The sequence below is a fragment of the Mixophyes fleayi genome, chromosome 1 (assembly GCF_038048845.1).
Source record: "Mixophyes fleayi isolate aMixFle1 chromosome 1, aMixFle1.hap1, whole genome shotgun sequence".
Lineage (NCBI taxonomy): Eukaryota > Metazoa > Chordata > Amphibia > Anura > Limnodynastidae > Mixophyes > Mixophyes fleayi.
Window position 1 is genome coordinate 186,943,985 of NC_134402.1, and position 288,358 is coordinate 187,232,342.

The 288,358-nt window shown below is 42.0% G+C and overlaps 3 protein-coding genes and 1 long non-coding RNA gene across 8 annotated transcripts; 2 read left to right on the forward strand and 2 right to left on the reverse strand.

Moving 5' to 3' along the window:
* The first annotated feature begins 81,556 nt into the window (after positions 1-81,556).
* On the forward strand, positions 81,557-184,654 carry CERS4 (ceramide synthase 4). Of its 5 annotated transcripts, none has more exons than XM_075204636.1 (11): positions 81,557-81,693; positions 106,789-106,962; positions 117,838-117,955; positions 119,897-120,015; positions 121,515-121,572; positions 136,331-136,381; positions 138,112-138,204; positions 152,750-152,878; positions 175,070-175,176; positions 180,000-180,156; positions 183,834-184,654. In XM_075204636.1, exons 2-11 carry the CDS (start codon positions 106,790-106,792, stop codon positions 184,011-184,013), a joined length of 1,185 nt encoding a protein of 394 aa, XP_075060737.1. In that variant the 5' UTR covers positions 81,557-81,693; position 106,789; the 3' UTR covers positions 184,014-184,654. The 5 variants fall into 5 exon arrangements, with proteins under 5 accessions (XP_075060737.1, XP_075060736.1, XP_075060734.1 ...); XM_075204635.1 differs by lacking the exon at positions 81,557-81,693 and adding an exon at positions 81,700-81,783; XM_075204633.1 differs by lacking the exon at positions 81,557-81,693 and adding an exon at positions 81,790-81,878.
* Positions 184,655-185,487: 833 nt separating this feature from the next.
* LOC142146213 (kelch-like protein 23) lies at positions 185,488-202,251 on the reverse strand. Its single transcript, XM_075204631.1, has 3 exons — positions 199,870-202,251; positions 194,985-195,396; positions 185,488-186,045 (listed from the first exon to the last, which is right to left on the reverse strand). The coding sequence occupies exons 1-3, from the start codon at positions 200,744-200,746 to the stop codon at positions 185,727-185,729; spliced, it is 1,608 nt and encodes a 535-aa protein (XP_075060732.1). The 5' UTR covers positions 200,747-202,251; the 3' UTR covers positions 185,488-185,726.
* An 83-nt stretch (positions 202,252-202,334) lies between these two features.
* LSM7 (LSM7 homolog, U6 small nuclear RNA and mRNA degradation associated) lies at positions 202,335-209,119 on the reverse strand. Its single transcript, XM_075204638.1, has 4 exons — positions 209,020-209,119; positions 207,627-207,717; positions 207,035-207,106; positions 202,335-202,649 (listed from the first exon to the last, which is right to left on the reverse strand). Exons 1-4 carry the CDS (start codon positions 209,023-209,025, stop codon positions 202,507-202,509), a joined length of 312 nt encoding a protein of 103 aa, XP_075060739.1. The 5' UTR covers positions 209,026-209,119; the 3' UTR covers positions 202,335-202,506.
* Positions 209,089-216,733, forward strand: LOC142146301 (uncharacterized). Its single transcript, XR_012689953.1, has 2 exons — positions 209,089-209,183; positions 216,146-216,733. It is a non-coding gene; the product is annotated as an uncharacterized LOC142146301 (long non-coding RNA).
* The last annotated feature ends 71,625 nt before the right edge of the window (positions 216,734-288,358 follow it).

A 288,358-nucleotide genomic window follows, 5' to 3' on the forward strand; every position in this document is an offset into this window, starting at 1 on the left:
CACAATACAATATATGTTACCCCAGAAGGCTACAGATCAAGCCTTTGGGCTGCCTTACAAACTCTGTCTGGGTAACGATATTTAAATCCCAGAGCAACAAGCTGCTCAACCGAAATCACACTAGGAGTTTTAGGAGGTTCAGGATCAGATGTTGCCACTAAGGGAACCTCAGGCTCCTTAGCAGACTCAGGAACAGTTTCTGTAGCAAACACAGATGGGTATACAGTCTTCATAATGTCCTAAAGAGGCTGTTCAGAAACCCCCATATTAGTTGTTTGGCTATGTCCAGCTGTTCAATTACACTCCGTTTGGGCCCTGGCCTCTATTATTTGGTCAATGTTTTCCTCCCACTTTAATCATGTACATCAGAGGACCAGTTTTGGAAGAGATTATTCGCTTTTGCCATTTGTAAGTATGCTCGAGCTATGTCAATTTTGAAGAAAAGGTTTTCCCCTGAAAGAGCAGCAAAAATGTCCTCTATTTTAGGCAAAGCATACTGTACAGTGTGTAGCACTGGATTTATTGTCATTTTGAAATCTCATTAAATGCAGATACTTCCAATTTCTCCTTCTGTATCATGGGAACTGTAGACGTAGCCTATTGTTCTCCATTCTACAGGGGAGATTATACCAGAGTCTTCCAGTTTCTGTAATTCCTCCTCCACCTTTGGTCGAATAGCATGTGGTACCGTAAAGGCTTTATGAAATTTTGGAACTGCATTTGAATCCAAGACTATACTAGGGATGAGCGCGCTCGGATTTCTGAAATCCGAGCCCACCCGAACGTTGCGGATCCGAGTCGGATCCGAGACAGATCCGGGTATTGGCGCCAAATTCAAAAGTGAAACTGAGGCTCTGACTCATAATCCCGTTGTCGGATCTCGCGATACTCGGATCCTATAAATTCCCCGCTAGTCGCCGCCATCTTCACTCGGGCATTGATCAGGGTAGAGGGAGGGTGTGTTAGGTGGTCCTCTGTGCTGTTTAGTTCTGTGCTGTTTAGTTCTGTGCTGTTTAGTGCTGTGCTGTGCTGTGCTGTGCTGTGCTGTGCTGTGCTGTGCTGTGCTGTGCTGTGCTGTGTTCTGCAGTATCAGTCCAGTGGTGCTGTGTGCTGTGCTCTGTCCTTCTGAGGTCAGTGGTGCTGCTGGGTCCTGTGCTGTGTCCTGTTCAGTCCAGTGGTGCTGTGTCCTGTGCTCTGTGCTTCTAAGGGCATAGTTATTTCCCCAATATTCCCCTGTGTTTAAAAAAATAAAAAAAAGTTTTTTTAAAAAATACCAAAAACTACTTTAATATTTTTTAATTACCACAAAATTTTCACAACCAATCCTGCAGTATAAGCCCATTGGTACTGCAATGTTACCAAGTTCACACATTCAGCAGTAAAAGTCCAGTGGTACTGCAATATTACAAAGTTTACACATTCTGCAGTATCAGTCCAGTGGTGCTGTGTCCTGTGCTCTGTCCTGCTGAGTTCCGTAGTGCTGCTGGGTCCTGTGCCGTGTCCTGTTCAGTCCAGTGGTGCTGTGTCCTGTGCTCTGTGCTTCTAAGGGCATAGTTATTTCCCCATTATTCCCAAGTTTTTAAAAAATAAAAAAAAAGTAAAAAATAATAAAAAATTTTAAAAAAAAAAATATATAATAATTATAACCAAATTTGCAAAACCAATCCAGCATTATAAGTCCATTGGTACTGCAATATTACCAAGTTCACACATTCTGCAGTATCAGTCCAGTGGTGCTGTGTCCTGTGCTCTGTCCTGCTGAGTTCCGTAGTGCTGCTGGGTCCTGTGCCGTGTCCTGTTCAGTCCAGTGGTGCTGTGTCCTGTGCTCTGTGCTTCTAAGGGCATAGTTATTTCCCCACTATTCCCAAGTTTTTTAAAAATAAAAAAAAAGTAAAAAAAAATAAAAAATAAAAAAAAATAAAAATATATAATAATTATAACCAAATTTGCAAAACCAATCCAGCAGTATAAGTCCATTGGTACTGCAATATTACCAAGTTCACACATTCTGCAGTATCTTGTGCTACATATAATGGAGACCAAAAATTTGGAGGATAAAGTAGGGAAAGATCAAGACCCACTTCCTCCTAATGCTGAAGCTGCTGCCACTAGTCATGACATAGACGATGAAATGCCATCAACGTCGTCTTCCAAGCCCGATGCCCAATCTCGTAGTACCGGGCATGTAAAATCCAAAAAGCCCAAGTTAAGAAAAAGTAGCAAAAAGAGAAACTTAAAATCATCTGAGGAGAAACGTAAAGTTGCCAATATGCCATTTACGACACGGAGTGGCAAGGAACGGCTTAGGCCCTGGCCCGTGTTCATGACTAGTGGTTCAGCTTCACCCACGGATCTTAGCCCTCCTCCTCCTCCCCCCCCCTACAAAAAATTGAAGAGAGTTATGCTGTCAGCAACAAAACAGCAAACAACTCTGCCTTCTAAAGAGAAATTATCACAAATCCCCAAGGCGAGTCCAAGGGTGTTGGTGGTTGTCAAGCCTGACCTTCCCATCACTGTACGGGAAGAGGTGGCTCGGGAGGAGGCTATTGATGATGTAGCTGGCGCTGTGGAGGAACTTGATGATGAGGATGGTGATGTGGTTATTGTAAATGAGGCACCAGGGGGGGAAACAGCTGATGTCCATGGGATGAAAAAGCCCATCGTCATGCCTGGTCAGAAGACCAAAAAATGCACCTCTTCGGTCTGGAGTTATTTTTATCCAAATCCAGACAACCAATGTATGGCAATATGTAGCTTATGTAAAGCTCAAATAAGCAGGGGTAAGGATCTTGCCCACCTAGGAACATCCTCCCTTATACGTCACCTGAATAACCTTCATAGTTCAGTGGTTAGTTCAGGAACTGGGGCTAGGACCCTCATCGGTACAGGGACACCTAAATCCCGTGGTCCAGTTGGATACACACCAGCAACACCCTCCTCGTCAACTTCCTCCACAATCTCCATCAGATTCAGTCCTGCAGCCCAAGTCACCAGCCAGACTGAGTCCTCCTCAATACGGGATTCATCCGAGGAATCCTGCAGCGGTACGCCTACTACTGCCACTGCTGCTGTTGCTGCTGTTAGTCGGTCATCTTCCCAGAGGGGAAGTCGTAAGACCGCTAAGTCTTTCACCAAACAATTGACCGTCCAACAGTCGTTTGCCATGACCACCAAATACGATAGTAGTCACCCTATTGCAAAGCGTATAACTGCGGCTGTAACTGCAATGTTGGTGTTAGACGTGCGCCCGGTGTCCGCCATCAGTGGAGTGGGATTTAGAGGGTTGATGGAGGTATTGTGTCCCCGGTACCAAATCCCCTCGAGATTCCACTTCACTAGGCAGGCGATACCAAAAATGTACAGAGAAGTACGATCAAGTGTCCTCAGTGCTCTTAAAAATGCGGTTGTACCCACTGTCCACTTAACCACGGACATGTGGACAAGTGGTTCTGGGCAAACGAAGGACTATATGACTGTGACAGCCCACTGGGTAGATGCATCCCCTTCCGCAGCAACAGCAACAGCTGCATCAGTAGCAGCATCTACAAAATGGCTGCTCATGCAAAGGCAGGCAACATTGTGCATTACAGGCTTTAATAAGAGGCACAACGCTGACAACATATTAGAGAAAATGAGGGAAATTATCTCCCAGTGGCTTACCCCACTTAGACTCTCATGGGGATTTGTGGTGTCAGACAATGCCAGTAACATTGTGCGGGCATTAAATATGGGCAATTTCCAGCACGTCCCATGTTTTGCCCACACCATTAATTTGGTGGTGCAGCATTACCTCAAGAGTGACAGGGGTGTGCAGGAGATGCTTGCGGTGGCCCGCAAAATTGCTGGACACTTTCGGCATTCAGCCAGTGCCTACCGCAGACTAGAGGCACATCAAAAAAGCTTGAACCTGCCCTGCCATCACCTCAAACAAGAGGTTGTGACGCGCTGGAACTCCACCCTCTATATGCTGCAGAGGATGGAGGAGCAGCAAAAGGCCATTCAGGCCTACACAGCCACCTACGACATAGGCAAAGGAGTGGGGATGCGCCTGAGTCAAGCGCAGTGGAGACTGATTTCCGTGTTGTGCAAGGTTCTGCAGCCATTTGAACTTGCCACACGAGAAGTCAGTTCCGACACTGCCAGCTTGAGTCAGGTCATTCCCCTGATCAGGCTGTTGCAGAAGCAGCTGGAGAAAGTGAGGGAGGAGCTGGTAAGCCATTGCGATTACAGCAAGCATGTAGCTCTTGTGGATGTAGCCCTTCGTACGCTTTGCCAGGATCCGAGGGTGGTCACTCTTTTAAAGTCAGAGGAATACATTCTGGCCACCGTGCTCGATCCTCGGTTTAAAGCGTATGTTGTGTCTCTGTTTCCGGCGGACACAAATCTACAGCGGTGCAAAGACCTGCTGGTCAGGAGATTGTCCTCTGAAGAGGACCGTGACATGCCAACAGCTCCACCCTCATTTTCTTCCACATCTATGGCTGCGAGAAAAAAGCTCAGTTTTCCCAAAAGAGGCACTGGCGGGGATGCTGATAACATCTGGTCCGGACTGAAGGACCTGCCAACCATTGCAGACATGTCTACTCTCGCTGCTTTGGATGCTGTGACAATAGAAAAAATTGTGGATGATTACTTTGCTGACACCATCCAAGTACACATGTCAGACAGTCCATATTGTTACTGGCAGGAAAAAAAGGCAGTTTGGAAGCCCCTGTACAAACTGGCTCTATTTTACCTGAGTTGTCCCCCCTCCAGTGTGTACTCGGAAAGAGTTTTTAGTGCAGCGGGGAACCTGGTCAGTGAGCGGCGAAGGAGGTTGCTTCCTCACAACGTTGAAAAAATGATGTTTATAAAAATGAATAATCAATTCCTCAATGAAGTACAGCACTGCCCTCCAGATACTACAGAGGGACCTGTGGTTGTGGAGTCCAGCGGGGACGAATTGATAATGTGTGATGAGGAGGAAGTACACACTGTAGGGGGAGAGGAATCAGAGGTTGAGGATGAGGACGACATCTTGCCTCAGTAGAGCCTGTTTAGTCTGTACAGGGAGAGATGAATAGCTTTTTTGGTGTGGGGGCCCAAACAAACCAATCATTTCAGTCAAAGTTGTTTGGTAGGCCCTGTCGCTGAAATGATTGGTTTGTTAAAGTGTGCATGTCCTATTTCAACAACAGACCTCTCAACTGCAGCTCATCCCTCCTCTGCGGGGATAATGTCTCTTGTGCTCTGACACGTCACTCTGTGTACTCTCAGCCTCAGGATCTGACACTACAGCTACCATGCCTCTTGTAGCAGCCCTCACTCCAGGGCCTCTTCCATGTGCAGTGTCCCCCTCTCTCTTGGGTTCACTATAGTGGCATGGAGTTCTCCCCCTCATCCAGGGCACACATTCCTTGCCCTGGCTCAGTCACCACGCTCAGACTTCCAGGCAATGCTGGGGGAGCCTGGGAGCTTCCACCCCAGGTCCCCAGCTACAACTCTCCTCTCCTGTGTCTTCTCTCTCTTTCTGACACTTTAAAGATCGTGCCTTTAAATGAAAAAGTCAGTCTTCATTGCACGACTATGTGCAAGTGCAACAGGGACATTTTTTTGGGTTTACAAAGTCAAACAATAACACTACGACCCTGTCTGTCTGGGGTCTGTCAATGACGAATTGTCTGGAGCATGTTTTGAGGAGGTATTGTGGCCCCGGTATCAAATTGGGTACCGGGGCCACCCCACTATGCAGTCCAGATACTTGTTTGGTGGAATTCCGACACGTGGAGGGTTTTTTAATTATATTGTGGCCTCGGTACCAAATTGTGTACCGGGGCCACCACACTACGCAGTCAAGATACTTGTTTGGTGGAATTCAGACCAGTTGAGGGTTTTATTATTATATTGTGTGGACCACTCTATCTATACCACACTACAACTCTATACCACTCTATTTCCTACTTTAATTCTATTTAATTCTATTTCCTACTTTAATTCTATTACTAATTAATTACCATAAAGAGGAACAAAAAAAACCAATTTTACCAAAAGTATAATATGACTTAGACTTACAAACACTACACTTGAAAGATTGTGCCTTTAAATGAAAAAGTAAGTCTTCATTGCACGACTATGTGCAACAGGGACAGTTTTTTTCTTTACAAAGTCAACTAATAACACTTGGACCCTGTCTGTCTTTAACATACTTGATGGGATCTCAATGACGAATTGTCTGTAGCATGTTTGGAGGAGGTATTGTGGCCCCGGTATCAAGTTGGGTACCGGGGCCACCCCACTACGCAGTCCAGATACTTGTTTGGTGGAATTCTGACACGTGGAGGGTGTATTTATTTTATTATGGCCCCGGTATCAAATTGGGTACCGGGGCCACCCCACTACGCAGTCCAGATACTTGTTTGGTGGAATTCTGACACGTGGAGGGTGTATTTATTTTATTGTGGCCCCGGTATCAAATTGGGTACCGGGGCCACCCCACTACGCAGTCCAGATACTTGTTTGGTGGAATTCTGACACGTGGAGGGTGTATTTATTTTATTGTGGCCCCGGTATCAAATTGGGTACCGGGGCCACCCCACTACGCAGTCCAGATACTTGTTTGGTGGAATTCTGACACGTGGAGGGTTTTTTAATTATATTGTGGCCTCGGTACCAAATTGTGTACCGGGGCCACCACACTACGCAGTCAAGATAGATAGATGCGTATCATAGATAAAGTACATTCAGTGGTGTGGGGCAAATTGAAAAATATTCAAAATGCACTGACATTATCAAAAACAAGAGGTTGTCACACGCTAAAACTCCAACATGTATATGATGGAGAGGATGGAGGAGCAGCCGTATGTGTAGTGTAATGCAGACCTGTTGAAGGTTTTTTATATATTTTATTGTGGTGCCCAGTGCCCACTCCTCTAGGCAGTCCAGGTACATTTATTGGTGCGATTCATAAAAGTTCAGGGTTTTTAATATATTGTGGTGACCCACTCCTCTACGCAGTCCAGGTACATTTATTGGTGCGAATCATAAAAGTTCAGGGTTTTTAATATATCTTGTGGTGACCCACTCCTCTACGCAGTCCAGGTACATTTATTGGTGCGAATCAAACAAGTTGATGGTTTTCTTATTATATATATTGTGGTGACCCACTCCTCTACGCAGTCCAGGTACATTTCTTGGTGCGAATCAAACAAGTTGATGGTTTTCTTATTATATATATTGTGGTGACCCACTCCTCTACGCAGTCCAGGTACATTTATTGGTGCGATTCATAAAAGTTCAGGGTTTTTAATATATTGTGGTGACCCACTCCTCTACGCAGTCCAGGTACATTTATTGGTGCGAATCAAACAAGTTGATGGTTTTCTTATTATATATATTGTGGTGACCCACTCCTCTACGCAGTCCAGGTACATTTATTGGTGCGAATCAAACAAGTTGATGGTTTTCTTATTATATATATTGTGGTGACCCACTCCTCTACGCAGTCCAGGTACATTTATTGGTGCGATTCATAAAAGTTCAGGGTTTTTAATATATTGTGGTGACCCACTCCTCTACGCAGTCCAGGTACAATTATTGGTGCGAATCATAAAAGTTCAGGGTTTTTAAGATATTGTGGTGACCCACTCCTCTACGCAGTCCAGGTACAATTATTGGTGCGAATCATAAAAGTTCAGGGTTTTTAAGATATTGTGGTGACCCACTCCTCTACGCAGTCCAGGTACAATTTTTGGTGCGAATCATAAAAGTTCAGGGTTTTTAAGATATTGTGGTGACCCACTCCTCTACGCAGTCCAGGTACAATTATTGGTGCGAATCATAAAAGTTCAGGGTTTTTAAGATATATTGTGGTGACCCACTCCTCTACGCAGTCCAGAAAGATACCTTTTTGCAACGTTTTGGACTAATAACTATATTGTGAGGTGTTCAGAATACACTGTAAATTAGTGGAAATGCTTGTTATTGAATGTTATTGAGGTTAATAATAGCCTAGGAGTGAAAATAAGCCCAAAAACTTGATTTTTAAACTTTTTATGTTTTTTTCAAAAAAAATCCGAATCCAATACCTTAAATCCGAACCGAGACCTTTCGTCAAGTGTTTTGCGAGACAAATCCGAACCTCAAAAATAACGAAAATCCGGATCCAAAACACAAAACACGAGACCTCAAAAGTCGCCGGTGCACATCCCTAGACTATACTAGCCTTAATGCTATTTAAAGTGCCTATCCCTTTTAAAAAAAAATGGTTGATTTGGCAGCTAACAATTTTGAAAGTCCTTTAGTAGCTGTGTCATTTTTGGACACATTAGATGTGGTAGGCTTAAACTTATGAATAGACTGTCAATGAAGTTGAATTTTCCTTATCCATTCGCGGCTCAATAGTGCCGGTCCACCCTGTGGAATTACATATAAATACAGTTTATGGGGCGTATTCAATTGTCAGCGTTAACGCTGAAAAACGAGCGCTCAAAAAATATTACAGTTTATACGGTAATATTGCACACGAAAGCCGTTAATACGGTAGTTTACTCGTGGAATTTCAGCTCGCCGCTCAGGGAGCGAGTAATTACCGTATTAACGGTAAGATTTATTGAGCGCTCGTTTGTTAGCGTTAATGCTAACAATTGAATACCCGCCTATGTGTATTGACTTTGTATTTCACAAGCACTTTTATATTTCCCAGCGGGGACACCAGTTCACCAGCATATGTGCGGTGCATTACTGATGTTTTCTTTAATGGAATCTTTGCAAACAGGCGTTTGTAATTACTTGCATTTATCTCTGACAGAGCAGAGCGTGTATCTAACTCCATTTGCAATTTCATTTCCGCCACTTCCATTCTGACCCAGATCACTTGGTACTCTTTTGTCGTTATGGTGTACATCTCTAGTTAACTTAGACCATTTTCTTTCCCATTACAATCAGTAGAGTCTGACTCATTGTCGGCTACCTGATGCACCTGGGGTGTTGTGTATTCTCCCAGGGTCTTTTGAAACTTGTGGACAGTCAGGTGTTGTCCCCGACCGGCACACCATTTCAATATGGTCTCTTTTGCAACATTTTCTACACACTTGGTTTTTAAACCAGCACTGTGGCATCAATGTCTTTCCATAGCAGAAACAGGGCTGTCTCTGATTAAAATGCATAGTGTTGATTCCTCCTTTCATGTACCCAAACCACTTCACCTTAATCTCTACATAATTTAACACTTTAAACCAATAAATAATGACATGGACACCAACTTAAGTTTGGAAGAAGGTCACGGTTTATTTTTTATTATCAGCGAACTAAGTTAGGTGGCGGTGAGAGCAGAGCAAAACATTTTATATCCTCCTAACATGATGCATAATTGCCAGGTGGGGGGGTAACCGGATCCAGGAAAAGAGGAAGTGACACCCTGTTGAAGCTACTAATATAGAAAGTGCCAGATACTCCCACTGGATCCCATTGGCGTTTCCTTCTGGAGACTTAACCCCAAAGTGGTAAGTACATGTCAGACACAAACACATGATTTTAAATGCGTTTGGCTTGATGGCTTCTCATCACATTAGGTGGATTGGACACGTAGTACATTCTAGCCACTTTGTTTGCATTTGTGATGCATCCCTGGTTGCATTAGCCATTAAAATAGCCATAGACAATGCCTGCTCGAAGGTCAGTGTGGGCTCTGCCAGCAATTTATTTTCTGTATTTTCATTTGCCATACCACATACTAAACAGTCTCTAAGGGCATCTGCAAATCCTGCTCCAAATTGTCAGTGTACAGATAACTTTCCCATCCCAAACTGTAGCTACAATGCCAGGAGGGCGGGAGGTAACTTGATGCTGGAACCAACGGGGACAGCTTCTCATGTCGGGAGTTATAAAGGTTCTACAAGGACACTCCCCTGACTTCTAATTGATAGGTTGATATAATCCTATAGCACCAAAAGAATGCCCAACCTCTGTTGTCCACTTGCATGCTTTTATCATCGCTCTGGCTAAATGCCTCACTTACAATAAAATGCATAGCAATATGCTTCCCTTCGGTTAAGACCATTCTAACTTACATGAGCCTTATATAAACCAATAAAGACACAACACCAGATTAACATTTTGGAGTAAGTGAAACATTTATTAAATTATGAAGGAAATAAGTGGCGGACAAGAGCAGGGCAGACAGCTAGAAAAGCACTACCAATACATGTGGAAAGGTCAGACCATAATACCACCAACCCAGGATAAACCTTATCTATTGGCTGGTGCTACAATCTGTCCAAGCCGATTGACTACACCCCGTCAGAACAAGCTATTGGCCTAACCATAACATCCGGCCCAAGGTGTCCTCCTCACAGGTGGACCAACAATCTGATGACATCGAGGGGTGGGTAGTGATCTGTGAATAGATAAAACCTGCACCATATGCTAACCACTGACTACCCAAACGCCGCTAATTGCTAAGGAATGAGTGGCCAGCCACTGACGGACCTAACAACTGCTCTCAGTTTCCAATAAATCTGATCAACTAAAACCCAGTTCCCTCTTCTGATAAAGGTATGCCATCCGTTCTAACAAATGAGGGGACTGCATCCTTAACAGAGGGTGGGCTATCACTGTACCTCCTCTTACAACTTTCCCAAATGTCTGATTGATCTTCTTAACTAATGACTCTAAAGTGGTAATAGGGATCTGCAACCTCCATGACAAACAAGGAATTATGCAGGACCAGAACCAACACAACTTAATAGATGGCCAAACACGCCAAACTTAGACAAGTCCGTACAAATTTGAATAATGAGGTCCAGAGACTTGCCAATTCCAACATCGTTGCTTCCTAAATGAATTACCAGTATATCCAGGGGACCGTGTAATTTAAGAAAGGAGGGAAAAGAAAGCAGGCCACTTTAAACCTCTCTTCCCTATCCATCTAACATGTACAGGGGATGGGAAACCAGACCAGTCATGCGCTAACTCGTGCTGCTGCGCCCAAAAAACGTAGGAGTGGCCCAATACTCAAACCTGGGTACTCTTGCTGTGGAAACCTAGGACAGAAAGTATAAACGTAGAAAATTGAACCGAGGTAATCAAAATACGTGCACCAACTGTTACCTAAAAAACCCAACAACAACCCTATAAAGTAAATGGGACCCAGTAAACGAAAGTGTTATACAATATAAGAAAAACACCCCAAAATACTGCCTAGGAGGGAGGAGCAAGGCAGCATTGACCCCACCTGAAAATTAGAAAACAATAACTTCTATGGGGCAATAATACCATATATGCAGGACAAAACAAAACATATAGAAACAAAAGAGTGAAAGCACAGCAACCCAAGTGAAGGTAAAAAACCCATCAAACCCCGGAGGTACACCACTAATCAGGCCTTGATCCGTGGGAGAAACAGGAATAAATCCCTTCACGCCCCCTGCTAAAAGCGGCAAGCAACAAAGCCATGGGTCCACCGACGAGAAGAAGGAAGGATAAGAGACAAAGCAGAGAAGAAGAAATAAACTTTTACATATTAGGCCGTACATATCTCTTATAGTTGCCTGACTTCCATCTGCCTGACGATTGAATTTCCACCACCGAAGCGTCCCCGGCTGCTGCAGCCTGGCCGCTTCAATGCGGAATGAATGTGTACCAAACCTAGAAGGGTCTAAACCCAAAACAACTAGCGACCTTTTAAGATTAGCATAAAACTGGAATCTCATTAACGGTGAACCGTCCACATGTACAAGCCAAAGATCAGCATGAACGGGCCGTAACCCCACCAAATCATTGCAAATTTTTGCCGGACATATGACACTTTCGACTTGCAGGGACATGGAAAACCAATGACCCCTGCCTGACTGATCCGTTTTTGAATGAACTATTTTACGCTGGATGAGGCAGGGGGTAGCTAATATATTTTTGGCCAACAGTGCTGAACCTGAATCCTCTCTGGATCTTGCGACCAATTCCCCTACCCTTAAAGCTTCATGGTAAGCCATAGAAAAAGCGAGATCTATAGGCCTCCTGCTATCCAGGACAGAGTGTGTAACCTAGCCCACCCTCTAAGAGCTTTAGAGATTTAGTGGTGTCTGAAAGGCCTTGTAGTTTGGACATGAAAGCTATCACTACCAACATAGACCCCATGGCTGCTTTACTAACCCCTTCCTGGAAACATTCCCACATAAATTCCATCATCAGAAAGATCTGCAACACTTTATTCTCAAGATGACTGAAAGATTACCCAACACTACCACGCCAGCTGATAAGACTTCTTAGCGGAAGGGGCCAGGGAAGCAACTGCCAGAGCTACTATACCATTTCTACCATCTGCCAAAACATAAGATGGACATTCAATGCCTTGAATCTCAGATTGTTGAGCTAAAGCTCTAAGACGTTTCCATTCGGAGCGAGAAAGTGCATCAGCTATGCCATTGTCTACTCCGGGGACGTGTCTGTCTTGAAAATTTATGTTGTGCTCCAGTCAACGAAGCACCAGTACCCGAAGCAAATTAATTGCCGGACGAGATGAAGAACTCTGGTGGTTATTAGCTTGGACCACGCCCAAATTGTCACACCAAAAAGAAAAGTGTCCACAAAGACGGAGGGCCCATAATTCTAGTGACACTATAATGGGAAAAAGTTCTAAAACTAGTACGTTTCGCACAAGCCCATTATCCCTCCACGCTTCGGGCCAAGCAGAGGTGTAGCATACACCTTGGAAAAATGAACCGGAACCATTTGCTCCAGAGGCATCAGTGTGGAATTCAAGATCCCTAGTTGAAATCCGGGGGTAAGGCCTGATTCGAACGCTGTTAAAGTTACGTAGGATTCCCAACCAGACTTTTAAATCTTTCAGAATTTCCTGTGATAACTGAATTAAAGCATTTAGTCTATTCCTACCCACTGTGGCCAATTGCAGCTTCCTACAAAAAATCTTTCCCATGGGTATTACCCTGCAAGCGAAATTAAAGCAACCCAGTAGTAATTGAATCTGACGCAACGTGTTTTTCCTTGGCAGCCGACAACATCCTTCAACCATATTAATTTCTATTCCCAGGAAAGAAAGACAAGGGACAGGTCCCTCAGTCTTGTCATGAGCAACAGGCACACCCATCAAGGCTAAGAGGGCTCGGGCCGACAGCAATGTGTCTGTGCATACGTCGGAATCGGCGGGACCCATAAATAAAAAATCATCTAGATAATGCGCTATCCCATGGTGACCTGTCCTTGCTTAGATAGCCCAATGCATGAAGTAGCTGAAGGATTTGAAGAATGCGCAAGAAAGTGAGCACCCAATGAGTAGACAGCAATCTATGTAATACTCGTCCCCAATCTTAAATCCCATGTGTTTGAAGGAATCTGGGTGAAGGGGGAGCAAGCGGTTGGCCGATTCTACATCTAATTTTGCCATGAGGGCACCTTTACCAAAACTGCTGACTAGGGATAAGGCCTCCTTGACTGACTGGTAAACTACTGTACTAATATCTTGATCTATAGCATCATTGACAGATTTGCCTAGAGTGTGTGACAAATGCTGTATCAAATGAAATTTGCCTGGCATTTTCTTGGGTACTATGCCTACTGGGGAAATGACCATATCAGGAATGGGAGGGGGCATAAAAGGCTTGATCATGCCACCCAAGCTAATCTCTCCGCAATTTTTCTCTGCCAGAATATCCAGAAACGAATATGCTGACTGTAGATTTTTGGTGGCCTTGGCAGACACCATCGAATCAATGGGGAGCCGAAAACCTAATCAAAAACCTTTGCGGAGAAATGATGCCTGAGACGCATGAGGATAAAGACTGATGCGCCTCGTTCACCACCATGGCCCCTGCTGAGGCCAGGGACACACATCGGACACTCTTTGTCTGGGTGTGGACCGCAGCAATTGGCGTATGTATGCCTATATCTACAGGATTCCCCCCTCCTGCAGGACGAGTTATTAAATGCAAAGCATCTATTCTTGAGGAACTGGGGAGCACTACACCTCTCCGATTGCAGAAACCTATAAGTGTTACCTCTTTGACCTAATATGAGATTAGCCCGGTTAAGCATCATCCAAATCTCCAAATCCCTGAAACCTAGGGGCATGTCTAATTATTCGTTTACCTTTTCCCTAAACTCTTCAATGAAGGCTTGTAAGTTCTCTGGCCTCTCGTAGATGTAAATTTTGTTTTTATAAGGTGAAGATACTTCCATAACGCAATACTCGCATCCGGTCTGGTTTAGAAATAGCAGACAGAAAAAACACAGTAACCAGCGAGCCAGTTGGGGAAGTTCTTATAAGCTTCTTCTCCTATGCCCCATTTAGCGCAGGCCGCATCTAATTCCTTCTTAGAAGCTACCGTGAGTTCAAACATGTTGACAAAGAAACCATTATTGATCCTATGTCTAATGCTAGTGCTAATCCTGGATAAGAGGGCTGTGCTTTCACAGCGAACCATGGAGCCCCCCATTGCTGGCACTTTAGGTAATGATGCATGCTGCACTATGTGAGATTTATTTTTACTAAAATGTGTATTCAAAATCTTGATAAGCTTACGCGAACCCTGACCCAGAGATGAGGAAGAATCGTCACTGGTGGATATGTGAGGTGGACTATGTGTACTAGTACATGGGGCAACAACAGACTCACCAGCAACTTCTGACATCTGCATTAGTCACAGACGAAGCTGCTGCCGGTCCGACAGCTGCCTGAGCATCCACGGTCTGCTGGAGGGTTCAGTGCGACTGAAGTGGTTAGAGGAACCTGCAGTGCTGAAGACAGGAAGACGTTATTATCAGTACCAGGGGGATGAAACCCCAGCGGCAAAGAGGAAGCCTGGGACACTGCCGAGGAAACTACTGTGATAAACTGCAGTGGATTTATGAATCCTGGAGGGGGAGGTCTGCCACCGTCTAAGCTGCTGCTAGTATTCACCAGCACAGTACCCTGAGTCCTCGTTATCTCTGACCACTGGAAGGGCAGAGTGGGTATCGGGTAAGAATGAGCATATCAGGCATGAAGAAATGGGTAGGGGCAAGAAGCAGTGTTTTGAGGACTGAGACTAGGCCCTGAGGGTGGAAAGGGGAGGTTCCAGGGTAAAATGGGAGTTGGGACACCCTCCCGTGAAGCACCATCTGAGGGGACTTGACGCTCCAATAGACCGGACACACCGGAAAAGGAGGGATCAACCTGGCCAGCGAACATCGCAGTTGGGCATTACAGTGCCGGCCAAGATGGGTTAAGACCTGGCATGCCTGGGAAAGGTCTAACATTGCTGGGCGGGTCATAAGCGGGGACCTGAACTTGACTCGAAGTAACCTGAGAGAAAAGTAGAGAAGACCTGTCCACCGAAGGGGGGAGATCTGAACAGGAGCTGACTGGGAAGGAACAAAGCCACTGGGCCCAGCTGCATTAACATTGGGAGGACCAAAACTGTTTTCCCCCCATATATCCTAGGGTGACAATAGTGGGGGTAGGGACCTGAGGCGGGGGGGGGAGGGGGAGGTCAAGGAACGACGAGCGAGAGGGATATGCCCTCTAGGTGAAAGCTGGGAGAGGGGCAGAGGGACTTCCCAAATAATAGGGCCTAAGCCCCTGTACGGGGAGGCAGTGCCACCGCTGGTGGAAGCTCTAGAGTCCAGGGCCCCTGTTGCAGCTGAGGGAGGAATTTCCCAACCCCTAAATAATGAAGTGCTGCTTGCAGCCAAATGTACCTGTATCAGCGGAGGAATGAGTTTGGGAGGGGTGGCCGGAAGACACTGCCGAAGAAACTGAGCCGTTACCATGGGAGACGTCACGTGACCTGCGTCCCGCTGACCCCGGAAGCTGCGACCACCGCTTGATGATTGCGTATGAGGTGTCCCTCTGCTGGCGTCTCTTCTGGGGGACCTGCCAGGCGGGACAGGCCGAGAACCCGAGGAAGGTAAGAGGGGGAGGATAGTGGAAGAAGGGGGATCTGAAAAGCGGTACAGGACGCTGCGGGACCTGACAGGGCAGGACATGGCAGGCGGGCACAGGGGAGCTGAAGGAGGAAAGAAGGGAAAGAGTCGGGAAGAATACAAAGGAGAGGAAAAAAATCTAACGGAAAACCAGGGGTTGGGGGTTTGAAACAGGAGAAAGGGAAACGGGAAATCTGTGGAGAGAGAGGAGAAAAGAGGGAGACAAAAGATACGAAGAAATGAAAGGAAAGGAAACAGAGGAATGATGTCTGAGATAAAGACATGGAGGAGGGAGGGGGGAGAAGAGAAGGGGAACAGACACAAAAAGAAGGCCAAAAAGGAACACAATAGTTAGAAAGGTTCTACAAGGACACTCCCCTGTCTTCTAATTGGTTGATATAATCCTATAGCACCAAACGAATGTCCAACCTCTGTGGCTCACTAGAATGCTATTATCATCCCTCTGGCTAAATGCCGCACTTACAAATGTTTTATTCTGTATGTATTATATACTGCAGGATCTGTTTTATGTACTGAGTTCACATATTGCTTGGTTTTTAATATTTCATGTACCTATACATTTACCAATCAGGTCCCGACATTCCAAAATCCATACAAGAATCAAGTACCAGGTTGTGAAAGCTGCAATAACAGGTAGGTGAGAGCAGCACCGGGTTTAATGCATAATATATCATGTTTAAATCAACACAGCCATGCCCCGTGTTGACCACGCCCCCAAACTGTGGCCACGCCACTGCGCAGTGGCATGGACCCCTTTACCTTCTCCTCTATAGAGGGGGGCCCAAGAAGTTGCTGTACGGGCCTCAAAGTCCTCCTGGCAGCCCTGCTGCTGACACAGACCTGCACATTGTGTGCGACCACAGGCAGTCCACTACCACTATTGGCAGAAGTGGAAAAGGGGGCAGGGACTAAATGCCCCCCCTCTAAAAAAAATCTAGATCTGCCCCTGGGTGTTCTGCTGATCATCGGAGCGATGCTGATGAAGAGTTTAATCCTCATCGCCAATGTATGAAAGTTTTCTTAGTGGCAAAGACACAGTGGTTATTGCACGCTTCTTTACTACAGAACTGCAGGAAATTATTACACAGAAGATAGATTCATACACCAACTATATAAAGCACAAATAAAGATCCGGTGTAACCTGCTACCGAATACACACACAGTAACAGGAACTACATGCACCACAATTATCAGTCCCACTTATCCAACATCCTTTGATAGACCTTTCCGATACTTATGCTTTTATTAATAAAGATAAATAAATAAATTCAATGGTCCGGTCATACAAGCGGTGGGCATAATGGCCAATGAAAGCCTTCCAGTGAATTTTTTGTTGTATGCTTCCCATTGGTTGACCAATACAATCATGCACGGTCCCCTCTTTATTCAAAAAGTTAACTTCATTTATTAGCTAAAACTGATGTTATGAATGAATTCAGGAGCAAAAAAAGCTGCAATTTCTCTTTTTTTGTACTGTTGTATTGAACCTTGGAACTTCTATGACTGTTGCAGTCCCATGATCCTGTGATCTTAAGGATTCAGTCTCACATATGTGCTGAGAGAATGGGTAAAAATGCATGATTATGTGTGCCTTAATAACTATTTTTTAACACATTTTCCATGCACTTTTCATTGTGTTGCACTTTTACTCATAGTTGTCTACTCTTCAGGAATGTCCAGGAGACCCCCGAATTTTTGGGAGCTCTCCCGAACTCCCAGGAGAACAGGATAACCTCCTGAATCCTGCCAACTTTGCTGGTGAAGTGGGTGGGGTGGGGTTGGGCGGGGCGAATCGCATTATCCTGGCTCCACCCCTGCTATAATTGGCCGAAATTAGTATTGTATAGCAGGGGATGGGGCCTAATGACACAATTCGCCTGCCCACACTCCCAAGACTTCAGCATTAAGATTTTAAAGAGTAAAGGTGGAAATGACACTTTTCACTCTTATTTGTCTTATTTTCATGGATTTATTAAAGTGTGAAAAAATAAAAAAAAACGGATAGATGTGAACAAGTTGACATTTTTGATGCAGCTTATCAAATCATCTGTGTCAAAAGCCTTCATCTAGGACAGTTTGTCCTGAACTATGTGGCTCATGTTTAAGGGGATCTCAGGGTTCAACTGAAAAGAGTAGGGGAGGTAAATACTAAAAAAACAATGTACTAAAAATTGTTCATGGAGTTCTGTTAAGAAATGTATAGTAAATGATCTGCTTAATACACTGAACTATCTTAATCCTAGATTACTTAAAATTTTCTGAGGATGGCGACCCAATAGTTTTTAATGCAATGTCACCAGACTGTGAGTCCTGTTCTGAATTCCAACACACCCACTAATGAGGGCCATTCCACAGATTTAGTACCTATCTATTGGTTGCACAAAGCCTGAAAAATAGCAATCACATGTAGGGTCATGCTTCCATCTGCTGGACAAAAGTGGCATGAAAGCAATTATGCTCTTTTCATTAATTCACTATCACATACTGTCGGGGTCCAGTGAAAACAAGCCACAGCTAACAATAATAACAATAATAAGAATTATTATTTTTTTACAGAGGGAAAACTGTGTGCTCCTGTTGACACATGAAAAAAGTAATTCCCGGACACAGAGACAAACACCATGATACCTAAATAAACAAGAAATAATACAATGTAATGACAGGTATTTTGTGCTAGAAGAACACACTCAAAAACATACACATAGGGGTATATTTACTAAACTGTGAGTTTGAAAAAGTGGATATGTTGCCTATAACAACCAATCAGACTTTAGTTATCATTTGTTTAGTACGTTCTACAAAATGACAGCTAGAATCTGATTGGTTGCTATAGGCAACATCTCCACTTTCTTAAACCCGCAGTTTAGTAAATATATCCTATAGTCTTATACTTAAGTTACCTTAAGTAATCTGTGCAGCCTTATGGCACAGATGTACCTCAATCCAAAGACAATGACATCTTGACTTGCATCATTTAACGTTGTGCCCTCCCATCATCTTTTCATCGTCTACCAATGCCGCTGTCCGTATTTGTCCTCTGTTGTCTTAATGAAGGATTTTGTAAATCTGCCATCGGTGCATTTACTTTCTCCAATTCAATTAAAAAAAATAATTAACCATACTTTACAGTTCTCTCTTTACAGAACTCCATCACATAGCATAAATCATCATCCATCATATTTCCATTTACCCATGTATTAATTGTCCGGTCCAAAATATGTCAGGTTAATTTCTCAGAATGTGGACTTTCAGTTGAATTTTCAAGACAATACTTTAATTTGAGCAGCCAAATCTGCATCAATGTAAGTATTAAACATACTTACATGTGTGAGAATGGCAACTATTGGCCTATCTGAACTATCTTTTACTAATTTCTTACACGTCACTAATAGAACATATAAAAATCATTTAACATACATTCTCTATTTATACACATGGGTCTTGGGGACCACCTCCGCTGTTAGTCTCTGGCAGTGATCTTTACCTTGGGGCTGGATGAATTTTCCACCAGGGGGAATGATTTTTCAGCCCTCCCTCCCCATAAATATATACGAGCCCCTGGTTTGAATTAGAAGGGCACCATTATGGCACAGTGCATTTAAGTAAAACAAGGTAATGAAAGCCATGCTCTTGGCAACCGATCAAGATTCTGGCAATGCAGGGCTGGACTGGCCATCTGGCAATTCTGGCGTTTGCCAGAAGGGCCAAATGCCAGATGGGCACTAATGGGACTAATTCTGAAGCGCCGGCAATTATTTTTTTTTCATTCATCGCGCAGCCACGCGCTGACGTCATGACTTCGCGGCCGCGTGATGACGTCACTCGCGGCCGCATAGGACTAGGAGGAGCGGTTCCAGCGTGGGTGCATTTACATGGTGGTGCATCGTCAATAGCCAGCCCAGTCAAGCCCAGTCAAGCCCAGCCAAGCCCAGCCAGCAGGTAATTAACACAAAAAGTCAATAAAAAAAAAAAAAAAACACAATAATAAAAGTTAATATTTTTTTATTCACAAATGTGAAAAATGAAAAATAAGAATCAACAAATCATTCCAGAAAAAAATCTATATGTAAATGGATGCATATACCATTTAGCTTTCTCAAAAAAAAGCAACCATTGAATAAATATTCCTGTATGGTTGCTTTTTTTTTGAGAATGCTTAATGCTATATGCATCCATTTACATATAGATTTTTTTCTGGAATGATTTGTTAATTCTTATTTTTTATTTTTCACTTTTGTGAATAAAAAAATATTAACTTTTATTATTGTGGTTTTTTTTTTTTACATTTTGTGTTAATTTTTTAACACACAAATTTACAATATATATATATATGTATATGTGTGTATATATATATATATATATATATATATATATATATATATATGTATATGTGTATATATGTGTTTTTATATATATATATATATATATAGTAGGGTATAGATAGTAAAGGGCGGCGCCTTCAGGTGTATACAATGTATATAAACATATAAGCACAAATGTACACAGAAATAGTCCAGAGTAGTTAGAACAGGACGGTGTCTGTATCAGTACCGCAGGTAACTCAAAATCACTGTAGTATAGGATAAATATAATCAGAAGTTGATCGTGCAGAATATATAGAAGTGGTGTGCGTACCAGATATATAAAATCAAACCGCTTATCTGTATAGTAGCTCCTTAGAAATCCCGGAGTATGATCTGCAACCAATTCTCCTTAACGATGGATAAAATGTATGTTCTAAAACAACCGCGACACCAGACTTATCCGCTCATCCTCAGTCTTATTCTCTCCTTAAGCACTGCACACTTAGTTTAAAAAACGATCCAGAGTTACAGGGGTACTAAACTGTGACAAGCCGACAGACATATATAAATAGTATAATTAGGAGGCACTCACAGGACTTTTCCAGATTATTAAAATATTTATTCCATCTTAGTGGAATAAATATTTTAATAGTCTGGAAGAGTCCTGTGAGTGCCTCCTAATTATACTATTTTTTACATTCATGGTATTGGAGTTCCTGCACCCAGGCTGGAGAAATATCTACAAACGTGAGTGCCTTTCCTGTTATGTGTTTTCTATATATATATATATATATATATATATATATATATATATATATATATATATAATTATTTTGCTTGTTTGTTTAAGTTTTCTGTCCTTTCCTTTCTTATTCACTTGCAAAATGAGAAACTTCATAAAATGCTGTTTTAAGTAATTACAAAGGGTGTTTTTATCTTTGATACCCTATGTAGAGGGATTAATCAATATTATTATAATTTGTCCCAGCGCTTGTTGTTTCGCTTTTATTTTTATCTTTGATGTCATTCCTTTAGGAAATATAGGTACAGGAGTTAAAAGTCCGGATTTGACTTTGCTCTTGTGGCAGCATTGAATGAATAGTTTGTCAGATGGCTGCTCAGCCACAAAGTGCTTAGCGTGGCAAAACTCACAAATACTTTTCATGTGACCACAGTTATAATCATTATTATTTGTTTCATTAAAGTTACTGACATAAAATTTATGTTTTTTTACCTATTCCAGAGTAGGAAATCTGCTATCTGTTTATATATTTTTTTTATTTTAGTATATATTTTTGACTATGTAGATTTTTTTATTAGATATTTTTTGGGGATGTTTATTATCTTGAGCGCTGCTTGCTTCAGCTTTTTTGTTCTGCGTATTTAATTTAGGGAGTGGGAAATATCCTTAGAAATTCAGTTGCTGGGTCATTATTTGGATACATATTTATATATTATATAACTTATATAACTTAAAGTCTTCAGTTATCAGTCAATTTGATTGGCTAAAGTTGATGTCAAAATATTTTTTAAATAAGTTGAACCGCTATGAAAAGATGAGAAATCTCTATTATTTGCAGGTAGTCAGGGGCAGGTGTAAATTCTTGATGATTATTGTCCCCAGAATTATGTGATTGGCTGTTTGCAAATACACTTATGACAGTGAATTGAGATTCATTTGTTGCTTAACCATATAGCATGCTTTTATTGTTTGGGACATAAGATAGGGAGTTGTGAGGGCTTTTAATAATAAAAAAAAATGTAAGCATTTTATATGCAATGCATTATATTAATATAAGTGAATTAAAATATGGTTGCAAGTGGCCTGTAAAGGTCTGTGTCCTGTTCATGGCGTAAACCAGATGCATATGTTGCTGTTCAGGCTGACACACATAATAAGATAGTTGCCCCTTGTATATGGTTGTGAATTATGTCTTTTTACTTTGTATTTTGCACTTGTGATTTGGGGAGCACATACAGGCAGCTCTGCATCATGCTCATTATGGCAAGTTTTGTGTACTTTCTTGTCTGATAAATAAATAAAACTGATAAATGTTGGTACACAGAGATAGAAATGTTTATTCTTAAATTTACGCTTCTGTCTGATTTATGGTCCTCTGTTTACAACAGACCTATTTTCTATGATGTGGTCAAAAATTCCATAAATGAGCTCTCATGTATTTACAATGTCTTGACCAGAATGAAGAGCATTCTAAGTTTATAGTTAATTGCATACTCTATATTTTTCATTTTGGCCCTTGTCAAAGACATTCATATATGCTTGCCCATTTTTTCTCCTTACTGCTTTATTTACCGTAGCTAGGGGACATCTTTATTACACGTGTCACGTTTGTGTCTTTTTAAGCTTTGAGTACATTTCACATAGAAATGCACTGTGTGGCAAATTGTGTGGCTAATAGTGTGGCTGTGTGGCTAATAGTGTGTCTGTTTGGCAAATAATGTGTGTGGCTAATAGTGTGTCTGTGTGGCAAATTGTGTGGCTAATAGTGTTGCTGTGTGGAAAATAGCGTGTCTGTGTGGCAAATAGCGTGTCTGTGTGGCTAATAGTGTGTGTGGCTAATAGTGTGTCTGTGTGGCAAATTGTGTGGCTAATAGTGTGTCTGTGTGGCAAATTGTGTGGCTAATAGCGTGGCTGTGTGGGTAATAGCGTGTCTGTGCGGGTAATAGTGTGGCTGTGTGGCAAATAGTGTGTGTGGATAATAGTGTTTCTGTGTGGCCTCATGTTGCTATAGTGTGTGTTTGGCCATGTTCACATAGTGTGCGTGTGTGTACGCGCGTGCAGTATTTTAATATAATATGTGAGGGAAGGGAGGATCTTAATATAGTGTGGGAGGTATGCTATTTAATGGTGGAGTGTAGGTGGGGGCTAATTATTTAAGGTGAGGTGAAGGAACCTTTAATTTAATGCTGGGGTGGTTTAGGGCTATCAGTTGAATATGGGGCTGATTTTGGGGAGGAGGGCTATTTATTAAATGTGAATATGAATTATTTATTGTCGGGGATGGTTGTGAAAAATGGCTATATTTATTAAACTTTAATGCTATTTAATTTATTGCTGTTTGGAGGGAGGGAAATATGTTTTGAATAAATGGATATACTGTTAATTTAATGTTGGGGCTGGTTGGAGGGAAATAGGTCTACTTATTAAATGTGAATATTATTATTGTGGGGACTGGAGGGAGGCCTAATTATAAAACGTGAGTGCTATTGTTTTAACACCGGGGAGTTTTCTAAATCTCATGTATTCATTTTTTTTTTCAAAATAGGGCATCCAATATTCCAGGATCAAGACAAGAATGAACTGAGCTAAAGAAACCAGGTGCTACAAGTGGTGAAAGTGACCAAAACAGGTAGGAGAGAGCAGGACAGTCTGGCAACTGTCCTGAATCTGGTGGGGCAGTCCTGAATTTGGATGAATGTCTCCCTTAGTTAGGATTTGGTCCGACTGCAAGGACAGTTGGGGAGATATGTCCTGCTTCACAACGTACTGCTTGTGAAGGCAAAGTTGTGTGCTTCTAACAGTAGTGTCTGTGTATTTGTCTAAAATGATAAATGTAATGTATTATTATATTGTATGTATCCATGCACCATGTTGGCCACACCCACAACACAATGAGGTCATGCCCAGTTCGGCCCCGCCGCTGTGCGTCGGCACATGTTTTCTTTCCTGCTGGGGCTAAGGTGGGCCTGTGTACCTTAAATGCCAGGGCTGATTTTTAGTCCCAGTCCGGCCCTGTGGCAATGTATTGTGTGCCTAATCTTTGCATTTATGTAGTATGGGTGCAGGCCACCTTCATCTCTCAGCATCCTCATTTATTTATTGTCACAGACTTACCTGTTTGCGTTCCAGCACTGTCCTGCTCTCGTGCTGCTCTCGGCGCTTCCGGGTAGTGGGTCACATGACTTACCTGTGGGGATGAGTTTTTCAAACTTCTCTCTGTACTTAAACCCCACTCTGACAATTGTCCTGTGTCAGAGCAACTTAGTTCCTGAGCTTCTGACTCCATACTCTTCCCTGCGTTGGTGCCTCAGCCCTGCTCTCTGTGACAGTATATCTGCTTGATCTCCTGTGTACCAAACACTGCCTATCTGACTACTCGCTGCTGGATCTCCTGTGTACCAAACTTTACCTGTCTGACTACTTGTTCCCGGATCTCCTGTGTACGTAACTCTGCCTGTCTGACTACTCGCTGACGGATTACCCATGTACCAGATCCCAGTCTGTCTGGCTATTCTCTGCCAGCTCACCCATGTACCAGATCCCAGTCTGTCTGGCTATTCTCTGCCAGCTCACCCATGTACCAGATCCCAGCCAGTCTGACCATTCTCTACTTTATCTCCCGTGTACGAGATCTCAGCCCGTTTCACCATTCCACTGGGTTCCTGATTCCAGCCCATCTGTTGTCTGCTATTGTTCCTGTACACTCAACAACTCCTCATCGTATCCTAGTGCTACATTCTGAGACAGTCCAGGGGACCGCGGCATGTGAGTTCTCAGCAGCAAAATCCATCCTGCCTTGTGGAGGTTCTTGGTGAATACTGGGGAACTCTGCATCCTTGGTCTGTCAGCACCAATCAGAATTAGCACGGGTACTTTTCTACCTGAGTTGTAACAGTTTTCTCTGACCTAACGTATGGATCCTGCGGAGAATCCCTCTCCTAAAGATTTGCTTCATCATCTACTTGGGAGAGTAGAGAAGCAAAAGAATCAGGATGGTCCCATGAAGTTTCTCCAGGGAGTATCTGTCCTTCTGGACACTCTGCAAAATACCCTAGCATCTTCAGTTTCTTCTGTTGATCATATTAGTTCCAGGTTCTACCTCCAGTTCTCAATTGTGGATTCCTAATCCTCCAAAGTTTGATTGGGACCCCAAGTTATGTAGAGGATTTTTAACCAGCGCACAATTCAGTTCAAGTTGCTGCCTTTGAAATTCCCTGACGAAAAGGCCAAGGTCGCCTACATTATATTTTTTCTTTCGGGTCAGGCTCTCGCTTGGGCTTTTCCTTTATGGGAAGGGAATAATCCACTTCTGCAGAATTGTGCCGAGTTTTTAAAAAACTTTTAAAAGAATCTTCAAAGAGCCAGGCGGAGTCTCTAGTGCTGCTACTCTTTACACTTTGTCTATGACAAGGCTTTCAGTCTGTAGTCCAATACACCAGTTTAGGACCATGGAACAACGAGACACTGGTGGCTAGCTTCTGGCAGGGCTTGTCCGATAAGATTAAAGATGAATTGGCTGCCTGTGATCTGAATACTCTGGCAATGTATTATGTGCCTAGTCTTTGAATTTTTGTAGTATGGGTGCAGGCCACATTCATCTCTCAGCATCCTCATTTATTTATATAGTGACAAGGTAATGAATGCCATGCTCTTGGCAACCGATGAATAATCAGGCAATGTATGCTTGCCTAATCTTTGAATTTTTGTAGTATTTGTACAAGCCACCTTCATCTCTCAGCATCCTCATTTATTTATATAGCGACAGCAAATTAGATAGAATTGAAAAGATTATAATATATAGCCTTTTTTTTAGGTATGCAGCTGCATGCTGACCCTCACAAACAGCCTTTTTTAAATATAGATTTCACTGAATAACCTTTTCAAAATAGACAAGTATTGAAAAATAGAAAAGATTAGAATATATATCATTTTCTGGGGTGGTGCTGCTGCCTGCTAACCCTCACAAACAGCTTTTTTTAAAAATAGATTTCACTGAATGACCCTTCCAAAATAGACAAGTATTGAAAAAGAAAAGATTAGAATATATAACAATTTTTGAGGGGTCCACCTGCATGCTGACCCTCACAAACAGCCTATAGATATCACTTAATGACTCTTCCAAAATAGACAAATATTGAAAGATAGAAAAGATTAGAATTTAATAATATATATTTTTTGGGGGGTGTGCAACTGCTGCTGAAGCTCACACACAAACACTTATTTTTTTTTCAAAATAATTGCAGATGTCACTGCCCCACACAAAATTACTTTCACTAGAATTTTTTTAAAAAATAAATCTGTTTGATTTTTATATTCTGCTGCTAATAGTCTGACAGCAAAAGCACTGTTTTTCTCAAAGAACATATTATTAGCTCAGAATGATATCTATGTCTGTATATACTGTTTAGTACCATTTTATATATATATATAAATATATATATATATATATATAGGCATATATATATATATATATATATATATATATATATATATATATATATGCCCTGCAATAACAAAAGGGGCTGGCTGGGCCATGGGGCAGGGGGGCACATGCCCCCCGGACCGGACAAGAAAAAAAGATTATTTTGGGCTGGTCCCTATAGTCTGTACTTGGTGGCTGGCCCCTCCCCCAGGACCAGCCACCTTCTCCCATTGGCTGTGAATTTTTACAATCTGTCCCCACTCCCTCCCTTCCACTATGTGTGCGCCTCTGTTAGTGTCACATGGGACGCTTCACGTGACAGGTGCCGTTCCATGAGCAAAGAGGTGAAGAAACTGCACAGCTCGCTTGGATGGAATCAGGTAAGTGCTGTGGGGTGGGGTAGTAGTATATTAATATAGTGTGTGTGTTTGTGTCAGCATACTAAATTATTGTTTGTATGTGAAGGGGCCAGTATATGAAGGCAGTGTGTGTCAAGGGGCCAGTATATGAATGTATTGGGTGTGTGTGTGTGTGTGTGTGTGTGTGTGTGTGTGTGTGTGAGGGAGGGTGTCTTAATATAATGTGGAAAGTAGGCTATTAATTTAATCGAGAAGTGCAGGTGGGGGCTAATTATTGGGTGCTATTTTATTTGTGGGGTGATGGTGGAGCAAGTGGGGCCTATGAATTTAAGATGGAGTAATTGGACCTTTAATTTAATGCTGTGGTGGTTTGGGAGCTATTAATTGATTGTGGGAATGTTTGGGGAAAATAAGGTCTATTTATTTTATTTTATTTTTAAAGTTTTATTTTGCAAGGTCAGTCGAAAACAATAAGAGACGATTGACAAAAAGAATAGAATTGAATGAAATAGACAAAAAGTAATCAAATCAATGCTCAGCAAAAATGAGGTCTATTTATTAAATGTTATTATGATTTATTTAATGCCTGGGATTGTTGTGGGAAATGGTTATATTTGTTAAACGTAAATGCTATTTAAATTATTGCTGGGGCTGTTTGTAAGGAGGGAAGTAGATCTATTTATTAAATGTGTATGCTATTAATTTAATGTTGGGGCTAGTTGGAGGAAAATAGATCTATTTATCAAATGTGAATACTATTATTTTAATATTGGGGCTGAAGGGATAAAAAATGTGGATGCTATTTTGATTTAACATCGGGGCAGGTTGGAGTTTTCTAAATTTCATATACCCATTTTTTTTTCCAAATAGGGCCTCCAACATTCCAGATCCAGACAGGCAGCAACTGATCTAAAGACAGAAGCAGCCACAGGTTGTGAAAGTGACAAGAACAGGTAGGAGAGAGCAAGACAGTCTGCCAACTGTCCTGAATCTGGTGGGGCAATCCCGAATTTGGGTGACTGTCTCACTTAGTTTGGAGGTTTGTCTTACTTCACACTTACCGTTGAAGGCAGAGCTGCGTGCACCTTACAGTATTGCACACAGTATTGCCTGTGTATTTGTCATAGGGTTCCGGTCTAAAGTACTCCAGGCCTCCCAGAGTCTTAATCCAGCTCTGTGCCAGGGTGTCAGATTGACACCTAGTGCTCTGCTCCTCCCCCTAGTAGCACCCCTCATATTATTTGTTTTAGGTTAACCCTAAAACATATAATAACCCTGGGCCTGATTCATTAGTGATCTTATCTGCGCATGCCCAGAAAACGGAGATAAGAAGGAAAATCCGGAGCGTAAGTTAAGAATTTCTTAATCCTTCTTAACTGCACTTAAGAAGTTCTCCGACCACTTAAGAAAAAAGGTTTGGGAAAGGTAAGGGAATGGGCGGAGATTGGGCGGAGATCATACTGACTTAAGAAGAGTAGGTATTTACCTTGCTTAACACGTAAGGCAGCTCGGGGTCATGATTAAGTCCAAAAAAGCTATAGCGGCAGTGCTGAATAACAACACTAAAGAGTAAAGAAAACATTATTCGTTTAAAAGACTCACAACAAAGTACATCTAAACATCTTCACTGTCAATTTTTTTTTCTTAAATTAATATTAATGTCAAACATTAAACAATGTACTATTTTTTAAAAACAACCATGGTGGTTGCACAGTTATAATAAATTGCAGTGTGAAGTAGTTGATGTGTAATATCTAATTGACCTATAACTTATTTGATATTTTTAAAAAACGGCTAATAATACGCAAGTATAAATGAAAGGCATAACAGCTTAATTTGGTAAAACTATATAGATAAAAACTGTACACATAAACCATGCGTACTCTTCCATAAGGGACACATAGGAGGAAACCAACCCACACAAACATGCAGAGGATATTTAAACTCCACAGAGATAAGGCTATGACTGAGGATTCGAACGCATGACCCCACTGTTGGAAAGTGGATTGTCTAACCACTAAGCCAAAGTGCAGATGGAAACAATACATGCATGATAGAGAATAGAATGAAAAGCTCAACAATACACCATTACATGCAAGTCAAGTGTTACTGGCAAGCTAAAGTGTTTCTGTGAAAATGTAACAATTGCATACACCAGCAGTGCCGAATAAGCCACAACACTAAACTGTTGTAAAAACTATGCTTGCTTTAAAAACCCATAGTCACAAATAACTATGCAGAGCATACACCTGCATACACTTCTGTCATAACAAACTTTTTTCTTTTTAAATTTTTATTGTCAATAATTATACAATGAAATATTTTAGCCCTAAATCCATGGTAGATGCACAGTTTTAATAATTTGCAATCTAAATTCATTGATGTATAATATTATAATAGTAATAATAATAATAGTTGGACTTTAAATTGTTTGTCATTTATTGCCTTCTGCCTTTTATTTGGGACTTAGGTGTTATTTGTTTTACCTGTGGATATTTTCTATTTGTTTGGATTCACTTTATTTTGAACAGCTGCTTTTCTCTGTTGTAGCTCCACACAAATTTCAACATGCAATATAGACATATTCCACAAAATGGGTCAGGAATCAAACTCATGACCTCACTGATGAAAAGTGGATTGTCTGACCACTAAGAAAATGTGCAGATTGAGCATTACATACATTATATAGACTTGAATGACAAGCACCATGTTTGAAACTCCTATTAGGTAAAATAAAATGTGAGTATATAAACCATAAACCAAGCTAATAGTGCTCCTAAAAAACATACAACACAACACAACACAGGCACTACTGCCAACATGAAAGTTTAAGGATAAACAATAAAGATTTACAAACACCCTCTTTTGTTCTCCGACATGAACAATGTGTTATCTGTAACTTTGAATTGTAAATAAATGTGGTTGCAAATTCAACTGTTAAGAATTCGCAATCATAAATATACATACACGATCCAATACATTGTAAACAGAGCCAACACCAAAACATATACTAGCGTACTATTCTATAAGTGACACATTGGAGTAAACACACAGAAACATGGGGATATACAAAGTTCACACATATACGAGCATAACTCTGGAATTGAACTCATGACCCTACTATTGGGAGCTGTTTTGTCTAACCACTTAGGCAACATGTAGATGGATAATTGCATACATTATATAGACTAGAGCCACAAGCACAAACATACAGCATGTCTTCAAGTGAAAGAAGTGATACATATCACATAAGGAACACCTAAATATAGACAAATGTAAAAACTTAAATGAACACAGACACATGTTACAATCTCATTCATAGTTATCGGTATCCAAATTATACCTTGTGTACACTTCACACATATAAGGAAATAGCGCTGTCTTAACGCACCTGCATCTGTCATCATCTGATCCACGGCAGTGTGTACACCTGCATACACTTCTTTAATTAAGATTCAGTTTAAAACACTGTTTGCTGCACTAGTTTATTGTTGGGACTCTAGGTGTTTCAGTGTGGAGAGGCTGAATCTGATTGTGCTGTGTAGAGGTTTTTTAAATCTAACTTTAACAAACTGCCACCAGTTGATTTAGAAAGCATTTTTACCCGACAATATAACAATACGCATCTCTAGTTTTAAATGTAATGTGTTTATAATGTTTTATTTTTTTGGTTGTTGTTTTTGGTGGTGTGAGTAAAGTGTAGTAAATTTTTGGGGATTGACAAGCTTCTTGGAGTATGTCTTGCCACTTTGCACAGGCTGTGATTTGTATATATGTAATATTTTTTTATTTCATCTTTCTCCATTTTCTTATCTCTATTTCTTACATGGCCCCCAACCAGTTAGCCAGGATTTGCGATTATTTGTGTGCCCACAGTGGAAATTTTACCCAAAAGTTGAAAGATTTGTTTTGCCTGTGAGGTAAGTATCCAGTCCTACCCACTCTTCTGTCTGTTGTGTCTTTCTTTCTGTATCTATATAGTGATGATGTTTCTGCTGTTGTGTCTTGTCACTTTGACTAGGGTCTAAGTATTTTCTAAAGCTTTGTTTTTTTTTCTCTTTTCCTAACTGTACTTTAAAAAATGAAGGATCAATATGATTCAGGTTTCTGTTGTATGTATAATTTGCATGTTTCAAGTCTACATAGCAAATACAAAGTTGTAAACGCCTAAGCTAATTTGTATGTTTGGTTTAAAATTCATCCTTTAGTCACACATACAGGGTATTCTGGTGTTGGATGAGGATCTGTTTCTCAAGGAGGTTGATCCTCCACAAGGTCCACACCAGCAACTGGTACAACATCGCCACCCTAGGAAGCGTGTCTTCAGGCCACGTGTCAGCCTTTTTGGGATGTCAGATGGTGAGGTTGTCCGTCGCTATCAGCTTACTCCTTATGTCATCTTTAACACCCTGCGCATTGTGCAGAGTGACCTTGAGCCAATGCGCCACATCCCGACAACAGTACCACCTTTGACCAAACTGTTGTTAGGACTGCACTTCTGCGCCACTGGGTCGTTGCTGACCACAGTGGGAGTTGCGGCAGGTATGTCCCATGCCACCTTCACTCGTATTCTGAAGGATGTGCTAAGGACATTCCTGTCGCGGCTTGCGCAGTTTATACATCTGCCACTTGATGAGGGGTCCCTTGTGCGTATTAAGTGGCAGTTTACCATCATAGCCTGCTTTTCGCACATCATAGCGGCAGTAGATGGGACACATGTGGCCTTGGTCCCGTTGAGTGGGGATGCTTCTCTGTATTTCAACAGGAAGCATTTCCACTCGATAAATGTCCAGGCTTTATGTGACCCGTCTATCCAGATTCGAGACCTGGTTGCCAGATGGGGTGGGAGTACCCATGACTGCTTTGCGTTTAGGCAATCAGGGACGTGGCACAGATTGCAAGAGAGGCAAGGGGGTGCATGACCACATGGAGACGCGTAGTTTCTTGGTAATAACATTTATGTATTAACTCTATTTATTGTTAACCTTTTTTGGACAATCATTCATTTCCAAGAGACTGTACTCTGAATGTGATATTTGTCTTCAGATGTTATGTTTAAACATTGGGTGATATAGTGTATGTTTGAAATTTTTTGTTATTTTAACCCAAAAATGTTGTTTGTTTTACCACATTTAGAAATACTCCTGTTAATGTTCCATGATTTTCAAGACAGAAAAATCACATATAATGTTACATGATGTCAAGGAAATAGCTAATTGTATATACACTTTAAAGTTGGTAAACTCTCCAAGGTCATATGTGTAAGTCAAGGTGCTTTGAAATGTGTGTATTATCCCAATTTAATCTAATATTTAGCTTGGTTACATTTTTATAGAGGTTAGTTTTAAACTAATGTATACATGTAAGTTATATATTGCCCATTACATCCATCAAATATCATGTCTAAAACACATTGTAACAAGCAGTCACCTATGGAATTTGTGTTTGAAAATGTGTATTGTTTACAGTAATGTATTGTTTATTTTAGCAAATAATCAAGACTTACCACGCAATTTGCCTTTAGTATAATGTACTAGTTCCATATTACAATGTGACCATTTGGAGGGGAGTCATTTGTCCCAGAGTGTATTAACGTGTGGTTATTTTGTCTTTCTTCTCACCCTACATAGAAGATAATACTTATCCTTTACGCCCTTGGCTCCACACTCCGATGTTGAGGCTACATACAGAGCGTGATGTTGCATAAAACTCGGCCCATACTAGGGGCGGATCTAGATTTTTTTTTTTACCCGGGAGGATTTAGGAAGGGAGGAGGGGGGGCAATTTAGTCCCGCCCCCTTTTTGAAAACTCTTGCTGCTGACGGCTACCCGGCTGCTCCAATTGTGTCTAAAACAAAATCAGAGCATCCGGGCAGCACACTGTTCCTGCCTGTCTCTGCCGAACGGACCTACACTTAGTGTGCAGCCGTCGGCAGCAAGCCTCTGCTAGGGGGGTGATTGGGGCGATCGCCCCCCCTGGATCCGCCACTGGCCCATATAGCCATCAGATCGGTCATTGAAGGGGCCTTTGGCCTTTTAAAGGCACGTTTTAGATGCTTGGACCGGTCTGGTGGTGCACTTAGGAATGGGCCTAGTAAAATATGTGACATAATAGCTCTGTGTGTGGTGTTTCACAATATTGCTATCCGGAGTGGGGCTCCAGGGGTGGAGGACGAGGTTGCTGGGATAGACGAGGTGGGGGAGCCTGAACACAGACCTCAGGACACAGATGAGGGTTCCAACTTCAGGCAGTATGTGCTTGACACATATTTTTAAGGTAACTCCAATTTATCATACGTATGCTCTTTCAAATGTCAAATGTATAATACACAAATGTTATACGATTTTTAAATGACAAAAGCAAAATGAAAAACAAACTGAATTTGGTCACAAACATATAGCAAATCATACATGTGTTATTGTCCGAATGAAAGGGAATCCATAATAAATGTAAGAAAAATAGAGTCTAAGGTGTAAGCATAGACAAGTTTTTCTACCCAACTCAAACATGTTTTTGGATTTCTCCTTAGTTTTGGTTCGTTCTTTATTACCAGCACCTTGACCCAAAAAAACAAAACAAATAACTTAATGTATTTTTTCCAGCTATGATCTCACTAATGCTTAATGTGGAAAAATCAAGCTAAGCCTGATGTTTCAAAACTCAGGCTTAGCTTGCAAATCTTCTTACATGACCCATATGCTGTGCTAATAATATCATTGATTAAATCTCTGAATGTTGTTTGCAGGCAATGGCAATGACATGTTGCAAGTATTAATTGCTAACACTTTTAACCAAAATCAATGATCACAGTGTTACAAATGCCCAAAAAATTACATATTGACACTGTGTGGATGTAAATGAAAACCATGCAACATTAGTCAAGGAACTAATGTGTCACCTTTATATCAACAGCCTTTATGACTCACATTCAGCACCATGAAGGTGCTGTCAGCGAGAAGGGCCAGGAGCACGGACAGTGGGAGTCTGAGGAGGTTCCCAGGGAGTAGAAGCCAGTTGAGAAATGTAAGTATCTATTGTTTGAAATAATTTTAAATGTATTCAAATTTTAAAGTGTGGAATCAGCATTCAAGTGGCATTTTCCAAATCTGTCAAATTAAGACGTTGATTTGTCTCTCCACCAAGCCAGCATTCAGCAATCCACAGGTTTAATACATGATGGGACTATTAAAATTTTTCAGAAAAACCACCACGTCTAACACTTCAAAACCAATATATACATGAAACCCACAAGCCAGTATTCTGGATACTATGTATTCTGGATACTATGTATATATATGTTGAGCATAACATGAGCCTTTGCATGTTATGTTACACTGGCCACCTTCATCTGCACAAATGGGTAGCCAAAGCACATGCATTAAAGTAATCTATGAGTTTACATTGTGGTTTTTATTTTGTATTTTGTTCTTTTGTTGTCCAACAGGCAAAGATGTAAGGCAGTTTGGAATCCTGCATTTCCTGCATTATCACACCTTGAACCATCTTGAAAATCCAACAACCCTGATTATGTTTTTCTTCGATTTGCCCTTAGGGGTTAAATACTAAAAATACTAAAATCCCAAAAAAACCTATTACAAGCGAATTCTCCTCAGGCTGCAGCTATTTCTTAAAAACTTTAGAAAGCTCAGCCAATTGCGCTCTGACCGGCTTATCTTTACCATAGTAGCATTGGTGATAGCGCTGGGCTTGGCCTGGCCCGGAAACCTCAATGTGAGCCAATATCTCAGACTTTAGACGCAAATAATCAGAGGCCCAGTCCTCATCTAGCTCCATATAAGCTCGCTGAGCTTCACCAGTCAGATATGGCGACAGCCTTTCAGCCCAATCTTTAGGAGGCCATTTTGCCCTTTTTGCAAGTCTCTCAAAGGACACCAGATGTGCTTCTACATCATCAGCTGGCGACATTTTCTGCAGAGCCGGACCAGATGGTTCATTTTCGTCATGCCTCACCTGGCTTAACTCTTCCCTTAAGAACCTGGTTGTCACTCACCGTACCGTGAGTGCCTCTTCCCGGACATTTAGGAACCGTGGCCGTCCTCCATCCTGAGGGTCTGCGCATGCGCAGCCCTTTCCTATACTTCAGTGTATGTCCCTTTAACTCAATTGGCAGATCAGGCAACACTCCCTATATTAAGCACCTGTGGTCAACACCACGTGGCCTGATCTTGGAGTCTCATTTCCTATGAGTCTCTGAAGGTGTTCATGTATTCCTCGTGTTTTCAGCGCTGCTGATTCCTGTGGTTTCCAAACCACTTCTACCTCTGTGGTTTCCAAACCACTTCTACTACTGTGGTTCCCATACCACTTCTACCATCAACTGTATCATCGTGACTGTTAGCTGATTCCTATCCGCTGCCTCCGTGCACTACAGTCTTCCAAACCACTTCAACGTTATTACTTATCATTGTGACTGTTTGCTGATTCCTATCCGCTGCCTCCGTGCACTACAGTCCTCTAATCCACATCACGCTATTATATTTCACTGTGACTGTTTGCTGGTTTCTACCCGCTGCCTCTGTGCACTCCAACCGTTACTTTGCATCCACTCACCTGTTCCTCATTAAGTCCGTGAGCTGATTCCTATCCGCTGCCTCCGTGCACTACAAGCCTCCAGCCTGCAACTCGCCTGTGTTCATTACCGTGACTGTTAGCTGTTGTCTATCCGCTGCTTCCGTGCACTACAGCCTCCAGCCTACAACTCGCCTGTGTTCATCATCGGGATTGTTAGCTGATGTCTATCCGCTGCTTCCGTGCACTACAGCCTCCAGCCTACAACTCGCCTGTGTTCATCATCGTGACAAGTTAGCTGATTTCTATCCGCTGCTCCTGTGCACTGCAGTCTCTTCTCAGCTCTCCTGTGTTTCCTCGAGACTGCTGCTCTCATTGCCATTTGCTACTCTCCGTGATCAACAGCTCCTGGTCTACTCTGCTCTCCCGTGTTCCATCGCTACTTACAACTATTGGTTGCTACTGGTTACCTCCGTGTACCGCAGAGTCCTGCTGCTGCTGACCGCGCTATCACCCATCTACTGCTGATCCGCTCTCCACGCCTTCACGTGTCCCGCAGGTCTACCCTCCTGTCAGCATTGGATTTATATCTCATCAACTACTCCTCTGCTGGATCATCTCCACTCTCCTGGGTCCTGCTTGAGTCCAGTTCCACGTGTTACTGATTCCTGTGGATTCGTGTCCCTGTTGGTCTACTTATCTGTGCACTGCACCTACTGACCGCTGCCTCAGCTATCCTGGGACTTCTCATCCAGCCGGCCTCCTGTCGCTCAGGTATCCCTGCACTCCTCTCTGACTGCCTGCTTCTGAACCACGGTATGCATACTTCTCATTGACTGTGCTGGTGTATTGCATATCTTGCTGGACTGTGTTGGTTCTCCTCTGGAGTCTGCTATCCGCTGAGTCTATTGCCATCATTGACTGTGTTAACTTGTGCTGGACTACTTCAAGAGACTTTCTATATTTGCAGACCTGTTCAGTCATTTATATATATATTGTGCATGTTACTGTGGATCGTATATAAGGTGCCTGTGTATATCCTGTGTTGCAGTCTCTCCCCGTGCACCTCCTCACATATATATTCAGTGGTACAACTTGCTGGTAGCAGACCACTGATCCCTGTTTCCAGTATCACCTGTTCCAGTATCCTTTCACATAGCAGTGGTACAACTTGCTATCGCAGACCACTGACTCCCTGGATACCTCCACTTGGATTCCACTCCTTCACTCAGACAGCGGTACCACTTGCTATCCGCAGACCGCTGACTCTCATCACCTCCTCGTTTCTGTTGGACATTCCTCCTCACTATAGCAGTGGTACAACTTGCTACCGCAGACCACTGACTACCTTCACGTGTCCTTGTCCTACAGTTCCTCGTGTACTATTACCTCCATATTACCAGTGCTGCTAGTCATAGACTTTCCTGAGCATCTCATCATCTGCTGCTTCCTGGTCCGTGATCACCCAGCTACCAGAGTACCCTATTACCATCTACATTGCTCTGGTAAGCCTACCACCTGGTGATCCCTGGGTAAAGACTCCTAGTGCCCGTGACAGTAAGATCAGGCCATGACAGACCCAGATACGGAACCTACAGCCAAAGAGATGCTGCGGCATCTGGTTACCCGTATTGAGCAACAGGAAGTTCGCCAACGGCATTTACTGCGGTGTTACCAGGCGTTAGCCTCCCAAAGACCGTCGGTGCAAGATGCCACAACTACTGTTGATGCTCCTGTGCCTTCCTCCGTTTCCCCAGTGCCATCCCAGGTGTTTACAGCTTCCACGCTTCACCTGCCTACTCCGTCAAAATACGATGGAGACCCCAAAACTTGTAGGGGTTTTCTTACTCAATGCTCAGTTCATTTTGAGCTCCAACCTCAAAATTTTTCTACCCATCGTTCCAGAGTGGCCTATCTTATTTCATTGTTTTCTGGACAAGCTCTCGCATGGGCTTCCCCTCTGTGGGAGAGAAACGATCCATTGTTACAGGATAGTGCCGAGTTTATTTCCACGTTCCGAAGTGTATTCGATGAACCAGGTCGTGTTATTTCCGCTGCTTCTAGCATTCTCCGTCTTCGCCAAGGATCTCGCACTGTGGCTCAGTACGTCATTCGATTTAGGATCTTAGCCTCTGAACTTCAGTGGAACACTGAAGCACTAGTTGCCGCCTTCTGGCAGGGGCTTTCCGATAAAATTAAAAACGCACTGACTTCACAAGAACTACCCTCCTCTTTAGAAGATTTGATCTCTCTTTGCCATCGGGTAGACCTGAGGTTTCGTGAAAGAGAACCTGAGAAAACAACTTCGGTTAAAACACCTCTTCTCTCAAATCCTCAATTTCACCCAGCTTCATCTCCGGTGATACCCATGGAGATAGGTCGCTCCAAATTAACTTTAGAGGAGAGGGACCGAAGAATAAAGAATAGACTTTGTATCTATTGTGCCGATTCTACGCATATGCTCAATTCTTGTCCCAGGAAATGCCGGGCTCTAACCAATACTGGGGAGATAAGGTTAGGGTTCCTGGAGTCCTCTCCATCTTCTACGAAATTAAAAGCCTGCACTTTTGATGTTACGATTTCCTTTGCTACCAAAGCCTTTGAGTCACAGGCATTGATCGATTCCGGAGCAGCAGGAAATTTCATTTCCAAATCATTAGTGAATCAATGGTCCCTACCAGTGATTACTTTGAAAACACCGATTACTGTGACTGCTATGGATGGATCACGTCTCATCAATGGTCTCATCACCCAGAGTACGTCTCCAGTAACGCTTCAGATTGGTGGGCTTCACCAGGAAGAGATTTCGTTTTTAATTCTTCCTGTTACTACAAGTCCGATTGTCTTAGGCCTTCCATGGCTTCAGTGTCACTCTCCCCAGATTGACTGGCGCACTTCTCAAGTTACATCTTGGGGAGCTGAATGTCATCATCGTTGCCTCTCTGAAGTGGTTTCATTCAAAAGACAGCATTCGTCTATTCCACCAGGCCCTCCTCCACAGGATCCTTCATCTACGGATCTGTGTGATAAGGTTCAGTCTGAACGCCTTCCTCCTCATCGGGCGTTCGTGACGTCATCGGACGTTGAAGATGGATCTCAGGAGTCATCTTCAAAAAGTCAAGTGCTGGTAGTTCACGGTCACCATCCGTCTTTTCCGGAATTTCCTGCCCTCCCTCCCACCCAAGTTCCTGCTGTGGAGACTGCTTGTCAGACCTTCAAAAATATCTGGTCTCAGGTCAAAACCCGTTTAAAGAAGACATCTAACAAATATAAGTCTTTTGCAGATAAGAAGAGGCGGGCTATTCCACCACTAAAAATTGGAGATCGTGTCTGGTTATCCACCAAAAATATTCGTTTGAAGGTCCCATCTATGAAATTCGCCCCTCGTTTTATTGGTCCATATAGGATCATTCAAGTAATCAATCCAGTATGTGTGAAACTTCTTCTTCCTAAGAATCTTCGGATTTCTAATGCCTTTCATGTATCCTTGCTCAAACCTCTTATTATCAACCGTTTCTCAAATCCTCCCTCAGCTCCGCAGCCAGTTCAAGTTCATCAGGAGGAGGATTTCGAGATTACTGAGGTACTAGACGCAAAAATTTCGCGAGGAGTCCTCTGTTTCCTCGTTCATTGGAAGGGCTTTGGTCCTGAGGAGCGCTCTTGGATCAAAGCTGAAGATCTTAATGCTCCTGCCCTTTTGAAGAAGTTCTACTCCAAAAATCCGGACAAGCCCGGTTCCAGGCGTTCTGTGCCCACCTTTAAAAGGGGGGGTACTGTCACTCACCGTACCGTGAGTGCCTCTTCCCGGACATTTAGGAACCGTGGCCGTCCTCCATCCTGAGGGTCTGCGCATGCGCAGCCCTTTCCTATACTTCAGTGTATGTCCCTTTAACTCAATTGGCAGATCAGGCAACACTCCCTATATTAAGCACCTGTGGTCAACACCACGTGGCCTGATCTTGGAGTCTCATTTCCTATGAGTCTCTGAAGGTGTTCCTGTATTCCTCGTGTTTTCAGCGCTGCTGATTCCTGTGGTTTCCAAACCACTTCTACTACTGTGGTTCCCATACCACTTCTACCATCAACTGTATCATCGTGACTGTTAGCTGATTCCTATCCGCTGCCTCCGTGCACTACAGTCTTCCAAACCACTTCAACGTTATTACTTATCATTGTGACTGTTTGCTGATTCCTATCCGCTGCCTCCGTGCACTACAGTCCTCTAATCCACATCACGCTATTATATTTCACTGTGACTGTTTGCTGGTTTCTACCCGCTGCCTCTGTGCACTCCAACCGTTACTTTGCATCCACTCACCTGTTCCTCATTAAGTCCGTGAGCTGATTCCTATCCGCTGCCTCCGTGCACTACAAGCCTCCAGCCTGCAACTCGCCTGTGTTCATTACCGTGACTGTTAGCTGTTGTCTATCCGCTGCTTCCGTGCACTACAGCCTCCAGCCTACAACTCGCCTGTGTTCATCATCGGGATTGTTAGCTGATGTCTATCCGCTGCTTCCGTGCACTACAGCCTCCAGCCTACAACTCGCCTGTGTTCATCATCGTGACAAGTTAGCTGATTTCTATCCGCTGCTCCTGTGCACTGCAGTCTCTTCTCAGCTCTCCTGTGTTTCCTCGAGACTGCTGCTCTCATTGCCATTTGCTACTCTCCGTGATCAACAGCTCCTGGTCTACTCTGCTCTCCCGTGTTCCATCGCTACTTACAACTATTGGTTGCTACTGGTTACCTCCGTGTACCGCAGAGTCCTGCTGCTGCTGACCGCGCTATCACCCATCTACTGCTGATCCGCTCTCCACGCCTTCACGTGTCCCGCAGGTCTACCCTCCTGTCAGCATTGGATTTATATCTCATCAACTACTCCTCTGCTGGATCATCTCCACTCTCCTGGGTCCTGCTTGAGTCCAGTTCCACGTGTTACTGATTCCTGTGGATTCGTGTCCCTGTTGGTCTACTTATCTGTGCGCTGCACCTACTGACCGCTGCCTCAGCTATCCTGGGACTTCTCATCCAGCCGGCCTCCTGCCGCTCAGGTATCCCTGCACTCCTCTCTGACTGCCTGCTTCTGAACCACGGTATGCATACTTCTCATTGACTGTGCTGGTGTATTGCATATCTTGCTGGACTGTGTTGGTTCTCCTCTGGAGTCTGCTATCCGCTGAGTCTATTGCCATCATTGACTGTGTTAACTTGTGCTGGACTACTTCAAGAGACTTTCTATATTTGCAGACCTGTTCAGTCATTTATATATATATTGTGCATGTTACTGTGGATCGTATATAAGGTGCCTGTGTATATCCTGTGTTGCAGTCTCTCCCCGTGCACCTCCTCACATATATATTCAGTGGTACAACTTGCTGGTAGCAGACCACTGATCCCTGTTTCCAGTATCACCTGTTCCAGTATCCTTTCACATAGCAGTGGTACAACTTGCTATCGCAGACCACTGACTCCCTGGATACCTCCACTTGGATTCCACTCCTTCACTCAGACAGCGGTACCACTTGCTATCCGCAGACCGCTGACTCTCATCACCTCCTCGTTTCTGTTGGACATTCCTCCTCACTATAGCAGTGGTACAACTTGCTACCGCAGACCACTGACTACCTTCACGTGTCCTTGTCCTACAGTTCCTCGTGTACTATTACCTCCATATTACCAGTGCTGCTAGTCATAGACTTTCCTGAGCATCTCATCATCTCCAGCTACCAGAGTACCCTATTACCATCTACATTGCTCTGGTAAGCCTACCACCTGGTGATCCCTGGGTAAAGACTCCTAGTGCCCGTGACACTGGTGTTTTCCACCTGTGCCTCAGTGACTCGTAGCATCTGAGCTTGCTGCTCTTGCTGCACAGCTGCCACATTCACGAGGGTTCTCAGTACTTCCTTCATGTTAACGTCTGCGCGGGTTGGGTAGCGGAAACTTGCTTCCCTGAGTATCCCACTCCTGACACTACTTGTGGCAAGGGCCCGCTACTGCTGAAGCACACGCGAACAACTTCTTCCTTTTTATGTAGTTTTATTGTCAGGATGGTAAATGTTTTTGACACCGTACAGATTTCACAGCAATTCTGGAGACCCTACATGCTAGCTAAACAAAGATGAGCTCTCTAAAGACCAGCCAGCTTCCCCAGCATTGGTCTCACTGAACAAATGATACAAGCAAGCTTTTATACATGATACTCCTCCCCCAGCCCTAGCTTGATGGGCAGGTGACACACCCACCTTCCCTTTAAGAGGAAACTCCCATCAATGGTTCTGTTTGCACCGACACAGACACACCCTGTTTGTTTGCTGTGAGGCAGGAGCTTTCAAACCATGTGAGCTAACCAAACTTTAAACTATTGTTCGTCACACATAAGTCTTTACCTGGTTTATCATCAATCTAGGTGCATAACTGCACCAATGTTTTACTCTGCTTGCATGCTTTCTCTGCATCTTGTCAGATAAATGCCTCCCTTTGTTACAATATATATATATATATATATATATATATATATATATACTTCAACTTTTCCTATTCTAATACTACGTAATCAGTTTGAATAGTAATAATATGCTTGTCATGGTTTGTTTTATTGTCCATAATATATGATTTGTATATTAATGTTATTAACAATTACAGTTGACAAGGTCATGTGCCTAACACATGTCTAAGGTAATTGTTTTTAATGATATATGTGATTTGAATAAGTTAAATTAACTGTGCATATATATTTAGCGATAATTGGTAGTAACTATTTTACTATTTACTGGTTTCATCTAGAGATGATCATCTCTATTCACACTCCTTCCCACCCACTGCAATCGGCCAACGATCGTCGCTTCTCTTCCCCTCTGATTACCTCTGCTCACGCACGCATTCAAGACTTTACCCGCGCTGCCCACCTCCATTGGAATGCTCTCCCTTGCTCCATCAGAACATACATTCCCCTAATCTGTGCAGATTCAAACGGGCATTAAAAACCCACCTTTTCTTAAAGGCCATTCAGTCATCCGCTTATCTACCCACCTTGTCGGCTACCTCTCCCTCTCATCCCTTCTTCCCTCTTCTTTTCTTGTTCCGTGTGACCCTATCTCTGTATCACCCTCGTGTCTTCAGTTTGTTGCCCTTCCCTTTAGATTGTAAGCTCCTTTGAGTAGGGCCCTCTCTCCTCTTGTTTCCACCACTTTTTAGCTTTGCTCTCCAGCTACTCAGCCTACCTCCTTCTTGGATCTTCTGCCCTCTGTCTCTTCTTGCTTTTCCCTGCACCTATCAGTGGCTCTTACCTGTCAGCCGCACCCACCCTTTTAGGCACAGATTTCCAGCTTGTGCTATATATCCCTCACCCATACCCTTCAGCCTGACTCTTTAGCTGTGCTTTGAGCTTCCTAGTTATAGTGCTTATTGTTAACTGTACCATGCTGTTTTACCTTTTATTGTCCTTTTGTTTGTCTCGGTATGGCGCTGCGGACACTTTGTGGCGCCCTATAAATAAGAATTAATAATAATAATTAATTAGTTTTCCAAAAACCAAGCACACCTGCACATTGCAAATCTGAGTACTGAGCCGAGCCGGCTCATTACTTTTGCACCCTTTGGAACTGAAAACGAGGCAAAACGTCATTGTTGCATTGTCGGATCTCTTGAGTTTTGGATTCTATAAGTACTGCCATCCAGGGAGATCCGGCACCATTTCACAGAGAGACACAGAAGCGGTAACAGGGTTCTTGGCAGTCTCCAGTGCAGTTGGGCAGCTTGATTAATGAAAAGAGAAAGAGGAGGCCTGGCAGTGTTCTTAAAAGTCTCCAGTGACATTCTACTGTGCCATAGCTCACACAGAAACAGGAGAGGTTGCAGTGTTCAGTGCTGAAACAGAAATAATAGTGGTGGCAGTGTTCTTAAAAGTCTCCAGTGACATTTTACTTCTGTGCCATAGCTTACACAGAAACAGTAGAGGTGGCAGTGTTCTTGCCAGTCTACAGTGTACGTGTCATTGTTCATTGTCAATGCTGAAACAGAAATAATAGGGCTGGTAGTTCCTTAAAAGTCTCCAGTTACATTGCTCTGTGCCATCGATATGGATCCACATCAGTCAACAGAAGACCAGGAGCACCAAGCAGCTGCTGGCACCAGTCATGATTATAGTAATCCCCGTCATCTGCTAAAGCCTATGTTAAAGTGCATAGTGGTTTTAAGTCAGGGAAACAAAAATGTAAAAAAACAGCTTTTACCTTGGTAAAGAATAAAACACCTATAATCAAGGCAAAGTTAACTGCAGAAAAAATAAAATTGCCAATATACCATTCTACACACGCAGTGGCAAGGAAAGAATCAGGTCTTCGCCTTTCTGCATGAGTGCTAGTTCTGCAACTGTTGTTGAGGCATCTTCTTGTAAGGTCAGTCATGACAATACAAGACCTTGTCATTCTGACTCAAAAAGTGGTGCCCAAATATTTTAATTGTAAAAGCCGAGCTGGAAGAAAACAGTAAGGCTTTAGAAGAAAGTGTATGTTCAGATTCAGAAATGACACAAATCCCTAATGAGAGTCTATCCATGAGTGCTATGTGTAAGCCTGACCTTTCTGATACTGTACTCGTAAAGAAGCCCCCTTTCAGCATTTCTGCAAATGTGTGAATGAGCAGCCCAAGTGTAGCAGGTGATACACAAATTGAGGAGGCCACTTTGGAATTGCAACAGGATGAAGAGGATTTTTGGGTAGCTGACGAGGGTGCTAATGAGGATGTTGATGATGATGATGTTGTTTGTGTAAGTCCTTCACCAGTGGAAGCATTTCCTGCCAGTGATAAGAAGAAGACCATTGTCATGCCTGGGCATAAGACAAAAAAATCCACCTCTTATTTTCTTTGTAGCATTTGTAAAAGCCACAGTCAGTAGATGTAGGGACCTTAACCATCTAGAAACCTCATCCATGTTACACCATTTAAAGAAAGTTCATGGGAAGCTTTTGGAAAAATTTGAAACTTATGAAAACAAAACAAAATAACAACAAGCAGTCCAGCATCAGATAGCTCCCTTCTCTCAACTAGCATTACAGTTGGGTGAATTCCATCACATTCCTTGTTTTGCTTGAGCAATCAACTTGGTGGTGCAGAACTTTTTGAAAAATGACAGGGATGTGCAAGAGATGATGTCTGTGGACCATAAAATTTCGGGACATTTCTAGCATTCTGCAACAGCATGTAGGAGATTGCAGCAGCTACAAGAACAATTTAATTTTCCCTGCCACCAACTGAAATAAGTGGTGGTAAAAAGGTGGATTCCACCCTTTATATGCTACTGAGGATGGAGGAACAGCGAAAAGCCATCCATGCTTACTCCACAAGCCATGACATTGGGAAAGAACGGGGAATGTATTTTAGTCCAGTGTATTGGAGTATACTTTCCACGTTGTGCAAGGTGCGAAACCATTCAAAGTAGTCACCTGTGAAGTGAGTTCAGGCACTGCTAGCTTGAGCTAAATGATTCCCTTTCTTAGACTTTTGGAAAAGCAGCTTGAGAAACTGAAGGAGGAGATGAAACAAAGCAATTACGCTAGGTATGTCGGACTTGTAGATCAAGTACTTTATTCGCTTCGCCAGAGTCCAAGAGCTATCAAAATCTTGAAATTTGATCACTACATTTTGGCAACTGTGCGCGATCCTAGGTTTAAGAGCTATATCTTCTCTTTGCTTCCAACTGACCTAGATCTCAACAGATGCAAGGAGCTCCTGGTGAGCAAGTTGACAGCTCAAGTGGTAGGTGGCATCTCCTCCTTCAGTTTCTCAGACAACTGCTGCTAGAAAAAAAATTAGTTTTCCCAAGAGACCCAGGGATGATGCAGATGACTCAGCACAACATTTTGACATCTGGGGGTAAATGTATTATACTCTGATTTTTTCAAGTCGCCGGAAATCGGCAAGTTTACAGCTAAAGTTTAAAGCGGCGCTGGCTTGTAAAGGCAAGTTTGTTTGATTTCCGGCGACTTGAAAAAATCGCAGTATAATACATTTACCCCCTGGTCCGGTCTAAAAGAATTGACCTAAAAAGGATAGTGGAGGATTGTTTTAACAACAGCATTGAAATAGACATGTCAGACTGTCCCTTTACATACTGGGAGGAAAAAAAGACAATTTGGAGACCCATGTACAAACTGGCTTTAGAATACCTAAGCTGTCCACCCTCCAGTGTGTACTCAGAAACAGTTTTCAGCACAGCCGGGAACCTTGTCAGTGATCGTTGTAGGAGGCTACTTCCTAAAAAATGTGGAAAAGATGATGTAGATCAAAATGAACTACAAATTCCACGAGGAAGGCCTTTACCTTTACACTGATGTGGATGAGGCTGAGGATGATGGCAACAATATCTTGCCACTGTAGAGTTCATTCACAGCACTGTTAGCTTAGCTGCCTTAAGCCCATTGTTACCTTGTTTTGTGGGGCCCAACAAACCAAGTACTTCAGCCACAAAACTGGCACTCCTCGTGGCTGAAGTGCTTGGTTTGTTAAAGTGTGCATGTCCTTTTTAAGATCCAAAATAAGAGTGGGTGGAAGGGCCCAAGGACAAATCCATCTTGTACCACTTTTATTTTGTGCCACTGCTGTGTGGCATTGTTTCCTACATGTGTTATGAACTGCAGTGTGTTTTTGCCATAGCTCTGTCAATTATATTGCAACTGATGCAAGAGGAGATACAAGGTGGAATTGTACCCTTTATAGTCTTCAGAGGATGGAGGAACAGCGAAAGGCCATCAGCCTTAGAGTTCATTGGTTTGTTAAACTGTACCTGCTACCCCTCCTGTTTCTATGTGAGTCCCAATGACAATTCCATCTTGCACTGTTTGACATTTTGGCCTTTATGTATCACCTTTTGTGTTAGTCAACAATTCAGGTTTTAACAGTATTATTAGGTCGCCAATTCACATGGTGGACAGTATGATTAAGTAGACTATTCAAATGTGGACAGTATTATTATAGAACTAGGGATATGGTGAAGGTCAGGTCTAGGGACAGGGATAGGGACAGGTCTAGGGATAGGGACAGGTGTATGGATAGGTATAGGGACAGGTCTAGGGATAGGGACAGATCTATGCATAGGGGCAGTATTAGAGTTAGGGACAATACTGTCTACATTTGAATTGTTAACCTAATAAATACTGTCTACATTGCAATCGATGTCCTAATAATACTGTCGATATCATTATATTTTCGACCTTATAACCTCGTCTACTCTGTTGCTCATCAATCATATTATGTCAATCCAACATAAGGTTGGGTGGGAGTTCCGAAGGACAATTCCATCTTGCACCACTTTTCTTTTCTGCCACTGCTGTGTGGCAATATTTCCTAAATGTGCTATGAACTGCCTTGTGTTTGTGTCGTTACTAATCGACAGAGCAACCAGGCAGCTCACTGCAGTCTTAGAGTTCATTGGCAGCACTGTTACGTTACCTGCTTTAAGCCCATTGTTACCTTATTTTGTGGGGTCTCAAACAAATCAAGCACTTCAGCCACAAAAGTGTGTGTCGCTGAAGTGCTTGGTTTGTTAAAGTGTGCATGTCCTTTTTAAGATCCATTATAAGGATGGGTGGGAGGGCCCAAGGACAATTCCATCTTGCACCTATTTTCCTTTCAGCTACCCTTGTCTGCCAATGTTACCTAGATGTGCTATAAACTGTTGTGTGCTTTGCAAAACTTAGCTTTCCAAAGACACTCATTGATGATGCAGATGACTCAGCACAACACCTGGTCTGATCTACTCTAAAGGAATTGAACAAAATTTGTGACATCGCTGCCGTAACTTCACCTGATCCTACTATTAACATCCAAAGACTGGTGGAAGATGATATTAATGACAGCATACAAATAGACTTGTCAGATAGTCCCTTTGCATACTTGGAGTGAAAAAGGACCCATACACAAACTCGCTTTGCAATACCTAAGCTGCGCAGCCTCCAGTATGTACTCAGAGCGTTTTCAGCACAGCAGGGAACCTTGTCAGTGATCAGCGTAGGAGGCTACTTCCTAAAAATGTGTAAAAGATGATGTTCATCAAACTGAACTACAAATTCCACGAGGAAGGCCTTTACCGGTAATTACATCAAAGTACAGAGACTTCTGTAATGGTACACTCCACTAGGGATAATTTAATATTGTGTGACAATGGTGTGCACACTGATGAGGATGCCTACTCTTCTGAAATTCGAGAGCCTCCCGGAAATTCCAGGAGAGTAGGTAAGTATGCATTCAGTTTGTGCCCCATTTTACTGTTTATACTCTGCTTTCTAGTTTCAAATATTCTACAGGTGTTGTTCAGGTTTTCAATGTTTTTTTTCTTTTTCCATGCGTCTGTCACTACCCCCCTCCTTTCCTCCCTTCCCTTCCCTCCCACCCTGTTCATTCCCTGTCCCTTCCCTCCTTCTCTCTACCTTCCCCTCCCATTATTAGTTCTCTGCTCTCCTTCCTTACACCCTCCCCACCTGTCCGCCACTCTTTCCCACTTTTCCCTTCCCCTTCCCCTCCCTCTCAACTTTTACTTTTTCTTCCTTAATCTCCTTCCTCCCCTTTTCCATAAAGGTCTTCTTTATTGTTATCTTGTAAGCTTATATTTCACGACTCCTCTTACTTTTATCACTTATTCATTTTAACCATAAACAGACATTTTTTGCATTTAAATTGTTTGACTGTAAATAAGAAGTCTGGTTGAGTTACAGAGTGGAAGGCTAGGTACACACTGAAGAATTTTCTGACCGATGTGCTATCTCAAACGATTCTACCCATGACTGAAGGTTGGATCAGTCAGGAGATTCATCCATACACAATGACACGATTTACCTTCAGATTGTGCTCTTCATGTGGTCCTTCATCTGGTCCTCTGCTCTTCAGAGAATGACAGAGCAATATTCATTCATTCATCCTTGTCACATTGTGACACTGATTAAAACCGCCTTGTTATAGCTATCCACATGTCCTACTGAATTTTGTTAGCTTCTGTGATCTGAAACGAAGCATTCTGTCTCAGAACGAACAAATAAATTATTCCTTCTACAGCACTCTCTACATTTATTCACCGGGATTCATTGATTCATTGCTATCATCGGCTGAAAAGAGCCAAACTCTATGGAGATTGTGAGAATGAGTGCATACACACTACATGATCAGTACGTGATTGGTCGGACAATATTAAAAAGTACGACAAAGCAAATGAGCCGACAATCGACACTTTGGAATAATTTTCGAAAATCGTGTCACTATACACACTAACCCGACTCCTCACACAATCTAATATCAACTGGTGCAGAAGCAACTACTGAGAGTTTTCTCCAGTGATTCCAATTGCCGGTTTTATTCACAGTTCTCTGGAAATTTGACCCTGATCAGGAAATTTTCTTGAAACCCTGGTAATTCTAAATAATTTTTATATTTTAAGTTTAACTTTATTTTATTTCTTTTAAAAAAAAAACATGGCCACTTTCGTGCTTTAAAGACTTTTGGTTGTGCATGGACAGGGGAGATTTTCCCAAATGTACAGCATGAGAATGACATAATGAGAAGTGGTACTGTGCAGTGTCCAAATGTACAGCATGAACATATGAACATGACATAAATAGATGTGGTGCTGTGAAGTGTCCATAAATCCAACATAGCAAAACAATTTAGAATTGCATACAAAACAGAAATTAGGCAGTAGTGCTCTATTCAGATATGAAAACTAGCACAAACGTATGTATTACGCTTGGTCTTCTGCCCACCCTGATCATTTATTAAATAGCCTTCAGTGGCAGGCTGGGCTGGCTGGCAGGGGGGCATCTGCCCCCCCCCCCCCCCAGGCCTAGTGGGCTACCTTGGGCTGGGTCACTGGACCACCTGCAATTTTTTTCCTTTAAAATGTTCCTAATAGGCTGCTGAGCCCTCCCCTGATAGCCCTCCTCCCCAAACTCAGCCCCATATTCAATAAAAAGCCCCAAACCACTCCAGCATTAAATTTAAGGTCCTGTTACCTCACCTTAAATGAATAGGCCCCACTATTAAATTAAATAGCCCCAATATTACTCCACAAATAAATTAATGTCCCCCACAACTAAATCATTAGTCACCACCTAAACTCCACTATTAATTTAATAGCCTACCTCCCACATTATATTAACCCCCCAACCCACTTCATTCAGTTACTGCTTGGCCAAATCCTGGAAGGCTGGAACCCTGTCTGGAAAAGGAATAGACACTGCTCATCTGCTGGAAAGCTGGCAACTAATAAAGACTCTAGGCACCTCAACCAGCTCCAACATTAAATCAATAGCATTCACATTTTACAAATAGGTATATTTCTCAAAATAACATTACATTGTTAGCACCCCCATTACATCAATAAATAATATGACAATACATTAATAGTACCCAAATTGCAGCAATAAATAACCCCCCCCATCATACACACACTCATACTACATCAATACCCAAAACTCTCACATTACAGCAATCATGAATACCCCCACACTACAGTAACCAATATTACTCTTCCACATTACAGCAACCCGCATTACGCCCAAAATACAGCAACCCACATATCCCCACATTACAGCAACCCGCATTACCCCCACATTACAGCAACCCGCATTACCCCCACATTACAGCAACCCGCATTACCCCCACATTACAGCAACCAGCATTAGCCCCACATTACAGCAACCAGCATTGCCCCTACACCCTACTAAACCGGACTAAAGATTTTTAGTCCGGTTTAAAAATCAAATCAAATCATACAATGTGCTTTGAAACGATACTCGGTCAGCATTGGAGCGCACATACTAATGCAATATTGGTACGAGCGGTCGTTTATCGTGTGATTGGCCCAATAATCATCTGAAAAACCTGTAGTGTGTACCCAGCCTAAGATGTCTTGCATACCCATAGATCACTAAGAAATTTTGATAAAAATAAATTTTATTTTGAAGTAAGACAATCTGCTAGGCAACTGGATAGCTGAAATTAAAAAATAAAGCCCTTCAAGGTTCATTTACTAACACGGAATATGTGCAAATGTAGAGCACTTAGTTTTGCACAAATACACCAATTTGTCTTCTTTGCACATAATAAATGAGCCTATACCAACTCCCAGTTTAGAACCGGTCACTGTGCTAATGCTGTTTGCAGACTGAGATTGAGAGTCAAGATAGGAAATCGCATGCTGCAAAACATAAAAATTGTTATTTCAATTTCCTGCAATGTTTTTAGGACCACCTTTAATTCATTTATATGTATACATTTCTCTTCTAAAATACTGCACATTCAAACCACATTTATGTAAAAAAAATTATTGGGACATGTTGAATATATTCAATCTGTCACAGTTCTGCATTTTAATATCGTTATTATGTTTGGATTTTTGCCTATAAAACTTTTTTATTTTTTTTTATTTTTTCTTCCAATTTATCACAACCTTCACTCCAGCTTCATTGACCTGTTTCATTTTAATTATCTTGTTTTGTATTATGATGTGCCTTATTTCATACTTGCCTACTTTTTCTACCTAATTCCCGGGAGAAGGGAAGGCAAGGTAGGAAAAGAGGAGGTGGGCGAGACTTGGTGTCACAATTTGCGCTGTCAAGTGGGTAAAGCAATTATATCATAAGGCCCAACCCAATTCACATTATCCTGTCAATCACGTTAGCCCAGTGGTTCACAAAATGTGCACCGCTGCTCCCTGGGGTTCCACACCCAGGGCTGGTGGTAAGCGAGGCTGGGATCTACTTGCTACTTATTTTGGCTTAGGGGTGCCTTGAAAAAATTAGGTCACTCTGTGTTTACTGAGGTTAACGGGGATTCATTTGTAATCTCCCTGGGAGAACATTCTATTCTCTCAGAAGTCCAGGAGGTCTACTCTTATTTCAAGAGTCCATAAAATTCTTGTAAAATCAATTAAACAAAAAAGGGAAGATGCAAAATACATCATATTGAAAGTATAAGCCAACAACGGATCTCAGCCCACTCCCCCGGAATGTCCGGGAGACTACTGAATTCCAGGTAGGTCTCCAGAGAGTAGGGCATTCTCCCGCATCTGCCCAGGATTTGGAGCCTTCATGACGCGATTCTAAGGGAATCGCTTCATTTTGCCCTCCCCACTGTAAAATGACGCGTTTGTGTCATTGCGGTGTGAGGCTAAGTAAAGCGAGAGCCCCATGTCCACACGCCAATGTTCTGTGGCTACATACTAATCTGCTCACTTTCTATTTCTTAAAGCTCATTTAAAAATTCCAACAAATCTTGTTTTTGCATATGGGAAAATAGTAATACGCATGAATGCTCCTAGCTCTCATGTACCTAGGAATGCGCCAAAGCTTGCACCCCCCTACATGTGCCATCATATTGACACACTAATCTATGCATTACCTGTAAAAACAGCCGCATTTGCACTAAAATAGGTATAAAATATCACAGTATTTGCACAGCAGGACCTCATTTTTCTAAGTTACAAAATGAGCAACTCTCTCTCTCTTTTGTAACAGAGTGATGCATATAGTCTCCAGCTGTAGGTGGCAGGATAACCCTCTATATGTCCAGGAAGTTTTATATTTGTGAACTTAAAGAGATGCTGTAGTCAAAATTGAAAATGTGGTAAATGTAGTCAATTTGGTAAATGTGTTTTTTTTTTCATTTGGTACAGGCAGCAATTACGACAGTATTTTACCACTTTCCCACTCCCATGGTATACAAGTAATACAATAGCTTTAGTTGTACTTTACAAAAACTTAGTCAACTGTACCACTTTAAGTTACACATTAACAGCATGGTGAACTTGATTCATCCTTGCACATTCTGTTCCATTTCTCTTGCCCAAGGGCAGTGTCAAGCGGGCAATTTAGAATTTCACAGTTTTCCACACTGTCTTAAAGTGATGATATGCCCAAAGTGATACCACTGTTGAAGAGGATACCACATTAACAAGCTTTAAAGAAAAGTTTGCATTTACTATGAATAAATGTTTGTAAGCTCCACTCAGCACTTGTTTATAAATAAGATAGATAACAGCTATGTTTCAGCATAATCCTTTCCAGACAATAAGAAAATCGTAAAACACATAAGAAATTGCCCACTGACAAATCTTAAGCCCTATTGCTAAACATTTCAGGATACATGTCAATGATTTTCCAGGTCTTACGTAGAGTGATGCTGACATCAAAAGGGAGTTGGGATATAAGAGTTTTTTTTTATAGTTGCCTATTCAATAGCCTTTGTTAATAATATTAATACTTACATCAAAATACATAACATACATTTCTGTTACCGCCCTAGTGTTTTCTTTGTGACCAGCCCAGCATATTTAGATCTGTATGCTTTACACGTCACTGTCCAGGACTTAAAAGTAAAATCTTGAATAAGCTTCCTGTTGCTACAGCAATGGATTGCAACCAACTTGGATTATTCTGGGTATATCCCAGGATTTAATCTGTCACCAAAATGTTTTAGCACTTGTGACGTTTCTCTTCAGCCACAAAAGCTGTTACCAACTCATGGATTAACTTTTTATTTGAACAATCATTACTTTCATCATCATCATCATTTATTTATATAGCGCCAAATTATTCCGTAGCGCTAACTTTCCGGAGCAATGCACATTACCACTTACAGACTATCATTGTCCATCTGACTGCTGGTCCTGTGTTATCCCCTATATAAACCTGCCTATCATACACTTACCTGTATTGTACCTGGATCGCTCTAGGTGATGGTCTGACCTGATATACCTCTGGATATTTGGGGGGACCCTGTTGAATCTGATCTGTTACTCTACCATTGTTACGTTTCTTGGTATTCCGGGTTTGACCTATTGCCTGAATTTCATTTTGTTACACCTCACATATCAACACACACAATATTACCTGTCCTCTAGATACTAGTCCCCCACAACAACTGCATAATTCATTGAATGTACTTCATTAATCTAAGCTCTTAGTCCTATTTTAGAGAAATTCTCTCTGAAAAATCTTTGTTCAATTTTGTTTCCTTCACTCAATTTTACATACGTGAATGGTCATTGACTTGCTCTTTGGCAAGTCCAAAAACTCCTTCATATTTCAATTTCCATTTTGCATTTCAGTTGCCAAAACATTTTTCACATTTTTGCAGTTACACTGGGAATAAAGGCTTTCTTTTGGTATTAAGCTGAAATAAATATCTTTATTTTAAGGTTATTATGCCAATTATCCGGATATCAGATAGAGTATGTGTACTATGAAAGAAAAGTATTAAGACTTAAACATTTTTTTTCCTGATGGTATGCAACAATTTTAAATGCATTACAACAAAAATGTATGTATGGATATCACAGAGAGTGCCCGAAGGCAGGAAATATTTTTTATATCTATTTAGCAGAATTTAATGTTGTTTAGTATTAGTTTACACAGTAGCCAGAGGAGTTAATGATTAGATTCCTTTAAAAATTATTTAAACAATTTGTAATCTAGGTCAGAAAGAGTGAATGATATACACTGTGCAACCCCTGGACCCAGCAGTCACATATCTAAGAGGGCTGGGTCCTGGGAGTGACAGGGCAGGAGCAACAGGTAGAGGGGTATGTCAGGTGCAGGAAACTACCTCCCAGCATGCTGGCAGAACGAGGACAGAGGAAGTGCAGAGGGTTTGGCGTCAAGGAGGAAAGAGAAGGAGAAGCCTAGGGTATGACCGTAGAGGAGGCAGCCATTGCTGTGACAATTGCCATATTCTGAGAAGCTGATGGGAGACAGAATGTAGTGCAGCCACAGTCATTGTGTCTGCAAATGAGAGGACATGTCACTGTGAGAATGAGTACATTGAGGAAAAGTCCTGTAGAGCAAGGCAAAGTCAAAGAGGGCAACCAGCATACACAGACTATAAGATATGAGAAGGGTTACTAATCTCTCAGAAAGAGCTGTAAGTCTCACTGAGCACTGCATGTTTGACATAAAGATCTGCCAATCTTACAGAGAAAGCTGCCAGTCTTGCAGAAAAAGCTGCCAATCTATCAGCAACTGCATAACAGAGGGAACTGCTAATTCCAGACAGAAGTCTGTCATTGCCAGAGAGTCCAGGTCTTGTCCAGAGGAACAGAGAGAGTCCAGGTACAGCCCAGATTCCTGGTTTTGTCTAGATGTCTGGAATTGTTGCAGTTGTTCGCAGAGTATTCTGTTCTTTACCAGTGTTCCAGGTTCCTTCCACTGCTGTTGCTAATACTACTACTACTCTAACCTCTATAGAGGAGAACCACCAGAGGCCTTTGGTCCCTGTTTAAAGTACCCTCCAGGCTTCCAGAACTGGTCATGGTTCACAGCAAATGTAAGTAACCACTATATACTGCACTGCACCATACACAGGGCTAATTACCAGTATACTGTGATGTATTTGAAGCGGAGGCTTGGCATTGAGCTGCCTTACACTGCCAGGACTACTCCTCCCGGCAAAATTTGCATGCATCTGTGCTCATTGTCCAAGGGGTTACTTCCCTCACCCATTGCACTTATCTATACTTATTCTTGTCCAGGGACAGTGGGTCTGATTCATTAAGGAAAGTTAAGAAAAAGTAAGCAAGTAAAGCAAAAGGGGGAGGTAATTTTTAAATGTGTTGGCAGTTTTATAGTTGGGGTAGGGCATGTCCTAGATCAACTTTAAATTTCATTGTACAAATAAGCTATCAAATATTTGTGTGCCATATGAAAAACAGCCAGTGTTTTCCTTATGTGCAAAATAATAAACTCATTTGTGGGTGGGGTACGGAATAAAGGTTGCCATTATTCCGACAATACTTACCCCGACGTGGTCACCCTGAACGGCTCCTTCCTGACCTGGCTCCAGGACGACTGCTGTGACCGGCGACTAGAAGGGATCACGACCTATGAAGAATTCGAACAGTCTTGATGACGTCACTGCCGACCGCGACGCTCTTTTCCTTGCTGTTAAGGTGGAAATGTAAGTATGCGAGCTTACACAATGTACCTTGCTTAGCATTGTACAGTGTGTAGTACATTGTGTATACCCGCATACTTACATTTCCACCTTAACAGGTCGGGAAGAAGCTGTTCGGGGTAAGTATTGTCGTGGTAGTCAGCATCGATATGCTGACTACCAAAACTCATTTGCACCCTTTGCATTGCAACATGGTAGCTTTCCTTAATGAATCAGGCCCAGTATTCCTGGTATTATTGTACTACCAAGTATAACATGTAATTATCTTCCTCAGAGTGAGAAATGTCCTTATAATTAGATACTTGTCATTATTCTTCAGAGGTATTATCTTTGAAAAGTCTTGCAAATGTTTCCAACAATCTATGTTACCATGTCACCTGTATTGTACCATATGCATTTCATTTTGTGCACCCATAGGTATATTTATATTTAGGAGCGATGCCTCTTTTAAAATCATGTTAGCCTGGGATCTTAGTAGAGAATGTGATTTTTAGCATGGTATTGATACACCTTCACAAACCATTCCTATTCATAAATGAATGTCATTCAAAGGTACTGCTATTGTGAACCCACTAACTCACAACTGTTACTACTATTCTTTCATTTAGTGTTGCTATCAGATATTGTCATCATTGGTTGTTTTTTTTTAATGTCAATATCCAATGCCATATATTTTTTTTGCTACAATGATCTTCTATCTTTGTTATTGTATCCCTTTTCATTTCATGGTTACATTGATCTCAACCTTTATATCCTTATCAAAGATTAAACATGCCTATAAACTTATCAGGTTACAGGCCTTTAGGTTAACTGGCTTATCCCCATTACAGGGGCAAACGCAGGATTTGTAGAGGGGGGTTTCCACACCACGCCACCAGTGGGTGTGGCCAGCATGCATGGAGGCGTGGCTATAATATTAGACAGTGTTTGGCTGCTCTCCAACTCTTCCTATCCCCATAATATGCATGGGCAATGCTGTGTGCACTATTGTCAGGTGCAAGCAGCTCTCCCATTTCAAGCAGAGCCGTGTGAAGCGGGGGCAGGGTCCAGCCACCTCAATTGTAGAGTGCCCCAGGCTTGGAGGGGTGGTTTCCAGGCACTAGGAAACCCCCCTCAATATCGTTTTTGTTTTAGAGCAAATTCTTTGGATTCCTCTATCAGATTTAGTGGATAGCCCCTCTCAGAAAAGTCCAATTGCATTTTATTAGCCTGTGAGACAAAGTCACTATCCAGAGTGCAGTTCCTTCTGATCCTGCATAGTTGTCCCTTGGGAATATTTCGAATCCACGGCTTATAATGGCCGCTTTTAAAATGTAAATACGTCCACAGGTTTGTTGTAATTAGTAGATATTATTTTATTAATAATCTCATCAATCGTCAGGGTAATGTCCAGGAAGTTTACAGTAGAACAACTAAAAGAGTGAGTGAAGAATAAATTATAAGTGTTTGTGTTAAGAAAAGAAACAAAATCTGAGGCCATTGTTTATATATTTATATATTTTTGAATCTGTATATTTTGATCTATATATAGTTTAAAATATCCACTTTCCCTGTTCTTTTATAATTATTGATATAACTTTTTTGTTATACTAATTCATATTTATAGGAAGCTTTGGTGATTACATATATTCCTTTCAAATGTATTGAGCGATGCCTGTTCCCTTAAGACTCCAAAGACTTCAACAGGTGATTGCAATTTCATAATGGAACATTTCCTTTAAAAAGGGCAACTACCTATGTAGGATACTATTGCTTGAAAAAGTCTGTATATCAGACGAAACGCGTCGTTTCTGCTTTATGTTGCCCCTCTTACCCTGAGTTTTATTGCCGGGTTGGAAACTCCTCTATTAAGTGGGAACTTTATTGCATGTCTGCTGGATGTCTGGATTTGGATTTGTGGTGCGCACCAAAGAATTTGTCTTTCTGTTACATACCTGGAACTGATGGCACGGTAAGAAGTTTCCTCACGTTATCTAAGAGGACATTCGCTATTCGCTGGCTATAAGAACGGAACCATCTTTAACTTTGGAGGTATGTGGACTCTTATTTAAGATAGCCGCTGTAGCGTTAAGAAACCGTACCTCCGCTGGAAGTTTAATACACGGACCGTGGCTCTATATGTGGGGTTTCTGTTACATCTAAGCCGCGGCTTCGGTAAGAAATTTAATCTATTTAGAATAAAACCCCTGCTCATCTAAGCTGGCGATTACATGCCTACATATCAGTAATTATGATTGCTTGATTCCAACAAGGACGGTTCTCAGGACATTACTCTATGAAGTAACAAGTTTATTGCATGTACATGTTTATTTTTTTTTAATTATCTTAAGTGGAAGCTTCCTTCCTTTTTCCCTCTAATCTGAAAAGAATGAGATCTCATCGATTTTACAAACAACCATTACCAGCTGGTGTTATATAGTTTTATAAATTTGTATCCATCTGCGTATATACATCTGTTTGCAATTGAAGTCATGCGGTCTGCTCTTTATTGAGCCGACATTGGAGCTCCTTATTCCGGTCTCTTAAGGATAAGTGTATATACAGGCTTATATTTTATGCCATATTTATTGTGGTTTACTGTTTCTGAGATTTATATTCTGTACATTTTATTCTTTATTAAATGCCTAATTAGGTACTTCTGCGCAACTCTCAGTTTTCTTTTTGTTTATCTTGTTGGGAGGTTTAGCACTACCTCCTATTGCGAGTTGCTGCATTTGATACCTGGAAGTTACTGTGTCTCTCCTATAGATATTCGAGTTCCGTATTAGTGCCAGAGACTAGTTTGTTTTGTTGTTGATTTCTAAATTTCATGTAGCCATTTTTTTTTTTTTAAATAGGGCCTCCAACATTGCAGGATCCAGACAAACAGGAACTTATCCAGCAGCCACAGGTGGTGAAAGTGACAAGAACAGGTAGGAGAGAGCAGGACAGTCTGCCAACTGTCCTGAGTCTGGTGGGGCAGTCCAGAATTTGGGTGACTGTCTCGCTTAGTCAGGATTTGGTCTGACTGAAAGGACAGTTGGGAGGTATGTCCTGCTCCGCACTGTACTGCTCGTGAAGGCAGAGCTGCGTGTACTTAACAGTGACATAATAACATAGTTGATGAGGTTGAAAAAAGACACCAGTCCATCAAGTTCAACCTATTTTGGATCTCCTGCGATCCTGCACTTATATTTGAAATTGATCCAGAGTAAGCAACTGCCAATTTGTTTCAATTGTGAAAATCCCCCCAGTAGTAAATTTGCAGTCCTATTTTTACCCTATATCCAGTACTATCCTTCATTTTAATTAATGATCGTATCCCTGGATACACTTTTCCGCTAAAAATTTATCTAACCTTTTCTTAAACATATCTATTAAATCTGCCATCACAACCTTCCCTGGCAATGAATTCCATATTTTGACTGCCCTTACTGTAAAGAACCCCTTCCTTTGCTGGTTGTGAAACATCCTTTCCTCTAACCATAGGGGGTGACCGCGAGTCCTGTGTATTTTCTTTGGGGTAAAAAGTTCCTATGAAAGTTCTCTGTATTGATCCTTAATGTATTTGTACATAGTAATCATATCTCCTCTTAGACGCCTCTTTTCTAAAGTAAACATGCCTAAACTGGCTAACCTTTCCTCATAACTTAATGACTCCATACCCTTTATCAGTTTTGTCGCCCTTCTCTGAACCTTTTCTAGTTTCAAATTATCTTTTTATAGAGTGGTGCCGAGAACTGTACTTCATATTCAAGATGAGGTCTTACCAACCATTTATAAAGTGGCAAAATCACACTGTCTTCCCTTGCATCTATGCCCATTTGTATATAGTAACATAGTTGATGAGGTTGAAAAAAGACACCACCAGCAGTGCACAGAGTTTTGCCTGTGTATTTGTCATAAATGATAACCCACCTGTCTTAAGTACCCCGAGCCCCCGGAGCCTTATTCCAGCTCTAGCAATACTTTAGTGTTTCTTGGATTGATTCCATTGCCTGCCTTCTACATTGCATTGGTCCAATTCTCAGATCACTTTGTTGAACATATGGCCAGCCCACATTGCACTGACAATATCATTAATCCTGCCTCCTTTGCACTTAGTATATCACCAGCAACAGGGGAAAACGCAGGATTTGAGGAGGAGGGTTTCCACGGCACACCACAAGTGGGCATGACCAGCATGCATGTGGGCGTGGCTATAATTTTAGACAGTGCTAGTTAGCTCTCCAACTCTTCCTTTAAATACACGAGCAATGCTGTGTGCACTACTGTTAGGTGCATGCAGCTCCCCCTTCATGAGCAGAGCAGTGTGAAGTGGGACATACCTCCCAACTGTCCCTGTAGTCGGGACAAAGTCCTGACTGAGTGGGTTAGTCCCCAAACTCAGGACTGCCCCACCAGAATCAGGACAGTTGGCAGACTGTCCTGCTCTCTCCTACCTGTTCTTCCTGCTTACAATACTTGTTGCTGCTGATCGTGTCCTAAGCTCAATTGTGCTTGTCTGATTCCTGGAATGTTGGGTCCCTGTTTGGCAACAGAATAGGTACATGACATATAGAAATACCAGCAATGAGTGAATACAGTAGGCTTCCCTGCCTCTATGCAGTCCGACATTAAATCAAAACAACTCGTTTTATTATTAATGCCCCTTGCTTGTAACCAGCCCGACTGTAAAATAATTTTATTTACCTTTAATTAAAAGACCTATTTCCCCCAAACAACCCCAGCATTAATTGTAATCACATTTAATAAATAAACCTATTTTCTACCATACATTAAATAACTTGCATTCACTTTTAAGAAATAGCAATCCTTTTTCCAAAACTCTGCCACACATTTAATTAATAGCGCCCAAACCACCCCAACATTAAATGAATCATCCCACCCTACATTAATAAGTCTGCACCAACCCCACTATTAAATTAAAATTTCCCCACCATAACCCCACAAACAAAATAACACCCATTAATTAGACACCATCTACCTTACACATTACATTGCCACAACCTTCCTGTGCCGTTACACACACTCACTACATTGCCACAAGCCCCGTGCCATCACACACACACACACTACATTGCCACAAGCCCCGTGCCATTACACACTCACATTACACTGCCAAAAAGTGGAGAACAAGGATGCATGGACAGTTGAGCTGGATGAAAGAAGGAGGGCTCAGATATAAAGGTTTTAGGTGAATCTATCTTAATTTATCTTCAGGGCAAATGGACAAAGCGGGGGTTGGGGGTTTGAGGGTATGGATGAGGGCATGGGGAGGTACAAGAAAGATGGAAGAGAGGTGAAGGGGGGGAGCAGAATGAATTCAATTCAGGTATGCTGGAGCTGTTGTAGAAGCAAACCTTTATTGATGTAATGTCACATACGTTGGTTCAATGTTTTTTATGTTTTATTTTGTTTTTCCTCTACCTGTACATATCATTTGGGATAAAGGTGAATGCATCTGAAAGATGACAATTTTACCAAAGTCCACAGATATTCTCAAGTCTCAGGGCTGATTCAGTTTGCCCATGGAACCTCTGACAATGTGTTTCTGCATTGGTTTACTGCAATTATGGTACAGAAAACATTGTCCATTTTTGTTTGCACCTTTACGAGTTGAGGAACGATCAAAAAAGAGTGAAAACTATACCATAAAAATCCCACAGATACACATTACGGTTAATTAACTCTTCACCTCTCTTTGATATGAGATACATTTTTCAACAATTGTTTATAAGAAATAAATGTATAAACATGTATAAACTATATTGAAAAATACCAGGAATTGAGCTAAACATACTTATTAGAATATTAGTGCCTATGTCTAACACAAACACAAAATGTGTAATCAGAATGAAAATGCAAAAGGTAAATATTTAGTGCTATTTCCAGTGTAAGATATTAATAACAATTAAGTCATTTTCTATCAGTTTTAAATCATAGACATTTTTCACTTACCTTTAGGTGCACTTCTGCAGCATCCCTCCTCACTGCTCAGACAGGAAGTGAAGTGAGCACTTCCTGTCTGAGGCCAATCAGCAACAGGCAGCCTCACAATTGGCTGCCTGTAGCTGCCACTGACCACCAATGATTTGACTGTTGGCCCCTCCCCCCCCTCACTCGCACCCCTCCCCCCCGGGAAAAAAAAGACAGGGGTTTCCAGAGACTCGGAAACCCCCCCTGAGTGCGCCCCTGAGCAAACCCTGGGAATAGCTCTCCCCTTCACTTACACCATTGTCTGCCAACCCTCTCTGCACTGTTATTAAATCAAACCACCACCACCAATCACAGGGCACATTTAGGACTCATTCACAATTGTTACAAAATCAGTATTTTCTTGCAGATGCTTGAAGCATTTTACCTTTGTGGTGAACGCACTGGATAGCCATTTATTTCAAGGATTATTTTTAATGCATTTTTTGAAATGCACAGTATACATTTTTATATATTAAAAAGAGAGATTTGACTGGTAGTTTACAGCTCATGATGTCAGGAAAAGATGCAACAGTGCAGTGAGGTGCTCATATGCTGCTCTGGCAGACTGATCAAATAGGATTCTGCCAACAAGTTTCGTAATTGTTATGCAAGCGGGAGGCTTTTTGGATTTTTAAGTTGAAAACACTGTTACCTCAAGGTCTGAACGACAGCATAGAGCTGAACAATATTTGTTGATTTGCATTTTATGTTTAGTGATATAGATTCTATAGGCTAATGTATGACTAGTTTTTGTCAATCTAGATCCTTATTTGATTTAATTTTAATTTATTTACATTTTCTAACATGTTAAATATGTGGACTAGTAGATTTAAGGATGCTTTTTCTTCCTTCTTTAATAGTTAATATATTTGTTTGTTTTATTTTTCATATTTTGTTGTAAGTTTGAGCCAACGACCTTTAGTAGCATTATAATATTGTTATATATGTTTTATATGCACTAGTATTGAGTGCATATTTTAAAATCCTTGTGGAGTTCAGCACGGATGATTGCCGATATGAATATCTATTTACGAGTAACTAAGATAATCTGTGGTGTATGGATGTTAAACACCATCGTGAATAGCTGCAATACATATTGGACTTTTATCAGTGGAACGATCAGCTGCAATTACTATCACCACAGTTTGTTTATTAATGACGTGCTTAACCACTGGCAACTTTATGAATGGGAACCTGTTTTCATTGGAGCTTTTATGTCACGTGATTATCACTAGGGGATTGGTTCATCATCCCCACGTGACCCAAGCAGGAACTATATGTGAATGGCAGATATGCCTTGATGTTTATACCTCTGATGAAACGGCCAGAGTGTCGAGAAACGCGTCAGTGGTTTATTTTCAATTGGTGTCCTTACAGCGGAGGAACTATTACACCCCGGGGTTGTAGAGCCTGCTTTATGATCGTAGAATCATCATTTTCTTTCATCACTGTCCGGAGAACAATCCATGTGAATGTTTGATCATCAGCCTGAGATTAACGATAAGTACTTTATGTCCAAGGACTATTGTTTCTCCTCTCACAGAGAGGGTGTTTTTTATGCCTAAGGAGGATTTGTGCACTAAGGTGTGCCTGTATGAACAGTCCGATCGATTATATGTGATTTTTCACTAAACGGACGGATTCCTAAAATCTATGTGACCTCAGGATCTGTTGCACTTTACAATTAGGTGCCTTAATGGATTGATTTTTCCGGATTAAGCTTGAATTTTTGCTTACTACGTGTGTATATTGAGCGGTGTTTATAGGCTTCAACCTCCTAATATACCATCACTTTACCTGCTGAGAACCACTTCAGTCTATTCTTAATATGCTTTGATTATATAGAGTTATGCACTCATATTTTCAATATGCTATGAATTTCTAGAAGATGTGTTAGTTGTCATGCTAGTTTTGATATATTGAATATCTACTAACGCTCCACTGAATATGTATAGAATATTATTACAATTTGTGAATATTTTTAACTATATTTGATTTTATATATTAAATTACAAATCAATATACAATAACTATTGGTTTTTCAGTATTTGCGCTCTCATCTCCAGTTAAAGTTTCGTAATAGTTAAACTTATTAAATAAAGTCAGATATGTTTCTATGAAGGGAATTAAGGAAGGATCTGTTAGTAGGAAACTAAACAAGTTTGAGCACAGAGGCATAAACCAGTCGCAGATAATGTAAAATGATTCATGTATTTTTATAGAACAGGACCGGCAGCTTTTTCCCTGCATTGCTTTAGAGATGACCCACTGTGTCTTAAATCATCACATCCAGGTTTTCCTAAATGTTACTAAAACCAAATTCCAGGGGGTAAATGTATCAAGCGGAGAGTTTTCTGGCGAGTTTGTAAAGTGGAGATGTTGCCTATAGCAACCAATCAGATTCTAGCTGTCATTTTGTAGAATGTACTAAATAAATGATAGCTAGAATCTGATTGGTTTTTCAAACCCGCTGGAAAATTCTCAGCTTGATACATTTACCCCCAGTAGTTCTAAATTCCGTCTACTTTTGTGTTGGCCCCAGCCACAGTTGATTTGGACCCACTCACATGAGGCCACATCAAGAATTTTTTCCAGGCCCACTTTAAGTTCCCAATCCGCCTCTGGACCTAGTCTATTTAGACTTTTTGAATGTAATATTTTTTGCATCATCATCTGAATTTAGCTTCATCTTATAGAGATTTCTTTTGAGACCATCATTCAATTCTGGGCCCACAGTTTATTAATAATACTAAGGTCATTTTATGCACATTTTCTCTAGAGATTGTTACCAAACAGTCCTATAATTGAAATGTGATAATATATCCATTGGGTTCTTAGATATGTTTATTTTATTTTATTTTAATATTTTATGTATGTAGTTTTATACTGTTTATTTTTTTTTATTTATTAAAATCATATTTATGTACATTTCTAATTGGCGTCTGTTAGAGATCATCTTTTAATTGTTTCCTGGGGTCAGATAAGTCTATATATATATATATATATATATATATATATATATTAGCGCTGCATATTTTGGTCTTATTCGTGTTTTCAGCAGGGGAGGGTGGCAGCCTCCCTGTTTGCAGCAGCTTCATCTTATTTGTTTTAGTATTTCATTTTGTTAAACAGTGTGCCTTTTTCAGGGATAATTTTTTTCCTTTTTCTCAAGAGGATCAGTAATGCAAATTCTGCACTCCTCGTCCTGATTGAAAGTAAGCGGGAAGAGCTCTGCGGAAAGTGGGGCTTACAGTCTAAATGACGATGTGGCTAAATGAGACTTGAATACATCTTAAGCTGTTCTAGAGACACATGATGAAGCGGATGCTTGATTGACTGTGTATTGTCCCTTTCAGCTGATAGTTAATTCATTAGCATAACGGTTACATTATGTCATGTAGTGACCGACCATTCAGATTTCTTTCATTTCCATTTGAACGACTGCAGCAAAGAAGATTTGATTTATAATGAAGTAAGCAACAGATTTTGCTTGTATTTCACTATATATTATATGGAAAAAGCGCCTTTTGTATTTATTAATATCATTGTCAAGACACTATTCTCTATCGTGTATATGACACTACATTACATTATATTATTTAGGATAGGGTAATTTGACCTCTCCATTTGCTACTAACACTGTATAAGCATTTGTAGACCTGACATAAACCTGATGTAGAAATACTGTTGTGTTTTGAGTTGGACATCTCTTAAAATACATGCAACTCCAAATTATTTGCAACATCATGCAAATGTGTCCAACTCCAAATGAGGCACTATGTATTTGTCACTTGAGGATGCAATATATGCTGGACATTTGGGTCTATATAGTATGCTGGACACAGGGTCTATATTATATTATGGACGCATGATAATTGATGGTTTTATTTGCTGGACACTATTTTAAAAGTGATGCTGGCTCGAAGAAGCATAACCATAATACCAACAGTCAACAGGATATGTCACCCAGGTGCCAGTTTGTGTTATGTGTACTTACTGACTGTGTGCATGACACTGTTTATTTAATTATGCCTAGTTTGCTACAACACCACACTTTTGCCCAACAAATATACAAAGGAGGCATTTCAGCTGAGGAAACATCCTGATTAGAAGTTTGGATCCTGTTTTCTTACATTTTTTAATTTCATTTTTGAGAATCAATTATAGCTTTCATTAAGTGTTTAAGGATTTTTTTTATCATTGGTTTAGTTCTATGTCCTATTCATTGCTGTATAAGTTTATATATACACACTGTCTTTTATAAATTAGTTGTTACTGCTTCCTTCCTTTATAATTCATCACATAGATATATGTGGTGGTCCTCAAATTATATTTGTCAGAATAAAGTCTGCGGTCCGCTCTTATTTTGCTTGCAGAGGATATGCAACTGACCCCAACTGTGACTAAAACAAATATAACTCATTTACTTTATTAGTATTATGGTTATTATTAAAATTATTATTATTATCCTTTATGTTTAGGGCACCACATGAGGTTGGCAGCACAGTACAGAGGGAAAACAACAAGACAGTATGTGGTATAACAGTAAAATACAGTAAACAAACAACACAACTCTTAAAACAGCTACTAGGGTGTAGGAGGTATATTCAGCATAAGCTGAAACCTGTGCCCATCAGCGTAAGTGCAACTAACAGGTTTAGAGCAACTCAAAGAGGTGCAAAGACAATGGAGGAGTGGAGTCAATGGACAGAGAGCACAAGGAGAAAGTACGCAGTGTAGCTAGCAGTCTCGGACTGGGGCATGAAGGGCCCACCGGGGGACTGCAACGCTAGGGGCCCACCAGAGAGGGTGTGGCCAGCCATCATAGAGACAAGACCAAACACTAAAGGGGGAGTAGTCAGCCCACAAAAGACATCTAGCACCATAGTGTAGTATATAAAGAATGCAGTGTGCATATAAAGAGCACATAGTCTTGACCATTTGCTGCTTTTGCTCCCCCCTTCTATGGCCCTCCTTCATCACCCTGTGCCATGCTGCTTTGGCCCCCCTTCATCACCGGCAATGCCAGCAGCCGTGTCTAATGGAAAACTGTATACCCTGGTAAATTACCAGGCAGTCTTTGGCTAGTGGCATTGCCGTTTTAAATACAGAAATGTTGAAATCGCTTTGCAATCTGACGTCAATAGAAACTGCCGTCTTTGCCAGGGTTCGTCATGTAACACAAGCAGGTCGGTGTTGTAAATTGTCATTTTTAGCCTAAGTCTGCATTTGGTTGTTATAGTCATTTTAACATCGGAATTATTTTGTTTGGGTTTTCGCCATCGAGGGGTTGGTGTACCCAACCCCTGCCTTTGCTCTCCCTTCACACTCTGCCATGCTGCCTTTGCTTCCCCTTCACACTCTGCCATGCTGCCTTTGTTTCCCTTCACACTGCCATGCTGCCTTTGCTCCCCCTTCATACTCTGCCATGCTGCCTTTGCCCCCTTTACATTGTGCCATGCTGCCTTTGCTCCCCCTTCACTCATTGCCATGCTGCCTTTGCCCCTCTTCACACTGTGCGCCATGTAACACAAGCAGGTCGGTGTTGTAGCTATCTTTGCTCCCCCCTTCACACTCTGCTATGCTACCTATGCTGTCTTTGCTCCCCCCTTGCTCCGTTCCTTCACTTACCTTTTCTATCGGCTTCTTTCTTCTCTTTTCTTCTCTTATTCGGTCTTCCTACAACTCTTCTCTGCGCCACTCTTCACTGAACGTCGGGCATGATGACGCCGCGCTCGACGTCAGTGTGGACAGAGCAGAGAGGAGGGAGGACGGGCGCCGGTGCCGCGGTCATGTGAGTATGTTTGTTTGTTTTTTGTTTTTTTAAAGTGTCCACTTCCCCCCACCAACGAAAAGGGGAGCGATCAGGGTCATGGCCTATCAGGGGATAGCCCGACTCCCCGACAGGCCAGTCCGACCCTGGTAGCTAGTAAGCAAAGTTATAAGCAATGAGAACAAGAGGGAAGAGGGCTCTGCTTACTAGAGTTTACAATCTAAAGGGAATGGGGCAGACAAACAGTTCACACATTGGAGTGAGTCAATGTAAGGTGATATGAGGGCCAGAAGCAAGAGTAGGAGAGATGGAGAATGACAGTGGTGAGGTATAGTATATGGTGAAATGGTTAAGTGGAGGACTGGTAGGCTTTTGTAAACAGGTGGGTTTTCAATTACCGTTTGAATCTATACAGTGTGAAAGTCAAATAATTGGATGAAGTTGTTTCAAATTAATAAAAATCAATTTAATTGATTTTAGGGGAAAATAAGCGAATGGTAGCCTGGTCGCTGGTAGCCCTTCCACGCCATAGGCATGGAAGGGCCACATACATTTATAAATAGTTCACTTAATAAAGGTCCAGCCCATAGTCTTTTGTATTCAAATGTAATAGATTTAATATTTTAATGTAATAATGTTAAAACCACTTTATTGACATCTAAGGTTCAGGATATAGGAAATGTATCATCTTTAGTGTCATACCAATACACTTTTTACCATCAAAAATCCGCTACTATCGGCTAAGCAATCACACCCTGCATATGCTAGTTATGGACTATAAAGGATTATTGTTCAATATGATATTGTGTTTGGAATGCTAATAGGCTGGTTTGAACCAGTATTTCAGCAGGCTCCTGAGGGAAGACATATAGGCCACAGTTGGAGTGAGTTGCCCCCCACCATTGGAGAGCATCACTTGAACCGATCTATGACCTGCATTGTACTGGATTGTGCGAAATCTTGTCCCAATGGAAAAAGCTATTACAATTGTTGTCACGGGCACTAGGAGTCTTTGCCCAGGATATCACCAGATGATGTTCTTACCAGAGTAATATAGCTGGTACTATGGTCCTCTGGTAGCAGGGTGACAACGGAACAGGAGAATCAGCAGATGGTGAGAGAATGCTCAATGAAAGTCTATGACTAGCAGCAACTGGTAATGACTTAGATGTATGAACACGAGGAACCAGATGCACAAGTAAACGTGAGGAGAGTCAGTGGTCTGCGTACAGCAAGTTGTACCACTGCTATAGTGAGGAGGAATGTCCAGGAGTAGAGAGGAGGTAGTGAAAGTCAGTGGTCTGCGTATAGCAAGTTGTACCACTGTCTATAGTGAAGGAATGGGTTCCAGGTGCAAGTAGGTAACGGGGAAGTCAGTGGTCTGCGTACAGCAAGTTGTACCACTGCTTATGTGAGAGGATACTTGAAACTGGTGCCAATGGGAAACAGGAGTCAGTGGTCTGCGTTCAGCAAGTTGTACCACTGCTATATATATGTGAGGAGGGGCACGAGGAGATGAATGGAATACAGAGGATACACGGGCGGCACACGGAACTTGATCGCACGATGATAACCACAACACAATAATAACTGACAAGCGCTGCTTGAAGTATACAAAGTCACTATAGAGATCCAGGTAATAGGAAACAAAGTCAATAGTAACAATAGCTTCAGTAGATGGAAGACTCCGGAGATGAACACAACACAGTCCAGACGGATATGCAATACAATAGCAAAGTCAATGGAAAGTATGCATACCGCGGTTCAGGAGAGCAGGCTGTCAAGGAGAAGTGCCGGCAGGAGGAGAGACCACTGGAGGCTGGAAGTGGTAATCAGGTTGGTGCAGCGCACAAAAGGTAACTGGTAATCAAAGAAGCAATACTCAGGAAGCAGTAGTAAGTAAAACTGGAAACATGATGAACACGGGAGAGTTGAGGCTGTCTGGTATCCGGCAGTAGTAGCGGAGGCAGCGGAGGGGAGACACGCTGAACACAGGAGAGCTGAGACGGTCTGGAATCCGGCAGCAGTAGCAGATAGGAATCAGTGGAGAGCTGACACGATGAACACAGGAGAGTTGAGACGGTCTGGAACCCGACAGTAGTAACGGAGGCAGCAGAGAGCAGACACGCTGAACACAGGAAAGTTGAGGCGGTCTGGAATCCGGCAGCAGTAGCAGATAGGAATCAGCTGAGTGCAGACACGATGAACACAGGAGAGTTGAAGTGGTCTGGAAACCACAATCGTAGTAGACAGGAATCAGCTGGAGCTGAATACATGAGAAAACACAGGAACACCTTCAGAGGCTTATGGGGAATGAGACTCCAAGATCAGGCAACTAAGTAATGATCACAGGTGGTTTAAATAGGGAGGGTTGCCTGATCATCCAATTAATTAAAAGCAACAGGTACTGAAGGTTTCATAAGGGCTGCACATGCGCAGACCCTCAGGATGGCGGATGGCCACGGTTCCTGAACACAGGAGAAATGGCACTCACAGTCCAGTGAGTGACAATTGTCTTGTTTACTTTATGACATCATCACTGTTTTCATGTACCACAAATTGTATATAAACCAGGCACTGCGACCATTATTCAGTCTACTTTGACCACAGGCTTCAGGACTGAATGATTGTTTGCTGGATCCAATGTGCCTCATATATATTGGCTGTACTTTATTTTATTTTTTTGTAATTTGTTACATCTTGCTATTAAATCTCTTTTGTGCGTTGGAACCACATTGATCGCAACGGACAATATTTATTGATAGCGACAATACGAACATAACAATAGGCTAGATAATAGCCTGATAGAACGAGAAAGATTATTACAGTGGTGGGGGCAGCACAGGAGAAATCTTGGAGTGAGATGTGGTTACCAGAGCGGAAGAAAGGTAATGGCCATTAGCTGACCAGACAGGGTGGAAGGGAGCATATATGTAGATGAGGATGAAGATGTAGGGAGCAGTGGAAAGGGGAAAGATGAGTTTGAAGAGGATTCTGTAGGAGAAGGGGAGCCGCTGTAAGGTTTGCCAGAGTGGTGGAGGCAGATGTGGAGCAGCGAGAGAGGAAGATAAATCTAGCTGTAGAAATTAGTATTGATCGAAGAGGAGCAAGATAGAAGCCAGGGGAGACCAGTAAGCACTTTATCCAATCAAGATAGTCTGACACCCATTCCTCACTGATAACTGTACACCATTGGTGGGCAAAAGGCAGCCCACTGCCCAGAAAGCCTTCTCCTGCAGCCCCAAGCTCTGTGCTCACTAAAGCAAAGAATAAAACAGGAGAAGCCGAGTATAAGAGAGGAGCAGTCAAGTTCCAATTGTTACGAGACGACCTCTGCACAATGCAGGGAGGTCTCACAGCACATCAAGTGGAGGGGGAGATGCATTTTGCTCTCTCTCCTTCCTCTGCGGGGCCTGATCTGAGCAATGAGAAATCAAGTGTATACAAGTGCTTTCAGTTTGACAAAATAATCCAAGTACGTGTTGAAGCATTTCATGAGACTTTCAGAGCTTTTGTTGAAGCATAAAAACAGTCAGAGGTTTTGACCAATCCAGACTTTGATCAATATTTTTTTCTGTCAAAAAATAACATTAATTTAAATAAATTAATTAGTGAACATTTAATTAGGTTCAGTGCTGAAAGTAGAAATTTAGACCATCATATACATTCCCATATCAACCACTCGTGAGGTTATTAGTGGGTGGTGACTGGTACACCATTGGGGATAATCAGACATAAGTGTGGGATTTGAGTGCCGTAATGAAGTCTGAAGGGAAATTTGGAGTACGCATTTTGTGGCATCTGGGGGCATTTGGGATAAGTGTTGTGCGGAGATCATTTTGGGTCTGTTTTTTTTTATTGCCGAGTTAAGAGTAATGCGCAGCCCTTTTAAAGGTTGCTAATATGTGGTCATTGAAGAGTATCAGGATGCCTATCACAGCTGTACACGGCCACACCTGCTGCACCTGAACTACATCTACTTCACTGTTACTAAAACTTAATGTGCAGAGGCTGATTTAACCCAAAGGACCTTGAGGTGGTCCTACAGCTGGGTGGCTGCTCCAAGGCTACTACAAGGTAAGAATTAAGGATAACACACTACAACCAACCATCTAGACGAATAGGGATTCATAGCAGTGCTCATGGTACTGTTAGGAACCCCAACAGCCAGCACCACAAAACCCGAAGTCTGCTCTGAAGTCTGGTGTTCGCTGGAACCCCTAGTGGTGGGGACAGACTTGGCCGCAGACAAGAGAGGGTCGTGAGTTGTGCACTGACTGGGGAGAACCCAGCGATAGAGTATAGGAGCAACAGTAGAGTGAAGTCCAGGCAAGGGTCGGGTGCCGGCAGCAGACAGAATATCCAGTAAACAAACCGAGGAGCAGCGTAAGAGTCCAGGCAATAGGTCAAGGGGCACAGGCGGTCAAATGTAGTCAGATATCCAGGCAGAGGTCGGCAACGGAGAGAAACAATAGATTCAGCAATACTAGCAGCACAGCACAGCAGGAAGTATGCAGATGCAGGGACTATAATAACCCTGGGCCTGATTCATTAGTGATCTTATTGCCCCTCCCTGCCTTATAACTGTGCGCTGGCCAATAGAAGGGAACTGGGGGGCAGGTCCTATATTAATCACCTTGCCAAAGTTTAATTAGTGTGCGCGCCCGGCAATCCTGAATACCGGGACGCGGCGCTGCCTTACAATAGCGTCTCGACCATTGCCTTAGCAACGGTCGGGGGGGAAGAGGAAGTGATGTCCTGGTCGTCATGACAACGGCCGGGACGCCGGATGACAGCGGGGAGCGAGTCGCGGCGGTACAGAAAAATACGGTGATGTATGGCATGATATGGTGGAATATTATGCATTTATTGCATCACAAAAGTGAATACTAAGCAAACAAATATGTAATGAGCTCAACAATGCAACTGGAATACCCAGCTGGGACCAGCAATGCCTGTCAAGTTCACTGACACTTCTAAGGGTTAAGACAAACAGATGGCTGTACTTGGGATGTATGGTCACTGTATTCCAAGGTATAACAAGACATGGAAATAAGTAGGAGGCGGGTGTACATGGACACACCCTCTCTCACTGATTTCACACAATAAGGTGCTTTATCTTAGTATGATTATAGAGACACCATGCTTATTCTACAGTTACATATACTATGTAGAGTATTTACCATCTGTATTGCAACAGACATTTTAACAACATTTAAAGTTGCAACATAGAAAGGTGGTTTCTATAAAAAGGGAGGAACAGTTTCATATACTAATTTAAAGGCACGGCAAGGAATTATGTTTATGTGATGCAAATGGTATTTTGATTACATGATCAAGCTTAATATTTAACCTAAAGAAAATTTAAAGCTTAAAACAGTTTTGTTATACAGAAGCATGATTTGTCTAGTTATAACAATAGGTAACATCTCTTACAAACATTCTGGAATGTATGCTAGGGTGAATATCCAAAACATGCCTTTTACATAACACAAGGAATGTATGGGATATAGTATGGTCTCAACATCCTGAACCAGTAAAAATTCAGTGGATGCAGGAGTTCCCAGGTCACAAGGTAGTAGGGAAGATTAGGTGTGTGAAGGACAAATACAGCAGTATGTAGTGTGTCAATAAGCACAATGTGTTCAGCTAAATTGTTTAGTGCTTCAGTAAACTTACAAAGTACACATTTAATAAAAGAATAACAAAAGGCAAAGTAGAATTACAATATAGTTCATCATAGCACATACATGCAACAATAGTGCTCAGAAGAAGGCATTCAGGGTTAGGTTTGAGCAACACCTTAAAGTCAATGACCCCGTTTTTTTGAACATTATGGGCTAGATTTACTAAGCTGCAGGTTTGAAAAAGTGGGGATGTTGCCTATAGCAACCAATCCGATTCTAGCTTTCATTTATTTAGTACATTCTCCAAAATGAAAGCTAGAATCTGATTGGTTGCTATAGGCAACATCCCCAGTTTTTCAAACCTGCAGCTTAGTAAATCTAGCCCTATGTCTCTGACAAAGTGTAAGGTTTTAGGACAATGTATACCGCATTGGGTAAACCCTATATCCCTTTGATAAACGACTGCTTTATTATTATTCCAATAATTAAGTATCAATTTTAATCCTTATAGATATCAAAGGAAAGGTGCACCCACACATGCTAATTGCATAATCCACAAAAGAAAAAAAAGAAATAGAGAATGTGTATAACGGAGCACTCAGTGGGTAACATTTTCATAAAATCTGCTTGTAACCTTTACATTAAAAAAATTATTATATGTTTTTCCACCGACTAAGAAAGGCAATTGGTCCTAGTTTTTGTGACAAGAAACCAGTGTAAACATTAATTGAAACATCTGCTCACTTTATTCTTAAAAACTATCTTAATTTTAATCACTCATGCGTAGCAGTTAAATTAGTAAGGTAAGGGGTTCCAAAAATTTATTCAGATATACTTATCATGTTGGGGAAATAATAACTAAATAGCTTTACCTAATTGAGGTTTGTAACAGTCAATCTTAGTCAATAAGATTATTGTAATTGTGATGTACACTTTCATTTGTTTGCAATTATTACAGACAAGCAACTATGTTCTTATATCATGCTAAAAGATATTTATTATTCTATATTTCATATCCATATTACATATGGATTGCATAATTCTGTAATATTAAATCCAATTACCGTTGCTACAAAGTTTAATAAGTAATCATGTAACTATATTTCAATAAGGTGGAATTTGTGACATTATATTGATAGCTTAATCGTGTAATAATTCCGTGTTTAGGTTTCATGGTGGTGACTGTGTGCAATAATAACTCATATACAGTGAACTAAGTGGCACAAGTTGATGATTTATTTACTTGAATTTCATAATTTCGTACTTATAAACTGTATATATCGTGGTCTTAAATAACAAAATAAAATTGTGCAATTGAATATGAATAACAGTGAGGTGGTTTGTTTAGTGTGTGAGCATAACAATGCATTTCATTTGAACTAAGGTGGGATATGCATACAATGTGAAAAGAAATAGGCTGAACTAAAATAATAATGATTAAGAAACTAGTGATTGGTGATTTAGCACATATGTGTGACTTAGAACTGGTGAATAGTGAATACAGCACATATGCGTAATTTTAGAGGGTTATGTTCACCCTTGTAAATCCTTGAGAGACTAAATTGGAAGTAAAATCAGCATAATAGATCTTTATAATAACTCCTATAATTACCTATGTATAATATAAATAATGCCAATGGTAATGGCAGTCATACTCTCTGATCTAATGGTTAGCAAGTAGCTATCTCTCTAAATATCAGTTGTTTTCCCAGTCTAGCACTTTCCTTTGGTAGATGAAACGCAGTGTATTTATTACAGTGTATCCATGTAAAAAGACAATCGTAAAAATATCAAACATTTGTCGTGTTTTGTAACATAACTAAGTAGTCCTGTATCAGAAAGATCATAAAAATACCATTAAATTATTGAAATCATTGAGACTAGACTATAATGGGAGGCTAGACTATTCGATTCCCTCTTGAGGAGCTCCAGATGGAGATCTCTTCCCCTCAAACCCATCCTAATCTGTTCCATGGCAAAGGCCTGTAGTGATTTCGGATCACAATCATGGCATTCCTTAAAGTGCATTGCAACAGTTGTCTCTATCTCTTTTGGCTCTCTTTATACTGCCTACATGCTACAAAATAGTCAGTCGGCTAACGACTATCATAAGCTTGCAGAATAGGATGTAGAGGTCTTCACCTATAGCAGCTGCCTTTCCTGTAGAGCTCGAAACTTTCACAGGTACTCAGATGTCCACAGTTCTTAAACTTAGCATAGTGCAAGCTTATGAATATCACTGCAGCGAGGTATAGAAGGTGATGACAGGAGATGACAGGAGATAACCGTGGTCAGGAACAAGCTGGTGTCCGAGGACAGAAGCAGGCAGTGAGGTAAGGTTCAGGAAAGGGTCAGGGCAAGCAGATAGCAAGGATATCCGAGTAAGGGCCAGCAGCAATAAAACACAGTTCAGGCAACAAGCCAAAAGTCATACACAGAAAATCAATCCAGGTATCAGCACACTATACAGGAGCAGGTCAGCAACCAGGAACTGAATGCTATAACCGGCAACTTTCAGTGAAACTGACAGGAATTTAAAGGAGGAAAAGCCAATCAGGGCAGGGTCAGATTGAGCTGCAGGTGAGAGAAGTTCAAGTGATCACACCCTGAAAACAACACTGCAGCAGACAGAATTGGAACAGCAATTACCTGCTGTTCCTAACACAACATAGTGTAAATTGCATGGACAGGTTAAGCAATAAATGACGTTCGGAGAGTTACAATTTATAAAATCTTTAATTTTCCAAACTCTGGAGAACCGATCCTTATACTCCTTTGTTTGTATCATAAATTGGCATGCCTGACACGCAACATTTGAAAAAACCCATTGGTGTATTAGAAATTCCCTTGTTGGATGGTAAGACACTATGGACTAAATGATCTCTTAGGTTCTTGGATCTACGCCATGTCATAGATATCATGTCCTCTAGCACTTCTTTAAGATCATCATCAGACTTCAAATGCTCTATTGTTTCTGGAAAATATTAGTTATTTGCTGTCATTTGGAACAAAAAATCCTGATCATTCATACCTTAAAATTTGTAGAATTTGTTCATAGTTCTTTCTGCTTTTCGAATAATTCTATTGCTGTAGCCCCGGCGTGCAAGACTAGATTTAAGATCATTTGCTCTCTGAACATAGATTTTATCATCAGAGCAGTTTCGTCTCGTTCTAACTAATTCTAAGTAATTATTTAGCAATTCTCCCTTGGGTATCCCCTGAATTACTGCCAGGAAATGAGAACTCATAAAATGTAACAGACTGTCTGTTGGGTACTAAAAGACAATGCTGTAACTCCCGACAAGTTACAGCGACATCTTTACTGCAAATGTTTTTGTCCCCTACAAACTATTAATCCCGAATGTTTAAAAAACTTACTTGGAGCAAACGCGACTCATTACACAGGCCGACAGCACATAAAGACGTAGCTCTGTACACCGACAGTAATATTAGTACAGTTAAGGGCATAGTGCATTAGCCTCTGTAAAGACTATTTCCCTCTCCCACAATCCCAAAAAGAGGTTTGCGTATGTGGGCGCATATGCTGTCCCCATCGCAGTCCTTCTGATCTGCAAATAAAAATTATCTTCAAAAGCTAAATAATTGTTGGACAACACAAATTTGTATTTGTATTTGTATTTGTTACCACAATAAAAATTGGATTGTCTTTTTGTCCCATGTCCAGGAAATATCTGTCCACATATATTCCTTGATCATGTATTATATTTGATTATAGAGATTTGTCATCATATGAGGCTAGCATAGTTTTTTAAATGACACTCATGTTGTTCAATTTCGCTAGTACATCCAGCGCATCCCTGACATATGAGTCCAACTAGTAACATACTGACGTAAGTAATTGTCCAAATACTTGCTAACATTTTACGTCAGACTTCCTACACCTGAGACTATTTGTCTCCCTGGTGGGCTGCATTCGTCTTTGTGAACTTTGGGTAACATATAGATTGTCGGAACTCTTGGATTACTAACTTGCAAATATTCAAAATCAGACTGTGTTATAATTCCTATTGTGAAAGCATATTTTATTAAATTGTTATAATGGGACTGAAAATTTGCCATTGGATTAAATATTAGTCGCTTATAACAATCTTCATTATCAAGTTGGCGATAAATTTCACATAAATTCTTTGAACGGGGCCAGAAAACTACATCGCCACTTTTGGCCGAAGGCTTAATTATAATGTCCTTCCAGATTTCCATTTTTTTCAATGCCTCAGTTATGTCTTTGGTTTAATTATTTGTCTTACTAATTCTATATATTGATTGATAATATAATTGATCCAATTATTTGGACAATAAATCCCTATAGGGTTTCACCTGGGGACAAATTGAAATATCCAGGGAAAAATTTGATCTCTTACTCTTCAACCATGGTAATGTTACAGAGGGTGTTACGAGCCGTGGCTCCCCGACGGGCCGCCGCGGCTCGCTTCCGGCTCTCCCAGACGCCCCGGCCGTCTCCATGACGACCGGGGTGTCACTTCCGCCTCTGACGTCCCGGTTGCCTAGGCAACAACCGGGACGCTGTAATCCGGAGGCCGCAGCGCCCGGGCATATACCAGCAGGGAAAGGTAGGGCTATTTATGCCTATGGAGTAGACTCTGTGAGAGTCTTTTTGATTTATATTTGGTGCTGTCTTGTGATTCCCAGTATTTGTCTCGGTGCAGAGATTATGCAGTGGGAGGGGTTGTATTACTACGACTCCTATTGGCTCTCCTTGCTATTTAAGGCAGTGAGGACTTAGCCTCATTGCCAGTTATAGCTTCCTGTGTAGCTAGGCTCCTGTTCCTGTTTCCCTGCTCCTGTTCTGTATTCTAGTTTGGATTTCCGTGTATGACCCCTGGCTTGTTTCTGGACCTCGTTGTATTGCCTGTGACCCCTGACTTCGGCTCGTTACCTGATATCCCCGCCTGCTGCCAGCCCTTGACCTTTTGCCTGGATCTCACATCTCTGTGTTCTACTACGCTGCCTCAGGGTTCTCCCCAGTCAGTGCACACTACACGACCCTCTGTTTGTCTGCAGCCAAGTCTGTCCCCACCACTAGGGGCTCCAGCGAACACCAGACATCGGAGCAGATTCCGGGTTCTGTCGTGCTGACTGAAGGAGTTCCTAACAGAGGGTGGTTCTCCATCCATATGGATGGAATGATCTACTGAATCTAATTCTACCAAAATCTATGCTTGTATTTCTGCTGCAGTATCAAATTGTCGAATATAAGGATTAAGATACATACTAGTAGTGGTGGCCTGTTCTGTTTGATTATTAATAAAGAATTTATATAGTAAAAAAAGCATAAAATTCTTCTCCGGCTTGAACCTGTGAAAGTGTTGCGTTGGCGAAAAGGATAGGCCTTGCAAGGTGTATTCTTAGCAATACGCCTGGTCCTCTATGGGGGATAGTTGGGTTGCAGAAAAGAATCATTGGCCCTCACACCTTGAGAGTACAGACTTAATGCTGAGTAGGACTTGGCCCCTTTTTGTAACATTGGGCATTGGGTACCAGGGTAATATTGTGAAAATATAGTGTATACTCTTGTGGCATTACAAGTGCCAGCGAGTACTGACAACACTGACATGAGTGTTCTTGCATGCTTGTGCTTGCAATAGTTGGGCACCCAATTAGGAGATCAGCCAATAGCTGCTCAATCACAGATCGACAAATCACTGTGTGCAAGCAAACAACGCGTTAATGTATTTTGTTGTAGGAAATAGACATACTTCATTACTAGAACTGTTCTTTAACAAGAGGACAATCAATCAGTAGTTAAACAGATAATCATACCCGCACACTCTTTAAGTGGTATCACTGAAATTAGGGTTTGACAAAAATAAAGTTTAAATGAAGTGACATGTTTTTTAAAAAATGACAGTTTAAGGAGATCAGTCTGCCACTAATGAAATTGCCTGTACCTTGTAGAATTCCCCAGCTGGCAGACTATGTAAAAAAGTACATGAGTTTAGTTCTTCAGTTTCTGTTTTATTTAAAAACAAACTGATTTCCATTCACATTTATGGATATAATGGATATTTTTATTAAAAAATGGACTTCCACCCATCGGCACATCAAGGAATGCGACTCAATATAAAAAAGCGGTCATACACTCTGCTTATATATTTATAGATAACAAATAAACATTCACTTTCCTATTAAACCTTACACACTTGCTCCAACCCAGACTGCTCCTACATCATCCACCTATGCATGCTTGTATTATTATATTACTTGTTATTAAGCCTTGTACACACTATGGTATATATGCATGTAGAAAGCCCACTACTTTGCCTGTTCTTCTTCTACATCAGTAATGGACAACTGGCAACCCTAGCTCTGCGTGTGTCCTTACAACCATTCACCTGAAGCTCCAGCTCCTTCCTGATTTGTTAAAGCTTATAACACTTGCTTAAATGCCTGCTGATAAGTTATTACAGATAGCTGTCTCCTTGTTTGATTAAATTTACTGTTTTTTACTGAAATTAAGACTAATGGAGACCATTTCAAAGGATATAGGGCTGTCCATGCAGGCACTGAAGTGTATCAGATTGCCCATCACCGCTCTACATAAATGGTAGTTCAGATACAGAAAGTAAAGCTACCCAACTGTGCGAGTAAAATGTTTCTAAGGCCACGTACAGACCAGCGAGTGTTAAAACACATGGAAGCATTCATGTGCATGTTCCAAAGCTGTGTAGCAGCATATTGTGCTTTCGTAGGACTCTAATGAGCATTCCTGAGAGTTATTGAATGTTGACGCGCTACCGGCAAAGTTAAAATTGGCATGTAGAAAACCTTAAACACATCCATTTAATTACATTATTTGTGGGAGATCTGGAATTATTAGTCTTTGATGATGCATAGAAGGAAGATGAGTTTTTAATTAGTAAATATTGTAAAGTTCAAACAATTAGTGCAAAATAAGTCAAAAGTATTTTTAAGATTAGCGTTAACAAGACAAGGATGACGTTAGCTTCTTATTCGGTCAGCTTTTTACTTCTTATTCATGCTCCACCTTCTTATTCAGAAAACTATTTAAAGTATTAAAGCAAGTTGGATCACCAATGTAACATTATATTAACTCTAAAGGCTGTCTCTGACACAAATCGCAATTGTATTAAGCCTGACCCAACATGGGTTAGGGCATGAAATCAGGTGGCAAACTGAGCACCGTCACCATATTTTATCATTTTGAATAAGGAGCTGTAGTCTTGCAAGAGGTAAATCCCCTTTGGGGAACAAATTTGATAGTGGGAATCAACAGAGGGCAGTCAGTTACATATGACCCACTTGTATATTTCCTGGCCCAACAACGTTTTTGCCATGAAATCAGGTGGCAAATTGGGCATAGATGTCATTTTGAATACGTAGCTGTAGTTTTGCAAGGGTTGGTGTTTTTATTAACAAATTGCAACATAAATAAATAGCATATCACTTTGTCCAAAATAAAATAGACTATATATATATCAAACGATTTGGGTAAAAATGACCAATAGAAATGAAACTTCACATTTCTATTACAAACATCCCACAAAAACTACAACATCACTTCACAAGTAAGATATATACACCAAACAACAAGCCATTCCTTAACACAATATACACCCTTTACTGTCAGGAAATGAAAACAAACTTTAAGTGTATGTAAACCTTACTAAAAAAAAGGGATTTCCACAAAATCTAATATTGAGAGAACAGAATAGATAGCCATGAATCCATAGACTGACAGATGTTAGCTGCCACCTGGTGAGCTCTCAACCCCCGCCAGAGTGTACCCCAGCTCGCAGCATCCATCCGGCCCCTCTCCATTTCCCTTATTTTCCAAATCTTGTGCAGAATACTATCCACCACCACACTATAGGGAAGGATTTTGCCAATAATGGACCATAAACACAGTGCGCTCTACGTGTCAAATCTAACAACTGCACTAACTAAAAAATGAGTGCTTAAATCAAAATCCCCACACCTTTTGAGTGCTCCATACAATAATTTAGGGTAACTAACCCCCGAAAGACACGGAAGGCCTAAGGTGAGGGACACACCCTTGTAAAGGCAAATGGTGAGGGGCCAGATGGGTGCTGTGAGCTGGGGTAGACTCTGGTGAGGGTTGAGACCTCGTTATGTGCTAACTGAGATTTGCAGTGAATTGTTTCAGGGGATGTCTTGTTTCTTTGGTGTATATAACAATTTTATTTGTGAAGTGATGGTGTAGTTTTTGAGGAGGGGTTGTAGTAGAATTGGGTGTTATAATAATGTGAAGTTTTGTTCTTATTGGTCCTTTTTACCCGTTCATATTGTATATAGCCTTTTTTATTTTGGACAAAGTGACATGGAGTTTATTTTTGTTGCAATTTTTTAATAAAAACATTAACTCTTGCAAAACTACATCTACTTATTTAACATGTTCAAAATGGTGTCTGTGCCTGCTTTGCCATCTGATTTCATGCCCAAAACCTTGTTGGACCAGGCAACATACAAGTGTGTTATATGTAACTGACCACCCTGTGTTGATTCCCACTATCAAATCTGTGACCCAATCGGATTTAACCCTTGCAAAACTACAGCTACTCCTTCAAAATGGTATTTGTGCCCATGCTCTAACCCACATGATGGGCCAAGCTAAATACAGTTGTGATTTGTGTAAGGGACCCCCTTTAGTGTTACTCTAATGTTAAATCAGTGATCAGACTTGACTTAATCCTGTAAATGTAAAGTGTCTGCATAACAAGCTGGAACATGAATAAGAAGTGAATAAGAAGCTAACTTCAGCCTCATGTTAAGCAGCCAGAGATTTGATCTGTCCTCTCCCGTTATCTGCAGGCTTTCTCCTCTCCTTCACTTGTCCCTTTGACATGACACCTCCCTGTTCTTTCTATTTTCTCTTCCTAATTGAATCATGCTCCCACCCACTCACCCTTAACCCCCCCTTAATAGACCACTACTGTTGTATCTGCCCGCAGATTCCTTCCTCTTCATTCTCTCCGAACAGTCTGGCTTTATGTTTCTGTACCTCTCTGTCACTGACACTTGTTTTGACCCTCCTTTCTCCTGCCTTCCTCCCTCTCCTCCCATCTCCTCTCACGACTCTCTGCTCCGGGCCCTTTTCTGAGTCAGGTGAGAGTCTCCTGAATTGACATCCCTTTGTATAAGAAAGGAGGGTTCACCTGTTAAGGGAGGTGGGGTGATTGGCATTATTGATTTGAGGTAATTCTGATTTATAGTACACTGAGAGCTTATATAGTACCGGTTTATTATTACTTGTTGCAGTCATAGCGGACGGAAGGGATACTTGATTAAAGGTAAACTACTCAATACTGGTGAAGTATAGTTAAGTATTGAAATTTGTGTTTATAAAGGTGTGGCTGGAGTGAATATATGTTTAGTTGTGGATAGTGCTGGACATTATATTTGATCTCTTTAGATTGGATGCTATGAAAGTACTAAGAATGTACTGTATTGACATGTTTATTCAGTCACCCGTCTTTTCTATCACTTTTATAACATTGTATGTACAGTACTGTATAACAAAATCATTAGGTCGTTAGACTGATGTCTGTAGCACCTATAAGCTACAACACTAAAGATCTACAGAGGAGTTTTGCAATTTGTAGGAAATGATAACTATGTGTAGAACTGTGCGCAATGTAAAATTGTACATAGGCAGGACAAGAGTTAATGTCTCCACTGCAGTTTTATCCTTCACTGCAATGCGATGAGTGTTTGCCCAACAAAGGAAGGGTGTGAGTTCACCTCAGACTGTTGCCAAATACAAAAGAGTAATTATAATTTTAGGGAGCTTGCTCTCTTTATAAACCCTATGTCGCATACCCTACCTGTAATCTTATTTGCTTAGCACAATATTTTGCAAACTGTTTTAGTGCTCAAATTGTAACATGTGTAAAGTTTGTCAGGATCTTATCAGGCATAGTATATAATTTGCAGTCCTGCTTTGTATATTATTTTTAAAAAGTCTGTTGCTTGTCTTTACTTTTTTGATCATTATTATGCAATATTTTGAAGCAATGTTTCCCAACGTTTCATTTTCACATAGCACCAATGTTAAAATTCTAAAACAGACCAGTTTACTGCAACAGTATCTCTCCATAGAGACCTATGGATAAGATCTTGGTTGCAGGTTAGAAAACAGAGTTATAGTAAATGGAGTGCATTTCATAGGAGGGAAAGGTTACCAGTGGAGTACCCCAAAGATCTGTACTTGGACCAGTGCTTTTTAATATCTTTATTGGAGACATTACAAATGATATTGAAGGGAAAGTATGCCTTTTTGCATATGACACAACGATATTCAACAGGATAGACACACCAGGAGGGGTAAAACAAATGATTGGTGATCTAAGTAGACTAGAGGAATGGTCAAAAATGGTCAACTACAGTTTAATGCCAAAAAATGCTAAATCATACACTTGGGTTGCAAAAACCCAAAGGCAATATATAGTATTAATGGCACTATAATAGAGACTATTGAGGAGGAAAGGGATCTAGGAGTCAATATTTCAGATGACTTAAAGGCAGGTAAGCAAGCAACAAAGCAATGAAGAAGGCAAATCAGATGCTTGGTTATATAGGGAGAGGAATCAGTAGCAGAAAGAAGTAATAATGCCACTGTATAAGTCATTGGTACATCCTCATCTAGAATACTGTGTTCAATTCTGTATGCCATATCTCCAGAATTATATACATACATTAGAGACTGTACAAAGAAGGGCAAATGACATGGTGCATGGCCTACAGCACAAAACTTACACAGAAAGACTAAAATATCTTAATATGTATAGTTTGGAGCAGAGAAGGGAAAGGGGAGACATGATAGAAACTTTCAAATATATAAAGGTCCGGGAGATCGACCCGAAATTTGGGAGTCTCCCGGACATTCCGGGAGAGCTGGCATTTCTCCCGCATCCCACAAGTCCCTTGCTAAAATGACGCGATTCACCTACAATCGCTTCATTTTGGCCCCGCCCCCCGTGAAAAAACTGCATTTTACTCGTGGGGGCTGGGTCAAAATGACCGGGTCCCTCCCGCCCTCTAGTCACGCTCCTCTCCCGGACGTCTTCTGAAAGGAGGCAAGTATGTACTACTCATGAAGGCAGAACTGCGTACAACTAACTATAGTGCTCACAGTATTGGCTGTGTATTTGTCTAAAATGATAACCATGTTACATAATAGGCCCCCCTGTTTAAAGTACACTCTGGCCCCCCAGGTCTGGGCCAGGGTGTGATTGACACCTAGTGCTCTGCTCCTCCTCCCAGTAGCACCCCTCTTATTATTTGTTTTAGGTTAACCCTAAAACAAATAATAATCTTATTAGTATATAGTGCAACACAGGAGCAAAAATATCAGTGGGTGTATTTACTAAACTGCAGGTTTGAAAAATTGTAGATATTGCCTAAAGCAACCATTTAGATTCTAGTTATCATTTATTTAGTACATTCTACAAAATGACAGCTAGAATCTGATTGGTTGCTAAAGGCATCATCTCCACTTTTTCAAACCCACAGTTTAGTAAATATACCCCCAGGTTTTTTAAAGCAAAATGGCTTTTTGCATTTTGATTAATCAGCCCCAATGTTCAATACTGTAATAGAACATTATTATATAATCTATTTCTGTATGATTTATACCCCCATTATAATCAGCCAGGTATGTGTAAAAATAAATAAAAAAAATAAAATCCTGTAGGGAGAAGGAACATATAAAATAAAGTGCAATATAAAGTGAAGCAACACTGCAATAGCTTTTTTTATATTGATAAATATATATTGTACCGAAAACCCACTTTAAGGATGGGCCTCTACTTATGGGCCAGTGCAATGTGCTTGCCCCCCGGGCTAAAGTCTTCCAGCCAGCCCCTGCTCCCTAGTTCAGTGATGGGTAACCTGAAACACTTCAGGGGCCACCTGGTGCAGCCCTCTAACCTTCAAAAGGGCCACACATTACCCTATGATCTCAGTAATAAGTTTAAACAATACATATAATCAAAGAAATAGACCTATCTGTAATAACATATCAAAAGGTGTTTTAAACAAGTGTTACATGATATAACAAACAAATTTGACAATAAAGCAGCAAGGAGCTGGGGGCCACAGGTGAAAGATCGGAGGGCCGCCTGCTGCCCATCACTGCTCTAGTTAATAGGCAAACTTTTTTTATAGAATCTAACACAGAGCTGACCACCCTCTGCCCCTCAAAACTCTCCATTCTCTTGGGCTCCATAACACAGGTCTTTCCAGGTTTTCTTGTTACCTTTCAAGTAGCACACATAGGGCCTCATTTAGAGCTAGAGGTAAGTCCAGTTCGAAGGAGCCGTCTTTTGCACATTGGCTAAACCATGTGGCGCTGCAGAAGAAGAAAATTTAAGACACACAATTTCATTTCTCTACTGCACTTCTCATACTACTGATTTCTTATCTGCCATTTCAGCTTGGATGTCCCACTATTATCTAAAACTGTTTATTTTCCCCATATTTAGGTTTTCTCATGTCCTTTGTAACGAAACTCACTGTTTATGCCTCCATATGATCTCTCTGTGCCTCTCTCTGCACTTCTCTGCAGCCAGGCTCAAATAGCACTGATTGGCTGTGGTGTTATGAGTGGCTCTCGATGCGATCACATGATCGAATCTCTGAGGCGGAAGTTTCGAACTGCTTCTTATTTAAACCTGCACTGACACTTGCTCTGTGTCAGTGCAACTAGATTGCTGTGTTTCTGATTTCCAGTTCTCCTCAGCTGCTATCTAGTCGCTACCTACTCCCTCAGATCACCATGTGCCAGTATCGCCTGTCTGACCAAGTTTGGAGTTTCCTTGTGTACCTCACTACCCGATCTCCGTGTACCAGTTCCCGGCGTGTCTGACTACTCTTTGCTTGGTTTCATTGTACCAGTTCCTGGCGTGTCTGACTACTCATTACCTGATCTCCGTGTACCAGTTCCCAGCGTGTCTGACTACTCTTGGCCAGATTCCAGTATACCAGTTTCTGGCATGTCTGACTACTCTGATCTCCATGTACCAGTAACCAGCATGTCTGACTACTATGATCTCCGTGTACCAGTAACCAGCATGTCTGACTACTCTGGTACCTTCTCTGCATCCTTCCGGTTCTGCTGTTCTCTAGTGACTTTCTCAAGTATTCAGATACAGGGTTACATTCAGCGGTTCTTGGTGAGCACCGGGGAATCCGTTAGACTCCGCGCCTCTGGTCTGCATGGGCTAATCAGGAACAATACAGTTATCTGAATCGTAACACCCCTAGATTTTCACTTAATGTTGACAACACAATCATCGCACTTCTCAGTCTCACATCCTGGTGTAAATATTTGACTCTACCCTCTTCTTCTTACCTCTAATTATTGATGAACTCTTGGCACTTTCACCTATGTAGTATCTCTAAAAAATGCCCCCTTCTAGTACCCACCAAAATATTACTTAGTGCATTCATTATACCTTGGCTTGACTTTTTAGCTGTTAAATTACCTTCCTCTCCACACACTGCCCTCACTTATGTCCATTTTGAAGGCAGACTGTTGCCAGGCCTGCTTACATCACCATTTTTCACACTCAACCTTAGCTGCCCTTCTCTGTCAATCACTATACTGGCTCTCTCCAGCTCTAAAGACACAATTTCAAGTATTACCATCAACCTACTGTATAAAACCATCCTCAGTTCTGCCCATCCTATATATTCAAACCTGTCTCTAACTACTCTAAAGAGCTGTTGCTCCGGATCTCTCTTTGTTTCTTAATCACACAGGATTGCTCTAAACTTATTCCTCTTCTCTTGAACTCTTTTCCTTACTCAATGTACCATGTCCCCCAGCTTGTCAGTTGTAAGTGGTCACTGAAATGTACCTTTTCAGAAAGCTTACCTGACTCCTCCATTTAAAGGAGGACTATTTTAACACTTTTCAACTTTTCATTTACAGTTTCAATATGCTTGTCCCACTTATGCCACACCTTATGTATCACTTGTTCCGATTTTCCTTTTTATTGTAAGCCCTCTTGACCCTTTGTATAAGTTTGTGTATACCTTAAAATTGTATAGTGTTGCCTAAATATTGGATCGTAATAATAAAGACTGATGATATGGGCAGCACGGTGGCTAAGTGGTTAGAATTTCTGCCTCACAACATCGGGATTATGAGTTCGATTCCTAAGCATTATCTTTTTCGTGTGGAGTTGGTATGATCTCCCCGTCTTTGCGTGGGTTTCCTCCGGGTGCTCCATTTTCCTCCCCACTCCAAAAACATACTGGTAGTTTAATTGGTTGTTATCAAATTGACCATAATAAGTGTGTGTGTGTGTGTGATTGAATTTAGACTGTAAGCGACTGATGTGAGTAAGTTATCTGTACAGCGCCGTGGAATTAGTGGCACTATATGAATAGCTGATGATGATGATATAGAGCAAAAAAACATTACAGGGCATATAACATGTCAATGTCACTGGCCATACCTGTGTGAATCCACCAATCTGTACAGATTATTTCTGATAAAGTAGAGACTTTCGACATGTCACTGTAGAACTGTAAGGAGGGCGGTGTGGGTGGTGCAACTGCCCAGGGCGCAAGGCCGATTGGGGCGCAACACCCGCCCACTATAGGCAGCTGCCAGCGCACTTGCCGCAGAGCTGTCATATTTGAGTAACAGGGAGCCGGCATAATGAGAACCCCGGCCGGCTCCCTGCAACCTGCTCCCTGCAGTATACCTGACGTGCATATGTGACATCAGGACGCTGTATAGAGGAGCCTGAGACAGAGCAAGGAGATTGCAGAGCAAGAAGAACCAGGATGCAGAGACAAGAGAAGCTGAGCACCCTAATGTAAGTATATTAATGTAAAGGGGAGAGGGGGCTGTAAAGAACGGGGGTGAAGGAAGCTGTAAAAATTGATGGAAGGGAGGGGAGAGCGCGGGCTGTAAATAACGGTGGGGAGAGGTGGCTGTAAAGAACAGGGTGGAAAGAGGGGGATGTAAAGAACCGGGGTGGGGGGGAGAGGGTGTAGAAAACGATAGGGGGAGAAGGGGCTGTAAAAAATGGGGGATGAGAGAGCGGGCTGTAAAAAATAAAAAACAGGAGGGGAGAGAAGGACTGTAAAGAAAAAACGGGGGGAGGGGAAGGAGGTGGCTGTAAAGAAAAAATCAGGGGGGGGCGGAGAGGGCTGTAAAGAAAAGGAGGGAAAGAGGGGGCTGTAAAAAGCAGGAGGGGAGGGAGGGGGCTGTAAAGAACAGGGGGGGAGAGGAAGCTGTAAAGAACAGGGGGAAAGAGGGGGCTGTAACAAAAACCAGAAGGGGAGGGAGAGGGCTGTAAAGAACAAGGGGAAAGAGAAGGCTGTAAAAAAATGATGGTAGGGGGAGAGGGGGCTGTAAAGAACAGTAGGAAAAGGAGGGTGGCATAATAAGTAATTAATTATAAATACTAAATAAGTACTATTTTCAAAAGACCGTGATGTGTTTATCAGTAATAATAATTTCTATAAAATTTGTATGCCGTTAATTTGATTGTAGGGCTGGTGGAGGAAATAGGCCTTTGTATTAAATGGGAATGCTATTAATGCCGGGGGGTGGTGAGGGGTAACATAGTAACATAGTAACATAGTAACATAGTTGATGAGGTTGAAAAAAGACACCAGTCCATCAAGTTCAACCTATTTTGGATCTCCTGCAAATTGTTTGGTTTATTAAATGTGAATGCTTTTAATTTAATGGAGCTGGTTTGGGGTAAGAAGGCTTATTTATTAAACGTAAACACTAATGTAGGGCTGTTTAGGGGAAAGGAGACCTAATTATTAAATCCAGGTGCTATTTAATTTAATGTTGGGGCTATATGGGGGGGGAAATGAGCAATATTCATTAATTGTGAATGCTATTAATCAAATTCTGGGGCTGATTGGACGAGGCATGTTTATTGAACAAAAAAGCTAATGATTTAATGTCGGACTAATTGGATGGCCTAGGGGGATTCTTAGACCCCATCCCACTTAATTGCTTGTGAGATTAGTAAATGTTTACTGTGTAGGAACCCATAGCAATATATCACTAATTAGCTTTGATTAGTCTAGTATGCAAGCTTTTCTGTATGTTAATATATTTGTTTGAATGCTTTTTATGTGATTTTGGATGACTAGATTAACATTTTTCAAAGATTGACTTTCCAGTTAAAGAAATGCGTTGAAACCACACAATACTTTAGCAGTATCACTCCATCTTCGTTCATGTTGTTTCCCTGTTAATAGAATTTTAGCTCAGTAATAACCATTCATTAAAAATTAAAGATTTCATTTTATAAATTTTTTAAGCCTGTATATGTTAAAAGAGTCATATTAGTAATGTATACTCAGTACAACACAGCTACTCGTAATGTTGGTTTCAAACTTCTGACATCAGGCATACGATGCTGCAGTAGTAGTGTGAAAGTATTTGGAGAACATATATTCAAGTCCCCAGAAGAGAGATCATGTTCCAGATACTGTTATATACACTCTACAACAGAGTGTGTCTAGCACACAATCAAATGTAGGAAGGAGTATAAATTTCATATATTACTCTTTGGGTCACATGCATATAATGGTTTAAAAACAACTACACACCATAACCTCCATGGAGGAACTAATAAGAAATAAATTATGCTACAATAGATTATGGTTAGTATTTAATGTACCAGTACATCCAAAATGTTTTTTGGTTTTTTTTTTTCATTCCAACAGGTCCACATTGATAGATAGAGACAGCTCTACTAACACAAAGAGAAATATATTGATTTATTGCTGCCCAGGAGACTGGTAATTGGAAGAGAGCAATGTATGTATACACTTATTTATACAGTGCCACTGGTTATACAATGCTTTACAGATTTTCAGCAACGCATTCCCTAGAGCAGGGGTTGGCAACCTTTTTCTATCGGAGTGCCGGCTAAAATCTAGTCAAGCCCAGGTGTGCCAGTTGTGTGTATATATATATATATATATATATATATATATATATACACATACATATATATATATATATATATATATATACAAAATAAAATGAGAGGAGGCACACAATAGTGTAGTATGGCGGGTTAATTGAGCCAAGTGGAAAAATCCAGAGAAGGAACCAAACCACCAGAAATGGATAAGCCAGAGCTTCTCACCATGCGGATATCGACAGTGTCTAGAGTAAATATGATTAGCTCATAAGGTGAAAGATCACACAAGGCCAAATAGCGTTCAGGAAGATATATACACAAACAGGTCACACCAATGAAGATGTATGCGTACCAGAAGCCAAAAGTTTAATGGCTTATCTGTAGGATTATCCTGTAGACTGTGAGGGTGTAATCAGTCTTCAGCCAACCTTGATTATCCAATTGGTTACCTGCAATGGTGACAGACTTGAGGTTATAGCATTTTTTCATACTTGGTATGAAACCTCAAGTCTGTCACCATTGCAGGTAACCAATTGGATAATCAAGGTTGGCTGAAGATTGATTACACCCTCACAGTCTACAGGATAATCCTACAGAAAACCATTAAACTTTTGGCTTCTGGTACGCATACATCTTCATTGGTGTGACCTGTTTGTGTATATATCTTCCTGAACGCTATTTGGCCTTGTGTGATCTTTCACCTTATGAGCTAATCATATTTACTCTAGACACTGTCGATATCCGCATTATGGGAAGCTCTGGCTTATCCATTTCTGGTGGTTTGGTTCCTTCTCTGGATTTTTCCACTTGGCTCAATTAACCCGCCATACTACACTATTGTGCGCCTCCTCTCATTTTATTTTTAGATTTATTCCTGCTACACCGCTTGTTACAGAGGATTGGCAGCCGCCCGCACAGGGGAAGTGTTACTTAAGAAGGAATCATTTCAAGACATTGGACTCTAATATTAATCTACTGGTGCAGTGTCATAGCGCCATTTGTATCAATTGTTGTGATATATATATATACAAGTTAACCCGTGCATGATACTCATGCATTCTAGTCAAATCAAGCTACTTAAGGTGTTAAAAAGGGTTTTGTCATGCATTTGGGCTTTAGTCCAGGCCTCCTCAGGGGAAGAGCGTTACTTCCCGACGCAAGCGCCCTTTTTTAACGTGGTTTTGTCCACATGTCACCACCTCATCATTCTTCTCCATCACCTCATCCTTCATTTTCATCGCCACATCTATCCAGATGTCTATCCAGACACAGGGATCTCTCTCAGCGGTCCTGAGTATCACACTCCTCTCACTCTGTCATCCCCGGGCAACCACCAACCACTCCCCACTGTCACCCCCGGCAACCACCAACCACTCCCAACTGTCACTTCTCCTTCAAGAAATATATATATATTTTTAAAATCTTTATAAACACTTTTAACAATTAACAAATTAAATTAACAAATTAAAAACATCTTAGTATACCAAATTTCAGCCCTTTCTGAATTTTTTTTTCCACACACACTAAGAATTTAGTAGGTCAGTGTATAACTCCGCCCAGCAGGTGGCGCTGCAGCTTGGTTTTATTTTTTCCACACACACACAGACAGACACACACAGACAGACTAACACACGCCACTAGGCATTTATATTATAGATATTACACACACACACACATACATACATACATACATACATACATACAGAGCTGCCTAGAGAAATTCATGGCCCCAGTACAGCAACTCCATGGGTCCTCCCTTATAGTTAAGCATAGTGAAAAAAATGTTGTGCCGCCGCAACAACATTTTTTTTACCATGCGAGTGGTCATACAATTGGGGGTGTGGCAGTACATCATTGGGGGCATGTCTTGCAGGTGAAAAGCACCAGGCCACCCTCTTACAGAAAAATGCATTACTCACACATGCCCCCTTGCTCAGCCGCTTTGCTCACATATGTCCCCTCTGCCGACATGCTTTAATCACACGTGCCTCCCTCTGCCCACATGCTTTAATCACACTTGCCCCCCTCTGCCCATCACCTTTAGTGACACATGCCCCTCTCCATCACACCTTCTTCTTACCTTATTCTCCACTGCACAGCATGGGAAGATATCCAGCAGCCCACCGAGTACCATGCAACCACTGCAGTCTTATGACCTGGCGTCTGAAGGTACCTGAGCTGAAGGGAATTTAGCCACTACCGATCCCCCTGCACTCAATAGAAAAAAATTAAAAAAGTACTTTTAAAATATTATTTCTTTTTTCAAAATTAGGTCTCCAGAGGGGACTCGGGCCACCAAGCAGGCCCAGGCAATTTGTAGCCGCCCCCTCCCCTCTCGGCGGCTATATATATATATATATATATATATATATATATATATATATATATATATAATTATCTCTCATTTTATAAGGCTAATATCATATTAACAGTAAGGGACCAGCAAAAAAAAATGTTATGCCGCACAGTAGTGCCCCAGTTCACATCATACCTCACAATTGTGTCCCCAATTCATCTTATGCCACATAGTTGTGCCCCCAATTCATACTTTGTCACAGTTGCCCCCATAAATACATAGTATTTCACAGTTGCCCCCATAAATACATAGTATGTCACAGTTCCCCCAGAAACTCATAGTATTTCACAGTTGCCCCCAGAAACACATAATATGCCACAGTTGCCCCCAGAAACACATAATATGCCACAGTTGCCCCCAGAAACACATAGTATGCCACAGTTGCCCCAAGAAACACATAATATGCCACAGTTGCCCCCAGAAACACATAATATGCCACAGTTGCCCCCAGAAACACATAATATGCCACAGTTGCCCCCAGAAACACATAATATGTCACAGTTGCCCCCAGAAACACATAGTATGCCACAGTTGCCCCCAGAAACACATAATATGCCAAGGTTGCCCCCAGAAACACATAATATGCTACAATTGCCCCCAGAAACACATAATATGCCACAGTTGCCCCCAGAAACACATAGTATGCCACAGTTGCCCCCAGAAACACATAATATGCCACAGTTGCCCCCAGAAACACATAGTATGCCACAGTTGCCCCCAGAAACACATAGTATGCCACAGTTGCCCCCAGAAACACATAATATGCCACAGTTGCCCCCAGAAACACATAATATGCCACAGTTGCCCCCAGAAACACATAGTATGCCACAGTTGCCCCCAGAAACACATAGTATGCCACAGTTGCCCCCAGAAACACATAATATGCCACAGTTGCCCCCGAAACACATAGTATGCCACAGTTGCCCCCAGAAACACATAATATGCCACAGTTGCCCCCAGAAACACATAGTATGCCACAGTTGCCCCAGAAACACATAGTATGCCACAGTTGCCCCCAATACATTTTATGCCACAGTAATGTCCCCATTGACTCTTACGGCCTCAGAATTGGATAAAAAAAAAAATTAGGACACTAATAAATTAATAAAAAATGATATAATTTTATACTTACCTCTTCTAGCAGTGAAACGGTCCGCAAAGGTGCTTGGGAGGAACTGCGCTGCCGGCACTGAACTGCTGCGCAGGCGCTGCGGAATCAGTGGCGCTATATGAATAAATGGTGATGATGATGATGAAATGCAAATGCAGACGCTTCTTAGACAGCACCGTGGCTGCTGTTTAGGACAGCGCTGGCGAAACGGATTTGAATTTGCCAGATTGGATGGGTACTACACCCCTGCTAAAACAAAAACAATGTGTAATCTAATCCATCCAAATTACATCTATCTAATGAGCCATCTATGTGAGGGTTTACATCTCAGTAATGGAAGGGCTCTGTATCTAGTGTTACCAGATCATAATACCTTATAAATCCAGGCACATGAATGGAACACACTATATACCTTTCCTGTAGTTATTCTAAATAGAGCAGAAAATGTTTTTTTTTCTATGCTGCACACAGTTCACATAACCGCATTTCTGGGAAGTGAAAGACTGTGCATGTCATTCTCTTTGTGAGTCTAGCTGTCTTAAACCTCAACATCCACAACTGAAATGGCTGTATACATTAATACATAGCTTCAGATCCCTCCTCAACTGAGAAAAAGAATTGAATAGGCATCTTACCTATGTTCCTTCTATTACTGTTTATGGTCTTGTATTAATTTTCCTGCATTGTTCATTACTCTAGGGCAGGGGTCGGCAACCCCCGGCACGCAGCCCCTTGAGTCCTGGCACGCCGTCCGACTGTTCTAAATGACAGCCGGAGAAGAGCTGAACTGTTGCGCCAGCGCTGTCCTAAACAGCAGCCGCGGCGCTGTCTAAGAAGCGTCTGCGGCGGTGCTGTATACAATACAGCACCGCCGCGGACGCTGCTTTGACAGCGCCGCGGCTGCTGTAAAGGGCAGTGGCCACTTAGTTAGCGCAGGGGGGGTTTCTAGAGACTCAGAAACCCCCCCTGCGTGCGCCACTGACAGTATCAAATTCAGAATAAAAAACAAAGGTTATGTAATATTAATAGAGAAACCAAATACTGTTGTAATTTTCACACTACATTTACAAGAAAGTATGAGTTATTTGAAAAAAAGTGCAAGGGTGCAAATAGTTTTTAGTCACAACTGTGTAAACAAATATTATATATATATATACATCCTTCATCTTACTTAAGTTGAATTTAATCTCATAATTTATATCACATGGGGAAAGATAATTCTCTATATGAATTTTGATATAAAGTTAAAATTACAGTTTAAATTTCAGAATGTCAGAATACCCTATGAAATGTAAAGGGTGTCTGAATACCCCAGAGTTTGCAGATACAATACATGTAATGTTTTTTTAATATGTATGACAAGCACAGGCACCAAACATGCCAGTCTAAACATTTGTCACAACATAGACAACTGTTGAGAGGAGCAGATGAAGGTATCCGATAACTTTGGATAATACCACTAGTCCAATTATTAACCCATTGAGTTTCTAACATACAGAGGATGATAATACCTTAGGCATTGTCCTTAGCAATGAAACCAGCACTGTTTTACTGTGTGCCACTTGGTATTTCCTCTTTACTATAACTAGTGAAGTGGCTGTGGGACAAATTTGTCCTACTGGATCCTGGTCTCAGGAGTTCGGGGACATTGAGGGTGAATATCTTGTGCATGGAATACAGTAGGTGGGTCCTGAAGAATCCAGGAAACTTGAAAGACCAGTATATATCAGTGCCTGGAGATACTTTTGTTATGCTGAGGTTCTCTACTTTAAATGCATGTAATAATATTCTATGCTATATACAGTAATGTATGCGGTGAAAGTAAATTGTACTATAAATCACAGTGCTTGTTCAAGAAACCGTGAATCTCTCTCTCTCTTTCTGCATATATGTAAGGCCATTCAGTTCATCTGTCCTATAATAATCTGTAGCACTGCCAGCTGAAAGGTGGAAACACTGAGTAATACCACAAAATTTTATATAGATTGCAAATCTAAATTTGGAAGGCACTGGATGAAGAAGAGGAAACACTCCAGTAGAGCAAGTCGGTATATATTATCTTTGCATTAAAAGAAACAAGAAGTGAGGTCTTCACAGCACACAGAGCATTTAGTTTCAGGGATGCTCTCGACCACACCACAAAACATGTATCCATAGCAACATGTATCAAGAATCAATCGCTTCAACAGGCTCAGGAACCACAAATACTGGTGTGGTGGAGTCATCTCTTAGTCACGCCACACATTATTTAGTCACTCTATTTATTGGTCACATGATTATAAATAGTGATATCCATATAACACAATTCACAACCTTTTAATACAAAATAATAAACACTACTTGATATATTGAAGTTTTTACTCCTCTACATCCAGGAATTTTCACATGTGTACCTATAATATTATTTGCTATGTTTAAATCACCCTATTTCAATGGAATTATTATTTTTGCCTGCTTGAGTGAAAATCGATCACGTCGCCATGGTTAAAGAGAAGTTTTAGCTGGACACATGAGGCCTGATTCATTAAGTAAAGGAAAGCAAAATAAATTGTAATTTTGCACCTTGTCAAAACCATGTTGCATTGGAGGGGGAGCTAAATTTAAAATGTGGGGACAGATTTATAGATTAGGAAGGGCATGTCCTAGATCAACTTTAAGTTTCAGTGTAAAAATAAGCTATCAAGTATTTGTGTGCTATATGAAAAAACAGCCAGTTTTTATCTTATGTGCAAAATAATAAACTAATATGCACCCCTTGCATTGTAACATGGTTTTGTCCAGGGGAAGACTTTCTCCTTTTTTTGCCTTACTTTCCTTAATGAGTCAGGTCCATGAAGCTTATTTATTCATTGAAGATAAAATCAGTAACCTACCTCTCCTAGCAACTGTAGAGTTAAATAACTTGTATTTCTCTCCTCAGCAACTATTTTATTCAGTAATGTGTTTCATGTACTTGATACTGTATGGGTTAAAGTTGGCCTGTTGCCGTAATGTAAGTTTTTCTGATTCAGTTTTAAAGGAGGTGTTCACCATTAAAATAAAAAATAAAAAAATCCATATTTATTAGTGAATAAGATGATTTTCAAATAATGGTTGTTAATTCTGATGATGTCTTATGGTTTAAAATAAACATCTTAGTTTCTCAGCTTCTCTGCAACAATAAAATCTCCTTCAGATTAATGGTTTTAAAGCAGTTTCTTAGTGTTCCGTTTCGATTTTCTGATGAAACGCAAACAGAAGGAAAGACACAACATTCACCATTCTCCGAACTGAACCTCTCATGTGACAAGGGTTCCCTCTCCAGTGCGTCTCCATAGCAACCCTTCTGAGTTCAAGCATGGTCGTGTGATGCCATTCTAAGCATTCTGAATCTTCTGTGCAATTTCCTTCTATCTGCATTTCATTAGGATTGCAACTTAAGGAAATTTTAAGTTCTTTAAAACTGAATAAGTTTTAAGGATTAACTGTTTTCCAAAGTGTAGCAACATTATTTCAAAAGAGTTAAAATAAAATTAATAGTAGTTATGCCTGCTTGCAAAGTTCTGTTGTACGAAGTAGGAAAGGGCCATTAATTCCATAAAATGCATATCGTTGATGCCCCCTTTCCCTTTACAATTATCCTCAACAATTGTAAGTTAGCACTGCAATATGAAATAATTACTAGGATACATATAAAATTGGCAAAAATTACTGAAAATAATTTTGGTGGCGGAGAAAGCAAACTAAGGGACAGCTAACAACTGAGTACTGAATCAAACGAGTGGATGGCTAAATGGCCCTAAATCCACTAACCAAGAAGAAACTCCCGCACTGAATGGCCGGCACTAATTCTGGCGTCAGAGTGACCACACCCCCTCTAGACTCCCAATGACGTTCCCACAAAAAGCAGGTCAAGGGGTCCTCCACGCAAAAGGACCAAGAGCTACCTTTACCTCGAAGAGGGCAGTGACCTGTGGTCAGTCAGCGATAGTGCAGTATGTATCAGTTGGCAATTGCAGTGCTTTCCTACCACCACTGTCGCCCTTTAATGGACCGACAGCCTGCCACCAGACAACCTAAGCCAGCCCCCTACCCCTTAAATTTGTTGATGAACAACCATAAAGCGTGCCCAGTGAGATGAACCCCATCCTTCTAAACAGCTGAACCTGGTCCACCAAGATTAAATGGTGGTCAATCATAAACGCTCCAAGGGAACTGGATCACATGCCCAACAGAGCAATTAAGCTTTTTAACAAGCTTCAGCATAACTAGTAGGTGTTATGCATGAGGATATTCTCCCAATCAGTGTTAGCACTGGCTTAGCAAGGCAGAGACAGATAGGAGAAAGCAACTACCAGAGACCAATGAATAAAGAAGCAGTATATGTGGGAAGTATAGGAGAGATATGCTGTATCCGAACTAGCAGAGGTCTGGTACATGAATCAGATGGCAGTAGTAGACGGAGGTTCCAGGGAGCATAGGCAGAGTATAAGGCAAGAACTGGTACACGAATCAGCAGGGAAGCAGGCAAGAATCACGGAGAGAATATGCACCAAATAGGTACAGGTGAGTGAGACAATGGATAACCTCTCGCTCTGACACCATGCAAGTGTTAGAGCAATTTTTATATAGGAAGGGGAAGCTCAAATTCCCCACTGGTGATCACATGACCACCAGAGCCGTGCACCCAGAAGTCCCCACGCGGCAAACAGAACAGGAACAGGAGCGTGGAACAGGTACGTTTCTTATAGTACAGGAATCTCGCCTCTTAAATGATGCGTGGAACAACTTCAGACAAAAGCAAATGAATGGCCAGCCATCTGGACTTTACCGTCCTCAAATCCTCTCTCATTATGACAATGAGATCTAATTATTTTCCCTTTCCCAAATCATTCCCTCCCATATGAAAGACAAAAACCCGAAAACCCTGGAGGCACATAGCTAATCAGGTCTTGATCCATGGAGAAACAGGAAAAAATCCCTTCTTGCTCTCGTTAAGAGACAAGCAGCAAAGTCCTCGGTTACCGAAGCTTGGGAATGATCAGATATTTAGTTAGTCTAATATATTTTTTAGTGAAAGAGAAAAAGGTGTGCTTCTTTAAATTAATGAAATGTGTACAAGTGAATAAAATCATTTCAGACGGCAGCCAAGGACACATAAGACCAATGTGCAAGTGCAATTAAAAGAAAAATATTCGGCGCTCAGAAACAAACAATATATAAAAATCACTGTGTCAGCATATACATAAAGAAGAATTTTGTGCACAATATTGCTATATTGGGGTTAAGCTCACCTGCCAGAGTCAAGGCATCTCCTGTAGGTGAGTCCCTAAGCTTTATTTTTTATATATTGTTTTTATCTGAGCGCCGGACAACATTTTTCTAATATATTTTTGTAGGCTTCAGACTCCCATCTGCCTAGTGATTTAATAGCGGCAACAGAAGAGCCAGTCATGTCAGCGGACGTAGCCACCCAATCCTAAATGAGTGGGTGCCATAGAGAGCCGGCTTTAAACCCAGAAACTCTTGCACTCTCTTTACTATTGCATTGAATTGTTTTGCAAGAAGGGAACAATCAAGGTGTACTAGAAATAATTCACTTGAAGAGGGTCTAGCCCAAAGCTAGCAGGCCTACTTTCTTATCCATGTGAGGCGAAATGTTAATCCAGCAACCTTTACCTGCTTGATCTCTCTTAGACCTGGCAATTTTACAAGATAAATGTTCATCCTGAATCTGCAAGCTAGCAGATCCAAGCCTGTGCTTTGTTTGCATTGCACCACATACTCACATATCCTAAATGAACCAAAAAAGATAAAAACAAAGGTGGTGCGAAACAACAGTATCTCATATGTCACAAATTTAAATGAATTCACTAACCTGTGCAACAACTGTATGTCCAAAGGCCTCCTAAAATCATTGGGCACAGGCCTGTCGTGCACCCAACCACTAAGAGCCTTGGAGATCAAGAAGCTCTTAATAAGAACTTCTTCTCTATTTAATTGTGCCTTAAATTAAATACCTGTATGCATAGCAGACATGGATGTCTTCTAGGCACCTCGTCGCTCTGACCTGTGCCCCGCCGACATCGAGAAAGCAAGAATTGGATCCATTGCTGCCATGCTGCCTGATATGGTTCTCCTGGTGGATAACTCCAAAGACATCTCTCGAGTTCTGATATGCCAGCATGATAGATTGCCAAACATAAGAAGGACAAAGGGGAAAGTATGAGGTGCAATGTAAAAGCCATCATGTAATTTAAAGCCTATTAATCAAAATGATTTTGGATGCAGAGGCAGCAATCAGAATGCAGACTCAATATTCAGGTTGGCTAACAGTGCTTCCTGTCTGAACTAAAGGGAACATGGATTCAAACGACTGATAAATAACCGAGCTATGATAGGGATCTGGACGCTCACTAAACCTTAGCCGAATACAACAGTTGTTGGATCAAGCAGTATTTGCTCACTGACTTCTTCAGATGAACCCCAAAGGAGAAACTACCAGGTCTGGAAAAGGGGGTAAACAAAAGTGGCCCAACATACGACCCAGACGTATTTCTTTCCCCACTTTCCTGCTAATATGTCAAGAAATACATATGCAGACCGCAAAATCCTAAGGACGGGTAAACGCAACTCAACTTGAATGGGAATTCTGAAACCATCAATGAAACCTTGCTTAAGAATTTGGACACAGTTGCATCAAGACAAAGGTGAAGCCATCTTCCTAGTGCCTGCAAATCAACTGGTGAGGGGACTTTAATGGCAGGAGCCCCAGCAGCACATCTTCTCTTGTTGGCACCTGACACGTTTCTAGGGCACTCAGAGGTGGGATGGGAACCCCTGCAATTGGAACACGTGCCAATATTTGTACACTGTTCCCCTTCCACATGATCCTGCATAACAGGCATAACAGCTGTTCTGGCTGGAGAGGGACATTGTTACGCTCACTGAAGCAAGAAACCGCTTCTGCCCACTTACAACTGAGGAATGATTACTAGGCCGCATCAGTTCCATCCAGATTTAAACATCTTTGAAACCAAGTGGAATGCGTGCATGCCCACTCATCTTGCGATGAAACCGTTCATCATAAGTGCACCACACCATTGCATCGTCATTGATGAACAAATCATTGACTAAATGCAGATATCTCCACATGTCAATATGTTTCACTTGTCTGGTGTCGATCTATACTGCAGCAAAGATACAGTATCCAGCAGCCCATTTGGAAACGATCTGTATGCTTCCTCCACTATACCGTTGCTCTCACGAGTCACTGCCATGCCTTTTTTGGCCTTATTCGTGATCGTAAACCTATCCATGGAAAGACCTTTGCTAATTTTATCCCTGAGCACCATGTTGGAACATTTTACCATGTCAATACCGTGCGCTGCCGACTGGGACACTAGCATTGACGCTGCTTGTGTATGTATCTGCGACAGTTTAAGAAGCTTGCACTGACCCAGTTCGGTATCCAAATAATTATCGCTGGTGCTATCTAGAGGAGGACTAATGTCATGTGTAGCAGGAAAAACATTTTCAATGAATGCAGTGGTGTCCCTGCTTTCAACTCAGAATCCGGATAGATCACGTTACGACACCCGCCTGTAGTCCTTTGGCCTTCCAGTAACTGTGGAGAATGTGTAGTCAACAATTCTCTTGGTTGCATCTGGAAATCTTTAGAAAATGACACGTCAGTGGTAGTACAACACCTAACGCCTTAGCCCTGTTATATTGAGCAAGATTGGACTGATGGTATGGTCCAATACGACTAAAATCCAATATAAACCCCGGGCTGGGGGAAGGAAACATTCATGTGATGGGTGGGAGCAATGAGCCAATTGAGAGGAACCTCTGCTCACACCCTTCGGGGGGGCGGGGGTTATCACACCTGACCCCTTGTGGATTCTGTGATAGTGGTGGTGGTGTTGCCGGAAGTTGTGACTATGCATCGTGAAATTGCCCCTGCTGTCTTCAGGACAGGGGGGTAAAAGTAAAATTTGGGAAAGGATGACTCCCTTGTCCCTGCAAATATTTATTCCTTCTTCTCTATTAGTACTAGATAGTAAGGGGCTGGGTGGTGTCTGCCACCGCCTCCCTGCCGCACTGGAAGGGTTTAACCCTGTGTGGTCCCCCTGTTCATTGAGTACTGTAATTTGCCCTCGACAGTGCAGCAATCACTGTCCAGTGTCCTAACTGAGCGGCCTGGGGTGCGCCAGCATGTCCCCTAACTGAAATTAATTCAACCGTATCTATGCGAGGAGATGAACATCACAACACCATGTGTTGCCTGTCATATTTAGCCGCAGTTTCGGAGCTAGGCTGTGTGACAGCCCACTCCAGAGCACGTTGCTGCCCATCATCCCCAATGACTACCCAGCCAGGTAAGTCATCCAAGGATGCAGGGGGGCACCACGGACCAGAGGCCAGCACTGGGCATGCCAACGCCGGACCCTACCTGTTGTGCTAACAAGCGCTGGCTGCAAAATTCAAAATGTTTCTCAGTGAGGGAAGGGGTAGACATCTTGGAGCCTGAGCGGGCAGGAAACCACTTGCTTTGGTCGGGCCATATTTTGTAGAAATGGGAAATAAAATATGCAAACTGCATTTGAAAACAAATGTAAACTTAATAGGCCTGATTCATTAAGGAATGCAAAACATAATGTGCGTTTTAAAAATGCACAGAAATCGAGCATATGCATATCCCTATTACATACTACAAGCAGATCTGAAGAAACATCTCTTGCTGAATACGGGTCTAGGTACGCTCTGCTCTGACAGACACAATACACTGCCGTATACGTTCAATACATATGTAAAATATAAAGTCTCAGGAGAACGCTCATTAAAAAAAAGTATTCAATTATTGCCAACTGTTAAAAATATGGTCATTTTAGACATTATTAAAAAAGTAAGTTTTATGTTTTGTCCCCCCCCCTGAAACCCTGAAATAGGTTAATCAGGTTGACTACATGAATACGTCCATTCCCCTCCCCATGAAATCGTAGACTGTATTAATTGTCCTTGGCGCTCAAAGATGAATTACACTTGCGTTCTCTGGCATATAGTTTGTTTCTGAGCATACATAGTGCACTTTAACACGAAATACAGCAAGTATCAGCATATATGTCTGATAAGTGCTTGATATGCCGTCAATATGTGCATTTGCAAATACTTCAAGAACGCAAGTAGTACAGTGGTTTTCCAATTTATTTAATTTCAATATGGTTTCCAGTGCTTATGCTACATGTAAGCAACCAATTAAATAAATGGACCATTGAAATGAATGAGAAAGCTCTGGTAATAAATAAATAATTACTGCCACTCCCCTAAAATTACTAAACCTGCCCCAGCACTAGACAGCCTGGGCTTCTTACCACTATATTAAAGAAACCACAAATTTGTGATCCCCCTATCCTAGTAGAAAACATCCCCAGGCCTGTCAAATACTATTGCTCCTGTTGCTAAATGATTAAATCTTTGAGTACCTAGGACCCAGATTCCCAGCATGCCAATCACAAGCAGCTTCCTACTCTGGTCACCTTTGATTGGTAGGTGGAAACAGTGGGGTCTCACTGCTTTGATGCCTAGACTAATTAAATCTCTATTGCTGTGAGGAAAAAAACATTCATTTAAGTGTCTCATTCATGCTTGAAACCCAATTAAAGTTAATGGGTCATTGAAAGGAATGGAAACCTCTATTAATTAAAAAAATCAGACAGCAAGTCTCCCCCTGTCCAATCTCCAGGACCAGCCACAGCGGCACTGCCTTGTAAAGGGAAACTTGCCTTTACAAGGCAGCACCGCTTTAAATTTTAGCTGTCATCTCGCCAAAATCCTGCGAATTGAAGAAACCGGAGTATGATACATTTACCCCTAGGTCTCATTTAGATTTGGAATATTTTTGGTTTGTAGAAATGTATTGAGCAGGCGCAAAACTTACATATTTGGAGTTGAGCATATCTTAGACTGGCCCCTTGTGCTTGGAGGGGCGTGTCAGGTATATTAACATATAAGTTTAGTACAGGGTTGGAGATTCTATTTATAGAATTTCCAATTTTGACTCAGTTGATAACCTCTTACATATTATTCTTTACTGACTTTAAAGCAGCAATCCCACATAGACATTTTTTTTATTCCCGTTAAATAGCAAGGTAAGTTTAAGCATGCATTTGAAGACATTATTATTTTTCTTAGCTCTTCTACTACGTATCTTTTCTGCTTTCAAAAACTGGAAGGAGGCAAGTATGTCTGCCAGTCACACTTACAGACTCTCAACTGGAACACATTTGTGCAACATGAAAAAACAGTCAGTATTTAACTTATGTGCAAAACAGAATACTAATTTGCACCTCTTGCATTGTAACATGGTTTTGTCCAGGAGACTTAAAGAAGAAGTTTCTTAAGTTAAGATCCTTAATGAATCAGGCCCCTAGTTCCTAATACCATAAAGAACATTCATTTCAAACAATACACCACAAGGAAATTATATCACAGTCAAAGAATCCCTTTTAACGAAGTCCATCCACGTGAAAGCTATTTAACATAAATGTATTTACTGGGCTTTATATAGGTGTAGATATTAGAACAGGAGAAACAGGTAACACCTTGCATTAATGAGGATTTGTTTTGGCTGAGTGCCCCTGTGAACGATATTAATAGCAGTCTTGTACCTTCGATACAGTCAAAGATACAAAAACAGTGGATTACTACTCCAAAAACATACTGGTAGGTTAATTGGCTGCTAACAAATTGACCCTAGTCTGTCTGTCCCTCTTAGTCTGTGTGTGTGTGTGTGTGTGTGTGTGTGTGTGTGTGTTAGGGAATTTAGACTGTAAGCTCCAATAGGGCAGGGACTGATGTGAGTGAGTTCTCTGTATAGCGCTGCAGAATTAGTGGCGCTATATAAATAAATGGTGGTATAATAATAATAATAACAATAATAATTACTGTCTCAAGTATCAAAAATGCAGTTTATTGCCAGAGAAGTTAACACCGTGATTTCATATGTTCTTGCAGGAAGAAGTCAGCTGTGATGTTATTCTTTGACTAGTGTATTCAGGTTATGATGGGTATCAGGGTGCTTCAGATACCAGATTACTATCAGAGTGGGCACTGGTGATTAATTCTGTAATTCAGGTATACCCAGGGGTCATGCTGCATGTAGTAGTAGGAGATTGGGAATGCTTTTCACTTGTTAAGCAAATTTCTCTTTAAATTTAGTTTGCAGCTCTTAAAATGTAGGATATACTGTGAAGTGAGGAAAAATACACAGCCAATTTGATTACACAGACCTGTTTTCTGTCATGAAGTTTTGAGCTCCATCTTCATTGTCACTGGTGTCAGCACTTGTCTTTAGAGACACCCTCTGTAGGCCCTATAATTAAGTTTTTTCAGATGCAGAATTCTGGCTGGCAACACACCTCAGCCTTCTGCAGCAGTCTAGCTCTCAGCAACAACACTCGCCTCCCTTTCCTTACAACAGCATCCAGAAATTTATTTTTTTTCAAAATGTCTCTTTAGCACGCACTCACACACTGAGGCTCATCCTCTTAACAGTCTCTGTCTCAAAAACCCTGGAACTTTCCAGCAGCCTCACAGCCTAGGTTTTCCCCTGTATCCTAGAGTCTCTCCTGTATCATGCTGTGACATAGTCCGGTTCCACAGCATCCCAGTACCAAACAATTTCTGGGTATCATAGTCACATGAAGTGCAGCACTATAAAACATTAATAGCAGCCTGAAGAAACAAACAAAGGAGCAATGTTTATTACCAGGCTTTTTCTTCCAGTCCCCACAGTGATTTATGGGATTGCTGCTTTAATATACCTGTATTTTCCCTTAATAATTATCTTTAAAATGTTACTTGTTTGTACTGATATATCTGGGGTATTGATCTTGTTGTTCTTGCTTGGCACTTACAACATTTTACAGTGATCAGTTATTTGTATTTTTTTCCTGTTACAGCTTTCTCTGTTGTTTTCTTATTTTATTACTTTTTAATAACAAAAGAAAAATTAGATCTATACTAATGAAACCACCCGCCTGGCTGCTCTATGTTTGGTCCTGTTTCTTACCTTGTGTGAAGCAGGCACAGAGAGGCATCTTCTCCTCTCGGGAATGTGGAGCTGGTCTAGGACATGATAGCCCAGTGCTGCACTCCCAGCTCATTACCAACATGGAGGAACAGCAGCCAGCAGCTTGACAGATAAGAAGCTGACGACTGCTGCTCCTCCATGTCAGCAACCAGCGCATAGCGGAAGAGTACCACAGTGACAATAAAGACACTGATTCCGCAACAATATGTCCATCTAGGTTCGCCAGGTGGTACTATTGGTTTCCACCCAGATCTCTGCTAGTAACTTAGGCTTGAAAGAGCTATAGTTGGATGGATTACGTATATAGTGCCAGAGGCTGTAACTGGCCTTTTCTATTACTAACTCTTGAGCCTCAAATACATGCCCCAGAAAGGCAATGCTCTCTTTCATTAAATATAGAGTTTCAACTTGTACAGTAGACAAAGTTTTCCAAGTAAGTATAGACAATGTCCAAGTGTATAATGTGCTCTTGAAAACTTTTGGAGAACTTCATGATGTCTTTCAGATATATGATATATTTGAAAGTCAAGTCTTCTAAACACCTCTCATTCAGCACTAGCATTAACAACAATGCATTGCAGATCACCCTAATGTCATTTCTGTTATATAAATTAAAGATGCTTAGAGAACTACCTTATTATAGTGCTTCCTTTTTGACACAGGTTTTGGACTAGACACTTGCTATATCTAAGTATATCTATAAGTAATAGGTAGGATGGGCACTTGGCATTTAGTTCTATGGAATGACTACCTTGGTTCCCTAAGGTTTTAGATGCATACCCTGCTGATTTTATGGCAATCAATTGATCGGTGTTAATCTGGAACTCAACAATATGAAAATAATATGTAATTACAACCAATTTCACACTTTTTTTTTCACCCTTTCAAGCATTAGGTTTTAGCCCTATGAGACTGGCAACACAAATCAGGTAATCCTTGGACAGGAAGTCAGTGGTTACAGTTGTTTTGCTAACTCAATTTATTTAGATTACTTGCAAGGCCCAGGAATATAATTCTGAATTGTTATGCAAATTATATTTCTGCCATACTCAAAGAAGAGGAATAGTTGCTAGGAAAAACATCAGAAAATCTCACAATATATCAAATGCTAGATTTATGTATTTAGTTAATAAATGTATACAGGATTCAGGTTACCTGTCTTCTACCTGGTTCAGAGCTACCATAAATTTTAATATGTATTTCATTTTCAAATATTCTTTCCTATATCCAGGACAGGGGGCAAGATACCATAGTGGTAAGGGGACTGCATAAGTCCAAAGTCCAATAAAATGCCATACATTTATTAACTAATTATATACATCTACATGCATTTGTCTGCTTTCTGCATTTTGCCCAACTGTGTTACATTGTTATTTGTTTCTTCAAGGTGATGCAGATAAATATTGTGGTTCTCTTCACTTTAAGTATAACATTTATTTATTGAACTATAAATTGGCACTTCTCATTTCTGTTGGTGTTGTGAGTAGTGCTGACTTTATCACTTTTTAGTGAATTTTGCTTGAGAAATCATTGAAATATATGTTTTATCCATCAGGGTCTCCTACTGCAAATGTGTATATGCTGCTTGTCCTATACCCTACTCTGGTCATAGAGGCTTATTAATTGTATGGATGTTACTGTTGTGTATGGATATTTTAATTCCTGATATTATTCATGACATAAAATATATGCAAGTATATACGAGTGTGAGAATTCAGTTCAAGCTTTGTCTCTCTTTTGGGCACAGAATGGATGCACTACTCAACCAGTGGCTTTGGCGACAGGAATATTGGCTTCCCCCCGGAATAACCTGGGAAGACATGAAGGAAACAGAAGATGTTCAATATCCGCAACCTTGTGATCTTCTCTTCGGTGTTCCATGCATGCTTACCCTCACTGCCTTGAGATTTTTATTTGAAAGGTAAGATCTTTCTGGGAAAATAAGCTTCAAAGAGTTAATCCCAGTTATATTTGGATCCGCATTACAGTCATGTGTTTGTGGGTCTGTAAATTGTAGACATAAGTAATACTTATACTGCATGTATGCTGTGTGTATTGTGTATTGTGAATGCTTACATAAGATAATACTATACTGCGTGTACTTTATATACAGGATGAGATTTGAATGGGTATATTTGGAATTAATTCTCTATTTATTGTTCTTACCTTTCTTAACTCCATTTTTAGTTTATCCTTGTTTGTGTAAATATTTAACTGGCAACACATGAGCCTGAATTAATATTAACCAATGACTTGAGGAATTTCCCCCAGGATTAGCACAGGCACTGATAATTTGCATAATACAAATGTCTCCTAAGGCATTATCCCAGGCCCGGGGCACAGAATGTTGTGTATGGGAATGTCAAGGCCATTATTTTGACATATGAACTGAGTTTAGTAAAAGGTCTATTTCCATTCCCAATTTACTGGGTTGTGAAAAGGCACCATATTCAGCCATTACCATGGCATTGTTGTCCTAAAGCCTGTCCCATGTAATATCAGCTTAATGGCAAGGAACATAATATAATTGACTGCACTTGGAAAAGGTAGTCTCTATCTTCCTATAATTTTTAAACCCTAGATATTGATACTTGAGACAACAGTCTAACTTTGCCTCATTATAAGACTGTGAACCAGTATGTATCCTGTGCCCCCAAGCACCTGTGAGATTCCTGACGATGGTGCTCATCATTGCAGTTGGACATAAATATATTCAGATTTTAGATATGTCATAAATAAGAATTAAGAGTTTCTTTTTACTTAGCGGGTTTATATACATTTACCTTTCTATTGTTCAAGCATAGCATATAGATACTGTTATTAAGCACAGAACATTAGTTATTTGCATTTATTTATATGAGTATCAATGTTTTCTTGCCATAGATAACATACAATCTATAAACATGGAAATAGACAGTGGTAACAAATGTCCAAATTACCATGAAAACGTGGACAAATTTTGCAAATTAATAGTAGTGAATTTGCATCCATTACTTTTACTCAGTACACTGTAACAGTAGCTGTTGAAATATTACGTCAATCAGTAGCAGTTGTTAAAATCATTGCATATCCCCCTTACTTTCAGAAGAGGAAAGAGGATTATTGCCAATGATTTCCTATTCATTATTATATTTAGTAAGGCTTTTATTGAAGTTTCTCTAAAATTTGCTTTTCTGCAGCACATGATAAGAAACTTAGAAAATAAAATACATATATTAAAACTTCACCTGTGTTGCATAAAGTACACTAATAGTGGGTAATAGATAATGATTCCCATTAGCTTTACTAACTCCTTCTGTCCTCCTGACTGCCATCCTTGTTGATGCTCTCTAAGCTGGAAAGAAAATTCTATGATGATGGAGATGTTCTGCTCTAATTGTACATTTCATTGGGACAATTCTATTGGCAGACTGTATACAGAGTCACATATTATACATATATAACAAAATATTTTTACAGTAATGTTCATTTCAACCTCTCTAGTACAGTATTAAAATGCTAATTAAACTTGCATGCCCAGGAATACAGTTATGCAATTTATATTTCTGCCAGACTTAATTGAAATCAAAGATTGATGCTTGCTATAAAAATCATCAGAAAATCCTTTAATATATCAAAAGAATGGTAGATTTATATAATTAGTTAATACATTTATGCACTTACAATTGTGCCATTTTAGCATGCATTCATTGCCTGAGGAAGAAGTACTAATTTGAAATGCATTGCAGGAATATTTATGTAAATAAGCAAAAGCTAACCCATCCCATCTGGTTTGTGCTTGCAGTGAGTTTAACCTTAGTTTTGCTAGGTCTTTTTCCCAAATGAAGCAAAGGATTATTTTTGTTATTTTTCAGAAACAAAATCTAGTAAAGTAGATAAATTGAGGATTGTTAAATAACATAATACTTTGGGGAGCAGCATAATTGTATATAAAATGAATGAAATGAGGCCCCAGAAGAATCAAGACCACATATTTATTGACCTGCAAATTGAGCAAAATAGAGGATTTATATTCTCATAAAAGGAGGAAGATTCCCCAGTAATCTAAATCTCTAAGTATGTAAATTTATGTATGTATTGAAATGTCAGATGTGTTGTCAGTGCATGAGAGAGACTGCTATCTATAGGGAAAATCACAGATTTTGTGTATACTTAATCTTGAGTAGTGCCCAGCCTCGGTGATAATATCTAGGGCAGTGGATCCCAACCTTTCTCATTTCGAAGCACCCTTAGGGTCTCCTTAAATTTTTCAAGGCACCCCTAAGCCAAAAACATTACTAAGTAGTCTCCTGCCTTGCTTACCACCGGCCCTGGCTGCGACCCCCCTGTGAGATCGCAGAGGCACCCCAGGGAGCCGAGGCACACAGTTTGGGAACCACTGATCTAGAATCCTCTGTGAAGATGCAGAGGTGTTTCCCATGACTAAAATCATGTCAACACTTCTAACCATGCCATTATGCCATTTTTCAGATCTTACACGAGCTCCAAAGGGTTCTCCAATGATTGCATATAATAAAGGAATAGAGAGCATCCCTGACAAGTGCTTTTCTCCAATGAAAAGGAATCTCATATCCAGTCATTTGAACATATTCTAGTTCTAGGGTTTTTAAACAACATGTTTACCCATTAGATAAAACTCTTTCCACATCCAATCACAGCCATAGTTGCTTTAAGGTATGGTCGAGTCAAATGCTTAGCAGCATCTAGCAACATCCATAATCTTTAACTAGACGTTTAAATGAGACCATATGGTATTTTCATAAGGTCACCTAATATTTCCAAGCCACGAAGGCTGTCTGGTAGGCTGTATAATAAAACTCTGGTAAATCTGGTAGCTAAAATAGTTGCCAGGATCATTACTTGAACTTTCAATGATATAGACTTATATGAAGCACAATTCGTAGCATCATTACCAGGCTTGGGGAATACAGTAATTAAGGCTTTCATCATTGAGCAGGGAACATACGTTTAGTGAAAGTTTCTTCACACAAATAAAACAAGAGTGTGTTCAGACAGTCTGTATAATTATTATAGAATTCAATAAGGTCTGTCAGGCCCAGTGGTCTTTTTATTTGGAATGGATGTAATAGCCGGATTTATCAACTCAATAAAACTTTAACTTTCCCCAGGAGACAACCATGAATATATGCTAGACATTTTCCTATTTCAACAGAACTGTTGTCCTTTCACCCTAACCGGGGAACAACAGCATTCTAATCATTGTAATCTAATTGGTACATCACTAAATATGCATACACCAGACAGAAACATTAATTGCATATTGCTCCTGAAATATATATACAGAAGGATTAAGGATTAAGCTGGCAGAATCACTAGGTGTAATTGATGAACCTGCCAGCAGTTGGCGCTACTGAGTACTGAGCCGCGGAGTCCAACACGCCCCTGGTCTTCACCAGGAACCCCCGCAAGGAGGTATGGACTTCGCTGCAAGGGACGTGCAGGTTGCGGCCCTCAATATCAGTCAGCTGGCGAGGTAACAATTGAGGCAGCGGTGACAGCCCACCACGAGGCAGGATAGAAGAGTAGTCAGCAAGCCATGTCAAAACCAGAGGAACGGAAATAGCCAAATCAGAAGCAGGAGAATGGTCAGGAAGTCGGGTCAATACCAAATATCACTCTAAGCCAGAATCAGGAACCAAAGGAGAAGTCAGAAGTTAACGGTAATATTTTTGTAGCGCGGGATTTTCGGCGATCCCGCCGTCAATTGAATATGCCCCAATATACCAGACAAGAACATCCTCTGGCATAATACTCCAGAAATAGACATATGAAGGACATAGTGGGACTGCAATATACCAGAGAGAAACACTATTGGGTTACACTCAACCATCCATAAGTAATGCTCACCACTCACCAAAGTTAATCATACATCCTGCCATGCAGTGAAAACATCACATCTATTGTCTGGTCAGGCCAGCTTGCCTATTTGAAAGTCATATTGGTCACATGAACGCTGCATGCCCCTGCCATTTCTGACTTCTCCTCTCTACGCTATATAAACCTGCTCTGAGCACCATTTAGGTTCCAGAGCATTTATCTTAGCTCTCCATCTAGGTATTCTTTGCTCCCGTATATCCTCTACATCCTGGAGCAGTTCAAATTGTTGTTACCCTGGTGCAGTTCATATAATTGGTATCCTAGTGCAGTTCAATATTACTGGTATCCTAGTGCAGTTCATATCACTAGTATACTGGTACAGTTCCGTATTGCTGTCATTATCTTGGTGCAGTATATATACCACTAGTATCCTGGTGGAGTTCCTACAACACTTACCTGTGGTGCTGTTCCCAGCTAGCTTATCCCGGTACTGATCCCTGATGGTGCTGAATTCTACTGACTATTACCATTATAGCACTTTATTCAGCCAGTGTCTGTCCTTTCTCTTATTCAGTATTCATTTCTTTATTTATGCAACAAATAGTGGTCCTGTTCCTGCACACAAACCTCGCTCAAGATCTACCCCAGGGGCCACGACCCGCAGCCAATCCCATCCTGGTTTGTGGTGGGCTCTGGTGAAGACCGGCATCATGTTAGACTCTGCGCCCTGGAGGTAGGTAGTACAAACTTCGGCTGGTTGTAGGATTAAGCTGTCAGAATCACTAGGTGGAATTGATGATACCTGCCAGCAGTTGGCGCTACTGAGTACTGAGGCGCAGAATCTAAAACGCCCCTGGTCTTCACCAGGAACCCCCGCAAGGAGATATGGACTTCGCTGCAAAGGAAGTGCAGGTCGCGGCCCTTAATATCAGTCAGCTGGCGAGGTAACAATTGAGGCAGCGGTGAAAGCCCACCACGAGGCAGGATAGAAGAGTAGTCAGCCAGCCGGTTCAAAACCAGAGAAACAGAAATAGCCAAATCAGAAGCAGGAGAATGGTCAGGAAGCCATGTCAATACCAAATATCACTCTAAGCCAGAATCAGGAACCAAACGAGAAGTCAGGAACAAGCCGGGGTCAGAATCCAAATACCAGCAACACAGGAACAAACGCTGGAGCAAGGCTGAAGACCAAATACTCTGGCACTAGACATGTGTCAGAGGCTGCTTTATAAACCATAAGGTGCCTCCTGATTGGGTTAGGGAGATTTTGGCAGTAAGACATGCTGGCTGCAGACAGGTGAGCAGAGATAGCCTCCCGCTGCTAGGCAACAGGTCGTGGTTGCTGAGAAGGTGCAGGCGTCCGTCTCCTGCACCAAGTGTCAGTGCGGAGACAGCGCCTGACATAAGCCTTGTGCTTCCTGATAGTGGGTAGCATAAATTTTATTCAGTTGGCTAAAATGTTCGCATATATTTTTAGGAGTGATGTGGACTGGTACTCAGAACTGAGTGCCGGTTCTCATTTTGACTTTGGGATCATCACAGCCAGGCAGAGACCCAGATTTGATTGAAAATATCAGTTAGATGTGGTTTGAGCAGCTTCTAAAAACTTTTGTAATAGTGGGCTGTGTGAAAATCAGTTTGGCACTGATGAGGATTTGATGGACCTTACAGTATCTTCCACTGCAATGTCCATGTCTAGTTTTGCTGTGAGACTTTGGGTAGGAGAACTAAGAAGATATTCATTGACTTAATCATTTAGTGTATCAGCCAAGAGTGTGGGTCTGGGGAAATTGTAATCATGCCCTTCTGAGTTTATCTGATCTTACTCCTTCCCGGCCCATCAGCTCCAACAAACACCTGGTGATAACCTCTCCAGGGCATTCAGACAAAGTAGTCTGAGATAACTTCTTTAATATTTATGCAGAGGTCTGTATTTAATAGGCGTGAGTCATCTTCGGGTACGCAGAGTGAGCTTAATTAGATACCAGTGAAATATATACACCCAATTGGTCTGTACATGAGAGAGGTGTTATTTCGCCTTGGTGACAGACTGTGCAAGAAATTTGGAGACCAACAGCATACCAATTCAGGAATAAGCTTTATGAGGCAATGAAAAGTGCATGTTGTCTCAGACCATGGATTTTTTTTAAGGTAAAAGATTACTTTAAGTGGATAGGACCATATAGAATGACCTCTAGCTTCTCTACAATTAAGCAAATAGCAAACTGTGGTGAAATGGATAATGTGAAGCATCATTGTTTCTTCAATACACTATGCACAGAGCAGATATTACACAATGAGTGGAATTGATAAGTAGTCACGGATCAGTTAATGACAATACATAACAATGAGACTTCTTATTTTTTATTTTTTTTATATATATATATTTTTTTCATTAGAAGCATTTTGTAAATACAAAATTTCAGCAAGAAAGTTTTGGTTTACATCATAGCACACTATATCAAAGTCAACTTATAAATTATATGCTTGACTAAATCAGTAGTACAAACAGAATTAAATCAGATAAGCAAAGTATTATTGATATATTTTTGGAACTTTTTTAATACAGAAAGTAAGTGGAACATGTCCTCAAATGGAATAGGACCAAATAAAATGGCCCCCAACCTCTCTACAAGGGTATAGATTATATAGCTAATTTGATAGTATGGAACAGCAGTATCACCCCCATATACTAGGCAAAGAGTAGTTATCGCATGTTAAGAGATCATTTTAAGTCGTCAGAGAGCAGCTTGAATATAAAATATATTGAGATTCTTATAGTCAAAGCTCCGAGATTACATATCAGGTGAATCACTGAGCATTTTCATAAGCACAATGACGGGGAAGATTGAAGAGACTTTACTTTAACCTAGTGTTCCCTGAAAACACATCTCTTTAGGAAGGCTTATCAATTCCACAAACCTTGTTGTTAACCCCCTAAAATATTCTACCTGATTAGCACTCCTCCAAACACTTCACGCAAAACTTACATTTATTAATTTCTTATATTCATAGTGACCCACAATCCAACATTGCTGCGTGATTGAATCCTATTGCCCCAATTAGCAAACTTGTCCCTTTGCAATCTGTCTTAACCACTATACACTGTGTTGCATTTAACCTCATGTATCACTTAACCTCATGTATCGGCCTCCAATTTCCCTATGGATTTTAATCTGATCACCTCATCCCACTCCAGAATCCAAGATATCTCCTGGACTGCACCCTCCACTGGAACAACCTCCCACAGTCTATCTGAAAGTCCTCTAATCTTTGCACCTTTAAGCGGGATCTTAAAACTCATCTGTTCCTCAAAGCCTACAACCATTCACTTAACCATCTCTCCATGCTTGTTCTCCTCACCTCTCTCTTCTCCTTTCCTGTTACTTGCTCCTCCTGCACTAGACCCCCTCCACTGACTCTCATTGTGCTTCCAGTTGGTTTTCCTTCCCTTTAGGATGTAAGCTCTTACGAGCAGGGCCCTATTCCCTCCTGTCTCTATACCTATTCTTCTGCTCCAACTTCAATATACCTGCTATGTTTGGAGCTCTTGAAGTATGGTATTTTTTGTTTACTGTTCTGTACTGTTTTACCCTGTATGGTCCACTGTTTGTATTCTGTACGGCGCTGCAGAAATCTTGTGGCACCCTATAAATAAAAGATAATAATAATAACAATAACAATAATAATAAATGTGCAATATTTTTTGTCTGTTTAATGATTTCAGATAGGCTTTTATTTTTAATCTCTCTCTTTCATCTATGTGAACATTTTAGCAATGTTTCTGTCATGTGTGTCACAGTATATGTCACATGTAGTCTTTTATCCTGAAAGAACTCTTGACAATAAATACAGTTAAGCATAAATTATATAGCAGCTTCTAAAATTAACCTCAAATGTGCTAAAAGACTGAGCGCCTACGGGTAGCTCGCATGCAATGCTAATTGACCGTGCCCTTCACATTAGTTCTGGGCAGCTGTGATGTAAATAATTTACATAGCAGCTCTGCTAATCTTCATCTTATCCACTGATCAGCAGCCCTGCAGCTCACCATGTCCCCTACACTGCTCTGTACACTGGGGTCAAGTCAGGAGACTGATGCCCTCTGAATCAAAGTTTAATATATTATTCATTCTAACATTATATTTTCAACTGATCACAAATGTCGTTTTTATACCTCATAAGATTCTGCATCAGACTTGAACAGACAAAAGTTTATCAGCAGATCATCTGGTAGGCCCCAAAACAATGTAGCATGTTTCATGCTAGACAATAAGGAAAACAGACAAAATCTCAATATTGTATATTGATGTTCATGTATGGCACAAAATGTACGCACTGTTTAAAATATATTTTAGTCAAATGATCAGTGGGTCATTGTAACTAGATTTTACTGGTGCCCTGCACTTCCCTGTCCAACACTGTTCATGGTTATATGTAACCCGCCAAGGGGGCCTTGTGTAAATGTGTGTGGTATAGCATCCCTTCTTCATCTCCAATCTCTGACACAGGAGAAGGAATCACCCCTACCAATTCCTCAGTGCCCTATGGCCTCAATGTAATGCAGTCTGTATTACTTTCTTTCTCTTCTTTCCCCCAACACTTTACTCAGGTTGCAGTTACAATGAAACTTCCACAAGTTTCCTACAGCATGCAAATACACAGTTTGTTCCCAGGTGATCAGCACTCTCAGCATATCCTCTATTTTCTCCCATTGTGTCCAGCTATACAGCCATCCGTGTCGATTTTCCCCCTTGTTGCATGTGCTGTTGCCTTTCTCCTCCCCCATTATCTCGGCACGCGGCGCTGCTGGGACCTGCAGGTTTCCTGCAGCAGGTCCTAAATATAAGAGAGGGACACCTCTAAGGAACACTCAACCAATACAATTGCCAGAATGTACTTTTGTACAAATAAACCTGCAAGCTAGTATTAAAGTAGAACTCCATTCTTTGAAATAGTGTTACATGAATCCCTCTCTCCTAGCATAATGGCATAAAAGCCATGCACAGGACCTGTGTCAGCTGTTACCAATACAAAAGTGAATATATTATAAATTGTGTGATAACCAACACAAAATTTAAAAGCAATCCATGGAGTAGGATTCTTTAAGTCCCAAAAAACGAATCTTAAAAGGGTTGTACATCTTTGAACAACTCTTGCTAGTTATGCCTACCATCACATACCCTATTGCAAAACTTTCTACCCACCCTTCTGACATTACCGGATAGCAGTTGTAGTTTCTTCAGAACTCACAGCCAGGAAAAAATCTATCTGTCAATCCTGGCACAACAAGCTCATCCTAGATCTCCAGCAGTCAGAACAGCAGGTGTGTAGTGGATATGACTCCTGAACGGATCAACTGTTCAGGAGCCATGTTCACTATTTACATTCTTAAATGTATATCTCGTGTATAGTCCTCATTGCTAGTGGTGACAGCACTCTTCTAGCTGTGACCAGCTGCAGTCTGGTAATGATGGGTACATGGAGAGAGATGTGTCTTACTAGCAATAATTATACAGAGATATTTATCTCAAAACATTCCCAATTGAATTAGACCACGTCCCTGATGTGCTCAAACTATGCCCAATCCACACAATCGCCAATATCCCCTTTCTATCAAGACCCCACCACTCTTCTGGTAGATATAATTTGTATGCTAGACTATTTTGCAGAACTCAGGACTGTTGACAGGAATACAAAGATGTACAACCTGTTTTTATTTACTAATTTTGTACAACTTTAAACCCTTTAAACTTACTAATCTTATATAAAACCCAACAAGTATAATATAAATCTCACAAGATTGTTAAATGTTCCAAATTAATCTCATACTCTTTAGGTTGATTGTAATCCATAATTAATATAAATAATTTTATATTCAATACTATTAGTAGTGCTAATGCAGTTAATATTAAGACTGTGTGTTAACGCTTCTTAATCACTATACTGAGGGAGAAGTAGTCGCAGATACACCGCTATGAGTTTGTATATATAAGCTATAGCAATGTCATGTTAAGATCCTAAAGCCATGAAACTAAACTTTATACTATGCTTGAATTAACTACATGGAATTAGGCTGGGTACACAGTACAGAAAACTTGCTGATGTGATATCGTTAACGATTTTACCAACAAAAATCAGCATACCGATTCATGTTTACACACTATACCAGTTTTACAAGATTTACCTTCAGATATGTGCTATTCATCTGTCATAACCATAAGCCGACAAGATTGTGACTCTGTAAACTCTATGGAGATCCTGAGCGTGAGTGCATACACACTGCAAAACTGGAACACGATCAAGAACGTTCCATCATCATCATCACCATTTATTTATATAGCGCCACTGATTCCGCAGCGCTGTACAGAGAATTCATTCACATCTGTCCCTGCCCCATTGGAGCTTACAATCTAAAATTCCATCATTTATAGAGATTTTTAGTCCATTTATAAAATCAAAGTAAACGATACAATGTGCTTTGGAGTGATAAACATGATCGTGGGAGCGTACACACTAATGCGATATCGGACCTAGCGGTCGATTCTCGCGTGAATGGCCCAATAATCTGGTGAAAAACCTGCACTGTGCACCCAGCCTAAGTGACACCGCCAAAAGTCAGTGAAAAATATTGAGTAACAGACAGCGGCGGGCTGGGCCTGGGGGGCAGGACGCCCCCCCCCCCCCGCATCACATGGCACGCATTGACGCTGCCGCATTGCGTGTCATGTGATGCGGCCGCATGTGCGCCCCCCGGGCTGAAATTTGCCAGCCCACCCCTGGTAACAGACTTGGATATGATCATAAATTTGTAGTCACATGATTAGACCCAGAGTCACATGATTAGACACTGATGTGTCCCAGATATGGGTATTTTCTTGTTTTGACTAAAACAAATGGTTAAAAGTACATGTTTGGTATATTTACCAGTTTGGGCTAATTTTTAACTCTTTAACAGGTTTGTGGCATTACCTCTAAGCAGAAAGATGGGCATACAGGAGAAGTACAAAAGGAAACCATCAGTAAAACCAGTCCTGGAAGATTTTTACACAATGAAGCGAAAGCATCCTACAGAGGTAAGATAAGCCTGTCATTCAAGGAGCAGTGGGGACACTAGTACACTACTACATAACCAGATGCTGCAGATTACCTACATTTTAGGAAACTGCAGCAACATAAGCTAGACATAAGATACCTACTATGAAAATGTCATAAAATTATAGAAATTATTCCAGAACAGTTTATTTATAGAAGTTTTGCCTCATCTTTCCCTAGGTGAATTCTTCAAAGACAAACTGTCCCAATATGCTACCAAATGAAAGTCCCATCTCTTCAGGGGGAAACAAAGCAATAAAGAAGTTGCTTTGTTAGTCATTTTCCCGGTGATGCCAACACATCATGAACATAAAGTGCTAGTAACATAGATACACAATGGTATCACATAGCACATAGCAGTAGATCTAATACAGCATTTTTATCCAGAAACCCATTATCAACAAAGTTCCAAACATAGAAAGGGAAAAAAGTAAACTTGCCGTTCTGTGATTTTGTTATATACATAGACACGATAACCAAGTTTTCATCCCTTCGTTGCTATGAACTAAGAAAAGCAACAATTTAACGAGCAGGGGAATGCTAGGTGATGACATTTTGAAATGTTTTAGTTCTTTTTAGACATCGTGCTCCAGTTTTTGGAAAACCCCTATCCAGAAAACTGTACAAAGGTCTCCAGATAATAGATCCCATACCTGTACTTTCTTAATACAGGTATGAGAGTATTATCTGAAAGGCCTGGGACCTGGGGTTTTCCAGATAAGATTTTTTTTGTCATTTGGAGCAGCATCAGTGTGCCTAATTAATACTAAGCTAGTGTTACACACTGGTTTTCCCAATAGTGCCCCTGTCATTACTCATCCATAGCACAGGCTGGTGTGTAATCATGTCCCTGAGGCACAGGCTGGTGTGTAAGAATTTGTGGGCACGCAGGCCTAAGAGTAATTCTCTTTAGAGGTCTGGTGCGTAATCATCGTTTTGGAATGATCAGGTTGTTTTGTAATAATTGTGTATTTATTTGGGGGAGGCATAGGCTGCAGTTTTTTAGAGGGGATTGCAGACTGGGTTGTAATTTTTTGGTTGGTGTGTAATAATTTTGTTGTATTACAGGCTGGTGTGTAGATGTTTTTAAGTTGCACAAGCTGATGTGTAATAACTGTGTTTGGACACCGCTGCTGTTTAGTCTTTTGTTTTGTTAGAATGTTATAATTTCATTGTGACAGAGGCTGGTGTGTAGTAATTTTTTGATGGGCACATGTTAGCAGAAAAGCTAATCAGGTCACAGGCTAATGTTACCATCTTATGAGTCCACACCATGGTCTGATTTTTAGGGCCACCACCTGTGAATCCATAATGTGCTTGTCACAGGTTGTGTGCTAGTCATTTAGGCTGTATAATATACATTTTCAGAACATTTGCTTGTCATTGTTTCATAAGATGCTGATACATGCTAATTTGCATAGCTCCTAAAATGTTTGATGGGCTCACAAGTATTTCATTACAAAAAAAGGACCCTGCCTCTTAGCTGCTTTGTCCAGGGCTGCTTAATATGCATTTTAAAAATATATCCTATATCCTATATAAATTCTCCTCAACTTACATAAAAATGACACGCCAGAACCCTTACATCATCAGAAATGGTCATTGAATCAATTAAAAAATAAGTAGCGTGTACTACGTTTTTAAGTAACATAAATTGTGTTTGAACGGTTTTGTACAGACAGTACAGGTAAATACACTAGACAGTGTCAGTATAAAATAGTGGAAATCAGTGCCCAGTCTCTACAATGTCCATGCAGTTTGAAACAGGCACTAATTATGCTTAATATTTTATTAAAAATAAAAACAGCAACAAAAATATTTTTATTGCTAAGAAGTGAGCACTGATTTTTTTTCTCAATTTTACTTGTTTACAAATAGAATTTGAATCTGCCCTTAACGTAACAATTTAACCCATGTTCCAGATTGAAATCCGCAGCCTATCAGCTGAATGTAAGATGCAGGTTCACCAAGTTGAGCACTGGTTCAGATGTCGAAGAAACCAAGATAGGCCAAGCATAACCAAGAAATTCTGTGAGGCCAGGTGAGATGAAGAAAGCCTTCCAGCAGTGTACACTGACAGTATCGTCAAAAACGTATTTTGCCACTTATTTAACCATGTTTAACAATGTAAAACTGGCAAACTTTTACTGTCAAGTCCTGTAGAACAAAATCTTAGTTAAATCAGAACTTATCTGTTAAGGTAGTAAAACTGCGTTGGCCGACAATCTTCACTGACACATTTGAGTTGTCACCCAGAATTGGGGGGGCACAGTGCAATCTTTAGGCTTGACACGGCACCTGTTGGTTCTGTGCACTGTGATCACCCACATGTGCCCAAATGGTGTACTGATCTGGCTGCCCAGTGAACAGACCGACACCACCATGTGTGACTAGAATGCGTAGCCCTTAGGCAAATGATTGCTTTTCTTATTGTTCTTCAAAATGACAGATAAGCAGGGGGCAGATTAACAGATTTGCTTGAAAATACAAAGAGGAGATAAGAAAAAGTGTATAATAGTTAGAGATTGACACAACCCTGTCTATTTCTCTACTTTGAGGCTATAAGACATGTGCAGTTATGTGTCTAATAATTATGATGTCTAAAGATTGAGGTCGGGAGTGGTATTATTTTGTTTTATTGTTTATTGTTTTACATCCAGTGTTTTACATCCAGTGCTCTTAACTACTACTCTACTATTACTACTATTATTAATTCCAACTAGTCATTTCCTTTCAAATAGATAAAGAAATAGTAAAAGTCTGAGTAAACACAAATAATTAACTTGACAACATTTCTGATTGGGGAAAATTGGGTTATGTCCTGACCAGGGGCTAGCTGGAACATTATAAACCAGGGTTGGGGTCTTTGCTCAGCAGTCCATTAGGAATATTTGAAAGGGAAAAAAATGCAGGTAGCCCAGTGACTCAGCCCAAGGTAGTCCAGTATGGGACCTGGCCTGGGGACCCCTTGCACCCCATCCAGACCAGCCCCTGACCCTCCACACAAACCATGAGCAACCCTTCTCCAATTTCTGTTGGGGTCATAGCCCTGTGGTAACTAGCACTGGGGCTCTTTCTGTCACCCCTTGGGTGATGGGTATTAGGGTAATAAATTAAAAAGTAGAGTAGGCATTATTTTGAATATACATGTTCCAGCAAGGCATGGATGTCATTCACAGCTAGGATATGCTGACGTTTGTTGAACTACAAGAGCCAGTGGCTGCCAGAGCAATATACTGTACGGAGCTACAAACACAACAATGTGCTAAAATTAACAAAGTGTACAATATGAATGCTAATGTATTCAACAGTTCAAACCAAAAGGGACAGCTCTGAAGGAAAGAGGGACAGGGGGATACGTAAATAGCGACAGTCACTCCTAAAGGAAGATTATCAGAAGTTAAGATGCAGTATTACCAACAGAGGTAATGATTATAGTAATAGATTCCTTTGTGGATATTAGATTTTATTGCAGTTTAATAGTATAATAGTATCTAAATTACTGTCATATTATTAACATTACTGCTTTATGTTTTCTAGCTGGAGATTCATCATTTACTTCATTTCATTCTTTATTGGCATTGCTGTACTAATTGATGTGAGTATACAGTCATAACCTGACTGCATATTGTGTGTACAAGCAGAGTGACATCCTGCTGACTGCATATTGTGTGTACAAGCAGAGTGACATCCTGCTGACTGCATATTGTGGGTACAAGCAGAGTGATATCCTGTGACGGCATATTGTGGGTACAAGCAGAGTGACATCCTGTGACTGCATATTGTGTGTACAAGCAGAGTGACATCCTGCTGACTGCATATTGTGGGTACAAGCAGAGTGACATCCTGCTGACTGCATATTGTGTGTACAAGCAGAGTGACATCCTGCTGACTGCATATTGTGTGTACAAGCAGAGTGACATCCTGCTGACTGCATATTGTGTGTACAAGCAGAGTGACATCCTGCTGACTGCATATTGTGGGTACAAGCAGAGTGATATCCTGTGACGGCATATTGTGGGTACAAGCAGAGTGACATCCTGTGACTGCATATTGTGTGTACAAGCAGAGTGACATCCTGCTGACTGCATATTGTGGGTACAAGCAGAGTGACATCCTGCTGACTGCATATTGTGTGTACAAGCAGAGTGACATCCTGCTGACTGCATATTGTGTGTACAAGCAGAGTGACATCCTGCTGACTGCATATTGTGTGTACAAGCAGAGTGACATCCTGCTGACTGCATATTGTGTGTACAAGCAGAGTGACATCCTGCTGACTGCATATTGTGTGTACAAGCAGAGTGACATCCTGCTGACTGCAGGAGAGTGAGAAAATGGCAAGAACTGGTTCAGATGAACTACAAACTCAAGTTCTGTTATTACAGTAAAGTTCCACAGAGCAGGTTAGAGTGTAAAGTATAGTGCATGGACGATCAGAGGCTCCCCAAGCATGCAGGTTTTTCAGCAATGTCTCTTTAAAGGTGTTGGCACACAGGTGTGGTAACATTGGGATGCAGTGCATCCCAATAATTCGGGCGGCAGAGAATCTCTATAAAACTAAACTCTTTTGTTCAAACTGCCTGCTTCCTCCAGAACAATTCTTCACAATCCTCTCTCACTCCAGCAAAGTTCTTAATTGATTAGCAAGAATATGGTTAGATCACATACATTTATCCATTAACTCCTCCAGCACAGGCTCCTGCTTGGTAGCTCTGACACTCTTCGTAGTGTCCTCTTGCAGCCTCTTCAGTCACCCCTTGGACTATAACTGGTGACCTCTTTTCCCCTCTGGATTACATCCACAACTACTGGTCCTGCCTCACTGCAGCAGTAAAAGGCTTAATGGCTGATATCGTGAGTTCCTTTACCTTTTTACCCTTATTTAACCTTAAATAACTGACATGAGACCTGAGTGTGGCAAATTTAAATGATTTATTTAAAATATGGTGGTGGAGAAGAGAGCAGTCAGTCCGACATCTGCCAGGCAAAATCCAACTGTCCCAGCATTAATCATTGGGACCTCATCAACTAGGGGACAACCAATCAAACCCCTGGGTTCAAGTTGGGGACAACCAATCAGACCGCATCCCGGGCTTACAGAACCCGCCTATCCTCTGGGCTAGACGGAAAGCAACCACAGGGCAACCCACAGGGGCGGTACCTGTACCGAGACTATAGCCGATTCACTCGAAGAGAGGCGGGTTCAGCGCACCCACTACCGTAATGTGCGCCCAAACCACTCGCCGTCAACTGTACTGTGTTTTCCGGCCACGCCGGATCTCTAAGAACCATGGCACGCCACCATTCTTACACCTACCTATGCAACACTCCTACCTGTTTCCTACAAATAAATCCAGTGCCCTCATCGCTCAAGAGAACTCCAACCGACCTATAGAGGAACGAGCACAAGAATTCAATTTGCGGGTACTCTTCCTAAATATTGTCAGCTCATGGGCCCCGATCCAAATTGAAGACTGTCCATTTCCATCGACTGCCCCAGGAACGCATAATACCGTACATAAGGAAATACTCTGAAAGTACAGCCCCTTTGTGTTTAACTTTTGCTGATAGCCAATAGGTCTCTGCAAGCAACTATATCCAAATGCCCTGTACCTTAGTAACTTAAGTCTAAAATTCAACAATTCCTGTCCAGGACACTCTACAAACCCAGTAGCTTCATACGAGGAGCATTGCTTGACCACGTGAACCCAGCGGTGCAATGCATATCATACATATATGCATCATCATACCCTACATGTATATGTATCCGATCAACATATCTGTATCATGTCTCTGCTTATGTACTTGTATGCGTACACATACCTGTATCTCCATCAACACCAAACTATTCACTTAATAGAAAAATAGAAAAATGTAATAAAAAACCTGTCCCCACAGATGCAGATAGATCAGCATATACAGACTTGTAATATAAATCTGTGTGACATTGCCCTTACACTTTGCAGCTAAAGCAGATTTGTTCCACTGTATTAGTAGTGTAATCAGCATGCCCAGGCCTGCACACAAATAAAGTTAATATGCCATAGTGTTCTTGACACGTCCTGTGAATATTCAGCCAGTGAATCTGAAGATCGGGCGGAAAGCACCATGGCGCCTAAGGCGATATATTGGATGGCACTATCCTTAATAGAGGATAACCCGTTACCCCGTGGACCATAGCACACCTAGCAAAATATAGTAAATCCACTGAGAATTACTGCTAGGGAAATGTATCACAAAGATTATCCACCTCCTTTATCAACACAGATGACCCAAACTGGCCCTGTTTTTACTCAGTTCATTGGGGTATTGCTCCAGAACTTGGCCCTCAGTGTGTAAAACCGTTTCACTGTTTACTCCCTTAAACAGAACCTCCTGGGAGTAACATAGTTCAAGTGTAGATCCGTAGCCATAACAGATGGATACCTGATCGCTCGCAAAATGTCCATCAAAATAAAAATGGCCCTGGTTGGTACAAGAGACCCGTATGGGCCTTGCTGGTAGAGTATTCCCGAATAATATAATCCTACTCACATGCAAGAACAACTCCACATATACCTAATAAGTGAACAAGGAGGAGACCAGGGTGGCGCTACCCACCATCAACTGAATGCTATAGGTAAAACTATAATTTAATAACTGCTATCCCCAGGAAAAATGCTTCTAACACCTTATTACATAATAATTCTGCACTCACCGTGTCAACTGCGAGAATAGAGAGAACTTGCGAAGGACACACCCCACTCCAGTCCTGTAAGCTATGTCACACAGCCGGCAGCTCTTCCATAACATCAAGTGTACTGCCCTTCCTTATAGCAGATCCCATCCATATGAACTGCATCTGTTACCAGGACAAAATGAAGTGTAAGAAAACGTGCATACATATACTGATATACTCAGAGTATATGGAGATGTGACAGTACAAAAATATACATAACAATTATATTATGGACAGTCAACCTTTAACAACCATCACATAAAATTCCATATGAGTTCAGCAGAGATGCTGCTACTCAACTCGCAAATCCTGTCAGAAAGGCATTAATTAGCAGTCTATTGATACAATCGCTAATGGGCACGTCCCTACATTTTATATAAGTAAGTGGCTCATATAAATTGATATATGGTAATGAAATCAGTAGAGGTTACACATCAGGGGCCATGACACTGCAGGCACCAAACAGAGGTGTAGCGCCATAAGACATTTACATCTATGGAAGGGGGGGAATGTTGGCAGAAAAACTGCAACAGGGCCTGCATGTGGAAGCTGTGGGCAGACACCCCTTCCCCCGCATGCAGGTAGTGGGCACACTTATAACCATGGGCACTGCTGCCAGTGAGGGGGGGGCTCAACCTTATTAAGTATTTGCTAATCAATATCCCCATTTAAATATAATAGGAGTATTGCAATGTATGCAAGCTATAAGGCAGCACCTTATAAGCATAGATCTGTAAAAATACCCCCCCCCCTTTTTTTTGTTTTTATATTGACATTTGAAGTAAATACATAAACGGTTCACATGTTCCCTTATTGCTATGAGCTATGTGTCTGCCTAGATGGACAAGATGTGGCAAGTAGTAAAAACCAGCACATGTGCAACAGAAACTTCTGTGCACATTGCATATGTCTGTGACCTGCATGATCCCAAATGGCTAAAGAAAAGCTGGGGGGGGGGAAATCCTTGCTACACAATGAGTGCAAAGATTGATATCACGTAACATCTTAAATAACCTGATAATTACCATACATATATTCTATAACCACTGACTCACATACCATCGAATGGCTGGCAGGGGAAAGTGAAAATGCACAGAGGAAAATGATAAAGTCTAGAATATGTGTTATAAAGATTAGCTGCAAGCAAAACCCTCTTGGAATACAATAGCTATCATAACTAGAACAGCCATAATGGTACACTTAGCTCTGTGCCTCCTGCAGACCAACATCTCAAAAGGAAAAGCACAATCTAGTGTGAAAACTCTAAGAGAGGGGAGGTTGAATTGAAAGGAGGCTAGAAAGTACAATTATGTGGAACTAAACAGATAGGAAAAAAACAGTAAAAGACAGGAGAGGTATAGAATAAGGAAAGGAAATGAACTATACTAAAGGAAGAAAGTCACAGGATGGGAAATACAATGTAAAATGCAGCAGAGAGCAGACAGGAATCAAAGGATACTTATCCTACAACGCCCAGAACTGCAGTGACGTATTAATTCTCCGCCCATCCCATTTATAGCCCCTGTCTCCCCCTTCTTATGACACCAGATGGGCGTACTGCCATTGTTAACTATTAAATTCCAGAGAATAGTCCAGTTTGAGACACAGCCTCATTGCCTTTGGTCTTATTTTCAGCCATCGGTTCTTATTCTCTGTCCATAGGGTCTTTCCGCCCTCTGTCTCTGGGCAAGTGTCTCTCACATGCTCTCCCACTCTTTATACAAGGGAACTTTATCTGGCAGATCCTCCTTTATTGGGGTCCACCCCTTTCACCCTCAAGGGCTCTTCCATATTATGTGGTCATTCTCTTCTTGTGGCTCCCTAGCCGCTGGACAAACTTGCCCCTGTATGGGAACATGTCCCCCACCAACAATTGGGTGGCATGCCATTAATCTTGGTAACACACATCTCACATAACTAAAATCCACTACTTGTCAATTTCTACAGTGGTAGTTATATTTTGGCCGGTCACAATACCGACGGAAATAATACTGTCACTAAAATCCCGAAGGTGTAACTACAGACATAGAGAAAAAGCTGACACAGATAAAATACAAACAGTGTGACTGGCGACAATGAAAATGCTGACAGTCGCACTGCCAAATTTTGTTTTGCCAATAATGTTTTGTTTGCGTTGCCATTTTAATGCCGGCAGTGTGATTGTCTGCATTTTTATTGTCAGCAATCACACTGTTGGTATTTTTCTCCATGTCGGTATTTTGTCCATTTCAGTATTTACACTGTCAGGATTTTGGTGTCCGTATTATTTCCACAAGTATGGTGGACGCCGAAATTCGTACCCAACCCTTATTTCTAAATGAACATAAATCTATCATCAACTTAACCACAATGTAAGTGAGGACAAGCAAATAAATCTACCAGAAAAATTTGAGAGCATATAAACAGTACATATAAATTATAACATACAGGTAACAGGTTCAACAGTTAAGCTAATATATGAAATCACTAAACTACTGAAAAGACCTGAGTTTCTAGTTTCAGAAAGGCTGTTTCTTTTATGCCCTGAATTAACTCTTCATGTTAGACATTACTAGCATCATTTTATACTATTAGCAGGTACCTGGCTGAATAACTGCATTATGTATGTCCCGGTTTAAGTCGGCTTACACAATGGAACTGCTCTGTTTAAATGCGGCAAGGTGTACGCGATGACCATGACACATGTGCATGCCACTGGGATTTCAATACGCAATAATCCCTGAAAGAAAGTTGTGTAATCTTGTAAACAGTAAGCAGGGGCGCACGCAGGGGGGGGTTCTGAGGCTCCAGAAACCCCCCCCCCTCCACGGATCGGTCGGGCAAAAGCATGTTTTAAAACATGCCAAAGATTTTTTCTATTACAGCCCCGCTGCGACGCTTCTGTCACAGCGCCGCGGCTGCTGTATAAACCCCCGTTCGGCGAGAAGGAGCTGCTGCGCATGCGCGAGCGCAGCAGCTCCTCCCTTGAATAGTAAAAATGAATGTTCAGCGCTCCCTATTAAAATATCAGTGGGTAAGCAGCCACCTGGGAGTAGGGGCATATAGGGATAGCTCGACCCTATTGGAGTATAAATTGGTATAACTCCCTGGCGCTTGATCAGAGGGGATAGCGGGTAATTATCAAGGGTCAATACAGGGGTACCAACCTCTACTTGTATTTCCTAGGATTAGTATATGCCTTCGGCACTAGGAATAATAGTCAGGTATAGATAAATACAGAGAAATTTATTAACTGCAGTATTGGTGGGTAACACCCTCCAGTATTAATACCACTGACATAATAAAAGATGGCACATATGAAGCTGTAAGCATAAAGACAGACAGAGAAGATATACCACAATTAAGTGCGGCAAACAAAGTCCATATTCGCCATACAAACACGAGTCTCTGATAGGGCTGGTAGAGTCCACTAGATACAGAGATACAATAAAGTCAATAGTAAATAGATGTGGCAATCATGAGGTCTCCGTTAGGCTTGTTAGGCCACATAAACACGGTTTTCTGATAGGGCCACTAGAGTCCGCTGAACACCAGGAGTAGCAACAAAATCAATTCTATGCGTGTCAGGCAGGTATAAAGTCTCCTTTAGGAATGTCAGCAGACATTGTAGTCCGATGGAGGGCGCCTAAGAAAGGCTGGGTGATAGAGGACTTACCCTCAATATAGATGGGCTGTGGTATCCTTCCAAGTTATCCTGTTATGTGCCAAGGTAGCCGATATGGTGAGCGCTTGTGCCGTCCCGCTGAAGTGTGATAATCCAAACCCGGAAGTCGCGGGTAGTATCGCAATCCTAGCAGAGTTGCGCATGCGCATGCGTGAAGTGGGTCCGTTTGTTTCCCACAGCGGCGGTTTCTGGTGTATGTAGGGTGCCTTGGAGAGGCACAAATATATTCAAACCAACGCGTTTCGCACTAGGCTTCTTCAGGGATCGATAGTGTGCTGTAGGCCCCAGCTGGAGTTTAAAAAAGTAGAGGATTCCTCTACTTTTTTAATCCTATAATACAATATTTATATATAATCACACAGCTCTGCATACCCTGCAGGCTGCCCAGAAATGGAGTCTTTGGTCTATTAATAAAAAAAACTACATCAGATTGATTGTGGCCAGTATCTGATTTCACCCTGTAACCCAATAACAAATCTATATAAATATATATCTATAATATAAATGCTTAGTGGCGTGTGTTAGTCTGTCTGTGTGTGTGTGTGTGGAAAAAATAAAACCAAGCTGCAGCGCCACCTGCTGGGCGGAGTTATACACTGACCTACTAAATTCTTAGTGTGTGTGGAAAAAAAAATTCAGAAAGGGCTGAAATTTGGTATACTAAGATGTTTTTAATTTGTTAATTTAATTTGTTAATTGTTAAAAGTGTTTATAAAGATTTAAAATATATATATATATATATTTCTTGAAGGAGAAGTGACAGTTGGGAGTGGTTGGTGGTTGCCGGGGGTGACAGTGGGGAGTGGTTGGTGGTTGCCGGGGGTGACAGAGTGAGAGGAGTGTGATACTCAGGACCGCTGAGAGAGATCCCTGTGTCTGGATAGACATCTGGATAGATGTGGCGATGAAAATGAAGGATGAGGTGATGGAGAAGAATGATGAGGTGGTGACATGTGGACAAAACCACGTTAAAAAAGGGCGCTTACGTCGGGAAGTAACGCTCTTCCCCTGAGGAGGCCTGGGCTATGGCCCAAATGCATAACAAGAACCTTTTTAACACCTTAAGTAGCTTGATTTGACTAGAATGCATGAGTATCATGCACGGGTTAACTTGTATATATATATAAATACATATATATAAATATATATATATATATATATATATATATGTGTGTATGTGTGTATATATATATATATATATATATATATATAGTCCAAACTTGTATCATGTTATAAATGTTTTTTGTTTATTTTTGTTGTTCGTTTTTTTTCATATACATTAGTAATGTTAGTTTGAATGTGTGTTATCAATGCTATTTTGATGTGCGGTATCATTGTTAGTTTTAATGTGGAGAATCATTGCTAGTTTTAATGTGTGTTATCAATGCTATTTTGATGTGCGGTATCATTGTTAGTTTTAATATGGAGTTTCAATACTCATTTTAATGAAGGGTTTAGATTGTTTTAATGTACAGTATTTTAGTGTGTGGTAGGGATGATTTTTTTATGCTTTATTTTGCTTTGTTTCGAATTCAACTATTTGGAAACCCCCCCTTAAAAATCCTGCGTTTGCCCCTGGTAAGAGCTCTATTTGTCAGGAGAATAAACACGGGGAAGCCTATTTAATAAGGACAGCAGCTGTACTATTGCTATCGCCATCTCAGGATGCGAAAGCTTTGGGTCAGCTAAGGGAAAAATGCATTATTATCAAAATAAAGCATTTCCCCTTTATTAATAGTTATTTTTATATATTGTTTACAATTTTTTTTAAAAAAATTATTATTATTTACATTTTTTCTATGAATCTCAAAAGATATGGTTTGAGTTCACTAGTGCGCTTCAAATAGATTGCTGCTCGATAAAATCCTATAATGACCATGCATCAGTCAATAAAGCACAATATAGCATACAAAAAGAAGATAGGACAATCTTCTTTTTCTACGAATCTGTAACTGGGAGCCCAAGTCTGGGCATCCAGTTCCCGTATTCATGTGCAAGCTGGCAAACTGGGACACGCAGGCGCAGAGGAACGCAGTGGTAATACTCGTCTCACCACTGCCAGCCTGTAGTCGCTCCACTGCTTCGGCGGCCTTTTACTGATAAATTGGACGATAGTGTTAGGAACCCCTCCAGCCGGCACAACACAACCCGGAATCTACTCTGCCAGTCAGTTGTTCACTGGAGCCCATGATGATGAGGACAGACTGGGCTGCAGACTGACAGAGGGTCGTGAAGTGTGTACCGGCTGTGGAGAACCCAAGCAAGCGGAGTGGAATCCAAGCAGAGGTCAGGGGCCGGCAGCAGACAACAGTACCAGTATACAAGCTGAGGTCAAGGGTCACGAGCAGACAGGGAGGTCGGTATTCAAGCCAGAGGTCAGGGTCACGAGATTCACAAGCAAAGTCCAAATCCAAGTCAAGGGTCATACACGGGTAAACAACAGCAAGTCCAATAGACAGGAACAGGGCAGAGAGCAGGTACAGCAGACTGGATACAGAGACTATAACCGGCAATGAGGCAGCAGACCTCATTGCCTTAAATACAGCCAAGAGCCAATCAGAACCTGTCCCACACTTGTAGGCTAACTGCCAGATACTTAGAAAGACCAATCAGGGCTTAACCTTGAAATCCCCACTTGCAGGCTAATACCTGCTAATTCAGACACAGGCTGAATCTGATTACTTGCCTCTAGTGCGCATGTGCGCCCGGCCGCCGAGACGCGGCGCTGAGGAGGCGTCCGGCTGTTGCCTTGGCAACGGTCGGGAGTTGGAGGGAAGTGACGTCCCGGTCGTCATGGTGACGGCCGGGACGCTGGGGCAGACAGGAAGCGAGCCGCGGAGGCTGTAAGTACCGCCGCGGCTCGTGACAGTACCCCCCCTTGAGGAGGGGTCGAGAGACCCCGACATCCAGGTTTCCCAGGGAATTTTTTAAAAAAATTCCTTCAAATGCTTTGAAGCGTGCAGTCGTCATCGCGGGACCCAGGACCGCTCCTCTAATCCGCGATTCTTCCACTGCACTAGGAAGTGCACCTGACCTTGCACTTTTTTAGAGTTGAGAATCCTCTGGATAATGTATTTTGGTGGTTCATTCATATTTGTCACAGGCAAATTTGGAGGCTGGGATTGGTTCGGGTATAGCACCGGCTTAAATAGAGAACAGTGAAAAGTGTTGGGAATCCTCAGTGAACCAGGAATCTTTAATCTGAAAGCTACCGGATTAATCTGCTTGATGATCATGAACGGACCAATGAATTTAGGCCCCAGCTTCTTACAAGGCTGTCTAAGCCTAATATTCCGTTTTGAAAGCCACACTTTCTGGCCCACTTTGAATGAGCAGGTGGTACGGTGGCGATCCGAATTTTTTTTAGAGAAAAATGAGACTCGTTTTAAAGAGCACTGAACTTTCTTCCAGATACTTCTGAGATCTGTAGCTGTAGAACGTATCTCTGGAATACCAGCGGACCTGAGCGAATATAAAGAATTGGACCTGGGGTGGAAACCAAAATTACAGTAGAACGGAGAAGTATGAGTGGATGAGAAACAGGAATTGTTGTATGCAAACTCTGCCCAGGGTAACAGAGAGGACCATTTGTCGTGGAATTCAGTGGTGTATAATCGTAGAAACTGCTCCAGGGACTGGTTAACCCTATCAGTTTGGCCATTAGATTGAGGGTGGTACGCAGATGAGAGACTGATTTTGATTCCAAGAAGGGTACAGAACGACTTCCAGAACTGCGCAACAAACTGAGAACCACGATCTGAGACAATATCAACAAGAAGACCATGGAGTCGAAAAATATGTTGGACAAAGAGAACAGCCAGATTTCTAGTGCTGGGAAGTCTTGTTAGCTGTATGAAATGGGACATTTTACTAAAACGATCTACAACCACCCATATGGTATTATGTCCTGCAGAGGGTGGGAGATCAACGATGAAGTCCATTGATAAGTGTGTCCAAGGTTTTGAGGGAATGTTCAACAGAACAAGCTGGCCTGAAGGAGAGTTCCTGGGGACCTTACTCCTTGCACAAGTCTCACAGGAGAGGACAAAGTCTCTGACATCCGCAGATAACGAGGGCCACCACACGGCACGAGAAAGAATTTCCAATGTTTTATGGATTCCAGGATGCCGAGCTGTCTTGTTGTCATGTGCCTCGGAAAGGACCGCTTTTCTCAAGTGGACTGGAACAAACACGATTTCCTGGAGTATTAGCAGGAGCTATCTTCTGGAATCTATGGAGCGTCATACTTAAATCTTGAGTTAGTCCGGCATGGATTACAGAGGGAGGAATGATAGGTAGAGGATCAGAAACAGGAACGTGATGCGACATAAAGCTCCTAGACAGAGCATCTGCCCGGACATTTTTAGAACCAGGTCTGTACGTAATTACGAAATTGAAGCGGGTAAAGAAGAATGCCCAGCGGGCCTGTCTGGGATTCAACCGTTTTGCCGACTGGATGTACTGTAGATTCTTGTGGTCCGTAATCACAGAGACAACATTTACCGCTCCTTCCAGCCAGTGACGCCACTCCTCAAAGGCCCACTTAATAGCTAATAGCTCTCGGTTGCCCACGTCGTAATTTGCTTCAGCAGTAGAGAACTTACGAGAGAAGTATGCACATGGATGCAAACGGTGAGTGTGAGGATCCTTCTGAGAAAGGATAGCGCCAGCCCCGGCATTGGAGGCATCCACTTCTAACACAAAAGGAACATCTGGATCGGGATGTCTAAGGACTTGAGCAGATACAAACGCTCTTTTTAGGGCTTCAAATGCAGCTACCGCCTGAGGAGGCCAATTAGTGGGATCCATCCCTTTCCGGGTAAGGGCGACAATAGGAGCCACTATATCAGAAAAACTGCGGATGAACCTTCTATAATAATTTGCGAAGCCCAAGAACTTCTGCACGGCCTTGAGGTTGTTGGATTGTACCCAGTCGAGAATGGCTTTTGCCCAATCCACGACAGGATTATGACGGGAAAGCCACGGATGGCCCAGGATCAGCGGGACTGACGGACAGTCGATAAGGAAGAGGGTTATTGCCTCGGAATGGAGAGCTCCTATGTTTAGTTGTAGTGATGGGGTCTCAAAAACAATTTTTCCTCCAGGCAATGGACTCCCATCTAGGCCACAAACTGTAATTGCAGAAGGAAGCTTCACCATAGGAATCCCAGCAGAATGGGCAAACCCGATGTCGAGGAAGTTGCCTGCAGCTCCACTATCAATGAAGGCCGACAGGGCCACGGAACTGGCACCGAAAGCGACTTGTGCGGGAATAAGGACAGCATTCGTTTGGGAAACAATTTGGAAGCCTAAATGAACCTTTTCCAGACATGCTCCTTTTTCAGGTTTGTATGGACAGGAGCAGGAGAAGTGGCCTTTATTGCCACAATAGAGACATAGACCTTGTAACCGTCTCTTGTCCCTTTCCTCAGGAGGGAGGTGAAACGGCCCCGACTGCGTAGGCTTCTCAACAGATGTGGAGGCTGGAATAACTGCAGATGAAAAAGAAGATGACTCTTTCTCAGTCCTCCTCTCCTTGATTCTCCTGTGAATTTTAATAGCAAGCTGCATAAGGCTCTCCAATGAGACGGGGGAAGGATACTGCACAAGTGAATCCTTAATCTCCTCTGACAGTCCTAGGCAAAACTGGCTGCGTAACGCTGGATCGTTCCACTCACTGTCAGGCGACCATCTGCGGAATTCAGCGCAGTATTCTTCTGCTGATCGCTGACCTTGCTTTAAGGCCCGTATGTGAGCCTCGGCGGAGGCAACTCGATCTGGGTCATCGTAGAGGAGGCCCAATGCGCTAAAGAAAGAGTCCAATGATTGCATAAAAGGACTCGACTGTCGTAGGGTGAAAGCCCAGGACTGGGGGTCATCCTGCAAGAGGGAGATGACAATTCCAACTCTCTGCTGTTCTGAACCAGAAGACCGAGGTTTCAGCCGAAAATAGAGCTTGCAGCTTTCTTTAAAATTCCGGAACAGGACTCTGTTTCCGGAGAACCGGTCCGGCAAATTTAACTTGAGTTCATCAACCGAACCAGAAATGGGCAGTGTAATCCGAGGAACCTCGCCAGAGGAGGACAAACGCTGGGACAGTTCCCGGATCATCTGGTAGAGGGTCTCAACATGACCCGCCAGGGCTTGAAGAGGAGACGATTTGGTTTTGTTTTCCTCCATACCAACTTCGTCTCCGGAACGTGTTAGGCCGGTTATAATGTTGGGAACCCCTCCAGCCGGCACAACACAACCCGGAATCTACTCTGCCAGTCAGATGTTCACTGAAGCCCCTCATGGTGGGGACAGACTGGGCTGCAGACTGACAGAGGGTCGTGAAGTGTGTACCGGCTGGGGAGAACCCAAGCAAGTGGAGTGGAATCCAAGCAGAGGTCAGGGGACGGCAGCAGACAACAGTACCAGTATACAAGCTGAGGTCAAGGGTCACGAGCAGACAGGGAGGTCGGTATTCAAGCCAGAGGTCAGGGTCACGAGATTCACAAGCAATTGAACAAGTCCAAATCCAAGCCAAGGGTCATACACGGGTAAACAACAGCAAGTCCAATAGACAGGAACAGGGCAGAGAGCAGGTACAGCAGACTGGATACAGAGACTATAACCGGCAATGAGGCAGCAGACCTCATTGCCTTAAATACAGCCAAGAGCCAATCAGAACCTGTCCCACACTTGCAGGCTAATTGCCAGATACTTAGAAAGACCAATCAGGGCTTAGCCCTGAAATCCCCACTTGCAGGCTAATACCTGCTAATTCAGACACAGGCTGAATCTGATTACTTGCCTCTAGTGCACATGTGCACCCGGCCGCCGAGACGCAGCGCTGAGGAGGCGACCGGCCGTTGCCTTGGCAACGGTCGGGAGTTGGAGGGAAGTGACGTCCCGGTCGTCATGGTGACGGCCGGGACGCTGGAGCAGACAGGAAGCGAGCCGCAGAGGCTGTGAGTACCGCCGCGGCTCGTGACAGATAGAAGACTTTTTACCTCTGCGATAGGCAGCTATAAGAAATCTTCCATATTGCATAAATATACCCCTAATTGTTAGAGCAGCTTAGCTAGGCCAACATCACTTGCTTATGGGGAGCAGTTAAACGGATAACTTAATAAAGGGAACAAGGGGCTGTTATGAACTGTACTTTCCTTGCATTCCAAATTGGCCACCAATTCGGTTTTTATGTGCCAAACTAAAATAGCTGGTAATGGAGATTTAACCAAAACCATAAAGCTCAGTTTCACAAAAGCCATAAGCCTGTTCGATTGTGAAGAGCAGAAACTTATCAGAGATTATAAAATCATAATGACACATAGCATGTGCCAAATGTCCACTTTTTTATTGTAGTGTTATCATTGAAACACTTCATCATTATAATTGTTTACTTTAAGGCACCAAAAAACTCCACAGCTTCAGACAGACAGTATAACAAATCATATATAAAAGCCATACATAACAACAGGACAAAGACATAGAAGATGACGAAAAAGGTAGCGAGAGCTTACGATCTAGAGCATTTTTATATAGAATTCTCACAGTTTATCACAAGTCACTTGACGACATGTTTTCTGTACACAATAACATACTTTTGTAATGTTTAAATTTCACTTAATTAAAAATATTCCTATGCAGCTTTGGTATCCATTTGATGTGTTTGACCTAACTGCAAATTGGGTTTGCAGACTCTGGGCTAGATTTACTAAACTGCGTGTTTGAAAAAGTGGAGGTGTTGCCTATAGCAACCAATCAGATTCTAGTTATCATTTATTTAGTACATTCTACAAGATGACAGCTAGAATCTGATTGGTTGCTATAGACAACATCTCCACTTTTTGAAACCCGCTGTTTAGTAAATCTTGCCCTCTGTCTCTTGACTTTAAATTAGTGGTTAGCTTCTGTTGGATTTCTGTTCACTTTACCTGTAAATCAGTAGTAGTGATACACTTTTTAATTTTTATATTGTTTTAGAAGCCATGGTTTTGGAACCAGAGGGAATTCTGGATTGATTATCCATATCAGGTGAGAGTCACAAGATCTGCTCGTGTCAGAGCAAAACACTGTCAGTTGTTTATCTTTGCCTGTGAAGGGATTAGACTTGAACAGAGTCAGAGCGTTGGTTTGGGGTCACTCAGATAACTTGGTACTGAAGAAAGAAAGTCACAGTGTTCTTATCTATTATTACCAAATGTAGCAGTGACAATATTCTTGTAACACGTTTTATGTTGCCATAATGTATAACATGCCAACACACTCAAATCGGCACTTAGGGGTATATTTACTGGACTGTGGGTTTGAAAAAGTGGAGATGTTGCCTATAGCAACCAATCAGATTCTAGTTATCATTTACTTAGTACATTCTACAAAATGACAGCTAGAATCTGATTGGTTGCTATAGGCAACATCTCCACTTTTTCAAACCTGCAGTTTAGTAAATATACCCCCTGGATTAAATCAAAGGGGGAGATTCAGGGCCTGATTAAGGTTTCAGGCCACCATAAGATAATATGCTCATAGCACCTCTCACCTTCCATGCTAGGTTAATACGCAGTAGGTAAACACAAAGTTGTCCTTCATTTAAGATACAGCTTCCTAAACCACTTCATAGAGGTGGCAAAACAAAATAGCAATGTAATAGTCAGTTATGTGCACAGAAACACATTGTGCAAGGCTCCTATGGGACTTAGCAGCTAACTGAATATTTTTCTTAATGGGCTCATTCTTAATTTATGGCTACATATATCATTGCAACACCTGCTCATTAGGATAATATGCACGGCCAAAAGTTGATAGAAGACAATCCCTGAATCCAAGAAGCCAGCATGCAGAAGTAAATAAAATGCAAAATTGTGTTGAAACATACCTAAAAAAACAAACATAGAATTTGATGGCAGATAAGACCAACTAGTCTACCCATTATTTTAACACTTTAAATGATGATATGAACAATAAAGCGTAGTCGCAGTTCTGAAAACATACCCAAAGATCAGAACAGTTATACAGCCTCTGCAGCAAAATACCACAGACTTTGGGCATAGCTACGACTCAAAGACAGTAAGGGCTAGATTTACTAAGCTGCGGGTTTGAAAAAGTGGGGATGTTGCCTATAGCAACCAATCAGATTCTAGCTTTCATTTATTTAGTACCTTCTACAAAATGACAGCTAGAATCTGATTGGTTGCTGTAGGCAACATCTCCACTTTTTTAAACCCGCAGCTTAGTAAATCTAGCCCCAAGTCATGTTTGACCAAAGTATTTTTGAGATTAAAGCTTGTCTTATAAGAAAATACTGGTGGTAGAGTGAGCTTGTTACCAAGTACGGTATCAGTTCCGATAATGTGCCAGTGTTTTTTAATGGAGTTCCAGTCTAATTGTTTTGATTTATATAAATTAGACTTTATTATAAACAGCTCTACTCAACATGTACTGTATACTTGGTATACATGAAATTCATTTCTATTTTAAATACTCTTCTTAAATACATATTAAGATATATAGCCCAGAGACTAAGAATAGACTGTGATTTACATCCAATATACAGAATAAGAAGAATTTTACTATACTATTTGCCAGCATTGAAAGATAGGGTCATTTTAAGGATGGGATTAGAAATTTGTTAGAGCTGGGATATCATAAAGGAGGTGCAAACATGTAGAGTAGGGGGCCATAGCTAATTAAAGGGTTAATATTTGTGCGTTTTTGTCATATACCTGACACTGGTAAATATATACTCTTTTTCCCCTTTTATACAGCCATTGGAGTACCCTTTGTTCTGGTATTACATGCTGCAGCTGGGAGTTTACTCATCAATGCTCCTCACTTTAGCTTTTGATGTAAAAAGGAAGGTATGTATGTTTTTATTATGCAACTTATTTTGTGTCTGGTTAAATATAAATACATGCACCAGTTCTTCATACAGCCATTTTTTCAGCTGTTATTTTATTTATTTTATTGACTGTCTTTGGGTCATTTGTGAATAATAAAGGGAAGTTTTGTTAGTTGCCATGTGTACAATTGATACCGACTTACCTATATGTGCGCTGTTAACATGAAAAATGTTGTCAGTGGCTGGTAATAGGGTGGTGGTTGTGTTTACATGTTGAAAAAGGGTGGCTTTAGAGCTGCTTGGCATACAGATGGTAGTGCTGTGCACTTTCATTCACTGGGGTCTATGCATCAATAAAACATGTATTGTTTTAATATGCAATAAAACATGTACTGCTGCACATCGCAGTGATGCATATTTATGCACCGCATAAATGCATTAGTCGGGGCTACTCTGGAAGCCCCGGCAAAGTGACCCCTTTCCTGCAATCTAATTTTCCTATCTACCGGCAACCTGGCGCTGCCGATGATAGGAGGAAGTGCTGTGCGCATGCTCACAGCACTAACTGCAAAGCTGAAGAGGATTCCGCAGAATCCCATAGGAAATGACAGGTAGTGCCATCCTGAGATGGAATTACCTGTCTGCGCAGTGTGAAGCTTATCAAAGCTTTATGGATTGCAGAACATCGCAGTCCCCATGGTAATCTATGGGGACAGCGATGCTGCATAGTATTTCCCTAAATGGAGGAGATTTCTATGAAATCAAATCTCCTCTGTTAGGCAGTTAATGCATGGCAAACATACTTAAAAGATGCGGAAACAGTGCAATATAATGTAGCAGACACTCATCTCCACCAAAGGAACTTAAAGGAATGTTATGGTTCACAGTTGCAGACAAGAAAAACTCTGATCGCCTGGCCTAAAAGGGCATAGATAGCTTTTCATTTGGAAAAGCTGATACACTCAATGTCAACACAGAAGGTAATTTACTAAGGGAAAATTTTCCGTTGCATTGTAAAAAAGAGCACGCAACTTAAGCGATGTTCCGACCGTATTGAAATCCACTCGTATCTCAAGATATGATTCAATTTAAAGTGTAAGTGTGCTCTGGCTAATCAGTACTTGCCATACGTAAATGCACATGCGTATGTATAATATAAGTAAGGATGAGCAGGCTCGGATTCCGCTAATCCGAACCCACCCGAACAGTGCGGATCCGACGGGATCCGAGCACTGTTCGGGTATTTCCAGCGCCAAAAAAATGAAACTGAGGCTCTGGCGTCCAAGTCTCGCGTCGGATCTCGCGACACTCGGATTGCATAAATTCCCTGCTAGCGGCTGCCATTTTCATTTGGGCTGTGATCAGGGTAGAGGGAGGTTGTAGGGTAGTGGTACTCCTGCGTGATCAGTCCAGTTGTGCTTTATGCTTGTGTCCAGTGCTCTGTCCTTGCTGAGTCCAGTGGTGCTTTATGCTTGTGTCCAGTGCTCTGTCCTTGCTGAGTCCAGTGGTCCTTTTGTCCTGTGCTCTGTCCTGCTGAGTCCAGTGGTGCTTTGGCCAGTGTCTGTCCTGCTGAGTCCAGTGGTGCTTTAGTCCTGTGCATTTTTGTGCTAAGTCCATAGTAATTGTCTAATTATTAAAAACTCCCAAAAAAAAAAAAAAATGATACAAAAAAAAGGAAAAAATAATTTAAAAAGTATAAAAAAATTCTGGAGCAATATATTATTGCAGTCCTGAAATATTAGTACTGCAATACCTACATTCACTGTTTCTGCAGTCCAAAAAATAGGAACTGCAATCTATATTACTACGTTCACTGTTTCAGCAGTCCAAAAAATAGGAACTGCAATCTATATTTCTACGTTCACTGTTTAAGCAGTCCAAAATATAGGAACTGCAATCTATATTACTACGTTCACTGTTTCAGCAGTCCAAAAAATAGGAACTGCAATCTATATTACATTTACTACGTTCATTCTTTAAGCAGTTCCAGAGAATAGGTACTGCAATCTATATTACATTTAATACGTTCAATTTTTAAGCAGTGCAAGAGAATAGGTACTGCAATCTATATTACATTTAATACGTTCAATTTTTAAGCAGTGCAAGAGAATAGGTACTGCAATCTATATTACATTTACTACGTTCATTCTTTAAGCAGTTCCAGAGAATAGGTACTGAAATCTATATTACAAGAGAAAGTGAGGGAGGAGCTGGTAAACCATTGCGATTCCACCAAGCATGTAGCTCTTGTGGATGAAGCCCTTCGTACGCTTTGCCAGGATCCGAGTGTGGTCACTCTTTTAAAGTCAGAGGAATACATTCTGGCCACCGTGCTCGATCCTCGGTTTAAAGCGTATGTTGTGTCTCTGTTTCCGGCGGACACAAGTCTACAGAGGTGCAAAGACCTGCTGGTCAGGAAATTGTCCTCTGAAGAGGACCGTGACATGCCAACAGCTCCACCTTCATTTTCTTCCACACCTAAGGCTGCGATGAAAAAGCTCAGTTTTCCTAAAAGACCCACTAGCGGGGATGCAGACAACATCTGGTCCGGACTGAAGGACCTGCCAACCATTGCAGACATGTCTACTGTCGCTGCATTGGATGCTGACATAATAGAAAAAATGGTGGAGGATTATTTTTCTGACACCATCCAAATAGACATGTCAGACAGTCCATATTGTTACTGGCAGGAAAAAAAAGGCAGTTTGGAAGCCCCTGTACAAACTTGCTCTATTTTACCTGAGTTGTCCCCCCTCCAGTGTGTACTTGGAAAGAGTTTTTAGTGCAGCGGGGAACCTGGTCAGTGAGCGGCGAAGGAGGTTGCTTCCTCAGAACGTTGAAATAATTAAGTTCATAAAGATGAATAATCAATTCCTCAATGAAGTACAGCACTGCCCTCCAGATACTACAGAGGGACCTGTGGTTGTGGAGTCCAGCGGGGACGAATTGATAATGTGTGAGGATGAGGAAGTACACACTGAAGGGGGCCAGGAATCAGAGGATGAGGATGAGGACGACATCTTGCCTCAGTAGAGCCAGTTTAGTTTGTACAGGGAGAGATGAATAGCTTTTTTTGTGTGGGGGCCCAAACAAACCAATCATTTCAGCCACAGTAGTTTGGTAGGCCCTGTCGCTGAAATGATTGGTTTGTTAAAGTGTGCATGTCCTATTTCAGCAACATCAGGGTGGGTGGGAGGGCCCAAGGACAATTCCATCTTGCAACTCTTTTTTTGGCATTATGTGCTCTTTGGGGCCTAGTTCTTTCTCCATCAGAGATATTCCTGCAGGCCATGTCACCGGCACAGCTATGTTGGTGTTAGACGTGCGCTGCATACTCTGTCTGATTTAGCAGAAGCTAGGCATTGCCCTTGATAAGCAAATAGGCTTTCCGTGATAATACATTGTCAGGGATTAGGCTAAACAGAGTGTCATGGTATTTGAGATCCCTACCTTACCTACACACAGCGTATACAGCACTGCAATTTGTTCTATCATATTAATGTTTAGATAGGGTCTCTCCATATTAACACACTCCGCTTGCTCACATCACCCAGTGAAGCAAGCGCTATATAAGTGCCAACTTTTAGACACGTTAGGCAGCGTCTTTAATGAGAATACAGTCTCTATATAATTGTGAGTGCTTTAAGATCTTACATAACCTTTAATAAGGCCACTTTAATCGCTGCTCTATTACAGATCTCTGTCCAGTGATCATCATGCATATTTTTGCAGAACCAAGTTAAATATATAAACAGGGTCTCCTAGAATAAGTACTATTTTATTTAAAGGAGTTTTAAGGGGCATTACACTTTAATAGAGAGACTCGTCATTTCTAAATAAACAAAATTATATAATTCTTGTTAAGTTCCAAAAAAGAGGAACTGCCATTTCTATTACTACGTTCTTTGTTTTTGTAGTTCCAAAAAGGAGTAACTGCCGATTCTATTAATACTTTCTTTCTTTCAGTAGTTCCAAAAAATAGTAACTTCCATTTATATTACTACGTTCTTTGTTTTTGTAGTTACAAAAAAGAGGAACTGCCATTTTTATTACTACGTTCTTTCTTTCTGTAGTTCCAAAAAAGAGTAACTGCCATTTTTATTACTACGTTCTTTCTTTCTCTAGTTCCAAAAAGGAGTAACTGCCGATTCTATTAATACTTTCTTTATTTCAGTAGTTCCAAAAAATAGTAACTTCCATTTATATTACTACGTCCTTTGTTTTTGTAGTTACAAAATAGAGGAACTGCCATTTTTATTACTACGTTCTTTCTTTCTGTAGTTCCAAAAAAGAGTAACTGCCATTTTTATTACTACGTTAATTGTTTGTGCAGTCCCAAAAACGAGGAACTGCGGTCTTAACATCTATGTTGGTTTTAGACGTCCATCCGGTGTCCGCCATCTGTGCAGTGGAATTCAGACCTGTTGAGGGTGATATACTGTGGCCCTGGTACCAAATTGGGTACCGGGGCCACTCCACTACGCAGTCCAGATAGATGCGTATCAGATATTAAACTACATTCAGTGTTGGGGGCAAATCCAAAAATAATTAAAGTGCACTGTCATGATCGAAAACAAGAGGTATTGACACGCTAGAACTCCACCCTCTATATTAAGGATGAGCGCACTCGGATTCCTGGAATCCGAGCCCCCCGAACATTGCGGATCCGAGTCAGATCCGAGCCTGGTCCGGGTATTCCGAAACTTAAAAAGAGGCTCTGAGTCATAATCCCGCTGTCGGATCTCGCGATACTCGGAACCTTTAAATTCCCCGCTTGCCGCCGCCATCTTCACTCGGGCATTGATCAGGGAAGAGGGAGGGTGTGTTAGGTGGTCCTCTGTCCTGCTATTTCTCGTGCTGTGCTGTGCTGTGCTGTGCTGTGCAGTGCTCTGTCCTGCTGAGTCCAGTGGTGCATCAGTCCAGTGCTCTGTCCTTGCTGAGTCCAGCGGTGTGTTTTGTCCTGTGCTTTGTTCTGCAAAGTGCATATTTCTTTCAAAAGTATTAAAAATTCTTCCATAAAAAGAAAAAAAAAGAAAAATTCTACAAAAATCCTTTTATATTAATATAAAAAAAAAAATCAAAAAAGTCCTTGCTGAGTCCAGTGGTGCATCAGTCCAGTGCTCTGTCCTTGCTGAGTCCAGTGGTGCATCAGTCCAGTGCTCTGTCCTTGCTGAGTCCAGCGGTGTGTTTTGTCCTGTGCTTTGTTCTGCAAAGTGCATATTTCTTTCAAAAGTATTAAAAATTCTTCCATAAAAAGAAAAAAAAAGAAAAATTCTTCAAAAATCCTTTTATATTAATATAAAAAAAAAAAATCAAAAAAGTCCTTGCTGAGTCCAGTGGTGCATCAGTCCAGTGCTGTGTCCTTGCTGAGTCCAGTGGTGCATCAGTCCAGTGCTCTGTCCTTGCTGAGTCCAGTGGTGCATCAGTCCAGTGCTCTGTCCTTGCTGAGTCCAGCGGTGCTTTTGTCCTGTGCTTTGTTTTGCTAAGTGCATCTTTATTTTAAAAGTATTAAAAAATCTTCCAAAAAAATTATAATTCGACAAAAATCCTTTTAAAAAAATATAAAAAAATATTCTAAAAGGTCTAAAAAAATTATTGCAGTCCATTAACATTAATACTGCAATCTATTAAAATTTGTTCACTATTCTTGCAGTATTTAAAAAATAGTACTGTAATACAACGTGTGCTGCATATAATGGAGTACCAAAATTTGGGGGATAAAGTAGGGAAAGACCAAGACCCACTTCCTCCTAATGCTGAAGCTGCTGCCACTAGTCATGACATAGACGATGAAATGCCATCAACGTCGTCTGCCAAGGCCGATGCCCAATCTCCTAGTAGAGGGCATGTAAAATCCAAAAAGCAAAAGTTCACTACAATTAGTAAAAAAAAGAAAATTGAAAACATCTGAGGAGAAACGTAAACTTGCCAATATGCCCTTTACGACACGGAGTGGCAAGGAACGGCTTAGGCCCTGGCCCGTGTTCAGCACTAGTGGTTCAGCTTCACCCAAGGATCTAAGCCCTCATCCTCCCCCCCCTCCAAAAAATTTAAAAGAGTTATGCTGTCAGCAACAACACAGCAAACAACTCTGCCTTCTAAACAGATGACATCACAAATCCCCAAGGCGAGTCCAAGGGTGTTGGTGGTTGCGAAGCCTGACCTTCCCATCACTGTATGGGAAGAGGTGACTCAATCCACCATTTGCAGCACACCCTCTGCATATGCTGGAAGGATGACCCACAGTGTCGCTCCAGATTTGGATAATCAAGGTGTCAAGGAGGCTATTGATGTAGCTGGCATTGTGGAGGAACTTGATGAGGAGGATGCTGATGTGGTTATTTTAAATGAGGCACCAGGGGGGAAAAAAGTGGATGTCCATGGGATGAAAAAGCCCATCGTCATGCCTGGTCAGAAGACCAAGAAATGCACCTCTTCTGTCTGGAGTTTTTTTTACCCCAATCCGGATAACAAATGTCTGGCCATATGTAGCTTATGTAAAGCTCAAATAAGCAGGGGTAAGGATCTTGGCCACCTAGGGACATCCTCCCTTATACGTCACCTGAATAACCTTCATAGTTCAGTGGTTAGTTCAGGAACTGGGGCTAGGACCATCATCAGTCCAGGGACACCTAAATCCCTTGGTCCTGTTGGATACACACCACCAACACCCTCCTCGTCAACTTCCTCCACGATCTCCATCAGATTTAGTCCTGCAGGCCATGTCACCAGCCAGACTGAGTCCTCTTCAATACGGGATTCATCTGAGGAATCCTGCAGCGGTACGCCTACTACTGCCGCTGCTGCTGTTGCTGCTGGTAGTCGGTCATCTTCCCAGAGGGGAAGTCGCAAGAACGCTACGTCTTTCACCAAACAGTTGAGCGTCCAACAATCGTTTGCCATGAGCACCAAGTAGGACACTAGTCATCCTATGGCAAAGCGGATAACTGCGTCAATAACAGCAATGTTGGTGTTAGACGTGCATCCGGTGTCCACCATCAGTGGAGTGGGATTTAGACGGTTGATGGAGGTATTGTGTCCCCGGTACCAAATCCCGTCGAGATTCCACTTCACTAGGCAGGCGATACCAAAGATGTACAGAGAAGTACGAACAAGTGTCCTTAGTGCTCTTAAAAATGCGGTCGTACCCACTGTCCACTTAACCACGGACATGTGGACAAGTGGTTCAGGGCAAACGAAGGACTATATGACTGTGACAGCCCACTGGGTAGATGTATCGCCTTCCGCAGCAACAGCAGCAGCTGCATCAGTAGCAGCATCTCTACAACGGCTGCTCGTGCCAAGGCAGGCAACATTGTGTATCACATGTTTTAATAAGAGGCACAACGCTGACAACCTCTTAGAGAAAATGAGGGAAATCATCTCGCAGTGGCTTACCCCACTTAGACTCTCCTGGGGATTTGTGGTGTCAGACAACGCCAGTAACATTGTGCAGGCATTACATATGGGCAATTTCCAGCACGTCCCATGTTTTGCCCACACCGTTAATTTGGTGGTGCAGCATTACCTGAAGAGCGACAGGGGTGTGCAGGAGATGCTTGTGGTGGCCTGCAAAATTGCTGGACACTTTAGGCATTCTGCCTATGCCTACCGCAGATTCGAGATACATCAAAAAAGTCTGAACCTGCCCTGCCATCACCTCAAACAAGAGGTTGTGATGCGCTGGAACTCCACCCTCTATATGCTGCAGAGGATGGAGGAGCAGCAAAAGGCCATTCAAGCCTATACAGCCACCTACGACATAGGAAAAGGAGTGGGCATGCGCCTGAGTCAAGCGCAGTGGAGACTGATTTCCGTGTTGTACAAGGTTCTGCAGCCGTTTGGACTTGCCACACGAGAAGTCAGTTCCGACACTGCCAGCTTAAGTCAGGTGATTCCCCTGATCAGGCTGTTGCAGAAGCAGCTGGAGAAAGTGAGGGAGGAGCTGGTAAACCATTGCGATTCAACAAAGCATGTAGCTCTTGTTGATGAAGCCCTTCGTACGCTTTGCCAGGATCCGAGGGTGGTCACTCTTTTAAAGTCAGAGGAATACATTCTGGCCACCGTGCTGGATCCTCGGTTTAAAGCGTATGTTGTGTCTCTGTTTCAGGCGGACACAAGTCTACAGAGGTGCAAAGACCTGCTGGTCAGGAAATTGTCCTCTGAAGAGGACCGTGACATGCCACCAGCTCCTCCATCAGTTTCTTCCACACCTGTGGCTGCGAGGAAAAAGCTCAGTTTTCCTCAAAGACCCGCTGGCGGGGATGCTGAGAACATCTGGTCTGGACTGAAGGACCTGCCAACCATTGCAGACATGTCTACTCTAGCTGCATTTGATGCTGTCACAATTGAAAAAATGGTGGAGGATTACTTTGCTGACACCATCAAAATAGACATGTCAGACAGTCCATACTGTTACTGGCAGGAAAAAAAGGCAGTTTGGAAGCCCCTGTACAAACTGGCTCTATTTTACTTGAGTTGTCCCCCCTCCAGTGTTTACTCCGAAAGAGTTTTTAGTGCCGCGGGTAACCTGGTCAGTGAGCGGCGAAGGAGGTTGCTTCCTCAGAACGTTGACAAAAATGAAGAGAGTTATGCTGTCGGCAACAAAACAGCAAACAACTCTGCCTTCTAAAGAGAAATTATCACAAATCCCCAAGGCGAGTCCAAGGGTGTTGGTGGTTGTCAAGCCTGACATTCCCATCACTGTACGGGAAGAGGTGGCTCGGGAGGAGGCTATTGATGTAGCTGGCGCTGTGGAGGAACTTGATGATGAGGATGCTGATGTGGTTATTGTAAATGAGGCACCAGGGGGGGAGACAGCTGATGTCCATGGGATTAAAAAGCCCATTGTCATGCCTGGTCAGAAGACCAAAAAATGCACCTCTTCGGTCTGGAGTTATTTTTATCCAAATCCGGCCAACCAATGTATGGCCATATGTAGCTTTTATGTAAAGCTCAAATAAGCAGGGCGGCGAAGGAGGTTGCTTCCTCAGAACGTTGAAAAAATAATGTTCATAAAAATGAATTATCAAGTCCTCAATCAAGCACAGCAGTGCCCTCAAGATAATACAGAGGGACCTGTGGTTGTGGAGTCCAGCGGGGACGAATTTATAATGTGTGAGGATGAGGAAGTACCCACTGAAGGGGGCTAGGAATCAGAGGATGAGGATGACATCTTGCCTCAGTAGAGCCAGTTTAGTTTGTACAGGGAGAGATGAATAGCTTTGTTTGTGTGGGGGCCCAAACAAACCAATCACTTCAGCCACAGTTTTTAATATTTTCATTCTATATGTAGTTCCCAAAAAGAGGAACTGCCACTTCTATTGAATACTTTAATTGTATATGTAGTTCCCAAAAAGAGGAACTGCCACTTCTATTGAATACTTTAATTGTATATGTAGTTCCCAAAAAGAGGAACTGCCACTTCTATTTAATACTTTAATTGTATATGTAGTTCCCAAAAAGAGGAACTGCCACTTCTATTGAATACTTTAATTGTATATGTAGTTCCCAAAAAGAGGAACTGCCACTTCTATTGAATACTTTAATTGTATATGTAGTTCCCAAAAAGAGGAACTGCCACTTCTATTTAATACTTTAATTGTATATGTAGTTCCCAAAAAGAGGAACTGCCACTTCTATTTAATACTTTAATTGTATATGTAGTTCCCAAAAAGAGGAACTGCCACTTCTATTTAATACTTTAATTGCATATGTAGTTCCCAAAAAGAGGAACTGCCATTTCTATTACTACTTTCTTTCTTTCTTTCTGTATTTCCAAAAAAGAGGAACTGCCATTTCTATTGCTACGTATTTTTTTTTTTGTAGCTCCAAAAAAAATAACTGTGGCCTTAACTGCTATGTTGGTGTTAGACGTTCATCCCGTGTCCGCCATCTGTGCAATGGTATTCAGACCAGTTGAGGGTTTTATATTGTGGCCCCAATACCAAATTGGGTACCGGGGCCACTCCACTACGCAGTCCAGATAGATGCGTATCAGATATTAAACTACATTCAATGTTGGGGCCAAATCCAAAATTAATTAAAATGACCTGTCATCGTCAAAAACAAGAGGTTTTGACGCGTTAGAACTACACCCTGTATATGCAGCAGAGAATGTAGGATCAGCCATCTGTAAAATCTGACCAGTTAAGGTTTTTTTATTGTGGCCCCGGTACCAAATTGTGTACTGGGGCCACTACACTACGCAGTCCAGATAGCTGTGCAGTGGAATTGAGACCAGTTTTTATTTTTTTATTGTGGCCCCGGTACCAAATTGTGTACCGGGGCCACTACACTACGCAGTACAGATAGCTGTGCAGTGGAATTGAGACCAGTTTATGTCTTTTTATTGTGGCCAAATTGTACCAAATTGTGTACTGGGGCCACTCCACTACGCAGTCCAGATACTGTGCAGTGGAATTGAGACCAGTTTATGTTTATTTATTGTGGCCCCGGTACCAAATTGGGTACCGGGGCCACTACACTACGCAGTCCAGATAGCTGTGCAGTGGAATTGAGACCAGTTTTTAGTTTTTTATTGTGGCCCCGGTACCAAATTGTGTACCGGGGCCACTACACTATACAGTCCAGATAGCTGTGCAGTGGAATTAAGACCAGTTTAAGTTTATTTATTGTGGCCCCGGTACCAAATTGGGTACCGGGGACACTCCACAACGCAGTCCAGAAAGCTACCTCGGTCCAACAATTTGGACTAAAAACAATATTGGGAAGTGTGAGGTGTTCCAAATACACTGGAAATTAGTGGAAATGATTGTTATTGAATGTTATTGAGGTTAATAATAGCGTATGAGTGAAAAACCAACAAAAAACTAGATTTTAGCAGTTTTTATGCTTTTTTAAAAATAAATCAGAACCCAAAACCATAAATCAGAACCAAAACCTTTCGTCAGGTGTTTTGGCAAAACAAATCAGAACCCAAAACCTCAAGCTAATCAGAACCCAAAACCCAAAACCCAAAACACTAAAAGTGCCCGGTGCACACCTTTACTCTATATGCTGCAGAGGATGGAGGAGCAGCCATCTGTGCAGTGTAATTGAGACCAGTTGGAGGAGGTATTTTGGCCCCGGTACTAAATTGGGTACCGGGGCCACTCCACTACGCAGTCCAGAAAGCTACCGCGGTGCAACGTTTTGGACTAAAAAGAATATTGTGAGGTGTGAGGTGTTCAGAATAGACTGGAAATTAGTGGAAATGATTGTTATTGAATGTTATTTAGGTTAATAATAGCGTAGGAGTGTAAAAAAAAAATAAAAAAATGTATTTTAGCGCTTTTTATGCTTTTTAAAAAATAAATCAGAACCCAAAACCCTAAATCAGAACCAAAACCTTTCGTCAGGTGTTTTGGCAAAACAAATCAGAACCCAAAACCTCAAGCTAATCAGAACCCAAAACCCAAAACCCTAAACACTAAAAGTGCCCGGTGCACACCCCTAAATATAAGGTTGCAGCAGAGAAAAATAAAAGTATATTCATTTATAGAAATATTGGTTATAAAAACATTATTTTATTTACAACTTTTTCCATTACATAGGCCTACATAAATATGCTTTTCATGAGTACTGTACATACAATGAATTTTTATATTCTATCTTAGTTGCATACATATTGTCGAAGTCAGCAAACTGGATAAAGTCATTTCAATTAAAGTCGAGCAAACTTGGTTGTCTTTGTCTGAAAAGATGCGTACGGTACGCTACGACGTACAAGGGCACGCTACGGCGTGAAAGGGCGTACGCATCCACTACACGTGGCAGCAACAGTAAATGGTCTTTTATCATTCATTCGCACAAACACGCATACTTATAAAATAGTACACATTAATGGTAGTTGCAACACATAGTCAGTTATGTCGAAATATAGTAGTATTTATGTGTTATATTAAAGTTACATGCATATTAGTGAAATATACGGAACAGGTTGAAGGAATCATATCATGAGTGGTATCATAATAAACCTCTTTACATTTCCTACTGTTTGGTTCACTCTGCGAAGGAATCGCAGAGTGCATACACAAGTTATGAATGATAGGGAATTATGAACTACTTAAGACTAAGGAATCTTGGCGGGAAGAGCCGAGCATACCCCCTGGAGAAGTGACCCCCTCCTTGGGATTCCTTAGGATGAACTAGCCAATGATTGACAACCCCTTGGACCTTCCTGAGACCTGGACCAATAGATGCAAGCTATACCATCTTTATTGTATTACTGTATTTCTGTGTGCATATAAGCAGCAGCTTCACATCTAGTGTTCAGACATCTTGTCCCCAGACTTCAGGATTGAATGACTGCACACTGGATCCAGAGCGCCTGCGATAAGTAACGGCTGTATTTATTATCACTTCACTTGAACATATTATACTACTTATTGTGAATAAATCTTTGTGCGTTGGAAACACAAATCGAGGTTCGACAATCGTTATTGGTTAGCGACAATACGCACTTAACAATATGGTCTGTGCTAGTTAGTGGCACACATACATGTACTTTTTAAAACAAAGACTATGTCATGTTAGTCATCACTATTAGTTGGCATTTACACAAGCCCTGTAGTGGGTGCAAATGATATGGGTAATGCAAAGCGTACGTACCAGAAACACAGGACTTGAATTGGCCACATCTGCATTGACACACTCTTATTGTACACGGCTTACGTTCATCTCTTAGGTTATAGTAGTGGTTCCCAAACTTTTTCAGTTCGCGGCACCCTTAGAGTCTCCAAATTTTTTCAAGGCACCCCTCCAAAATAATTACTGAGCAGTCCTGTTTTAGAAGTAGTTGGGTCAAAAAATTGTAATAAGTATTTAGGTCACGACAGAAATACTTATTTAGTTGTATGCAAAAATGCCCCTCTGCATGCAGGCACACTGCCCCCTCTGCATCCAGGCACACTGCCCCCTCTGCATCCAGGCACACTGCCCTCTCTCACGTTGCCCTCTCTCACGCTGTCCCCCTCCTATGCCCTCTCTCACGCTGTCCCCCTCCTCTGCCCTCTGTCCCCCTCCTCTGCCCTCTGTCCTCCTCCTCTGCCCTCTGTCCCCCTCCTCTGCCCTCCTCCTCTGCCCTCTGTCCCCCTCCTCTGCCATCATTCTGTCCCCCTCCTCTGCCATCATTCTGTCCCCCTCCTCTGCCATCTGTCCCCCTCCTCTGCCATCATTCTGTCCCCCTCCTCTGCCATCATTCTGTCCCCCTCCTCTGCCATCTGTCCCCCTCCTCTGCCATCATTCTGTCCCCCTCCTCTGCCATCATTCTGTTCCCCCTCCTCTGCCATCATTCTGTCCACCTCCTTTGCCATCATTCTGCCCCCCTCCTCTGCCATCTGTCCCCCTCCTCTGCCATCTGTCCCCCTCCTCTGCCATCATTCTGTCCCCCTCTTCTGCCCTCTGTCCCCCTCCTCTGCCATCATTCTGTCCCCTTCCTCTGCCATCATTCTGTCCCCCTCCTCTGCCATCATTCTGTCCCCCTCCTCCTCTGCCATTATTCTGTCCCCCTCCTCTGCCATCTGTCCCCCTCCTCTGCCATCATTCTGTCCCCCTCCTCTGCCATCATTCTGTCCCCCTCCTCTGCCATCATTCTGTCCCCCTCCTTTGCCATCATTCTGTCCCCCTCCTCCTCTGCCATCATTCTGTCCCCCTCCTCTGCCATCATTCTGTCCCCCTCCTCTGCCATCTGTCCCCCTCCTCTGCCATCATTCTGTCCCCCTCCTCTGCTACGATCCCTCTCACACTCTTCCCCGCACCAGGCGCCAGCCACAGAAAGAAGAAAGAGAACAGGAACTTACCAATCCGCCGGGCGCCGGGACCCAGCAGCCTCCTCTCTCCCGCAGCTGTCACTGACGTTGATATTCAGTGACAGCTGCGGAAGAGAGGAGGCTGCTGGGTCCCGGCGCCCGGCGGATTGGTAAGCTCCTGTTTTCTTTCTCCTTTATAGGTCTGGCCCGCGGCACCCCAGAGACAGCGCCGCGGCACCCCTGTGAGCCGCGGCGCACAGTTTGGAAACCGCCGGGTTATAGTAAGTGTCATTTGTGTTCGGACATGTAACTGCGCCCATTGGTGTAAGGTTAGTTTCTGAGCATGTATCAAGCAAGATACGCCATCCAAGCATGAATCAGGCCCTAGGTGTGCTTCGTAAATGACCTCCACAGTGCACAACAAGAGTGCAATCCACAAAGAAAATCCGTGCACACATATGTGATCATTTAAAAATAATCTATAACATGTTGCTTTAGAAAATAATAACTGTTCAATAAATAGTGTAACACTCAATAAAATGGTTATGTGTACTAAATCAGGAGAGTTGGCAGTCAGTAGGCAGTACTCTACGGAGGTGGTGCTCCTTGTTCATACTTACTGGAGATGCAGCAGCACAAAATGCAGATATAATTATATAGCCACCATCTAGATCGTAAACTTATATCTTTATGGGCATCATGGATGGATGGTGTGCAAGATCACGTGCATGTTTCATAAATTAACATGTTTTATATTATTTTAGTTATGTCTCCGTAATCTTTTTTATGATCTTCTTGATCTACTATTTACAGGACCTAAAAGAGCAGATGGTACATCATTGGGCCACCATCTTTCTCATCACATTCTCATATTGTGCCAACTATATTCGGGCGGGGACCATGGTGATGCTTCTACATGACGCAGCTGACTACTTTCTGGAGGTGAGCTCGGTGGTAAGGTTGCATGATAAAACAGAAGGAAGATATAGAGAAAATACCAGTTTAATTCCAAAGTGAGAATTGATGCGAAAACAATACCTGGAGTCACAGAGTTTGAGTGTGACAATGATGAGTATATGTTTCACATTTTTTACAGTATACTTCTGATGATTTCATTGCTCATTTCTCCACCCTAGTTACTGCAGCCAGAGATTATAATGAGGTCCTGCATAAAAACAATGCACCCACTACCGCAGCGTTTAATATAAGGAATGAAGTTCTATATTCTTCTATGGGGACGGAAGTCCACTGTGACTTGTAGGGCCTGAGTCATTAAGGCACGCATACTGAGCGCATCGTGCCTTTGTTTTAAACCACACGTAAACTGGCTCTGCATACTCCTGAAGTCAACAAGAAACAGATCTAAAGATATGTGTGGTGATGACTACGGGTGTAGGTTTACTCTGACCTACAAGACCAGACACTGCAGGATACGTAGAATATCTAAGTGGAATAAAAAAATCTCAAAGACAGAAATAAAAAGAAGCAATAAATGTTACCAGTCATATAATATAGTCATTTAGGGATCAAAAACAAGAACGCAATCTATAAATTAAATAGAATTAATTTAGGAGAATCTATAATGGAAAAGGATTTGGGAGTGCACGTAGACAGTAGACTTGGCAATAGAGCTCAATGTCAAGCAGCAGCTGCAAGGGCAAATAAAGTATTGGCATGCATAAAAAGGGGTATAGATGCAAGGGAAGACAGTGTAATTTTGCCACTGTATAATTCGGTGGTAAGACCTCATATTGAATATGAAGTACAGTTCTGGGCACCACTCTATAAAAAAGATAATTTGGAACTAGAAAGGATTCAGAGAAGGGTGACAAAATTGATGGGGGGTTAGCCAGTTTAGGCATGTTTACTTTAGAAAAGAGGCGTCTAAGGGGAGATATGATTACTATGTACAAATACATTAAGGGTCAATACAGAGAACTTTCATGGGAACTTTTTACCCCATGGACTATACACAGGACACGCAATCACCCCCTAAGGTTAGAGGAGAGGATATTTCACACCCAGCAAAGAAAGGGGTTCTTTACAGTAAGGGCAGTCAAGATATGGAATTCATTGCCAGGGAAGGTTGTGATGGCAGATTCAGTAGATATGTTTAAGAAAGGGTTAGACAATTTTTTTGTGGAAAAGTGTATCCAGGGATACGACCGTTAACTAAAATGAAGGATAGTAGTGGATATAGGGTAAAAATAGGACTGCAATATTGAGTCTGGGGGGATTTTCACATTTGAAACAGATTAGCGATTGCTTACTCTGGATCAATTTCAAATATAAAGTGAGGGATCACAGGAGATCCAAAATAGGTTGAACTTGGTGGACTAGTGTCTTTTTTCAACCTCATCAACTATGTTACTATGTATTAGAAATGTACATTTTGTAAACATTTTTTATCTTTTTTATATATTTTTTTCCGCTTGGAAAAATAGTTATTAGGCTGTCCTTAATGTTTACTGTACATAACGGATATGTTTACAGTTGCACCTGATTGCAAACACATGTTTTTACTTACATACTCAGTCATCAGCTCTAGTATTTGGAACTTAAACTAGTCCCCCTGTTGAAGCAAGAGATACGGCAGAAAAACAGTCTACTTCTGTGTGGACTCGTATTTGATCCGTATTTGACATGGCTGCACGGGAACGCCCTTACTGTATATTGCCTACGTGCATCCGCCCATTCCGCACCCTATTCACTGGCCAAAATCAGAAGATGTAGTGTCATTTTCGCTCAAAGCTGATTTGGACGTGGCTACGTACTGTTGCGTATCGTCTGGTTCTGAACATGCGCAGCGTGATTTATGCGGATGATACGCACAAAATCGGCAGATACATTCCTTAATGACTTAGGCATATAGTGTCATTGTTCACGTTTTTAAAGCTATTCACCAGTCTGTCCTTCTGCCCTTTACTTTATACAGATGCAGTAGCTTTTATATAAATCAACATTTCGCTCAGGCTCTAGATTTTGTTAAATGCGTTTAATTAGGCATTTGTATAATTAATGGAAACACCAAGTTGTATCACACAAGGATCAGCCAATCAGAATTAAGCACTCAGTCCTACACAGAGCCCTTTCCAGGCTATGAACTTGGAGAATCATGTGTGCTGAGTCTCTAGCATTGGTGAGTTTTTCCCAAAACGTCCAGGCCAGGGGCAGATTGGGCATAGGCTTTAAAGGGAATTTTCACGGTAGGCTGGTAGCCTAACAAGGCCGTGTCCTGTGTCACTTTTTTTTATTATTATTAATTTTTTTTCTTTCATTTTCTTTCCTGTGAGCCCAGGGGCTCACAGGAAAGAGAGGGGGTGCAGGGGGGCCACTGGTGGGGGCGATGATCAAAGCACTGGTGGTCAGTGGCAGCCAATCGTGAGGCTGCCTGTTGCTAATTTGCCTCAGACAGGAAGTGCTTACTTCACTTCCTGTCTGAGCAGCGAAGACCGATGCTGCAGAAGAGCAGCTTGAGTTAAGTGACGGGGCTGCAGCACAAAGCTATAGGGAGGGGAGACTGCATACTAAGCACTAAGCGATAGGGAGGGGGGCGGCATATACAAAGCTATAGGGAGGGGGAGGCTGCATATACAAAGCTATAGGGAGGGGGCTGTGCATACAAAACTATGGGAGGCTGCTATAATGTGTGAAGGAAAGGGGGGCTGGTATAATGTGTGAAGGACACGGGGGGCTGCTATAATGTCTGAAGGAAAGGGGGGCTGCTATAATGTGTGAAGGACACTGGGGGCTGCTATAATGTGTGAAGGACAGGGGGATATGTTGCTATAATATGTGAGGGAATGGGTGTTCTTAATATAATGTGTGACATGAGGGAAGGGAGGGGGGGTGTCTTAATAGTACATGGATGGGAGGTAGGCTGGTAATTAATGGTAAAGTTTAGTTGGGGCTAATTATGTAATAGGGTCTTTTTTATTTGTGAGGTGGTGATGGGGCAATTTAATTTATTGGTGGGGCTATTTAATTTAATACTGGGGTCTATTAAATTTAGATGAGTTGACGGGACCTTTAATTTAATGTTGGGTGGTTTGGGGCTATTAATTGATTGTGGGGCTGAGTTTGGGGAGGAGGACTATTTATTAAATGTGAATATTAATTATTAATGCTGGGAATGGTTGTGGGAAATAGTTATATTAAATGTAAATGCTATTAATTTATTGCTGGGGAGGTGTCACGGGCACTAGGAGTTGCTACCCGAGTTTCACCAGATGGTACTCTGCTGGAGAGGCGGGGATATGGCACGCACCTCAAAGCAGGCAGGTGAATGATTGGAGCGACACAACAGCAGGAGAGTAGAGATAGTCTGAGGCAATCAACAACTTGGAGCTGTAAACTGGAGACTGAAGATAATGTTGACACGAGGAGTGGACGTGGATAGGTGATGGTAAGTAGAGGAGAAGTCAGTGGTCTGCGTACAGCAAGTTGTACCACTGCTCTGATGGGAAGAATAGGATTGGTGCAGGTAGGTAGCAGGGTAGTCGGTGGTCTGCGTGCAGCAAGTTGTACCACCGATATGGTGAGGAAACGGATCCAGGTGTAGGTAGGTAGCAGGGTAGTCAGTAGTCTGCGAGTAGCAAGTTGTACCACCGCTGTGATAGGAGGACTTGTCCAGGTGCAGGTATGTAGCAGGGAAGTCAGTGGTCTGCGTGCAGCAAGTTGTACCACTGCTGTGGAGGGAGTGAGGACTTGTCCAGGTGCAGGAGAGTGAAGTTGAAAGGCAAACTGTGGCTGTATGGGAACAGCGCGAGTATAGCAATGTCTTGGAAGGCACAATGAATAGTCTGTAAATATAGTTGGTGCCTTGCAGTGAGGAGAAGCTGAACACAGCAGTTTATGCACAATGACGCCAAGTAGTAGCGTGAGTAGGTAACGAGCTTGAGTGACAGCAGTCCTAACTGGAGCAAAGCGGAAACACAGTCTATATGGGTACCTGTACCCTGCGCAATAAACAATAATGGATGCAACTGGTATGTGAGTAGCATAGATAATAGTCAATAGTAGTAACGCATACCCAGTTGTGTAGATCCGGAATCAGCTGGGAGATGAAGCGTTGTAGCGGTATGGGAACCGCCGCTGAGTTGAGCAGGGAAGCAGCGTGGAAGCTGTAACACGATCAGCAGGATGTCAGCGTTGAAACGGTAAGAGAACCGCTGCTGACTGGAGCCAGGAGCAGCGTGGAAGCTGTGACACGATCAGCGGGATGATAGTGTTGTAGGGGTGTGGGAACTGCCGCCGAGTTGAACCAGGGAGCAGCGTGGAAGCTGTAGTAAGAACAATCTGCACACAGTTTGGGAAACTGTATAACGAGTAAAGCTGGAAGCAGTCTGGGATCTGCACACACCTATAGAAGTTCACTGGGAATGAGACTTCAAGATCAGGCCCCTACCTAGGGTTGCAGGTGCCTCAAATAGGGTGAGGTGATTGATCTGTCAATCACCTCCATGGACAGGTGAAGCAACTAGCGAGACCTGCGCATTCTCAGATGGCAGGATAGCGAGCGGCCACGATTCCACACAGGTGTAGCAAGAAAAGATGGAGGACCTCGCACCAAAGTAGAGGCACTCACGGTCCGGTCAGTGACAGTAACCCCCCTTTTAAAGGTGGGCACAGAACACTTGGAACCGGGTTTGCCCGGAAATTTTAGATAGAATTTTTTAAGCAGGCCTGGAGCGTTGAGGTCATCAGCACGAATCCATGAGCGTTCTTCAGGACCAAAGCCCTTCCAATGAACGAGGAATCGTAGAGTTCCTCGCGAAATTTTAGCATCCAGGATCTGAGAGATCTCGAACTCCTCTTCTTGGTGAATCCGTACTGGTTTAGGTACAGAAGGAGGAGCAGAAAAGCGATTGATCACAAGAGGTTTGAGCAGAGAGACATGGAAGGCATTGGAGATCCGGAGGTTCTTTGGTAAAAGTAGCTTGAAGCATAATGGATTTATGACTTGAGTGATCTTGTATGGCCCGATGAAGCGTGGCGCAAACTTCATGGACGGAACCTTCAAGCGGATATTTTTTGTAGAAAGCCATACACGGTCTACAAGCTTGAGTGGTGGAATTGCTCGCCTCTTTTTATCTGCGAAGAATTTGTATCTGGCTGATGCTTCCTTCAGGGAAGATCTCACCTGAGTCCAGATGGTTTTAAAGTTTTGACAGAGTCTTTCCACCGCAGGGACTTGGGTGGGAGGGAGGGCAGGAAACTCTGGGAGAGACGGATGGTGGCCGTAAACCACGAAAAAAGGAGTTTTTGTTGAAGACTCATGGTACATGTTATTGTGGGCAAACTCAGCCCACGGGAGTAATTCTACTCAATTATCTTGATTGGCTGAGGAAAAGATTCTTATGAAGGTCTTGAGATCTTGATTGACCCTCTCGGTCTGGCCGTTTGATTGGGGATGGTAAGACGATGATAGAGACAGTCAGATACCCAAGTTCTTGCAAAGGGCTCGCCAGAATCTGGAGATGAACTGTACCCCTCTATCGGACACAATCTCGGACGGACAGCCGTGAATCCGAAAGATCTCCTTAATAAAATGGTCAGCCAAGGTAGAAGAAGATGGTAATCCGGTTAGCGGGGCGAAGTGAACCGTCTTGGAGAATCTATCCACCACTATCCAGATGGTATTACATCTCTTGCTAAGAGGTAGTTCGGTGACAAAGTCCATGATTATATGGGTCCAAGGTTTAGTAGGAATAGGTAGTGGTTGGAGCAATCCCGCTGGTGTTCTGCGGGAAGACTTAAATTGAGAGCAGATCTCGCAAGCGTCCACGAACTCTCTGACATCCTTTCTGATAGAAGGCCACCAATAACTCCGGGAAAGGATCTCAAAAGTCTTTCGTTCACCAGAATGTCCAGAGAACCGTGAAGAATGGTACCATGATAATATTTTCTTGCGTAGAGATGGAGGAACAAGAGTTTTCCCAAACGGTAGCATATTGGTGGATGAAGTGGCCAAAGTCACACATTTGGGATCCAGTATAGGGTGATCGGAAGAATCCAAGGTGTCAGAAGGAGGGGCAAATGCTCGGGATAAAGCATCTGCTTTCCTGTTCTTTGCAGCAGGTTTGAACGTTATAATGAGTTCGAAGCGAGAAAAGAAAAGTGACCACCTCGCCTGTCGAGGGTTTAGACATTGGGCTGACTGTAAATAGAGGAGATTTTTGTGGTCTGTGAAGATGGTTGCAGGAAAATGAGCCCCCTCCAGTAAATATCTCCACTCCTCCAATGCGACTTTTATTGCCAACAGTTCTTTGTCACCGATGGTGTAGTTCTTCTCCGCGGGTAGCAGACCCCGGGAGTAGAAGGCACAGGGATGGAACTTCTGTTGCTCAGATCTTTGGGAGAGAATAGCTCCTAGTCCGACATTGGAGGCGTCTACCTCGAGAAAGAAAAGAAGGTTTACATCGGGCTGCCGAAGAACAGGAGCGGTAGAAAATGCTTCTTTAAGGCTTTGGAAAGCTTAAAGGGCCTCAGAGGACCAGTGTTTAGTATTGGCGCCCTTCTTGGTCAGGGCCACAATAGGAGAAGCAATAGCTGAGAAATTTAAAATAAAACGTCTATAATAATTGGAAAAGCCTAGGAAGCGTTGTATAGCCCTGAGAGTAGTTGGCTGGGGCCAAAGAAGAACGGCATTAACTTTATCCGGATCCATCTCCAGTCCTACTCCGGATACGATGTATCCCAAGAATGGAATTTGGGATAAGTCAAAGGAGCATTTCTCTAATTTGCAGAATAATAAGTTCTTCCGTAGCCTGGAGAGAACCTCTGCCACATGTTGATGGTGGGAGGACAGGTCTTGAGAGAAGATTAAAATGTTGTCCAGATAGACTACAACGCATACGTATAACAGGTCCCGGAAGATCTCGTTCACGAATCCTTGAAAGACAGCAGGGGCATTACACAGTCCAAAAGGCATCACCAGATATTCGTAATGTCCATCCCTGGTATTAAACACTGTCTTCTATTCGTCACCTGACTTGATCCGGATTAGATTGTAAGCGCCACGGAGATCAAGTTTGGTGAATATCCGGGCACCCTTGATACGGTCGAAGAGTTCGGTGATAAGTGGAATCGGGTATCGGTTTTTAACGGTAATGGCATTGAGCCCCCGATAGTCAATGCAAGGTCTTAAAGTACCATCTTTCTTTTTTAACGAAAAAGAACCCCGCTCCAGAGGGAGAGCTGGAAGGACAGATGAATCCACGATGTAGATTGTCCTTGATGTATTCAGACATAGCCTGAGTCTCTGGCACAGAGAGAGGATATACACGTCCCCTGGGAGGGTTTTTGCCAGGTAACAGGTCTATGGGACAATCCCATGCCCGATGAGGTGGCAAACGTTCAGACAGAGCCTTATCGAACACGTCAGTGAACGGGGCGTACTGTGGAGGAAGGCCTGGAGGGCCAGGTGTTAGAGAAGATTTATTGATCTTAAGTGGAACCACTCGGGTTAGACATCTGTGATGACAATCCGGACCCCAGGATGTGACTTGGGGAGTATTCCAATCAATTTGTGGTGAGTGAAGCTGAAGCCATGGAAGGCCAAGGACGATGGGACTGGTAGTTACTGTAAGAATCAGAAACGAGATTTTCTCTTGGTGTAGAACTCCACCTTGGAGGATCAACGGAGACGTACAGTGAGTGATAAGTCCATTGACAATGTGAGAACCGTCTATAGCGGTGACAGCTATGGCGGTTTTTAAGGGGACTACTGGTAAGGACCACTGGTTGACTAGAGCACTGGAAATGAAGTTGCCGGCAGTGCCGGAGTCCAGGAGTGCTTGGGAACTAAAGGATTTGGAGGAAAACAGAATGGTCACATCAAAAGCACACACCTTGACATCCATAGAAGATAGAGAGGAATCCAGGACCCCTAACCTTACCTCTCCAGAACAGGTTAGGGCCTGGCATTTCCCGACTTCTTGGGGCATGAGTTCAAGCTGTGAGACGGGTCAGCACAATAGATGCAGAGTCTATTTTTAATTCGTCGATCCCCCTCTTGAGATGTTAATTTTGAGCGGCCTACCTCCATGGGTTCCACTGGAGGCAGAGACTGACGAATTGGAGGTGATGAAGTAGAGGACCCTTTAGGGGTGCTGGTTCTTTCAGACTCCCTCTCACGGAATCTCATATCTACCCTATGACATAGGGAAATTAGGTCGTCAAAGGAGGAAGGTAACTCTTGTGTGGTCAGAGCGTCCTTGATCTTGTCTGCTAGACCCTGCCAGAAGGCAGCTATCAGGGCCTCGGTGTTCCAATGCTGTTCAGAGGCAAGTATTCGAAACTGAATAACGTACTGAGCCACAGATCGTGATCCTTGGCGAAGTCGGAGGATGCTAGAAGCCGCTGAAACAACGCGGCCAGGTTCGTCGAAGATCTTTCGAAAAGTGGAGATGAACAGTGCACTATCCTCCAATAAGGGGTCATTTCTTTCCCACAGGGGGGAAGCCCACGCCAGAGCCTGTCCGGAAAACAAGGAAATGAGGTAGGCCACTTTGGCACGATGAGTGGAAAAATGATGAGGTTGAAGTTCGAAATGGAGAGAGCATTGATTAAGGAACCCTCTACAAGTTTTTGGGTCTCCGTCATATTTTGAGGGAGTAGGCAGGTGTAGCGTGGAAGCTGTAGACACCTGGGATGGCACTGGGGGGGAAGATGGTGCTGGAGGTTCAACAGTCGCTGAAACATTTTGTGGAGGGACTGCTCGGGTGGCCAGCGTTTGGAAACACTGAAACAGATGTTGCTCCCGGGCATCCTGTTGTTCTACCCGAGTAATCAAATGCTGCATCATCTCCTTAGTTGTTGGTTCCAATCCTGGGTCTGTCATGGCCTGATCTTACTGTCACGGGCACTAGGAGTTGCTACCCGAGTTTCACCAGATGGTACTCTGCTGGAGAGGCGGGGATATGGCACGCACCTCAAAGCAGGCAGGTGAATGATTGGAGCGACACAACAGCAGGAGAGTAGAGATAGTCTGAGGCAATCAACAACTTGGAGCTGTAAACTGGAGACTGAAGATAATGTTGACACGAGGAGTGGACGTGGATAGGTGATGGTAAGTAGAGGAGAAGTCAGTGGTCTGCGTACAGCAAGTTGTACCACTGCTCTGATGGGAAGAATAGGATTGGTGCAGGTAGGTAGCAGGGTAGTCGGTGGTCTGCGTGCAGCAAGTTGTACCACCGATATGGTGAGGAAACGGATCCAGGTGTAGGTAGGTAGCAGGGTAGTCAGTGGTCTGCGAGTAGCAAGTTGTACCACCGCTGTGATAGGAGGACTTGTCCAGGTGCAGGTATGTAGCAGGGAAGTCAGTGGTCTGCATGCAGCAAGTTGTACCACTGCTGTGGAGGGAGTGAGGACTTGTCCAGGTGCAGGAGAGTGAAGTTGAAAGGCAAACTGTGGCTGTATGGGAACAGCGCGAGTATAGCAATGTCTTGGAAGGCACAATGAATAGTCTGTAAATAAAGTTGGTGCCTTGCAGTGAGGAGAAGCTGAACACAGCAGTTTATGCACAATGACACCAAGTAGTAGCGTGAGTAGGTAACGAGCTTGAGTGACAGCAGTCCTAACTGGAGCAAAGCGGAAACACAGTCTATATGAGTACCTGTACCTTGCGCAATAAACAATAATGGATGCAACTGGTATGTGAGTAGCATAGATAATAGTCAATAGTAGTAACGCATACCCAGTTGTGTAGATCCGGAATCAGCTGGGAGATGAAGCATTGTAGCGGTATGGGAACCGCCGCTGAGTTGAGCAGGCAAGCAGCGTGGAAGCTGTAACACGATCAGCAGGATGTCAGCATTGGAACGGTCAGAGAACCGCTGCTGAGTGGAGCCAGGAGCAGCGTGGAAGCTGTGACACGATCAGCGGGATGATAGTGTTGTAGCGGTGTGGGAACCGCCGCCGTGTTGAACCAGGGAGCAGCGTGGAAGCTGTAGTAAGAACAATCTGCACACAGTTTGGGAAACTGTATAACGAGTAAAGCTGGAAGCAGTCTGGGATCTGCACACACCTATAGAAGTTCACTGGGAATGAGACTTCAAGATCAGGCCCCTACCTAGGGTTGCAGGTGCCTCAAATAGGGTGAGGTGATTGATCTGTCAATCACCTCCATGGACAGGTGAAGCTACTAGCGAGACCTGCGCATGCGCAGATGGCAGGATAGCGAGCGGCCACGATTCCACACAGGTGTAGCGAGAAAAGATGGAGGACCTCACACCAGAGTAGAGGCACTCACGGTCCGGTGAGTGACAGTTGTCTTGTGTGAAATTGAGTAACAGGCTAAAGGTAGCGAGGTTAAGAGGGTGGCTGAGGAATATTATAAGCTTGTCTGAAGAGCTAGGTTTTCAGAGAACGATTAAAAGTTTGTAGACCAGAGGAGAGTCTTACTGTGCATGGGAGAGAATTCCATAGAGTGGGTGCAGCCCGAAAAAAAGTCCTGTAACCGGGAATGGGAGGATGTAATGAGGGTGGATGAGAGACGCAGATCTTGTGTAGAACGGAGTTGCCGAGTTGGGAGATATTTTGAAACAAGAGAGGAGATGAATGTTGGTGCAGCTTTGTTGATGGCCTTGTAGGTTAGTAAAAGTATTTTATATTGGATTCGGTACAAAACAGGCAGCCAGTGTAGAGACATACAGAGTGATTCAACAGAGGAAGAACGATTTGCAAGGAAAATCAGTCTTGCCGCAGCATGCAAAATAGATTGTAGAGGTTTGAGTCTGTTTTTGGGAAGACCAGTAAGGAGGGAATTGCAATAGTCAATGCGGGAGATAATGAGTGCATGAATTAAGGTTTTTGCAGTGTCTTGCGTGAGATATGTGCGAATTCTGGAAATGTTCTTTAGATGTATGTAGCAGGATTTAGATATAGAGTCAATGTGGGGAACAAAGGATAGGTGTGAGTCAAGGATTACACCTAGGCAGCGAGCTTGTGGGGCGGGATTTATGGTCATGTTATCAACAGAGATAGTTGGTGAGTGGGAATATTATTAACTCTGTTTTAGAAAGATAAAGTTTGAGTTGGCGAGAGGACATCCAAGATGAAATGGCAGAAAGACAGTCAGTTACTCGGGACAACACAGATGTTGAGAGATCAGGAGAGGATTGATAGATTAGGGTATCATCTGCATAGAGATGATACTGAAAGCCAAAGGAACTTATTAGATTTCCAAGAGAAGCGGTATAGATAGAGAACAGCAGAGGACCTAACACTGAGCCTTGTGGTACTCCAACTGATAGGGGAAGTGGAGCAGAGGTGGCTCCAGAGAAATTAACAGTGAAAAAGTGATTAGAAAGGTAAGTTGAGAACCAGGATAGAACAGTGTCTTGAAGACCTAGGGATTGCAGCGTTTGTAGGAGAAGAGAGTGGTCAACGGTGTCAAATGCAGCCGAGAGATCCAGGAGAATTAGGAGAGAGTAATGGCGTTCAGTTTTAGCAGTGATCAGATCATTGACAACCTTGGTCAACGCAGTCTCTGTGGAGTGTTGAGAACGAAAGCCAGACTGAAGAGGATCCAACAGGTTGTTAGCGGAAAGAAAGCGTGTGAGGCAATTGTAGGCAAGTCTCTCTAGAAGCTTGGAGGGGCACGGCAGCTGAGAGATGGGACGGTAATTTGATAGAGAGTTTGGGTCAGAATCTTGTTTTTTTAGAATAGGAGTAATCACTGCATGCTTGTATAGTGATGGAAAGATGCAAGTAGAGAGCGAGAGATTACAGATTTGAGTTAGAGGTGAAATGAGCACAGGAGACAGGGATCTACCAATTTGCGAGGGAATAGGATCAAGAGGGCAGGAGGTAGAGTAGGAAGATAAGAAGAGCGTAGAAATTTCCTCTTCATTTGTGTGGTCAAATGAAGAGAGGGTGTCAGAGGGTAGTGGGAAGGAATTGAGCTGATTGCTTGTCGAGGAAGATGATACCATTTCTAGTCTGATCTTGTCAATCTTGTCCTTGAAGTAGGAAGCAAGATCCTGAGCACTGATAGTAGATGAAGGGTTCGGGGTGGGAGGATTGAGAAGATATTTAAATGTATTGAAAAGGCGTTTGGGGTTAGAAGCCTGAGCATAGATAAGAGATTGGAAGTATGTTTGTTTTGCAGTGTCCAGAGCATTTCGATAGGAGTTGAAGACAGAAGTATATGTGAAGAAGTCATTAGAGGTGCGAGATTTACGCCAGTGACGTTCTGCTTTACGGGACAGTTTTTGAAGATTTTGTGTTGTATTAGTGTGCCATGGTTGACATCGAAGTCTGTGTAGTATGTAGTGTCGCTGGAGCCACTTGATCAAGGGCCGTTGCTAAGGTTTGGTGAAAATGGGGTACTGCCATCTCAGGGGATGAGAATGTAGAGATAGGGGAGAGAAGGTGTTGGAGAGAGGTGGAAAATTGTTGAAGATTAATAGAATTCAGATTTCTGCAGGTATGAGGAGGCTTGGTAGAGTTAGACAGTAGAGAGGTTAGAGCAGTGGGGTTGAGTGAGTAGCGGATAAGGTGATGATCCGAGAGGGGGAAGGGTGTGTTAAGAAAGTTAGAAACTGAGCATAGTCTGGAGAAAACAAGATCCAAGCAGTGGCCATCCTTATGAGTAGATGATTCAATCCACTGGGAGAGGTCAAGTGAGGAGGTTAGAGAGAGTAGTTTGGAAGCAGCTTTGGAAGGTGGGTTATCAATGGGGATGTTGAAATCAGCCATGATGATGGTGGGGATGTCTGAAGATAAGAAGTGAGGGAGCCATGCAGAGAAATCCTCAAGGGAACAAGGGTAAATTACCCCAAATGGGGTAAAAATGAAATTCCTGGGGGTAATGCTGCCGATTCACATGCTGTCAGTTGGATTGTAGACCCCTTTAAATGTGAAATTGCTGTTGTACCAGAAGAACCTCAAGGGTTGGCAGAGGCACTTCTTGAGCCTCGATGCAATAATGAAGCACGTATTGCATTTAAAAACAAAGCAGATCTCATATTTTTGGATGTCAACAGCTGCAAAGGCATTCAAAATTGCACATGGAGGAGGCAGTCAAAAAGTTGCTGCCTTTTGCAACAACCTACCTTTGTGAACAAGGATTTTTCACTCTAACGAACATAAAAACAAAGCAGAGAAATCGATTGGACGCTGAAGACTGTATCCAAATTGCTCTGACATCGAAATGCCCCAATATTGATGCTCTCGTATCAAATATGAAGCAACATCATTTCTCCAAAACCTGAAGTTTTGAAGTTGAAGCTTTCAAAGAAATTTTGAATAGATTCAATAAAATTTTGAATTCCAATAATTAATAATATATGATTTCCTTCCTTTCAAATCAAGGGGGTAACGACAGCATATCTAAATATATTTTGGGGTAAAAGGTAAAAAAGTTCCCTGACCCCTGGTCTATATAGTATCTAAAACAACAACCTCCCTGTGTTAAGTGTCTCAGATCTCCTAGAGCCTTATTCCAGCTCTGATGATACTTTAGTGGTATTGCATTTATCCCAGTGCCTGCCTTCTACCTTGCACTGGTCCCAATTTCAAATCACTTTGTTGACAATTTGGCCAGCCTCCATTGCACTGACAATATCATTAATCCTGCCTCCCTTGCACTTACTATACCACCAGTAAACCCTTGGACTAGCTCTCCCCTTCTCTTATGCCATTGTTGCCAACCCTCCCTGCAATGTTATTAATTCAACCACCACCACCACCACCAATCACAGAGCACATTTAGGGCTCATACACAGTTGTTACAAAAGAAGTATTTTCTTGCAGATGCTATTTCACCTTTGTGGTGATACCACCTGGATAGCCATTTATTATAAGGATTATTTTTAAAGCATTTTTTGAAAAACACCCAGTACACATTTTTATATATTAAAGAGAGAGATTTGACTGGTAGTTTGCATCTCATGACATCAGGGGTAGATGCAACAGTGCGGTGAGGTGCTCATATGCTGCTCTGGCAGACTGATCAAATACGATTGTGCCAACATGTATTGTAATAGTTAAACTTATTAAACAAAGTCAGATATGTTACTATGAAGGGAATATTGGAAGGATGTGTTAGTAGGCAAGTAAACTAGTTTGAGCACAGAGGCATAAGCCAGACTTGCCAACTCTCCCGAAATATCCAGGAGACTCCCGCATTTTGCGAGAGTCTCCCGGGCTCCCGGGCGAGTGTGGCAATCCCCCGCATCTGGATAATTCTGCCCACTTCCTAGTGAAGTGGGCAGAATTAAGTCCCAAACGCCGCGATTCCCGGTGAATCGCGGCGTTTGGCCCCGCCCCCCGCTGTCAAATGACGCATTTTGCGTCATCACGTCATGGGGGCAGGTCCAAAATGACGTCACTTGGAGCCCCCCCCCCCCCCCCCGTCACGCCCACCTCCTCTGCAGGCTCCCGGATTTCACCAACAGAAAGTTGGTAAGTATGGCATAAGCCAGTCGCAGATTATGTAAAAGGATTCATGTATTTTTATGACAAAGGACATGCAGACTTTTCCCTGCACTGTTTTAGAAATGTCCCACTGTGTATTAAGTCATCACATCTAGGTTTTCCTAAATGTTACTACAACCAAATTCCAGTAGTTAGAAATTATGCTTACTTTGTGTTGGCCCCACCCACAGTTGATTTGCTCCCTCCCACATGAGGCCACTTCAAGAATTTTTTCCAGGGCCAATTTACGTTCCCAATATGCCCTTGGTACGTAACCTTCATTGGTCCATCTAATTGATGAGTTGGGTGGTGGGGGTTTAATTTTACATAGAGCCCCATATAAAGGCAAAAATCTGCATCCTGTTGCTTATATAGGACTGGAACTCTGAGGCATCTAATGCGATGATTGTCAACAGTGCATATATGTTTCTAATAGATACTTAAATTACACCATTAACCAGTTATAGATGATTATATATGGTGTGAGATATATTAATAAATAAAGGTAGCTTGTTAATTATTTTGCTGTATATTAATGTTACTTAACATATTATATATTCATTTTAGTTAGTGTTTCTTTATTACTAGAACTAGAGAGGTTAATGTGTGACTGGTACAATAAGTTTATACATGCAATATAAAAGGTATCATGAATTTATACTCCACACAATGGATCTTGTTACTGAGAAATGTAGATTAGGTCCCTCCAGAAACAGCCTCTTAAACCATTCTCTGTCCTCATCAGAAAGCAGTCCCTTGAGATGGAGACTAGCTATGTGCTGATAGTACAAAGCCCCATTGTAAACTCCAGCCTTCGGTCTCACTTCTCCCCTCTCCTTGTGGTGTGGGACTAAACATAGCACAGAAGGTATAGATGTTCTTTAGTTAATATAGAGCACTGAGATTTTATATCACTATAGTAATCAATGTTCAACCCTATTTCAAATCATAACCTATCTTAACAATATGGCTAACCTGGCAAGAGCAAGTTGCACATTTTAAGCCCACAAAATATGCCACTTTAGCTTTCAGTTGCAAAATAACTGATTCCTTTAGTACATTGCATTATTGTAAACAATAATGTCTGAATGTCTAGGTATTATAATTTGAGTAAAAAATGTCAGGAAACAAATTTGCTTAGTGTGACACTGTACATTATTAATGTAAGCCCTGAAACAGTACCTTGCAGAGAAACAGTACAATTACCTCTTTTGTGGCCTGAACCAATCTTTATCATCATGCAGCCAGCCAATCAGGTTACTGGAAACCAGTTACTCATGAATCAAGTGCTTAAGTTAAGCTCTAATGATGTTCCTCTTTCCATTGTATTGATAGGTGGTATTCTCATAAATGTCTATACATTCTTGAAAAGCTTCCACACTTGTGTGTTGGTAACAGGTCTTGATTAGCAAATCTTTTTAATGTATCATGTTGTAGCAAATCAGAATTTAATCTTCAGCTCCACATGGAGCAATAAGAGTAAAATGTGTCTGAAAGAGGACACATGTAATTAGAAAAATGTTTTGAGAACTTAGTCCAAAAATGTTAGTTTTAGTGATTAATAATTATTTAATAATTTTGAATGTAAATTTAGAGAGATGGTTTTTGGAGAGGGGTTTAGGTTTTGCTACTCAGAGTGATAACAGTTCACTCGAACTGTAATCTGGTCTGTGAGTTCCTATCATGCTCAATGGGCAACTGCAGCATTTCAATCATATTACAACTTCTTGCATGATCTTCTGAGCAGTCTTATCTCTGGTAAACTCAGAAGCTAGAGGAGTGGAATAGCAGCTGTGAGAACTGTTCAGGAATAGTTACCCTTTGCAAGAAATGACATTATGCTGTCCAGAATCACTTGCTCTTATCTTATCTGGCAGCACATCTCTTTGACTTGAATCGGCTCCTATGTGTCAGAATGTCTTTGTTTTTGAACCCGCAAAAGGGGCAGTACCTAATAAAATGTATTACATATCTGACAGCCAGTTAGGTGTTTCTGTATTGTAGAGGTGACTTAAGTAGACTCTGCATTGAATACTAGGGATGTGCACCGGCCACTTTTGTTGTCTCGTGTTTTGTGTTTTGGGTTCGGATTTGCTTGAGGTTTTGGGTTCGGATTTGTTTCACAAAACACCTGACGAAAGGTTTTGGTTCGGATTTAAGGTTTTGGATTCGGATTTATTTTGAAAAAAGCATAAAAAGTGTTAAAATCAAGTTTTTTTCGTTTATTTTCACTCCTACGCTATTATTAACCTCAATAACATTCAATAACAATCATTTCCACTAATTTCCAGTCTATTCTGAACACCTCACAATATTGTTTTTAGTGGAAAACGTTTTACCGAGATAGCTTTCTGGACTGCATAGTGGAGTGGTCCCGGTACCCAATTTGGTACCGGGGCCACAATACCTCCTCCGACTTTCAAGTGTAGTGTTTCTAAGTTATAAACCCTACAGTAGTTCGAGCACGTCAATACCTCTTGTTTTAGACGACCATGGTACTGAGCATTCATCATTGAGATCCCATCAAGTATGTGAAAGACAGACAGGGTCGAAGTGTTATTTGTTGACTTTGTTAAACAAAAAACTGTCCCTGTTGCAAATATTCGTGCAATGAAGAGTGACTTTTTCATTTAAAGGCTCAAGCTTTCAAGTGTAGTGTTTCTAAGTTATAAACCCTACAGTAGTTCGAGCACGTTAATACCTCTTGTTTTAGACGACCATGGTACTGAGCATTCATCATTGAGATCCCATCAAGTATGTGAAAGACAGACAGGGTTGAAGTGTTATTTGTTGACTTTGTTAACCCAAAAACTGTCTCTGTTGCAAATATTTGTGCAATGAAGAGTGACTTTTTCATTTAAAGGCTCAAGCTTTCCAGTGTAGTGTTTCTAAGTTATAAACAGTACAGTAGTTCGAGGACGTCAATACCTCTTTTTTTTTATTATGACTGTGCATTTAACTTTTGGTTTAATTTGTTTAATTGGTTTTAATTTTGTTTTACTTTGTGCTCATGGCAAACGACTGTTGAACGGTCACATAATGCCAAAAAATGAGTTGCAAGATGGAATTGTCCTTGGGCCCTCCCACCCACCCTTATGTTGTTGAAATAGGACATGCACACTTTAACAAACCAATCATTTCAGCGACAGGGCCTACCAAACAGCTGTGGCTGAAATGATTGGTTTGTTTGGGCCCCCACACCAAAAAAGCTATTCATCTCTCCCTGTACAAACTCAACTGGCTCTACTGAGGCAAGATGTTGTCCTCATCCTCAGATTCCTCGCCCCCTTCAGTGTGTACTTCCTCATCCTCACACATTATCAATTCGTCCCCGCTGGACTCCACAACCACAGGTCCCTCTGTAGTATCTGGAGGCCAGTGCTGTACTTGATTGAGTAATTGATAATTCATTTTTATGAACATTATTTTTTCAACGTTCTGAGGAAGCAACCTCCTTCGCCGCCCTGCTTATTTGAGCTTTACATAAGCTACATATGGCCATACATTGGTTGGCCGGATTTGGATAAAAATAACTCCAGACCGAAGAGGTGCATTTTTTGGTCTTCTGACCAGGCTTTTTAATCCCATGGACATCAGCTGTCTCCCCCCCTGGTGCCTCATTTACAATAACCACATCAGCATCCTCATCATCAAGTTCCTCCACAGCGCCAGCTACATCAATAGCCTCCTCCCGAGCCACCTCTTCCCGTACAGTGATGGGAATGTCAGGCTTGACAACCACCAACACCCTTGGACTCGCCTTGGGGATTTGTGATAATTTCTCTTTAGAAGGCAGAGTTGTTTGCTGTTTTGTTGCCGACAGCATAACTCTCTTCAATTTTTTGTAGGGGGGGAGGAGGAGGAGGGCTAAGATCCTTGGGTGAAGCTGAACCATTAGTCATGAATACGGGCCAGGGCCTAAGCCGTTCCTTGCCACTCCGTGTCGTAAATGGCATATTGGCAACTTTACGTTTCTCCTCAGATGATTTTAAGTTTCTCTTTTTGCTACTTTTACTGAACTTGGGCTTTTTGGATTTTACATGCCCTGTACTAGGAGATTGGGCATCGGGCTTGCCAGACGACGTTGATGGCATTTCATCGTCTATGTCATGACTAGTGGCAGCAGCTTCAGCATTAGGAGGAAGTGGGTCTTGATCTTTCCCTACTTTATCCTCCAAATTTTTGTTCTGCATTATATGTAGCACTAGAGAGTGTACCCCTTAGCCACACACACTCGGCAAATCCTTTAAAAATTATATGCGGCACAGGAGAGTACCACTGGACTGGAGTTATACAGCAGTACCACTGGACTTATACTGCAGAATCAGTGAAATTTGTAATATGGCAGTAACAACAATGGACTTCTACTGCTGAATCAGTGAACTTTGTAATATTGCAGTACCACTGGACTTATACTGCAGAATCAGTGAAATTTGTAATATGGCAGTAACAATGGACTTATACTGCAAAATCAGTGAACTTTGTAATATTGCAGTACCACTGGACTTATACTGCAGAATGTGTGAACTTTGTAATATTGCAGTACCATTGGACTTATACTGCAGAATGAGTGAACTTTGTAATGTTGCAGTACCAATGGACTTATACTGCAGAATGAGTGAACTTTGTAATATAGCAGTACCAATGGACTTATACTGCAAAATCAGTGAACTTTGTAATATAGCAGTACCACTAGACTTATACTGCTGAATCAGTGAACTTTGTAATCTAGCAGTACCAATGGACTTATACTGCAGGATTGTTTTGGGATATTTCCTTTTTTTTTTATAATTATTTTTAAAAATTTTTATAATTTGAGAATAATGGGGAAATAACAATGCCCTTAGAAGGACAGAGCACAGGACACAGCAACGCTGGACTGAACAGAACACAGCACAGGACCCAGCAGCACCACTGAACTCAGAAGGACAGAGCACAGGACACAGCACCACTGGACTGAACAGGACACAGCACATGACCCAGCAGCACCACTGAACTCAGAAGGACAGAGCACAGGACACAGCACCACTGGACTGAACAGGACACAGCACAGGACCCAGCAGCACCACTGAACTCAGAAGGACAGAGCACAGGACACAGCACCACTGGACTGAACAGGACACAGCACAGGACCCAGCAGCAGCACTGAACTCAGAAGGACAGAGCACAGGACACAGCACCACTGGACTGAGCAGAACACAGAGCACAGCACAGCACAGAACTGAACAGCACGAGATATAGCACGACAGAGGACCACCTAACACACCCTCCCTCTACCCTGATCAATGCCCGAGTGAAGATGGCGGCGACTAGCGGGGAATTTATAGGATCCGAGTATCGCGAGATCCGACAGCGGGGTTTATGACTCAGAGCCTCGCTTTCAGTTTTGCAATTGGCGGGAATATCTGTCTCGGATCCGGCTCGGATCCGCAGCGTTCGGGTGGGCTCGGATTTCAGAAATCCGAGTGCGCTCATCTCTATTGAATACTGATCAGATGTGTTGCGCCTGATTATTATTTTTTATATACATTGATTTGATTGTGTAAAACTATGTCCACATTAAACCCACATGGATTGGAGACATTCACATTTGCATGGTAGCCTGTTGCTAGAAGAGCCTGGTCCTCCAGTTGCTATTGTTGAGTCAGAATTGAGTAAGTTCCAGTCATATGACCATTAGTGTCAGAGTAATAGGGATCCAAATGGCAACAGGCGCAAAGTAATTAGGAGCACAACAACCAAGCAGATCAAATTATGGCAGGAGTCGGGATGTCCAGGCCTAGGTAACAGCCAGGGTTTGCAGACCTTCAACACAAACACTCTTTCCTCTTAGTCAAACATGCTAGTTTGTCCTGTCATGTAATATGAAGGATATAACCCTGCCCACTTTTGTGAGAAGGGGTGGTGCTATTAAAGGACTTACACCCTTCCTTTCATGTGGAAGATCTTCACCATGCCACATGTCTTCCCCATTAGGTTTTATTTCTGGACCAACAGAGGCAGAAGACTGCTACTCAATCTCTGTGCGTAACAAATATTCTGCATTAAGATTCAAGGCACCTGGCCTATGATATAACAAAAATAAAAAACAAGAGTTGCGCAAAATCTCCTAATATTTATTTACTCAATGAATCAATATAAACATATATAGCGTATAAATTCTGTGCACAATGTAAAATGCATTGATAAAGAGATCAAATGAATAGATCTTCAAACAAGGGTTAAAACACAAGTAATAATACAAATAACGTCATTACTATTCATAAAATGCACTTTAGCCTTAGATGGTAAACGACATATGTTGATATCCAGCTTGTATGGTATTGTTATAATGCCCAGATTAATTGATGTAAAGAACAGGGATATCCCTCATTGATGTTTAGACAGTCATGTATACATCAAGAGAAGTTTTTCCTTTAGGTATAGAATCCACAGGGTTATATGAACAATTATCCAATAGTGAGAATTCACATATATATTTGCAGTCCAAAGAGGGATTAAATTTTCTCAAATATATACCCTTCAGGGTCAAACGACAAGTCTCCTGATATGGAAAGATATAGCTTCTATACCAGAGTTGTGGCTATGACATATGAAATCCACGGAGAGGTTAATAAATCAAATAGCTGAGGCTAATCTCGGAATCGGCACATAGTAAACAGCTTCTTACCGTCTAAGCGGCTGAAAAGTATTGTGGGACACGTACCTCCGATAGTTCTGCCTTCAAGAACATTAGTAATAACCTCTTGTCCGGAGCAGTGAAAGAACAGTCTTGCTTCTTACCGTGTTAGCGGTTGTTGGAAGCATAGTACATGCAGTCTTCGGTGCGCACCAATTCAGACATCCGGATAGAAAACACTTGGCATGAATAAAAGTTCCGTATGAATGATAGAATGTATCAATAAGCTGTGGATAATGGGCAGCGAACAAAGCGACGTGTTTCGTCTGTTATACAGTTATTACCAATATTCTTGAAGGCAGAACTATTGGAGGAAATTTAATCCCTCTTTGGACTGCAAATATATCCCATATTATATATGGTACCAGCTGCTTGGCAATAAGCCCGCACTCGGTATATCCCATACTATATATGGTACCAGCTGCATGGCAATAAGCCCGTGCTCGGTATATCCCTTATTGTATATGGTACCAGCTGCATGGCAATATAAATGCCCATATAGGTATACAAAACAAAAAGACAGTTGTCAGCGCTTATCCTTTACACTGCATATGTGTGTGTATCTAGCAATATGAAAACATGAGGTATTAGTTCATATTTTGATCAAAAGATTTAAGCCTGCATCCCCAAGTCAAGGGCACCTCGTTATATGCAGGTACTACACTGACCTATATGCTTTAAACACCATTAAAATGCAGTTTAAATCAGATGCACTCACCTCCTATAGGGGTTTACATCTAGCAAGGGCTGGCTTGTGAGCCACACCTAAATGTGCCTTAAATAGGCTTAATGGACAGCTGCTATGACAATATTTTGAAACAAAACCAGAGAAAAAACAAGCTCTTAGCTATGTATGTACCAATGACGGAAGGAATGATAAATGAAGCAGTAAGCATTGGTTAAACAGTGTATGAACAGGTCATCATACCATAGGAAACAAAAGTTATATAGAATGTCTTCCTTTGTGACAATGTTTTGAATATTTCAGTCCACCCTAATAAATTGTCCATAAAAATGTTTTTATTTCCCAGTTAGCAAAGATGTGCAACTACAGCAAGTGGAAGAGGATGTGTAATATCTTGTTTATCATCTTTGCTTTGGTTTTCATCATCACCCGTCTGTTCCTGCTTCCCACAAGGTGAGGTCTAACAGGTTACTTGTGATCTGCTTTTCATGGGCTAGATCAGTGGTTCCCAAACTTTTTCAGTTCGCGGCACCCTTAGAGTCTCCAAATTTTTTCAAGGCACCCCTCCAAAATAATTACTGAGCAGTCCTGTTTTAGAAGTAGTTGGGTCAAAAAAATGTAATAAGTATTTACGTCAGGACAGAAATACTTATTTAGTTGTATGCAAAAATGCCCCCTCTACATCCAGACACACTGCCCGTCACACTTTCCCCCTCCTCTGCCCTCTGTCACACTTCCCCCTCTGCATCCAGTCACTCTGCCCCCTCTTACACTGCCCCCTCTGCCCTCTGTCACCTCTCAATGCCCTCTGTCACGCTGTCCCCCTCCTCTGTCACGCTGTCCCCCTCCTCTGTCACGCTGTCCCCCTCCTCTGCCCTCTGTCACACTGCCCCCTCTGCATCCAGGCACTCTGCCCCCAAGCACTCTGCCCCCTCTGTCACTCTGCTGCCCCCCTCTGCTGCATGCTGCCCCCCTCTGCTTCCCTGCTGTCCTCCTCTGCTGCCCTCTGTCCTCCTCTGCTGCCCTCTGTCCTCCTCTGCTGCCCTCTGTCCTCTTTGCTTCCCTATGTCCTCCTCTGCTGCCCGCTGTCCTCCTCTGATGCCCGCTGTCCTCCTCTGCTCCCCTCCTCTGCTGCCCTATGTCCTCCTCTGCTGCCCGCTGTCCTCCTCTGCTGCCGGCTGTCCTCCTCTGCTGCCCGCTGTCCTCCTCTGCTGCCCGCTGTCCTCCTATGCTGTCCTCCTCTGCTGCCCTATGTCCTCCTCTGCTGCCCGCTGTCCTCCTCTGCTGCCCGCTGTCCTCCTCTGCTGTCCTCCTCTGCTGCCCTCTGTCCTTCTCTGCTGCCCTCTGTCCTTCTCTGCTGCCTGCTGTCCTCCTCTGCTGCCCGCTGTCCCCCTCTGCTGCCCTCTGTCCTCCTCCGCTTCCCGCTGTCCTCCTCCGCTTCCCGCTGTCCTCCTCCGCTTCTCCCAGCCATAAAAAAAAGAAAGAGCACATAAACTTACCAATCCGCCGGGCGCCGGGACCCAGCAGCCTCCTCTCTCCCGCAGCTGTCACTGACGTCGATATTCAGTGACAGCTGCGGGAGAGAGGAGGCTGCTGGGTCCCGGTGCCCGGCGGATTGGTAAGTTTATGTGCTCTTTCTTTTTTTTTATGACTGGCCCACGGCACCCTAGTGATAGCGCCGCGGCACCCCTGGGAACCGCGGCGCACAGTTTGGGAACCGCCGGGCTAGATGCTTTTTAGCTGCTTAATGAAAGATGAAATGTTTCAAAATATGGATTGTATGGCCCCTTTTATGCAGGGGTGCCAAGAGAGGGGCGAGCAGGTACAAGGTATGGGGGCACAGACCTGCCTGGGTAATGGAAGGAGCCACCAACCTGGTGTGGTCACCCCCCCCCTTCCCTTTGGCAGCAATGGAAGGGGTCCCAAGAAGCTGCTGTTATGTCCTGCCAAGTGTACAGAAAAATTCTCTCACTGAATCTGAAGCCTTAGTTCCTCACTCATCAGCTTTTCAGATGTTAAACCAAATTGCTTAAGAGTTAGTATTAACAGCAATAATAGGAATAAACAAGTACATATCAGGTAAACAAATAGGAGGTGACAGTGCAAAAAGCTGAATATCTCCTTTATCAAAATAACTGTGTGCACAATGAACTTGTGACTGTCATGTTCTTGTTTTCTGGTTGTTAATATCATCTATTAAAGACCATAATTTTAGAGCTAGGGTTAAATCCAGTTGGGTGTCATTTAAACTGTGCAGACAGATTTAGAGTTGGGAGGAAGGTGCATTTTAATTGAAATTGCAGTGTTAAAATAAAGACAGTATTTACACTGCATACAGAAGGGCACTCTTCTTGTGTCAAAATTTAAATAGAGAAAAAAGAAGACACTCAAGACGGCAAAAAGTCAACTTTTAATACAGACAGTGATAATGTTTCAGGACACTTGTGGTCTCTTAAGATGTACTGTATGTATACACACACTTGAGGCACTGGGAACAAGAGAGACAGCCTATGAAACAAGAGACTGTCATGTGACAGGTGGGCTCAATTTCAGATTGCACAACATAATAGAAATATATTGTATTAATAGGATATCAAATGTCATTGAGTTCCATACCTTTATACACACACATTTATTTCCATACAGACACAAGTGTACATATGCGCAAACAAAGAATAGCTAGAAATAACTAGCAAAAATGTGATGGAGCCTTCTACGCACCACATAAAGTCATATCTATCCCTAGTCAGTATCCAGTAGTGCACAAGACTTATTACATTATTTCTTTATTAATCTTAATTTATTATAAGGCAGCGGAATAACAATTTTAGCTGTTGGTGATGATGCATGCTCAGGTACTATGCTAGTTCCTGGCTCAAGGCAGTTGTTGTATATAGGTATTGTGCTAGTTCCTGTCTCTAGGTAGTTGATGACTACAGATACAGTGCTAGTTCCTGGCCCTGGACAGTTGACAATTACAGGTAAAGTCTTGGTTTCCCTGCTCTGGAAGTTGGTGGATACAGATATTGTGCTAGTTCCTGGATCTGGAAGTCGGTGGATACAGATATTGTACTAGTTCCTGGATCTGGAAGTCGGTGGATACAGATATTGTGCTAGTTCCTGGATCTGGAAGTCGGTGGATACAGATATTGTGCTAGTTTCTGGATCTGGAAGTCGGTGGATACAGATATTGTGCTAGTTCCTGGATCTGGAAGTCGGTGGATACAGATATTGTGGTAGTTCCTGGATCTGGAAGTCGGTGGATACAGATATTGTGCTAGTTCCTAGCTCTGGGTACTTGGTCATTACAGGCACTGTGCTAGCTCTGTGCTGTTGGCAGTTGGTGATTACAGGCACAGCGCTAGTTCCTAGCTCCAGGCATTTGATAATTATAAGTACAGTGCTAGTGTATAGATTTGGACGCTTAAACAGAAAGAATGGACTTATTTTCCTTTCTTTGTTCAAACAAAAACAATGCAGGTACGGACATGGGGAAGTAAAATATATTATTATATTCAGTTCACTTTGTCATTAAGACACGCTGAATAGAAGAATAGTCCTGCCATTAGTCCTGATTTTCATTTGCGAAAGGGGTTTGGTCTCACCTAACATGGGTGTGGTTTGTGTAAATCTGGGCAAGGTTTGTGAGAATTTGGCTGTTGGTTTGCACAGATCAACGTGTGGCCTACTTTGTCTTGCCTTTCCGGGAAAGTTGGCAGGTATACAATATATTTTCAAAAAGGTAAAAATAGAATATTCCAATAGAGGGCACTCAAGGGCTAAGTAGATAATAAATCTGTATATTTCCTGATCATACATACACTGTACCTCCTGGCTGTCACTATTTTGAGCCACCACTTATAAACAAAGTCAAAGCATAAAAACCAGGACCCCTTGGAGGGTTGTTATCAAGTGATAATGTCTCAGTCACTTAGAGAAGTGTTCTATCCTGAAGCCTCTCTACAGGATATAAATAGATGTTTACCAATGTGACAGTTCCCTGAAGTACATACATATATTCCAGAGTAGGTGCTGAATCTAATTGCTGCTTGAATACAGAATTATGTAGAAAGTCTGTCTGGTTGATGGCCCTATGGTTTTGGGGCCCTTTATGGTGAATATTCTATAATTTTCTACTACTTCTAGTTTTTCTTATGTTTATAAGTACATAGTGAGTGAGTGGCTGACTTAACTTCACAATAAAAAATCACTTTTATAGAACACAAGATTTTTATATGTATGTAAAAAGATTTTTATTTATGTTATTTCTGTCTGAATCCGAAATCTATATTACAAAAGTAGGAAATTATACTGTTTGAAGTAACTAAAGAATATCTATACAAAGCTCTTAAGACACAGCAACAAAATATTTTATAGGAATAAGAAAGGAAATTTCTTACAACCTAAATAAAATGTATTTTATAGAAAATGGTATAAAAATATATAGTTGTTCAACCAGACGTTAATAAATTGTCATTCCGATTCATCTATATTAAGGTGCCATCTAGTGTCTGCACTGTTGTACTACAAATCTGTAGTTTTGTTTTGTTTTTTAAATGTTATGGGCCAAATAAAACAAAACCTCTAAAAATAAAGAAACATTAATAGTTTCTAGAATTGGCAAAAATTGAATTAAGAGTTACTAGTTTACGCCCAAAACTAATTAAATTCAAACATGCTGATTTCATACTAGAGTGTGGTGTTTGTTTCACCTAACTATGCAATATTGAAATCAGTGATTACATTTATTGTTGAACACTGAAACATTTTCCCAATAATCATGATTCCAGACTCTTATAAGCATAAAGACTTTACCCACAAATCTGTTCTCACTGAATTGCTCAAGTGTCAGATGATTTAATCTCAAATTCTCCTAAAAATCACATACCCATATTGCTTAGAATGTTATTAAAGGTGCTCAAATGTCTTACCCTGAAGTATATAGCTCTTTTAATTTAGTTAGTAATACCAATAACTCATAGGTAATACATTTTTAGTGTGATGAGAAACTTATATGAATACAAAAGTAGATAAGTTAAAGATAACTTTGATATCAGACCTCAATAATGAGAACCAATCAAAATGGAAACACTCATATTGTATATATTCCAGTATTCTTCCTTTAATCATACTACAGACATAATACTGGCATCATGGCAGCACATTACAATTGATAAATTATGGCATGCCTATAGCTACCTCTGCAGCGCACCAGAATGTTTAACATGTGTTCTTAACCTGATTGATGAAAATGTCTGCATTTTCTTGTTTTTTAGGATTATCTATAGCACATATTACTACTCCATGTTACAATTTCAGCCTTTCTTTGGATACTATTTTTTTAATGCACTTCTAATGACTCTACAAATACTCCATGTCTTTTGGGCATTCATGATACTGCGAGTGATGTACAGGTTTACATTTACTGGCACGGTAAGAATGACTTTCCACGATTGTTGAGCTTTTACCAATGACCCCTGTGGATCAATATTCAGTATTTACTGTATGTAAATGTTTGTTCCCTGTATCTTAATTAGCTTATATGGTTATTAATAGAATCAACCAGTCAACACAAGTAATGTAAAATCTGTTTAGCATGGGGCTGAATTACCTATTAGAATCGGACAAAAAAAAAAAAAAAAGAAAACAATCCCAAAACCCACGAAAAAACAGCTCTGCGCAGATAGCAGTGGTGTCCTCACAACATCCCTGTGCAATCGGTGTTGGGGTAATAATGTTTATTATTCGGCTTTCATGTACACAGGGGCGGATTGGGAACTTAAAGTGGCCCTGGAAAAAATTGTTGGAATGGCCTCATGTGGGCGGGATCAAATCAACTGTAGGTGGGGCCAACACAAAATAAGGTGGGATTTAGAGCTACTTGAATTTGGTTGTAGTAACACTAAGGAAAACCTAGATGTGATGACTTAATACACAGTGGGTCATTTCTAAAGCAATGCAGTAAAAAGCTGCCAGTCCTGTCTTGTAAAAATACATGAATCCTTTTGCATGATCTGCGACCGGTTTATGCATCTGTGCTCAAAGTTGTTTTGTTGCCTACTAACACATCCTTCCAAAATTCCTTTCATTGAAACATATCTTACTTTGTTTAATAAGTTTAATTATTACGAAACATGTTTGCACAATCGTATTTGATTTGTCTGCCAGAGCAGCATATGAACACCTCACCGCACTGTTGCATCTTTCCCTGAAATCATGAGCTGCAAACTACTAGTCAAATCTCTCTCTTTTAATATATCAAAATGTATACTGTGTGTTTCAAAAAATGCATTAAAAATAATCCTTATAATAAATGGCTATCCAGTGCGATCACCACAAAGGTGAAATGCTTCAAGCATCTGCAAGAAAACACTTATTTTGTAACAATTGTGTATGAGCCCTAAATGTGCCCAGTGATTGGTGGTGGTTTGAATTAATAACAGTGCAGAGAGGGTTTGTAGACAATGGTCTAATTGAAGGGGTTAGCTATTCCAAGTGTTTGCTGGTGATATACTAAGTGCAAAAGAGGCATGATTAATGATATTGTCAGTGCAATGGGGGCTGGTCATATATTCAACAAAGTGATCTGAGATTGGGACCAGTGCAAGGTAGAAGGAGGCAATGGAATCAATGCAAGAACCACTAAAGTACGACCAGAGATGGAATAAGGCTCTTAGGGGGCCTGGGGCACTTAAAACAGGGGGGTTATTATTTTAGATACATTTTAGAAAAATACACAAGTAAAGCTGTGTGCACTACAGTTAGGTGCACGCAGCTCTGCCTTCACGAGCAGTACAGTGAGAAGCGGGACATATCTCCCAACTGTCCTTGTTGTCGGATCAAATCCTGACTAAGCAAGACAGTCACCCAAATTCGGGACTGCCCCAACGGATTCAGGACAGTTGGCAGACTGTCCTGCTCTCTCCTACCTGTTCTTGTCACTTTCACCACCTATGGCTGCTGGTTTCTATAGATAAGTTGCTGCTTGTCTGGATCCTGGAATGTTGGAGGCCCTATTTGAAAAACAAAATGGGTACATGTAATTTAGAAAACTCCAACTATCCCCGGCATAAAATCAATAGCACCCACATTTAATAATTAGGCCTCTCTCCAGCCCCAACATTAAAATAATAGTACTCACATTTGATAAATAGATCTATTTACATCCATCCAGCCCTGTCATTAAATTAATAGTATATACATTTAATAACTAAATCTATTACCCTCCCTCCAAACAGCCCCAGCAATAAAATAATAGCATTTGCGTTTAATATAAACATTTCCCCAAAACATCACCGGCATTAGATAATTAATATTCACATTTAATAAATAGCTCTCCTCCCCAAACCCAGCCCCACATAGCAGCCCCCCCTCACACACACACACACACACACACACACTTTGGCACACACACACACTTTAGCAGCCACACACACATATACTTTAGCAGCCACACACACTTTAGCAGCCACACACATTTTAGCAGCAACACACACACACACACACACACACACACTTTATCAGCCACACACACACTTTAGCAGCCACACACACACACACTTTAGCAGCCACACACAAACCATGCCATCATTAGCATTATTAGGTTCCAGACAAAAGTGGTTTGTGTCAAAACAGTCAGATGATTGTAAAACATGTTGTAGTTACTAACCTACAAGGACATAGTTGCTTTAATGCATATCGGTTTGTGTTTCTTTAACACTAAAGATAACATTTATGACTGTTGCATGCTGTTGCATGAATATTTAGATTATTTTTTTAACTGGTGATTTAGAATGGAAATATTGCAGAACTTGTCTTCTGTATTGGAAACATTGCATGATGATATGAAAACCAGTATGCAGTTTTAAACACACTATGCAAAGAATTAATACATATTATGCCATCCAACAGGACTACATCTCCCATAATGCTAGATTTTGACTGGCTGTTTCAAGGAAAATGTACTATGGCACTACATGGAGGGCTGAAAATGTTCCCATCCGTGTGTCAATTATGGAATATTTTAATTTAGCAATAGTTGCTAGGTCATGCCACTGCTTCCTTACTCTTTCCCATGTTCAAGTTCCTACTACTTCATATAGTAATATGTATATATACTGTATTTATCTAAATATACCCAGAAAAAAGGTACCAAAACTCTACTTTGTGCAGGTCCCTCTCCACTTTGTTATGTCTCTTGTCAGTTTCCCTTCACACACACACACACACACACACACACACACACACTTACCTTGTACTGCTGCAGACTCCTCTCTCTGCACACATGGGACGGCAGCTGTCATGTGACATGTCCCATGTGACCTCTGTACAGAGACTGCAGCCACAGAGATAGGAGGAGGGAGAGACAGATCAGCAGAGGGATCCGCGGCCACATTAATGTGGGTGGCTGTCCCGGAGGAGGGGCCAGCCACCTTGTACCACACTGCCCCCACCATAAAAAATTTTTTAAAACCTCTAAAAAAAAAGATACCAGTCGGCCTCCTGAGGTCATCGGCCTACCGTGACTTTTCCTGGTAGGTTACATGGCCAATTTGCCCCTGCATGTACCTGTAAAAAGAGTATTTTCATCCCAGCTCCCCCCTCCTCATTTTGCTGCTCTCGGCTCCATCTGTGTTCTGTAGCACTTAGCTCCCTACATCTTCTGCTATTCCCTTCTACCTCAGTGTTCTGGCGTTCCAGCACATTGTCCTGCAAGTTATACTTCAAATGTTCTGCTGTTCCTAGCCTTTCACCAGGCTGATTGTAAGCTGGAGAGATGATGTTAGGCTAAAGAGTGGGAGGAGGTAATTGCCCTAAAACTATTGTGCCCTATATAATGCTAAAAATATTTCATTTAGGAGTACTGTAGTAATATTTTTTTACATACCAATATGCTAATGTTTACATATTGTATATTTTAGTATAGTACAATACAGTTTTGTTTTATATAAAAGCAATGTATACGTTGATACTTCTATTATGTTTTACTGACATCACCTTTGGTGACCAATAACCGATGTACAATCATTTTTAATTTGAAGTTTTATGTTCCAACACAGAGAGCTTGAGATCTTGACTTGTTTTTCCATCAAATCTATTTTAATATATAGGTAGGTAATGATGTTCGGAGCGACGTGGAAGAGAATGAAGAGAGTGGGCAAGAAAACAATTGTCCATCGGATCCAGAGAACGAAACTGGCTACTGGAGCAGCAACAATAACTGTGTTCCTTGTAAGGCTGCAGAGAATGGATTAGCCAAAGTAAAAAATAGACACTCAAAGAGCAGCTAGCCACAACAGCTACTAATGGACTGTGCTACCTAATACTTAATTATGGCTCTGTTAAAGTTACCCATCATACACTCTGACTTAGCTGCTTTGCAGATACATCATACATTGCAGAGCAATGTATTCTAGACCTGTTATCCTAAGTGGGATAAGTTATTTAAATTATACAGTAGTGCTATGTAAATAATGTCTGAGCTTCATGACCTCCTAACCTGCAGAGTTTACAATCAGATAATGCTGAATTGGAATGAATAAGGCTCTTTAGCCACATTATAATAATGGCTAATATCCTACTACTGTAGATGCTAATTAGTGATTTATTTTAACTTGTAGAGTACAAGTTTGATGGAAATTTGCAGACAAACATATGACTAACAGGTATAGACTATCCTATTTTTGTGCAAGCTATTTATACTAGTGCTTAAGATTATATTTCTGTTTCCATAAAATGGTTTTCTTTGAAATATTGCTTCACTGTCAAAACATTAATTTGTGATTTTTCTTAGTATTGTATATTATCTTATGTGAATTATATGAATGGGAGGGTGGCAGAGTATTTCCTTACTGTCATATTTCATGTCAGTACGCACTCTCACTAATAGATATTTCTTTAAAGAATAAAGTAATTTTCTATTTAACTTACACCCAAAATTTCCTACTGTGTGATTTTTCTATGACACACTAACCCTGCAACTGAATAATACTATTCTTACATTTATTTTAAGTCACTGCATGTGCTATATACAGATAGCTAGATATAGATATAATATAGATATGTTGACAGAACACATTGGTGTCCCCTGCCCCAAATGCTGTCCCTGGTTAACCATGATCACATTTGACATGATGTTTAATTTAAATTGTCCAGTCAGGTAAAAAATATGATGCTGTTATTCTCTGCCGTTTCCAAAATGAGTTTTGGAAGTGAAAGATTTTTTTTAATGTATCCCTGTAATTCACGACTACGCTTAAATACCTAATTGTTGTACAATGACATTGAGTTCTATAGGAACGATCATTAAGTACATAGCACACAATACTGCAGAGTAGCTTTGTGAAACACTTTGAATGTACAAGGTTTTACCTACACTTTTAATAGGTATTGCCTTACAACACCTGTGTGTACAAACTTCAATGTCACCTTTGTAAAAATCTACTTCCATAGCTCCCATATTGCCATTAAGTAAAGGAGCTTATCTTCCACTGTGCTCAAGAGCTGCTCATGAAGACTAATTTCTATAATTGTAGCTAACATTTTAGGAAGAGGATTTTAAGTGAACACCAATTTGAGGTGATTGTCCAGTTTGCTGCAGATGGAACATTCATTGCCAACATCTATGCTCAAAATTTCCGGATTCGAAGAGGCCTGTTTAATAGAACTGGCCAAGGGGTCAGAACTATACAACTATTTACAGTTCAACTTGGGAGAAAACAGGGATCCTAATTGTAATACCATCTAGTCAAGACATCTGGATACTTTCATGTGTCTAAGTATTTTATTCCAGGATTGATCCAAGGAGGGAAGCCCAAGTCATCTTCCCATGCTTTGACCAGGGCCCACGTTAAATTAGCTATTTTATTAGAATACACTGACTAATATGATTAGCATGAAACTGTCAAACATGTTACAGCTGCCGTTGTCAGCTGCATACAGACTACTTCTAACCAATCATTTGCAAATGCTTTACATGCATGATATCTGTGTGATTGTTGATGCTAGGGCCAAACATCATAATGTCTCATGGTCACACAGCCCCTGATGGGCAGTGGACAGGGTAATTTGGCATCTACTACCTGACAGATGTCCAAATATGGGTCATACAAAACAAAACTGGGAATATCATGAGTTACACCGGCTCTTCTCTGACCCATCAAATAAATCCGCCCATTGACAGAACAGCATCCCATAAAGAACTTGCGGTTGAGGCATTCTTCTTCAATTTCGGACCATTTTCCAGTGCAAAGGTCAAAGCAGAGAGCCTTCCCCCCAATGGTATATAAGATTCCGTTGAGCACTGTAGCACAGAGATCATACCTAAAAAAAAAAAAAGAAAAATACCATTGTTGATAATGTTTATAAAAAATAGCATGTACATTATATTCATATAAAGTCATTCATATTCTGACATTAAAGATTATGTAAATCTGTTTTGGAGTATTGTCACATAATATTCCAAATCTTTTCTCTCGTAGCACTTGGAACTCTGCTGTCATTATCCTCCCATGTCGATCTCTCTGTGCTTTTTCCTAGACACATATGCCTATGTAATTTACATTGACGGGTGCTCATATGGGCGAACACTTGCCTGACAATGCACTTTGGCTTGGGCCTATTGACCACTACCTGAACAACAGGTATCCTTAGCTAGTCAGTACTGTACTGTGCTTGTGACAACTACTGCTTATTTTAACCTTTTGTCACAAATAGTGATTTACATTATTCTGTGATAGAACACAGAAAAAGGGGAATAACTAAGTAAGTACATTATTGCAACTACCAACACAAAACTGGAGGAAAACAGTGGTGGTTTTAATAGGCTGATATCTAAATGAGCAAAAGGCATACCTCCCAACATTGTCCTAGTGCAAATGGGACAAAAAAAGGGCACATGGTCATGACTTGTGGCATGGTCACCACTTGCACAGCACTAGGCCACCAGGTCAGAACCACCCCTACCCTTAAAAACACTACTTTGCCACACGGCACCTCATCATGATAAGCAGGACATACCTCACAACATTCCTCACAGTCACGACAAAGGTCATAATTAAATTAACACAGTTGGTATGAAAAAGAGTGTTGATTGGGAAGAGGTGGAATGAATGTGAGGGGGCTCTGAGCTTTTTCAATGTGTAAACAGGCTTTTATGTTTGGTGTAGACTAAAAAATTGTGTGCACTTCTAAACACAAACCTTCTGACATGCAGTTTTGCACTTTAAAACAAACAACTAAAACTGACAGACACAAAGGGGAAGATTTACTAACCTGTGGTATCCATGCACATTGATGTGTATCAAATCCACGCAATCTGAACCAGCAAACCCAATTTTTACAAATGGAAAGCAATGTATTAGTAACAAAAATATACATGCTTCAGACAATCACATGCTATTTGAGCTATCTGGTCTGCCAGAAGTTCCTGCAGATTCATTTACTCGAGGCCTTTAATTTATTTTAACTTGTAGAGTACAAGATATATGTAAATTTGGACAAGTCTATATTCTGACCAAGAACGGTGAAAAATATATACCTAAAAAAAGAAAAAAAACTCCATTGCATTTTCTAGAAGCCTGGCTTAATTCAGCACCAGGTCCGTATCAATGAAAGGGGGATGGAAGGGGAAAATGTTTGGACCCCAAAGTACTGGATCAATGCTACGTAGTACTTGATCTGTCCTGATACCCCAGCACATATGAATAGAAGGCATCCTTTAGAGTTCAGTACTCAAACATACACATAAAATGTGAACCGCAAAATTGCACTCTTACCGGGTTATTTTGAGCTTTACATATCTTAAGATATGTGCAACTCAAATTAGTGTCTAAGAATGTGGCCATATCAAGCTTTAGGCATATCTTAATGTAGCTGCTTAATAGATATGCTAGTCATCATCATGGTCACAATACACGTAGGAAGTACCTGCCAATGTTGATGCAGCTCAGGTAGAGGGTGCGGAGTCTAACGCGTCCCCTGGTCTTCTCCAGGAACCCCCGCAAGGAGGTATGGGTTTCACTGCTGGGGCGCGCAGGTCGCGGTCCCTTACGGAGCAGTATAGCGAGGTACAGAGGGTAGTCAGGTAGCTGGTTCGGTAACGTGCTGGCAGTGGATGTAGCAGAGGAATATTTAGAAGAATGGTCAATCAAGTCAGGTCAGAAATACAGGAAATAATGGTACACGAGGAGGATCCAATAGAATAGTCAGGTAAGCCGGGTCGATAATGGTTGGTACAGGGCAATTCAAGGAGCGTAGTCAGGCAGGTCGGGTCAAGGAAACACAGAGAAGCAGGAATAATCAGGAACTACTGGGAACTCTCAGGAAGCACTGGGGCTAGGAGGACCTAATACTCTGGCACCAGCATGGTGCCAGAGTTTGCCCTAAATGCTGCAGGCAGCCAAAGAATGCCGGCAGCGTGATGTAATCTGCCACCACCGGCAATCCGAGTGACATCCCGTTGCCTAGCAACAAGATACGTCTGCATGGTGGAGCTGGCACTAGGCCCGGCAACCAGACGCGGCAGAGGGGGCAGAAGGTGGCCGTCCCGAAGGAGCGGAGGGACGGCGCCTGACAATCATCAAGTCATCACCAACTCGATGATGATGACTGGCGTTTCAATTTGAGGGATAAAAAACAAAATAAATACATTAAAAAGTCCTCTGTCTTTCCTCTTTCACCTTCACCGACCCCGCCCCCCTGTAAAAAAAAGAAATGAACACCAAAACTCATATGTTTAGTTGCAGCTAAGAGCATGGGGTCCTCAAACAAAAGCTGCTACAAGCACCATGCTATTCCAGGCTGACCTGGTTCCACTGAAGGATGGAAACCGTGTGGTGCCCTTCTGTAATAGTGACAGTCAGCCCCAGCTTGTCCAGCACAGGGCTGAATTCCATAGTGGATTGATCCACTAAAAAATGGCCGCCCCTCTAGGAAAGAATAACCCTGTGCTGATAGCACTGAGGCTCCTCACAACACCCCTGGGCAGTGGCTGTTAGGATAATATGTGTGATATGTGAGGGGAAGAGAGGGAAGGTGCCACAGTTAAGTTGCAAGTATATTCATAAAAATGAGGTAGATACAAGTACATTTACAGAGGAGACGGTCCTAATAGAATCCTCAAAACTGAAAGTGGATAAACCAATGGGGCCAGATGGGATACATCCAAGGATACCAAAAGAACTTAAAGGGGTGCTGGTACCACCATTAACAGAATTATTCAACTAGTTACTAGCAACTAGAGTAATTCCAAAGGACTGAAAAAAGAGCAAATGTAGTCCCACTGCACAAAAGTGGAAGCAAGGAAGGGGAAACTATCATCCAGTGAACCTTACATCAGTAGTAGGGAGATTGATGGAAACCCTCTTAAAAGAAAGAGTTATAGGATATCTAAAATATAGTAACTTACAGGATCCCAAACAGCATGGATTTACTTGCGAAGAGATCATGTCAAACAAATCTTATTGACTTTTTTGACTGGGTGACTAAGGTAATGGATCAAGGGGGGGCCGTAGATGTAGCTTATCTAAACTTTAGTAATCCATTTCACACTGTCCCACATCGAAGACTGTTAAATAAACTCTAGAGTTTGGGATTGGAATCTAAGATGGTTGAATGAATAAGATCTTGGTTGCAGGATAGAAAACAGAGAGTTATAGTAAATGGAGTACATTCACAGGAGGGAAAGGTTACCAGTGGAGTACCTCAAGGATCTGTACTTGGACCAGTACTTTTGAATTTTTTTAGTGGTAACATTACAAATGGTATTGAAGGGAAAGTATGCATTTTTTGCATATGACACAAAGATATGCAACAGGGTAGACACACCAGGAGGGGTAAAACAAATGATTGATGTTCTAGGTAGACTAGAGGAATGGTCAAGAATGGTCAACTACAGTTTAATGCCAAAAAATGCAAAATCATACACTTGGGTCTCAAAAACCCAAAGGCTACATATTGTATTAATGGCACTATAATGGAAACTACTGAGGAGGAAAGGGATCTAGGAGTTACTATTTCATGTGACTTAAAGGCAGGTAAGCAATGTAACAAAGCAATGAGGAAGGCAGGTCAGATGCAGCCTCATCTATAATACTGTGTCCAGTTCTCAATGCCATATCTCCAGAATTATATAAATACATTAGAGACTGCAAAAAGAAGGGCAACTAAAATAGTGCATGGCCTACAGCACAAAAGTCACCCGTAAAGACTAAGGGGTATATTTACTGAACTGCGGGTTTGAAAAAGTGGAGATGTTGCCTATAGCAACCAATCAGATTCTAGCTGTCATTTTGTAGAAAGCAATAGATAAATGGTAACTAGAATCTGATTGGTTGCTATAGGCAACACCTCCACTTTTTCAAACCCGCAGTTCAGTAAATCTAGCCCTAAACGTTCTTAATATGTATAGTTTGGAGCAGAGAACGGAAAGGGGGGACATGATAGAAACTTTCAAATTATGAAGGATTTTAACAAGGTACAGGAGCGAAACATTCTTCAAAGGAAGAGGAGTATTAGAAAATAAGGACATGCACTGAAACTGGAAGGAAGAAGGTTCAGAGAAAATTTGAGGAAAAATTACTTCACACAAAGGGTAGCGGATTGCTTTCCATCACAGCTAATAGAGGCTAATAAACTAGAGCAATTCAAAACATACTTGGGATAGACATAAGGATGTCCTTACAATGAACTAAGGATCAAATAGAGTTTGAGGTTATCATAGGTTAAAAAATGGGCAGACTAGATGGGCCAATTGTGTTTTTAGATGCCGTCAAATTCTATGCTGATGTTTAAAAGTAGTATTTTAACTTTTATTTTAGCATGTGGTTCCACAATTCTCAGCACACTCTGGCAGTGAACTTGTTTGCATGCTGGAATTGGTTGAGTATGCTGCCAGAGCATACTTACACGGTGCACTGGCACCATCCCCCCACCCCTCTCACCTTCTCCCTAATTTGGCGCACTTTGCATTTCATTGGTCCTACCACTTTTTCCTGCTCCTCCCTGGTTGCACGTCTCTTCCCCATCTCCACACTTTTTTGCCCCAAGAAAGCTATCTCATTAAACAATCACACCCTTACCACTGCCTTTGACTCAGCTGTCACTAACACCCTTCGGTCAGTGCCTCAACCATTGCACTCTAAACTTACCATTTCTCTTTAAAAATACTCCTATACAGCTGAACGGCCGTTAAGCTGATTTACTTCACTTCAAACTCATTTTTTCCTCTTACCATTCTGCCGTATCACTCTATAAACAAACCTACTTCAAGACTCTTATCCTCCCAATCCTCCAACCTCTGTCTCCTTCATGCCATCTTCAATTCCCTCCATTCCACTCCACCTCTTTGCTCTCTACTCTCAATTTTGCTACCCACTTTACTTCTGATATCGATTCCATACATAATGACATCTCTTCCCATTGGTCCCTTCTTGCCCCACCCTTGTCCCGCTTCTCCACTTCCTCTAGGAACACTCTTCACTTCCTCCTCCCTACTGCCATCTCCACTTCTTAAAACACCCACCTTCTCCACCTTCACTTTGGTATCAGTGGATGAAGTACTTAATTTCTCCTCAACCCCTTCCACCTGCCTCTTTAACCCCATCCCCTCTCACCACCTCCGCTCCCTCACTCAATGCTTGCTCCCACCTTGCCCACCTTCTCAACTTTTTTCTTTCCTCTGGTACCTTCCCGTCCTTTAAACATGCTCTTGTCTCCCATACTCAAAAAAAACTTTCCTTGACCTGCCTCTCTCTCTCTATAATTACTGATCTATCACCTCCTACCCTTTGTCTCAAATCTTCTTGAACAAGTTGTTTACAGTCATATCACCTCCTTTCTCTCCTCTCACTACCTGTTTGACAATCCAATCTGGCTTTCAATCTCCACTCCACCAACCACCCTCAATAAAGTCACTAATGACCGTCTGTTAGCTAAATCTAACGGAAACTTCTCCGCTCTCATCCTTCATGACCTTTTTCTGTCTTTTATATGATTGACTAACACCTCCTTTAGTAAAATATCCAATTTATAGGCCTCTGTGAAACTATCCTCCATTGATTTCCTCCTATTTCACCTATCATTTTCAGTCTCCACACCTGACTCTATCTTCCCCTCTCTTTGCTACCTGTCGGTGTTCCCCAAGGATTTATTCTTAGCCCTCTGCTCTTCTCCCTCCACACCTCTTCCCTTGTTGACCTCATCAGCTCCTTTGGTCTCCAGTATCTATACATTGATGACACTCAAATCTATCTATCCTACTCTGAACTCTCTCTCATCTCTCATGTCTACTGCTGTCTTCAGCCATCTTATCTTGGTGATGGCCACAAAATGTCCCAGCACTTTCTTAAACTAAATATTTCATAAGTGAAATCATTGTCTTTTTCCCCTGCAGGTCTCCTTCACCTTCCCCATCTCTCTCTTTTTGTTGATAAAATGACCCTCTTCTCTGTCCCTTAAGTCCACTGCTTATGGGGCCATTCTTTACTCCTCCCTCTCCTTCACACATCTCATTCAGTCCCTCTCCAAATCATACCACTCACACCTCCAGAACATATCCAAGATCCGAGCTTTTCTCACCAGAAAAGCTACCTAAACTCTTCACTCCCTTGTAATCTGTTGCTTTGATTACTGTAACCAACTCCTCTCTGGCCTACCCAACTACTACCTTACCCCTCTTCTATATTCAATGCCGCTGCCTGTCTTATTTTTCTCTCCTACTGCTCTATCTCTGCTGCCCATCGCTACACTGGTGCCCCATGCCCTACAGGATAACATTTATACTCTTCAGCCCTCAACCAATCCTCCCCCTCTACATCTTCAGCCTTATGTCTACCCACATTCTTTCCCACCTCCTCGCTCTGCCAATGACCGCCTCCTTACTACCACAACGATTACCTCTTTCCATTCCTGCCTCCAGGACTTCGCCTGTGGCTGCTCCTCACTTATGGAACAAGCTCCCTTCAGATTAGCCTCTACTCTACAAGGCTCCATGTATGCTTTAAAACTAATTTCTTTATTCAAATCTATCAGTTCTCCTCCTAACTCCTTTGCCTCTGCTACCACCTCCACTCCCCCACTTCGGGGGGTATTCAATTTTTAGCGAGATCCCCGGAAAAACGAGCGCTCTAAAAATATTACCGTTAATACGGTAATATGTGTGTAAATACCGTTAATACGGTAGTTTACTCGCTGAATTTCATCTCGCAGCTCAGGGAGCTGCGAGATGAAATTCAGCGAGTAATTACCGTATTAACGCTAATATTTTTCGAGCGCTCGTTTTCCGGGGATCTCGCTAACAATTGAATACCCCCCCCTTAGTGACACTTTATTTGTGTCTTCCCTTACCATTAGGATGTAAGATCTCATGAGCAGGGCCCTCTTTCTACATGATGTCCTTCTACTATTGCCTCACACTCTGTAGCTGTTTCCCTAGCCCTATTTTCTTGAGCGCAGGACTACTTCATGTTGGACATTACTATCACTCTTACTCACTGTCCCAAAAATAACTTTATCTGTATTACTAAGTTGTCCATGTGTAATCTGTTAATCAGTAGTGCCTGGACTTTGTATAATCATTTATTGTATTTTGTATGGATAATGATAATAGTAATTATAATAATCCATGATCCGCTGGGACCTGTAGTGCCACAATGTAATGTACTAAGAAATAAACACATAAGAGGCTGTGTAAAAAGTCCTTTAATTTAAATAAAGATAGCTAAAGTGAAGAAAAGAAGGAGGAAGAAAGGAATGGAAAGAAGATCCCTAAGAATATATAGGTGTGCAATAAAGGGGACATTGAGGGTGAATCTTAATTTCAATAAAATAATTTTTTACAATGTCTATGGGCCTGATTCATTAAGGAAAGTAAGGCAAAAACCATGTTACAATGCAAGGGGTGCAAATTAGTTTATTATTTTGCACATATATTAAATACTGGCTGTTTTTTATGTAGCACACAAATCCTTGATAGCTTAATTTGTGCACTGAAATTTAAGGTTGATCTAGGACATTCCCTTATCCAACTATAAATGTATCCCTACATTTTAAATTTACACCCCCCTACAATGCAAAATGGTTTTGCAAAGGTGCAAAGTTTATATTTTTTTGCTTTACTTTCCTTAATGAATCAGATCCTATGTGTTTATCTCTCAGTACTTTACTATGTGACACAATAGGTCCTAGCCATGGGAATCCTGGTTCCTGGTGCTTGTAGGTCTACACGTGACAGCATACCAGTTAATGGCTGCCAGAATGTGCTGGGTCTTGTACTGCCACATACTGAAATACTGTTTTGAAACATTTTACACATAATACCCCAACACCCAGCACCCAGGGCTGCTAGTAAGAGCCCTACGACTTTCAGCACGGGGCTGTTTTTTCTTAGAGTGGTCCTCATTTTTTTAGGGAATTCAGCCCTGCGCTGACCAGGCTTAGGGTGAATCTCACTATAATACATTTACCCCACGCTACAGGTCATCCTATTTTAGTGGGCCCAGCCTGTCATAGACTGCTGCTGGTTGTGGCTCATGCTGTTTGTCCTCCCTTAGCTGTAACTAGCCCAGGCTATGACCATTAGTATCCATTTCACTTTGGGGGTGAGGGCCCAGGTAGGGTTATATATTTATTTAGTTTATCTTTTTTTATCATCATCAACAGCATATATCTTTGCTCCAAGGGTTGCAAAGATATGTGCTGTTGAGGCTCCGTCCAACTCTAAATCAGGCCCAGAATGCATGTGCTGGCATAAATGATGTCTTCATAAAAATCAGTTAAACCTTGCAACTGATTCAATAATATTATGTCTTCCAGTGATCCATGGACAACCCACAACCCCCATTTACTTCCGACATTACCTGGATCATGCTGTACATGTGAAAGCGGTCACTACATCCATCCAGTCCTACTTAGTAGCTTCTATTTCATTCAATAGAACTGTACAAACTGAGTCTTCATTAGCAGTAGTTGCGTTCCAATATCCATCAATATCCGATATTCCAGTATCGGGATTCCAGTGACAGGTAATAAATTTAGAACATACAGAAAGATGGTAATCAAAAAGTAAACAACCCCTTTTAAAGTTTCTCCTGCCCATGTTGCTTTATTGTGAACAGGCCATGTGCACTGTGTGTGTGTTTCTCTGAGATCAGTAATACCTATGTGTACACATGTAATGCACTAAAGGCAGAAAAACAGATTCCCATGTGCACATATCCCAATTCTCTTAGGTCTTGCCACCCAGCCCCTTCAGAAAATGTTACCTGGGCATTGGAGAGTAAGTGATTACATCCCACACATCAGTCTCCGTGTTCAGCCTCTGCACCCCACTGTATACTTCACCGTTCTCATCACGGCCGCATATGACATACAGTTTAGTATCCACACTAGCAGCTGCTGCCCTTTCAACAGGTCTAATAAGAGGGCTCCGACTTTCCCATGTCATCTCTGCTAAGTCAAGACTCTCTACATCTGCAATAATACCCTCATCTGTGCTCCCGCCCATAACATAGAGATGGAGTCCGACTCCCAATGCACAATGGTAGTGCCGTGACATCTTCATGGGTGGTCCATCTGTCCAACAGTTATTGGAAGAATCGTAAATGAGTACCCAGTCTATGCTGTACCAGACAAAATCCCCACGGAAATATCCACCAGTCACAATCACCAGGTTGCCTGTAAAGAAACAAAACTAATTAGAGAAGTATAACTGTTAACTTTTACTTCAAATAATTTTTACCACCAAACTAATGACATGTGGGCATGTTGCCAATTATACTTTAAGTAATATTTCTGTAATTGTTCCCTATCACCATATTTCAGTTTATCTACTGCACCCTGTATTGTTTGGTCATGTTAAAAAATGGGTTGGAATCTTCTTTAGCTATAGCTAATAAATCCTTGTACTAACTGACTCAAATGTATATTTTACCCACATTTTGCTGTATGCCACCCCTTCTGTACAACTGCTAAACAGCCATCTGTGTTTAAAAAAAATAAAAAGATATCATAGGGGACTGGATTTAACAACTCCTGATGTAAGACATGCTGAATCTGAGCCCCTGCTTGTCACCAACTATGAAGGATGGGAAGTTAGCACATCACTGGCTATTTCTATTTATTTAAAACAGCTGCCCTCACATCTGTTTGCCTAGGAATCGAAAAAAACAGCTTTGCACACTGAAGTAGGCTACTTCTTTACATAGCTGCTTAGCCTTCTGGTACACCCAACAGAGAATAAGTGACAATGGGGTCTCTGGAAGCTCCTCCCATGACTAAAATGAACACCTGGTTGATATTTAGCAACCTTTGCCAGGGACATTAAGTCAGCTATGATAGAGGAGCATTGGATGATCTGGCTTTCTACCAAAGCTATACAGAACAGAAGCTGGATTTTCTGTATCAGAAACTTTGCAAAGCTAATGACCTGGAGAAATGGGAGCTGCAAAATAACCTCTAATAACGTCTCTGTGGTATTCCAGAGGCAACGCAACAAGCAGACCTACTGATCTATAGAATTATCCGTCTACTATGTTGCTAAAAGAAGGAAGCTAACAGCCTGCAGAGGTGTCCCCTCAAGGAGGATACTGTGCACATCAGCACCAGTCACCTACCACCAGAGCCATGGCGGCAATACCTCAGGCATGTCTCTGAGAAAATATCATCAAACCTCACAGTTTTGCAGAGAGAAATAGCTCACCATCCATGATGCTGAAAAAGGAAAAGCACTCCTCCAAAGTTAAGCATGGGCAGTAAGGAACAAGCAGAAACTGAGACACCATGCTTCTCTAGGACATTGAAACCTCTGCAGGTATGTTGGGTGAGGGTTGGCAGGTACCTTGTTCTCATCCATATCATTTTGGGTAAGCCACGATTGAGCACTTCCGGTATACAATACTGTGCAAACATTTTAAGCAGGTGTAAAAAAAAAAAAATGCTACAAACTAAGAATGCTTTCAAAAATAGGATAGAAGTGTTAATAGTTTATTTTTATCAATTGACAAAATACAAAGTGGATGAACAGAAGAGAAATCTAAATCAAATCAATATTTGGTGTGACCAGCACTACATTGACATCATCAAGTCTGACTGGGATTACATGAATAGACAGAAGGATTTCAGCAAGCCTACATCCACAGAAGATCTGTGGTTAGTTCTCCAAGATTTTTGTAACAACCTCCCTGCCGAGTTCCTTCAAAAACTGTATGCAAGTGTACCTAGAAGAATTGATGCTGTTTTGGCAAAGGGTGGTCACACCAAATATTGATTTGAGTGTGTGTGTGTGTGTGTGTGTGTACGTACAAATAGAGCCAGAGAACGCTCATATTGTAATGTTGCCACGTACCATATAATATAAAATTCTCAAATACAATTGATAAATTGAACAGAGCTTATCTGTATAAAATCCTTGCTTATCCTTCTTAAGTCTTCTTGAGTGATATCTCTTAAACTCAAATCCAATGTGGAAAGGAGAATAAATAATAAAACAAAGGTGATATTGCTTTTCTGGTCCATAAATGGATGCTGAAGACAGTCTCCCTGTGTAACACACCACTGGGTCCAGACCGGAATTTTGACAATCTATAGAATGAATGGATACAGCGTGCAAAGATGAATATATTATATATCTATATCTAATATATAAATGCTTAGTGGCGTCTGTGTGTGTGTGGAAAAAAAAACACCAAGTTGCAGCGCCACCTGCTGGGCAGAGTTATACACTGACCTACTAAATTCTTAGTGTGTGTGGGAAAAAAAATTCAAAAAGGGCTGAAATTTGGTAGGGCTCAAACTCATTTTCGTGAGGTAATTTTACCTCATGAACACACATGTGTAGAGGCTTAGTGTGTGTGTGTGTGTGTGGAAAAAACTATTTTCTCAGAAAGGGCTCATCCAATTGACCTGAAATTTGGTATACTGACATTATTTGACAAAAAAATTAGAATAGTCAAGTCAGTTAACTTCCATCATCCCTCCTTCCCCCCGTGGGAGGGGTAGTAAAGGCTAAATTTACGAGTTGAGGGGTCAAACTCATTTTCGTGAGGTAATTTTACCTCATGAACACACATTAAAAAGGCCGCTTGCATCGGGAACTAACGCTCTTCCCCTGAGGAGGCCTGGGCTAGGCCCAAATGCATGACAAGAACCTTTTTAAGACCTCAAGTAGCTTGATTTGACTAGAATGCATGAGTATCATGCACGGGTTAACTTGTGTATATATATATATATATATATATATATATATATATATATATATATATATATATATATATATATATATATAATACAAATGTCTAGTGGCGTGTGTTAGTCTGTCTGCGTGTGTGTGTGGAAAATATAAAACCAAGCTGCAGCGCCACCTGCTGGGCGGAGTTATACACTGACCTACTAAATTCTTAGTGTAGAAAAAAAAATTCAGAAAGGGCTGAAATTTGGTATACTAAGATGTTTTTAATTTGTTCATTTAATTTGTTAAAAGTGTTTATAAAGATTTAAAGAAAAAATATATATATATATTTCTTGAAGAAGTGACAGTTGGGAGTGGTTGGTGGTTGCCGGGGGTGACAGTGGGGAGTGGTTGGTGGTTGAGGCCTGGGCTATGGCCCAAATGCATGACAAGAACCTTTTTAACACCTTAAGTAGCTTGATTTGACTAGAATGCATGAGTATCATGCACGGGTTAACTTTATATATATATATATATATACATATATGTGTACAGTATACTGATATTAATTAAGTGATGAAGATCTGGAGTAGGTTGTTTAAATAGCACAAAGTAAACTGGATGCAATTAAACAATGAGATATCCTGGAGGGGAGTACAGAAGTAGCGAGTGTATGACACAAAATACCAATCTTACATATTATGAGCACGGTGGCTCAGTGGTTAGCACTTCTGCCTCACAGCACTGGGGGTCATGAATTCAATTCCCGACCATGGCCTTATCTGTGTGGAGTTTGCATGTTCTCCGTGGGTTTCCTCTGGGTGCTCCGGTTTCCTCCCACACTCCAAAAACATACTGGTAGGTTAATTGGCTGCTAACAAATTGACATGTGTGTCTGTGTGTGTCCCTATATTAGGGAATTTAGACTGTAAGCCCCAATGGGGCAGGAACTGATGTGAATGAGTTCTCTGTACAGCACTGCAGAATCAGTGGCGCTATATAAATAAATGGTGATAATGATGAAGGTAGCAATGTCCAACAGAAATGATATAGGAGAAAAAATGTGATAAAAAAACAGCACTGGCATTGGAGGAAGAGTAAAGGTGACATTACTGTATATAATTAAAACACATCTCTTTATAGGCGGGTGCATATTTCACCAAATTCACATTTTTGAGTATTTTCACTGTACACACTAAATGTATTTTAATGTTTTGGGTCCATTTTGCATCAGATCACATACCTAATCTTCCATTGCTTCTTAGCAGCATTTTATGAACTTCTTATTTGAGGTTATTACTATACATTTTAACTAAAAAATAATAATTGTGTTTTTATATTAAATAGCCCTAATCCAGTACATTATATTCTATTTCACAGATCTACAAGACACTCAGCAAGGAGCTTGTACATGATTCTTGCAATTAGACAGAACTGTTCTAAAATTCAAGTAGCTATACAGTACAAAACACTTATTTTCAGATTGAGCATCCAAAATCTGCAAGCCTTTGAAAAACATATTTACTACAAACCAAAACATTTTTTATAAGTATGGTACAGTGCAGTTTTCTATTTGATGTGTTTCATGTATGTGGTTCGCCTAATGTACATGTGACAAATAATACTTAACAATTCCTTGGTCTATAAAGTGTAGATATTGGCTGCTATGCTGTCCTGAAAAGGTACACTCAACATTGAAGAAACTGCTAGGTTTGTCATATCTTAAATATATTAGAATGCTTATTTTATTTATACATTAAAGTTGGAAATAATTATTCTCTTGTTAATCAGTATGCCTGACATAACAGTAGACCATCTGTTTTCACAATGTATTAGACATAATTTTAGTGTATCAAAAAAGCTAAACTTTCCAAATACCATAAAATATGGAAATGGATTTCAAAACAAATTAAATCACTTAGGGTATATGCATTCTTATCAACACAATTAAATTGATAACCGTATTTTATTTTGAACGTTACCTACTGAGGTCACTGCGTACTGGGTGAGGTTTTTACGTTGTAAAGGGGAGCAGGTTCTCCATGTAGAGGTTTTTGGTAGATACATGTGCAGTTCTTGTTCATTTTCATGCTTGCCACCAAGAACATACAAGGTTTCATAGGCCCTGCTGGTTGACATAACTTCACCCATGGTGCGCCAAGTCTTTGGAGGCTGTGTGTTCAATGTTTGTAAAAGTCTTGTATATGTATCCAGCCCTTTTGATCTTTGACTTCGCTTCACTAGAACATCAAGATAGGAAAGACTTAGAAATGCAGGTCTCACCAGAGCTACTAAATCTTCAAAATTCTTCTCTCTTGTGGAGTCCACCATCACCCACTTCATGACAGCATTAAACACAATGTCTTCACTAGGGACATGCAGTTCATTGCTCTGCAGCAACACCTCTAGAGTTTCTTTATCCAATTCATCAAATTCATTGTCATATATCAGCTCTGGTAAGTGGGTGACTGCAACATAAAAAGCAGACTCATAGAGATCCATACACCCATACTGCTGGGAGTAAGACATCATGCCCAAGCAGTTTGAAACTCTTATTTCATGTACTAGGAATCCAATACAGAATTGTTTGGCTTGTCGTAGGTCTAAGAAATCTGCAGTTTCCAGGAGATCTGTAACATTTCCTTGGTTTAAGTTCATAGTTCCACTATTTACAAAGTCCATAAGAGTCTGAAAACATTCTTTTTTTACGCCATATAGGTGGATTTGATGCAAAGTTCTTTCTTTGAATCCCCCATAAAACATTACTTGGAAATAGCTACTTTCTGCAGCAAGCAAAGATTTTTCCACATGAAACAATGTCTGTTCAACTTCAAGAATTATTTCATTTACCTGATCCATTTTCTAAAGATACTGTGGCTTTTATTTAATAGTAACTAGAGGCCAGTATTACAAACATAGAACAATCATACATTAGTCTTGTAAATCACCCAAAGACATTGTTAATCATGCATGGATACTAGGAATTCATCAATACTATGAAAACATCAGCTTTTTGTAAAAATATTAAGCAATCAGCTTAAGTAATGTTAATTTCAGACCCAATTATTAGGAGTTAAAAAGTAAACAAAAAATGCAAGCTGGTATTTATGACATGCTATAGTGAGAAAGACCATACAGAATAACAGTTTTGAGGTGTAAATGAAGGAACTGTTTAATGTTGATGCTCTTTCAGTAATCTAAACCCAGACAGCACTCACTACTTGACATCACAGGAATATGTCCAACATGGTGAGATCATTTTCTTTACTGCATGTCCCATTTTCCTTTTGAAGCAAGCCAGTTTCTTTGCTCGAAATGAAAAGTGACTTGTTAATGCTGCAGACATGTGAAGGCTGTGACTTACTTTAAATATTGAATGCTCAGCTTTTCCAAAAATAGCTGGCTGCTCTGTAACTTCTGCACCTGTCAGTCACCCGTTAGATGGTGGGGGAGGGCTCACCCTCAGCATGCCGAAAAATGCATTTACATTTGTACTTGCAGAAATGAATATACTTAACAGAACTGGTTTAAAAGTCCCAAATACCACTTACAGCAAAATGCAAGACTTTTTGCACATTAGTAGAATCACTCTTAAACAGCAAGTTAAAAGGTTTTCTCTCTTCATGCTGCTCTTTTCCATGCACCGCAATGTAGAGCCACCAAATGATCCTACAAATGGATTCTTCGTCTTTAGAATAACTTCTACTTAGCTTTCATTAGACCTCACTTTTAAAAACATTACATATAAAACTAGGTACAATGATCTCAGAAAAGCATCTTAATGTATGTGAAGTACTGCAGAGTCTCCACATACTGAAGAAGTCTCTACAGTATGCAACTAGGGAGACTGACAATGCTATAATTTACGAGTTTTAGATGTGCACCGAGAGCACAAATCCGAAACCAGTTTGTTTGGCAGCAGTGGCCAGTTGCCATTGCATAGATTATTTTGGTTGTCTATTATACTAGTCTGATGTTTCCATGACTCGAGAATGTATAAGTGTGATTTTTTTTCTCTTTAACCTCTCACATTTTTCCTTAATAATGACAAACCAAGAGACAGTATTATTATTTTTAAAAACGGCAATCCGCCTAAAAAAAAAGCTAAAAGTCGTTGGAAAAGTTTACCATTAAAATTATGCTAATTAATAACCACACTGAAGTACACAATATAAGATATACACAATGTGAATTACAGCATTAACTGAAGACAGTTTACTTCAATCCATTAAGTAGAAATATTTTTTTAAAAAGCAGGTACCCATATAAACCAAGCAGATCTACATTAGTTTAGCTACAACTTATGGGACGCTGGCATTTTATATATTTATTTCAAATGATTAAGGAACAAAAGTTACTTCCTTTCAGTAATGCACAAATATGAAGTGAACCAAAACACAAAGAAAGGCATGACACAACTAGAAACACCTAAAAAAACAAGACAAAATGAGAACAAAAGTAATATATTTATAAGAGCAAGTCCCAATTTGCTTACAAATGGCTTAGTTCTGCCGTCACAAAAGTAAATTGAATAATACAAAAAAAATCATGATCTTCAACTTGAAGTATGGAGCATCCCAATGGAATCAATCTGTTTATTTTTGCCATGTAAAAAAAAATTAACCCTCTTGCTGTTGAATGAAAGGGTTTGGAATAGCCTCCATGCCATCCTGTGGGCAGATTAGAACAACAGATGTCCCTCTGCAAACAACAAGTCCAAGCTGCCGTGTGTCCTCTGTTAACTTGTATTGGTCATCTGGGTCTGAAGAGGAGAGATAATAGATCTATTAACACTATGGTTTAACACATTGGTATAAAAAGTGGCATCAGTTGCAATTGCCTTCTATAGATAGGAATCTGAGGAAATTTGGCTCACACATTACAAGTCACCAATTCATTGACTTTACACACTTATTAAAGTAATTCTATCGTTTTAGAATAAGCATTGCCCAATCAATTGCATGTGTTTCCAAAGCACTTTGTTATTTATTATAGATGTAAATAGTCAACAATTCAATACATTATTATTTTATGATAAAGTACAGTACAGCCAATATCAAAAGATAAGTACATACCAATGCTATCGCATGCGCTCGCTGCGCACCCACAGGACCCGGTGGACAGTATATCTGTTAGAATACTGTGTCAGAGTTGACTGAGGGCCAGGGTGTGTGCAGCTATGATTATATACAGTACAGTGTTACACTTGAACAATAGAGATGACGTAGATTGTTTCTATAGGTCCAGGGTAAACAGATCATAGGTCGATTCAATCTAAGGAATCCAAAGGTGGGGGTCGTCTCTCCAGGGGGTCTGCTCCTTTCATAGCCAGCATCATACAAAGTATTATTCCCTAATATCAATAACTAAAGTATGCAATGTGCGATATCTTCGCCGACTGCACCGGACAGCTGCTGATGATGATTAGGGGATCAATATAATATCAGGCATGACACCTTTCCTATAACCTAAACCTTTAATAACACTAAAATGTACACACACATATATATATATATATATATATATATATATATATATACTAATAATAAACCAAATACTATCTGCTCCTGAATTACAGTGTAACGGAACTAATATGAAATTATATAAATAACCAAATGTTGTAATGCGAGTGTGTGCGTGCGTATTTTACCGTGCGAACGCACTACGCCACGTGTTACGTGGCGTACGAGTTCCATTTGCGTGGCTAAACAATATTAAACCAATATACTCTCGTTCATCCAATTATACGACTTCAACACACTTTAGGCCTTAGAGTGGTGTAAATACTTATTTCTGTACTGTGCATGTGTCCCAAAATGTATCCATATTTAAACTTGAGCGTACCGTAGACTTATGGAACCTTAGGCTTAGAAAGATGAAATTGGGATAGGCAAGCATAAGTTGGAGTACACTAAGAGCATGTACACGTAGTGTAGCACTCCTCTCAAGATATGACCTAATGAGACTTGGCTGTATCCTCACATACGCTTCTTAGGAGGTATACCTATTGAGGGTAATGGAGGACTGGTGTGAAAATACAGATTTTCTTTTTGCATATTGACCTCTTCTGCTAATAGTACCCAAATCATTAGCACTGAGGCGAACATAGGTCAAGACAAGCAGTTATGCCATTTTATATTGAAAATATTGTGACTTTCACATTATTAACACTGTTGAGATACTAGTCTCTTGTGTATATGACATTTCATTACATTATATTATATTGTGTACTAAAGGGGGTAATGCAACTTTTCCATTTATAACCAACACTGTCCATCTCTACCTTATTGTTAGGTGCAAGTATATGCCTGGTGTAGGTCTAAGAGAAATTTTCCAGGTGGACATATCTCGAGATATTTGCAATTCAACATACACATGTAAGACTGCAATTTTTGCTTCAGAATTTTTACTCATACATTCTTGGCACAAAATGTGTTAAACTTTAAATGAGGCCCTTTATGCTTTGCTCATATTTATGCATTTTATTGGAAAAGAGGCAACCAGCTACAGCTGAAAAGCACTGATGGGATTTTCATTACCCAAATGGGCTAGAGAGGCTCAGGAAATTAACAAGACTGGGGGTATATTTACTAAACTGTGTGTTTGAAAAAGTGGAGATGTTGCCTATAGCAACCAATCAGATTCTAGTTAGCATTTACTTAGTACATTCTACAAAATGACAGCTAGAATCTGATTGGTTGCTATAGACAAAAACTCCACGTTTTCAAACCCACAGTTTAGTAAACATACCCCCGGGACTCCTGGAGTGGCAATTTTGTCAACGCAGTGGTTCGTAAATAATGGACAGCTCCCTACATGTTACACCAAGTGTAAAAACGTAAAAAAAATTTTTTTTAAAAAAAGCACCTCTTTCAAGTACAGTTTAATTACACAAAACACTACCCTTCATTCACAGGTTTATTAGATATAAAAGAACATCTTCTTTCATGATCAGATGTAGTAAAAAAAAAACAAAAAAACAACAACCAAACAAAAAACCCTACAAACGACATATGATGGGAGTACAGCTGATCGCACACTGGTCCCCACGCTGGCCACTTGTGATGGGCAGGTTGGTACAGAGCTTTTTAATTTTTTTCCCCAGAAGATTCAAGGACAATTTTATATTTCATAAAGTGGTGAAAATGGTTTGCGGAGCATTTTATTCACTTAGGGAAGTCACTTGTGTTTTGGTTTTCACTAAAACAAGTGACCCCATGCTTTTTTCCCGTTACATTGGAAACCCAAACAGACTGTCCAGCACTGGTTGGTTGAGGATTTGGGGAAGGGTCATGCTGCCCATTTTTTGTTTATTATGTGTGGGAAATCTCATGTCCCTCTGCACATAATTGTTTGTGTAATCAAAGACTTGTGTTGACAAACAATCCCTGCCACCCCTATGTGTGTCTTGATCACTCCAAGGCATGATACAAAGGCGGGACAAAATATTTGCAAGGTAAAAAAAAAACAGAGGTACATAGGCCACTCAACGAGACGCTATGTATTGCCACTTGTCAAACACTTAACGTGGCACGAGAATGTATAGATGTCCCGTGAACCAGAGGGTTCCATGTGGAATTTAAAAACAGTTAAAAGAGCACACATCACTTTAAATGAAACCTGAGGGTTTGTACAATATTTCAATGGCAACTGAGAGTCAACTACTCAGATACATTAAAAGTGGTGTAAAAAATATTTCCCATCCCTCTCTGGTTAATTAAATCTTTCAACCAATAAGAGCTCACAGCTATTTTACACAGAATCTCCTCTGTGGACATCTTGAGTGCAGTCCTTGCACAAACGTTAGGGTAGAAGGGTTCTTTTAATAATCTACGTTGACTACTATGGATCAATAAATCATCAACAGTTTCACTTAAGAAGTAATGTGGATTACATCTGTAAGAGATGGATGATAGGACTTCAATTAACTAAGCATAAAGGGGGGATTTGTTTTCAAAGCTTCCTAGATGGTGTAGTACAGAGATATACTCACTCTCTCCAGTTGAGAGAGGAAAACCCTGCACTAGATTGGAGGGGAGAGGGGGGATTATTATGGACTGGACACTGGACCAGATAGAAACTTCCCTTTACAATTTTCTATGCTCCTTACCTTAGCGTTGTACAAAACATTTGATATTAGTCTATTTTGTTTTAAGTACCAGTGCCACATAACCTGGTAGAACAGTTTCCATCACATATCCACAATATGTACCACATGCTCAGGATCAGTTTTGTATATATTAGTGTATGTATATTTTAGTTTCCTTCTCTTCCATACAGTAAGGTGTCCATCAACACTGGCCCATTCTAAATTGCAGTTCTTCCCAATATTCAATAAGAAAATGCTTGCTGCTTAATAATGTTTCGTCTATGGCCTGAAGTGAAGCGACTGGTCAGCACCGTGTGCTCCTTATTGTCTACCTTGGTTACGTAATCCAGGACTAATAGAATTAGACTCCGGTGACCTCCATCTAGAAGTATAATATATGTGCCCTGGTCCATGGACATTAAGCAGATGATGTGTTCCACAGAGTTCATAGATGCACTCTCCGTAACTAAATCAATTTTATGCAACTACCTCAAGTTTCTCTGTCAAACTCACCCCTGACAGAATATTAGAATTTGATACTCTGCAAGTATCTTTGCATTGTTGTGCAATCTCTAAATATTAGTTACCTGTACCAAATTTGATTGTAATTGTTCAATTATATTTTTCAGCATTATGAACAACGTTAAATAATAGGAAACTTGGAAAATTTCCACAGCTCATATTTGCAACAAGGCTGTCAGGGATGTTAGATGCACTGTCAGAAACACCACCTGTGATTAAAAAAACAGGTGGGATTTTCTGAGTAAACACAGCTAAGGAAAGGTAAGAAAAAGGTGTTTAGATAGGGTTTTTTTTTAAAGCTGTAAGACAAGAATATAATTACATTGTACAATTAACACATAAGCACAAATTATGAGATCCTAACATGCCACTCATGACCTGTTTTGAGCATGTCCAAGGTAGAAGGCATAACAAATGGCGCTACACAACACAACAATAATGGGAATATCAATTTCCAAAAAATAGTGAAAAAAATGTCTTCAACTGTTCTGTTATTTTTCTTTCAAGATGTCATTGTACAGAAGAACAGTTCTCACCTCTCATATACTCTATGGTTCCATCTAAAACAAGGTTCAACAGTGGATCAAATCCTTTCAGTACTCCACTTGCTATAAAAAACAAAACAGTTGCAATGAGGATTAACTGGTAAAGTAAAACATGTAAGCACTTGGAAATGGTGAATTACATTGCTATACATGACAATGTGTTTGAAACATCGAACTGTTAACTAGGAGAGTACAAGCATACAACTTAGACATACACAGTTTGCTAGATCAGCTTTTTAATCCATACCACTTTAACCCTTGGTTAAAGGCTGTGGAATGGCTTGCTATCTGATTTAGGGGCACAAATTCCTCAATTGCACCATTTAGTAAAGCCGTAGTGAAAAGTCAAGACCATATTGCATTCTGCACTTCTACTTTAAAAGATAAACTATAGATGTATTATAGACATAATATAGGGGTATTGCTATCCTTTAAAACAATGGCTAACTTGCATATAAAATTTAGTAGAACATTCAATTACAAGTAAAACTTTTTTTGCCACTATTGCTTGTAATCTTTTTGGAATAGAAAACTATGTGCAGAATAATCAACAGACTTTTTAAAATGGAATAAATAGAAATACCTTCTCTACCGCCCTGGAATTTTACTCGAATATTCTTGTCAATGTATTTGGAGAGGTCAAGAATGCTTTCCTTTTTCTTCTTTTCCTTATCCTTGAGGGGGGTGAGCAAAAAAACAAGAACACTTTAACAGAATAGTACAGAAGTGTGTGTTAAGAAAGACCAGGAACAGTGTTAATGTAATATTTTTTTCATTTTCCTGGTAGCTGTAAATATAAGAGATGTCATATTGTACTTTGGGAAACTGCATTAACAAACACCTTTCAAAAAAAAACAAAAAAAAAAAACGATCAATAGTATAGTCTGAGTAAAAATCTAACTGTAATAACGTTATTAGCACATTCAAATATTAAAAAAAATAGCCTATGAATCTGTGCTCCTTTTTCTGGCCCTATACCCACTTTTTTTTTCCCACCATAAGGATTCATTTATAGTTTTATATACATGTTTTCGAAAAAACACTCATATCCCTCCTCCCCACCCATAGAATTCTCAGTCCTCTTTCACCCACCCATGCACTCAACTGTCCTGTCTCTCCCGGATGCCCCATTCCCATCATGCATTGAACAGCCTATACTGCACAATGTCATGACATGCCAAAGTTGACTGGCAGACACATGGCCAATTAGCAACTGAGCTCACTTCAAAATGCTGCTGCGAGAGAAGAATGATATCTCCCTCCCTAAGCTAAAGATGGACATTGTAGAGCTTAGACTCATCTGTGTACAAAGGCAGGTCTGGACAAACTGTGACTCCCCTGGTGTTGTGAAAATGCAATGCTGGGATCTGCAGTTTCAGAACATCTGGAGAGCCACAGGTCAGCCAGGACTGTCCTAAATGAGTTTATTAACAAATACAAAACTAATCAGAAGGCACAGATATATGGATATATAAACTCATAGATACAGAACAAGGGGGTACTTTGATTAGATTTACACACGAGGGTAAATAATATAAGTGAGCATAGTCCAGGGAGTAGTTTCCAAATTTGTATAATCACATGGTAGCACAACTTAAAAAGAGGGTCGAGAAACCCTGTGTCTAAAGTCTCCGGCTTTTAAATACAAAAATAAATACTTGATATACATTTATTCAAGTTAGGGGGCACTTTTAACAAACTTGCACACAGGCAAAAAAAAAACCTTCAGGGTCTCATAGTAATTATTTACCATTAAGAATACACGTTAGGTTGTAACATCCTTGCTACACAGCCTGTACACTGGCGCAATCACACACCTTCATTCATATTGCGTAGATATGAAAAACTATATGCGCCATAATCTGCCCCACTGTAAAGAGAGTTTTGAGGGAGAGATCTTTTATCTATTGCTTAACTACAGTAATATCGTCAGACACTTTTAATCCCCAGCATATACCCAGTCCTATACCACTCACCGCCATGTTTCCGCGCCTCTTTCCTCGGTAGTGGCTAAATCCCCTTCATCTAAAGGACCTTCTGACATCACCAGGTCATGTGACTGCAGCGATCACATGGTACACAGTGCAGAAGCTGCTGCTGGATAGCTTTCCGGATGCTGTGCAGTCACATTGGTGAAAATGTAAGAAGAAGGGTTGATAGTGCAGATATATGTATGATTAAAGCAGCTGGGCAGATTGGTGGCAAGTGTGACTAAAGGTGCCGTGCAGAGAGGGGACAAGTGTTACTAAAGGTGCCGTGCAGAGAGGGGACAAGTGTTACTAAAGGTGCCGTGCAGAGAGGGGGCAAGTGTGACTAAAGGTGCCGTGCAGAGAGGGGACAGGTGTGACTAAAGGTGCCGTGCAGAGAGGGGACGGGTGTGACTAAAGGTGCCGTGCAGAGAGGGGGCAAGTGTTACTAAAGGTGCAGAGAGGGGGCAAGTGTGACTAAAGGTGCCGTGCAGAGATGGGGCAAGTTTGACTAAAGCTGCCGTGCAGAGAGGGGACAGGTGTGACTAAAGGTGCCGTGCAGAAAGGGGGCATGTGTGACTAAAGGTGCAGAATAGAGAGGTACATGTGTGAGCAAACCATGTGGGCAGAGAGGGGGCAAGTGTTACTAAAGGTGCCGTGAAGAGAGGGGGCAAATGTGGCTAAAGGTGCCGTGCAGAGAGGGGGCAAGTGTGACTAAAGGTGCTGTGCAGAGAGGGGGCATGTGTGACTAAAGGTGCCATGCAGAGAGGGGGCATGTGTGACTAAAGGTGCCGTGCAGAGAGGTGGCATGTGTGACTAAATGTGCCGTGCAGAGAGGGGCAAGTGTGACTAAAGGTGCCGTGCAGAGAGGGGCAAGTGTGACTAAAGGTGCCGTGCAGAGAGGGGGCATGTGTTACTAAAGGTGCAGGATAGAGAGGTGCATGTGTGACTAAAACATGTGGGCATATGTGAGTAAACCATGTGGGCAGGGAGGGGGCATGTGTGACTAAAGGTGCTGTGCAGAGAGGGGACAAGTGTTACTAAAGGTGCCGTGCAGAGAGGGGACAAGTGTGACTAAAGGTGCCGTGCAGAGATGGGGCATGTGTTACTAAAGGTGCAGGATAGAGAGGTGCATGTGTGACTAAAGCATGTGGGCATATGTGAGTAAACCATGTGGGCAGAGAGGGGGCAAGTTTGACTAAAGGTGCCGTGCAGAGAGGGGACAGGTGTGACAAAAGGTGCCGTGCAGAGAGGGGACGGGTGTGACTAAAGGTGCCGTGCAGAAAGGGGGCATGTGTGACTAAAGGTGCCGTGCAGAAAGGGGGCATGTGTGACTAAAGGTGCAGGATAGAGAGGTACATGTGTGAGTAAACCATGGGGGCAGGTGTTACTAATGGTGCCGTGCAGAGAGGGGACAAGTGTTACTAAAGGTGCCGTGCAGAGAGGGGACAAGTGTGACTAAAGGTGCCGTGCAGAGATGGGGCATGTGTTACTAAAGGTGCAGGATAGAGAGGTGCATGTGTGACTAAAGCATGTGGGCAGAGTGGGGGCATATGTGAGTAAACCATGTGGGCAGAGAGGGGGCAAGTTTGACTAAAGGTGCCGTGCAGAGAGGGGACAGGTGTGACTAAAGGTGCCGTGCAGAAAGGGGGCATGTGTGACTAAAGGTGCCGTGCAGAAAGGGGGCATGTGTGACTAAAGGTGCAGGATAGAGAGGTACATGTGTGAGTAAACCATGGGGGCAGGTGTTACTAATGGTGCCGTGCAGAGAGGGGACAAGTGTTACTAAAGGTGCCGTGCAGAGAGGGGACAAGTGTGACTAAAGGTGCCGTGCAGAGATGGGGCATGTGTTACTAAAGGTGCAGGATAGAGAGGTGCATGTGTGACTAAAGCATGTGGGCAGAGTGGGGGCATATGTGAGTAAACCATGTGGGCAGAAAGGGGGCATGTGTGACTAAAGGTGCCGTGCAGAAAGGGGGCATGTGTGACTAAAGGTGCAGGATAGAGAGGTGCATGTGTGACTAAAGCATGTGGGCATATGTGAGTAAACCATGTGGGCAGAGAGGGGGCATGTGTGACTAAAGGTGCCATGCAGAGATGGGGCATGTGTTACTAAAGGTGCAGGATAGAGAGGTACATGTGTGAGTAAACCATGGGGGCAAGTGTTACTAAAGGTGCCGTGCAGAGAGGGGGCAAGTGTTACTAAAGGTGCCGTGCAGAGAGGGGGCAAGTGTGACTAAAGGTGCCATGCAGAAAGGGGGCATGTGTGACTAAAGGTGCAGAATAGAGAGGTACATGTGTGAGCAAACCATGTGGGCAGAGAGGGGGCAAGTGTTACTAAAGGTGCCGTGAAGAGAGGGGGCAAATGTGACTAAAGGTGCTGTGCAGAGAGGGGGCATGTGTGACTAAAGGTGCCGTGCAGAGAGGGGGCATGTGTGACTAAAGGTGCCATGCAGAGAGGGGGCATGTGTGACTAAAGGTGCCGTGCAGAGAGGTGGCATGTGTGACTAAAGGTGCCGTGCAGAGAGGGGCAAGTGTGACTAAAGGTGCCGTGCAGAGAGGGGACAAGTGTGACTAAAGGTGCCGTGCAGAGATGGGGCATGTGTTACTAAAGGTGCAGGATAGAGAGGTGCATGTGTGACTAAAGCATGTGGGCAGAGTGGGGGCATATGTGAGTAAACCATGTGGGCAGAGAGGGGGCATGTGTGACTAAAGGTGCAGGATAGAGAGAAGCATGTGGGCAGAGTGGGGGCATGTGTGACTAAAGGTGCCGGGCAGAGAGGGGGCATGTGTGACTAAAGGTGCCGGGCAGAGACGGGGCATGTATGACTAAAGATGCCGTGCAGAGAGGGGGCATGTAGGACTAAAGGTGCCGGGCAGAGAGGGGGCATGTATGACTAAAGGTGCCGTGCAGACAGGGGGCAAGTGTCACTAAAGGTGCCGTGCAGAGAGGGGGCATGTATGACTAAAGGTGACTGGCAGAGGTGGGGCATGTATGACTAAAGGTGCCATGCAGAGAGGGGGCAAGTGTTACTAAAGGTGCCGTGCAGAGAGGGGGCAAGTGTTACTAAAGGTGCCGTGCAGACAGTGGGCATGTGTGACTAAAGGTGCAGGATAGAGAGGTACATGTGTGATTAAACCATGTGGGCAGAGAGGGGGCAAGTGTTACTAAAGGTGCCGTGCAGAGAGGGGGCAAGTGTTACTAAAGGTGCCGTGCAGAGAGTGGGCATGTGTTACTAAAGGTGCCGTGCAGAGAGGGGGCATGTGTGACTAAAGGTGCCGGGTAGAGAGGGGGGCATATGTGAGTAAAGCGTGTTGCCTGGGGGCGGGGCTCTTCCCCACATTGCCCCTCCTCAACCAACAATACCCTGACAACACTCACCAGCTTTTCTCTGATATTCCCATGAAACATTCTCATTATCTTTTCCCTCACATACCCCGCTGCCCGAATCCCGACACCTTTCTTAATTCAAAATGAAAAGTGGGACCTTTTATTTGAACGAGGCGTAGAGCCTTACCAGCAAATGAGATAATAATACAGAGACCATTATTGCCATAGATGTTGCTGTTTTGTTTTTTTAAAAATACCGTATGTAGTCACCTTTTCTCTGTTTTTCCATCTAAAGGTAATAGTTTTTTGGGTTTTACTAAGTGGTTAGTCCCAAAGATTTATTGGGCTCTAGGGCTGCCTTGCAGACTTACTATTTTGTGATTGTGTGCTGCTTGTGTCTGTTCTTGTATTTTTTCTTCTGTCTGTGCGTGTCAGATTGGATGTTGATCCTCGAGGGCTATGGCTGGGGTAACTTATATGACGAAGTTTACCTGTCCCAGCTGAAACTCTTAATGCCCGGGCTAGGTCGCTAGCCAACTCTATGGCTTAGATTGCTCAGCTAGTCAGTTCCCTTTGGCTCTTCAGGGAGCCTGGCTTGTTTGGTGCCTGTATTGCTGGGCCAAGGTCCTGCGGGTCCTGTGACAGCAACCTGGTTTTGGTGTCCTCCTTTTTGGTGAGGATGTTAGAATCCGCTAAGTGTAAGTGTAGAATAGTGGTGACACCCCAACCTGAGAAGGAGTCAGACTCTGATTGTTCTACCCAGGAGGAGGGCAAAGTGCTAGATATGAAGGACTCCTGCTTTGGTCAGGAAGTCACCACTAACCGTCATGGGGTGGATGAGCTGATAAGTGCTGTGCGCCCAGTGTTATACATCCGAGAGATGGCAGTCCTGTGCAGCCTTCTCTGTTTAAGTGGAGGTTGAAAAGCGCAGATTTATTTACTTTTTCTTTAGCTGGATGGTTTGTTGGGTGAGTTTTGTAACTTGCCGGAACGGAAGTTCCAGGTTTCCCTATAGGTTACAGTTCTGTTATCTTCTTTTCTCTGAGGATATTGGTAAATGTGAAACACCTTCTAAGGTGGGTGCACCTGTAGCGCGGTTGTCCAAGACAACTACCATCCCAAGTCCTAAAGCAACCATGCTTAAGGATGGTGGCAACCTTAAGTCCTTTTTTGGAATGCCAGGAGCCTCCTTAAGGCCCACTTTGGCCTCTACTTCGATGACCAAGTGTCACGGGCACTAGGAGTCTTTACCCAGGTATCACCAGATGATGGACTTACCAGAGCAGTATAGGTGGTAATATGATACTCTGGTAGTGGGGTCATCACGGAACAGGAGACAGCAGATGGTAAGAGAATGCTCGTGAAAGTCTATGACTAGCAGCACTGGTAATATATAGATAATTGACACGAGGAACTGGATGGACAAGGAAACGTGAGGGTAGTCAGTGGTCTGCGGATAGCAAGTTGTACCACTGCTATAGTGAGGAGGAATGTCCAGAAATAACGAGGAGGTGATGAGAGTCAGCGGTCTGCGTATAGCAAGTGGTACCGCTGTCTAGGTGAGGGAATGGAATCCAGGTGAAGGTATCCGGGAAGTCAGTGGTCTGCGTTAGCAAGTTGTACCACTGCTATGTGAAAGGATACTGGAACAGGTGACTCAGGAAACGGAACAGTGGTCTGCCTCTAGCAAGTTGTACCACTGAATATATATATATATATATGTGAGGAAGAGCACGGGGAGATAAATGCAATGCAGAGTATACACGGACACACTGAACTTGATCCCACGATGATATGCACAAATAGTAATAACTGAACAGCACTGCACAATAATACAAAGTCACAAGAACTATCCAAGCAAAGGTAACACAGTCAAATGATGGCAATAGTCTCAGCGGATAGGAAACTCCAGAGGAGAACAACTCAGTCCAGCAAGGTATGCAATACACCAGCATAGTCAATGAGAAGTATGCATACCGTGGTTCAGGAGAGCAGGCTGTCAGACAGAAGTGCAGGGATACCTGAACGGCTGGAGGCCGGCAGGATACGAAGTCCCAGGAGGGTAGAAGCGGTAATCAAGTAGGTGCAGCGCACAGGTAGGTAGACCAGCAGGGATGGAAACAATACTCAGGAAGCAGTAGTATATCGAACTGGACACCTGGAGAACGCTGAAGAGTAGAGATGGTCTAGACGAGATGGAAGCAGCGGAGCGTTGATCCAATGCAGACAGGCGAGTTGACACAAGCGGAGACACTGTAGAAGCACGGAGAGCGGATCAGCTGGCTGCAGACACTAGGAGTACTGGAGGGTTGCGATGAGCAGGATACTGCAGATACACGGAGGCAGCGGATAGGAATCAGCTGGAGCAGTCACGATGAAACACGGGAGAGTTGAGGTGGACTGGAAACTAGTAGCACAGAGGCAGCGGATAGGAATCAGCTGGTACAGTCACGATGAAACACAGGAGAGTTGAAGTGGTCTGGAAACCACAAACGAACAACAGGAATCAGCAGGAGCTGAACACACGAGGAAACACAGGAATACCTTCAGAGGCTCATGGGGAATGAGACTCCAAGATCAGGCAACGAGGTATTGACCTCGGGTGCTTTAAATAGGGAGTGTTGCCTGATCAGCCAATTAACTAAAAGGAACATGTACTGAAGGTTTGAAAGGGCTGCACATGCGCAGACCCTCAGGATGGTGGACGGCCACGGTTCCTAAACACACGAGAAGTAGCACTCACAGTCCGGTGAGTGACACCAAGGTTGTGAAATGCTAGTCCGAGCAGCTTACTGAGGGCTTCTTAGCTGGCAATCCGTGATCTGAATTGCTCCTGGTTGTGGATCATATTCAGACATCTACAGAGTATCTGGGAGAGGTGGTCCTGGACAATGGATTGATTGGGGCATGGATATCTGCCTCTGTGATTTTGGCTTGTTGGACTCTGGCTGATATGGAGTTCTGGGAGATGTGGGTGTCCTTTTTGGGCAGTAGCTAGACAATATTATTAGTTGGGCGACAGGGGGAAGAAGTGCTTTCCTTCCTGTTAATGTACCAAAAGCTAAGGTGCCCAGGTTTCTCTCCTTTTTTTTTTTTTCCTCTCGTCTGCACCCAGGTGTGATTTGCAGCGTGGACTGCAAGCCTGATCTGCTAGGCGCCCAGTCGACAAGTCTGCTGATAAGAAATTGGCATGATGGTGTTCTGCCCACCCACGATTGCTGGTGTTTGAGCCAGTCTACTCTTCTTCAGGGTTAAACATAAATTGAAGACCTATCAGGAGAGTGGTATAGAGGAGGTAGAGTTACAGTGAACTTCTAGGATGTCTTAAAGTGCCCACATGACTGGTCCCTACACTATACCCCAATGTTTCCCCAGTGTCTCCCAGTGGACTAAGATAAAAGGATTTGTCAGATGTATAAAAATCTTATTATTTCTTCTGTGTTTTCTTTCCCCGATTTACTTTTTCAGAAATAAAACATCATTTTTATTTATTTATTTTAAAAAAAACAACATTTTTTCTTGTACTACAAAGCAATTTTTGTTACCTACTGTCCAGACTGTTGCAATGATATCTTGGTCCCCTACAATCCATTCAAATAGCCGCTGCAGGAATAACCTCTCTACTCTCCATCATTAATTACTATTCTCCTACTGAAATCATGTTGTCTTTCATTTTAATTATCTTTTCACTGCAAAAGTATTTAGTGCTGTCCAATCCATTTCCACTTGTTATATCTATTTATCACAATCTCTGTACATATCAACCCTCTGCTCGCTCTGACGCTTTTTTATTTTATTTTCCAGGTTACCTCTGCTCTCAGGACAACGACCCTTCTTGAATGCTGCTCCTAGAAATCTTGGCCTGTTTAACGAACAGTTCAAATAGTGCTTGTGACTTGCTTCTCTCAGAGCTGCGCTCCAGAGGGTAAAAGGACATGTGTTCGAGAACAGTTATGGGTTTTCTTCTTTAAAGTGTCCGTTCCTCAAGCGATATTAATATTTAACGAAGGAGAACACAAGAAACGTAATAATATAGGCAGTATATTAATTATTTTATTTCTAATCCCGAATTTCATGTTATTATCCCACCTGATAATGCCTGATGAATTTAACACAAAGAGTGATAGTTATGTTGTCACTTGTTATGATGAGGACCAGCAAGTGGAATATATTACCTGATATGGTAAATAGATGATATCAGGCATTTGTGCGTGCTGTTACATACTATAGCCAGCTGAACTTTGTAATATACTGTATATTTTAATATTTTGTAAGAAATAATGTGATGTAAACAAAACATACGGACAGCAGCTTTTTTGTATATTTGAGAGGTAAGGGTTGTTATAAAGTAGTTATTTCTTTCACCATTAAAATGACTATATCTTCACTGTTGTTTTGCCTGCTATACTTTTCTCAAAAACATCTCAATTTTTAGTATATCAAGTTTGTACTTTACCTGTAATTGCTATGCCAACCAAGGTCCCACCCCCCTGCCAGCAGTGGAGGACCCAGGAGGGGATGACTGACCCAGGAGAGACACTCATTGGGCTATATTTACTACACTGCAGGTTTGAAAAAGTGGAGATGTTGCCTATAGCAACCATTCAGATTCTAGTTATCATTTATTTAGTACATTCACAAAATGACAACTAGAATCTCATTGGCTGCTATAGGCAACATCTTCACTTTTTCAAACCCGCAGTTTAGTAAATATACCCCATTGTCTGGCACTGTGTGTGATCTAATTATTTCAATAATCTATCTAGTGCTGATATCATGCCATAAGCCTCTCTGTGAAAATAGTGCACTATAATTCACAATATACAGTAACTTACACACCTAGGACCACTGGCCACAACTTGGACAGACACACTGCTTTTTATGTAAAACATTTTATTTGGTTTAAAAGCCACCAGACCTGGAAGAAAAGTTTCGACTCAAACCCCCCCCCCCCCCCTCCCCATGTATGTTAGATATTTGTTACATGTCTATATGTGACCCGTCTGGAAGAGACCTTCACACTTTCCTCTTGTGTCCTAAAAGCATGTCAAAATATTAGATAAATGCATAAAGTATAGCCGCTGAACCAAGCATTTTAAAACAAATAATATACTTCTTTTTATTTTCTTATCTTTTTTTCAAAAGTGATGACATAAATTGCCAATATATTATGAGAACCATATGCCACATATTGGGATTGTTTTATTGAAGGCCTACATTTCTTTTAGCCTGACAATTATTACATATTCATAGTTGTTATGATTAAAAAACATGACACTAACTACATCTTTTTTCAGTGCAGGTAATTTTAATTTAGATGTGTGTGTCTGATTCTAAATTTGCCATACACAAATGTGGTGCACTCTAATTTTCATTACATGTTGTGCTCACCACAGGTTGTGAGAGAGAAAAGCTGTGGCATTGAAAGAAAGATAAATCTGCAAATAATCTTAAGAATAAAGATCCTATTTTATTGATTACTTAGCTGAAGTACCCGGCGTTTCCTGGGTTTAAATGTGGAAGTTATTAAGTTATCAATGAGTTAGATGTATCAACCTTTTAAAAATAATTGACAGCTTAGCAGGTCTTCCAACACACCCATGGCTGCCCAGTGTCGTTTTTGTTTTTATATTAAATGTCATTGAAATCCATCTAGTGGAAGACCCAGAACAGGCTCCCCGGGTCAAAGTTCTGCCCAGTGTACACCAACGGGAGGTTCAACTGGGATCCTAACACCTGGCCAGGATCCAACTGGACCACCTTGCGTTGGTTTTATCCCAATTGGTGCAGAGGTGTCTTAATGCATAACCGGAGAGACAAACAGACCAATGAATTTTATATATAAGATTTTACTGTGATAGCGCATGCTCAGACTCATTCCTCCTCTTGTCTGCCTTACTGACATTGTTCACCATTCTATGGTCTTGTTATGATAATTGCTATACCTACTTCTGGTGCCCTTCTTGACTATGGTTCCAGTAGGGTTAAAGAAATGGATGAGGTATCCTAGTACATGGAGAGGAGACAATGACTGGGGAGGCACCAGACTCATTGTGGTTAATAATGCCACGTAAGTACCCCTTGAGCAAAATATTCACCCTGGGTATATCGCAGTTCACTGTCCAAATTTTCTTTTTTTCACTTAAAATGTAAATTAACACTAAAAACTGTACATTAAGGTTTATTAACAAACATTCATAAAAATTAAAACCACACTTGCCAACTTTTAAATTGCCACCCATCAGGGATCTCCTGGAGGGGTGGTTAAGTCTGAGGACAGAGGGGGACGGGGAGCAGTAAACTGCATTATTTTGGTATCACTCCCCACGACGCATTGACGCAGCCACTTCATTTTGACCTGCAGGGTAGAGCCAATATTGCGTGATTCAACGTAAATCGCATCAAGGAGGCCACCAACCTGCCCACTTCAATAGGAAATGGCAGGATGCAGGAAAATTTACTGCTCTCACAGGAGGGTGGAAGACGTACCCAGAATTCTGGAGTCTCCCGGACATTCCTGGAGAGTGGGCAAGTATGATAAAAACACAACCTAAAACATACACTACATAGCATACAGCAATAAAGCTGGGTACACACTACAGAAAATGTCACCGATGCGATATCTTACAATTTTAACAACGATTTAAAGTCCAGATGAGCATGCCAATTCCTGAGTACACACCTACATCATTTACCTTCACATCTGTGCGCTTCATCTGTCAGTACTCCCCCTCAGCTACTGACACCAACATGCCTCTCAGGCAAATAAAGAACTGGAAGCTGCTCAAATCAATTTATAGGCTATAACAGGTGCATGAAAGGGTGGGGTTATCCTAAAAGGAAGAAACACAGACAAATTCCCCCAGCACACTGCTATAGCCAGCAACAGATCTGCTATTTCTACTGTAGATAAAAATGCAAAAGTCTCAGTTGCACACATTTGCAAATGTATGTTGAAGCCACCCACCACTCCACGGTGATTTTGTTTTTTCCTTTTAGGATAACCCCACCCTTTCATGCATCTGTTATAGCCTATAAATTGATTTGAGCAACTTCCAGTTCTTTACCTTTCTATCATAGCCAGCATTACCGTTTTCAGCAATTTGTGCTACAGTACCTTTTCTGTGGGATTGGACTAGATGGGCTAGCCTTCGCTCCCCATGTGCATCATTGAGCATTGGTCCATGACCCTATTGCTGGTTCACTGGTTGTCCTTCCTTGGACCACTTTTGGAAAGTACTAACCACAGCATACAGGGAACACCCCACAAGACATGCCATTTGGGAGAGACTCTGACCCAGTCATCTAGCCATCACAATTTGGCCCTTGTCAAAGTTACTCAGATCTTTATAATTGCCCATTTTTCCTGCTCACAACAAATCAGCTTCAAGAACTGAGTGTTCACTTGCTGTCTAATATATCACACTCCTTGACAGGTGCCATTGCTTCACTTGTTCTTAAATATTGTCAGATGGGTTCCGTAGATGCCACTAGATTCTCCATTATGTCCACTAAAAGAGCCATTGTAACTTGAGGTTATTAAGGTAGCCAGATACCCAAAGGTACCCTTAAATGTTGCACCAACTGCTGCTATAGAATTTGCAGTACTACCTCCGCGGTCAAAGGACACTCATGGGTTAACCAAAGGTTGGAACAGAGACATTATCAACATGTCGAAATTGTCATGTGTCAACATTTTAGATGTACACATTTTGCATGTGTAGACATTATGACCGTGCCAACATTTTTTTGGTCGACATTATAACTGTAAACATTATCTTAGTTGACATTATGGTGTAGACATTTTAAATGTAGACAATTTCATTGCAAACATTTTGATAACATCCCAATGATTGGGGCATGATCTGAAATGATAATTTTGATAGGTATTCCCTATATTGTAAAATAGGTGTTGGGAAATTAAGAAGCAATCGATATAAGTATGCGTGTCATGTGGATGAGAATAAAAGGTGTACTCCCTCTGTAGGGGAATTTGAAGGCACCAGGGTTCTACTAGGTCTAGGTTTGTGGTGAGGAGTGATATACTAGATGTGGCAGTATGTTTAGGGTCACTGACTTATGATTTGTCCATGGATGGATCGCTGACCAAATTGAAGTCCCCACCGATTAATAGGTTATGCCCCCTCATTCCAGGAAGGATACCTGTGAAGAAAAAATGATTAGGCTAGTCGGGAGTGTATTAGTTTAGTAGTGCGAATTTACTACAATTGATGGTTATATATCTAACAAAATCTGTCTTCAGTATTAAGAAATTGTTTATTAATAGAATAGATAAGTGATTTCTAAATCAAAATTGCTGTCCTTGCCTCTTATTGACATAAGGGGACAAAATACAGTGCCCTATCCAGTAACTGTGTAGGACAATCTTGTCATTAGGCTCAGACTGGATTCTCCTTGATCCACGGAGCCTTTCAATTCAATTTTGGATGTCTCTTGCAGTCCTTGGTGTGGACAGGGGGAAGGCAGGAGTTGAAATACAATTGGGGGGCGGGAGGGGAATTGATCCCAATGTAAAATGATTAAATGTAACTCTCTGCCTGAGCTAAAGGCAATGTGGCTACATGATATGGCTGCCAAGTCGTGCCCCCAGCACAAATATTTTATACGCTGTATAAATCTTCATAGGGACAACACTCGTAATAACTGGCCATTTTCACAAAAAGTACTAACTATTCTTTAACACTATACAGCAAATTACAAACCACTACTGCTATTATGTCCCAGCCAGATGAAGAAGCACCTGTCACCAGCAGGGGTAGCACAAAGCGGCTTCAGCCTAACTTTAACTTCCAGGAGGTAGAGGTGCTGGTGCAACTCGCAGCTGTAAAGTTACAACACATCAGCAGGAAACTCGCTGCAGATAGTAAACAGCAAATTTGGGAGGACATCCAGGATAAGATAAATGCTGTGGCCTCCCGCATGCGCAGTAGCATCCATTTAATTAAAAAGAGGTATGACAAATAACACTTCTTCCATGGCAGCCCTAACTTAAAAGTCAAACTAATGCTAGATAACTTTCAAGTTGCTCTTTAAACAGACCATGAAATGCCCTGTGAGAACTACTAATTTGCTATATAACATGATGGCAGTATAGCAGAGCTTTTAGGTTGGAGACTAACAAAACATACTTGACAGCATACAGTTGTGGTTATAGAATAAAAATAATAACAGTCACAATAACATAAAAGCCAAAATCATTAAAGTGAATGTAAACTCAACATGAAATCATAGTATGGAGTGGCAGGCTGACAGGGTAAAAATCTGGAATGTGCAATGGTGAAATAATCCAGACTGATGGTGGAACAAGGTCCTCTTTGGACCTTACACCTCGTGAAAGCATGGCCATAGCATGTGTAAATATCATGGGGGTTGGAGGCATGGATATGACAGACAAAAGGTTCAACTGGGAACAATAGACATAGAGGGGTTCACTATGGTAGAGAGGTCTCCATTATGCTACAACCATGATATACAAAAGCCTAGATGGGGCCATGATGGTACAGGGGTCTAGAAGGTACAGGGCCATGAGGGTGTCTGGACCTAGATAGTTGTCACTATCTGCATCTGGCTGCCCTGCACATCTTCTATGGGGGTGCGGCTTTGTTTTCTGCAGCATTGTCTGCATGGGATTATGTCTGGACTCTGCCATTATATGTATCTAGCCTGCAGTACCACTCTACCACCAAAGGGGCTGCTGTTGTTCCTGGACTATTCTTGTTCCTACAGAAGTTAAGCTCATTATCCTTGGATCCCTTTCACCAGTGGCTGGCCTTTATAAGACTGCCTCTCCCTGCAAACTGAGCCAGTTCATCTGTTATCTTAACTGCTGCTGGTTCTTTTGTGTAGTCCTGTTTATGGATCCTTATTAACTTCCTGGTTCTTGTCCTTCTGTTTGCATTTAAGCTTATGACCCTGACCCTGGCTTTGCTTTGACTTCGCTCCTGTTTTCTCCCTGGCATCATTGTGAGCCAACTGGCTTTTGACCGCTGGCTCGTTTGACCCTCCTCTGTTTGTGACTGCAGACCTTTACACCTTCTCTGTTCCAGCCATCTCGCTGTCTGTTTACTTGGACCTCTGTACACTCTGTTGCACCTCCTTTAATCTAGTCTCCTGGCTGTCAGCTTACTTGGAACTCTGTGTACTACTGCATGGAGACTGTTACACCACCTGTGTTCCAGCTCCTGTGCCCAGTGTCGGACTGGGACATGAAGGGCCCACAGGGGGGAATACAATGGTATGGGCCTACCAGAGGGGGTGTGGCCAGCCACGAGAGAAGTGTAACCAAACCCACTAGAGGGGGTGTGGTAATCCCACGAAGGACAGCTACCACAATAGTATGCAGTGTGTTTATAAAGAGTACACAGACTTGACCTGCCCTGTTTCTACCTGTTCTTGTCACTTTCTCCACCTGTGGCTGCTGGTTTCTTTAGTTACGGCTTGTCTGGATCCTGGAATGTTGGGGGCCCTATTTGGAAAAGAAAAATGGGTACATTTAGAAAATTCCAACCAGCCATGGCATTAAATCAATAGGACCCATGTTTTATAATTAGGCCTTCCTCCAGCCCCAACATTAAAGTAATAGTGTTCCCATTTAATAAATAAACCTATTTCCCTCCCTCCAAACAGCCCCAGCAATAAATTATTAGCATTTACGTATAATAAATATAACTATTTCCTGCAACCATCACTGCCATTAAATAATTCAAATTCACATTTAATAGACCTAAAGCTCCTCAAACTCAGCCCCACATTCAATTAATAGTCCCCAAACCACCGCATCCTAAATTAGTAGTCCTCACTATAAAATGAAATTGCCCCACCATCACCAAACAAAATAGCATACATTAGTTAGCCACCACCTACCACACACATTACATTTCCACAAGCCTGCTGTGCCATCACACACACACATTACTGTGCCCCCTTCATCACCAAGCTGTGCCCCCTTATGATCACACTGCACCCTCCATGCTGCTTTTGCTTCCCCTTCACACTCTGCCACGCCTCTTTTGCTCCCCCTTCACACTCTTCCATGCTGCTTTTGCCCCCCTTCACACTCTGCTATGCTGCTTTTGCTCCCCCTTGCTTCATTTACCTTTTCTATCGGTGTCACGAGCGCCTAGCCTGTCCCAGATACAGCAATCTGAACAGCTGGCCATGACTGACGTTACCTTAGTCACTTAGCAATGAATACACCTTTTCTGCCACCACAAAGGATTTATTATGGTGTCCTTATGTTCATCAGAACCACTTATTGTTTCACACTTAAATCACATACACATGTAGCATGAGCCTCCCTGGGCTTCGTAAGTTCACAAAGAATCACGGAGAAATACGCTAGATTAAAAATGTTTAATGAAAAATATTTCCAAGGCTTATTTACAAAACATTAATAACAAACACATACAATATGTTGCCCAAAAGCGTTTCAAACAGGAAATAAAATCACAGTACTACTTACAAGGTAGACAACTGAAAAGGATGGTACATTTCAGATAGACCCCTCATGAAATGGACAATCTGATGTCTAAGGCAGAAGATTTTAAACCATTTCTTGTTGGCTCTTCCCTTGCCTAGGTCAGACTCAGGTCAGTTAACAAAATACACTTTGAAAGGTTACATAAAATATTCAGTGTTATGCATAAACTCAACAGAAAACAACAATCAGTCATTAGATATGCTACAGTTAGTCACAATCGGCTTCTTTCTTTTCTCTTTTTGTCTCTTTTTGTATTCTTTCTTGCTTGCTCCTCCCTGAGTCGCTCCTCACTGAATGTCGGGCATGACGTCATCACGTCACGCCCGACATTCAGTGCGAATGGAGCAGAGAGGAGGGGCTCCGGCGCAGCGATCACGTGAGGATCAACGTAAGCTGCCTATGCCTCAGGGGGACAGGGCTGTAGGTTACCTGAAAATGCAGTGGTGGTGGGACTGGAACCCTCACCTTGCACAATCCTGGTGTAAAGGGGAATGCCCGAGGCTTGCAGTGATGGTGGTTTCAAGACCTATGTATGTAACTATGGAATGTATATAAATAATATTTATATGTTCTATTAGTGAAGTGAAAGAAATATGTAAAACAAACAGTTCAGATAGGCCAATAGTTGCCCTCCCTAAATAGTAAAATATGAGCAAAAACAACTCCAAATTACATTATTTAACTATTTTTCACAATTTTTAATTAAATCCAGATCCAAAACCAAAACTCATAATTTTATATTGCCAAACATTTTGTAAACTAGGTGATATGAACTAAAATACAGTACATAATCTCACATAACATTTATAGATCCAAAAGTCCCTCTAAGAGAAGGATGCATTCCTAAATTATAAATAAATTCATGCAGGTATGTTTCTTTTTGCACGAAATGGACTTCTCCACAACTTTATTTCCAAAATACCTATTATCACTACTTTAGAGGTCAGCCATTTCATTTTATCCATTGTTTTATTCTAAGTCTGACCAGTGACCAGACAACAGCGATGGGCCAGGCCAGTCCGGTCCCTTATTCAATGCTTTAGCCTCTATAGGCTGAGATGTCCGTTGCTATCTGTTGCCTTAGAGAGGCAGCAATTTACACAGTGATGTGGTGGCCAGGATCAATATAAAATGGTTTCTGACTTCGAAACTAGTCTATTAGGCTATCATTAGCAGTGAGGGCTCATCACTGCTGTGTGGTTACTCTAATTAATTTACTTAATTAGTATTAATCTAATAAGGGCTTTAAAAATTATGAGTCTCAATTACAGTTTAAAACAATTCTGAAATAAGATTTAGATGTTAAAAGTATTTTAGATCTGATTTTTGGCAAAGAGGGACTATTTGGTGATTGTTACCATGACTGTGAATAGCCAGAGTCACCTTTAGTCAGTGGGCTCTTCCGCAAACACAAATGCTAAGGTTAGACTGTGACACAAACTAGCAGAATGTTTTATTTTTCTTCTTTTCAAACTTTGCTCAAAAAGATACTTTACTAAAAATGTGCAGCATAATGGAATGAATATCTTCAACTCATCAACTTAAATAAATATTAAATTAAATAATATAAACAATCTATCATTAAAACTGTTGATGTAAAATTGTATGTTTTTTAACTTGGACAAACCATTCTTTAAGAAAAATCATAAACATAAACAAAAGGGGCTTGTTTTTCCTACATGTACTAATGAATATGGACAGCAAAATAATAATTTCATGGGGTGCTCAGCCTCAAAATATTTTTTAAAAGCAGGGTGTGATCTACATTTATATATACATAGAAAACAGAAGGATGAGCACAAAACAGTGTAATATTATTAGATACTAGAAAATGTTCTTAACCTCCAGTGTGAGTACATTTATTGGGATGTACCAGGCTTCTCTGATTAGAGGTATAGATCTCCGTTTTGGATAAAGTATTCAGTGAAATACCATATATAAAACCTACAGGAATTGGGAGACCATTATACGTTAGTATAAAAGCGCACATTTTAATAGCTGTTTCTTTTATCCTGGCTGTGGAAACAATATGACAGTTCACACATATGATAATAAATACAAATATGCAGTAACAAAGGACATATTAACAGCCTTTTACACAACAGTTATACAAAAATAAATACAAAATAAATCATGCTGACACATTAGGTATTTTCACTTTAAAATCATTTCTGATAGACCCATGATGGTGATGACATCACCAGTGTCCACTGTAACCATGGAGACGGCAGTAAATAAACAGCTACAGATTTGTTTATGTTTGATTTGACCTAATGGCAGTTGATGGTCAGGTCAGAGGACACCTCATCTGAGAGAGACTAGAGAGATATTATCCATTGCTTCCTTACCATATTACCTTACGTCGGTATCATGGCAGGTAAGATTTCTTGTCATCTAATGCATAATAACTCATGACGGTGTAAAATTAATTATGTGAAGACAAAACCAAATGTAATACATAAACATAACTTATGATGGTAAGTGACAACCAAGTATTCAGATTTGTTTATTATTATATAATCTACTTATAAAATTTTCATGGGACATATTGAATCCTTGAAATGTATCAATGGGAATTAAATATTTTTGAGCAATTTAATATTGTGACGTTAGTCAATATATAAAACATACTATATTATTTTGTCAGTCTTGTATTTCAAATTCATTGATGAGTTTTAGGTTGTAACCCAACATCACCAGTTTTCTTTTTAACTATGAGATGTTTATCCATTAAACTGAAATAAATAAACCCATTGAGATATGTTTACTTAAATGATAATTTCATCTAAAACTAAAAGTCACTTACAGGTGGATTTCAAAAAGATAGGGAAAAATGAAAGCTATGTTTACTTTTAGACTGGCTTTACCCCCATCAGGCAGCACTTCTGCCTCACAGCACTGGGGTCATGAGTTCAATTCCCGACCATGGCCTTATCTGTGTGGAGCTTGTATGTTCTCCCTGCGTTTGCGTGGGTTTCCTCCGGGTGCTCCGGTTTCATCCCACACTCCAAAAACATACTAGTAGGTTAATTGGCTACTATCAGAATTGACCCTGGTCTGTACCTGTCTGTCTGTCTGTCTCCCTCTCTGTCTATGTGTGTGAGTGTGTGTCTATATCAGGGAGTTTAGACTGTGAGCTCCAGTGGGGCAGGGACAGATGTGAATGAGTTCTCTGTACAGCGCTGCGGAATCAGTGGCGCTATATAAATAAATGGTGATGATGATGATGATCAGGCAGGTCGCCCGAATGCACCAAGGGTTCCTCTCAGCAATCCTACTAAGTCAGTCCTGTTTCATTCAGTCTGAGCATGTGTCATGGCCCCTCATGTATGACAACACTGCTGCGTGTTTCTGTCAGGCCATCACTAGTAAGAGAGACGATCACAATCTAGGCAGATACAAATATTAATAAGTATTACAACTTCTACATGTAAATGGGCATTAGGTATAAAAGAAAATGAGCCATTATAAGTATACTGTTACTAAGCTGTTCCATATAATGGATCGCTAAGGAAACGTAAATGTCCCCCTCACTGAAAAAGTGAGGTTAGTCTGATAAAAACCGACATTGCACTTTATTGCAGAGTCTTTCCACTCTTCATTTTCAAATTCAAGCTCTAAACCAGAGGTCCTCAAACTATGGCCGCGGGCCACATGCGGCCCGCTGAGGCCATTTATCTGGTCCGCCGGGCATAGCCGGATTAAGGAGCTTTTTTTTTTTATCATTGTTATTTTTTTTCGGGGCTCCCTTCGTTGGTGGGGGGAGCCGGGTAGTAAAAAAAAAAAAAAGATACACTACTCACCTCACCGCGGTGCTGGCGTCCCTCCTCCTCCTTCCTCTCTGCACTGTTGATACTGAATGACAGGCGTGACGTCATCAAGTCACGCCTGTCATTCAGTGAGGAGCAGCGCGGAGAGGAAGCAAGAAGATAGAAGAGAGGAGAAGAAAAGAAAAGCTAATAGAAAGGTAAGTAAAAAAAAAATGGAATAACGCAACAAGGCACTGTATGGAGGAAAAGGGGTAGAAGAGGCACAGTATGGAGGAAAAGGGGTAGAAGAGGCACAGTATGGAGGAAAAAGGGGGAGAAGAGGCACAGTATGGAGGAAAAAGGGGTAGAAGAAAGGCACACTATGGAGGAAAAAGGGGGAGAAGAGAGGCACACTATGGAGGAAAAAGGGGGAGAAGAGGCACACTATGGAGGAAAAAGGGGGAGAAGAGTCACAGTATGGAGGAAAAAGGGGTAGAAGCAAGGCACACTATGGAGGAAAAAGGGGGAGAAGAGAGGCACACTATGGAGGAAAAAGGGGGAGAAGAGGCACACTATGGAGGAAAAAGGGGGAGAAGAGTCACAGTATGAGGAAAAAGGGGTAGAAGCAAGGCACACTATGGAGGAAAAAGGGGGAGAAGAAAGGCACACTATGGAGGAAAAAAGGGGAGAAGAAAGGCACACTATGGAGGAAAAAAGGGGAGAAGAGAGGCACACTATGGAGGAAAAAGGGGGAGAAAAGAGGCATAGTAAGAAAAAAGGGGGAGAAGAGAGGCACAGTAAGGAAAAAGGGGGAGCAAAGAGGCACAGTAAGGAAAAAGGGGTAGAAGAAAGGCACAGTATGGAGGAAAAAGGGGGAGAAGAAAGGCACACTATGGAGGAAAAAAGGGGAGAAGAAAGGCACACTATGGAGGAAAAAAGGGGAGAAGAGAGGCACACTATGGAGGAAAAAGGGGGAGAAAAGAGGCACAGTAAGGAAAAAGGGGGAGAAGAGAGGCACAGTAAGGAAAAAGGGGAAGAAAAGAGGCACAGTAAGGAAAAAGGGGTAGAAGAAAGGCACAGTATGGAGGAAAAAGGGGTAGAAGAAAGGCACACTATGGAGGAAAAAGGGGGAGAAGAGAGGCACACTATGGAGGAAAAAGGGGGAGAAGAGAGGCACAGTAAGGAAAAAGGGGGAGAAGAGAGGCACAGTAAGGAAAAAGGGGGAGAAAAGAGGCACAGTAAGAAAAAAGGGGTAGAAGAAAAGCACAGTATGGAGGAAAAATGGGGAGAAGAGAGGCACACTATGGAGAAAAAAGGGGGAGAAGAGAGGCACACTATGGAGGAAAAAGGGGGAGAAGAGAGGCACACTATGGAGGAGAAAGAGGGAGAAGAAAGGCACACTATGGAGGAAAAAGGGGTAGAAGAAAGGCACACTATGGAGAAAAAGGGGGAGAAGAGAGGCACACTATGGAGGAGAAAGAGGGAGAAGAAAGGCACACTATGGAGGAAAAGGGGGAGAAGAGAGGCACACTATGGAGGAAAAAGGGGGAGAAGAGAGGCACAGTAAGGAAAAAGGGGGAGAGGCACAGCATGGGAAAAAAGGGGAGAGAAAGGCACAGTATATGATAAAAAAAAGGTGAGAGAAACAGCATGAGGAAAAAGGGGGGGAGAGAGACACAATAGTGGGGACAATTAATTAATTTAAGATGGGGTGGTTTGGGGAGAATGAGGTCCCTTTATTAAATGTGCCTATGAATTATTTAATGACAGTGACGGTTGCGGGAAATAGGTATATTTCTGAAATGTAAATACTATTAATTTATTGCTAGGGCTGTTTGTAGGGAGGGAAATAGTTTATTTGTTAAATGTGAATACTGTTATTTTAATGTTGGGGCTGGAGGAAGGCCTAATTTTTAATCATGGGTGGTACTGATTTAACACCGGGGGTGGCTGTAATTTTCTAAATGTACCCATTTTTTTTTTCCAAATAGGGCCCCTAACATTCCAGGATCCAGACAAGCCGTAACTAAAGAAACCAGCAGCCACAAGTGGTGAAAGTGAGAAGAACAGGTAGGAGAGAGCAGCAAAGTCTTTGAAATGTTGTGATTCTAGTGGGATAATCCCAATTTTTGGTGACCGTTCAATGGTGTACACAACAATGCAGCTTTTTTGTCTGTAGGAGGGTGGCCTGGCCATGCCCAATGATGCATTATCAATGGTATTTTAATTTGCTAGTTTTAATGTGCATTATAAATTTTATTTTTAAAGTGCGGTATCATTGCAAGTTTTAGTGCACGTTATCAATGGTATTTTTAATGTGTGATATCATTGCTAGTTTTAATGTGTGGTGTCAATACCCATTTTAATAATGTGTTGTGATAATTGTTTTAATGTACAGTATTTTAGTTTGTGGAAACAATGATTTTTCTTATGCAGACAACCTAGGTGAGCCCTCTGGGAGAGCTGTAAGTGTCATACTTTGGGCTGTAGGTGATGTAATGCAGTATGTGTCACTATGCCCTTAATTTTAGATCTTAGGGGCCCCCCTGTCTTAAGTGCCCCGGGCCCCCCGAAGCCTTAATCCAGCTCTGTCGCCAGGTGTTTATGCCGCCGCTACCTGTCTGTCATTTTTTTTACATGAGAAGGACGGTCATTGGTGGAAGAGGGAGAGCGGGCGGCGGCCGCCGCCGATTGGCTGGCCGGCTGAAGCGCTGGATCATAGTTTTTGTTTTTACTATAGTCCGGCCCTCCAACGGTCTGAGGGACAGTGAATTGGCCCCCTGTTTAAAAAGTTTGAGGACCCCTGCTCTAAACTCAGGTCCCCATCGTGCAGTGGGAGGTCAGGGTTACACCTAGACACCCGCCATGATGCATTGGGATGGGGGTAATCAACATACTTGTTTCAGTGTAAAAAAATTTTACTCCTCTTAAAATATTAAGGCATAATTCTATCCAATGTGGATTATAACATTATACTGGTAATTCATAGTACATTGACTTATAACATTATATAATTGCAAGTAGAAAAACAAATAAGCAGGGCACGCTTGGCCTAACAAACTGTGCAATACTATGATCCCTTTTAAGCAGATACCTTTACCCCCCAAGTTTAGCTTTGCACAAAACAGTTTTGTCAACTTCCAGCATTATTTATCTTTTAATTTCCAGCACTCATGCTAACATTATTAAAAATGTTGGACCATTTAAAATGGGCCTCAATTGTGGCTAATAAGCATTAAAAGTTCTGTGTAGTAGTAGTCTTATATAACATACACTGCGTGCAATGTAATGATATGTATGGGATATAACCAGAAAAAGTGTTTGAAAAGAAAAACGAATTCCTGAAACAGCAGTTATAGAAAGACAGTGATGACTATATAGGGACTGAGTCATTAAGAAACGTATCTGTTTTTTGTGCGTACCGTACGCAATCATCATCATCATCACCATTTATTTATATAGCGCCACTAAATCCGCAGCACTGTACAGAGAACTCATTCACATCAGTCCCTGCCCCATTGGAGCTTACAGTCTAAATTCCATAACATACACACACAGACACATACACACAGACAGAGAGATTAGGGTCAATTTTGATAGCAGCCAATTAACCTATCAGTATGTTTTTGGAGTGTGGGAGGAAACCGGAGCACCCAGAGGAAACCCACGCAAACACGGGGAGAACATACAAACTCCTCACAGACAAGGTCATGGTTGGGAATTGAACTCATGACTCCAGCGCTGTGAGGCAGGAGTGCTAACCGCTTAGCCACCGTGCGCAATTCCTTTCTGCACATGCCCAGAACAAGGACACTCGGCTGTTGATGAAAGTAAGTCCGCTGCATATGACAACGCAAATAACTGTTACAACGGCCTATGATTTCGGGTAGTGAACGGGGCGGGGAAGGGGCGTGTGCCCATACTCGAAGCACAATGTGGGCGTGCCAAACTGAAGTGAATGCAGCCACGTTAAAATGAAGCTCTGTGTTTGTAAAAGTTTCTTGTTTTTCTGCCGTATCTCTTGCACCAGCTAAGGGTCTAGTCTAAGTCCTGGGTCAGTATACTATGCATGCTATAACATGTGTCTGCAATCAGGAGCAACTGTAAAAATGTATTTTATGTACAGTAGACATTAAGGACAGCCTAATAAATGTTTTTCAATGGAAAAAAAATATATAATTTTTTTTTATACAGTTTCCATTTCTAATCATAAATGACTATATTATTGACAGGTAACATTAATTGATTTTTATTACTCTGTGCGTTCTTTTGAGCTTTCATATTCCACATACGTATTGTACACATCCTGCAGTGTCTGGTCTTGTAGAGCAGAGTGAACCTACACCCATTGTCAACACCACACGTATCTTGAGATCTGCTCCTTGCTGACTCCGGGAGTACGCAGAGCCGATTTACGCGCCGTTGAGAACAACAGCACGATGCGCTCAGTATGCGTCTCTTAATGACTCAGGCCAATAGTCTTAAATATAAACTATCCCCTAAGCAGAACACTTACCTGACTCATCTCCGGCACAGAGCTCTGCACTATTCTGTGGGTCTGCATCTATTCTGTCACAGCTGACTTTTTTCTACAGGGCCATGGTCTACATTAACATTCTTAGCAACACACCGGCTTCTGCCCCTAGCAATAAATGCGCTACAAGTTTCTATAGCACCGTAGGGGTATAAGTGTTAGTGTGATCCTTTGGTGGAGTAAAGTGACTCCAAGCCTGATGCAGTGTGAGGCCAACTTTAGTAAACTAACACCAACCCCACCAGGCCATGTATAACTAAATGTGTAATCAATCAAAGCCTTTGTATTTTATCTTTATCAGCTTCATAATGTATCTGGGGTAAAGCTCTTCATTCGCTCTTCATCAGACATAATTTAACTGGTACATTGGGGGGGGGGGGGGGGGAAACGAAACATTTTTTCTTATATTTGTTTTTGGGTCTCACATTGTCTAGAGAAATTAATTAAGAAAGAAAACTACCCACAGGGGATGGGCTGGAATACAATAAGACATTTTTAGGTTGAAATATCTTAGTATATAGACTGTTCTCTGTACATTGAGAGGTTGAAATATATAAAGATTCAGATAGTAGTGGAAAAATCATTGTTTTGATCCCTCACAATATTTTGGACTTATTGAAGCTCTCAGATACATGAGAAGTGTTGGGAAACATCATTACATTTTTTCCACCACAAACTGTTGTGAGAAATTATGACCAATCATATCTCAAAGGAGATTCTATTTTTACAGATATGATGACTTTCTATCTTGTAATCTTAAACAGACAACACCAAAATCCCCTAACCCCCATCCAGCTTTCTGCTGGAAAAGTGTGGAAAATTCCACCCCTTCTTTGCTGATTTTTCGGTCCATTTTCACCTTGATGTATACCCTGTGGGATTAAAAAGGATTTTAAGGGAATATTATTGTTAAGAACAGTCCAAGTATTGAAAATTGCCTTCATTAAACAGCATTTATAATAATAAACACCATTATATGTATTACAATATTATATTATTAAATTATTATTTTCTTTGCAGACTCTTTAAGGAATACTTCAGATAATAATGCCACTGACATAACAGCTCCAAAAAGCCAGATCAGCAGGTTACGCCTTCAGCTACAGGAATCGGTTAATTACTTCCATGAACTGGGTAAAAGAACAAGTAATCAAATCCAAAGCCACACTAAATCTTCTCAAAACAACATGGAATATAGAAAAAAAATAGTGAACATAACTTCAGATCCCATCCTCCAGCAGAAGCCTACTCGTAATATGCAGGTGTCCAGAAAATTTTTCCAAGCAGGGCTGAAAAACACCAAGGCTCCTAACATCCACGGAATGTCAAAATCATCTATTTTTTGTGAACAGGAGGTTTCTATACCGATTCCTCCAGAGAAGAGAAAGGAACGAGAGGCCTTGAAAAGGAAAGCTCAGAAGGAGCGAGAAGAGGCTGCTAAATACCCCAGGAAGAGAGGGCCACAAATCCTAAATCAGAGGATTAAGGATCAACAAATTGCCCTTCATTATGGATATTTATTTTGTTAATTTATCTCTTTGAGTATCTGGGTGGACAATTTATCTGATGACTAGTCCTTGCCTTCAATCAGTATGCCCCATTACTTTATTTCTGGTAGATAAACTTCTTTTTATGCAAATTAATATTTTCCAATTGACATAAATTGTTCTGTTTCTGGATAATTTGCTGGTGCTGTGCCTGAACCTGCACAGATTCACAATCAATAGCCAGCAGTGAGTCAATCGCAGCAAGCCATGTCAATGAGCCTCACCTCCAGAACTGGTCTGGGTAGACCATTGCAGGATCAGCAAGAAGAAGGAGAAAGGCATCCAAGAGTGAGGAGGAAGAAGAAGAAGGATCCTCTTCAACTAGAAGGAGGAGTCTGCTGCAGACTGAACTAACACAACTAACATCATCTTCCTGATGGCTAAGTCCAAGGATCACTTACAGGCTCATTCGTATTGCATTCGTCTAAACTTCTTATGTAGTGCCCTGTCGCACAGGAACCCATCCAGGCCATCATCTTTCTAGCCTAGAGCAGGTACCCAGGGGGTTTCTTCCTCATCAGCTGCCGGAACCTCCCAATCATTGAGCACCTCTGCTGTTGCTCTTGACTCCTCTTCAGAGGCTGGCAACATCCACCACTCATCAGCTGCACTCTCCAGAGTACCTTTTTCTCTCTCAGATAATTCTTCAGCAGTTACCTCCTCCGGTGTATCTATTCTGTCTATCTTCTTAGGCACCACCGGGTTGGCATCTTTACATGTCCACACATACAGTGAGTCACAGTGGCAGGTTTTCACAGGTCTACCTACTTCTTCAGAGACCACATCATCCTTGGACTTCAACCAATTGTCAACTGTATCCGACATCTACCATCCCCATATCTCTGCTTCCTGCACATGCAGGTATCCTTGCCGAATATCTTGTTCAGATGGGACGATCACCTATGATCCAGTCCAGCAGGCTCTGTCAATCATTCTCTCCATATTCCAGGGCATCGGGAGACCACACTTCTAAGACTCCTTTCACCTTTAGACCGTCGTGTGTGAAGTGTCCTGGCAGCTGACACTTCCAACAAAACACTTGTTTCAGCTCCCGCTGCTCGGCACATCTGTCCTCCTTCTCCTTTTCTTGCCACTGTAATGTTCTCTGCAGGCATGTGTACACCTTCTTCATCGTTATCACTAGGTTGGGTCCCTTGTACTTCAAGATGATCCCCAGGTTGATGAATGTGACTCTACCGACTATGCTAAATGTAACAGGTCCTGGAAGACAACAGACAAAGGTCTTACCTATTCACCATGCAGACACTGACGAATCCAGAGAAGCGCTTCACGTGGGGGTTTATCAATTATCCTTGCAGTCTTCTCCAATTGTTCTTGTAGGGATTCCTCACTGTCTTACCATATCCAGGTCCACCTTGTGCTCAATTAACTTCTCTAATGGCCTAGAGACCGAAAATGTGCAAACTGGCCTTGTGTCCAAAAGTGCTGTTAGTGGGCAAAGTAAACAGTATGTAAACCATACTTAACTGCTCCATGCAGGAACTGGATCTTCTCCCCACTGCTTCCACTTCTTCCAGCTGTCGGCACTTTTACTCATGTTCAATACTTTACTTGATTGAAGAGGCTCTGTCCTCTTCAGTGTGCCCCAGACTCTTCCGCTTGTTTGAAGAGGGTCCTTCTTCATTTTTGGCATTTTTCTGCTTCTTCTTTTGTCAGAAAATTCAAATGGCCAACTGTGAAACTCAATTGACTGGCAGTCCTGGCCATTGATTGGCTAACAGTGAATCTGTTCAAATTCTCTGTAACTAAAGTTAGAAGTTCAGAGAGTCCAGACTTACTTGTGCTGGATTGGTCATTTGGTAACTAGAATGCACTTTTTTCTTCGACTGCTGGTTGGCTCTAGTGCTGTCCTCTTGGGCACAGCTTCAGGGTCACACTGGGGACACTCTTCTACATTTCTTTCTTCTTTTTTCTGTTTTGGTCTTCACAATTAACTTCTTCTTTTCGATGGCAGAGTCCAATGTTTGATTACTGGCACGTCAGTACTGCATCTGCTGCAAGCTATTAGATAGTGCACTCTTATACAGGATCCAATAGAGGTGGTCAACTTTCTCACCAACAGCAGTTACCAAGGGGTTTCCTACACAGCTGCTGGAGCCTCCCAATCAATTGTCACCTCTGCTGTGGCTCTTGGCTCCTATACAGAGGTGACATCCACCACTTACCAGCTGCAATATCCATAGTACCTTCTTCTCTCTCAGGTACCTCATCTCCAGAATTCTCCTCTATGGTACCTAATGCGTCCATCCATCCATCCATCCAGCATATCCCAGAGGAGAATATTCACAGGTCTACCCTCCTCCTTAGGGACCACCTTCTCCACGGACATAGACAAGACATCTGCTGTATCCAACATCTTCATCCACACTTTGCTTTCCTTCTCGGGAATCTTGTCCAGATAGGTTAATTACCTGTGATCAACTGTCCAGCAGCCTCTGCATAGCATTTCCTCCAACATCCAGAGCAGTGGGAGAGCACTCTTTAAGGACGTCTTCCATCGGACAGTTGCATGTAAGTGTGCTAGCTGAACACTTCCAACACTGCACTTCTTCTGGCTTCTGTTGTCGGGTACTTATATATTTTTACTCTTTCCCTTGCTGCTGCAATATTCTCTGGAGACATGTGTTCATTTCCAACTGTGCCTGTGATTTAAGTACAAGAGAAATCTCTCAGCTGTACGCAATTAAAATGATTAGTTTGGGTTTCTGCAGCTTTCCCTCATGGAGTTAACTTTACACAAAGTGTTGCAGCCAATAGTAGCACAGGGGAGGGGCCACTTCCCTGCTATAGCTCCTAACACTAGGAGTGGCTTTTGTGTTCCAATCGTGCTGCTGACGAGAGGATTTGCATCCAAACGAATGCTTAGTATACTGTAGAACTTTCACACTTTAAAACCCCCCTTTTTTCCACAGCTATCATCCTCTCCAAAATCTAGAATCCCCACCTTGCCCCATCTGATTAGCACCACATTTCCCGTTATTTCAATCCCCAAATTTGCCTGTCAAGGGTCCCTAGTATCCTTGTCCCAGTTAACAGTCATACATCGTAGCTCACACACCTTTCACACACACACATATCCCTCACGACCCCCCCCTTTCTTTTTTATTACCCAAAACCTGCCCCCATTGTCTTTCCTACCCACAACCATGCCCCGACCTAAAAGGATCAGGTCTACCCCTGCAAGACACTCACAGCTGATCTCCCTGCCATTCGGCTGCACTCCCTTGGCACTGGAGGGTGCCAAGCCGTCCGGGGCCTCCAGCCAGAGAGCGGCCGCATCCACCTCTGGAATGACGGCCGTCTCTTTTGATGGAGCGCTTGGGTGCGCATCCCGCCGCAGTCAAGGATCACGTGACCTGGGCGCAGGGACGCTGGATGCAGCGCCTGCATCCGGACAGACGCAGAGAGCCCATGCTCCGGAGCGGGCGGCCAGGCTGCCCCACTCACTGGCAGTCCTTACAGGGAGAGTCAACAGGTCTGTGCGGGATAGGGGATCTCCTTCCCCGCCCCCGCGTGAGCGACTCTGGCTGTTAGGCGGAATGACAGGGATGGGCAAGTCGGCACACAAGCTAATATGGGGGGTAGCAGTGAACAGGGCGACAGGTATGCCCTTCCATCCACAAGACAGGGGATTAGGCCCTGTAATTTACAATGTAATTCCTCCATCTCTGGTCCCCGCCATGTTACAGACAGATTGGGGTGCAGCCAGGGATAGGTTCAGCACAAGAGAGGCTCAGGCACATCAGTCCAGACCGCCGCTTACTGACTGCAGCAGGGCTTCCTCATCCACCCGACTTTTTGAACCCAGAGGCCTCGCTAGGTGGGCAGAGGGGCGTGGGACGTTCAATTGCTAGAGTTTAGGGGCAACCCTCCACAGTCAACGTCCCCTATGCTGTTTTCAATTGAAGAAGCCTATGAGGCCCCTGCTCCGAGGGACACAGTGGCATCCAGCGCACCTAGGGTAGCCACATCAGCATCAGGAAATAACTTCGCTGGCAGGCAGCCCCTAAGGGCAAATGTTGTTCCAGCCCTCCCCCTGTCAACCACATCTCCGTGCAAAGACTAAGGAGATCTATGGCCTTTTCCCCCCGCGGCATTAAGGCAAGCGGGTGGGTCCTCCAACGCTAGTTGGTCCCTACCCTACCCCTCACCAGTATCTCCCATCCCTGCCATCATCAATAATATCTGGACAGCCCCGTACCCATCACCCTCGGGGCATTATGCCCAGTACTATCCTCGCCTGTCATTTTCCCCTCAGGGTTTCTACACCATCCCGGATGCACAGGGCCAGAATGCGCAGCCATGGGCTACACAGCCACCCCCTCCCAGGTTTTTGCAGTTTATGGTTTCACCTAATCAACCAACCCATTCCGCACCTAGAGAAACTACAGCACTCTCTACGGATAATAACAATAACTCGCATCCAGTTGTACAGGAGTAGCTTCAGGCCAAGGAGACATAGGCTCTCGTTCCGGAGTAATTGCAGACGGCAACTCAAGGTCAACCCGGCATTTCTCACCCTTCAACTGCTGAGGAAGTTCCGCTTGCGGAGACGGGGACTACAACTGATACCGCCGGTGAGAATGAGAACATGGCAGCTTACACTCATAGCCCACCCATGTCTACAACTAGCGATGACTCCTTATCATACTACACGCATTTCAAAGGGGGCAACTATAGCAAAGGGGTTCCAGGCCAGCAAGCAGTTAAACCCACAACAGGTGCCTTTATGGTTAGTTGTGAAAACACAGCATTGTTAGCAGGGATTCGTCCCAGGATTAGGGATAAAATTAAGAAAGGTTTCTCTGTTGACTTATTTGAGCTAACAAATTCAGCGCAAAAGGATCTAGCAGCAGCGGGGGTGAAGGGAGGCATGGGTACGGACGCGTATAAATCTTTCCCAAATTGGCTAAGCGGTTATTGCGCGTTCGCAGCATGCTATTTAGAGACAAGGCCATCGGCTTACGTGGAGGTGTGCAAATACTTGCATCTCATAATTTTTGTATTTAAGCGGCCAGGAACATGGCGGGCGTACGACGAGCAATTCCGGGAAAAAGTCATTGAGTGGTCACTTAATGGATGAAACTTAATTGAGCAAATATGCATCCTGAACAAGGGGGGCAAGCCACTCTGTTTCTGTCAGCGGGGAAACGTAGCGCTCCCCAATTATATAAGAACAGGTGCTTTGCATTCAATAATGCGGCTTGTGGGAGAGGCGAAGCTTGTAGGTAAAGGCACACCTGGTCTTACTGTCGTGGCAACCACCCCGCCGAGAATTGGATAAAAAATAGTAAAGGAGCTGGCTGAGGTTGCGGGAATACAGAAGGTGACATGTAAAGCCCACTCCCCTATAAACCTCCAAGTTCTTAGCACGTGGCTTCGTCTTTACCCTAAAACTGAGGAGGCTTCGTTTCTGTTACATGGCTTCAGAGACGGTTTCAAACTGCCCATTAAGGGTAAGATATCCACCAGTTTAGTTAATAACCTGAAATCATCTCTCCTCTACAAACATATTTTAGCTGACAAAGTCCGTCAGGAGGTTAGCCTGGGGCGCATGCTAGGCCCTTTCACTGACCCTCCCATAGCTGGCCTTATTATTTTTATTATTATTATTTCCCTTGTTGGAATAGTGTCAAAGAAAAGCGTCGTGAAACAATGCCATTGATCCCTCTATTAGCACGGTAACATATCAATCTTTTGACGAAGCACTGTGACTCAGCAGAGGTCTAGGGCTAGGCGCATTAATGGCCAAATTAGATATTGAATCCGCTTTTTAGATTGCTCCCGCTTCATCAGTCATCTTTTAAATACATGGGCTTCCGCATGCCAGATGGGTTCTACATAGATAGGTGCCTTCCCATGGGTTGTTCGGTCTTGTGTGCCTTCTTTGAGCCATTTAGCTCCTTCCTGCATTGATGAATACAAGCAGGAATGGGCAACCTTGGGATAGCACACTGCCTAGATGACTTTCTTATATTAGGTCCCCCTTCTTCTTCCATCTGCGCTGATACCCTTTTCGCTTCCAAAGCTCTTTTTCGCATGATGGGGGTTCCAGTGGCCCACTAAAAGACAGAAGGGCTTGTTACCACACTATCATTTCTCGAAATTGAGATTGTCACTGTTCAAGGTTGCTGTATGCATCCGTTAGATAAAATTAAGAAGCTAGACACCCTAATCTTAGAGGTACTTTCATCACCCTCCCCCACCCTTCGACGAATCCAATCCCTTTTAGGCTCCCTGAACTTCTTATGCAGGGTAATACCCATGGGCACAATTTTTTGTAGAAAACTGGAACTAGCATCGGCCGGGTACACCCACTTCCACGTTAGGATTCGTTTAGGGGAAGAGATTGAGGCAGATTTAAGAATGTGGCTGCGGTTCCTAGCTAATTTCAATGGCTCCAGAATCTGGCCCACGGAACAAATATGTGCAATAGCCTTGGATTTACACATGGACGCATCCGGGGCTATAGGTTTTTCGTGCCTTTTTTTAGGGGGAATGGTGCGTTGCCCCTTGGCCCCTCCTATAAAAGCAAAATAGCTTAATGCGCAACCTATTAGCTCTAGAACTATTCCGCATCATGGTAGCTGTTGTACTTTGGGCCCCCGCCTCCGCGGCCGGAACGTGGTTTTTGGTGCGATAATCTTGGCGTGGTACAGACAATCAATCACCAGAGTGCCTCATCCCGACCAGCAGTGAACTTACTTAGGAAGCTGGTTCTTCGTTGCCTGGATCACGACATAACATTTTGAGGCCGCCACGTTCCCGGAGTGGACAATAAAATAGCTGATGCCCTCTCACGAGGTAAATGGCGGATCTTTAGAGCCCTCGTCCGCCATGCGCAGCGAGTAGGTATAACCTGTCCTAATTATGTTTGGCAGATGGTAGAGCCGGCATAAGGGCCCTCGCAGTGATATCCTTGGCCCCATTCACCAAGAAAACATAGCTTTTGGCGTGGAATCGTTGGGTATGTTTCCAAGTGACGGGCCATCCAGCTCCTTCCAAGTTAGCAGATGCTATGTTCAAATACATGTGGGATCGATATAGAGAGGGCACATCTAAAGCGTCGATGGTTTCTACTTTAGCAGGAATCTCCTTCATGTCCAAATTGCAAGGTGTCCCCGACCCCACAAAGGTTTTCCTCATAAGTAAAGCGTTAAAAGGGTGGGCGAAACTACATCCAGTTTTAGCAGATAGTCGTAGATCAATTCTTGGACCCTTGTTAGTACGATTGGTGGGGGCTTTGTCTGCGATTGCGAACGACACTTATGAGGAGTTACTGTTTAGCGCAGCATTTTCCATGGCATATCACGGGGCCTTCAGGGTTAGTGAGCTAGTGGTGCATTCCAACAGACACCTAGGCTTAGCTTTGCTATCAAGCAGGTTATGTGTTTACCCACTACCATTCAATGTAAGATATCAATTTCCAAGACAGATCAAATGGGAAGAGGTCAGTGGGTAATTTTATCGGCCCAACAGGTCACGAGTATTTGCCCAGTCACTCTCTGTCTTAGATTTGCCCATTCCCGCCCCAAAAACCCTGTATGGTTAGTGCATAATGATGGTTCTCCACTCACCAAGTTTCAGTTTAACGCCCTTTGAAGAGAGGTTTAGTTAATTTAGGTTTAAACCCTGCGGATTATGAAACGTATTCATTTAGGATAGGGGCAGCTACTGCTGCTGCTATGGGTGGTGCTACAACCCCCGAAATTCAGTTGCTAGGACGGTGGAATCAGACTCTTACAAGAAATATATAAGGCCAGATACTTAATATTCTTCTTCCGTTTGTCTCCTCTATTGCGGCGACCCAAGGCTCCTCCGCCTGCCGTTTTTAACGGAGGCACGAAGGGCTTTTCTCCCATTTTTCTCCTTGGACCAAGGCCTGCTTAGGGGCCCCGAGGTTTTATGGGTTTTCACCTTCGTTTGGGTCAAAGCTCTTTCTATCTTACTGTCTGCTTTTGCTTACTATTTGTTATAAATGTTCTATTTTGGTTAGTAAACCAGTTATATTTGATGTGTTTTTGTCCTAGGCATGTCCTCTTAACGGATTTGAATTTGGGTAATGCGGCACTCCTATGTGTTTTGGGTGGCCAAGCACTCTATGGCCTCCAACAGGTCATTTGTTAATACCCCCATAGACATCAGATGAATTGGTAAGAGGGGGATGAAATGGCAGGCACTTATACCATCATTAGGCCAGGAGATTGCTAGGCATGGTATACCTGACATCTTAGTCATCCATTTGGGGTGCAACGATTTGGGTTTGTGCACATCTTTGGCCTTCATTATCCAAATAAGGGAAAGTTTGGAAGAAATCACCACGCGATGGCATGGAATTCATATATGTTGGTCAGACATAATACCGCGTCCGTGCTGGAGGTCTGATACCCCCTCTTTAGTCATGGCCCACATTGTCAGGAAATGTAACAAAGGCATCGGACGAATTTTAAGGGTTTTAGGGGGATCTGTTATAGAACATCCTTTGCTTTCTTCTAAGGCAGCCCACCTTTTCAGAGTAGAAGTGTTCACCTGTCAAACGATGGGGTTTGGATATTCCTGGATCAGATATTCTGGAACCTTAGGTCGGATGTTAGGAAGCTTGGTGGCGGGCCGTGAACCCCTATGGTTCGCAGCATGTTTATTTGGTAGGAGAGCAGCTCAGCCAGCAACCAGAGAGCATATGGTGCTTGTTACCTATTTATTAAGCCATACTCCTTTCCAAGTCACCAGACTCTTGGACCTCTGCGAGGAGGATCTATTGGCCTGCTGAGCGGTCGCAGGTCATCGTCGAGTCATGAAAGCTAGTAGACCCCCTAGTACATCTTAGCACCTTCCAATAGATAAGGTATAACCTGGTTTGGTGATTAGGCGTGTAACCTTTTTCCACCTTTATTGGTTTTGCTAGTGTGGCTGACTGCCCTGCTCTCGCCGCCACCTTCAGTTTTTCATATTTAGTCCTTCTTCAATAAACTCCTCTTTTTTCTAACCTTAATCAGTTGTCGTGTGGTTATATGTTTATTATTATGGTTTAAGTTAAGTGTGTAAAGGGGTGGTTGTAGGAACTTCAGCTATATGCATTTTAAGAGAATGGCCTCAAAAGAGATGACATACAGCTACACATTTTTTTTTAAGGAAAAGCACAATCAAAGCAGGTAATAATATTAATAAATATAAAACTTCTACACATGTAGATGTAAATTAGGTATAAAACAAAATGAGTCAATTTAAGAATCCTTTTACTAAGATTGAAATAATGAATCACTAATGAAAATAAAAATGTCCCCTTTACTAAAACGTGAGGTTAGCCTGATAAAAACTGACATTGCACTTTATTGCAGACTTACCACTCTCCATTTCCAAACTCAAGCTCTCACCTCAGGTCTCTATCATGCAGTTGGATCTCAGGATTACACCTAGACACCCGCCATGATGCATTGGAATGGGTGTAATTAACAGTCATACTACTTAATTATTGTTTAAAAATGAAAAAAGATTCCTATTAAAATTTTAAGGCATAACTATGCAAAGAGGAGTATGACATTATAGTTGTAATTCATTGTAAATTGGATTATAATGTTCAAACCCAGCTTCACAATGAGAATATATATTTGAAGGTAGAAAAAAAATGCAAAAAGCACACTTGGCCCCACAAATAGTGCAAGTCCTGCCTCGGGCCCAGCAGACAAGGGGACCTGAGGCAGGACTCCTGTAAAAGAAAAAAAAACACCTTATCATTTGTGGTCACCTGACCGTTCAGGTCAGGTGGCGATCCGGCTCCCTCACTGGTCCCCTCTTCCGTGCTGCATGTCAACCATGGGAGACCCAGGTCTCTCATGGCTGCTTGTGCTTGGGAAAGACTTGCCTTTAAAAGCTGTGTGCAGATAATGAGGAAAATACCTTTATATACAAGAGGATGATTCAGATGACCAGTGACAGATAAGCCATACTTGTATTTTATTCTGATAAGCGGAATACAAATAAGTGTTTCACAAACACGGTTCCTTGTGTGAAATATTCCACTTGTGTGGTGTTATATAATAAGGTGGCCAGTAGACCTTATTTTTGGTCTGTTTATATATACCTATACATCACTGGGTGTACAAGTGAGTCTAATAAAAATATTACACTATTACTGGTTTCCATTGCTTTTCATTTATGTGGTGAGATCCAGAGATACAGTCTGAGAACCAGATGGACTGACAACATGTTATGAGTGCTGACAAGCTTCTATCTGGTGCGCATACCACTTCTCTAAGATATATTTCTGCATCTTTACAATACTACACCATGAGGCGCCTTGCTTTCTTATTTTTGTATAGAGATATATATATATATACAAGTTAACCCGTGCATGATACTCATGCATTCTAGTCAAATCAAGCTACTTAAGGTGTTAAAAAGGTTCTTGTCATGCATTTGGGCCTAGCTTAGGCCTCCTCAGGGGAAGAGCGTTACTTCCCGATGCAAGCGCCCTTTTTTAACATGGTTTTGTCCACATGTCACCACCTCATCATTTTTCTCCATCACCTCATCCTTCATCTTTATCGCCACATCTATCCAGATGTCTATCCAGACACAGGGATCTCTCTCAGCGGTCCTGAGTATCACACTCCTCTCGCTCTGTCACCCCCAGCAACCACCAACCACTCCTCACTGCCCCCCCAGGCAACCACCAACCACTCCCAACTGTCACCCCCGGCATCCACCAACCACTCCCAACTGTCACCCCCGGCAACCACCAACCACTCCCAACTGTCACCCCCGGCAACCACCAACCACTCCCAACTGTCACTTCTCCTTCAAGAAATATACAAATATTTTTTTAAAATCTTCATAAACACTTTCAACAATTAACAAATTAAATTAACAAATTAAAAACATCTTAGTATACCAAATTTCAGCCCTATCTGAGTTTTTTTTTTCCACACACACTAAGAATTTAGTAGGTCAGTGTATAACTCTGCCCAGCAGGTGGAGCTGCAGCTTGGTTTTTGTTTTTTTGCACACACACACACACACACACACACACAGACTAACACACGCCACTAGGCTTTTATATTATATATATATATATATATATATATATATATATGTATATATATATATATATATGTATATATATATTTATATATGGGCCCTGGTGCACTGCTTTGCCCGGAGGCCCAAAATGTTGGTAAAATGTCCCTGGACTGACTTTTTTAAGGGGTGGGGTCACCTTTAAAGGTCATAGCAATACAGCCGCTTCTGCCCCTAGCAATGGATGTACTGCAGGTTTCTATAGAACTACAGTCAGTATCTAATGTGTTTTTTTGCCAATACAAATGTGATTCTGGTCTCAATAATTAATTGAAAAATAAATTTCTTCCCAGGCAATGGCCTGGAATACAGTAAGAAATTCTCAGATTTCAGTATCATAGTATATAGACTGTTCTCTGCACTCTGAGTGGTTGAAAAGTAGAAATTTTAATGAATCATACGTAGCTCAATAGGATATTCTACTTTTCCAGATACGGTGGGTTTTTATTTTGAAATCTTTTTTTTATCCTATATGCCAGTGAAAATATGCTAATAATGTGCTAATAATATGTATGCCAGCGATAATGCCCAACAAATCAAATTTACCAGTAATGTCAGCAAGAGGTGATATACCATTCATTATACACCACAAGATCTGAAATGCCATCAGTGATGCCCAGCAACATGTGCCCTATGATAGTACTCTAAGTTCTTGTATGCCAGTGATAATGTCCAGCAAGCTCTTACTATGTCAGTGATAACACCCATTCATGTGTCCATCAGTAGCAGTAATGCTTATAGAATGCCCATAAGTAGTAATGTCCAGTACGATGCTCACTAGTAGCAGTAATATCCAGTGAGATGCCCAATAATAATAAATTGCAGTAATATACCTATCAGTAGCAGTAATATCCAGTGAGATGCCCAATAATAATAAATTGCAGTAATATACCTATCAGTAGCAGAAATGTTTACTAAAATGCCCATGAATAGTGCTGATCTCTGTATGATGCTCATTAGAAGCAGTCCTGCCCAGTAAGGGCAATGACTAGTAATGCTCAGTAAGATGTCCAATAGTTGTAATGTTCAGAAAAATTGTCCAGTGATGGTAATGCCCAGTGGGATGACATTAGTAGTAATATCCCATAAAATGCATTGTGGTAATAATGTCCAGCATGATGTCCATAAGTAGTAATATCAAGTTAAATGTTGTAGGTGCTCCGAAGTGATCCAAACCAGTACTAATGCTGAAATTCACTTTGGCAGGTGGGACGAGGGAGAAGATAAAGTAAATACTTTTCTTTTTTTTAAAAACTAATCAAATTAAATGCAAAAAAATATGCATACAACTCATACACCCATCAGTTCCCTAGGCCCCAATGTAACACTGTGGAAAATGTCACTCCTCCTTTGCTGATCATTTGGTCTAATTTAATTTTGATGTATACTCTCTGGGATTCAGAAATATTTCAAGGGAATACTACTATTAAATACAGTTCAAGTATTGCTAAACAATAATAAACACAATATTATGTATTATAAAATTATACTATTAAGTTACTATTTTTCTTTGCAGACTCTTTAATGAATATTTCAGATGTTAAGATCACTGATATAACAATTCCAGAAATCCACAGCAGTAGCTTATGTCTTCAGCTACTGGAGTCTGTTCATGTCTTCCATGTACTGTGTAAAAAAAACTTCTGTGAGTAAACAAATTCAAAACCAGCCAAAATCTTCCCAAAAAGACAAAGAATGTAAAAAAAAAAAAAGACAACTTGATTTCAGACCATTTCATCCAGCAACTGTCCAGAACATCTTTCCAAGTATAGAAAAGGGTCTATTGACTAAGCTATGATGAACCAAACATCTGAATAAAGATTTGCTTTTTACTGCACGCCGTAAAAACAAAAGCCATCTTGAGAAAGTGAGAGCTTATCTTTTTAAGCTTTGTTCTTCATTGCCAGCCTTAGAAAACAAAAGACATCTTCAGAAAGCGTTAGCTTACATTTTTAAGTCTCTCCTTGTCCAGCACAAGATCCCATCACAATGTGCAATGAGCGACCTTAGCCGTGCATGCACAGTAGGCACTGGCGTCAGATCCTCCATTCGCCGGCAGCGTTAGGCTGCCACTGGAGGAGATTTTAGGTAGTTTAGATGGGGGGAGCCCTGGGAATGGTAAATTCAAGCAGCAGGACATTTTTGCACCGCTGCGATACAAAATGAATCTAGGTGCTGCCCAGTGGCCGTCAATGCTAAATATACCCCCAAAGCTCCAAACATTCACTGCTTTTCTAAATCATCTATTACTCGGGAACTGGAGGTTTCTATACCAATTCCTCCAGAGAAGAAGGAGAAAAGAGAGAATTCTTGAAAAGAAAGCACTGAAGAAGAAAGAAACCTCTAAATATCCCAGCCAGAGAGGCGGGGCCTGATCAACCAATAGGCTAATCAGGCTGCAGCCTGGGGCGCTGGGACCTGGGGTGACGCAGCAAAGGCAGCAATTAGGAATTTTTTTACAATGTTTTATTTATTTATTTTTGTTGATCCTGTGCGCCCGAAGTCACCCCTCCCCCCTCCTCCAGACTGCAGATCCCTCCCCCTCCCTCCTTCTCCTCTCCTCCCCTCTGCTCCTCCCCCCACCTCACTGACTGTCGGGAGTGATGTCATCAGGGGCGGATTGGGAACTTAAAGTGGCCCTGGAAAAAATTATTGAAGTGGCCTCATGAGGGCGGGACCAAAATAACTGTAGGTGGGGCCAACACAAAAGTAGGCGGGATTTAGAACTACTGGAATCTGTTTGTAGTAACATTTAGGAAAACCTAGATGTGACGACTTTACACACAGTGGTCATTTCTAAAGAAATGCAGGGCAAATGCTGCCAATCCGGTGTCATAAAATTACATGAATCCTTTTACATTATCTGCGACTGGTTTATGCCTCTGTGCTCCAACTTATTTAGTTGCCTACTAACACGTACTTCCAAAATTCCCTTCATAGAAACATACCTGTTTTTGTTTAATAAGTTTGACTATTATGAAAGATGTTGGCACAATCGTATTTGATCAGTCTGCCAGAGCAGCATATGAGCACTTCACGCACTGTTGTTTCCCTGACATCATGAGATGCAAATTAAATCTCTCTTTATATATAATATATAAATATGTGTACCATGTGTTTCAAAAATGCATTAATAATAAGCCTTCTAATAAATGGTTGTCTAGGTGCGATCATCACAAAGGTGAAACAACATCTGCAAGAAAACACTTCATTTGCAACAAATGTGTATGAGCCCTAAATGTGTCCAGTGATTGGGGGTGGTTTGAATTAACAGTGTAGGGAGGGTTGACAGACTATGGCATAAGTAAAGGGGAAAGCTATTACAAGTGTTTGCTGGTGATATACAAAGTGCAAAGGAGGCATGATTAATTATATTGTCAGTGCAATGGGGGCTGGCCATATTTTCAACAAAGTGATCTGAGAATGGGACCAGTGCAAGGTAGAAGGAGGCAATGGAATCAATGCAAGAACCACTAAAGTATCATCAGAGCTGGAATAAGGCTCTGGGGAGGCCAGGGCACTTAAGACAGGGGGGTTATTGTTTTAGATACATTTTAGACAAATACACTGGCAAAACTGTGTGCACTACTGTTAGGTGCATGCATCTCTGCCTTCACGACAGTACAGTGTGAAGCGGGACATACCTCCCAACTGTCCTTGCTGTCTGACCAAATCCTGAATAAGCGAGACTGTCACCCAAATTCGAGACTGCCCCATCAGATTCAGAACAGTTGGCAGTCTGTCCTGCTCTCTCCTACCTGTTCTTGTCACCTACACGACCTGTGGCTGCTGGATTCTTTAGCTCAGTTACTGCTTGTCTGGATACTGGAATGCTGGAGGCCCTATTTGGAAAAAATAATGGGTACATGAAAATTAGAAAATGCCAACCAGCCCCAGCATTAAATCAATAGTATTCACAGTAAATAATTAGGCCTCCCTCTAGCCCAAACATTAAAATAATAGTACTCACATTTGATAAATAGATCTATTTCCATCCAACCAGCCCTGACAATAAATTAATAGTATACATAATTAATAAGTAGACCTACTTCCCTCCTATCAACTCCAGCAAAACATTAATAGCATTTACAATTAATATTACCATTTCCCACAACCATTCCGAGCATTAAATAATTCATATTCACATTTAGTAAATAAGTCCTACCCAAACTCAGTCCCACATTGAATTAATAGCCCCATATCACATCAACTTTAAAGGTCCTGCCACCCCATCTTAATTTAATAGGCCCCACTATTTAATGAAATAGCCCACAATCAAATTAAATTGCCCCACCATCACCCCACAAATAAAATAGCACACATTAAATAATTAAATAATTAGTCCCCACCTAAACGCCACCATTAAATTAATGTCACTCACCGGACTGTGAGTGCTTCTTCCCGGACATTTAGGAACCGTGGCCGTCCGCCATCCTGAGGGTCTGCGCATGCGCAGCCCTTTCTAACCCTTCAGTGTATGTTCCTTTAACTTAATTGGCAGATCAGGCAACACTCCCTATATTAAGCACCTGTGGTCAATCCCACGTTGCCTGATCTTGGAGTCTCATTCCCCATGAGCCTCTGAAGGTGTTCCTGTGTTTCCTCGTGTATTCAGCGCTGCTGATTCCTGTGGTTTCCAAACCACTTCTACCTACTGTGGTTTCCAAACCACTTCTACTACTGTGGTTCCCATACCACTTCTACCTTCCTGTGTATCATCATGACTGTTAGCTGATTCCTATCCGCTGCCTCCGTGCACTACAGTCTTCAAGCCACTTCAACTCACCTGTGCATCATCGTGACTGTTAGCTGATTCCTATCCGCTGCCTCCGTGCACTACAGTCTTCAACCTGCAACTCGTCTGTGTTCCATCATGACTGTTAGCTGATTCCTATCCGCTGCCTCCGTGCACTACAGTCTGCAACCTGCAACTAGTCTGTGTTTCATCGTGACTGTTGGCTGATTCCTATCCGCTGCCTCTGTGCGCTTCAGTCTTCAGCTCATCTCAACTCTCCCGTGTTTCCTCGAGACTGCCACTACTATTGCTATCCGCTACTCTCCGTGATCATCAGTACCAGCTCAACTCTGCTGTCCCGTGTGCCATCGTTACTGCACCTGCTGGTTGCTATTGGCTACCTCCATGTGTCCGCAGAGCCCTGCTGCCGCTTCTCCTCATCTCTACTCGTCCTTCAACTGCTGATCCACTCTCCATGCTTTCCTGTGTTCCCGCTGGTCTCTACCCGCCTGTCAGCATTGGATTCGTGTCTCACTACTTACCTCCCTGCTAGACCATCGCTACTCTTCAGGGTCCTCCAGGAGTCCAGTTCCACACTCTACTGATTCCTGTGTATTCGTTTCCCTGCTGGTCTACCTACCTGTGCGCTGCACCTACTTGACTACCGCTTCACCCATCCAGGGACTTCGCTTCCTGCCGGCCTCCTGCCGTTCAGGTATCTCTGCACTCCTGTCTGACAGCCTGCTTCTGAACCACGGTATGCATACTTCTCATTGACTGTGCTGGTGTATTGCATATCTTGCTGGACTGTGTTGGTTTTTCTCTGGAGTTTGCTATCCGCTGAGTCTACTGCCATCATTGACTGTGTTATCTTGTGTCGGATTACCTCAAGAGACTTTCTATTATTACAGTGCTGTTCAGTCATTTATATATTGTGCATATTATTGTGGATCAAGTTTTAGGTGCCCGTGTATCTCCTGTGTTGCAGTCTCTCCCCGTGCTCCTCCTCACATATATATTCAGTGGTACAACTTGCTAGAGGCAGACCACTGATCCCTGTTCCCTGTGTCACTTGTTCCAGTATCCTTTCACATAGCAGTGGTACAACTTGCTAACGCAGAGCACTGACTCCCCGGATACCTTCACTTGGATTCCATTCCTTCACTCAAGACAGCGGTACAACTTGCTATCCGCAGACCGCTGACTCTCATCACCTCCTCGTTTCTGTTGAACATTCCTCCTCACTATAGCAGTGGTACAACTTGCTACCGCAGACCACTGACTACCTTCACGTGTCCTTTGTCCATACAGTTCCTCGTGTATTATTACCTCCATATTACCAGTGCTGCTAGTCATAGACTTTCCGGAGCATCTCATCATCTGCTATTTTCTGTTCCGTGATCACCCTGCTACCAGAGTACCATAATACCACCTATATTGCTCTGGTAAGCCTATCACCTGGTGATCCCTGGGTAAAGACTCCTAGTGCCCGTGACAGTAAGATCAGGCCATGACAGACCCAGATACGGAACCTACAGCCAAGGAGATGCTGCAGCATCTGGTCAGCCGTGTGGAGCAACAGGATGCTCGCCAACAGCTGTTACTTCAATGTTACCAATCGTTAACCTCCCAAGGAACATATGGACAGACTATTACAGCTAATATTGAAGCTCCTGTGCTTTCCTCCGTTTCCCCAGTGCCATCCCAGGTGTCTACAGCTTCCACGCTTCACCTGCCTACTCCGTCAAAGTACGATGGAGACCCCAAAACTTGTAGGGGTTTCCTTAACCAATGCTCAGTTCATTTTGAGCTCCAACCTCAAAATTTTTCTACCCATCGTTCCAGAGTGGCCTATCTTATCTCATTGTTTTCTGGACAAGCTCTGGCTTGGGCCTCCCCTCTGTGGGAGAGAAATGATCCAATACTACAAGATAGTGCCAAATTCATTTCTACGTTCCGAAGTGTGTTCGATGAACCAGGTCGTGTGACCTCCGCTGCTTCCAGCATTCTTCGTTTACGACAAGGTCCTCATACAGTAGGCCAGTACGTCATTCAATTTAGGATCTTAGCCTCTGAACTTCAGTGGAACACTGAAGCATTAATTGCCGCCTTCTGGCAGGGGCTCTCCGATAAAATTAAAGATGCACTGACTACCCAAGAGCTTCCTTCGTCACTAGAAGATTTGATCTCTCTTTGCCATCGTGTAGACATGAGATTTCGTGAAAGAGAATCTGAGAAAACAACTTCTGTTAAAGCACCTCTTTGTTCAACCCCTCAATTTCGTCCGGCTTCACCTTCTGTGATTCCCATGGAGATAGGACGTTCCAAATTATCTTTAGAAGAGAGGAAACGAAGAGTCAAGAATAGACTCTGTATCTATTGTGCTGATTCCACACATATGCTCAGCTCTTGCCCTAAGAAATCGGGAAATGCCAGGCCCTAACTAGTTCTGGAGAGGTGAAGTTAGGGTCCCTGGAGTCCTCTCCATCTTCTCGGAAATTAAAAGTCTGCGCTTTTGATGTTACGATTTCCTTTGCTACCAAATCCTTTGAGTCACAGGCATTGATTGATTCTGGAGCAGCAGGAAATTTCATTTCTAAATCCCTAGTGAATCAATGGTCTCTACCAGTGATTACTTTAAAAACACCGATTACTGTGACTGCTATAGATGGATCACGTCTCATCAATGGTCTCATCACCCAGAGTACGTCTCCAGTAACACTTCAGATTGGTGTGCTGCACCATGAAGAAATTTCGTTTTTAATTCTTCCAGTTACGACAAGTCCGATTATCTTAGGCCTTCCATGGCTTCAGTGTCACTCTCCCCAGATTGACTGGCGCACTCCTCAAGTTACGTCTTGGGGAGCTGAATGTCATCATCGTTGCCTTTCTCAAGTTATTCCTCTTAGAGTACAGCAATCTTCCATCTCATCTTCCTCACCGGGACTCCCTCCTCAGTATGCTTCATTTGCCGATGTGTTTGATAAAGCTCAGTCTGAACGTCTTCCTCCTCATCGTTCTTGGGATTGTCCGATCGACCTTCTACCTGGCAAGACTCCTCCCAGGGGTCGGGTCTATCCACTTTCTTTACCTGAAACTCAAGCCACATCTGAGTACATACAGGAGAATCTCCAGCGAGGGTTTATTCGACCTTCCACCTCTCCCGCTGGAGCCGGGTTCTTCTTCGTTAAAAAGAAGGATGGATCACTACGCCCCTGCATAGATTTTCGTGGACTCAACGCCATTACTATCAAGAATCGGTATCCCATTCCGCTGATCACTGAGCTATTCGATCGCATCAGGGGAGCTCGGATCTTTACTAAGTTGGATCTTCGTGGTGCCTACAATTTAATTAGAATCCGGTCCGGTGACGAATGGAAGACAGCGTTCAACACCAGAGATGGGCATTACGAGTATCTAGTAATGCCTTTCGGGTTGTGCAATGCCCCCGCTGTTTTCCAAGGCTTCATCAATGAGATCTTTCGGGACTTATTATATGTATGTGTCGTTGTCTACCTGGACGACATATTGATCTTTTCACAGGACCTGCCTTCTCATCACCAACATGTGGCAGAGGTCCTCTCCAGACTACGGAAAAACTCATTGTTCTGTAAATTAGAAAAATGTTCATTCAAGTTGCCCCAGATTCCATTCTTGGGGTATATAGTTTCCGGAGTTGGCCTGAAGATGGATCCAGATAAGGTGAATGCTGTACTACATTGGCCCCAGCCAACTACTCTTCGTGCTATCCAGCGTTTTTTAGGTTTTGCCAATTACTATAGACGCTTCATTCAAGACTTTTCATCCATTGCCTCTCCTATTGTGGCCCTGACTCGTAAAGGGGCTAATACTAAGCAATGGTCATCTGAGGCTCTCCAAGCCTTTCAAATTCTCAAAGAGTCCTTCTCCTCTGCTCCCATTCTTCGACAGCCTGATGTGACACTTCCCTTCTTCCTAGAAGTGGATGCCTCTAATGTGGGCTTAGGAGCCATTCTCTCCCAACGCTCGGAGCAACAAAAATTCCATCCTTGTGCCTTTTACTCTCGGGTTCTTATGCCTGCAGAGAAAAATTATACTATCGGGGACAAGGAGTTGCTGGCTATCAAAGCTGCATTAGAGGAGTGGAGATACTTATTGGAAGGAGCTCGCCATCCGGTGACGATTTTCACGGATCATAAGAACCTGTCATATCTACAGTCTGCTCAATGCTTGAACCCTCGTCAAGCAAGATGGTCTCTTTTCTTTTCCCGTTTTGAATTAATTATAACCTTCAAACCAGCTGCTAAGAACAAAAAAGCTGACGCTCTATCTCGAGCTTTTGTGACGTCCTCTGACGTTGAAGAGGTTCCCAATCATGCTATTCTAGACCCCAAATGTATCTCGCTGGCTGCTTCGTCCACCAAAATGCTACCATTTGGGAAGACCCTCGTGCCTCCTACTCTGAGGAGGAAAATCCTTTTGTGGTTCCATGCCTCTCGTTTTTCTGGACATGCCGGTGAACACAAGACCCTTGAGATTCTCTCTCGAAGTTACTGGTGGCCTTCAATGAGGAGAGACGTCAAAGAGTTTATTGCTTCCTGTGATTTATGTTCTCAGTTCAAATCCTCCCGCAGAACCCCAGCAGGGTTGCTGCAACCACTACCCATTCCGTCCAAGCCTTGGACCCATATTAGTATGGATTTCGTTACTGATTTGCCACCTAGTAAGAATTATAATACTATTTGGGTAGTGGTAGACAGATTTTCGAAGATGGCTCGATTTGTCCCTTTGTCTGGTTTGCCTTCCTCATCTACTCTGGCTGAACATTTCATTAAAGAAATCTTTCGTATCCATGGATGTCCGTCTGAGATTGTGTCAGATAGAGGAGTACAATTCGTTTCCAGATTCTGGCGGGCCCTTTGTAAAACCTTGGGCATACGATTAGCACTCTCATCTTCTTACCATCCGCAATCTAACGGACAAACTGAACGGGTCAATCAAGATCTCGAGACCTTTATAAGGATGTTCTCTTCAGCCAATCAAGACAACTGGGTAGAATTGCTTCCTTGGGCTGAATTCGCCCATAACAACATGTACCATGAGTCATCATCCAAAACTCCATTTTTTGTGGTCTACGGTCACCATCCGTCTTTTCCGGAATTTCCTGCCCTCCCTCCCACCCAAGTTCCTGCTGTGGAGACTGCTTGTCAGACCTTCAAAAATATCTGGTCTCAGGTCAAAACCTGTTTAAAGAAGACATCTAACAAATATAAGTCTTTCGCAGATAAGAAGAGGCGGGCTATTCCACCACTAAAAATTGGAGATCGTGTCTGGTTATCTACCAAAAATATTCGTTTGAAGGTTCCATCTATGAAATTCGCTCCTCGTTTTATTGGTCCATATAGGATCATTCAAGTAATCAATCCAGTGTGTGTTAAACTTCTTCTTCCTAAGAATCTTCGGATTTCCAATGCCTTCCATGTGTCCTTGCTCAAACCTCTCATCATCAACCGTTTCTCGACTCCTCCTTCAGCACCTCAGCCAGTTCAAGTTCATCAGGAGGAAGATTTCGAGATTACTGAGGTATTGGATGCAAAAATTTTGCGAGGAGTTCTCCGTTTCCTCGTTCATTGGAAGGGCTTTGGTCCTGAAGAGCGTTCATGGATCAAAGCTGAAGATCTTAATGCTCCAGCTCTTCTGAAGAAGTTTTATTCCAAAAATCCGGACAAGCCCGGTTCCAGGCGTTCTGTGCCCACCTTTAAAAGGGGGGGTACTGTCACTCACCGGACTGTGAGTGCTTCTTCCCGGACATTTAGGAACCGTGGCCGTCCGCCATCCTGAGGGTCTGCGCATGCGCAGCCCTTTCTAACCCTTCAGTGTATGTTCCTTTAACTTAATTGGCAGATCAGGCAACACTCCCTATATTAAGCACCTGTGGTCAATCCCACGTTGCCTGATCTTGGAGTCTCATTCCCCATGAGCCTCTGAAGGTGTTCCTGTGTTTCCTCGTGTATTCAGCGCTGCTGATTCCTGTGGTTTCCAAACCACTTCTACCTACTGTGGTTTCCAAACCACTTCTACTACTGTGGTTCCCATACCACTTCTACCTTCCTGTGTATCATCATGACTGTTAGCTGATTCCTATCCGCTGCCTCCGTGCACTACAGTCTTCAAGCCACTTCAACTCACCTGTGCATCATTGTGACTGTTAGCTGATTCCTATCCGCTGCCTCCGTGCACTACAGTCTTCAACCTGCAACTCGTCTGTGTTCCATCATGACTGTTAGCTGATTCCTATCCGCTGCCTCCGTGCACTACAGTCTGCAACCTGCAACTCGTCTGTGTTTCATCGTGACTGTTGGCTGATTCCTATCCGCTGCCTCTGTGTGCTTCAGTCTTCAGCTCATCTCAACTCTCCCGTGTTTCCTCGAGACTGCCACTACTATTGCTATCCGCTACTCTCCGTGATCATCAGTACCAGCTCAACTCTGCTCTCCCGTGTGCCATCGTTACTGCACCTGCTGGTTGCTATTGGCTACCTCCGTGTGTCCGCAGAGCCCTGCTGCCGCTTCTCCTCATCTCTACTCGTCCTTCAACTGCTGATCCACTCTCCATGCTTTCCTGTGTTCCCGCTGGTCTCTACCCGCCTGTCAGCATTGGATTCGTGTCTCACTACTTACCTCCCCGCTAGACCATCGCTACTCTTCAGGGTCCTCCAGGAGTCCAGTTCCACACTCTACTGATTCCTGTGTATTCGTTTCCCTGCTGGTCTACCTACCTGTGCGCTGCACCTACTTGACTACCGCTTCACCCATCCAGGGACTTCGCTTCCTGCCGGCCTCCTGCCGTTCAGGTATCTCTGCACTCCTGTCTGACAGCCTGCTTCTGAACCACGGTATGCATACTTCTCATTGACTGTGCTGGTGTATTGCATATCTTGCTGGACTGTGTTGGTTCTTCTCTGGAGTTTGCTATCCGCTGAGTCTACTGCCATCATTGACTGTGTTATCTTGTGTCGGATTACCTCAAGAGACTTTCTATTATTACAGTGCTGTTCAGTCATTTATATATTGTGCATATTATTGTGGATCAAGTTTTAGGTGCCCGTGTATGTCCTGTGTTGCAGTCTCTCCCCGTGCTCCTCCTCACATATATATTCAGTGGTACAACTTGCTAGAGGCAGACCACTGATCCCTGTTCCCTGTGTCACTTGTTCCAGTATCCTTTCACATAGCAGTGGTACAACTTGCTAACGCAGACCACTGACTCCCCGGATACCTTCACTTGGATTCCATTCCTTCACTCAAGACAGCGGTACAACTTGCTATCCGCAGACCGCTGACTCTCATCACCTCCTCGTTTCTGTTGGACATTCCTCCTCACTATAGCAGTGGTACAACTTGCTACCGCAGACCACTGACTACCTTCACGTGTCCTTTGTCCATACAGTTCCTCGTGTATTATTACCTCCATATTACCAGTGCTGCTAGTCATAGACTTTCCGGAGCATCTCATCATCTGCTATTTTCTGTTCCGTGATCACCCTGCTACCAGAGTACCATAATACCACCTATATTGCTCTGGTAAGCCTATCACCTGGTGATCCCTGGGTAAAGACTCCTAGTGCCCGTGACAATTAATAGCCTACCTTCCACCGATGTGCTATTAAGACTGCCCTCCTCCCTTCCCTCATATCACACATTATAGCAACATAACCCCCTTTCCTTCACAAATTATAGTAGCCCTTCCCTGTCCTTCACACTCCCTATTGTTTAGTATAGGCAGCCCTCCCCTTAGTATAGGATAGGCAGCCCCCCCATTAGTATAGGATAGGCAGCCCCCCTTAGTATAGGATAGGTAGCCCCCCTTAGTATAGGATAGGTAGCCACCCTTAGTATAGGATAGGTAGCCCCCTTAGTATAGTATATCCAGCCCCCCCTTAGTATAGTACAGGCAACCCCCCTTTGTATAGTACAGGCAGCCCCCCACTTAGTATATATAGTATAGGCAGCCCCCCTTAGTATAGTATAGGCAGCCCCCACTTAGTATAATATTGGTAGCCCCACTCACTTGCCTTCAGTTACTCAAACCAGTGACTTTTCTCACATCAGGCAGACAGGAAGTGAAGTTAGACTTCCTGTCTGCCGAACAGCAGCCTGGGAGCCCATACAGCAGCAGGCAGCCTAGCGATTGGATGCCTGCTGCTGCCCACTGAACACCAATGGTTATTGCTTCCCTGCACCAGCCCACGACCCCCCCGCGGTCTAGCACGATACCCCCCATCCCGCGCGGCCGAGCTCGACCCCCCGCTGGTGCCCCTCCCCTTGCTCGGCAAAAAATTATTATTATTATTTTTTTTTAAACAATGACACAAAGTGAGGTGGCCTCTGGGCGGCCTCGTTAGGCCATCGGCCTACCGGTAAACTTCCCGGTAAGGTCTATGGCCAATCCGCCCCTGGATGTCATCATCAAGTCCTGACAGTGCAAGTGAGGACTGAAGCTGCGATGAGAGGAACTAACTGTCCAGGTAAGTAATGATTTATGTTTATGTAGGAGGGTGTGTGTGTGTAATGGGGAGTGTGTAATGGGGAGAAGTGTGTGATGAAAGGGGGACAGTGAGTGATGAAAGGGGGACAGTGAGTGCTGTAGGGGCACAGTGTGTGATTAAAGTGGGACAGTGAGTGCTGTAGGAGGACAGTGAGTGCTAGCGTGGGTTGAATATGTTTCATAAAATTATATTTGAATTCCAGGTTTTGAAATCAAGGCTTGGAATAGAACCAATGCGGAAGTACCGTCATGCCTGTTAACATTTATGATATATAAGGATGTTATTAGTGTATGTACAGTAAAGCCTTGAGAAAGACCTATTATATAGGGGTCGAAACACGTCGGAAGGTGTGAGTGATAGAAGGTGATTACCATGGTCTCGGCACAAGGCATAACTTGTGCAGGAGGAGGTCGGCGTGGATTTGCATGTTACACCCTGTTTTCTATAGGGGACAACGGTAGGTGGCCTTGCCACTCCTATATATGCTCTGTTATTTTAATTTTGTTTTATGATTTTAGCTTTTTCTATACATTTTATAATAAAGGATAAAGCACTATGTTTTTCCATTCCCTCCCCTTTTTCCACGTATTAGGAATACACAGTGCTTTCTTTGAAAGAGAAAAGGTGCCGGAACTCATCACGTAGTCAATCAATGTACACACACCCACACACGTCAGTTGTGTAACGAAACATAATGGTCACCGCCCTCAGTAAGCTCTCAGCATGCGACCACACGACCAATCACAAGCTGAGAAGTGCCATAAGCCAAGCAGTGCCATCACAACCAGCGCGGAACGAAGTACGCATGCATTGGACTCGACACACAAGCAGCCCGCATCCACTGTTTTAATGATTTTGCCGCTGACCTGCTACGCTCGACAGGGCGATTTAAGTCCACGTGGACCAAACATCAAATCTTCAAAAGTTACTTTTAAAACTTGGGAAATCCGTTGAAAAGGTGGCGGAACTCAGTTCTGTGAGTTCTATGACAAAAAAAAGCACTGGGAATACATATGGAGTATATTAAGATGCTGATATTATTGGGGAGAGAAGCTTAAGGAATGTAGTGTGGATTTCAATATTGGAACAGCTTGGATGTCTATTTCATTTGCATTTGTGTAAGTGCATTTTCAAAAGGACCTTTGAATCAAAGGTGAAAGATCTTTTTTTTTATTTTTATTTGTACTTCTGAGTCCCTTTATATTTTACTTTGTGGCATTCAGTGTCTTGGTGACTTGGATATTCTACACACTTTTGGTTTCTATATGGTGAAAGGATTTTTGACACAGTGTGAATGTACATGTATTTGGATATACTGCACCATCATTATTTCCTTTATATTTGAGGATATTCACCCATGTCTTAATACCATTTAAGCTATCATCTAGCAACGTCAAGCATACCAGTTAACTATTTTGAAGATTTGAAGAAGTGTCATCTGTGGGACAATAATATGTATAGAGTGTCTTATTGTTGTGAACAATCATGATAGACATATCTTGAAGACATTCTACTATTGGTATAATCTCTCTGTGCAAGAGATCAGCACCATGTTATCATATCTTTTTTATGTATTGTAAGTGGTGTGGCATGGTGCATTATTCTGCTGAAAGAGGTCTCTGTCACCAGGGAATACCGTTGCTATTAAGTGATGTACTTGGTCTGCAACAATGTTTAGGTAGCTGGTATGTTTCAAAGTAACATCCGCATGAATGCCAGGACCGAAGGTTTCCCAGCAGAACATTTCCCAGAGCATCATACCCCTCCACCGTCTTGCCTTCTTCCCATAGTGCCACCTATTCTCAGGTAAACGATGCATACGCGCCCGACTGGTCACATGATGTAAAAGAAAATATGATTCACTAGACCAGGCCACCGTTTTCTATTGCTCCATGGCACTCACATGCCCACTGTAGGCACTTTTGTCGGTGTACATGGGTCAGCATGGGCATTCTGACTGGTCTGCGGCTATGCAGCCCCATGCGCAGCAAGCTACGAAGCACTGTGTGCTCTGACACCCTTCTATCATAGCCAGCATTAACTTTTTCAGCAATTTGTGCTACAGTAGCTCTTCTGTGGGATTGGGCCAAACAGGCTAGCCTTCATTCCCACACGCATCAATGAGCCTTGGGCACCCATGACCCTGTTGCCGGTTCACCGGTTGTCCTTCCTCGGACCAATTTTGGTAGGTACTAGCCACTGTATACTGGGAACACCCCTCAAGACCTGCCATTTTGGAGATGCTTTGACCCAGTCATCTAACCATCACATTTGTCCCTTGTTAGTCGCTCAGATCCTTCCACTTGCCCATTTTTTCCTGCTTCTAAAACATCAACTTATAGAACTGACTGTTCACTTGCTGCCTAATATATCCCACCCCTTGACAGGTGCCATTGTAACGAGATAATGAATGTTATTTCCTTCACTTGTCAGTGGTTTCATGTTGTGGCTGATTGGTGTCATATCTATACACACATACACACAATTACCATCAGGTGGAGCTTGGGAGGGCCACAATTCTTAAGTCAGAGGATAAGTGATCAAGAGATTACCTGTTATTATGGATATTTATTTGATTAATGTATTATTTAATACATATTCTCATATTTTATTAGTCATTTTTATTTTTATTTTTATTTTGTTTTCAGAAATAATGATACAAGCAGTAACAGACACGGGGTATGTGCCCGTAGGTGACATTTAAGCACAGTTTAAGCAGCATAGCCATTATATCAAGAACAATGAGTTTGCAATGGGTACCTGAGTGTATGAAAGGTTTGCAAAAAATGCCTGTGTGAAGTAAAGGTTAATAATAAATGAGAGAGGTAGTGGAGGAAAAGGTATACTATAAAATGATTACAGCGCTGCATTTGGTCAAAATATAATCATGCCAAACACAATGCTGAAGAGTTGTATTAGATAAAGTTTATTTATATATAGACAGTATCACATCTAAATAGATGAAAGAGTATCTTAAAAATAAACATATAACACATAAAAAATGATGAATGTGAGCTCAAGATGATAAAAAACACAAACACAAGTGTAAGTTGTGATAACAACGCTGTTCCAATAACTTTGAAAAATGATAAAACTCAAGAATTCATTTGGTTTTGTAATCTCCAAAATCACTAATGAGAGTTCAACTTAGAAAATGACATGTAGAGACTCAGATAAAGTAGTGGTGTGCTGATGTAAATAGATAAAATAAAGTCTTTCAATATTATCCAAATGTGCACCTTTTGTGATGAGTGATCCAAAGTACTTAAATAGGATATAATAATCCAGTTCCAATCAGATATTGTACATTAATGAAGAACTTGAATTACCTGACATGCAGTTAATCCATCCGGCCGCTTGCTGCAACAAGTTATAGATACTGTTCCAGTCGGCAAATGAGATGTTTTGTTTCCTTCCAATATGTGCACAATACAAAGGATATTTGGCCCACTTCCCCCAATTGATCTCTGTAATTCCGTAATTAGAACTCCATGCACGCTTTCTGCAAAGTGATTTTTTTTAAGGGTACTGGTCAGTCATTAGAATGAATAAAAATAAAATTAACTTCCAATTTAGTGGAACAGCGTGTAGATCTTTAAACTGACGCGTTTCATTACCTACACAGTAATCTCTTCAGAGGAAAAATACAGCAACACTGTAAAGTCCAGCTCACAATGAAAAGATGAAAAGGAAAAATACAGCAACACTGTGTAAAGTCACCTCACAATGAAAAAGTGAAGGAAAAGAAAGGAAGGCAAACCCCCAAGAACCTGACAAGTCCGGGGAGGTGAAACACAAAAATAGGAAGGACCATCAAATTTGGACAGGTGGATATTAATTTGCACATGTGATAACTACCAATCAAGGTCTGAAAATTCACTGAAAGAGAGGTTTTGGTGGGTTAAGGTATTTTAGTAATACCATAAGTTCCAGATCTGGGTGAATTTGTGGGTTTTATTGTTCAGATGTTTTCATCACATTGAGGATCCTGGTGGCCAGTTTATCTTATGACTTGTCCATGTCCTCAGTCAGTAGGTCACATTACTTTATTTTTTGTAGATAAACTTATTTTTATGCCAAATAATACTTTTCAGATTTTTTTCATTATACATAGAAATAATATAATACAGGATAACATATTACACTGCATGTTCTTTACATATTATTTCTCTTTTGCTGGGACTTCTGATTACATTGCAGCCAGTAGGACGATGAATTCCGTAAAGATGGCAACAGGAGTTTAATGAGCATCAGACACATGTTGTTAGAAGGAAATTACATATTTAGAAGGCTGTATAGGACGTAGTAAATAGCCAACAGTTTGCCGGTTCAAGGTGCTCAGGTTTGGCATATTGTGGATTGCAATGATTGATTGTTAAGTGCGGTTAGGGAGGACTCAATGATAAACTTCATAACCAATAACATAATTATAGATAGATAGACACTGGGAGTAGACAGTTAATATAAAGTTATAACCTTCAAGGTAGTATTTTTTTAAATACTAATTGCTCCACATGCTACATCAGAAATCCAAGTTAGCTTAGGGAGGTAAACAAGTGGCAGAGATATTAATGTAGGGATGTATCTAGGGTTTTGGAGAACTGGGACAATTTCTCAGTTATAGTCTCTACAGTAAGGCAAGATACACCTCAATGGAGGTTTTAAATTAGGACCTAGGAGCAGTGCAGATAGAAACAATGGACAAGATAGATAGGAGCAGTGATTAGAAGCACAGAGAGAAGTGGTTAGAAGCAGTGAGAAAGAGACATGTAATTAGAAGTGGCAGTGAAAATTAGAGATGAGCGTCTTCGGATTCTGAGAAATCTGACAGACTCTGTTTTGCGCGCCAATTTGTGATCTCAAAATGAGGCAAAACGTTATTTCTGGGAAAATATTGATGCAAAACTCGCAAGACTTTTGGATCAATATCTTCTATATATAGGCCTCCCTCATTTTCTCATGTGCCATTTAAGAACAGGCAGCATGAAGGACAATAGGGTGCAGGGTGAAAGAGGGACAGAGAAAACAATAGAATAGTTGTGATTGTTGTAATGCAGTTCTGTAGAGATCAGTCAGCTAGATCAGTGTGGTGATCAATTTTTTTTTAATTTCAATCTTTCAGAGAGTTTAGATGGAGTAATGGCTACTGGTTGCAATTAATGCGTACAGTATATAATTGTGCTAGTATATAGACTGAGGTAGATATTATTCTGAAATAAGTGGTATATTTAGTGGAGACAAATAGAGTGCTTTTGCTGTAAGAATATAAGCAGCAGAATACAAAAAACAAATAGATTTATTTTTTATAAAATGATACGTTTTTCTAGTGAAAGTTATCTTGTGTGGGGCAGTGATATCTGAATTAATTTTGTAAAAATGTGGGTGTTTGCGTGTGAGTGTCAACACAGCTGTACATCCCAAGAAATGGCTATATATTCTAATCTTTTTTTTTTCAATACTTTAATTTTTAAAGTGTCATTCAGTGTCATCTATATTAAAAAAAAGGGTATTTGTGTGTGAGGGTTTTTTCTAGCCATTTTCATTATTCAGCGACTGCATGTAGAGCGTTGCAGGGGCTGCAAAAAAAAGTCATCTTCCATGTCACCAACTGAAGCAAGCCCATTAGATAAATTAAACAACAACAAAAATTTAATGTAAGGTGCAAGAGATAAGAATGTTGAAATGCTAGGCACACATTAAATTTGCAACAGCATGTATCATGGAGAGGGAAGAGGCAGTATCAATCAGATGTCATTAGATGGACCAAGGCATCAGTCGTTATTTAGACAAGTAGAAACCAATTGTAAAGAGCTACGTAATTTGCTGTCACTATATAAATAAATGATGATCATAGACAAAGCTGGCCTGTACTTATACCAAAAACTCAAACACTAGTACTATGTACTTCTCAATGGGCAGAGTATTTATCGTTAGCCAAGAGCAGAGCTATGAGTGAGGCAGGTCTGTGCCATAATGCTGCCCTTGTGAATCATATATATTCAACGTATATCTACATCCAGTTACCATGTCCAGTTTGAAATTTAAATGTCAATCTTGATTTATCATTTTGGCTAAGCTCAAGAGTAGTATCTGACCTAGTACGGTTGGTTCAGGACATCCTGCATCCTGATTGGGCAGGTCCCCTTGGTCTGATGCAGGAAGGCTGGTGGAGTTTGGAGCCCAAGCTGCCTATGCCTCAGGGGGACAGGGCCGTAGGTTACCTGAAAATGCAGTGGTGGTGGGACTGGAATCCTCACCTTGCACAATCCTGGTGTAAAGGGGAATGCCCGCGGCTTGCAGTGATGGTGGTATCAAGACCTATGTATGTAACTATGGAATGTATATAAATAATTATATGTTCTATTAGTGAAGTGAAAGAAATATGTAAAACAAACAGTTCAGATAGGCCAATAGTTGCCCTCCCTAAATAGTAAAATATGAGCAAAAACAACTCCAAATTACATTATTTAACTATTTTTCACAATTTTTAATTAAATCCAGATCCAAAACCAAAAATCCTAATTTTAAATGGCCAAACATTTTGTAAACTAGGTGATATGAACTAAAATACTGTACATAATCTCACGTAACATTTATAGATCCAAAAGTCCCTCTAAGAGAATGATGCATTCCTAAATTATAAATAAATTCATGCAGGTATGTTTCTTTTTGCAAGAAATGGACTTCTCCAGAGCTTTATTTCCAAAATACCTATTATCACTACTTTAGAGGTCAGCCATTTCATTTTATCCATTGTTTTATTCTAAGTCTGCCCATTGCCCAAACAACAGCGATGGGCCAGGCCAGTCCGGTCCCTTATTCAATGCTTTGGCTTCTATAGGCTGAGATGTCTGTTGCTATCTGTTGCCTTAGAGAGGCAGCAATTTACACAGTGATGTGGTGGCCAGGACCAATATAAAATGGTTTCTGACTTCAAAACTAGTCCATTAGCCTATCATTAGCAGTGAGGGCTCATCACTGCTGTGTGGTTACTCTAATTAATTTACTTAATTAGTATTAATCTAATAAGGGATTTAAAAATTATGATTCTCAATTACAGTTTAAAACAATTCTGAAATAAGATTTAGATGTTAAAAGTATTTTAGATCTGATTTTTGGCAAAGAGGGACTATTTGGTGATTGTTACCATGACTGTGAATAGCCAGAGTCACCTTTAGTCAGTGGGCTCTTCTGCAAACACAAATGCTAAGGTTAGACTGTGACACAAACTAGCAGAATGTTTTCTTTTTCTTCTTTTCAAACTTTGCTCAAAAAGATACTTTACTAAAAATGTGCAGCATAATGGAATGAATATCTTCAACTCATCAACTTAAATACATATTAAATTAAATAATATAAACAATCTATCATTAAAACTGTTGATGTAAAATTGTATGTTTTTTAACTTGGACAAACCATTCTTTAAGAAAAATCATAAACATAAACAAAAGGGGCTTGTTTTTCCTACATGTACTAATGAATATGGACAGCAAAATAATAATTTCATGGGGTTCTCAGCCTCAAAATATTTTTTAAAAGCAGGGTGTGATCTACATTTATATATACATAGAAAACAGAAGGATGAGCACAAAACAGTGTAATATTATTAGATACTAGAAAATGTTCTTAACCTCCAGTGTGAGTACATTTATTGGGATGTACCAGGCTTCTCTGATTAGAGGTATAGATCTCCGTTTTAGATAAAGTATTCAGTGAAATACCATATATAAAACCTACAGGAATTGGGAGACCATTATACGTTAGTATAAAAGCGCACATTTTAATAGCTGTTTCTTTTATCCTGGCTGTGGAAACAATATGACAGTTCACACATATGATAATAAATACAACTATGCAGTAACAAAGGACATATTAACAGCCTTTTACACAACAGTTATACAAAAATAAATACAAAATAAATCATGCTGACACATTAGGTATTTTCACTTTAAAATCATTTCTGATAGACCCATGATGGTGATGACATCACCAGTGTCCACTGTAACCATGGAGACGGCAGTAAATAAACAGCTACAGATTTGTTTATGTTTGATTTGACCTAATGGCAGTTGATGGTCAGGTCAGAGGACACCTCATCTGAGAGAGACTAGAGAGATATTACCCATTGTTTCCTTACCATATTACCTTACGTCGGTATCATGGCAGGTAAGATTTCTTGTCATCTAATGCATAATAACTCATGACGGTGTAAAATTAATTATGTGAAGACAAAACCAAATGTAATACATAAACATAACTTATGATGGTAAGTGACAACCAAGTATTCAGATTTGTTTATTATTATATAATCTACTTATAAAATTTTCATGGGACATATTGAATCCTTGAAATGTATCAATGGGAATTAAATATTTTTGAGCAATCTAATATTGTGATGTTAGTCAATATATAAAATATACTATATTATTTTGTCAGTCTTGTATGTCAAAATCATTGATGAGTTTTAGGCTGTAAAATCACCAGTTTTCTTTTTAACTATGATATGTTTATCCCTTAAACTGTGAAATAAATAAACAAAGTGAGATATGTTTACTTAAATGATAATTTCATAAAAGTCACTTACGGATGGATTTCAAAAAGATATGGAAAAATGAAAGCTATATTTACTTTTAGACTGGCTTTACCCCCATCAGGCAGGTCGCCCGAATGCACCAAGGGTTCCTCTCTGCAATCCTACTAAGTCGGTCCTGTTTCATACAGTCTGAGCATGTGTCATGGCCCCTCATGTATGACAACACTGCTGCGTGTTTCTGTCAGGCCATCACTAGTAAGAGAGACGATCACAATCTAGGCAGATACAAATATTAATAAGTATTACAACTTCTACATGTAAATGGGCATTAGGTATAAAAGAAATGAGCCATTATAAGTGTACTGTTACTAAGCTGTGATATAATGGATCGCTAAGGAAACGTAAATGTCCCCCTCACTGAAAAAGTGAGGTTAGCCTGATAAAAACCGACATTGCACTTTATTGCAGAGTCTTTCCACTCTTCATTTTCCAATTCAAGCTCTAAACTCAGGTCACCATCGTGCAGTGGGAAGTCAGGATTACACCTAGACACCCGCCATGATGCATTAGGATGGGGGTAATCAACATACTTGTTTCAGTGTAAAAAACAATTACTTCTCTTAAAATATTAAGGCATAATTCCATCCAATGTGGATTATAACATTATACTGGTAATTCATGGTACATTGACTTATAACATTATATAATTGCAAGTAGAAAAACAAATAAGCAGGGCACATTTGGCCCAGCAAACTGTGCAAAACTATGATCCCTTTTAAGCAGATACCTTTACCCCCCAAATTTAGCTTTGCACAAAACAGTTTTGTCAACTTCCAACATTATTTATCTTTTAATTTCCAGCACTCATGCTAACATTATTAAAAATGTTGGACCATTTAAAATGGGCCTCAATTGTGACTAATAAGCATTCAAAGTTCTGTGTAGTAGTAGTCTTATATAACATACACTGCGTGCAATGTAATGATATGTATGGGATATAACCAGAAAAAATGTTTGAAAAGAAAAACAAATTCCTGAAACAGCAGTTATAGAAAGACAGTGATGACTATATAGGGACTGAGTCATTAAGAAACGTACCTGTTTTTTGTGCGTATCGTACGCAATTCCTTTCTGCACATGCCCAGAACAAGGATACTCGGCCATCGATGAAAGCAAGTCCCCTGCGTATGACAACGCAAATAACTGTTACAACGGCCTATGATTTCGGGGAGTGAACAGGGCGGGGAAGGGGCGTGTGCCTATACTCGATGCACAATGTGGGCGTGCCAAACTGAAGTGAATGCAGCCACGTTAAAATGAAGCTCTGTTTTTATAAAAGTTTCATGTTTTTCTGCCGTATCTCTTGCACCAGCTAAGGGTCTAGTCTGAGTCCTGGGTCAGTATTGTATGCATGCTATAACATGTGTCTGCAATCAGGAGCAACTGTAAAAATGTATTTTATGTACAGTAGACATTAAGGACAGCTTAATAAATGTTTTTTAATTGAAAAAAAATATATAATTTTTTTTTTATACAGTTTCCATTTCTAATCATAAATGACTATATTATTGACAGGTAACATTAATTGTTTTTTATTTTCTCTGTGCGTTCTTTTGATATTTCATATTCCACATACGTATTGTACACATCCTGCAGTGTCTGGTCTTGTAGAGCAGAGTGAACCTACACCCATTGTCAACACCACACGTATCTTGAGATCTGCTCCTTGCTGACTCCGGGAGTATGCAGAGCCAATTTACGCGCCGTTGAGAACAACAGCACGATGCGCTCAGTATGCATCTCTTAATGACTCAGGCCAATAGTCTTAAATATAAACTATCCCCTAAGCAGAACACTTACCTGACTCATCTCCGGCACAGAGCTCTGCACTATTCTGTGGGTCTGCATCTATTCTGTCACAGCTGACATACTTTTTTCTACAGGGCCATGGTCTCCATTAACATTCTTAGCAACACACCGGCTTCTGCCCCTAGCAATAAATGCGCTACAAGTTTCTATAGCACCGTAGGGGTATAAGTTTTAGTGTGATCCTTTGGTGGAGTAAAGTGACTCCAAGCCTGATGCAGTATGAGGCCAACTTTAGTAAACTAACACCAACCCCACCAGGCCATGTATAACTAAATGTGTAATCAATCAAAGCCTTTGTATTTTATCTTTATCAGCTTCATAATGTATCTGGGGTAAAGCTCTTCATTCGCTCTTCATCAGACATAATTCAACTGGTACATTGGGGGGAAAAAAAATGAAACATTTTTTCTTATATTTGTTTTTGGGTCTCACATTGTCTAGAGAAATTAATTAAGAAAGAAAACTACCCACAGGGGATGGGCTGGAATACAATAAGACATTTTTAGGTTGAAATATTTTAGTATATAGACTGTTCTCTGTACAGTGAGAGGTTGAAATATATAAAGATTCAGATAGTAGTGGAAAAATCATTGTTTTGATCCCTCACAATATTTTGGACTTATTGAAGCTCTCAGATACATGAGAAGTGTTGGGAAACATCATTACATTTTTTCCACCACAAACTGTTGTGAGAAATTATGACCAATCATATCTCAAAGGAGATTCTATTTTTACAGATATGATGACTTTCTATCTTGTAATCTTAAACAGACAACACCAAAATCCCCTAACCCCCATCCAGCTTTCTGCTGGAAAAGTGTGGAAAATTCCACCCCTTCTTTGCTGATTTTTCGGTCCATTTTCACCTTGATGTATACCCTGTGGGATTGAAAAGGATTTTAAGGGAATATTATTGTTAAGAACAGTCCAAGTATTGAAAATTGCATTCATGAAACAGCAGTTATAATAATAAACACCATTATATGTATTACAATATTATATTATCAAACTATTATTTTCTTTGCAGACTCTTTAAGGAATACTTCAGATGATAATGCCACTGACATAACAGCTCCAAAAAGCCAGATCAGCAGGTTACGCCTTCAGCTACAGGAATCGGTTAATTACATCCATGAACTGGGTAAAAGAACAAGTAATCAAATCCAAAGCCACACTAAATCTTATCAAAACAACATGGAATATAGCAAAAAAATAGTCAACAAAACTTCAGATCCCATCCTCCAGCAGAAGCCTACTTGTAATATGCAGGTGTCCAGAAAATTTTTCCAAGCAGGGCTGAAAAACACCAAAGCTCCTAACATCCACGGAATGCCAAAATCATCTTTTTTTCGGGAACCGGAGGTTTCTATACCGATTCCTCCAGAGAAGAGAAAGGAAAGAGAGGCCTTGAAAAGGAAAGCTCAGAAAGAGCGAGAAGAGGCCGCTAAATACCCCAGGAAGAGAGGGCCACAAATCCTAAATCAGAGGATTAAGGATCAACAAATTGCCCTTCACTATGGATATTTATTTTGTTAATTTATCTCTTTGAGTATCTGGGTGGACAATTTATCTGATGGCTTGTCCTTGCCTTCAATCAGTATGCCCCATTACTTTATTTCTGGTAGATAAACTTCTTTTTATGCAAATTAATATTTTCCAATTGACATAAATTGTTCTGTTTCTGGATAATTTGCTGGAGCTGTGCCCAAACCTGTACAGATTCACAATCAATAGCCAGCAGTGAGTCAATGGCAGCAAGCCATGTCAATGAGCCTCACCTCCAGCACTGGTCTGGGTAGACCATTGCAGGATCAGCAAGAAGAAGGAGAAGGCATCCAAGATTGAGGAGGAAGAAGAAGAAGGATCCTGCTTAATCAGAAGGAGGAGTCTGCTGCAGACTAAACTAACACAACTAACATCATCTTCCTGATGGCTGAGTCCAAGGATCACTTACAGGCTCATTCGTACTGCATTCGTCTAAACTTCTTCTGTAATGCGATGTCGCACAGGAACCCATCCAGGCCGTCATCTTTTTAGGCTAGAGCAGGTACCCAGGAGGTTTCTTCCTCCTCAGCTGCCGAAACCTCCCAATCATTGAGCACCTCTGCTGTTGCTCTTGACTCCTCTTCAGAGGCTGGCAACATCCGACACTCATCAGCTGCACTCTCCAGAGTACCTTTTTCTCTCTCAGATAATTCTTCAGCAGTTACCTCCTCCGGTGTATCTATTCTGTCTATCTTCTTAGGCACCACCGGGTTGGCATCTTTACATGTCCACACATACAGTGAGTCACAGTGGCAGGTTTTCACAGGTCTACCTACTTCTTCAGAGACCACATCATCCTCGGACTTCAACCAATTGTCAACTGTATCCGACATCTTCAATCCCAATATCTCTGCTTCCTGCACATGCAGGTATCCTTGCCGAATATCTTGTTCAGATGGGACGATCACCTATGATCCAGTCTAGCAGGCTCTGTCAATCATTCTCTCCACATTCCAGGGCATCGGGAGACCACACTTCTAAGACTCCTTTCACCTTCAGACCGTCATGTGGGAAGTGTCCTGGCAGCTGACACTTCCAACAACACACTTGTTTCAGCTCTCACTGCTCGGCACATCTGTCCTCCTTCTCCTTTTCTTGCCACTGTAATGTTCTCTGCAGGCATGTGTACACCTCCTTCATCGTTATCACGAGGTTGGGTCCCTTCTACTCCAAGATGATCTCCAGGTTGATGAATGTGACTCTACCGACTATGCTAAATGTAAAAGGTCCTGGAAGAAAACAGGCAAAGGTTTTACCTATTCACCATGCAGACACTGAGGAATCCAGAGAAGCGCTTCACATGGGGGTTTATCAATTATCCTTGCAGTCTTCTCCAATTGTCCTTGTAGGGATTCCTCACTGTCTTACCATATCCAGGTCCACCTTGTGCTCAATTAACTTCTCTATTGGCCTAGAGACCGAAAATGTGCCAACTGGCCTAGTGTCCAACAGTTCTGTTAGTGGGCAAAGTAAACAGTATGTAAACCATACTTAACTGCTCCATGCAGGAACTGGATCTTCTCCCCACCGCTTCCACTTCTTCCAGCTGTCGGCACTTCTACTCATGTTCGATACTTTACTTGATTGAAGAGGCTCTGTCCTCTTCAGTGTGCGCCAGACTCTTCCGCTTGTTTAAAGAGTGTCCTTCTTCATTTTTGGCATTTTTCTGCTTCTTCATTTGTCAGAAAATTTAAATGGCCAACCGTGAACCTCAATTGACTGGCAGTCCTGGCCATTGATTGGCTAACAGTGAATCTGTTCAAATTCTCTGTCACTAAAGTTAGAAGTTCAGAGAGTCCAGACTTACTTGTGCTGGATTGGTCATTTGGTAACTAGAATCCACTTTTTTCTTCGACTGCTGGTTGGCTCTAGTGCTGTCCTCTTGGGCACAGCTTCAGGGTCACACTGGGGACACTCTTCCACATTTCTTTCTTTTTTCTTTTTTGGTCCTCACAATTACTTTTTCTTTTCAATGGCAGAGTCTAATGTTTGATTACTGGCACGTCAGTACTGCATCTGCTGCAAGCTATTAGATAGTGCACTCTTATACAGGATCCAATTGAGCTGGTCAGCTTTCTCACCAACAGCAGTTACCAAGGGTTTTCCTACACAGCTGCTGGAGCCTCCCAATCAATTGGCACCTCTGCTGTGGCTCTTGGCTCCTAAACAGAGGTGACATCCACCTCTTACCAGCTGCAATATCCATAGTACCTTCTTCTCTCTCAGGTACCTCATCTCCAGAATTCACCTCTATGGTACCTAATGCGTCCGTCCATCCATCCATCCAGCATATCCCAGAGGAGATTATTCACAGGTCTTCCCTCCTCCTTAGGGACCACCTTCTCCACGGACATAGACAAGACTTCCGCTGTATCCAACATCTTCATCCCCCACTCTGCTTTCCTTCCCGGGAATCTTTTCCAGATAGGTTAATTACCTGCGATCCACTGTCCAGCAACCTCTGCAAAGCATTTCCTCCAACATCCAGAGCAGTGGGAGAGCACTCTTCAAGGACGTCTTCCATCGGACAGTTGCATGTAAGTGTGCTAGCTGAACACTTCCAACACTGCACTTCTTCTGGCTTCTGTTGTCTGGTACTTATATATTTCTACTCTTTCCCTTGCTGCTGCAATATTCTCTGGAGACATGTGTTCATTTCCAACTGTGCCTGTCATTTAAGTACAAGAGAAATCTCTCAGCTGAACGCAATTAAAATGACTAGTTTGGGTTTCTGCAGCTTTCCCTCATGGAGTTAACTTTGCTCAAAGTGTTGCAGCCAATAGCAGCACAGGGGAGGGGCCACTTCCCTGCTATAGCTCCTAACACTAGGAGTGGCTTTTGTGTTCCAATTGTGCTGCTGACGAGAGGACTTGCATCCAAACGAAGGCTTAGTATACTGTAGAATTTTCACACTTTAAAACCCCCCTTTTTTCCACAGCTATCATCCTCTCCAAAATCTTGAATCCCCACCTTGCCCCACCTGATTAGCACCGCCTTTCCCGTTATTTCAATCCCCAAATTCGTCTGTCAAGGGTCCCTAGCATCCTTGTCCCGGTTAACAGTCATACATCGTAGCTCACACACCTTTCACACACACACATATTCCTCATGACCCCCCCTTTCTTTTTTATTACCCAAAACCTTCCCCCTTTGTCTTTCCTACCCACAACCATGCCCGACCTAAAAGGACCAGGTCTACCCCCGCAAGACACTCACAGCTGAACCCCACGCCATTCGGCTGCACTCCCTTGGCACTGGAGGGCGCCAAGCCGTCTAGGGGCTCCAGCCGGAGAGCAGCCGCATCCACCTCTGGAATGGCGGCCGTCTCTTCCGGTGGATCGCTTAAGTGCACATCGCGCCGCAGTCGGGGATCACGTGCCCCGGGCGCAGGGACGCTGGATGCAGTGCCTGCACCCGGACAGACGCAGAGAGCCCATGCTCCGGAGCGGGCGGCCAGGCCGCCCCACTCAGAAGCAGTCCTGGCAGGGAGAGTCAACAGGTCTGCGCGGGATAGGGGATCTCCTTCCCCGCCCCCAGCATGAGCGACTCTTGTTGTTAGGCAATGACAGGGATAGGCAAGTCGGCACACAAGCTAATATGGGGGGTAGCAGTGGACAGGGTGACAGGTATGCCCTTCCATCCACAAGACAGGGGATTAGGGCCTGTAATTTACAATGTAATTCCTCCATCTCCGGTCCCCGCCATGTTACAGACAGATTGGGGTGCAGCCAGCCCATAGGGGCAAATGTCAGTCCAGCCCTCCCCCTGTCAACCACATCTCCGTGCAAAGACCAAGGAGATCTATGGCCTTTTCCCCCCGCGGCATTAAGGCAAGCGGGTGGGTCCTCCAACGCTAGTTGGTCCCTACCCTACCCCTCACCAGTATCTCCCATCCCTGCCATCATCAACAATATCTGGACAGCTCCGTACCCATCACCCTCGGGGCATTATGCCCAGTACTATCCTTGCCCATCATTTCCCCCTCAGGGTTTCTACACCATCCCGGATGCACAGGGCCAGAATGCGCAGCCATGGGCTATACAGCCACCCCCTGCCGGGTTTTTGCAGTTCATGGTTTCACCTAATCAACCAACCCACTCCGCACCTAGTGAAACTACAGCACTCACTACGAATAATAACAATAACTCTCATCCAGTTGTACAGGAGGAGCTTCAGGTCAAGGAGACATAGGCTCTCGTTCCGGAGGAATTGCAGACGGCAACTCAAGGTCAACCCGGCATTTCTCACCCTTCAACTGCTGAGGAAGTTCCTCTTGCAGAGACGGGGACTACAACTGATACCGCCGGTGAGAATGAGAACATGGCAGCTTACACTCATAGCCCACCCATGTCTACAACTAGCGATGACTCCTCATCATCACCAAATGCATTTTAAAGGGGGCAACTATAGGAAAGGGGTTCCAGGCCAGCAAGCAGTTAAACCCGCTACAGGTGCCCTTATGGTTAGATGTGAAAACACAGCGTTGTTAGCAGGGATTCGTCCTAGGATTAGGGATAAAATTAAGAAGGGTTTCTATGTTGACTTATTTGAGCTAACCAATTCAGCGCAAAAGGATCTAGCAGCAGCGGGGGCGAAGGGAGGCATGGGTACGGACGCGTATAAATCTTTCCCAAATTGGCTAAGCGGTTATTGCGCGTTTGCAGCATGCTATTTAGAGACAAGGCCATCGGCTTACGTGGAGGTGTGCAAATACTTGCATCTCATAACTTTTGTAAACGAGCGGCCAGGAACATGGCGGGCGTACGACGAACAATACCGGGAAAAAGTCAGTGGGTGGTCACTTAATGGATGAACCTTAATCGAGCAAATATGCATCCTGAACAAGGGGGGCAAGCCACTCCGTTTCCGTCAGCGGGGAGACGTAGCGCTCCCCAATTATATAAGAACAGATGTTTCGCATTCAATAATGCTGCTTGCGGGAGAGGCGAAGCTTGTAGATACAGGCACATCTGTTCTTACTGTCGTGGCAACCACCCCGCCGAGAATTGGCCAAAAAATAGTAAAGGAGCCGGCCGAGGTCGCGGGAATACAGGAGGTGACATGTAAAGCCCACTCCCCTATAAACCTCCAAGTTCATAGCACGTGGCTTCGTATTTACCCTAAAACTGAGGAGGCTTCGTTTCTGTTACATGGCTTCAGAGACGGTTTCAAACTGCCTATTAAGGGGAAGATATCCACCAGTTTAGTTAATAACCTGAAATCAGCTCTCCCCTACAAACATATTTTAGCTGACAAAGTCCGTTAGGAGGTTAGCGCATGCTAGGCCCTTTCACTGACCCTCCCATAGCTGGCATTATTATTTTTATTATTATTATTTCGTCTTGTTGGAATAGTGTCAAAGAAAAGCGTTGGGAAGTTTAGGCTAATTTAACATCTATCCCACCCCCCAGGTAGCTCCGCAAACGATGCCATTGATCCCTCTATTAGCACGGTAACATATCAATCTTTTGACGAAGCACTGTGACTCATCATAGGTCTAGGGCTGGGCGCATTAATGGCCAAATTAGATATTGAATCCGCTTTTTAGATTGCTCCCGCTTCATCCGTCATCTTTTAAATACATAGGCCAGATGGGTTCTACATAGATAGGTGCCTTCCCATGGGTTCTTCGGTCTTGTATGCCTTCTTTGAGGCATTTAGCTCCTTCCTGCATTGATGCATACAAGCAGGAACGGGCAACCTTGGGATAGCACACTGCCTAGATGACTTTCTTATATTAGGTCCCCCTTCTTCTTCCATCTGCGCTGATACCCTTTTCGCTTCCAAAGCTCTTTTTCGCATGATGGGGGTTCCAGTGGCCCACTAAAAGACAGAAGGGCTTGTTACCACACTATCATTTCTCGAAATTGAGATTGTCACTGTTCAAGGTTGCTGTATGCATCCGTTAGATAAAATTAAGAAGCTAGACACCCTAATCTTAGAGGTACCTTTATCACCCTCCCCCACCCTTCGACGAATCCAATCCCTTTTAGGCTCCCTGAACTTCTTATGCAGGGTAATACCCATGGGCAGAATTTTTTGTAGAAAACTGGAACTAGCAACGGCCGGGTACACCCACTTCCACGCTCGGATTCGTTTAGGGGAAGAGATTGAGGCAGATTTAAGAATGTGGCTGCGGTTCCTAGCTAATTTCAATGGCTCCAGAATCTGGCCCACGGAACAAATATGTGCAATAGCCTTGGATTTACACATGGACGCATCCGGGGCTATAGGTTTTTCGTGCCTTTTTTTAAGGGGAATGGTGCGTTGCCCTTTGGCCCCTCCTATAAAAGCAAAATAGCTTAATGTGCAACCTATTAGCTCTAGAACTATTCCCCATCATGGTAGCTGTTGTACTTTGGGCCCCCGCCTCCGCGGCCGGAACGTGGTTTTTGGTGCGATAATCTTGGCGTGGTACAGACAATCAATCGCCAGAGTGCCTCATCCTGACCAGCAGTGAACTTACTTAGGAAGCTGGTTCTTCGTTGCCTGGATCACGACATAAAATTTTGAGGCCGCCACGTTCCCGGAGTGGACAATAAAATAGCTGATGCCCTCTCACGAGGTAAATGGCGGATCTTTAGAGCCCTCGTCCGCCATGCGCAGTGAGTAGGTATAACCTGTCCTAATTATGTTTGGCAGATGATAGATCCGGCATAAGGACCCTCGCAGTTATATCCTTGGCCCCATCCACCAAGAAAACATAGCTTTTGGCGTGGAATCGTTGGGTATGTTTCCAAGCGACGGGCCATCCAGCTCCTTCCAAGTTAGCAGACGCTATGTTCAAATACATGTGGGATCCATATAGAGAGGGCACATCTAAAACTTCGATGGTTTCTACTTTAGCAGGAATCTCCTTCATGGCCAAATTGCAAGGTGTCCCCGACCCCACAAAGGTTTTCCTTATAAGTAAAGCATTAAAAGGGTGGGCGAAACTACATCCAGTTTTAGCAGATAGTCGTAGATCAATTCTTGGCCCCTTGTTAGTACGATTGGTCGGGGCTTTGTCTGCGATTGCGAAGGACACTTATGAGGAGTTACTGTTTAGCGCAGCATTTTCCATGGCATATCACAGGGCCTTCAGGGTTAGTGAGCTAGTGGTGCATTCCAACAGACACCTAAGCTCAGCTTTGCTATCAAGCAGGTTATGTGTTTACCCACTACCATTCAATGTAAGATATCAATTTCCAAGACAGATCAAATGGGAAGAGGTCAGTGGGTAATTTTATCGGCCCAACAGGGCACGAGTATTTGCCCAATCACTCTCTGTCTTAGATTTGCCCATTCCCGCCCCAAAAACCCTGTATGGTTAGTGCATAATGATTGTTCTCCACTCACCAAGTTTCAGTTTAACGCCCTTTGAAGAGAGGTTTAGTTAATTTAGGTTTAAACCCTGCGGATTATGAAACGTATTCATTTGGGATAGGGGCAGCTACTGCTGCTGCTATGGGTGGTGCTACAACCCCCGAAATTCAGTTGCTAGGACGGTGGAATCAGACTCTTACAAGAAATATATAAGGCCAGATAATTAATATCCTTCTTCCGTTTGTCTCCTCTATTGCGGCGACCCAAGGCTCCTCCGCCTGCCGTTTTTAACGGAGGCACGAAGGGCTTTTCTCCCATTTTTCTCCTTGGATCAAGGCCTGCTTAGGGGCCCCGAGGTTTTATGGGTTTTCACCTTCGTTTGGGTCAAAGCTCTTTCTATCTTACTTTCTGCTTTTGCTTACTATTTGTTACAAATGTTCTATTTTGGTTAGTAAACCAGTTATATTTGATGTGTTTTTGTCCTAGGCATGTCCTCTAAACGGATTTGAATTTGGGTAATGGGGCACTCCTATGTGTTTTGGGTGGCCAAGCACTCTATGGCCTCCAACAGGTCATTTGTTAATACCCCCATAGACATCAGATGAATTGGTAAGAGGGGGATGAAATGGCAGGCACTTATACCATCATTAGGCCAGGAGATTGCTAGGCATGGTATACCTGACATCTAAGTCATCCATTTGGGGTGCAACGATTTGGGTTTGAGCACATCTTTGGCCTTCATTATCCAAATAAGGGAAAGTTTGGAAGAAATCACCATGCGATGGCATGGAATTCATATATGTTGGTCAGACATAATACCGCGTCCGTGCTGGAGGTCTGATACCCCCTCTTTAGTCATGGCCCACATTGTCAGGAAATGTAACAAAGGCATCGGACGAATTTTAAGGGTTTTAGGGGGATCTGTTATAGAACATCCTTTGCTTTCTTCTAAGGCAGCCCACCTTTTCAGAGTAGAAGGGGTTCACCTGTCAAACGATGGGGTTTGGATATTCCTGGATCAGATATTCTGGAACCTTAGGTCGGATGTTAGGAAGCTTGGTGGCGGGCCGTGAACCCCTATGGTTCGCAGCATGTTTATTTGGTAGGAGAGCAGCTCAGCCAGCAACCAGAGAGCATATGGTGCTTGTTACCTGTTTATTAAGCCATACTCCTTTCCAAGTCACCAGACTCTTGGACCTCTGCGAGGAGGATCTATTGGCCTGCTGAGCGGTCGCAGGCCATCGTCGAGGCATGAAAGGTAGTAGACCCCCTAGTACATCTTAGCACTGGCCAATAGATAAGGTATAACTTGGGTTGGTGATTACACGGGTAACCTTTTTCCACCTTTATTGGTTTTGCTAGTGTGGCTGACTGCCCTGCTCTCGCCGCCACCTTCAGTTTTTCGTATTTAGTCCTTCTTCAATAAACTCCTCTTTTTTCTAACCTTAATCAGTTGTCGTGTGGTTATTGGTTTATTATTAAGGTATAAGCTAAGTGTGTAAAGGGGTGGTTGTAGGAACTTCAGCTATATGTATTTTAAGAGAATGGCCTCAAAAAAAATGACATACAGGTACACTTTTTTTTTAAGGAAAAGCACAATAAAAGCAGGTAAAAAATATTAATAAATATAAAACTTCTACACATGTAGATGTGAATTAGGTATAAAACAAAATGAGTCAATTTAAGAATCCTCTTACTAAGATGTGATATAATGAATCGCTAATGAAAATAAAAATGTCCCCTTTACTAAAATGTGAGGTTAGCCTGAGAAAAACTAACATTGCACTTTATTGCAGACTTACCACTCTCCATTTCTAAACTTAAGCTCTCACCTCAGGTCTCTATCGTGCAGTTAGATCTCAGGATTACACCTAGACACCCGCCATGATGCATTGGGATGGGTGTAATCAACAGTCGTACTACTTAATTATTGTTTAAAAATAAAAAAGATTCCTATTAAAATTTTAAGGCATAACTATGCAAAGAGGAGTATGACATTATAGTTGTAATTCATGGTAAATTGGATTATAATGTTCAATCCCAGCTTCACAATGAGAATATATATTTGAAGGTAGAAAAAAATGCAAAAAGGACACTTGGCCCCACAAATAGTGCAAGTCCTGCCTCGGGCCCAGCAGATAAGGGGACCTGAGGCAGGACTCCTGTAAAAGAAAAAAAACACTTTATCATCTGTGGTCACCTGACCGTTTAGGTCAGGTGGCGATCCGGCTCCCTCACTGGTCCCTTCTTCCGTGCTGCATGTCAGCCATGGGATACCCAGGTCTCTCATGGCTGCTTGTGCTTGGGAAAGACTTGCCTTTAAAAGCTGTGTGCAGATAATGAGGAAAATACCTTTATATACAAGAGGATGATTCAGATGACCAGTGACAGATAAGCCATACTTGTATTTTATTCTGAAAAGCGGAATACAAATAAGTGTTTCACAAACACGGTTCCTTGTGTGAAATATTCCACTTGTGTGGTGTTATATAATAAGGTGGCCAGTAGACCTTATTTTTGGTCTGTTTATATATACCTATACATCACTGGGTGTACAAGTGAGTCTAATAAAAATATTACACTATTACTGGTTTCCATTGCTTTTCATTTATGTGGTGAGATCCAGAGATACATTCTGAGAACCAGAAGGACTGACAACATGTTATGAGTGCTGACAAGCTTCTATCTGGTGCGCATACCACTTCTCTAAGATATATTTCTGCATCTTTACAATACTACACCATGAGGCGCCTTGCTTTCTTATTTTTGTATAGAGATATATATATATATACAAGTTAACCCGTGCATGATACTCATGCATTCTAGTCAAATCAAGCTACTTAAGGTGTTAAAAAGGTTCTTGTCATGCATTTGGGCCTAGCCCAGGCCTCCTCAGGGGAAGAGCGTTACTTCCCGATGCAAGCGCCCTTTTTTAACGTGGTTTTGTCCACATGTCACCACCTCATCATTTTTCTCCATCACCTCATCCTTCATCTTTATCACCACATCTATCCAGATGTCTACCCAGACACAGGGATTTCTCTCAGCGGTCCTGAGTATCACACTCCTCTCGCTCTATCACCCCCGGCAACCACCAACCACTCCCAACTGTCACCCCCGGCATCCACCAACCACTCCCAACTGTCACCCCCGGCAACCACCAACCACTCCCAACTGTCACCCCCGGCAACCAACAACCACTCCCAACTGTCACCCCCGGCAACCAACAACCACTCCCAACTGTTACTTCTCCTTCAAGAAATATATAAATATTTTTTTAAAATCTTTATAAACACTTTTAACAATTAACAAATTAAATTAACAAATTAAAAACATCTTAGTATACCAAATTTCAGCCCTATCTGAGTTTTTTTTTCCACACACACTAAGAATTTAGTAGGTCAGTGTATAACTCCGCCCAGCAGGTGGCGCTGCAGCTTGGTATTTTTTTTTTTCACACACACAGACTAACACACGCCACTAGGCTTTTATATTTTATATATATATATATATATATATATATATATATATATATATATATGTATATATATATATTTATATATGGGCCCTGGTGCACTGCTTTGCCCAGAGGCCCAAAATGTTGGTAAAATGTCCCTGGACTGACTTTTTTAAGGGGTGGGGTCACCTTTAAAGGTCATAGCAATACAGCGGTTCCTGCCCCTAGCAATGGTTGTACTGCAGGTTTCTATAGAACTATAGTCAGTATCTAATGTGTTTTTTTGCCAATACAAATGTGATTGAGGTCTCAATAATTAATTGAAAAATAAATTTCTTCCCAGGCAATGGCCTGGAATACAGTAAGAAATTCTCAGATATCAGTATCATAGTATATAGACTGTTCTCTGCACTCTGAGTGGTTGAAAAGTAGAAATTTTAATGAATCATACATAGCTCAATAGGATATTCTACTTTTCCAGATACGGTGGGTTTTTATTTTGAAATCTTTTTTTTATCCTATATGCCAGTGAAAATATGCTAATAATGTGCTAATAATATGTATGCCAGCGATAATGCCCAACAAATCAAATATGCCAGTAATGTCAGCAAGAGGTTATATACCATTCATTATACACCACAAGATCTGAAATGCCATCAGTGATGCCCAGCAACATGTGCCCTATGATAGTACTGAGAGAGTGATATAGTTTGGGGAATTATTCTGTGTGTTTATTGAACGGGATTCGTTTTTCTGTGTGTTTATTAAGTGTTTTTTGGGTTTTTTTTCCTTCTCTCTGTTAGAGCTAGTGGGTGTGGTTTAATTGCATAGTTGATACAGCTGGTTAGTGCAAGCTCTATTTAACAGGAGGTAGCAAGCGATTTCATTGAGCTTGTGATTTCACTGCTTTTTTGATTTCAAGTGCTGTTTTTGTTTAAAGTGTGGATTTGGTTCCAGTAAGGAGTTGAATCCAGGAAGGGGTTTAATCTGGTAAGTGGCTAGGAAAGGCTAGTACTAAAGTTTACTGTAGGCTATAAGAAGTTAGGTTAGCCATAATAAGATGAGTAGTAGCAGGCTTGATGATCTCACTCAATGCATATCTTGTCATATGTATGCACACTTGGAGCAAGTGTTCCAAGGTTTATACCTCTGTGAGAAATGTGAGCAATTGGTCTCTTTGGAAGCCCAGGTAACTGATCTAAAGCAGACCATTGCAACATTGAGAGACATTGCCAACCTGGAGCAGAGTTTACAGCTCACCGTTGATGCGTTATCTGAGCAGGGTGGAGCAGAGACAGAGGAGGATGCACAGGTAGGCAGCTGGGTAACAGTTACTAGGGGTAGCAGAGGGAGGAAGAGGCAGGCCAGTTCTGAGCTAGGCAATCCCAGCAGATTTGCCAGATTGGATGAAGATACTGTGGAAGGCAGTTCAGAATTGGTAGAGTTGGATGACACTGCTTCCTCTAGCAACCAGGGGAATGGTCTCTCCAGCACAGAGGGGACCAAAGTTACTCAGGGACCCAGGCAGATTGTGGTGGTAGGGGATTCAATTATTAGGAAGGTAGATAGGGCAATCTGTTACCGGGACCGTGCATGCCGAACAGTGTGTTGTCTCCCGGGTGCTTGGGCTCGGCATATTGCGGATCGGGTGGACAGATTGTTGGGAGGGGCTGGGAATGACCCAGCGGTTTTGGTGCATGTTGGCACCAATGACCGAGTTAGAGGAAGAAGGGGTGTCCTAAAGAATGATTTCAGGGACATAGGTCGCAAACTTAAGGCAAGGACATCCAAGGTAGTATTTTCGGAAATACTACCTGTGCCACGTGCTAGTCCAGGGAGGCAGCGGGAGATTAGGGAGGTTAATGCGTGGCTAAAAGATTGGTGTAGGAAGGAGGGTTTTGGATTCTTAGAGCACTGGGCTGATTTCTCGGTCAAAGGCCATCTTTATTGTCGTGATGGATTGCACCTGAATGAGGAGGGGGCTGCAGTGCTAGGGCAGAGGATGGTTAGAAGGTTGGAGGAGATTTTTTTAAACTAGGCTCCGGGGGGAGGGGCAAGCAAATATTTATGGGATAGACATTGAGAGTAGTAAGGAGGAATTTAACAAGAGTAAAGGGGGTGGAGAGGGGGGAAAGGGAAGCAAAGCCGATAAGGAGCGGCCCTTTTTAAAGCAAAAAGAAATACCTAAGGGAGGCAATAGACTTAAGTGTATGCTTGCAAATGCAAGAAGCCTGACAGGTAAAATGGGGGAGTTAGAACTAGTAGCAATGAATGAGCAGTATGATATTATAGGTATTACTGAGACCTGGTGGGATGATACACATGACTGGGCAGTCAACTTGGAAGGCTATTCTCTCTTCAGGAGAGATAGGGTAAATAAAAGGGGAGGAGGAGTATGTCTTTATATTAAGCCAGAATTAAAACCAAGTATTCAGGAAGTTATATATGAGAATATTGGTGATAATATAGAGGCATTGTGGGTGGAAATATCCAGCGGAGGAAAAAGTTCAGAGAAGTTTCTGATAGGGATATGCTATAAACCGCCAGATATTAGTACGATTGAGGAAGCCCAACTTCTACAGCAAATTGAAAAGGCTACACAACTAGGTCAAATTTTAATTATGGGGGATTTTAATTATCCGGACATTGATTGGAGTACAGCTAGGGGAAATAGGTTTCTGAGCACGCTAAAAGACCATTACATGTCCCAATTAGTTGAGGAACCAACTAGGAACTGGACTATACTGGACCTAGTAATAACAAACAATGTAGACGTAATATCAAATATTCAAGTAAAGGAGCACTTGGGAAACAGTGATCATAATATGGTCTCATTTGAAATTAGTTTCCAGAAACAACAGTATAAGGGATCAACTAGGACTTTAAACTTTAAAAAGGCAAATTTTAATATGCTAAAGGAGTCTATAAAGAGCATAGACTGGGACAAAGCCTTTGAAGGAAAAAATACGGAAGAAATGTGGGCTGTCTTTAAAATGTTGTTGGAAACATACACGTATAAGTTCATTCCTATGGGAAATAAATGTAAAAGAATTAAGTCTAAACCAATGTGGCTAAATAAAAAGCTAAGGGAAGAAATGCAAAGGAAGAAGCGTGCATTTAAATTGTTTAAGTCTGAAGGGTCAGAGGAGTCCTTCCATAGGTACAAGGAATGTAATAAAACATGCAAAAAGGAAATTAGATTGGCTAAATTAGAAAATGAAAGGCACGTTGCACAAGAAAGTAAGTGTCACTCACCAGACTGTGAGTGCTTCTTCCCGTGTGTTTAGGAACCGTGGCCGTCCACCATCCTGAGGGTCTGCGCATGTGCAGCCCTTTCAAACCTTCTGTTCAGGTTCCTTTTAGTTAATTGGTTGATCAGGCAACACTCCCTATTTAAAGCACCTGAGTTCCATACCTCGTTGCCTGATCTTGGAGTCTCATTCCCCATGAGCCTCTGAAGGTGTTCCTGTGTTTCCTCGTGTAATCAGCTCAGTTGATTCCTGTGGTTTCCAGACCACTTCAACTCTCCTGTGGTTTCCAGACCACTTCAACTCTCCTGTGTTTCATCGGGAATGTATTAGCTGATTCCAATCCGCTGCCTCCGTGCACTACAGTTATCTATTCACTTCAACTCTCCTGTGTTTCATCGTGACTGTATTAGCTGATTCCTATCCGCTGCCTTCGTGCACTACAGTTATCAACTCACTACAACTCTCCTGTGTTTCATCGTGACTGTATTAGCTGATTCCTATCCACTGCCTCCGTGCACTACAGTTATCAACTCACTTCAACTCTCCTGTGTTTCATCGTGACTGTATTAGCTGATTCCTATCCGCTGCCTCCGTGCTTTACAGTTATCAGCTCACTTCAACTCTCCTGTGTTTCATTGAGACTGCACCAGCTGATTCCTATCAGCTGCCTCCGTGTTCAACAGTTCCAGCTCATCTCAACTCTTCCGTGTTTCATCGTGACTGCACCTGCTGATTCCTATCCGCTACCGCCGTGTACCTGCAGTGTCCTGCTTGCCGCTACCCTTCAGTTCTACTCGTGTCTGCAGCCAGCTGATCCGCTCTCCGTGCTTCTACAGTGTTCCTGCCTGTGTCAACTCGCCAGTCTGCATCGGATCAACGCCTCGCTGCTTTCATCTCGTCTAGACCATCTCTACTCTTCAGTGTTCTCCAGGTGTCCAGTTCTATATACTACTGCTTCCTGAGTATTTGTTTCTATCTCTGCTGGTCTACCTACCTGTGCGCTGCACCTACTTGATTACCGCTTCTACCCTCCTGGGACTTCGCATCCTGCCGGCCTCCAGCCGTTCAGGTATCTCTGCACTCCTGTCTGACAGCCTGCTCCTGAACCACGGTATGCATACTTCTCATTGACTGTGCTGGTGTATTGCATATCTTGCTGGACTGAGTTGTTCTCCTCTGGAGTTTACTATCCGCTGAGACTATTGCCATCATTTGACTGTGTTACCTTTTGCCCGGATAGTTCCTGTGACTTTGTATTATTGTGCAGTGCTGTTCAGTCATTACTATATTGTGCATATTATCGTGGGATCAAGTTCAGTGTGCCCGTGTATACTCTGTATTGCATTTCTCTCCCCGTGCTCCTCCTCACATATATATTCAGTGGTACAACTTGCTAGAGGCAGACCACTGTTCCCTGTTTCCTGAGTCACCTGTTTCCAGTATCCTTTCACATAGCAGTGGTACAACTTGCTAACGCAGACCACTGACTTCCCGGATACCTCCACCTGGATTCCATTCCTTCATATAGACAGCGGTACAACTTGCTAAACGCAGACCGCTGACTCTCATCACCTCCTCGTTGCTTCTGGACATTCCTCCTCACTATAGCAGTGGTACAACTTGCTACCGCAGATCACTGACTACCCTCACGTTTCCTTTGTCCATTCAGTTCCTTGTGTACTACTACCTATATATTACCAGTGCTGCTAGTCATAGACTTTCCACGAGCATTCTCTACCATCTGCTGTCTCCTGTTCCGTGATCACCCCGCTACCAGAGTACCATATTACCATCTATACTGCTCTGGTAAGTCCATCACCTGGTGATCCCTGGGTAAAGACTCCTAGTGCCCGTGACAGTAAGATCAGGCCATGACAGACCCAGATTCGGAACCTACAGCTAAAGAGATGCTGCAGCATCTGGTTACCCGTGTGGAGCAACAGGATGCTCGCCAACAGCTGTTACTACAATGTTACCAGGCGTTAGCCTCCCAAGGAACATCTGGACAGAATGTTACAGCTAATGTTGAAGCTCTTGTGCTTTCCTCCGTTTCCCCAGTGCCATCCCAGGTGTCTACGGCTTCCACGCTTCACCTGCCTACTCCGTTAAAGTATGATGGAGACCCCAAAACTTGTAGAGGTTTTCTCAACCAATGCTCAGTTCATTTTGAGCTCCAACCTCAAAATTTTTCTACCCATCGTTCCAGAGTGGCCTATCTTATTTCATTGTTTTCTGGACAAGCGCTGGCTTGGGCTTCCCCTCTGTGGGAGAGGAACGATCCAGTATTACAAGATAGTGCCAAATTTATTTCTATGTTCCGAAGTGTGTTCGATGAACCAGGTCGTGTAATCTCCGCTGCTTCCAGCATTCTCCGTTTACGCCAGGGTTCTCGTACAGTAGGCCAGTACGTCATTCAATTCAGGATATTAGCCTCTGAACTTCAGTGGAACACTGAAGCATTAATTGCCGCCTTCTGGCAGGGGCTCTCCGATAAAATTAAAGATGCACTGACTACCCAAGAGCTACCTACGTCATTAGAAGATTTGATTTCCCTCTGCCATCGTGTAGACATGAGGTTTCGTTAAAGGGAATCTGAAAAAACAACTTCAGTTAAAGCACCTCTTCGCTCAACCCCTCAACTTCGTCCAGCTTCATCTCCTGTGATCCCCATGGAGATAGGACGTTCCAAATTAACTTCTGAGGAGAGGAACCGAAGAGTAAAGAATAGACTTTGTATCTATTGTGCTGATTCCACACATATGCTCAATTCTTGCCCTAAGAAATCGGGAAATGCCAGGCCCTAACTAGTTCTGAAGAGGGGAAGTTAGGGTTCCTGGAGTCCTCTCCATGTTCTACGAAATTAAATGTTTGCGCTTTTGATGTTACGATTTCCTTTGCTACCAAATCCTTTGAGTCCCAAGCACTGATTGATTCTGGAGCAGCAGGAAATTTCATTTCTAAATCCCTAGTGAATCAATGGTCCCTACCAGTGATTACTTTGAAAACACCGATTACTGTGACTGCTATAGATGGATCACGTCTCATCAATGGTCTCATCACCCAGAGTACGTCTCCAGTAACGCTTCAGATTGGTGTGCTACACCATGAAGAGATTTCGTTTTTAATTCTTCCTGTTACTACAAGTCCGATTGTTTTAGGCCTTCCATGGCTTCAATGTCATTCTCCCCAGATTGACTGGCGCACTCAAGTTACGTCTTGGGGAGCTGAATGTCATCATCGATGTCTTTCCCAAGTCATTCCTCTTAAAATACAGCAATCTTCCTTCTCATCTTCCTCACCGGGACTTCCTCCTCAGTATGCTTCATTTGCCGATGTTTTTGATAAAGCTCAGTCTGAACCTCTTCCTCCTCATCGTTCATGGGATTGTCCGATCGATCTTCTACCTGGCAAGACTCCTCCTAGGGGTCGGGTGTATCCACTTTCGTTACCTGAAACTCAAGCTACATCTGAATACATCCAAGAGAATCTCCAGCGAGGTTTTATTCGACCTTCCACCTCTCCCGCTGGAGCCGGGTTCTTCTTCGTAAAAAAGAAGGATGGATCACTACGCCCCTGCATAGATTTTCGTGGACTTAACGCCATTACTATTAAAAATCGGTATCCCATTCCTCTGATTACTGAGTTATTCGATCGCATTAAGGGAGCTCGGATCTTTACCAAGTTGGATCTTCGTGGTGCCTATAATTTAATTAGAATCCGGTCCGGTGACGAATGGAAGACAGCTTTCAACACCAGAGATGGGCATTATGAATATTTAGTAATGCCTTTCGGGTTATGTAATGCCCCCGCTGTTTTCCAGGGCTTCATTAATGAGATCTTTCGGGACTTGTTATATGTATGTGTCGTTGTCTACGTGGACGACATATTGATCTTTTCACAGGACCTGCCTTCTCATCACCAACATGTGGCAGAGGTCCTTTCCAGACTCCGGAAAAATTCATTATTCTGCAAACTAGAAAAATGTTCATTCGAGTTGCCCCAGATTCCATTTTTGGGTTATATTGTCTCCGGAGTTGGTCTACAAATGGATCCAGAAAAGGTGAATGCTGTGTTACATTGGCCTCAGCCAACTACTCTTCGTGCCATTCAGCGTTTTTTAGGTTTTGCCAATTACTATAGACGCTTCATTCAAGACTTCTCGTCCATTGCATCTCCTATTGTGGCCCTGACTCGTAAAGGGGCCAATACTAAGCAATGGTCATCTGAGGCTCTCCAAGCCTTTCAATTTCTTAAAGAGTCCTTCTCCTCTGCTCCCATTCTTAGACAGCCTGATGTGACACTTCCCTTCTTCCTAGAAGTAGATGCCTCTAATGTTGGCTTAGGAGCCATTCTCTCCCAACGATCGGA

Excerpts from the sequence above, each read along its gene's own strand:
- CERS4 (XM_075204632.1), top strand. The coding sequence starts at position 105,948 with ATGAGACTGGCAACACAAATCAG. Across the intron at positions 105,971-106,788 it reads AGACTGGCAACACAAATCAG|AATGGATGCACTACTCAACC; the intron begins GTAATCCTTGGA and ends TTTTGGGCACAG. Across the intron at positions 175,177-179,999 it reads CTGTTCCTGCTTCCCACAAG|GATTATCTATAGCACATATT; the intron begins GTGAGGTCTAAC and ends CTTGTTTTTTAG.
- LOC142146213 (XM_075204631.1), bottom strand. The coding sequence starts at position 200,746 with ATGGATCAGGTAAATGAAATAATTCTTGAAGTTGAACAGACATTGTTT. Across the intron at positions 195,397-199,869 it reads GTACGCAGTGACCTCAGTAG|GCAACCTGGTGATTGTGACT; the intron begins GTAACGTTCAAA and ends GTTTCTTTACAG. Across the intron at positions 186,046-194,984 it reads ACTTACTCTCCAATGCCCAG|GTATGATCTCTGTGCTACAG; the intron begins GTAACATTTTCT and ends TTTTTTTTTTAG.
- LSM7 (XM_075204638.1), bottom strand. Across the intron at positions 207,107-207,626 it reads ATTCCAGGGCGGTAGAGAAG|CAAGTGGAGTACTGAAAGGA; the intron begins GTATTTCTATTT and ends TGTTTTTTATAG. Across the intron at positions 202,650-207,034 it reads AACCATAGAGTATATGAGAG|ACCCAGATGACCAATACAAG; the intron begins GTGAGAACTGTT and ends TCTCCTCTTCAG.